The sequence below is a fragment of the Magallana gigas genome, chromosome 6, assembly GCF_963853765.1.
Source record: "Magallana gigas chromosome 6, xbMagGiga1.1, whole genome shotgun sequence".
Taxonomy (NCBI): Eukaryota; Metazoa; Mollusca; class Bivalvia; order Ostreida; family Ostreidae; genus Magallana; species Magallana gigas.
The window spans coordinates 37,252,712-37,538,994 of NC_088858.1; the positions used below are offsets into that span (position 1 = coordinate 37,252,712).

Genomic DNA, 286,283 nt, shown 5'->3' on the forward strand with positions numbered 1-286,283 from the left:
TTTATCGATTTGAGTCACGTGACTCGTTATCTCAAAAGACAGCGAAAATACGGTTGACTGTAATTGTGTGCTTCTATTATCAAAATACGGAGTCATATTTAATTTTGAGCGATATGAGTGAGTAGTAAAGTCATTTTTTTATTATTAAGTTGTGAATTAAATATTTGATACAATTCGCAAGTATTTAAAATCGGGCCGAGAACGCCGCCTCCAGTTGGAGGCGGCGAAATTTCTAGTTTTCGTAATGGCGCCGGTTCTGACCTTTTCCTGGCAAGTAAATATGAAAATCGTTAAAAAAGCCAGAAAAACGTCAGATATTTCGGACTAATATATACAATATGGATATTGTGGATATTGATGATAAAAGTTTGACTTTTGATTCCTTTTTGTCGTGGAAAATTGAAGCTTTACGGGAGTTTCTCGGCAAACGCGGGTTGGCTAAAGATAAACCAAAACGAGAGTTAGCTGCGTTGGCATATTCGGCGTACTCTATGAGGTTGCCAGAATTACCTTCATCAAAAAAGCAACAAGAAATAAGAAACATCGAATATAAAAGGCTTCTTTCTGTCGATAAAACTACTATCCCTGATCCATTTTCTTTGCACGAACGGTGGATAAATGAACGTGATGGTATGAAATCGTGGCCACCTATATTCTTGACTGATATTGTTGAGTATGCTGGAATGTCGAACAGCAATGTGAGCATGTCCAAATTTCTACAAGAATATAAATTAGGGAAAGGTCAATCATTTGTCGAGGCCAAACACGTAGGAGAGATATTTTACCATCATATTTCCCCTACATCGAGTGTATGTCTCCTTAGATCTGAGTGTATACCGTCTCAGAATCTCAGAGATGACCCACACAGATTATGGATGTGCGTTGAAAAGAACAGTGGTGTCATCAAATCCTCCTACTGTACATGTACAGCTGGGTGAGTGTTGTAGCTATGTATAACAATTAAATTATCCAAATTTTGTTATAGTTCCCTTTGTAACATGCAACCAAACCACCTTCGCTAGCCAAGTGTCCGATTCGTTTTTCTCATCTCCCAGATGAGAAAAACGAAAATAAACTGAGAAATGAAAATTAGAAGAAATCAGATAAATAAATCCAGTTCTATATATTAATCACCTATACATGTACTGATGCACACCTTCAAATGTAAATTCCTTTAGATGATATTTATATACATTGTAAGTCATTTTTATCCTAGGTGCGGGGGAATCAACAAGCATAGTACACTCTTCTCCTTTACATATAATCTCATTAAGCTGTATATTTCCAATACTGCAAGTTTATGTTCCGCTGTCTTATATTCACCAAATTTTGATAGAATTGACACTATGTCAAATTTTTGGAATCTACTTAGTAGGAAAAATGAAACTGACAAACACTTTTCAATCTAATTATTTGTTTAATTGCATTAATAGGCAAATATAAGTACAATTTATTTCGAGATTTTACCAAATGAAAATCATATGCAATAGAATTTTACATAAAATTATTCAATTTTTTTTTTCAGACTAGGCTCTCCGTGCATTCATGTAACTGCTGCACTCTTTCGTATTGAAACGGCACATCGTATTGGAGCCTCAACCTGCACTTCACTGCTATGCTCATGGACTGTTCCGACTTCCAACTTAAGCTCCAGGGCAGTTCCTTCAAAGTTAAAAGACCTCAAAGTTATTAAGCCAAATCATTCATTTTAAAAGTCTATATTTACTTGCTAATAATAAATATAAAGCTGCATATTGATTCGTCATTTATGAAGATTCTCGAAATACTTTGAAACTTGATGCATTATATACATTAAAAAGATTTATGTAAAAAGCATGCAGTCTGTAATATATAAATTTAAAACTAAACATGAACATTCTAATGCATTCTGTAAACTACCTGTACATCTACATTTTTTAAATTATAAAACTGGATGTAGAAATATTTTGTTCTTCAAAAGATTTAACTGGTAACCCTTCTCTCAAGGAGATATCACAGATTCATACACATGAATTTTCAATATGATAAGGGAAAATGAAATCATTTGAAACCAAAGGTTAATTTTTAATATGCTTTAATAATGACATGTTAAATCTTATCAATAACTCATATTTCAAAATCAGGTAAAAAGCGGAAACTGGTATCAGAAGAAAAGGAAAACTTTGAACCACTACAGAATGATGACAAAACATTCATGGAGTTGACAACATCACTTAGAGATTCATTGCCAAATGCATGTGTTTTTAAAGGTATTCCTTGAAATTCATGAAATTAAACACAAAGAAAAATATCAATTTTCCAAGTAATTCATAGACAGGAACATTAAAATGAGAATTGCAGAGCACATATTGAGCATTAGTATGCAAATTCACTACCACTGATGATTATCTGAAATTTACAGGTATAGATATCCCAGAAGTAGTATGTCACACAAAACAAGAGGCAAAGGCATCTGACATTGACATCCAAGAGTATACTATACAGCGGCTTGTAGCCAATGGCTTGGAGGGCCCTCTTTCAGAACCAATTTATAGCAATGAAATAATAGAAAGACTGAACATGGCAACTGTTGGACAACACAAAAATGAGCACTGGCATGTTTTACGTAAGGGAAGAATAACATCATCCAATTTCCATCCTGTATCTTGCAAAATTAAGTACAATAGGAGCCAAAATGTAATTAGACCACTCTTGTCCAATATCATGGGATATACATCTATTAATCCAACATAAAAGCCTTAAAATATGGACGAGAAATGGAACCAATAGCATGTGAAACATACAAGTCATACATGAAAAATTGTCCAAGATGATGTTAAATCCTACAAAGCTCAGAGTGTTCAATGCGGCAAATGTCAGCTTTGGTTCCATTTTCCATGTGTACATGTGACAAAATCATTGTTGAAAAACATTAAAGAGTGGTTGTGTCCATCCTGTTAAAAGATTTTAGTTAAATGCATATCATACTGTAGTTTCATCAATACTTGTTAAAAACCAATTTTCGTGGATTTTGTTTTTGACTTGATCCACAAAATTAAATGTTCATTGAAGTGCAATAACTAATAGCCATGATAATGTAACAATTATGTATAGAGACTAAAGATCATTGGCCACGTTCAGTTTACATATCATTAAACTGTAAATTTTCACTAAATCCACAAAAAAATTGATGCCCATGATTAATAATGAAACTATAGTTTTGTTAATTTAGACTTTAATAACGAGTTTCATCATAACACTCATTAGTGCTATAAAATCTGAGGGAAACCATGCAAGTTTTCTACAATGTATGTACTTAAAAGTCTTGACTTTTATATCAATATATTTCACATGGAATAAATCTTCCATAAAATAATCTTAGTTTTTGACTTTATAACAAGGAAGTAGAGGGTACATGTTACAAATGCCAGCAATAATTTTGACAATGTCATCAAGATGGTGCATGAGAGAGAGAGGTACTTCGTACTTGAGAATTCGAAAGCATTTCATACGACGAATAGCCTGTTCAATGTAAATACGCCGATTTGCAATAGCTTTTGTAAGATGAACATCTGAAGATGTCATTTGGTTTACCCCATTTCGACCTGGTGGTATCAGCAAAGTTGCTCTCTTCATGGTCAATTCCTCCCTAATAGGAAATCCACGGTCAGCCAAGACAGCATCATATGGCTCAAGCAAATCCAATAACCCACTTTGGTTAGTGATCACCTTGTCTGACACACGCCCTCCCCAACATTCTGATATAAAATTTATCATTCCTGATGGATTTATGCTAACTAAAAACTTTCCAGTATGATGATGTTTGTAATCGCTCCATGTTTTTGCTGCTACTTCAAGATTATTTGATTTCTCAAGAAAAACTTCAGAACAATCTACAATATGCCTAACATCATGAAATGTGCTATTTTGAAAGGATGGAGGTAGATTCGACCTTACAACTTCCTTGGGAGGATTAAACACCAAAGACCTAATAGTTTGAGAAAGAACTTTAACCCAGGTTGTAAAAATGTTGGATGCTAATGTTGAGGAAATACCAAACCTATCAGCAAGGTCCTCAAGAAGACCAAGTCTAAGTTTCATCAGACAAAGAATAAATTCTTGTTTTGCATTTAATTTTCTTGAGTTGCTTACAACCCTTTTGTAGCTTACTGGATTACAAGTACGCTTGGGTCCTTTCCAATGTTTCATGTGTTGAATTTTACCCTGCAAAACTCTGAAGATGTCATTAAAAGCTTGAACAGTAGGAATTCCAGTGTAAAACTGTCATTTTTTAAAACAAGAGAAATGTTAAAAGAACTCTTTTTCTTACAACTGTTCACCTGGTTTTTCAGAGATAAATTCTCAAGTTTTAAACTTTAAACTTTTTGCTGCAATTCAGTAATTAACTTATCTTTTTCATTTTCCAAAATAGACACATCAGGGGGATGTGTGTAACTGTGGTCATTCATGCAAGCAACAATTGCATCTTGTGAAATAGGATTGTGTTCTGCTTCTTCAGAAACTACTGTGACACTTGCCCTCTTGTTTGGTGTCGAATCTTGAGAAAAGTTTCTTTCTGTAGGTGGAGGCCTTGCTTTAACAAGCTGGATTAATGGTGTGTAGCCCAAATCCAACGGAGGATATGGATTTGCAGGGCTTGCGGTGCCATCAACAAAAAGGAAAAGCATATTCGTGAATTTTCATTGGGTATCCAATTTTTGTCACCTGATTTTCTGTTGACAGTGTTAATCCATACCCTTCTTGCTACAGGATCCCTTCTCTCAGTAGGAAACGGTATTAGTGTAAATGGTGGGGGGCAAATGCATGACCCTGTTCCATAGTTGGTGTTGTGAATTGCACACACATTTTTCATCCATTGTTCCAGAGTGTACCAGCTGTTTGTACAATCAGGCATGGCACAGTTTCTCCTTGCTACTTTTTTAAAACTCATTTTAACCAAATTTTCAAACAAACAAATATAAATAACAACAGCAAAAGTTTTCATACATATGCTGCCGTACATGTCACCAACTTGCTGTAAAAATGAAGACATGACTTCTATTGTAAATAACTCTATTAAATGGAAACTGCATACATATTTGATAGTGTTAGAGTAATGTATATTGCATTTATTATGATATATGGTATAAGTGGCTTGTTAAATGCGATGAGATGGAGATTCTTTAGAACACAAATATAGGCTACGCCTTCTATTTTATGTTTACTAAAAATATACAGTTTTAAAACTTGACCGAGAATTTAACTCGTGGAGGAGTAGAGCGTTAATGGGATTGAGATTATATTACAGTTTAAGTGCCTATTTTTCAAGAAAAAGTCATGTGTCATAATTAAAAAATAACATAAGAATGAAATATAATACTTACCGCTACATGACAAAGCCTTTTCTTTCAATAAAACTCTGTATTCTTCTTCGTATCTAAGTTTGAGCGTGCAATTGTTTACGATTTTCCGTAAGTACGCAAGGGGCTTTTTCACCATTGACCTTTGACATGATAACCAAGGCCGCTTGCGTATCGTAAGTGTGGATTGGACTATAAGCATTGATCCAAAACTCGATAAATGATTGAAGATTTGAGCGGTATGGAAGATCAGTCGGGGTAATGTACGATACAATATGTAACGTACATTTCAAGATATTGATATGATTGAATCTTGATGCTTAAATGTTTTTCTAACGTTGATTTTGTTTTGTTTGGTTGAAATGGGGCACAATTGATTATCAACGCTTGCAATTATACACCAAAGCATGAAAAAATTTATTATTTAATTATTAAAAAAATAAGTATTGAAAAAGTGTGTCGGTTGAAATAAATATGAGTACTTATCAGATACAACAAAATTGATTTATAGGAGTCATATACAATATTTGTAATTTTCATAAAGTTCGAACACAATAAAAAAGTGATCTGAAATGGTTACATGGTCTCATTGCCGTCAAGTTTTAAAACACTGTCTGTTTATACTAGTAACGTACATTTCACCAATGCATTAACGTACAGTTTTCCATTGAAATTGACAATTTATTAAATTTAACTTGTTGAATTATTTCAATAGAACGATGCCATTGAGTCGAGCAGAAATACAAAAGGCGTACAGAGAGAGGAAGAAGGCCAAGGAGGGTGAAAGTTACCTCCGAAAGGAGAGAACAAGGAGAATGAAATATTATGTTCCCTCAGCAGAGTTGTCAACCAAGGAAAGAAAACGAAGCGAGTAAGGAAACATCGTGAAAAAAGAAAAACAGGGGTTTTGCAAGCAGAAGAAGACAATATAGGAGAGACAAGTGGTTATGAGAGTAATTTGACGGCCACAGGAGAAGAGAGGCAATTGATTGTAAGAATGAATTTCAGCAGTTCAAAGAAAGGATCAGCTAGAAAAAGGATCAGTAGAGCGGTCTCAAAAGCTCATCGAGATATAAATCACTTTAAGGCAAAAAATAATGAAATGAAAAAAAAGATAAGAAAGCTGCAAAAGAGAAATGAGGGATTGCAAAAACAGAAGCAAGGAGGTGTATCACCTCAAACACCAAGAAGTAAAACAGACAGAGATTTGAGAGAGGCAGGTATATCTCCGAACAGAGGAAAAGCAGTGAAAAGAAAGCTTTTATTAGGCAATGCTCTGCTCTGTGAAATTAAGGAGGCTAATTTGAAAGCTGGTTCATCAACTGTGAAGAAGCAAATGTTACAAACTATTGCATCTGGAAACACACTTACAAGATACAAGGGACTAAAGTGGTTAGGACGCAAAACGGGGATGAATAGAAACAAACTTGGGCATACTGTAAAGAAATGGATAGATATAGGAAGGAAATCAAGAAGAAGAGTTCAAGAGAGATATAAAAAAGATGTAGTTTCTTTTCTTGAAAGGGATGACAATAGCAGAGCACAACCAGGCAAAGCAGATGCGAAGAAGATAGAATCAGGCGAAAAGATACAAACCCGAGTACTCACAGATTACTTATCCAATTTGCATCAGAAGTTCATAATGGAACATCCCAATGTAGAACTTTCCCTGGCAACATTTTGCAGAATGAGACCCAAACACATACTTAACACAAGTATGATATCTAGAAGCTGCTGCTTATGTACAAAACATCAAAATATGGCGTTACTGCTTCGGTGTCTGAAAAGTAACGGGATCCAAGTACCATTGAATCCTGAATCATTTATGAAGCAAACTGATCAACCCAATCTCCAAGACAAGCTACCAGATGATGTTAAATACAGTCAGTGGAAAAGAATCGAAGTCACAGAGAAGGGAAAGACAAAAAATGTTACAAGAATTGTAGAACTTAATGCTGAAAAAAAATTGTTCATAGAAAGTTTTCAAGCACAATTAAAAGAATTTGAAAGTCACGTTTTTAGAGTTGGAAGACAATATCAGGAAATAAAAAGTCTAAAGGATAAACTGCCAAAGCATCATTTCATTGTACAGATGGATTTTGCGGAAAACTATTCTTGCAAATCGAATGAGGAAATCCAATCTGCATATTGGAATATGACTTCTGTAACACTTCATCCGATTGTGGTTTACTTTATGAACACTGACATGAAATTGGAACATCAAAGTTTTGTTGTTGTTTCAGATGAACTGAGCCATTCGGCAATAACTACACGGAATATTGGAGAAGATGATCCCAAAGCTCAAAGAAATCGATGAAGATGTTGAAATGATTCACTATTGGACTGATGGGCAAACCAGCCAATATCGTAACAAACAGGTTTTTTTCACTATTGCTAACCACAAGGAAATATTCGGAGTATAAGCACGCTGGAACTACTTCGAAGCCGGGCATGGCAAGGGGCCATGTGATGGTCTCGGAGGAACCACCAAGAGGATGGCTGATGAAGCGGTGCGCAGTGGTAGAACAGTTATCCAACACGCTGATGATTTTTTTAAATGGGCTGTTGAATCCAACTTAAAAGGAATCAAATTTCTTTTTGTATCCTCAGACGAGTGTAAATCAGCTGCAAATATTCTGTCCGCGAGAAATGTCAAGCCTCTTCAAGGTACATTCAAAGTCCATGCTGTAATTGGAAAAGGAAATTCCATTGTAGCTTGGAATGAGGTGAGTTGCTACTGTGACCAATGTTTTTTGGGTGATAATCCAAACTTTGACGATGGTTGGAAAGTACAAAGCTTGAATAACCGAACCAATAACCTTAAAATAAACACAGGAGAGGATGACAAATTAGCGGAAGAAGCTGATAAGGTAATGGAACAACTACAAATCAACGCAAGATTGATCTTATTGAAGGAGAATATGTTGCTGCAAAGTACGATTGAACCTCGTATATAGCAAAGATTCTACAAATCGACGATTCTGACGAAGTAGAGGTGACTTTCATGGAGAGAAAAAAGCAACTTTTCCAGTGGCCAGCAAGAGAAGACATCCTTTGGATACCGGTTACAGATGTTATTTGTAAAGTCACAGAACCAGTGTACACAGGAAAATCTAAAAGAATGCTGAAACTTCTTCCTGAAGACAAGGAAAAAATTCTGAATTTGTTTCAATGATATTGTGTGAAATGTACGTTACACAGCACGTTAAATATGTGCATTAGGTGATTGTTTATAACAAACTATCATTGTTCAGAATCATTAAAAGCATATGCTACCATTCATTTAAAGTTTAAGCACGATTATTGTTCTTAAACATTATAAAATGTTGCTTATTTGTTTCTTTGTTAACGTACGTTACAATTTTCAAAGTAGGTTAATGTTTATTTTATACTTCTTGATTTCATTAAAATTATCAAATATGACAAATTATTCTCTGTGTTATGTTCATATGCATTCTGGGTATTTACTCTTCAAAGTTTCGGATAAAGCCGAAATTTTGAAATGTACGTTACTGTTGACAAGCGCTTTTGGTCGAATATTTCTTGAAAACAATGTCGATATATGTAATAGTAAAAAGGTTAATACTTTTTTATGTTTTCTTTACTTACCAAAAAAAGGCGTTGTTTATCATTCATGCTCTCGTATAAATATACAAAAGCTTCGATTGCTATACGTTTTAAAGTAAAGATGATGAAATATTAAACATAAAAAAAATCAGATTCTTTTCATTGTTGGGAAAAGAAAGTTAAACTGATATTTCTAATTGTGTTTAATTTTTAATATACTAAAAATATCAAACATTACTAAAAATTAATTATATATATAATATGATAAAAATAGTTAGAATAATGTTCACAAAAGGTAAGTCTTCCAATGGTAACGTACATTTTTCGAGCAAATTTTATCGATTTAAATGTCTTTATTCTCTGTAGCATAGTAAAAGAATGGCAAATATTTACGTGAAAAAATTGATGAACTCGGAATCACAAAAAACTACCAATTAAGAATTAATAACAATAGCCAATGAGTTCAATAGTTTTATTTTTTCATATGTAAAATTTCCATTGCACACCTTTATTGAGAATGGGTGCATAACAATGTACCGTCTTCAAATTCGGAAAACTCCCAGGGACTGACTCTCGGGCCGAGGGGTCAGTCCTAGACCGTTCAAATTTCGAACACAGTAGGCCGCCCGAATTTGAAACTAACGCAATTACAGACGAGGTTCAATTAAACATAAAGAGAGATCATTGCTTGTTTGTGCTTTGTAGGATAGCTGAACATTTTGTCCATATGCTCGTTGACACCGGTTCGTCCAAATCGCTACTATCTAAAGATTTTTATGACAGTTTAGATATGACGAATGTTACTTCCGAGAAAAATATTCAAAACTGTTAACTGCAAATAGCACGGAGATTAACGTTTTCGGTGAACTCATGCTCCCCTTAACATTAGGCAGTGAGGAATACACTCAATATTTCACAGTGGCTGATATAAAAGAATTTAAGGGAATCATTGGAATGGATTTTCTGGACAACCATCAAGGGAAAGTAGATATTGACAAGAAAACTTTAAAGCTGGGTAAATCCAAAGTCTGGTTAAAGCCAAATCCAACCGCTGGAATTACAAGAGTTAAATTAGTGGAAAATGTCAGCATTCCCTATTGCTCAGAAATGTTAGTCTCGTGTGTCGTAGATAGACCATGTTTTCTTGAAGATGGTTTAGTACAGCCTGTTAAATTTTTGAAAGGGACAAAATCCTTAGTTAATCCACAATGCAAGATTGTTTTGTCAATATGGGTGTGAAACCAGTAAACTTAAGTCCGATACTATCGTAGGGAAGATTTATCCTGTAGAGAAAGTGTGTTTAGCTACCCATAAAAATGTCTTTGATGAAAGTTCTGAAGTTCCAGATCATTTGAAACCTTTAATTGAAAACACGTGTGAAAATTTGACTGAATCAGAACGAGGTGAATTAAAAAACTTAATTGTAGAGTTTGGGGATAATTTCCTGAAGGTCCGCTTGGTCAAACACATCTTGTACTACATGAGATAGATACGGGGGAGAAAAACCTGATAAATTACCGCCCCGAAGGTTACCTCTAAAACAGAAGAAAATTATTGATAAAGAATTAGACAAAATGTTGAAAGATAATATCATTTGAGTCTTGTGAAAGCCCGTGGTCATCCCATATTTGTATGGTTACTGAAAAAAAGGGTCTTTACAATTCTACGTCGATTTCAGAAAATGCATACCCTTTGCCCCGTATCGGTGATACCTTAGACACCCTTACTAACAGTAAATGGTTCAGTACGTTAGATCTGGCGAGTGGGTTTTGGCAAATTAGAATGCACCCCAGATATAAGTCCAAAACAGCGTTTGCCACACATAGAGGGTTATTTCAATTCAATGTACTTCCGTTTGGTTTGTCAAATGGCCCTTCATCCTTTCGACGTTTAATGGAAAGAGTATAAGGACACTTGAGTTGGCATAAATGTTTATGATACCTAGATGGTGTTATTGTTTTTGGTTAGGATTTTAAGGCTTCTCTTTCAAATCTCAAAAGCGTGTTTATTTGTATTAGGGAATAGGGGGCCAGTCTTAAACTAAAATCTTCAAAATGTGTCCTATTTAAACAAGAAGTGACCTTTTGGGGGCATATTGTATCCAAAGATGGGGTGAAGTGTGATCCTTCTAAAATAGAGGCAGTAAAAAGTTGGCCCACACCTGAAAAAAAAACGAAGTGAAAAGTTTCCTGGCGTTAATTGGGTATTATCGGCGGTTTGTTCCCGATTTTTCCCTTAAAGCTTATCCACTAAACCTCCTAACTCGCACAAAGTCAAAATTTAAGTGGGATGAAAGATGTGAGGATTCATTTAATATTTTGAAACAAATTAAATGTTGAGTCAATACACCAATTTTGGCATTTCCAGAAAATGACACCTTCGTTCTAGATACAGACGCAAGTAATGAAGGCATGGGCGCTGTCTTGTCATGGATTCCGGATGGGGAGGAAAAAGTAATAGCATAAGCTTGCAAAACATTCAATAAAGCACAGCAAAATTATTGCATTAAAAAGAGGGAATCATTAGCTGTAGTCAGTTGTGTTCGCTTATTTCGCCAAAATTTGATAGGCAGGAAATTTGTCTTAAAAACCGATCATGCCCCTGTCTTTGGTTGAAAAATTTTAAAGATCCCGTGGGAATGTATGTTGTCTTCAATGTGTGCTCAATCAGTCTTTTGTTCAAAGTCCAGTGTTTGATTCTGTGGTTCAAAACTAATGTGTTAAAACTTCAAGCCTTAGCTCCCCTGAAATAGCTTTTAATGTAAATACTATCACTTCTTCAGAAATTTCAAGTTCTAGGGAGAGGGAAATTCCAAATTGGTTCGATATTTGGAACAATAAAGAAATTTCAGAAATGCAACTAAAAGACTCAGGGATAAAGCAAATTTTGGAGTGGACTTTAGACGGGAAAACGGTACCCCCAGGGGTGAATTTGTGCACTTAAAGAAGAGGCTAGAGCAGTATGTGGACAGTGGAAGAATCTTGTTGTTTTAGATGGTCTATTGTATCTTGAGGGAAATAACTCTTTGGGTGTTCGTAAAATATACTCCCCTTAAGTCAATTTTCAGCCAAGATTCAGTGTAAAATAAAACAAACAAGGGTAGTTTTCTATAGCTATTGCTATGTATGTAAATAGAAATATTTTGTTTTCGTACGTGTTTGCGAATTGTGTTGTGTGTTGTTGTAAATAGGTTGCTAAAACACGTAAAACTGATAAGTTAGCTTAACAGTGATTATTCACCGTCAATCTTGCTGACAACACTGGAATAATACCTGTTTATAAAACGCGTAAAGTAGAGCGTGTAAAATAGGTATCCCAATAATCACGTGTGATAGATAAAAGAAAGATAAATTAATTTGTGTTCAAAGTATATTGATATTGATGTTTAATGATGATTTATATATATAGACATCAAAGTTAATATGAAGTTAACTTGATATCTTATTAATAATTATGCATATATAGCATTTACAATGTTTTGATGTTTACTTATAAATCCCTTATCTTTTTAGTATAAACCATGTTACAGTTAGACGTTCCTGACACGGAGCTTCTAGAATCGGACCAGGACCGGGATATTTTTCCTTTGGAAGGAATGCCTTGATAATACCTGGATGTAATACCAGTATTTCAGTATTAAAGAGTTTCAAAAATTTCATGGATTATTGGAAAACCAGACATGTGTCAACTGTTCCAATATTTGTATTATGAGACACCCCCATGATGGAGACTTCCTGAGCCTCCTGTCTTGTGTGCTCGTCCAGAACGAAAACTTTATTGATCCGAAAGGAAAGAATCCTCCCCGAAAAGGTTCCCCAAAGGAAATACGACACATGGAGTGGATACGTAAACGCGAGTAAACCGCCAAAAGAAGAAGGGATGCTGTTCGTGACTGTACGCCCCATCATTACGAGGAAATGATTTCTCGGGACACGCCCATCGATTTTGTTACTCGGAATAGTAAGCAAGTTGCCGTGATCATCATGGGAGGCAGAACAAGTTGTATTTTTCACCGCCGTCCGATATAGACAGATACATAAACTCCTTATTGTGAAAACTTTTAATTTGTTTATCTATTGAATCTTTATTAATTTATAAAGTAAATGCTGTATTATTTGGATACATGTAGTTTATGAATGTCTTTAACTTTAAGACATAATTTATTGAAATTTTAGTGAAATTCATATAGCATTTGTCTTTAAGTGGGAGGAATGTGGTAAATCGGGATTTCGTTTCTATTTATTACTATAAGTATTCCGATCCCGATGTGATTTTTTCTATTACTATGGTAACGCCCACTTTATATGCGATAGCCAATAACTTTTAAGACAATTGTCTTTGTTCTCTTTTCCGTATATAAACCCATGTAAATCCTTATTTGACGAGGGGGGGGGGGGGGGGGGGCAGCTGGTTTCGCTAGCAACATTTATCCTGAGTCCCGTCTTGTCTGTCAATTTGAGGTCCATGTTAAAGTTAGATTTAAGGGTTGGGAGATTTTAAGTATTTGCTATTGACTTCGTGTTCTTATTTTGTTATGATAAATTTATAAAGGGTTGTTAATCTTGGTTTTCATTTACTTGTTTATCTATCTCTATTGATAGTAAAGTCGTTTTCATACCTAATATATAATTTAGTAAAGTTTAATTCTAATGTAGGGGTCAAATTCAGTCTCTAAACAAAAATAAACACAACGCGAAGTACTGATAAAAACCTATACGGCACTGAATTGCTACAAGTTATTTTTTAAAGTTTTATTTTTAATACATATAAGTATATCACAAAACTGTCCGATGTATGGTTAATTTGTGTCCGAACCAAGGTTAAATGAATATATGGAGCAAAAATGACCTTTATGTTAATTGTTCAAATTTCCAAGACTTATTCTATCAAATTTTGTTTCAAAACTTACTTCTTTCAAATTATTTGAGGTAGACGGTGCATTTTTATGATGGCATATGGAGAAATCACGTTCACCTTATTCATGAGCTAAATTCCACGTGACACTTGTCATTAATATTCATGTACAGTCTAGACTGCCTTAGCGACTCTCTGTATTAAGCGACTCTCTGTCTTATGTGACCGCCCTACGTAACTTCCTACATGTAAGCCCTGCATTAAAGGGGCCTAGACACGATTTGAGATGAAAATTGTATATTCAATTTTTAACCGGGTTTTCCAACGGAAAAATCCGGTTATTAAAATGGTGAAAATGGCGGGCGGATGGGCGGGCGGGCGGGCGGCTGCCAAAAGGGTACCCTCATTGTACGGATAACTCCTCCTACAGATTTCAAGATAGGAAGTTGTTCTTTTGCAGATCAATTGTACATATATCAGAGGTGTGCATATTGCTAGGATTTTGATTTCCGATAATTTATGAAAAAAATACCAGCTTTTGAACTTAGTCTTTTTTTGGCAAAATGTTGCATATAGGGTACCCTCATTGTACGGATAACTCCTCCTACAGTTCTCAAGATAGGAAGTTGTTCTTTTGCAGATCAATGGTACATATATCAGAGGTGTGCATATTGCTAGGATTTTGATTTCCGATAATTTATCGAAAAAATACTAGCTTTTGAACTTAGTCATTTTTTGGCAAAATGTTGCATATACATGTAGGGTACTCCATTTCACTGGATAAGGGTTGACATGGATTATGGATACAGTTTACATAAAAGAAAACCCGGTTTGCTGTCACATTGACAGCTTTTCACTTGTTCTGTATCAAATGATTAATTTGTGTACCTTGAATGATTCACCAAAAGTTCAATGCTAGGTATCAAGTTACAAGCGAGATACTGAGGAGAGAAGTCAGTGTTATATAAACAAAGCTCGAGTCTTATTCTTGTTTACAAATAATGTTAAGTAAAGAAATTATCATTTTTTGGACAAAAAAGCTTGTGGCAACAAGATAAACTGATTTAATTTGTTCCTAAATACTTTTATGAACAACAAAAAATCAGCAATAGAGTGAAACTTGTACCAATACAATGCATATGTAAACAATAACAAAACTCGAGCTTTGTTTACAAAACAAGGAATTTTAACCTCTGTAACTTGCTTGTAACTCTACATATATGACTTTCAAAATTAGACAAAGCATTAAAAACATCCATATTAACCATTATATTATTAACCAATCAACAAAAATGGAAAATAAATTTGGAAAAATTTGAGCTCAAATCGTGTCCAAGTCCCTCTAGGCGACCCCCTGCCTTATGTGACAAGCGATCGTCATTTTTTAGTCCCTAACTGCTGTGTAGACTGTTTTAAGCGACTTTAAGCAAATTAAAGCTGAACACCGCTCGTAAATTGGCACTGTCCGCCATATTTCTTTTTTCACCACCGTTATCCCTGCAACCCCTTTAAAAGCTGCAGACCTCCTAACAGTTAAACGAACTTTGCTGTAGAAGTCTCACTGTGTGGACGTACATCTTGCCTCGCCGCGTTTCTCGGTTGCGATGAAATTATGAAGTTTTACGCTCTTTTTTCAAGCCAGGAGAATACTAACGTCAAATAAACTGGTCAAAATATAATTTATAAACAGAATGTGCACATAAAATAAGAATTAAATGCATAAAATTCAAAGACCACGAAAGGAATACTACACGTCGGCCACGAGTTTCATGTGTGCAATTGGGTGTAACGAAATCGAGGGGCTTATATACCAGATACCTGTGTGACGGTGCCTATTTACGAGCGGTGTTCAGCTTTAAAATGGCGTCCCAAGCTGAGAAACAATTAGAAATGATTTGTTTTGATAATCAATTATAATATTTATCACCTTTTATGTTAACTGTTATTATCACTCCCATTCGTGAGAGTTTTCAAAACTCCCGCTACATCTCTAATGACGACTTTTGTCGCACCCTGTATAAACGAACATGGCGGCCCGATAGTGATTGAAATTTTATAAACATCGGTTTTTAAGCTGTTTATTGTTACTTGGTAAACGGAAATCTCAGCAAAACTCATCTTGGCATGTACATGAGCAGGTTGAATCCACACATCCATATTTATAAAGAAGTTGCGTAATTAACGAGTGTAAAGAAGAAATTGGGAGGGTGCTTAGTCAAATAAACAAACATGGCGGATAACCGTTACGAGTCCGACATCATACATGTACGAGTATTACAAACACAAGTTTAAGGTCAGATTAATAGATATGAAAAAATGCGTAAAACTACGCATAGGTAAAGCTCTTTATTGTTACTTGGTTAACGAAAACATCATAAAGAAAACATCATAGATTGTTATGTTGCAGAAATGTAGTTAACATCGGTTAACTTGCCAGTCATTAAATAATACAAAACAATAAAATTAAACTGCTATAGTCCATTTGGGGGAACAAATACATACTGAGTTTACTTAGACGCTCCCATTTGTTTTTATGATAAGTGATTCTGTAATAAGTTCAATTTTTTTTACGATGATGAAATTTTAATTTTAGACTATAAAAACTAGTTTATAGCTAAAAGATATATATTTTGGACTGAGTTATGTGACTCCCTGTCTTATGTGTAGACTTGTTATACTTGGTATGATGAATCAAATGAATGGCTAGACGCAGGTAACAAATCTATCTGCATTGGATTGTTGAAAGAAACACAATTGCTATACATTGTTTGTTACCACTGGAGTGATACAAGAACAAGGGTTACAACATAGCCTGTTTGCAGTGAAGTATCTGACAATATGGCAGAGAAAACTGATGAATCGGATGAAACCATACTAAAAACACCAATTAAAGATAGGGTACCATATTTTGAGGCAAAGTTACAAATTGAATTAGCAAAATTCAAACTTTTCGTCAACAAATGGTTGTAGAGAGAACATCAATGAAACCCTTCATGTTTTTTCAGATTTTTAAATCTTCAAAATAAGTCTGTAGCTGTGCAATTAGACAGCTGTTCTAAATGATTAAAAAGGCATTGTCCTTTTCTTATATGCATACTTTTCAAACAAAATGGCATGTAGGAATTCATATTGATTCCTTCTATATCTTTTGGCAACACTTTTGGCCAGTTTCAGGCAGAAACAAGCATGCAGTTCAAGAAATGCTTACATTCTTATCCTCAAATGTACAAAATGGCCGCACATCTCCCTTATTTGTTCGGGTTTTTTTTGTAAATCTTATAACAGTTGTATAAGTTAAAGGTCCAAAATAAACTAGTAAATGTATAAAAACAGCTTAAGTAATTGTTACTGGAATATAGGAGGAATTTTAAGACAATGAGAGAATAAGCTCAATGACAAATTATTTTTGAAACGACCGTCGACAAAACTCTATCGCCACATAGAGCTACACTGGGAAAACCTTCCATAAATTTTTTTGATAAAATATACATGACATTGTAATAAAAAGTGTCACCAAAAAGGCTGTTGTACAAAGTACAAACCGCTGAAGCCAATTACAAACAGCACATATCTCTGATGGTGATATACATATGTACTATGTACAAATGATCTGCATAACAACAACTTCCTTTTTTGAAAATTATAGGTGGAGTTATTTGTAGAGTACGGGTACCCTTTTGGAAGCCGCACGCCCGCAATTTTTACCTTTTCAATAACCGGAGGTTTCGTTTGGAAAACCCTGTTATGTATACAGATAGAGTTTCATTTCTCGTGTGGTAATTATTAACCATAAACCAATCCAAAAATATAAATTTGCTACCATTTTTGTTAAGTGGTCACCAGCGTTAGCTCCTGTTTTCAACTACATTTTTTTGAAATATTCATCAAATACGCGTCGAGAAATTTGCAAAGATCTTTCGTTATATTTTTTTTCATTTGATAGACCAAAACTAACAACGTACCTAATATGTTATCGACAGAAGTTATGCTTTTACAAAAATCCTTACTGCGTAAAAAGTCATCCAAACTGCGTAGCAGAATGAACCTTATGTGTGAACCTTGTTTTATTTTATTTTCATCTGGTCATTATCTAGAGAATGGCCACTTGAATGGGGGTCAATTTGCGCCAATTATCGAAAGGTTAAAGTATAACACACTAAATAACTCACTGACTTAGCAGTTAATCACAGCCATGATTACCAGAAGAGGCGTTTTTTTTATTTCCGAAACTTTGTATGGCGTTAGACGACATTACAGTTTAACGACTGCTAACCCGTATATTTATACGTCGCTATTTGTTATCATTCTGTAGCGACCGAGCCTTTCGCCATGAAGATGAATGATTTGGTTTTGCTTTTGGTCAGTGTTCCTGTGCTAATACATGGAGAGGTAAGTCCATTTACAACATTAATCTTTGAATGATCTGTCTGCAAAATTCTTATTTGAAACTGTTGCATCTGAACGTTTAAAAGTAAAAGGAGGTAATTCACTGCTGTATGTGATATTTTTTTTAAATTAAACATGTTTGTTATAGATTTTAAAACCTCAATCAAAATTGAAATTATTCATTTTACATTCTACAGTTTGTGATCTTTAAATGCCTCAAATTGCAACAAACTAATCACCGCGAATGAATTTACATGTAATTTACATATTAATTGATTTTTGTAATCGGTCAAAAATATATTTCATGCTTGTTGTTCAAACACCATGTTTTACAATTATTCAACAATAGCATTGATTCTATTGCTGAAACCAAAATTACAAGAGTTATTTTTCCATGGCTTTTATTTCCAAGGCTCATCTTGACAGCCTATGTAATAACCAGTTTTAACCGGTTTTAGAAAATGTCTGTTACTAATTTACTCTTCCGTGATGTACAATTTATACCTATTCATTTATTAAAAACAATTATCATTCACAACGCGTTAACGCGCGTTATTCAATTTGTCTGCTCACCTGACGGCAGTTATCAACAACACGACGTCAAAAAATTCATTATCAAATGCTACTGGATAAAATACTAACAAGAACTTCTATTTAGGGATCAACATTTTTCTTTGGTAGATGTGGGTTAAATGAAATGATCACAGGGGTAACACGTGAAGTTTTGTGTACAATAGCAACATCTCTGCCCACCAAAATATCATATAATTATGTAAATTATATGTCCAGAAACCTTGTAAACAGAAACATTTTGCAATATTAAAGACTAAGGAGAAAGTTAATAACGCTTTTATAAAATCGTTGATTGATAATTTTAAATTGAATTCAAAAAAACTTTGGAATGCAAAGTCTGATTTGATCAATCATTGTCTTTCAAAAAAGAAGAAAGAAAGCTTTTGTTTGATAATAAAATTTACTCTAATTATATTTCAGACCGAATGTCCTTGCAAGACTATATCAATACCACACGAAGAAACGTCGAACGAAGTACATCCTTATCAAAGGCTCATTTTTGAGCCGATATCTGTGAGGAGAGTGTTCGATATGACTACTTTCACTGTGACGTACATTGCTGATATCCGGGGACCAACCGATGCCATCAGCAAGTTCAACGGAACTGTGAGAAGAAGTCTGTGGCATTTTAGCACCTGTTTTAGTTTGCTTTTACTGTTTGTAAAAAAATAATTAAAATAAAATATTATATTAATGTATGTAATTTATTTTAAACGTGTGGCTTTATCAAAACACTTTGTTTGTTATATTTAAAGATACATTCAATATCATTTTCTTAAAGTATTGCATGTGTTTTATTGTAGAACAATTTCAAAAACGTACTTTTGTTTCCCTAAAATATATGAAAAAAATGTTAAATATAAATTGAGAGTTAATCATCTCATCATTTATATGTAGATATCTAAAATCTTGAACACGTTTTCTTAATTTTCTAAAGGCCAGACAATTATTTTTATTTTCATCAATTTTGAGTTTTGTTGTTTTTAGTTTACGATGCTGGAGAAAATCCAATTTTGGAGGCCCGATTGGCCATTCCGGCAATGGAGACGCAAACAAACAATCCAATAGCTTTCATTCTGTCGTCAGAGTCAACATCATCATCGTTTGTCATGGACATAAACAAGACACAGACAGGAGACAAACAGACAGACTTTAGAGGAAATCGATGCCATTTCACGACGTCAAGCACCACTGTTGGAAACACCTTCCGGTACAATGCTAGAACGTCTTGTCCTGATAAAGTTAGCTCCTATTTCAAGCCAGTCTTGAGCAAAAGAGGGAAAGGAGTGCTAAGTTTTGAGGAAATCGACGAGCTAAAGGAGAAGAAATATTTCAACTCCACTACAAGTAATGATGGAACGGAAGCGTCGTTCTCTATAAATCCCATTGGAATGCTTGTTGATGGAATCAAGATGGAGTCGTTGAAATTCCAGATTTTAACGATATCAAAGAATGAATTGGATTTGGTTGCGTTCAACGTATGGAGTTTTGACATCGTGTAAGAGACATTTCTAAAATAAAAGTCAGTTATTAAGCATCAGCGTGTGTCATGTTTTTCTATGTTATAAATGTAGTGTAATTTGTGTAGAAAGATATTTATTTGATTTTACGAAGAGCATACAAAGAGAAGTAGTGAGAGAAACACATCCCTCACTTTAATAAGAGGGAATAAAAAAATGACATTAACAAACCGTGAACCATCTCAAAAATCAATTAAAACTTAAACGAAATACAAATTCAAAGCAGAGCAACACGGAGCGAGGTAGGATCAAAGGCCTAGGAGGAGTGAGCATCCTCAGCTGACCGGTCACACCCGCCGTGTGCTCTTTGTCGTAATCGGGGAAAAACTCGGAAAAGTCCGTAGACAATTAGGTGATTAAATATGGTCTAACAATTAGTATGAAAAACGTCAGTCAGCATGCGACCCAGTGGAAGATTGTATTTGCTGACAAGGTCGTTGTATCGACCATGGAACTTAAGAAAAGATGACTTCAAGCGAGACTGTTGAACTATTTCATTTAAAATATACTAAAAAATTCTTTCAATTTAGAATAACATATTTTTGAAGAATAAAAAAATGTATGTGAAAGGGATAGCAAACAGCTAACACCTACTATTTCAACCCTTACAATTGCAATGAAATTTAAAGACAAGAGAGCTCGAGGTTCAATCTCTTGCACAGTCAGAGACAGGAAATCAAATAAGAGCAAAAGCGAGGTTTGAAGATTGGGCTTTTCCAACCAAATCAGTTTTAACGTAAAGTGTGCTGTTCAGAAAAAAATGCAGACACGGACCTATTTTTGATTTTTAGACTTTGAAAAATGAAAATCATCAGTTTGATGCAAAAAAAAAATCTAAAATATTAAATGGCTATAGAGATTCTAAAATTATGGAGAGAAGATTCAGTGCAAATACTCTACTTGTGGATTTGCTTATTTTCAATAAAAAAATTAAAACCAGGATATCCGTTCTGCTGAGGGAAAGTGTCCAAATAATCAGTTATCCTTCTTTATGCTTGTGCATCAAATATAGAAACTGCACACAGGGAACTTTTTGCACTTTTTTTATTAGCCCTCATTGAGAACTTAGAACCATTTTAACAAGAGCTTGGACTTTGGGTAGTTAGTGTCAAACCGTAGGCCTGTCTATTTTATTGTTGGCCACACAGCCATTGCTCATTGAAATCAACAAGATTTGTCAGGTTTTTAAGCTAAGACCACGCGATCGTTCAGCTTGTATATTTCACTCCAAACCAACATCATTCTTAACTTGTTTTGACGAAAGAAATAGATAGAAACGTCCTACTGAAAGTCCAAGGTCTTGTTTAAATGATTCTATTTGTGAAGGAAGGCTAAATTCAGAATTGAAAAAAAATACATTCATCGTGCTGTTTTGCAACGCACTCTAAAAACAAAAGTTCAGGTGTGTTAAATTTTTCAGTCCATATCAACGCACTTTAAAAAAACATTGCTGAGTCTCTCCACTCCTTTGAGATTGGTAGAAAATACATTTTATATATATATATATATATATATATATAAATGGTTATTTATCGTATTGGTTGAAATGCTGATCAGAACACTGGAAATAATTTGCTTGGGAAGAAAGTGTTTCGATCTTTTCTTCAAACAATATTGTAATTTCATTAACTGATTATTTTTTAAAATTCGTCAATTCATCATACTCCTTCATTAATTACTCATTGCAGAAAAAATACATAACCCGCGTGAGCGGGCGGGTTATGTAAATTTTTTCTGCAATGATCACTACCTTCATAACCCGAATGAATCATCAAAGAAAGCATTTTATTGTTTTTATTTACATCTTTCTTTAAGCTAATCGATAAATTAATCAGGAAAAGTAAAATTCATTAAATAACTGTTGATGTACGTAAGTAAGTTAGCTAAAAGAAACAGCCAAATCGTCTCCTATTAGACTTTGAGTCTGACATCGTCATGATTATTTCGTTCAGTCCGTGATTTTTCCTAAGTCGCTATAGGTTTGGACCAATCGATAAACAGGGCGTGTCGATATCTGCCCTGTCATTTTCAGCCGCTGTAGATTTCGACCAATCGATAAATGGGGCGTGTAGATTTCAGTCTAGCTGTTTCTATAGAGCTATGAATATGAGCTATGAAATATATATATATTCTCTTTCTTTTTTTTCTTTTTTTCTTTTTTTTGGGGGGGGGCTAAAATTTTGGCTGTTCAACACTTTAATTAGATTATTAATTTGTGTTTAAATAAATTATAAACATTCAGAGTATTGTATCCTTGAATTAAAAAAAAAAAACTTTAAAATGTTTTAAACCGTATATATTTCATTGATTTTATCTTATTTAACGGACATTATGCATTAAAGTAATTCTATATATACAGCAGTTACCAGTTGTACCTGCAACACTTTTTTCACAGTATCAATGATATAATATCAAAGGATATGGTATCTCTACAACACATAATTACAAGAAATAAGATACGGAATAAACAATTTTGATGATTTAGTTAGTATTTGAACGTCACAATATTGACTGATAAGTGTGTTAAATATTATATACAGTCATTTATGAATATTATTCCTATTTTTGTGACATAAACCCTGAAAATTAAATACCGGCAAAGCGTTATAAACTGGATCTAATGAAACAATATTATTGCATACATTTTGGACGCCATTCGGCAAATTTTGTTCTCCTTTAAATCCATTCATTACTTTTCAAATGAAAGCTGAATACTATGATACTAGTAAATAACAACACATTGTGTGGAATTAGCAACGACACGCTGCAGCTATTTAATATTTGGCATATTAAATGTACACACATAATTATGGCACAAAGTTGGATCACATGATTTATCTATTTAATAAAACAATTCTGTAAATTTAAACTTTCCGCTGTACGTGTCGTCCTAAACTGGTATTTAACACCTGAGCAATTCTTTATATAACCTTGCTAATAAACCGGTTCTTAAGAACCAGGTGACACAAACAGGTATTCGAATGAAAACCTTATATATCCGGATAATTAATTCATTATTATACCAAGTAGAAATTGATTTCTGTCTAATTCGTCCCTCAAACGAAAGAAATCATATTTCTCCTTTAAATCCATTCATTACTTTCCAAATGAAAGCTGAATACTATGATACTAGTAAATAACAACACATTGTGTAGAATTAGCAACGACACGCTGCAGCTATGTAAATATAAAGAACGGGGAACTAATGCTACTATTGATATAGGATATATTGTTATTACGTAATCCAACTTCATATATATTCAGAAAAATCAATACAAAAAGATACAATATGATCAATAAACAACATGATTACAACTATTTTAAACCAAGTTTTTTGGAAACACTCAAACGTTCACTAAGCGGATCCTGGACATATCCATCCTTAGCAGATTCCGAACGCCAACGTCCATGTCTCTTGAATATCCTGTCCGGAATTCCCCTCACTGCCGACGCAGTCGCTCCACCTGACCGCAAACTGTGAAGTCCATAAACTTTGATGTTATCTACAATTCCTGTAAATGCTTCGATGAATAATTCACCTAGTGTAAGACAGAGGCTTTTCACGATTACGCAACCGGTAACCACTTCCCGATTTCGAAATAGCACAAAATACATATTCCTCTGAATCGTCTTGAATCCCAGCTAAACGAAGATACAATTCAAAATTAGAAACAGGACACATATATGAAAATGTTCTTGCTATAACAACTCTTGTACCGTCTCTGTAGATATCAGTCTTACTAGACTCGATGAATATTTCAATATGATCAGGTAAAAATTGAATATCAGATCTCTTGATATTTATGAGTTCGCTGCTACGTAAAAATCCAGCGAATGCCAACAAGACCATACAAATGATTCTTTGATTGTAAAGATTATTACATTCAAACAGTTTCAAATACATACAACGTAAATTTTCAACAGTTATTGGTTCTTTCTTTTGAACAGGTTTTGCCACTATACGTTTCCCACCTTCCATAATGTTTTTAACAAACTGATTGTCAGTCGGAGAATTGAATCCCACAAGATCATGAGCCCATTTGATTCCATAGAATGCGTCAACAATAGGGGATGGAGAGTTTGCCCTTTGAACCAAGCATGCTAAATAAATAGATACATGTAAAGGTTTTGAAGGAAATAATTCACTTTCCTCGATTCCTTGTTCTTTTGCCCACTTCTTAAATCTCAGGAAACTGTTACAATATTTGTTTATAGTTGAATCCGCTCGTGACGCTTGCATAATCCCAGGAAGTGCATACACCTTTTCACGCAACTTTGAAGGCAACTGAATCAAATCTCTTTCAAATACCTGAAGAAACAAATTTGTAAAGGAACACCAATAAATATTTTTTCGCTTTGAAATTATCTACCGGATATGTATAAAAATACATATATTTATATCTACATATCAGCTTAAATAAGACATTCAGCACATTTTCTTCAGAAATGAAAATATCAGTTTGATAAAAAACCAAACTTTCCAAATGGCAAACCACAAATGTGGTGAAAGAAACTTCAGTAAAATCCATAGTGATAAAATATTTATCTCTATTACAACATAGCGCAAATTGCCTGATATTTCTCATACAAGTTTATGGAAAATAATTCCCAATTAATCAATAAATTTGTTTATTTTGAAGAATTTAAAACGGCCGAAAAACAATTTTGAAATCAAACTCTGAAATCAAAAACAAATGCAAGCATTCTAAACTTTAAATCTTCTTTACCAAAAATACCAGACCCGAGTTTACCACGTGTGTAAAACTCCTTTGCTACTGGAAGATCCTTCCAATCTACAATATGTGACCTGTAAACTTCAGAAATTAGAATTGGCCGAAAGGCTGATGATTCCCATAGCGGAACTACTAATGTTCCATATCCTTTGCATTCGTTCAAATTCTCCAAAACTCTTGATAAAATGGCGGTACGATCCATGCATTCCAACCTGTCCAATTAATTGTAAATGCATCAACTGCATACGTAAAAGGATTCCAATACCTGGAACAAAATTTATCTACCTTTGCATTGTAATCACAAGCAAATAAATCAATATCATACGGACCCCATTCCCGTGATAGGTCATCAAAAACAGTTTTCACGATACCCCAATCATCAAAGTCGACAATTCTGCTCAAATAATCTGCTTGCTCATTGAGTTCTCTTGGTATCCATTCAATTTCAATACCAATCTTATATTCTAAACAAATTTGAAAAATGTTCATTGCAAGATCTTGTAAGTTATTTTTCATACTCCCTTTTTGAACAATGGAAACAACATTTGCGTTGTCTGTAAACCATTTTATATTCTCACCTTTGAGAAATTGTACAAATGACCGAAGAACTCTATCCACCGCGGCCAATTCTCTCCATGTGGAACTCATAATTCTCTCAGATTCCTCCCATAAACCATGAGAAACGTTTTTACCTGTCCGTACGCAATAACCGCCATAACCAGTATCACTTGCATCGGTGTACACTACCAGATTAGAACTTGGTTTAACTTTCATATCCCTTCTATTCAACATATCTAAAGACGATTTCCAAAAACTTATCTGTTTTTTACTTTCCTCAGAAATTAAAATCATGCTATTCCATGTTGGAGCAGACACAATGTCAATACTAAGACATTTGGTCATTAACTTATCTTAAGTGAGATCTCGCGAGAAGTGACGAGATTAGTAGAACTTGTCACATTCGTGGTTTGGCTGCAGCCGTGAGTGGTCGTTACCGCGGACTTTCTGCTTTTGTCCAAGGTTAGGAGCATTTGGCCCATGTAGAAGGCGAGTTTTAATTTATTCATGATGGCAATGGAATAGGTAAAGCCTATAGGATTGCACATTTTATGTACGTTTTACGGCAGTGGTCATGATAAGTAAAAAGTTAAATTTGTGGCAATGGAATAGATTCGGTCTATAGGATTGCACGCTTTCAGAATTTAACGGTAGTGGCCGAGGGAAAATCTAAGTGATGGGAATTGTGGCAATGGAATAGGTTTAGCCTATAGGATTGCATGAGTTGTTTTAATGTAAGTAACCTCGGGAAAATGGAGTTGTGCATGAGGCATGCATGGGTAACGCTATTATTATTGATAGCTATAGTGAACATTGGTTAAGTGTTGGGGAGTATTTAGTGATTTTGTATATAATGTTAAAAAGTATTTATATGCGGGATGAGTGGAGTACTTGGTCTGTTAAATTTTGTAATTTTGCCAGAGGCTTGAGATCGAGCTGTCCGAGCGGGTTGCACGTGCGTTGCGAGAGCTCAGAGCTGGGTTTAGATTGTCGGGGTCTTGGCATAGGGTGGCTTACATATTAGGTACACGATATATTTAAGTGTTAAATAGCTGATATTAATACACTTTGTTGTAATATTATGTTCCCTGTTGATAATTAAGAATTCTGATTTATATATATCTTTTTGATTATAGGATGAGTGTGCTAAAACCAAAACATTCATTAGTGGGAAAGTCTTTGGTGCCTGTAATATTAAAATTTAAAGCACAAGTAGAGAGGATAGAGGGATGTGACCTTAAAGGACATGCATTAACCAGGTATTGATGTAGTTATGACATATATTTTGATATTTTAATTACATATATTTAAATTTTGGTATTCTTTTCCCTGTAAGGTAATTAAGGTATATTTTCTATAGATATAATCTGGATGAGTTAAGGACAGAGTTTGAAGGACTCACGGGAGAAAGCTCGAGGGATATTTTGCTTTTAACTGGGAGAGAAGAGGATTTTGATAGTCTGGTTATATTGATGCATTTCGCCATAGAGCAGGCAAACATGGTGGGGGCACCAAAAGGTCAAGTTCTAGTGCAAACTTCCAGTGCTGAAGTAAACCAGGGGGCGGCTTCATCTGTTCAAAACAGTGGAGCTGTGGCTTCATCCTGTTCAGCTGCCACTGCTTCTACTACATGTAGCTCATCTGTGTCAACAGCTAGTGTCTCTCAGGCTTCAGGTACTATTTTAGTATAATTTATTTGGATTTATATAAGGAGAGATGTGTATATTTTGCATTGGGGTATTTTAAAAAAAAAAAGAAAAAAAAAAGAAAATAATAGCAATAATAAATAATTGTTTGTTATATTTAGGTGACAAGAATATGGAAACAAGATTAAGAGACATTGAGAGGAAGATGGAATCCATGAAAGAGAAATCGGGGGAGGATCAGGTAGAGGAGTGTTTAAGACAAGTTAGGATATTGGCTGGTCGTCCTAACCTTACACAGGCACATGTCCTCCTGGCTGCTTTAGAAACACTTGTTGATGTCGCATTTAGAAATTCTCACAAAGATGCTGATTTCTATTCAAAAGCTTTCACACATTGTAAAAAATATGAAAATTCTAAAGATTTATGTGGGCTTACTATGAAACTATTTGGTTCAGCTGAGGATAGAAAAATTGCAAATGTGGTAGCTGATTGGCTTAAGGGGAAAAAGTATGAAGGGTCTGGGGTAGTTGAGGATAAAGAGAACGTGGGTCAAAATAGTAACAAAAGTTTGGGAGATTTGACGGGTATGCAAGCTAATCCTTATCCTTATGTACCATTGTTGGGACAACCACATTTCCCTTTTTCCCCTTATCCTGTGCCATATTCTGGATACCCTGCACAGAGTTTTGGGTTCCCTCGTCCTTCAGTTAGAGGTATGGGTATTCGCCCTCGTAGGGGAAGATGTTTGTTTTGTAAAGACTTGGGACATTTTGTAGCTGATTGTCCAAAAATGAAAAAATAAGAATAATGTTTGGGTACATGGCCTTCAACTCGGGGGTTTCTAATGCCCTTTGTGATTTTTCACATGAGTTGAGGGTTGAGTATCCTCCTCTGTATTAACTTATTTTGCATCCTTTCTAGTTCTTTTATTCATTTTGATTTCAGAATGAGGTGTTGGTTAAGAAGAGAAAATTTTGTCCTGTTATACCTGATTGGGAATTTAACTCTGGTTTTGATCCAGAATGTATTGTTCAGAGAGTAAAGGATGAAAAATGGGTTAATTACAGGGGTGAGAATGCTCAGCCCTCACCTTGTGTGACTGCTGAAGATGTTGCTAAGAAAAATGTTAAATTTGATTTGGAAAATCTAAGATTCAGGGATCCTAATAATTTTATACCGGGGAATTTGCATTCATGTTTACATGAGTGGGAAAAAATAGATGCCCCAGATAATGTTCTTGAATGGCTAAAGGAGGGGGTTGATGTTAAAAAGTTTTTTAAACCTTTTAAAGGAAACTTTAAGGGTAAGAGTTACAGTTCGGATGTCCCACCCTCAGTTTATTTTCCAAATTCTACCTCTTGTGCACAATTTAAAGATTATATTGTTAAGACATTGTATGAAAGGTTGGAAAATTGTTCTCTTACACTGATTGGGAAGGTAGGTTTTTGCGAGCCACCTCACTTGGTTTTGCCTCTTACAGTGGAACCTGCAAAACCACGTTTGTGCCATGATGAAAGGTTTTTGAGTCTTTGGGTGAAGGATTGCCCTTTTTTCTTTAGATACTTTAAAAGATGTTCCACGCTTAGTTCAGAGAGGCATGTTTATGTCTAGTATGGATGACAAGTCGGGATATGATCATATTTATTTGAGTGAGCAGTCTAAAAAATATTTTGGATTGCAGTTTGGAGGATGGTTTATGATATTAAATACTCTTCCTTTTGGATTTAAAGCAAGTGCGTTTATTTATCAAAGTGTAGGTATGGTGGCTACTAGTTGGTGTAGGTCTTTAGGTGTACCATGTTTGCAATACATTGATGATAGATGGATTGGGGGATTTTTGCAGTCTCTTTTCCATGACCTTGAAGTTTCTCCAAATGACAGTCACCTGGATGACAGTCAGGTAGCAGAAAAGGCATTATATATTGTCTGTCAAGTGATGATAAGAGTTGGATATTTTCTCAATATTAAAAAGTCAGTCTTAGTTCCAGTGAAATGTATAAAGTTTTTAGGGATGTTAGTTGACTCTGAGAGATTAGCATTTATTATTCCAGATGAGAAAATTCAGAAGTTTATCGGCTTAAGAGAAAGTATCTTAGATTGTGATAAGACAAGTGTTCTTACTTTACAAAAGTTTGCTGGCAAATGTGTATCTTTTATGTTAGCGTTTCCTGGGGCTAAGTTGTATACAAAGGAAGTAAACAGAGCAATAGGTTTAGCAGCTAAAAGAAGTGGTTTTGTGGATATGACAGATGATTTGAGACAAGAAATTTTGTATTGGAGATTTATAGATCATTGGAGTGGTTGTTTTTCTTGGAGGAATGAAAAGCATTTACAAATTACAGTAGCCTCAGATGCATCCAAGTTTAAGTAGGGGGGCCCTAGTAGATGTTAAGGGTCAACAGATAGTGTGTGCATGAGGATGATAGGCCAATTCATGTTAAAGAGGCTCAAGCTTTGTTCAATGCTCTATGTTCAGTCAAAGATGTGGTAAAAAACCACAGGGTAGACGCTTATGTAGATAATTTGGCTTGTGTCTATGGTTGGGAGAGCATGAGTGGGAAAGACCCTGCTTTGAACAGAATTATGAAGAGTTTGTGGAATTTCAGTGTGGATAATAATATGGATTTGCATTTGTTGTATGTGAAATCTGAAGATAACCCAGCAGATTGTCATTCTAGAAGATTGTCAGCATTGGATTGTATGTTAACTAGGGAGAAGTTTGAGACTATTGAAAAGAGGTTTGGTCCACATTCAGTTGATCTAATGTCCCTTGATTCAAATTGTATGATTAGCCAAGTAAATGGGAAACCTTTAAGGCATTTCACACCATACCCGACCCCATTGTCTGCTGGTGTGAATGTATTTTCTCAAGATATAACATTGGAGAAGAATCCATATGTATTTCCTCCATTTAGGCTTATTCTTCCGCTTATTGTCTATCTTAAATACCAGGGTGTTGAGGCTTGTACAATGGTTATTCCAAAATTATTGCCAATCCCAGTTTGTTGGCCTTTGGTCAGTCAGTATGCAATGGATAGGTTTGTACTTGGTAAGAAAGGGGAAAGGGGTGTGCTTTTATTCCCTTCAAAATCCGGGTTTTCTGAAGCAAAACATGGGTTATTGTATGATTTAATTGTTGTCAGGTTAGTTCTTTAAAAGTAAATAAAAATTTCATTGTATTTTCAGGTAGTTCTGGTCAGTGAAGTTGATTCTCAATCCTTGTGTAGTGGTGTTGTGAAGAAGAAATGTTTGATGCAATATTCTGCAGAAAGGCGCATTGCTTACCTGAACAATTTACTAGATTCTAAGGCATACTGTAAGAAAAAATTAGCGTTAAAGTTGGATTTTGAAAATGTTATAGGAAAAAATTTTCAAAGCCATTCCAGAAGATTTAAGATTATTTCTTCTGGGAAAGGACAGAGTGGGTAAGACTCAAGTTCATGATTTATCTTGTCCTTTTCTTGGTGTTGCAAGTGCTAGTTCATGTTCTTGTCCAGTGTGTCTAGCAGCTGGAACAGTCTCTTCTTACATTGCGCAATTTAAAGCAATGTTTATTGAGATAGGTAGAGTTGAACCTTGGGATAATGCAAGACATTTAGAAAGATGTAATCCAGCAGATAGTATTCTCTTAAGGAGGTATGTTGATGCAGTAAAATTAGAACAAGCAATGTCGCATGTGTCTTCGAAACAAGCCAAACCGATTTTTCTGAACAAATTGGAAAAAGTTGAGTTTGTATTTTAGTGATCAATTGTCAAAAAAGGATCTTACTGTTGGAAATAGATATGTTTATTTGCGAGATCAAACTTTCTTTAAAGTTTTATTTTATTCTGGTGATCGTGCTAATGATTTGGCATTGTGTTTATCTCAGGAGGTGAAGAAGCTGTCAGATGAGAAGGGTTATTTGTTGAGCCATACTGTTGGGAAAACCCTAGGTAATGGGCATGTAAATGAATTTGTACTACCTAAGGTTCAAAATCAAGTTATTTGTCCAGTTGAAGGTTTGAAGAAATATGTAGAAGGCTCGAGGGACTTGGGTGTTGATTTGAGGATAGGTTATTTGTTTCGGTCTTTGGACTCATCAAGGACTTTAGTGTTAGACAATCATGTTACAACTTCAGCAATGTCGGATAGGTTAAAAAAATATCTTATTACTTTGAATATTTATGAAGGGGAAACAGCACACAGTTTTAAGGCAGGTTGTGGTATTACCCTGATGGCAAATAATACAACTTCTTCAGAAGAAATTATGGAGCATGTTGGTTGGCGAAGTCGGCAATCATTCAACAGATATTCTAGGATCAATAGGATAGTTGGTACATCTGGGGTGGGTGATTTGTTAGCAAAGGTGTCAGTTTTGAAAGATAGGGACGCTAATGTTATTTTTGACAAATTTGGGGATTATTCTAGACTTCCACAAGCATTTGAGTCTAATTAGAGGGTTGGGGGAGTCATTTGAACTAGTTATGGTTATTGGGATCCCTGTGTCTTATATTGTATTATGCATTGTTTGTATGGATTAATATTTGTTATTTCAATAAATGATGTATTAATGTTTTATTGTTGTTTATTTAGTAATGGGTTAAGTATTGGGAGAGACTTAGTGGATGATGCCATGCATGCAACTGTTTGGAGTTACAAACGTAAATGAGAGGTTGGGTACTTGAAGTAAGAGTTTTCCTATTTACCCAATACTTATTACCCGAGTCACTTTGAGAGTGTCTTACTTAGGATACACTAGTATCTTAAGTGAGATCTCGCGAGAAGTGACGAGATAAGTAGAACTTGTCACATTCGTGGTTTGGCTGGTAAAGGGAAGTGAAGTATATTGCGGAATGCACATAGCTCGTGCAGATATTGAATATGATTGAATACAGAGGGAGCAAAAATTTAAAAAAAAAAAAAAAAAAAAAAAATCATCATATGATAATATTGACAGGTGATGCTCTTGAAGTGCTCGAGTTTTCCTATTTACCCAATACTTATTACCCGAGTCACTTTGAGAGTGTCTTACTTAGGATACACTAGGACATACACTTCCGATAACAACAGACATAGATATGATTTGTCCAACTAAACTTGCTAGTCGTCTTACCTTTATTCTGCAATTCTGGTTCATAAAATGCTCAATTTTGAAAATTGTTTTCTGAATTTTAAATACACGCTTTTCAGGAATGTAAATTTTCCCCATATTACAATCCAAAACAACACCAAGATACTCGATAACTTGACAAGGGATCCACATGGACTTTTCCACTTTAAGCACAAACCCTGAACAAACTAAATCATACTGTACCTCTTTGGATATTTTGCATGCTTCGTCATACTTACTATGGCAGCCAAACCCATCATCTAAATACATAAGTACAGTTTTACCTTCTCTACGCCATTTTTGACTAAGGGTCGTGTGAGTTTAGTAAAAATATATGGCGCAGATGTGAGACCAAATGGCAAAACATTAAAACAGAAATATCGATCTTGAACACCAACTTTCCATGAAAATCCTAAATATTTTCTATGGTCAGGAAAAATATCTATATGGTGATATGCACTTGTGATGTCAAATTTAAAACACCAACTATTTTTATTTGTATACATAAGAGCGGTTCTTATATCGTCATATTTCACAGACTGTTTCCATACATGCTTATCAACTTCCCTTAAATCTAATATTAGCCTTCTTTTCCCACTGGAGTTCACTGAAACAGAAAGAGGATTAGTAACCAAAAACTCTGTATTTTGTTCGGATATCAAACCGCTTTCTAATAGCTCCATTATTGCTTCCTGTACGAAAACATCTTCCTGTAAAGCAGATTTATTATTATGCAAAAAGCTCTGCTGTGGTAAAGAATAAAAAGGTATTTTATAACCATCCTGAATAGTATCTATGATATAATGACAAGCATCAATGCATTTCCAAAATTCAATATTTGACTTTAATCGCCCTCTAACAGAGACTTTGCCACCTTCTTTATACTCATAGCATTCGTTAAACTCATCAACACAACTTTTTTCATCATAATACTTATCTTTTATCAAAGATGATTCTTTAGACTGTTTAGCCTCTCTATTTAGCGGACTTAAGCTCTGGGCATTCTTTTCTTTGGTGATTGGGTTTTCCGCAGTGGAAACAGCCAATGGGAAATCTGGATGCAGCTGACATGATGGGGACGCCAAAGGGCGTTGGGCCACGAAAGGGCTGTCTAGCTGGAAAAGGAAAATAAGGAGCACTGGATGTTTCCAGACTATCGCTTGTTCCGACTTTAACTTCTTCACTTCAGACGATACGGAGGAAGTTGCTCCCTGTAATTCTCTTTTAAAATTATCAAGTTGCATTGCCATAGTATTCTCCATGTCCATTTTCTGTTCATTCATTTTGTTGAGAATGGCTTGTAGCATGTCTGCCTGAGCCCCGCCCGACATCTCCTCGTTCTGCATGCCGAATTTAAACTTTCCGCTGTACGTGTCGTCCTAAACTGGTATTTAACACCTGAGCAATTCTTTATTAAACCGGTTCTTAAGAACCAGGTGACACAAACAGGTATTCGAATGAAAACCTTATATATCCGGATAATTAATTCATTATTATACCAAGTAGAAATTGATTTCTGTCTAATTCGTCCCTCAAACGAAAGAAATCATATGTCGATTCTGTCAATTCTTATCGATTCAGCCGAATGGGTTATAAGATGTACAATGGATCGTCACCATTAGTAATGAAGAAGTAAGTCCCGTGACACTTTCAAATCAATTTATGAGACATTAAAAGATATTTAAACGCTCGATCACAGTAACTTAAATAACCAGAAGCATGGCATGTACAGTATTTACTATCGATAGAATCAAATTAATACACGATTGAGTGATACATTAAAGAAATTAGAAATTATGTATGATAGAATAAAACAAATATGATATATATATATATATATATATATATATATATATATATATATACACATGTATTTCGAGTGCATGTATTTTATATCATGTAACCCGCGTAAATGCTATCCCAAAGACGGCCAGACTTTTAAAAAAAGGATATAAATGTTCTTGTTCAAGTTATTCTTCTCCTCGATCTTACAGTACTGTGTTTGAGGAAATTTGATGTAAAGGGGTGAAATATTTCTCAACTATGGTAGGGCGAGAGTAACACTGGAAAACAACACCTGTGTGAATTACATGAATTACAGTTGCTTTATATTTTGATATTCCTTCAGTTCCATTTAAAAAGTTTATTCATATACTACATTCTAGAGTTATCTCTCTTTGAATTAAGTGATAAGGTATTACGTCCGACTTTTACGTGCAGTCGATTGCGTAATCTTTTGTAAACATCAGAGAATCCTTAAAAAGGGAAAATGGGATGTAGGGGGGGGGGGGGGCTCTGGATTTTTCTTAGAGCCATTTTATACAGAACTAAAGACAACACTTTAATGTTTCGTCTCTTGTCTGTCCCAGGTCACTGTTTCTATCACTTAAATTAAATTTTGACCAATTTTAACTTTTCCCCTTTCGGAAGAAATCGGGACATCGCACAACTTTTCAACGCTATTACACGGGTCCTTTCATGGCCAAATCTCAGTAGACTTTTTATATTTAGCATTACAAGCTGGAGGGGCTCAGTGTTAGATTTTTTTCATATCATTGAATGAATATCGTTTGAACCCTGAAGTATTTTTAAACAACGAATTATATAGACGTGATGTGAGAATATCTTGTGACAGAGTTTAACTGAAATTATATTGGTTGTTATTATACTGGAAATTTGAAATGGTGTATTATGATGTTCGATCAATAATGTAAAAAAAATGAATTATATAACCTTTCTAATTCAACTACCGCTTGTTAATTTTTACAGGAAAATTTTTATTTTTGTGTGAACGATCGATGAAAAACAAAATCAAATACATTAACTGATAGCTTCCACCTGCACAACATCAGGTGACCTGTGTCAAATCATGATGGCCACGAACCGGACGTTGTGCGGAGGAAGTATTTCGAAAAATATATTATATTTATCAACTGATATCAGTAAAACGCTTTGATTTGATATATATTTTTCATCAGAATTCATTTTGACTTTCTATAACATTCCCTATCCGTCCCAACATTAAGTCAATCTTGAGATGATGTGTGGTGGTTTTTTTTAAATGTTATTTAAATTCATTTGGTCATCATCGGAAATTTGAATTACTAGTATTGCTCTGACTGCAGGATGTCATGCCCTGCTTCTTTTCGCTGTGCATGGAGTTCTTGCTTCTTTTCAGAAGGCTTAATTAATAAAACGAAATGAAATATTTCTGGACAGTCAAAATTCAGACAAACCAGACTGGGGGTTTTTTTTGGAGCACTGGAATCAATTAATTTTGATTTCAGTATCTGTTCCAAAAACATGTGTAGCTGAACTTTTTTTCGATGTTTACAGACTTAATGAATGCTTATTGTTTTGCCTCGGACTAGAATGTCGCGACGTCTTTCGATGAAACGCGTCACGTGGCTGCCTTACAAATTTCTTTAAAAGGCAAGCGTCAAAATTTATAGGGCAACTTGGCGGACGTAACGTTATTTGAACTGATTTTCTACACAAACGTTTGTTTACATATCAAACTTTAGGTCCTCGACAAAACAAAACACTTATTAGGTTTGTTACTGACTGTTTAAAGAAATTTGTGGGGTCGGTAAAGTCCATAGAAGGCTCGGCGAGCCTTCTATGGACTTTACCGACTCCACAAATTTCTTTAAACAGTCAGTAACAAACCTAATAAGTAATACTAATGTGTACCTGAGTTCCATTGAAAGTTCTAAGTCAAGATTATATGACGTAAAAATTTTATGTTAGAAGTGTAGAAATATCTACTGCCTGAATATATGTTTAATGTCAATTCAGTTTTCATGTTTGTCCAATGTAGGCTCTTTAATAGCATAGAATGAAGGTAGACTTTCAACTTTCAGAGACGCAGCATCGGTTTTGAAAGGGGTAGACCACAGGCACCTGACGTTATATATTTTTTCATATTAAAAAATGTATACCTACGTATAGTGTATATATTGTTTATTATGATAAAACTAATTATTATACTTTCATGTTAAGTGCTGAAATCTGATTGGTTTAGACGCAGTTGATAATCCGTTCTATTACCCTCAGCGTTAGCAACACACTTGGCAACGGGTAAAACAACGAATTGTTACATGCGCGTAAATTATGCGCGTACGGTTCGCCGTAGAATTCACTTCATTTCTACATAAAAGCAGTAAAATTTTCTTTAAAATTAAGACATTCAGTATAATAAAATAAATAGTGCCTGTTTGGGAGGGTAACTGTTGAAATTGACACCCCTCGAAAACAATTCGCGTCCGTTGACAATGGTTGTCTCGGGGTGTCAATTTCAACAGTTACCCTCCAAAACAGGCACTATTTATATACTAACGTGCGTTGCCTGTAGTAGAGGGTATAATTTTTTTGATATGAGAAAAATATATGACATTAGGTGCCTGTTGGGTAGACCTACTAAAATACATGTACATATTGACACGCGGAAAAGAGGATGACGCTTAATCCATTAATCTTCGAAATTCTAGAATTCTAGTCCGAGAATTAGGGGGGTGGAGGTTATCGTCGTATCAAATCTCTATCCTGATTTACCCTATCATTTTTAACAGTCCAAAAAATGGAAAGGAGGGGGGTCGTTCAAAATTCATTTTTTGATATAAATTTATCAGAAATGTGTATTTCGATAATAGTATCTCCCTCGTTTAATCTACATAACTGATAGGGGTATACTCGTAGTGCCATAGGTGTTTTCCGCATGTTTTTTTTTTAAAAATTTTCAGTAGAAACCATTATGCTATTTGGTAATCTACCAAAAAAAACAACAAAACAAATGGTCCTCTATGTTGCCTAGTTAAGTCGTATATTGTACAGAAATATGCACGCATTATATCGTCTGAAAATTTATTATTTACAGTACAAAATTCAATCTAAATGGATTTTTTCACACACCAGGTACAAAAGTACGTATCAAAGCTTAAATCAACGACAATTCATATCATTTCTTTTATCTAGAAAATTATTGATTAATTCAGCCATGCGGAAATCTTCCTCTCTTACCCTCAAACAGCCAAGTATGAAATTTCCCCGTTTTGTCTCATGTTGTTCATAATCGGTTCTAGATAAATCCCAAACATGCAGATGGTCAATCCGGCCTCGATGTCAAGTATGCTAATTGGTCTGTCAATCAAAAAAACCAATGAACTTCAGAGGTCATCCGATTTCCCTACCCTCGTTTTTACCCCATTGTGATACAAGTGGCCTAATACATTAGGCTAATAAACCAATAATATTACATTTATCTGTAATTTTCATATTATTAACATCATATAATACACATAAAAGCGAGTGGTCGTGGTTTTGCGAATTCGATTTGCGAGGGGTTTTTTTATATTTTGTATTTTGTCGATAAAGCAACAGGAGTTTTAATAGGATACAAGTGTATTTTGATATTATCAATGATAACTGCAACAAGTGTAGTCACTGTCAACTAATAGGTACAGTATACGCCAGCTGGTACTCTGAATATCTATTCTCAACGAGACGGAACAGTTTTTATCTTTCAATTTCGTCATGACTTGTACGAAATGCTGAAAATGTTCTAATGCCTTGTGTTGGAGTGGTTTCGACCTTTTCGGGCTTTATCAGAAAGGAACTAAACACGCTGGACGTCGTGTTCTTCAAACTTTTTTCAAACAATTTTGTAAACGTCCGAATATTATGAACCTTTGGATTTTAAGTACTTTATACACATTGCTTGTCTGCCATGTAGTTTCTATACGAGGGGATCACTTTGTTAACGAATGGGCTGTTGAAATCCCTGGCGGATTTCGTCAAGCTCGAGACGTCGCCAGATCTCATGGATATGAAATCGTAAAGGAAGTAAGTAATTGTCCAGCCGGATTATTTATTAATCGACAATTTTTTTATTTTAAAAAAAGTTGGGGGGGGGGGGGGGGCGGGCGGCGGGAGTGGTCATAAACTTCATTATATACAAATCCATTTAATAGACACCAATCTAAACTTTTTATTTACCAGACTTATGCTTTTTGATATTAATTTTTTTTTCTTAATTTCTTAATATCTAAATCACTTTACGAATAAGTAAAATATTATTATCTACACTTGTAATATGACCATGTTTTCCCTTAAACAGGATAAGATTTTGTACGAATAATATGTTCAAGATTAGTGTTGTTTCAAAATGATAGGTGACGTTGATTATCATTTCATTCCTTCTGTCTGAAAGCGTGATTAGAGGGTTATCAGTTCTAATAGTTTCCTCGTAACTCTTTCACCTACATGTAATATACTCGTTACGTTGTAATATGTACATGAATGTTATGAACTCAGCAATCTCAAACAAATTTTCACTGTTGCAAGTAGCTACAGTTAAATGTGCATAAGTGAGCTGCAGCTGGACTGATATTTACTGTATGAACAGCTGAGTACACGGGAAATTTGAACCATTGAAAAAGCCAGCTTTATTGGGAGAAAAACACCTAGATTATTTTAATCAGATGCATTAAAAAATGTTCGCAATTAATTCAGCTGTTTAATCCTGAATTTTGCAATCATTTTGTTGCGTATTAATTGTGAGAATTTATAAAAATTAAGTGAATGGGTAAGAGCCCCTCTACACGGCACACTAATTTCAGGGTACCATCGGGTAGTTAGAGAGATTTGGCATTTATTCTTTAATATGTTAATGTATGATATTTTCATATTAAGCGTCGTTAACATTATGTAAGACCAAGATAAAGCCGGTAAAATGGTTTACTGCATATGTCTTCCATATCTTTCCTCCTTTTTGATCTTGATCATCGGAACTTCGTCTTTTTAACGAATGTTGCACGTTCTGTATGTTGGAGATGGATACGCCAATTTCAGAATGTATAAATATACACGTGTATGTTTCTCAAAAGCCCCCCCCCCCTTTTTCGAAAAATAACTGATTACTATATATGCATAGGGAGTCCTTTTTTAGATCGACATTTTTAGCAGGTCTCTCAAAACTGCAAAATAAAAACTTTTCATGGATAACCACCTGGTCGTAATAGTCATATGTTTATATTGTAGGTGTAAATACACTTTTTTATTAAACAAAAACAAAGAAGTTTTATTAAATAGAGCCAGGATTTGAGCAATATTAATTTTATTTAATGTAGGACGTGTTAGCCCCCTGAAATAATGACATCTTTCAGTGAAAACTAAACAGAGTCTGCGATGACGGCAATTTAGTAAATCGTCGTCCTCATTATTGATAAATGCCCTGTTAGGTCTGTATTTATCCGCCATTTTTCAGAATGCATTGTTGATGATCGAAGCTTAAAGCTTTTACATGTTTAGCCCCGCTAATTAAGTCAAATATGAGGATTGCTAATTAATTGTAGAAAAACTACACTGAGATATATCCGAAGGGACTACAGAACATTTTTAGATGTTAGTGCCATTTGTCATGCAAAGCTCATCAACGTCACAATCTGCATCTGACTTCAGAACTTCTAAAATTTTCCGCTTTGTTTAAAAAAAAATATCAACGGATTGAACTCGATTTTTGTTCGGAACTACAAGAAGAATCAAATTTATATTTATATATATCATATTTTTTATATCATAGGTATCTAATATATAATTTGTGCCCACCTATGACACTTCCTGTTACAGTATTCAAATATCGAAGGCTTTGTTTCTCCGGAAATTGTAGTAGGTATAGTTAATGTTAAATAAGAATGAGCTCAAGTTTTGAAACTTCAATACACTGACGTGTGAATTTAACGCTTTTTTATTCCAGCCACATTTTACGCAAGTAGAAAAATGTAATAAGTATTCAATATCAATGCTTTCCATCTAAGAACTATTGATTTTTCTTATCTGATTTGAACACAAGCGAACAGAATACAGACCATTAAAAACATACTTCACCCTCCATAAGTATGTACTATTAAATTATCAGTTAAATTATTTTTGAAAAAAAAATATTGACATACGTGAGAAATGAGGGAAAATAATGGTGATATTAAATATTTTTCGTCAAATGTTCATTGAAAATCGATACAGTAACTACATTTCACTTTCAACATTTTGAAAAAGAAGAAAGCTGAATGAAATTCTAAAGATACAGTTAAAATACGTAAATAGTTAGCACTGAAGACAATCATATTATATTTTATATAATGATATAAAATGTTATATTTCTGAAATAAATTCAAATTCAGTTTAATTTGTTTATACATAAACTTCACTAGTCCGTCTTAATTACTGCATAGAATCGTGTCAAATGTTTAAGGTGTACTGGCTTCGTATCTATGTATCATTCCAATAAGACTGTGTTTCACTTAGTTAAACGCACTTTTATATGAATAATTAAAATATAAGTAATTCACTAATGCAGTGTTTGTAATTTTTGCAACAACCAGGGACCATTATATATCGCATGAAACAACAAAGAAAACAGTTAAATTTTCCATAAATAATATCAAGTGTTAAAGAAGAAGATATTGCCTTAAAATCATAAGCAATGTTTACCGGCATAATTGGGCATAAGGTATGTTTTAAATCTGCCCACACTACATACAGTTCGTTGATAAGACAATCCTTGTCTATAGAATTTGTCCTTATCGTCCGATCGCAGGATTTAGACAAAAGGCTACTGTGTTGTGTATCTGTTCCATAACCTATTAGTAGATTTCAAGCTTGAGATTTTTCAGTCTTAAGCCATGGCATTAGCACCTATTCTTTAGGGTTTATTGTGAAATTGAAACTTCAGTAGTCATCTTAACTAAACATTGACCAACTTTTCTATCAGTATTAGGTGAAGTGAAAGCTAATCAGAACAACAACCAGAGAATATCCGAACTGTGTTAATCCTGATGACATACTGATTGATTATTTGGTCTTTGAGCAACATCTTACTAATTAGCTACAAAAGACTTTCAATGAATATCCGGGTATGATCGTCCAAACGTAAAGAACATGCTTTTTTTCTAAAACAAAGAGAGCAGTGGTTTAATGTCTTTTTCTTGTCACAAGGGAAATAAGACGGCAACTTTTAATTTTCTAAACTAAATGAACCGTTATATATAGAGAGATCTACTCAATAGGGATTCTTTCAAGATGTGAATTTGGTCCGTTCGCCTCTTTGAAGTCGTTGTTGGGATTTTTGATCCAAGTCTGTGAGACAACATTTACATGTTTTATAAACGCGTGTACATTTTCCCGATGGCGTACGTTAATTTAGATATCAAAAAACTGATTTGTGACGATGACGCTTAGTGTGGGCGATCAAGCCATTGATGCACGACATGGGTGTAGGGCGATGATAAATTCTCCGATAGCTTTTTTTTTTCTCCGCATTTGAGTAATTTTCGAAGAAAAAGATACACTCATATTCATTCACAACCGCAGATCTAGAGCAGCGAGTATCAACCCCAAAATTAGTTTCCATGACACCTATGAGAAGCGAAAGCATTGGCAGCACAGCATCTGCATGCTTAAGTTTCGTAACATCTAAAAACCATGGTCGCCTGCATTTGTTCACCAAATCAACACGACATCAAATAAAATATTAATCAGACATTTGTCATCAGACCACGCCGTGTACTTTAAAGATACTTTGAATTGTTGTCTTAGAATTGTCTGTTACATTAGTGAAACCTTTGTTTAACCGCATTGTCTATCGGTGATAAATTTCGGAAGTCTCGTGAATTTTTGCTCGGGGTGTATCAAACAGTCTATTCAGCATTAGCAGAAGACATCAACATTAAAAAGATTGAATCCAAAATATATATATTTTAATCAGAAAACTTATTCGGTTGTGTAAAGTTTGAATGATGAAAGAAAAAAGTTAATAACATAGAAAAATATATATAATTTGCAAACTGTTAAAACTTAACGTCTTTCCTGTTATCGCTTCGGTATGAATTTCAATGCCTTCGTAAATTTGAATTTTATTAGGGAAATAAACCTTCATTTTCCTTTATCATCTTGTATTAATTAAATGTATACCAACACTTTATACGTTCTTCATAAAATAAACTAGCATAAGAAATATACAATCATGCAGCTGAATATTAAAATAAAATCATCGACGTAATGAAATTGCATTGTCTTTCACTGACTCTCACTTCACCGAGTTCCCTGACGTATGGGATAGGGTGACTTTAGATTTATATAGGGCTGCCGAGAGATTCTGTGATTTAAACATCAAAATTTCCTCATATTTTATTAGCCTACCGCGATTTTAACGTGACGATAACGCCAATAGATTCATCCTTTACGATGTTTGTATTGTTTTAAGGATACAGTCAGCGTATACATATAAATACCTGTATACGTGGTTTCAGCTGTTTATTCGTGTACAACAGCTGTTTCACGATACTATTTGCATGCAAGTTTGGGTTTTTTCTTCTAAATGTTAATACGAGATTCAGAATAACATGTAAATAATATACGGATGAAAATAGAAATGTTAAAACTTAAATCTAGTAGTAACATATTTTTAAATAGAATTTATGCAGAAATTTTTTATTGCATTCATACAGAAGTGGATGACCTGTCTTGTTTGATGCACCGTACATTTTTCATATGCAGTATAAAATGCTTCCTTAAGTGCAGTAATGAAAGAATTGAGCTATGCACTAAAAATGGTAAATGCAGGTCTGTAGTTCCCGGTCTGAAAACAATCGAATGGACTTTTTTCAGTCCGGAAGCTATACAGACATGCAGCTATAAAAATGGATAACCCGCGTCAACGTTTTATAAACCCTTTCTGCAACGATCGCAACCTTTATGAACTACAGTACAAAAGAAAACAGATTTTAAAACTTTATATTTACATATTCATTAAAATCCCTTTCAGTATTAAGTAAAAACTATGTGAATCGTCGACACTGAAGAAAAAGCCAATTGGAAAGTTTTTACAAGTTATTTAGAACAAGCTAGTGATCTATATGAAGCCAATTTTGACAAAAATTAAAAACTAAATCACACACATTCGTGACAGGGATTATTATTATTATTTGTTAGTGATTTTCAATTTGTAAATTTTGAATTTACCGAGTGGGTGTAAAGTTGACAACGTTGTCATATTGCTACACTTAACAAGTATTAATTCAAAATGTACATTATGACAGTATCACATGTAGTTATCTCTTACGCTTGTGAAAACTGCCAACATAGAAAATTTAACCCAAAAACACAATTACACCCACCTCTTACAAATATTAAAGATTTACAAGAGGCAACGGATTGATAAGTAAGTCGATATATCAAGAAACGTCTCTTTGGTGACGTGTAACTTGATTCTGACTCTATACTGTACAAGGTAAGAAGATTCTTGATAAGCAAATCGTTGCGTTTTGGTTTTGTATACAATTAAATTAAAGGTTTTATGATGATTGTTGCAGAGATTCTAACGAACCGTGCAATTTGATAAGTCTGTTGTTACTAATCTAGACTAATTAGTAAAAGAAAAACTACAAAACTGTTTCTTGGGAAATTCGAGAATATTAACGATTGCTCTAAAAACATTTTGTACGTTTCATGTGATGTATTCTTAAGTAAGATAATAAGACTGTCTACTCTAGAGGCATTAACTGTTAATAATCATTGAACAATGAATTGTCTGCTATCAAATTTGGACAGTAACCCACAACATTTCTAATATCCAAATAGTGGTGTTTTGGGGGAAATACTGAGTTAAATCTCTTTTAGAAAGACTCTCAGAATGACAAATTCAACTAGAAAAATCTGCATTTTACATCGTTCTATTTTCCGTTTGAAACAGCAATTTGTCTCGCCACAATGTAAAATGTTACGTGTGCTTTTTTACTTTCATTCTTGCCTACTCCATCGTAGGGATTACATAATATAGAGTCACAACTCAATGTGTTGCTTTGCTTTTTTTCGTGAATTGTGACTTCTGAAAGGACCAGAAAAATAGATATATTTTATAATTTTTCATTCTGATAAATAGAATGGTATTGATACGTTTTGTGTTTTGCCTAATACGAGAAAACGGCGAGTCGTGTTTAATTTAATGAAATATATACTGTATTCTCTCTCTCTCTCTCTCTCTCTCTCTCTCTCTCTCTCTCTCTCTCTCTCTCTCTCTCTCTCATGTTAGTGATATAGCTGATATCATGCAACTAAACAAGCTACTAAAGGATGTTCTGGTAGATATTGTTCAGTTCATTTTTTGTAAAAAAAAAAAAAAAAAAAAAAAAAACAGAGAGAGACAGAGAGAGAGAGAGAGAGAGAGATGTGAGAAAGCAATTTCTACTTTGTTTGAATTCATGTAATCCAAAATTCAGACTGAATTTTTCCCCCTGAATTGAATTTATACATATCACTTTTTATTAATAAATCACATTATTTCTTCATTTTCAGATAAAACCATTTGAAAACCACTATTTGTTGCGTCACCGAGATGTACCAATTAGATCAAAGCGTTCAGCGCATCATCACACACGTCGCCTTGAAAAGGATGGGCGCGTAAGTTAAAAAAAACACATTCGAGAAGGGTACTATACCGTAGTTTCCGAGGTTTACTATACCGAGATTTCTCATAATATTAGATCTTTTTCAGTATGTTAAATGATATGATTCTTTGTTCTAGTGTGAAAGGTTCATAACAAATATTGTGTAACACACGTTAGAAGTTGCCTGAGATACTGTGGTTTCATCAATATTCGTTGAATACCAATTTTCGTGGATTTCGTTGTTAAGTTGATCAATGAAATTAAATGTTCATTGAAATGCAATTTCTATTAACATTTTTTATTAATAGGGTCATTGGCCTTGAATTTACGTATCCTTGAAACTGTGACTTTCACTTTATCCACGAAAATTGATACCCTTGAATATTAATGAAACCACAGTATATCGAACGATGTGCAGGTATTTTAAGTGATTGAAAATACACATAAATGTCGTGTGGATGAGTAACCTGGTATCTGTTTTGTACAAAACGGACAGATAAATGAAATAATAAGTTTATTTTAGAACCATTTATCACCGTTGTATCCGAAAAGTGTTTCGTATATAAATCGGTAGGTTTAATTTATTAAATGGCAACCATTGCCTATTATAGGTGAAGGTTGCAAAGTCATGACCCGTAGCATATTCTTTAAAAGATGCGTACACTTCATAATTTAGTGTTCAGCTATCTTTAGATGGAGTAAAAATAACCATCAAATTTTGTTAACGGTGAATGAAATGGTGCTGTGTTTTTGTGTTAAACGGGGACAAAAATAAAGTAATCTGTCAGTAATGTCCTAACTCATGCGCGGATCTAGAGGGGGGGGGGTCGGGGGGGTCCCGACCCCCCCCCCCCCCCTGGAAAATGAAAATTTATTGAATTTAGTCAATTTACATAGTAAAATTATCACGAAAATATGCCTCGGACCCCCCCCCCCCCCCCCTGGCAAACACAATTATCCTTCGGACCCCCCCTGGAAAAATTTTCTGGATCCGCGCATGTAACTTATTCGTTTTCTGAATATTATGCGTAAGCATAATATACACCACGAGCCGGGAAAATTCAAAAAAGTGATATATATAACTTGCTTTCAGTTCTTAACAAAATTTTCCATGAAAGAGATTAAAGGGTCAAATTTCGATAATAAGGCTGCCTGTGATTGTTTTTATTATTTATTTTTTTAAATTTTGAGTTATTTGAATTGCTAGGAAATTGAATTATTGCTAGTGGAATTTGGGCTAATATACATCGTGGAAAGCAATTTATATATAAACAAACGGTGACCAAATGATTTCATACATTAACAAGATGTTCATGTTTCTGCTACATTGTTATAAAAACAATTTGATTCAACATTAAATGTGTATTTGCGACTATATTAAAAATAGCTGTTCACCATTTTATGTATTTTAGGACACCTTTCAGCATTTGCTACGCACCATATTTTATGTACGTTTCACTCTCACCCTTCAAGGAAGAATGGTGACAATTTTTCAAATGCTAAAACGACCCCTGATTATACATGTATGAAACACTACACCTTAGTAAATCATTTAAATACTATAATAAATGGAATAATTTTGAAGCGTGGTCTCCATCCCGATACCTGCTATATCGGTAGATATTCCCGCCAAAGAAGTGTTCAAAAGAGGCTTTGCCATTTTTCATATTTAAACCATGCTAATTTTTTACGTTTTATGAGCACATAGTTCTGGTGTATGATATCCAGGTTCATAGACTTATGGAACAGGGGTATAATTTCAACACCTACGAAGACTTCCACCTGTATTTCTTTGAATCCGAGCATAATTAATCAAATTTATATATATTTCGGCGTGTGTTTATATTAACTTATAGCAAGATTCTTATCTCCTGGAAGGTCTACAAAGCCCTAATCACTAGGTTATCAACAAAGCTCGAAAATTCTTATGACAACAACGCTTTGCAGAGTCATTTCGTATCAATGGTTTTCCGATGGACTGTCCGCCGATTTAATATTCCTCCTCTCTTATTATTCAAATCAATTGATTTTGCCCAGTACACCGGATATTTTCTTGTTGCTTTTGAATACAAATACAACTTGTAATTGATTTCTGTCACTAAATGTCTCCGTCCACAGTTATACCGGATATTCCATTACTTCTAACTGTCCCGCAGAAAACATCAACCAATCAAACCGTGACACGTGGGATTTTATGTTGAAGCTATTGTGCCGCGTTAATCTCTTAAGAAGGCGAAACAACCCTGAATACAAATCTCGTCATTTCTCGCATAAAATGTCTCAAATAGAAAGAATGACTTTCGCTGCCATTCGAATCATAATGCAGATCCAACTGATCGAATGACTCAAAGAGACTTTGGGCGATATGAGATAGAAACAGGAAAGGCGGCATTATTTGCGACGTGTAGTCGTGATGTGGGGATTTTAATACAGGTGTTTTGCACAAAGGTTGCACGAGACAAATCACACGGATGTTGAATACAAATAAAAATCGTTTAATTACACGCTCCGTTGATTTTGTATGAATTTATTGCTACAAGCAAGTCTGTTTCTTTTATATATTTGCGACCAACAAATTAAATGGCTTTGATCAAGTACTAACATGAGAGAGTACTTTTATTTTGGTATGGTATCATACGATCCGACGTGATAGGCGAAAATATAGGTAGGGTTTTACATTCAACATCAGATGGAATGTGTTAATTTTTAGTAATAGAAAGATACTGTCATAGAATCATCATAATATGTCATGAGATGGAGTATTTTTATAAATACTGATATTTTATAAAGTAATGAATACTTAGAATAGACGTAGAATGTTTTCTAAAATAGTTTGTTAGACTTTTACCCTTAGTGACTAACATATTTTCAAAAATCTTTGTTTCATTTGAAAAATACAACGGTAATGTTCATGTTCGTATCTAGAAAGGGGGAGGGAGTGAATCTGGGGACCAAGCTAATTAAGTTCATATAGCTAAAATACAAAAAATAGGCCCCTGAAGACCCACCCCCTCCCTCTCTCACCTGGCAAACACAATAATCCCGTGGAACCCCTTTCCCCTTAAAAAATTCTGGATCCGCTCATGATGTTACAGGTAATGGTCGATTATCTATGAAATTATAGATTTCGAACAGAAAACATCTGTTATAAATCTCATGTTTTATAAGACTGCGTGGGTTTTTTTTTAATTAATCACGAATTATATCAAATTTCAATGTTAAAAATTCTGATAATTCTCGGCAACATTTTTAATCAAGTAAAATTCAAAGATTCTCAAAATATTAAGAAATCAATATTTTTATCAAAAAGAAAATAAGAAAAAAGTATGAATGAATAATTCTTATGATAGTCTTAAAAACATATCCCACGCTGTTCTTTTTTTCAAATCGTTCAATGATTCTTTGATGTGGCTCGTAAAAGACAAAGAATAGTACATTTGTACTTTGTTTTAAAAATACTACTTTTCTGCATTGTTAAAAAGTGCATTAATGTTACATGTACTGTCTTATATTATCATTATCATTATTTTCATTGTTTCGAAGGTGAGATGGGCAGATCAGCAGGTTGAAAAAATCCGACGAAAACGTGGCATTATTTCTACAGATGATATTGAGACAAGGGCTTACACCGATTTACATTTTAATGACCCGCTATGGAACAAAGAATGGTATTTGGTAAGAAGTTCTAAAGTTGAACGTGGTCATTTTTCTGTAATCATGTCTTCTTAAAAATACTTGTCATTTCATTTATCGGAATTTTTTGCTTGTAAGAAGATACAAACTTAAGGTACTAATATAAAAAGAGTACTAAAACTACTAAAATCACATCTTTTAGATATCAAATGATATGATACCATTTTGGAGTATAAAGAATTGGTCTAATAGGACTGGATGCATATGGTCATGGCGATTTTCAGATTATCATAATCCCTTTGAAAGGAAGAGCGTTGTATCGAAATATAGGAAAATATTCAAATTTTTATGCTAAAATATTTGGATTTTCTATTTTATAAATAATAGTTTATTAAAAAAAATTTAAAAGGTGCAATTTGATGTACACCCAATCTCCTTAAGGCAGGCAATGTATTTATTGAACACCTTTTACTAATTATTTCTGATTTGTTCAGTAAATCATTTGATTGATTTGAAGCTTAAATTGGGATTGTCATTGCAGCATGACAGCCGCACAGATACCAGTCTTCCGAAACTCGATTTGCACGTGCTTCCGGTTTGGGCGAGAGGGATCACGGGAAAAGGCATTGTCGTTTGCGTGCTTGATGATGGTAGGAAATTTAGTCAGTACATGAACATTGAACATGACACGCTTTTTCATTCAGAACAAACTTGTCAGATAATCATAAATTTAAAGCATTCCCTAAAAATTCATTTAGATAAAAACGTGACATTAATAGACGAGAAATCGTTCGATCTCTATGCTCTCTGATCACAGTTTAAATTTATTTAACTTTGGTCCCTACACAAAATATTATAGCCTTGTACAATCTATATTCTCATTTTTTTAAAAAACCAAGAAACAAGTCATTTCAATCATATTTGAGTTAAAAGTATATCTTGCAAGTGTTAAAAATTTCCGTAATTTGCTAAATGTATTTAAATGAAGGCAGAGATCATTGCAGAAACTATTTTACATGGCACGCTTATGCAGGCTTTGTATTTTTCTGCAATGCTCGCTACCTTCATGGTCACGTGAATCCCCAAAGAAAGCATTTTATTGTTTAACCATATAAGTCTTTGCTATAGATAAGTTACATATACACGTTTACCGAGTTTCTTAATTTCTATTAATATATTAATAAACTTAGAAGAGTTAACGATAAAACATATTGAAACCTACATTGATGAGTCATTTACTTTAATCTCAGATCACAATTTAAGATCTTTTTACCCTTTCGGTTTAAAAAAGAATCTTTCTTAATTCTGAAATTCGGTCATGAATTTGTATATCCATTATATATTGTACGTAGGTGTTATAATTTGCTCCAAGATTAAATTTAATACATATCATGTAACTAGTTTTTGAATTTTTATCATTATCAGCGTTTTCCTTTCAACCTTTCTATTGTATGAGTTATTTTTATGCTTTTCTAATCATTCACACGGTAACACATATATCCATTACATTTTTCATTACCCAGGCCTGGAGAAAAACCACACAGATATTGCAGCAAACTACGTGAGTAAAGTCTGTAGTACGGCATTACGTCGTACATTCAAAACACGTTAAAGATATCAAGCATTCTTTTCATCTCTATCTTCTAATCAACCCTTGTTTCACTGATCTTCAAATACTGTAGACTCAGTTTTATTCGCGGGGGTCTATGCTCGTCAAAACCCAGGTTCGTGGTGACGTAATTTCGTCAGTAGCAAGTTTTATTAAGTAAATAAAAACTAAACACATGCTTGTATATATGTTCGCGGGGATGTTAATTCGTGTGCAAGTGATACCCACAAAAGCCACGAACATTGGTCCCCCACGAACAAAGATGATTCTACAGTAGTATCTCTGAATGGTTATCAATCTTCAACGTTTATTGTGCATACCAGTAGTTTATCAATTAAATTGGAATGAATGGGGTTTTTTAAATGGCATTGAACGATACTCCTCGAACATCTGTTGTGCTTCTCTTTATTGAATACATGTGAAAATATTTCGCAAGCTTATCAAATAATTCTATATAAAGACTAACTTAAGTTAAAATGTTGTAATAAATTTGAGAACTAATTTTTTTAGGATCCTTACGCCAGTTATGATTTAAATGACGAGGATGATGACCCACAGCCTCGATATGACCCGACCGACGAAAACAAGTAAGTCGCAGAAAATTCAAAAATTGTTGTGGGTGGAGAGTTTACTCCACTCAAAATCCAAGAAGATCCATATAAGTCACATTGACCAATTCAGATACTAGTACTCTGTTTTGGGTAAGTCGTTATTAATACTTTTTAAACGTTGCTAAAGGAGAGAAAAATGAAGATATCTTACTTGAAAAACTGCAATAAATACTTTTAAGCAAACTCTATTTTTATTTTATTTTTTACAAATATACGCCTTTAACCGACACTAATGACCTTTTGATATTGAATCATTTTCTAATTGATTAAAACCTAAAATAATTAAACTCCATACAGCATCTTCAAGAACTGGATTATGTCTTTAATTGCTTTTTTTCCTTTGTGTAATCACATCGTCGTTTTTTTTTTTAAAAAAACCAAATTTAAGTATTATTTCTTACAGTTTTCCAATAAATCAATTATCAAATAAGTTAAATGGACACTTGTAAATACATAACACAAAATATTACATGTCAATAAATGTTAACTTTTTTCAGAAAAAAAGACAGATACAAGCGGAACTTACATTTAAAAAAACATTGGAAACATTCAGATGATTCAAAATTTGTTTTACAAAATATCGGTTTTTTTTGCATGATTGATTGTAGCATCAGCAAATAGAATCTGCCTGGTATCCGGCACACCTCAGATTAATGAAAGTTATGATTATTGTTTGTCTCAAAGCAAAGCCAGGTCCTATGTTACGTATTAGGAAGCTTAAGAAGATTTTCTTGTTATCTAATGTTCAATATCGTCGGAGAATTTTATTGTCACTACTATTAGACGAAAAAAGAGCGCTGAAAGCGATTTTTAAAAAAAAAAAACCTATAATAAAGTAATTTGTACTTTAGATTGATTCTTTGACCGTGACACTAGCACTTTTGAGTTGACACTTTGAACCAAAGGTTTAAGATAGTCCTATCTCTCATGAAATCTATAGATTGAACTTCGAACTCTCGATTTTGAATTAAATGTGCACAATATCGGTACTAAAAAGTATCCCATTTCATCATTACTGACACTTTAAGGGTTTTTCAGGAATGTTACGGCATCTAGAAATTTTGCCTTTTCAATAAACGGAGATTTTAAAAAATCCGAATGTCTCCGTCTTTATATCAAATTATTACTAATCAGAAACCTTTATGTTCTAAATCATGCAATAATAAGTTGGATAATAAATCGCAGGTGGCAATTCATATGCATTGGCGTAAACGGTGTTATTTTTGCTCACCGGAGATTTTATAATGATGAGGGGTAAAAATTAAAAAAATTCTATCCCGAGAAAAATCTTAAAGGTTCAATAAATATTTTGACAGATTTATTACAATGCGTTATACGTAAATTGTGTTTCCTTTGTTGTTGTTTTTTTTTTCCAGGATCGTAAAAGGTAATTGTAATAAATCATTTTCTTAATGCGATTTTTCAAAGGCATGGTACACGATGCGCAGGAGAAATTGCCATGGTAGCAAATAACAACAAATGTGGAGTGGGAATTGCTTACAACTCCAGAATTGGAGGTACAAATAAATATATACTCAAAATCTAATTGTTGTTCTACTCGTTTTGTTCAGCAAACTTTTTATAACCCATAAAGTAAACGAAGCAAAACGCCGTGGTTCTATCAAGCTTACGCTGTGTATCATTAAATATTGCAACTCATACATATGTCTGAAAAAGAAGAAACCTGAGAAAAAATGAACAAAAACTTGAGTGATACATATCTTGTGAAATAATCTCTTTAATGAATTCAATGTCAACATCAGGGGTCCGGATGTTGGATGGTCGAGTCACAGACCACCTTGAGGCGTCCGCCATTGCTTTTAACCATACTTATGTGGATGTGTACAGCGCCTCCTGGGGACCAAACGATGACGGGAAAACAGTAGAGGGTCCCGGTCCTCTAGCTACGAAGGCTTTTGAAAAGGGAATAACAGAGGTAAGTCTATATCATTTTATACAATGCTATACATGATTTCTAAAGTAAGAAATAGTCGAGGAAACGATGACGGGAAAACAGTAGAGGGTCCCGGTCCTCTAGCTACGAAAGCTTTTGAAAAGGGAATAACAGAGGTAAGTCTATATCATTTTATACAATGCTATACATGATTTCTAAAGTAAGAAATAGTCGAGGAAAAAAGTGTAACTTGTTAAAAGCATGGAGAATATATTAACATAAAGGAAGAACATCTAATGTTCGTTATCAACTAAATTTTGAGCTGTTAAAATGTATGATTGGATATTTTATGAATTCAATAATTTGTGCCAGGGTCGTGGTGGAAAGGGGGTGATCTACGCATGGGCGTCCGGAAATGGCGGTCGTCTTGGAGACAACTGTGATTGCGATGGATACACCGGAAGTATATACACAATCTCTATCAACAGCGCCTCACAACACCAGCATACTCCTTGGTACGCCGAAAAATGTGCCTCAACCATCGCTTCAGCGTACTCCAGCGGCGCTTACAATGACCAGAGAATCGTGAGTTAAAAACAACTTTAAGTTCTAAATGGGCTGATTCAGGATACCAGTGAATTAATGCAAGTTCTTTAGGTAAAAAATGATGAAAGATTCTGCACTTAAAAAAATTAGCAATCAGCGAGTTATATGAAATGCATGATATTAAAACTTAAAAGAGGACATTAAACTTGTTTAGCAAAATACTGTAGGATAATTTTACATGTACACGGACATCCTGGTACATTAAATCAATACACTTAACTACATTTACTTAGGTTAATGTCGAGTAGGCGTACCTCACCATAAGTTTTGGTTTATATCAACATGATTGAACTTCCTATGCATACAAATAATAAAAAGTACTGACTACAAGTACATATTATATCCAAGTTCTTTTAGTATGATAAAGAGACGAATGTATTTTTTTTGTAGGCCAGTGCTGATTTACACGGGAGATGCACCACCCAACACACCGGAACTTCCGCTGCAGCTCCACTGGCTGCCGGAATTTTTGCTTTGGTCTTGGAAGCAAAGTTAGAAACTATACCCCTACTTTAAACTATTTTTAAATAGTTAAATTCGACTAAAAGAAATTATAAATTGTATTGATGCATGCATATGTAGAAAATCAAAAAATTGGAACAATAATAATCAGAAAATATCTAAGAATTGTTTCAATTCTCATGAGAAAATTTAATTGCAAGTCAGATTCTTGTCGTATCTAGGTAATTTAACATACTTGATTTTAATTTGATTTTTGGTGCTCATCAATATCTTTTTCCTTTCTTTTTTACTTCCTTTAATTGATTACTTACAATGTGTTAGTTTGTCTAGTAAACCATAATTTCTGATGCTTTTAAAATCAGTGATATATCCTTTATGTTGATGTAATTTAAATTTCAAAATATCATCAAAAATTCTTTTGGCTAGGGGAGGGTATAAATGATAAAATGAATTGTTTCAGTCCCAACCTTACATGGCGTGATATGCAGCATATCATCACATGGACAGCAGAATATTCTTCCCTGAAGGACAATCCGGGTTGGAGGAAAAATGGCGCAGGATTCTGGGTCAATAATGCGTTTGGATACGGAATTCTGAATGCTAAGAGTATGGTGGAGGTGTCCCAGAACTGGGTTACGGTTCCTGAGAAATACATCTGTGTCGTAGGAACAGAAGGAACACAAATTAACTTTCCTCAGTAAGAAATGAGCACTGCATAGTTATAATTAATTAATCAATGTTTGATAATTAATTTATTAGACATTAAAAATTTGTCGAAGATATATAATATTTGATAACAACTTAGTTTTCAAAATATCAATTATATATAACAGCAACAATACGTAAGTTTACTACGTCATAATACGGATTTTACAATATTGGCTCTACTTTAACAGGTTTTTTTTTTGTGGAAATTAGTTTATCTTTTTGTTTTACAGAACCTTAAGGAGTGGACAAGAATTGGAAATCGATCTCCAAACTACCGGATGTAAAGGACAGAGTAATGAGATAAACTTCATCGAACACGTCCAGATAGAACTGGATATGGAATATACAAAGCGCGGGGACCTAGCTATCAACCTTACATCAGCCATGGGTAAGGGGGACGGGATTTTACATCTTACAGTTGATAAGTTTTCGTTAGGAAGTTAATACAAGGCTAGTCAACTACATCAATCGTTACATTTTTACAACGAATCAGCAAAAAGACATCTTTTAGAAGATACGACAAAATCGCAACGTTTCAAAGCAATGATATAATTTTTTTTTAAAAACCTTGAAACCTTGTCTTAAGAAAGTTATTAAACTGAATGTTAGGTAAAACGTAAAACCATTGCGTGTATAATAGATCTGGAAACAAAATTGAAATACTTAACAAACTTTAAGATTATGTCAAGCTTCCTACTGAAGGCAAATTTCTTCACAAAAGTTTCAAATTGAAAGTCGTGAGATTCGTTACGGAGAACAATTTTTTAAAGTACATTTTCAGGTGTCCGAACAATGATTCTACAAGAAAGACCCTTAGACTCCTCAAAGGATGGTTTCCATAAATGGAAATTTATGTCTGTTCACTCATGGGGTGAAAAACCAGCAGGCACCTGGAAAGTGAAGGTCAGAGATATGGTGAGTGGAATTCTACAATTACCATCAGGTAGTCATGAGTACATTATAATACCGGGAAATCGTTAGCCAGTAGAGTGTACATGCATTCCTTATTATACAGTTGATGAATTCTTTTCAAGTATTGTATCTAAAATATTTCAATTTTCTCCTGAAATCTATAGTGTGATTTGCTGTATTAACTCAGTGAGTGGTTTTGTTAAATAAGTGTGTTATCTTGATAACACCAAGGTTTTATCTTAAGTTAATAGTTCACAGTAATAATGCTTTGAATTAATACAGTACTTTAAACCGAAATACCTAATAGTTATAAGTTTGGTTAAAACCAAGAGATTGAAACTTGTCGTCAGTCCTATATTATGAATATGAATGATTTCAGAAAGGAACGGATAACACAGGAACAATCAAGTCTGCTAGACTGATAATACATGGAACAAAGGAGATCCCTCGTCACGTGACTGAAAGCGGAGGTCAAAGGGTGTACAACGATGAGTACAATAAGGTCAAAGACGAGCGAGATGTAAGATTATGAATATTATTAAAACATTATCAACAGAAAGTAATCAAATTTCGAATCATTTGAACAAGACCTTGGACTTTTGGTAGGACGTAACTATCTATATTTCTTTCATTACAACAAGTTTAAACTGACACTGGTTTCGATTGAAGTATGCACATATTGCGTAGTCTTAGCTTAAAACCAGACAAATCTTATTGATTTCAAAAAGCCATGACTGTAAAGGCCAGCAATGAAATGGACATGCCTACGACACAACCAGTCAAAGTCCAAGCTATTGTTAAAATGGTTCTTTTTTAAAAATAAATAAATAACGATATATATATATATATATATATATATATATATATATATATATATAAAGATTGTGATATTTAGCACGACAGAAATCAATATTTTAACAGACAATACAATACTTTATTTTTATGACAATTTTATGAATAAAATGCTATATTCCCACTTTCAAAATGACCTATAAGGAATCCCACAGTAAGGTATTCCGGGCCCCACTGTGGTGACATTTGTTGTCTTCCTTGTGTCAGTATTGTACCCTAGTAAACTGCACTATTCCAGTATTTCCACTTTATGTTACTTATTCGGTTCTATTAAGGCTACCATTGACCCGGTATGTTATTGTCGGTTGTTATACCGATATATGCACTATACACTTTATAATATGCACATATTTTGAAGAAAAAATGCACTCTGAATGTGAATTCAAAAGAATTGCATGTAAAGTTTTGGTTTTCGCACATAGCATGTTTTGTTGAATTATTTATTTTTTCATTGCTGGGGATAGATATGATTGGGAATGCCCCGTCTCTGTCTTTCGAGATTTCAATAAGGAGTACATGGTGTAATACTTACATGTACTTACATCATAGGAAATGTTGAGTGCAACATGTAGTACCGGTATGATGCATGATAATTTAAATAATATCAACTTTATATACACAGTGCAATTTTCAAATACGATTTAGCATTTTGATATATATATATTAAGAATACAAAATTAGATATATAGCATGAAAATTGCACGTTGTTTAGTTTGTTACATTAAACTCAAAAGTGAACATTCCACCGGATAGGTAGATAATTCCCGGTATGATAAAATTAGCAATTTTAATAGACAGATTCTTAAAAAAGGGATTTTCTATCTGTAATTCTTACAAAATATTTACTAATAGTGACAAAAATCTCAGTTTGCCACTTACAGATTCAATGTGTTTTTAATGATCAGTAATAATTCAACCGTAATATTTATTAACGGTTGTGATCTTTATTTAGTCTGCGGCTTCTCATAGCGATGAATCTTTTAAAGGAATGGCTAGTGAATATTCTACTTATAAGAAATGTTCTTTCCAACAATAAAAGAATGAAGAACATTGATAAACATTATTACCCACATGTTTTGTCTTTAAGATGGTTTGATTTTTGTTTTGAATGGTTTTATTTTAATTTGAAAGTTTCGTTAATCTTGTTCTTTTGTATTTTGAAATATTCATGTTTGAAAAACCTTATGAACTTGCTTAAAGGATTATTAATATTTTCACTCCATCCATAAGAAATATAAATTTTTCTAGCATTTTCCTTTTTTTCTTTTGAATATTAAATTTCCATCTTTAAATATGATATCATTCTAATGGATAAAATACTATTAAAGTATAAAAATATCCTTATACGTGAATAAAAATATTATATAGATGTATGTACAATTTCCCTTTATTACATTACACAAACTACTGATTTATTTTAAAAATCATGGCTGATTTTTTTTCATTATTTCAGGAACGTCGAAAGAATGCTGTACACCTGGAAAAATTTATCCAAGGTCTCTTTTGAAAGCTCTGTTGGAAGATTTGTTAATGTTTGAAGAAATAAAGGGTTAAATGTTATTTATGACTTCTGTTTGAACAAAATCACATATTATTATTTGTATATATAAAGAAAAAACGTCGTGTCTTTTTTATAACCAAAAAAAAACCAACGGAAACTGCGCCCGAAAACGAATTCTACGATTTTCTGACTTTAAGGTATTGACATTGTATTTAAATCAAAGCTAAATTAACTTGGAAGAGAAAAAAAATCTTAATTTATACAGTAATGCAATGCATTTCATACAGCTATCACAATGAAAATAAAGAAGCAACCCCTCTATGGAACATCCATCCCATTACAAAACGCAGTAAGAAACGTTTTGGCGTTTTTTTGTAAAAGTATAGTTCTATATCCCTTGACTGTTGGTCAATACATCAAAAGAAAATGGGGGAATAAGATGGCGCAACTGCCCAATTGGGTTAGTCGTAAAATACATTTTAAAATTTAACATTTTTTCAACTAAATATATTTGATATGTTATAATACAAGTTAACAATAGGGTAATTTCTGACTATATTCAGTTTGAAATATTTCAAAAAACGATAAAAAAAAAAAAAAAATTCTTAAGTTTTGGTGGTATCGAACCCACAACATAAAAACCCGAGTTCCATAAACTTATCTAATGTCTGGTGCTCTAACCACTCAGCCAGTTCATTCACAACAAAGGGTGTTGTTTAAATGCTATATGAGACGCTGGCCATGACTTTACAGACTTATATTATTTTTCTAAAACGTTCAATTGTTGGGCTACAAAATGACATTTTTAAAGTATAGTGGGTCATCTTTCCACATTTTTGTTTATTAAAATCGGTTTAAATTCCATTTAACCGCATTTAGACTATGACAAAAATATGGAGCTCAGACCCACTCAAAAAAAGAAAAGGCATTGAAGTTATAAAAATGACACTTTTTGGAAATTTTGACACGCATACGCCAGTTTATATCAACCTATTGCAAATATTTTAAATATTTTAGGGTTACAAACCGATGTTACGTTAAATAGACATTGTTTTTAATTATTTTTCTTAAAGTATTAGATTTAATGATACATGTATTTTAATTTTGCAGTATCTAATCATTCCTCATATGGGCATTTTATACGCCTTATTCAACCATCTTCTTTGTTTCAATCATGAATGTCCTACATTTCTAAAGGATATTTGACTTCATGTTTAGATAGAGTATCAGTTAATGTTTGGAATGGTTAGCGTTGACCTCGGGTGGATGATAACCAAAGTCGAAAGGGGACCAAACTTCATTATTAATGTTCTGGAATCTGGGTCAGTAAACAGACATCGTATTTACTGTCTGTATCGTTTCTTGCATAAGACCTGATTATTTTGAATTCATTTGGCGAGTGCTCCAAAGTTAAAGTCTGAAAGAACACTGAAAACCAGTCTGTTAGTCTGAGGGAGAGGAACAGAGTCCAAAATGTTCCTCGCACTGTTTCTCGTTTTATTCTTTGGCCAATTTAGTGGATCTCTGGCTCAGGATACCCAAATGCTAACGTTTTTGCTGAATGAAATGACGAATTACAGAACGGAATTGAACTCTTTAAAAGCAGATCTTAAGACTCTTGGATTAGATATAGCAACTCTGAAGACGACGAATGCTGGTTTGGTACAACAAAACGCGTTGCTGAACACCACAGTTGCTGGTTTGAAAACGAAGAATGAACACTTGGAAAAACAACTCATGAATAACATCAGCAGGCTTGAGTCAGATATTGTAACGGTGGATAAATCGACAAACACATCAGTATTGTTCATTCAATTTGAGCTACAACTTTTTCAAAAACGCTTTGAAGGAAGTTTGAAAAATGTTTCGCTGGAGGTTGAATATCTGAAACGTCTCTTCAACAATGCTACCAATACTCACGCCGGATGCTGTACATCTGCGCACGCAATCGCCAGTAACAAATCTTTGTCCGACTTGGTCGTCAGAGTGAACAATTTACAGTCAACGCTGAATATGACGAGTACTTCAGTTGATCAAATTGTGGGTAAGTATAATTACGCTAACGGCCGGATGTTAAATGAATTTCTTCTTTAAATCGAGAGTTAATTTCATGTGTGCATTTTAAGATAATTAGAGACCCTTTATTCGATCTTTTAACTCATTGTCGTTTACCATTATCTAGATCAATGAAAAACACGAATTTAAAAATTGCAAATTGTTTTAGTTATTACGGCAGCAACTCACATCATGGATTAAGCCAGCAGAGCAGTCTCATTTTATTTCGCAGTAATCACTGGAAAATATTGTTTACTCTATCATTTATGTCTTTGAAATTCGACTTCTTTTACTTCAACAATGATGAGTAACTGTGTTTATGGAGTTTTAAACGCAATTGGTAGTCTTAAGAAATATAGAAAAAGCGCCATTAGTATTTAAACATATGGCTGTATACACGTTATTAATGATAATGGATTTTAAAAAATGCAAAATAAATTTTTGACAAGATGATCATGAGAACAGATAACGATTTTGATAACAATAACAATGTTTTAAAGGTTTATGAATCATAATTTTCAGCGCAATCCAAAGATGTTGCATTTTCTGTGATGGGGGCATCGGGCAGCCAATTTCAACTGAGCGGCATAGTATTCCCCAAAGTAACGACAAACGTCGGAGGGGCTTACAACTCAAGTACCGGGATATTCACAGCCCCCACACAGGGGGTCTATATGTTCTCTCTATCCGACCTCAGCATCAACAATAACACGGTAGCCACCCCCTTCGTGCTAAATGGAAAAAGAGTAGGTGGCTGTACGAAGGACAATTATTCCGTTGGGGCCCTTTTCAGTTGTCAAGCGATTCTTGTCCTGAATGTTGGAGACCAGGTGAAAACCAAGGATTTCTATGATGGCCCTTTCCATTGCTCTACATCAGAGTTTATGGGATGGAAATTGTGAAATATAGGCTTTTGCCGGAGGGTCTCAAATCAAAGAAAATGGAACTAAAAAATGGATTATAAAATATGAAATAAGAGCATTAAAACTTAATAAACATATATATATATTTACAAAAGCCCTACCTTAATTGTGTAGATTACCTAACCAAATAAAATGGTTAAGAAAGCAACCTGATAGAAATATCTCTGTTGTTTTACAGAAAAAGGCTTTAAGTTTTATTAGTAGTATCTAGTTCTATTTATGAATTAAATAGGTCTTCTTTCTACCTTTAAAATGCAATTTCTTTTCCGCCAGCCCAGATTATGCCAACAACATGAGTATTCACCGTTATTTAGTTACAAGATAAGTCTATAGAGAATTTGAAGATTATCTAATGCAAACTAATATCGCCCACGTACCGCATTTAACTTGTATTTAACAAAGGATTAACTGAGTAGAGGTGTGAAATATCTTAAGCGATATGAATTTAAAATAAGTTTAGAAAGTAAATACAGGTAGTTGATGCAATATATCGAAAAATGAATTTATACTTTTGATGAAACGAAGTCGTGAACTTTTAAACATTTGTAGACTATTCAAAACCGTTCAAATAGTTTTTTTTCCGTTTAAGACATTTTTTTCTTTTAACATATTTTGCTTTTAACATACTTATTTAAATTTTCGTGAATCGTGAATTGAAACTACTGAACAAAATGCAATGATCCAAGATAAATCAATTTAAAACAACAAAGAGTTCTAATAAATGAATGTAATGGTTAACCCAAAATTGTCCCCTTTGTATCAATCGTGTTAAAATCAGATAAATTATTTTCAATTTCGGCAATACAAAACTAACATTGTTTGCATATGCATACGCAATTCAAAACGAAACAAAAATGAAATATTCAGGGTAATTTATTAGAACACAGGGCTATATTTCTTGGAGATATAAAATCATCAAACACAGGAATCATATCGGAATCATGTCCGTTTTCCAATAGCCACAACACGCGATCCTGAACAATTAATCTCTCAATTAGAGGCTGCACAATTACTTGAAGGACCTGGAAAACAAAAAAACCCAAAACTTCATGTAATATATGTTATCTCTCTCTCTCTCTCTCTCTCTCTCTCTCTCTCTCTCTCTCTCTCTCTCTCTCTCTCTTGGACACTTGGACACAAAGAACCTGGAATATAAAACTTCCTAATTTTAAAAACTTTATTAAGAAAAATTTCACAGTTTTTAAAAAGAAAAACACGTTCTCTTCTATGTTGGTTAACTACTAATTTCTTAATGCCATATAAATACAGGCATGGGAATCCAATTTAATTTAAGGTATGTATAACATAATGAGAATTTTATGAATTATACTCACCGTTATGACTTCAACATACTGGAAATACACGTGATACTCTGCATAAAGGGCTTTTAATTTGGTTCTCATAGAGTCTTTCCCTATATTTGGTAAAATGAAATAAACATAAAATGTTGAGCAATATGAAGTCGCAATTTGGCTCAATATCTAATATTTCTATGAAAAGGAAACGGGTCAGGGTGAATTACCATGTGTAGATGAAAACTGACAGCGAGATAAGGTTTTTTCTATGTATCCATCAAAATCTTCAAAGTCGCCTGCTGTTGCTATTCTTCTAAACAGCTTACTGAATTCAACGTTTTCTGTAAAAAAAAAAAATGAAATGGAAACCATATTTGACATTGCAGAAAAATCACAAGAATTTAATTAAATGTGACTGTAAAAGATTTTTTTTTAAATATATGGGTAAATGATTTCTTCATCAATTAAAATAAATACAAGACTAAATGAATGATTATCATTTACAAATCCTTCTAAAACATCGCCTAAATCCTCTGTGATATTCTGAATAATTCACGTACAGATGATTTTCATTTATCATATATTCTAGTTCTGTAAGTTCACACATTGAAACATTTTCTAATTACCTTGGTGGGCATACAGCTCAAGAAGAGACCGGTATGCTACGGCTTTGACGTGACTCTGATGCGATTCTTCGGACTTGGTTTTCCAACGAGCTCTGAAAAATATTGTAGTATGAATGAAAGAAGTAGAAAACAAAATATAATATTTCGTTTAAATTTTAAAAAATCTTAAAATACAAAATGCATTACAAAGTTTTTTTTTACACGTGAAAGTGTAAAATTTCGAAACGAACGGGAATTTATATTGATTTAAAGATAACTAGCTAACGCTTCAATCCACCATTTTTAAGCTTTAAATTTATACGGCAAAACTGTGGAGTATAAAGAATATAAATATTTCATTTCATTAATTATAATTTCCAAATAAGAAGGTAACAAAATAGAGGCATCTTATTCATTCTTCTGTATATAATCAATCGTGTTTTTCTCTACGAGCTCTCATAACCACTGTCAAATTAATTAAATTTTAGCTTTTATGTATACTATTCTTGGAATTTTGAGGACGAGATGATCATTTTTTTACATTGTAATTAGGGTATTCACAATTTAACCGAACCTTGTCTCCTGTGCTCCTAATCTCAGAAATGGCGCAGACGGTGTCAAACGATTCTTTGACATCACAGTGTCAAGTTCTTTACTCATAGGAAAATGTGGATATGTACCCTCTGCAAAAACATTCCATACATACGTCACAACTGAATGATATATTCCATATGATAACAAGAGAAAAAAAAGTTTAGTGTGGATCCCCAAATAACCATGCATAATAAAACAGTTCATGGAATAATGTTTTTGTTCTTTATCAATCATTTGTACAATAAGAATAGTTCTGGGAGAACGTATAATGATAAATTAATGTCCCCCCTTCTCCATTTTCGCTAGCCAAGGGTCTACGATCTACTCTGCTCCTCTGCAACGTTATAGAGGTGCGGAGTAGATCGTAAAACCTTGGCTAGCCAAGATGCCCCTTTCCCAAAGAGAGAGAGGGGCCAATGATATGAAATAAGTCATTTTCTTGGGTAAAACTATTTACCTTGAGAAACCATTCTGTGGTAACAACAAGAAACACAACAGAGTCCTCGCACAAAATCTGCTTCTGAATAAACTCTGAGCATCGCAGGAGTCAAATCACCACAACAATGAAGACCAATCAAAAGACACCGATACACGTCACTCTTAGTGACGTCATTTCCGGTTAAAGTTGTATTTGGCCCATCCCCCTGTTCATTGCTTTTTCTATCACTGTCTGTCTGTATTGGTGTTTGATTTGATTCCGCTAGACATGCATCACATTGTTCACTTTCAGTATTCTTTTGTTGAGTAAGAATATTAGTAGCACTATGATTTATCAAATTGGAATCAGACAGTGATACTTTAGGGCCATCACAGTCCATGTCTTTTCCACATTCTGATTTTCTGAACTTCTGAAAACACGACTTCATCAAACTTTTGAATTCCAATCTATTTTCTGGTGTGTCTTCCATTTCAAAAGTTACGTTTATGATTTTGTCATCAGTGTCTTAAATAGAAAAGGAGTACTAATAAGGATTAAACTTGATATATAGACCAAATATGATACTGTTACCAACTGTATCTGCAAAAATCACGTTAAAAGTCACCGCGAATTCGTCTATCACAATTAAACATGCGAAATATAGCCATCAGGAATAAAACTCAGATTACAGTTTTCTTAATTAAAATAGTTTAATAATATGATTTTTTTTAAAGTTTCGAATGTTCTGCTATCAGGTATACCTGAAAACAAGCGTTTGTCTGCACCTGTTGTGTGACTTTGTTTACTCTCTAAACCAATCACCTTTAGACCATAGACTGATGTCAGCACATGACCGAGATATCCCTTCAATTAAAACACAAACATTACATAACACACTCTTCTGCATTTTGCATATACAAACAACAATCTTGAAATCACCCAAACTTCTATATATGGCTTATGTGTTATTTTGAATAATCGCTAACTTTAAAACTATTTCAATAGGTTATCTAAATATTTATTGATGAATTGCATCAGTTAGTTTTCCAAGTATTTATCAAGTAAAGAGATAAACAAACTAAATATACTAAGGGTACGCTAAAATTTTGCTGAGAAATACAAAACGATCTTTATCATTTAATTATTATCAAGATATAGGTACTCTTGAAATTATGTTTGGTGTTGGACTTGTAAAGGGTTTTAAAGCATTCACATTTAATGTATAACGTAATACATACAAGACCGGATCCTACGTCAATCACCACGTCACATCCTGTCCTGACCGATATGTCATTAATAAGTGCTGACATGTGGCTGACTTCGTGTTGTTTTTTAGGGTTCATTCCTCGTTTAATTTGAGGGTCAAGACAACATGATTTATTTTCTTCTGAAATTTTTCTCGGCAGCGCCACTTCCGATGCAGTGGTGATAAATTTCTTGAGACTTTCTGGCCAATCTTCCTGTAAAATTTTTCAAATATTTTAAACATATGCACCTTTGTTCATTGTTGACATTTAAGAAGTCCTAAATTTAAGAGGGATCGGTGGCCATTTTTACACTGTATTGATCTCTTTTAGAAGACGACTTCAGTATACAAATGAAGGAAAATACCAAAATTTAGAAGGTAAAATATATGGATGTTTTCTTTAATAACTCATTGTTTATAGCAAGACAAATCATATCTTAAAAGAAGATGGGTGAATAAGGCGTGCAGACTGCCCATATGAGGATACATGTAGATATTAAGATACTATAAAATTAAAATATCAACAAATCTCATAATTTTTTTCTAAATTATACTAAACTATACTAATTTTATACTAATTTTACTAAATTCTATTAAAAAATAGAGTATGCGTTTCAAAACTTCAAAAACGTGTCATTTTTCAGAACTTCAATGCATTTTCTTTTGTAGAGTGGGTCTGTGCTCAAAGTCTACAAAAGGCTTTAAGGAAATCAAACCGATTTCAATCAATAAAAACATGGAGAGATGACCCACTATACTTTAAAAATGTAATTTTGTATCCCAACAATTGAACGTTTTAGGAAAATAATACAAGTCCGTAAATTCATGATCGAAGTCGCATGTAGCATTTAAACAATAGAGGTTGTTGTGACTGAAATGGCTCAGTGGTTAGAGCACCAGACATTAGGTAGCTTTATAGAACTATGGTTTTTAGATTCTGGATTCGATACTACCAAAACTTTAGAAATATTTTTTTTTCTGATCGTTACTTAAAATATTGAAAACTGAATATAGTTAGAAATTGTGCTTTTGTAAACTTGTATTTTAACATCATCAAGTATATTAGTTGGAAAAAATTAAATTTGAAATTGCATTTTACGACTTAAGCAAATGGGCATTTGCGCTATCTTATTCCCCCATCTTCTTTAGGTAGATCTAATGGTTCATTGTTTGACCATCCAGCCACTTTAAAAGGCCTACATATACCTTTGAGTACCCAAAAGGCAGCGAATTCAGTTCCTCTGTTGTTAACCTTGTCAACACGTTCTTCCACTAAAACAGTAATATCATCAATTGAAAGTTACATTTTTCGTTTCCATAACAAATTGAACTCAAACAATAACATTGCACATGCTGTCATACAAACAAGGTAGTTAAACTAAATCACTGTTTTACCTACAAGCTTAAAATAAATAACCTTTATATCAAATTTAGATTTCTCATGCAAGCATTTTTCAGAGACTAGGTAACACACATCGTTTTGAATCCACAGCGAATTCGGGAAAATCAAACCAAAGTACTAAGAGATCAAGACTGACGAAAATAACAAAATATATTGATTTAGTATGTGATAAGACAGAGAATTCACGTCTTGGGGGTTATTTCCTTCACGTGTTCGATCAGCACGCTGAAGAAATCGAATTCTCATATTTTAATTTAAGAAGGAATGGAAAACACAGTTCTACTGTAATTTTCCACAGGAGTGATAGGATTTTGCAAAGGAAATATTATAACAGGAACCATCAAAATGTCTGGGAATATTTTACATGTAATTCTTGGCTTTATTGTTATTGGGGCGACATCGGTTCAGATTTCTCAGGCTGTGGATTCACAATTGTTAACTTTTCTTCTCAACGAGATGTCAAACTATCGCACCTCGTCCCTTGCAATGGAGAATGAAATCAATGAATTGAAAACGGCCATAGCCACTCTCACGTCACATAATAACCAATTACAGGGCCTCGTTACGTCACTTAACTCGCAGTGCAGAGACTGCGAGCAGCATCTGCTGAGTAACGTTAGTAAACTTAATTCAGACATCCAGACAATTGCCAGAGCGACCAATACCTCAATCCTTTACGTTGTTAGAAAACATGAAGTTTTTGAAGAGCACATTGAGAAGCTTCTAGCCAACCAATCCAAAGATTTCAAAACACAGAACTGTAAGTATTTACATGTATTTTAAATAATAATGTACATTCAATTCGTCGTTTCTGCTTTCATTTAAATGACTATAATTAAAAAATGCCTTCATCAAAATTACAGAAAATCCCATAGTTCATTTTTTCAATCCCATGATTCATTGTTTTTAATCCCATGAATCTTTTTTCCCCTATTAGTTAGTACCCATCCTGTAATTTTCTCTGTTCACGGAAGCGCTGGAGACAAACTACAGTTTTCAGGGATCAAATTTCCCCAGGTTTCCATCGATACTCCGCCAAACTACAACGTGGCCACTGGAGTCTACACTGTTCCGGAAGACGGCTATTACACCCTACGAATCACGGACGGAATCCTTCGCTCGCTTAAGAACCTCTCCCCCTTTATGGTTGATGGTCACCGCCAGACAGGTTGCTATGGATTAGATCAGACAAACAACGCGTTTTCCGTCTGCCAGATTTATGTCTATCTACGAGCAGGACAGCGCGTTTGGACTCAGGATTCGCTCGAGTTCATTCACACCAATACCACGGTGTTCTCAGGGTGGAAGATGTAACAATATTGTCTGTACAGTAACTTTCCGTGATTTTTTGATCAAATTTATGATTTTTGATTATCATTTCTTTTTCTTTAACATACCTGCAGGTCAGTAGCTCACAGTCTGAAAATATCGGATGGACGACCTGGGAGCTACAGTTGCATACGTGTTAAGATTCAAAAAAATTCCTCGGACATTTAACAATAGATATCGTCCCTTTACTCCCCTGTTATTCTTGCAAACACCATAACCAGCCCCGTAAAATGAAGACAGTGGTGCAGTTTGTTTACATGTAAAAATGGCAACTCTATTTGTAGGTAAATTAATTTACATACTTAATTTTCCGAGATCAATAAGCGTGTTTAAGCTAGAGAAAGTCTGGAGCAAGTAAAGTGACGATATCAGTAGTAAATAGTCTGAAGAATTTAATGTTCTTATAATTTTTCCACAGAATTTGTGTGAATACAAGATTAATCAGTCCAAAACTAGCATAATTTTTGTGCGCCGTAGAACTTTTTAACACGTACACGTTTTAAAATGTAGCTCCCAGGTCGTCCATCCGAATTTTTTCAGACCCAGGAGCTACAGACTTGCAGCTACCATTAACAATGCCTAAAATAGTTATGCTCTTACCAAAATTTATTCATAGACCATTACTAATTACTAAATCTAATAATAACAGGATACTACTACATAATGCGGGTAATGAGAAGGGTGTTATATAAATGCAACGAATAATCTTCATGGGAGGACACCACTCCCTGGAAAAATCATACTTCTTAACCGAGGTTTCTTAAAATACCATACATAGTACAATAACCGAAAAAAGGCCTCGGACCCCCTGGCAAACGTAAATAATATCGCTCCTCGCCCCCCCCCCCAGAAATCTGGATCCGCGAATGAGCTTAATAAACCTTCCAGTAAGTCAAAACAAAGTACCGAATTTTATTTAAATATTAAATATTTCTTTTCATTTTTATTACAAACCATTTGATGGAAAATCCATATCTAAACAATTTTGAACGCAAATTGATTTTCCGCCCCAATTTTTCATGAGTTTAATATTTTGTCTTTAAATAAACATACATGTAGTTCAACGGAATACAAAATCGTCGGAAACATCATATTGAATACATGTAATGATGTGCGTATCGCATAGCCCCCTAACTCCGTCACTACCCCAACTCCGTCACTTTCAGGAAACTCCTCGCCTTTAAAATCAAGTGCGGTTATGACGTCATTTTTTGAATGTCAAAAAACTTCAATCAAATGTCAACAATTTACAACGGTTAAATTTAAGAATGTGTGCAAACATAACAAAATTACACCTTGTTCATTTTATGCAACAATAATTGCGTGAAATCAGCTAACACTTTTTCACGGGTGCACTAAAATAACGATATTTCTGACATGCGGGCCCATTCGATGATTTACGGTGTTCAGTCATTTTAAGAGAGGTCAAGATGAAACATTTCACATGTAATTTATTTTTTATTAAGGTTATTAATACATTTTTTCAGTCCGCAATAGCATTTATGCACTACACTTGATGATAACGTCAAATCGCTCATGCCGTAATTTTTGCCTTATACAGGGTTACAGATATATACGGTATGTCGGTATTTAGAATATGCAACATTTATTAAAAATGTAATTAATAAATAATGTAATCATCAGTATAATCATTATTGATATGATATTTTTGAAATATGTAAGGACAGAAATCAAACGGCTTCCATACATTCTGAAAAGGTCATTGTGATTGTTGTTACAAGGACCCATTTTTTAATTCTGACGATCATTTCACTTTGATGAAATTAAATACAAATTAAATTGTATACACTGATTTTACTTATTTTAACTTGGCCTATATACAAGTTGAGTTTAAACTAAATTGTTAATGTGTCTTCATTCCCTGGCGTATCGTAGATCATGTGGGTGACGGAGTTAGGTTCATAAACTATAATAGCACGTGTGATAAACGTCGTATTCAGAGCGCTTATTTGAATAATAATAAAAATATTTTTGTAAATAATTTTATAAATTATAACGTTTCAGATTATATTTAGTGATTGCAAATGATAAAAACCGCAAAAAATAAATTGCAGAGAAACGGTGACGGAGTTTGGGTACTCGGGGATACTATAATTGTTTATACAGAGCAGAATACATCACGTTAAGAAAGAAGATATATGCTTTACACACCCTCCCCACAAAAAAAAAAACGAAAAAAAATCTAACAATATTGGAACATCAATTTGCTTATTAGAACTTTAAGATCAGAACAATGTCAAAATAAAAACATGCAATAAAAATAGCAGAAGACATTTGACTGAGTATTGCATTATATACTTTTAAAAATGCAGCAATATCAAGCGTAGAGCTACGTACAGATATGCTGCTATACAGAATGAATGAAAAGAATGAAAAGTCACGTATATACGTATGTATATACATAATATACATAATATTATATCATCAATATTCAGAGATCACATCAGATTTTAATCTGTTACAAGTATTTATGTTAAATGAAGAACAGTGTTCTTCGTTTAACATAAATACTTGTAACGTTTAAATTACCTCTTCAGGAATATGATTCCAAGGCTTTTCAATGAAGAACTTTGTGACCTGAAAGTTGTGTATCCATTGGTGTTTAGCCAGTAACTCCACTGTTATCTTATTGGTAGAAGATATTTTATCTTTTTCGTTCATGATTTCACGCAAAAACAAAAACATTCAGTGCATATTTCAACTTCCAAGAGACTCGCTCCAATGCGTCACCCTATTTTCACTTTCATTTTGCTGTTGTTAGATAAACCGTTCAATTGCTTATTCGTGCTTTTTAGGTAAGGTGTCACAACAGTATTAAATTCTTACCAAAATTGCGCAACTTTAGATACAGGTTATAAATTTAAAAATTCAAAACGAACTTTCTCCTGAAATCTATTTTAACAATATTCTTTTACAATTTAGTAGGAAAAGTTTAGTACCGGTAGTTGTTTGCGTCAAAGTTACACGATGTGCTTTAAAATCAAGCCAGGGACCTTTCACCCCCCCCCCCTCCTCTCGAAAACATCATGCATCAAAAATTTTAATCTTATAAAAAGTCAGCCCCTGTTGCAGCCCTGTCGGACTTATGATAAAACTATATGTATTAAAAGAAGACACCATGTATATATAGAAAATAATGCGGGCGGAGCGTAGAGATAATTAGCGATTTTTTTTCTGCAAAGAAGAGATGTGCGGATCGAAGTCACTCGGCACACCTTGGCCGATTTAAATCTCATGCATCCAACATCCTGGTTTGATGTAGGTTACGGAGTCTGCCGAAGTTTGCCGAATGGATTGAAGTTTTATTTTTTAATTTATCGAAACCAAAATTTCATTCGATCACGAACTAATTGATACAGTAAATCTCAAAAGTAGGGGAAAAAAAGACGCCATTTAATAACGTAAACATCATTCATTATAGGTATTTGAGTACACTTATAGGGTAATGAAATAAACATTACTAAATAAAGCATTTGAAACCATGATTAACAAAGTTTTTAAAAAATGCGTATAAATTGATAAAAACTTGTTTGATCGTAAAGTTCAGAACACGATCAGATTTCTTTTTTAAAAATTAGGGGAAAATACCTTGTTAATGTAAATTTCTACATGCGCAGTTCTGAGTGAGTATGCTACTAAATTAATCATCATATATTTCTTTGCATTCAAACTGTTACTGTAAGCAAAGCAAGCAAGGTACGTGTTATTGTTCAGTGATACATTATTAACAACATGATACCAACAAAATACAGGTATGTATAGGTAACAAAAGATGTAGATGTTTTGATCGATATGGCACCGCTGATTTCTCTGCAACTCTTCAGGCAGTCTGCTTTGCACGTGTCCTTTGCAATTTCCGCGTTGCACGAATCTAAAGCTGTAAACATGGCGAAGTGGGCGGGCATGTTAAGGTGCACAGCTACTCTCCGGATTAAAGCCCCAACACTTCCATTAACACATGGATTTTTCATTGCTTCCGGTAGAAAGTCAAGGCATTCTTGTTTACAGCCCATAAGCATATTACAGTTATCGAAAACGGATTTCATAAACGCTCCAGTATCCGGGTCCTCCGCGTTGAAAAATTTCCACATACTGCACCCCTTTATGAGCGGATCTCTCATAGCAATAGAATATTCACTGATGTCTTGCCACTGGGTGCATCTTTCCATTTTTAAGTTCTCTTTGGGGTAAAAAGTCAGAAATCCGTAACACATTTCGTCACTAGTTGCCTCACCTTTCACCACCGTTCTGTTTTTGCCCATTGAGGAATAAACGCATGTAGTGATTATTTCGTCTCCAGGTCTGAATACAACCGGGGGAGTTAATCTATAATATGCAAAAGAAAATTATTTTATCTTTGTAATAATGGTAGAATTTGAAGCACGACTTATACTTAGAACTACATGTAAATGTATATAATCGAATCACTATTACTTTACGAATGACAATGTAGATTTTTTCGTAGATAATATTAATATATTGGGTCAATATACGTGTACAAATCCCAAAGGTCTACGTGGTTTCTTTTCTTTCTTTTTTTTATTTAAACAAAATTAATTTATTTGACGTATTTGCTTATTGTTTGTCTTTTTTAGAGTGTTTTATTTAGGCTCAAAAACTAGCTATAGGTTGCAACCTATAGCTAGTTTTTTTAGCCTTCTGTTGCCTTCAGTTTTCCATATTTTCTTTTCTATAAATAAAGCATAATATTCTGGGTCCTATCCAAGATGTTATATTACAAAATTGGGATTTGGATCATTTCGGTCTCTTACCGACTATGTTCTTGCCAACAATAGCATTACCGTTTCATCTGATAAAACAATGTAGATCAATTTGGACTGAAACTTTCAATTGTTTATACACTAGACAAAATTGCTAACGCACCACTTACTATTTCTTTGATTGTTTTAGGTCTGAACGCAACAAAGACTGATAAGTACATTATTTTAACAGTTTATTATAAAACAGAAAAATGAAACATCATTTGTTGCAAACTTATTGACCAGTTGCTTTGATTACTGTTTATGAAACATTGGTAACCCCCCCCCCCCCCATCATGTGATTCAGATATCAATATTGGGTGTGGCCTCCATTTGCTCGGATAAATGCGATGTGTATTTCTTGTCGCCTAGTATTTACTCGGCACTTTGGAATTCTTGCTCGGTCCCTCACACTTCCGGTTTGTACAAATTTCCGGTACAACCTTGCAATTGACGTGTGGTGCCTTTTAAACACTGTGGCTGCATAAACAGAAAATGTTTTTATTTGATAAGCATGCTGCATCATGTTTTAGCCAATATCACCGGTAATCGTTAAATTATTAACATTTTATTCTAACCTATTTAAAGGAGCACCTTGCAGAGACCATTCAAACAGCTCTGCCACTCTCTTCTGTGGTCAAACGCGCCATACCTCGTTGGGTTTTTTGTGAGGTTTTTGTAATGCATGCATCAATAATAAGTTCACAAAAAAAGAAAATAAAGATTTATGTTTCCAAAGGAAGTGTGAACACGATTTGAGCATTTCTAAAGAACAGTTACCCTTCGGTTAACATTGGATCCAAAAATAGTTTGGGCATTCAAATGTCTTACTTATAATTAAGGTCACCTATTTAAACATTTAATACATCTTCAGAAATTTTTAGGATGTAAATGATATTTTATTTTAAATGGTGCGTTAGCAATTTTGTCTACAACTTACGGAAACGACTTCGGACTGTCGTAACTGTAATCGGCTTCATCCGTCAAATCTCGCAGTTTCTCGTTGTTCCGATAATGCTCCATTTTCATCTCTCGTCCTGTTAATGAAAATTTTGGTCAGGATTGAGAATTCAATAAAATTAATAAATTAAACCTCACCCTCTCTTCGCGAAAAAAAATAATCGTCGAAACATTTGTCCTGAACTATAGCATAAATGCTGACAGGTTTTATGTTGTTTTGAATTAGACCAGTCATTTTTCGTAAAGTATTCCACATTTTTTGTCACAGAAAAATTCGTCATGCCCTTAATACAAATATTGTTTTTGTAAAAAGACAAGTCGTATCGTTTTTTCGTAAATGATGCTTGTATTTCATTAATTATATACAATAAAAACAAAGTTTTCAACACACCAGCCATATTCTATTGTAACTAATGAATGTTTGTCTTGTTTATAATTATATTGTAAATTGATTTTTAAAACATTTTTGCCCAAGTTTATAGCTGGTGATAGAAGATTTTTATTTCGCCCACTTACTGACTATAAAATGCAATTAAATGACAAACACATCGTTTACACCAGAAGAAAACTCAGACTCACAAATATCATTTATTGAACTCGGACCCAAGATGATTATTTATTGAACTCAGACCCAAGAACATTATTTATTGAGCTCAGATCCAAGACTATTATTTATTGAACTCAGATCAAAGAATATTATTTACTGAACTCAGAATCACGAATATTATTCATTGAAATCAGACTCACGAATATTATTTACTCAACTCTGACTCACGAATATTATTCATTGAAATCAGACTCACGAATATTATTTACTGAACTCAGACTCACGAATGTCATTTAGTGCATTTTTCAAAAATATTTTCACATCTTAACCAAATCCTTTAATGATTGTATTAGGGATATAACACAAAGAAAACAACAATAGTAAATAAATGCTATACCTAGGTAATGCATATGATTTAAGGCGCTGGTTAAATAGATTGGTCCGTTGACAATGAAACGCGAGGTGTCGCTGCTAGAACAGTTGGCTTTGACAACGACCTGGGGGGATCGGGGAGGAATGTTGATGTAATTCTGTCCGACCATTAGCACCCCGGCATCATATTTCCTCAAGGTTTTGGTCAGAAATATGTGTAATCCGGATCCGTCGGTATAGTCCGCTCTTTTTTCAGGATTGTTCCAGTGAATCTAGAAATTCAACCGTGGGGAAAACATTTTCATTTAAATAATTTATCTGTATATAGTGTAAAACTTTGAATTTTAAGAATTTTATTATTTCATCGTTATTTATTAATTTTGATTTTATTTCATTATATTATTTTTCATTTAAGAAGAACCTATAATTTTTGCAAGTTATAACTTTTAACACACTTCAATGATAAGTACCTCAAGTGTAGCTTTTTTGAAACCATTGATTCCGACTTTGAATCCAGCATCCTTATGAAGACAGTCTCCGTCAAGGCCCACAGCCCACAATCCAATAAGGTGTCGACAGTTCTCTTTTGCCATTCCACACTTCTCTGGTTTATCTGTTGCATTCACTGGAAGATTAAGAAATTAATGTGTTGTACATTTAAAGTTAACTTATTTTATCGTTTTGCAACACGTATTATAATCATAGATGTTTCTATTGATGAATGGGAAATTAAGGTCGATTTATGTATTTCATTTTAATTTCTGATATGTTTGGAAATGGACATTGAATTATAATTAGAACACTTGCGAGTTTATTTGTAGTATGCACTTTGCCACGACAGAACAGAATTTTGTGTACCTATTGAAGTGAAACAGAAAATTCACGTTATATCATGAATTTACAGAGTTTTACCTTTTTCTTTTGAAATCATTTTTTTTTTATGTATGAAAGTTCCCATACTTATTATTAATAACTGTGTTTTGACCGTGACATCCTAACATGTACAACCATGTCAACATTCTGAACAGTAAATGTATGTATGTTACCATTGTCGTCGCAGCCATACAGAAGCATGTGATGGACAACGTTAGAGTTCCTTATCACGGGTTTCGTGGCGATGAGATGGTAATCACCATCTGTATGAAGGTCAAAGGTCATGCAATAATAATTTGTCTCCACGGCAGGAACAGTTGTATTGGGAAATGTCAATGTTTGAAAAATGGTATCTGTCCAAAAGAACAAATCAAATATTTTTATTTTACAACAATTGTAGCCAATCGAATTCAATAATTATGACCTAATATGGTTCGGTCCAAGAATGATTTTTAATTCATTTATGGTAAGAACGGTCTGGGTACATTTCCCTTTATCGCTATCAGCAAGTTGACCAAAAGTTTAGCTGAGTAATTCAACATTGGTTCATCTTAGATATCTACACAAGAAAATACATCACAGCACATTGCAACAACAACTTTCTTTTAAACAGTTTTTAAAAAGAAAATAGCATCATCCCATCTCAAACTCTGTACCTCCTTCCATATTGCACGATGGCGTAGAATCACATTGTAAAAAGTCGTTTTTCCCCGCACATTTAGGATCATTCAGTGGTTCGCAAACACCTGAAAAATAAATATTACAAAGATTGTGGTATTGACTTCTTTTAAACACATGTAAGTTAGAATTCTGAATTTTATGAACGATTGGAAAACTATGGCAAAATGCTATTCCTATTGGATACAACTCCAGGTAATTTACCGGGATGGGAGAGGCTGACGGTAGATTTGGGCACACTATTGGGCGTCCACTCACAATCCGGATCACCGAGTTCTTCACCGTTCGTCTTTCCGTCGCCATCTGAATCCTTACGGCAAAGATCATTCGTCCAAGTCTTCAAAAAAAAGCAAATGACAAAACGCATTTCATTTTGTAACAAATTATTTCATGGGAATAACGAATGACGAATGGTCCATTCCTTGGGTTATTTTTAGTACATGTAAACGAAATTTCTTGCAGGAAATTTTGGAAGTGAAAGGAGTAATACAACTCATTGCTTTATAGATTATTAGCAGCAATATTAAACTAGCACATGATGTGGGTAAATCAAATTATATGTGCAGGACGCAGTGGCCTTGGAGAGGTTCTTTTTATTACTCCATGCACTTAATGCGTCGTGAACTTGATAGGATGACATCTTTTTCATTACGTTAATCTAATCAGAAAAATGACTTATCAAGCGGTTAAAGAGTGAGTTATGGTAATCAATGGATCAACGTTAATTTCAACAACAGAAATACTGGTATTTAGCATCATAAAACCCAGTAAGAGTCAATCTAACCTCGCTTGCTTGAGTAAACAAAAAAATAAGTTCAACACTGAGTTCGACTACAGAATTGGGGTCTTATTGCCTGCAAATTACTGAACCGCGACCAAAAACCATTAAGATGCAACAATGAAAGGTTTCAGTTATTGCATACCACGCAATTTGATAGGGGTCCGAGTTGACTGTGCTATAATTGTCTGCTTTGCATGAGAATAGGAGCTTTCTATTGCTATATGAGGGGAAACGTCTGCCGGGAGTGTGGGGCATCCGTGATGGTGGTTAAGTTCGTGTTCTGCATTGTATACCTTAGTAGTAAGGGATTTGACATACAGTGTTCTTTTAAAACAGTTGTGTAATTTGTTATATAAAAAATACTGTTACTTAAATTGCTAATAATTTCATACATATATTAATTACATGGCAAACAGTTCTTTACAATGGTAATTTGGTTGCGGTTTATTGTATGCTACTCGATATAATATCTAGAAACCCACCCACCCACCCCCTTTCCCTCCTCCGATAGGATAACTACACATCAAAACGTTATGCTGTGTAGTCAAGTCCACATAGAGAAAACTCTGCATAATTTGAATAATTAAGGACTCAAACTCTCGGTTATATACTTTTATTTTTAAAAAGCATTAGATACGCAATAACGAGAAAAGTTTCGTAATTCAAATTTTAAAGATTCCAATTTAGTACTTATATTATTTATCAATTCTGTGTCCCTGTAGACTCATTAGGCTTCAATGAATTTTCATTTGCAAATAAATAGTAGACGACAGGTTGGTTTGGGGTGGGTTTTTTTTTTTTAGAATAAAGCCAATCAAATGTCAGGTTTAAACAATAAAGGTAACTCACTCACCTTCCCCTGAATGTAAAAGTCGAGTCCAAACGGATTCCGTTCCCCTCCGCCACCTTGTGCTTTATGCCCCACCCCGTTCCAAATTGTAGACGGGTTACAAGGGTGTGGCACTTTATGACCATTTGGTATCTTGTCGCGAAAACTCCCATACTCCTCTGACCAATTTACAAATAGCAAGATCACAAAATACCGGTACCTTAATCGATGAAAATAGGAAATAAACCATAATTAAATGCTTAACTACCATGACAAATGGCAGGTCATTACTTATTTAAGTCTATCTAAAGAAGATCTTTTGATTTGAAAAAAATAGTATTGTTTTGTATTGTTTATTAGTCAATAGCTGTACAGCTCATAGACATTTACCATTAATATACACATGTTATAATACATATACTGGTCACTTGAAAAAAGGCAAGTTTATACATGAAGTTTTATATATATATAGTTTGATATTTTAATCATATCAAAATTTCAAACCTAAAACCTTTACTTTTTTTCATGATATAAATAGTGTTTTGCTATAAAGGTCATACGTGTTAATCATTGACAAAAATTAAGTGTCCAATATTTTCTTTCGTGTTTTGTTTATTCTTCGTATAGTTTTCCCACCTCCACCCAGCCCCCACCCCCTGTAACTCATTGATGTCAATATATATATTGCAAAAGGGAGTGGATGCTTTTGCATAATTAAATGCTTTTCACTGTAACAATCTTTCGCCCATATCCTGTACCCCAAATTCTCATTTATAATTACCTTCGATATCGATAATATTCTTTTATAAAGTAAGGATTCTGTTACGGTTAATTAAATGTTAATGATCATGTAAATGTCAGATATACGACCTGAACTCAAAACATAATTTTCTTTTTAGAAGACCTCTATAATATCAGTTTCAGTATTTCAAAATCCGTTTTAGAAGTTGAATACTTATTTCAAAACAAAATCAACCCCCCAAAAAATTTAAAAAGAAAACAAGCAAATACGAAAACATGATTTTTCCTACGAATACAAGTATATGAATTGCATTGATTTCCTACTGCAACAGACTTTCGGGTGTTGATTCTATACTTTATCATCAGAGTTAATTTACATGAGAGACAAAGGTCATTTAAAGCGTGTGATGTTAAAAATGAACTCCAATATCTGAAGCAACTGAACTTTATTTTTGATGAAAATCTATTTTATATCGCTTGCAATACACAAATATGGTGATTCGGAAGACTCAACTACTAGCAAACCGACTTACATTTTGGTGCCCATCCTGTTTATAAATATGGCCGGTCGCCTGCAATACGTTACAGGCCAATGCACAAGCGGTTTAAATTTCAAGTCCTTTGCATTTCCATACAATACAATGTAAGCTTTAAAATCAATACATGGATGTGTCGGTGCTCGGGTAGCTTGGGTAGTTTTTTTTTTTTTTTGGTTATATGGACGAGGATCAAAAATCGTAGAAAAGTTGATCTGGAATAGAAAAAACTAAGCTATCAATTTTCCTGGAAATTTTTACAACTTTGATTTAAATTTTTTGAATATATAAAGCAAACAAGTTTATTAGATAGAGATCAGAACATTATTGGATTAATTGTACGCTATGCACCTGACGTTGTACATTTGTCTCATATTAAAAATATATATATATATGTATATATATCCTTACCTTATACCGTAATACATTTATCTGTTAGAAATAGTTTGGTATGGATATTTTTTTATTACGAGAAAATATACAACGTCATGTGTCTTTGGAGTTTTAGTACACGGTATAATAACTTAAGCAATAGTACGCCTTGGGGACAACAAACCATATACTGAAGCGTTCAAGATCAGTCTGCGCTTACTAATATTATCGTCTGCTTTGTTTGATGCATCTTTCGCCGATTTTGTAACCTACTTAAACATTCTTAAGACCAGCGGGTGCAAAAGCCTTTGTTGAATATTCTTTTGAAATTCTCTTTAATCACACTGGTACATGAAGCTGCTGCACTTACTACAGGGGATCGCTCTCAAATAAAAATTGCTCCACTTGTAAACCGATATTCTTTCTATATATATATATATATATATATATATATATATATATATATATATATATATATATATATATATATATATATATATATATATATATATATATCTTTCCGAAGTCTTTGTAGGGTATATATTAAACATTTTTTTTTATGTTAGTACAATGATTTAGCGACCCGAGAATTAAAATATTCGCCGAGCCTGAAGGGGGGGGGGATATAGTATTTCAAGGGCATCTTCATTATCATTTTGATAAATAAAACAGCAAAAACTGTCAATTCTATTAATTATATAATTCAATGACAAATTGATACGAACAATTAAAATTGATTGTGTGTTATCATACGGAGAATATTTCATAAACTTATTTAATTAAGTTAAATAACTGAACACAATGAGAAATGCTCCATTTTATTATACTTCAGGGATGATTATCAAAGCAGAAGGGGGGGGTATAGTTTGTTTAGTTGTGTTATTTTCTGTTGTGGGTTTTTACATTTATTTTCATTATCTAAGCGATGGAAGGTACTTAATACACCATATTGAAAGATACCGATGTACCTATTTTCAGCTGTGATATTAAGATCATTTACACATCACATGTTTTCAAGAAAAGGAAATATTTTCTTTGCATATTTTTCCCGAGCGACAAATAATGGTCACATGAATGTTATCTTGTTACTTATCTGATATGGTTTGTTCAAAAACTTGAGCAAAGTTTATATCTTTGAAGTGCCAGATACCGTATAACATTCGCCTACTGTAGCATTACATGAATGCTGAAGACAACAATAAACAAGCCAAAATCGCCGATACCGAGTAAACAGGTATTTCTACAGCAGATGGACTGGGTAACTCATCAGTGAGAAAGCTTACACCTCGCTGATAATCGAAGCTACCAAAACAATTCAGTTGTAACTTCTGAAAGCGGTCGTTCGAAACATCATCAAACTGAGCAGTGCAGCTCGAGCCAAAAACCAAAGCTAATCCGCCAGTGAAATCCATACGAAAGGTCGAGGTGTTCAAAGACATTAGTGTTAAATTTCCCTCACCGACCGAATTAACCTGAAAAGACATCTTGCTATACGGCGAGCCTTCATTGATCACGACTTCACCGTTCAGCCGATGACCGTAGTGACCTAAATAGCGCGATACGTCATAGTCGTCTGCCGGTAGTTTCTCGTCTGTATTGTTTCGTGGTGTAGGACGTTCCTTCCAAGGTTCTGGAAATGTACAAACAGTTGAAACATTCAACCAGGGTTCTTCTTGAAGGAGAATGTCAGCAATGAAATAGGACAAAGGTTCTAAATCCCTGTTGTACGATATTGGCCACGGACCGTTGACGAACATGAGGAAACCACTTTTAGCTTGTGGATGAAGAGAAATGACTGTTGAGTAAGCATGGTAGGAGCCAGTGTGGAAAAGGGCTCTGTGTCCTATATTGTAAGGAAACTTAATTAAAAATCAAGCAGTAGCACAGATGATGTTACTTTTCACATATTTGTTATTTTAAAAGTCGATGATATGATAATTACAATATCGACAGTTGTACCGGTATTCAATGCGATTTTAAGACTCAAAGTTAACTTCTTTTAATTTTCGATTCCATGAGTATTCCAAAGTCAATGATAAACTTTTTAAGGAATTGAAATAACATTTTATTATTTAAAAGTGCTAAATTGCTCATAAGCTAACATGCATAAAGTTTTTTTTCATTTGTTTATTTTTACCTCTGTAATTGCGTCCAAACCATGCATATCCATACCAAGAGGTTGACGAAACAACCGGAAAAGGCTTTATCAAGCTGAAATCATCTATGACGCCAGATGGTAAGGATATATGGGGTTTAAACATCTCATCAAATACATTCTTTTTGATGAGAGTATAACCATTTTCCGTCGTTCCATTTCCCAAAAGAAACGTCATCCACTTCGACAAATCTTTTGCTGATGACCATAAACCTCCAGTCGGAGAAAATTCACCTAATCTAAATTAGAATTGAAAAACTAACACTTGGTTAAAATGAAGGCGGTAGACCATAAAAGGCGAAAGTAAAAAAGAAGCTGCGGGGCTATTACATGCATTATGAAAGTCTGATTCAAACAGACGCTTCATCTACACTTAGCAGATTTACTCAGAGAGTGATATCAATTATAATGATATGAAAAGAAAATGTATATAATAAATGAAATTAATAGCCTGGTGTTTCTTGCAAATTTCTTTCTTTCAAATTTAACTCTCTTTTTTTTTTTTGCTTACTCATTGAAGACGTTGATTTTATTTTATCATCTAACTAAAAATCAGTTTGTATTTAACATAAGTGTTACTGTGGTTTCATTAGTATTCAAGGGTATCAATTTTCGTGGTTAAAGTGCAAACCTCAGTTTCAAGGATACGTAAATTCGTGGCCAATGATCCTATCAATACAAAATGTCAATGTTAGTAGAAATTGCACTTCAATGAACATTTTTTTTCATGGATAAACTTAACAACGAAATCCATGAAAATTGGTATTCAACGAATTTGATGATACCACAGTATATATGTTGGGGGTTTTTTTTTTTGTTTTTTTTTTTTTTTTTTGGGGGGGGGGGGTGTTTTTTATGCTTTATTTTTCCATTCTTATTTTTATGCATCCAAAGGTCCATTATTTTTCTTCAAATGTTTTGTTACGAAAAACGAATGGTTTGCGGTCTCCTGCGTCAATTGTTTTCTTGTTTACTAGTAATATGGATAGCTGATTGATCATTACCTATAAAGGAGGAAATCCTTTTCCTGAAAACGAAGTGTTCCATTAAATTCAAAGTACGGATAGGCAAAATGTTCATCCCTTGATGTTGCATCGCTCAAGAAAATTGATGCGTTCATTCCTAACGGAGTAAAGAGTTTCTCTTTTACCAACTCTTCATACTTTTTCCCGCCAATTACTTCAGCCACGTGACCTGCTATCATGTACATAAAGTTGCTGTAACTCCATCCATCCCTGAATGGTGTTGTCAGTGGTAAATGTTTCAATCGACTACAAAAAATGTGCTCCAAATGGACATTTTCAGATAACAATACTGTTAAACGTGTTTAGAGAAGAATTGTTTTATAACTAGATCGAATGACACAAATTTGAAAACTACTTCCTATGCATATGAGTTTGTTTTACCGAGCATAGCGTTCTGTCGTAATATTCGCTAGCAGAGTAATTATGGGAAAATCCTGGTTTTTGGCACCAGTTCTATGTATCAGGAGGTCCTTGATGGTCATCTCGGATGTAACAAAATTTGAGGACATTTGAAAGTTGGATCCAAGTATGTCTGCCACTTTGGAAGTCCATCCAAGGCTAAAAGACAAAAAAGTTTATTTCATCAAATGAATGTATATTAAAGAAAATCTTCTATAACATTTCTGCGTATGCTTACGTTGCAAACTGTCCTAATAATTTGTAATAATGCTACCTTCCATTTTTTCTGTTGGGATTCTGTGATCAAGACACCTATCAGAGCGGCAGTAAAGGCTTTAGTTGTGGATCCTATGTTTGACACCGTGAACTCATCAAAAGCCACAGGCGGATCTAAGCGGGCTTTGCCATAGCCTTTGTTCAAGACAGCTCCATTTCTAACAAGAGATATCCCCAGTCCTGGCAAGAAAAGAACAAATATAAGATTAACTAAAAAATATTCTGCCAATATCCATTTACGGTTCTTTCTTCTTAATGCGTTTAAAAAAATAAATTGAATTGAAAAGATTCATAAAATGTCTAGAAATTTGCGCAACATTACATTCACGATCACGTTGCTTGATACTTCATAAATTATTCAGCAGGTGCCAAAATCCGGGTATTCTAATTATATCACACAGAATTTTGTATTATAGTGCTGATTGATTGAATAAATATTTCAGTGTTGCTGCCCTCCGCTTAATTAACTTACCAGGAATATTTTTGCATTTCATCACTGCTTGAACTGCCCCATCAATGAAATCTATCTCGTTTTGAGTAAAATTTCCATGAGTGGGGATGATATAAAGACATATTATTGCAAAGATCACACAATTGAACATACTGTAGTTGACCGTTGATGTGAATAAATTAAGTTAAAACTAGTATATAGATTTATATCTTCATCCATATATATCTTGACTAACATCCTTAATGATTATGCCACACCTGTAGGTGTATTGCATTGCTATCCTTATGAAACAGGATGCTAAATGTGCTCAACAGTCCACTGGTCATTTCACAAGTAAGCGAAAATAGACACTGCATTAAAATTATCAATTTTAATGACCCCCAAAATGAGTACAATTTTGCATTTGTCCAGAGAACATGGAGCCCACGAATTCCGTATTTACCGATCAAATAATGACATTTATTGCCACGCACAGTTTGACGCCGAAAGAAATATTATAATAATAGTATTATCTTTAAGAGTACCAGATATTAAGTTTGTTTTGAACATATTTTATTGATTAATCAAAAAGATTAGAAACAAGTTCTAACAATTTACAAGTTCCCCTCCTTAAATTTAACAATATTTGTCATGCATATAAATTTAGAACAAAAGAAAATATAATATTGATATACACAAAAAAATATTATTTAAATCTCAAAGATTCGTCTATAAACTTTGTACAGAAGCAGAAATGCTTTTGTTGATATGTAAAGGTAGGTTGTTGTTGCCATATAAAAGTAAATTAGTATCAATATTGACTAAATCTAACATAAATAATTGATCAAACATGTTGTTTCTCGCTCTAGAGAAGTTTTTACAAGGAAAAAAGAAATGATACATATCTTCTGTTTGACCACATAAACACAACGAATGATTTTTAATATTACGTTTACAAAGATCATTGTTTAATACACAGTTATGTCTCAGCTTTGTTTGAATAATGTTGGTACAGCGTTTACCAAAAGAAAAATAAATAGGGGGTTTCATAACAGTAGGAATATGTTTGCAAAACAAATTGATTGAGATGGCTGTTTTGGCATCTATATATTAAGTTTATTATTACTGTTTATGAGAAAAAATAATTCAAGCAAAATAAAAAGAATATTCGCTAAACTATAATCTAATCTGATTTACCATGTACAAAAAAGTATTCAACACTCTACCCAGTGTCAAACTGAAAAAAAAACCTCACGTGTGGCTTGAATTTGGCGGAATTCGCTTTTTCAATATCTTTATAATTCCATTTTAAGCGTTTGTTATCTTTCACATAAAAACGTTTTTGGCGGAATTCGCTTTTTCAATATCTTTATTCCATTTTAAGCGTTTGTTATATGTCACATAGAAACGTTTTACTGTATTCCATTCCTATCATTCCGCAATGTATTTTATAATTGGTTACCTTAATATATTAGAATTGGTGATCTGTTTCTTTATTACTAATAAATATTGATAGCTTTCGTACAAATACCATGCAAGTACAAATAATAAATGTGAAAAAAGTATCAAAATAACATTGAAAATAATTGTATCATCATAAAGAGTTTATTAAAATAAAAAGATCTGATATCGCACATATCTGGTTCATTTTGGTTTTCAAGTATTTGAATTTTTAAGCGTTAAATTTCAACGATCTGTAATTGATTAAAATAAATAAAAGCAATGCATATATGATTTCATTCGTTTACAAAACGCAATAAAACAATGCATAAAAACATAAACAACAGAGAAAATACATTTGATATACCAGAGGAGGAACTGTTGCCATATTCACCAACAAAACTTACACCTCGCTGAAATTCATATTCCCCCGCACACTTCAGATGCAGTAATTGAAAAAGACCCTCAGATTGTTCATCAAAGCGGGCTTCACAGTTAGCACCAAAAATAAGCGATAATCTTCCTCCAAAATCAATACGAAAAGTCGAATTTTCAGAAAATAATAGTGTTAAATTTCCAAATCCAACAGAATTCAATTTGAATGAGAGGCTCTCATTCACGAAATAATTGATGGTGATATCGCCATAGATGCGATGTCCGTAATTTCCAATACAAGGTGTTGCGTCATAGTCGTCTGCTGGCATTTCTGTCTCCGTTTGGTTCTTTGCCGCTGGTTGCTCTTCCCAAGGTTCTGGAAATGTACAGATGGTTGATGCGTTCAACCAGGGATCTTCTTGAAGGAGAATATCGGAAAGTATGTACGACAGCGGCTCTAGATCTTTCCGGAACTTGATTGGCCAAGGGCCGTTGACCATCATGAAGAAACCACTTTTCGATTGTGGATAAAGGGAGGCAATTGTTGAGTAAGCGTGCAGAGAACCAGTGTGGAACACAGACTTGTATCCTGTATTGTATTATGTGAAAATAGTACTTGTGCATAAAAAATAATAGTATTTTCAATACAAATAAGTAGAGAAAATGTGTGTTCAACTTATAAAACCTACGGTAATAGACAAATGAAATAATACATATTTGCAATAACTTTTGCGGCATTTCTAATCGCTTTATTTTATTTTCAAGCTGACTGGGTAGATTCTAAAAATTCTTCTTTTTTCAGGAACTGCATGTATTGATAATTTACACAAATTATGAAATTTATAATAGAAATGTTGTTAACATAAAAAAGAAACAAAGAAAAAGAATACCTCTATAGTTTCGTCCCAACCAAGCATAACCATACCAGGCAGTCAATGAATCTACCGGGAACGGTCTTTCTACACTATAGCGCGTCATCACTTTTCTTGGTAATGATACATGAGGCTCAAACATCTCATCAAATACAGTTTTATCGATGAGAGTAAGACCGTCTTCAGTGGTACCATTTCCCAACAAAAATAACAGCCACTTTGACAAATCCTTTGGTGATGAGCATAAACCTCCCGCCGGTGAAAATTCACCTAATCTAAATTAGACAGATAAGAAAATGTTAACTCTAATGCGAGAGAAATGATAAAGGTAATAAGTTAATGTTTCATTAAAAAGGTAATGGTTCATTAATTAAACGTACATATCAATATTATGTATAAATGTACCTATATAGGAGGAAATCGTCTTCGTTGAAACTAAGAGTTTCGTTCACCTTGAAATACGGATTTGCAAAATGATCATCCCTTGACGACACATCATCCAAAAAAATAGATGCGTTCATTCCTAACGGATCCCATATTTTCTCTTTTATCAACTCCTCGAACTTTTTCCCGCCAATAACTTCAGCCACGTGACCTGCTATCATATACATAAAGTTGTTATAGCTCCACACATCACGAAACGGTTGAGCCTGTGGTAAATATTTCAACCGGCTGAAAAAAGATGCATTTTCAGATAGTTCAATCATCTCAACAAATCATCTCAAATCATCTAAATCGTCATACACCATTGTCAAAGATTTGTGTACAAGATAAAACCATTTTAACAAGACCTTGGACTTTTAGTAGGACGTAACTATCTATTTCTTGCGTCAAATCAAGTTAAATATGGCGCTGGTTTCAAACGAAATATGCACCGATTGCGTGGCCTTAGCTCAAATCCAAACAAATCTTGGTGATTTCAAAGAGCCATGGCTGAATGGCTAGCAATGCAATAGACAGACCTACGCCACATTGCCGTTTGACACAACCATACAAAGTCCAAGCTTTTCTTAAAATGGTTGAACCGTTCTTTATGCAATGCGTGTTATTTATTTGGTTTTACCTCGCATAGTTTTCTCTCGTGATGTTTGCTGGCATGGTGATAAGTGATAAATCCGTATTCATGAAGCCAGTTCTATGTGTCAGAAGGTCTTTAATGCTCATTTCGGATGCAACGAAATTTGGGGACATTTGGAAGTTGGAGTCTAGTATGTCCACAATTTTTGAATTCCAACCAAGGCTTTGGATAAAATAGAATATCATATGATTAATAAGCGTACAATGGATATTACTAGCAGATTCTGAACGATTCAACCGAAAGCTGGTAGGACTTTAATGGCAGAAAGGCGTGCACGGGAATTATTCAGAATTCCAAAATGATCGTCCTCATTCATTTATATCATTACATGTACGATATACTAGTTTAGATAGTCATCTATTTCGTTCATTACCTTCCCCCTTTCTGTTGGGATTCTGTGATCAAGACCCCCAGAAGAGCGGTTGTGAAGGCTTTGCCAGTGGAACCTATGTTTGACACCGTGAACTCGTCAAAAGCCACAGGCGGGTCTAAGCGGGCGTTGCCATATCCTTTGTACAGAACACTTCCATTTCTAACAAGGGATATTCCTAGTCCTGTTAAAAATATATAAACTAGATAAAATCGGTATCTGTGTAATGGTTGAAACATAACATTATCAAAATGTTGCGATGAGATTTCAAAACAATGTTTAAATAGCATGGCACATAACATAAATAATAATGTTTAAATAGCATGGCACATAACATAAATAATGTAGCCGGTAGGTAATAAACCAATAAAATTTTACACATTGACTTAAGATTTCCAAAAAGGTTATAGTTCAGTTTTAAGAGTGAATCATATGTATCAAATTTGAAGAGTGGTATGGAATAATTTACATTCGCAGAGATCAATTTTCTATGATCATCAATTGGTTTTTCCCCCACATATTCGTGGAGACATTGTTTCGTGGTATTTTAGTGAGCGAGAGGTGCCCATTACTTTCCACAAAAATTTAGAAAGTACTAATACCAGTGAACCCCGCAGTATCTCATGTTCATTTGCTTGAAATCCCCTTTCACCTGATTTTGAGGGATTTCTTACCTCTTCTTACCTGGTATGTTTTTACATTCCCGTAAGGCCTGAACTGCATTGTCGATGACTTTCACTTCCTCTGTTGAGAAACTCTGTGCATATGAATTTGCAATCTGGATACAGATCAAAAAGGCTCTGTAATTTGGCATGGTTATGATTTACAAAAGACACACTGTACGCGGGTAGTCGCATCAGGCTTTTCACACCGGTAACATAGTTGATATTCCAAATCACGATTAACATAAATGGGTTATAAAATGCACACATGCAAGTGTTCTTAACAGCCTTTTATTTTATACCTTAACCGTGTCCGGATAAACGTACCAGTGTTTTATAATGGGCCTCAAGAGAACTTGGCCAATAAACGCGTAAAGGATTCGTAAATATTTCAGAATCTAATTTTGTCAAGGAATATAAACCATTCACTTGTGATGTTCAAACAGACATATAATCGTTGAGGAGCACGTGATCAAAATTCGGTTAGATAACGTGTTAGCGCTCTACACCGATCTTAAATATATGCATGAACGAGACATCTCAAATTACTTAACATCAATTCTCTGTAAATACCAAAATATCACTATAGGGTCATGGCACACACCATCTCAGATTGTCACGAAACTTTCTCAGGTGATTGATACTCATAAGGTATGACATTATCCACCATCAAAACAATGCCTACTACCTTAGTTGCCATAGTAACCAATTTCATTCATTTACGGCCCAAATACACAGTTTTTAAGTTGGAAAATAAGGTAAAGTCACAGCTCAGGCTTATTTAAAATTTTTCAAGATATTTCACATTTAAAGTGGCTCGACACCCCGAATATTTAGACAATAAAATGCTTTCTTTTTTCCTGCAATGATCGCTACCTTTAACCCGAATGAATCATCAAAGAAAGCATTTAATTGTTTATATTAACATCTTTCTTGTGACTAATTAATACATTGATTATGAAAAGTATGTAAAATTCACTAAATTACTGTTAACGTACATAAGTACGTTAGCTAAAAGAAACAGCCAACTCGTCTCCGTGAGACTTGGATGATTATTTCGTACAGTCTGTTATTTTTTATAGGTCGCTGTGGATTTCAACAAATCGATAAACAGGGCGTGTCAATATCAGTCCTGTCTGTTTCTTGCCGTTTGTTTCAGCCGCTGTAGATTTCGACCAATCGATAAATGGGGCGTGTAGATTTCAGTCTGGCTGCTTCAATAGAGCTATGCATTAGCTATAAAACTATTCTAACAAGGCCTTGGACTTTCAGTAGGACGTAACTATCTATTTCTTGCGTCAAAACAAGTTTAAAATTACGCTGGTTTCAAGCGAAATATACACCGATTGCGTAGTCTTAGCTCAAAAGCCAGATGAATCGTGTTGATTTTAAAGAGTCATGGCTAAGTGACCATCAATGAAATGGGCAGGCCTACGTCACAATGCTGTTTGACACAACTACCCAAAGTCCAAGCTCTTGTTAAAATGGTTCTAAGTTTCCGTAAGAAATAGAAGAGAATTATACTTGGTAGATTAAATATTATTTGATGGATTTACTTCAATACAAGTTACGTGTGACTGTACTTGTACAGGTACATTTCAACAATAAAATGCTTTCTTCAAAACCCACGTAAATCACCCAAGAAAGCATTTTATTGTTTATATTTACATCTTTCTTTTAACAAATTAATAAATTGGTTGTAAAAAGTAAGTTAAATTAACTATTAAATTACTGTTAATGTACATCAGCGCGTTTAACTAAAAGAAAAAGTCAAATCATCTTTTATGGAAATTTGATTCTGACATCATCATAAATTCCTCGTGAAGTCCGTGATTTTCTTCGGTCGCTGTAGGTTCCGACCAATCGATAAATAGGGCGTGTAGATTTCAATCTGCCTATTTCTATAGAGCTAAGAATTAACTATAACACCCCTGCGAATGTTATTGTCATTTAAATTTTAGACCACGTGGTTATATTTCACCATCTTAGTTTCGCAGTTAAAATTGTGCCTCGTGTTTATAGTCTATTTCATAGAATCTAGGTAATTGTCATCAAATATGAAATCTAGACGTTTTTTGATTTTAAACTGGTGAAATTGGTGAATAAAATGAGAACTTTGTAGAAAAAAATGTTACCATAAAAAAAAAATAGTTTTTTTTCTGCTGTTGCAAAAATTAACTTGCTTAGCAGCGACCCCCCCCCCCCCCCCACCCCCCCCCCCCCCCCCGAAGAATTAATTTTCGATCTATAGTAAAATATTTTTTGCATTAAGAAAAAATCGCTCATTTTCTGATACAGTAAAGTTAGTACGGTTCGCCGTAGAATTCACGTCATTTCTATAAAAGCAGTACAAAAATTCTCAAAAATGAAGACATTCAGAAAAATAAAATAAATAGTGCCTGTTTGGGACGATAACAGTTGAAATTGACACCCCTCGAAAACCATTTTCAACCTCCGCTTCGCGTCGGTTGACAATAGTTTCCTCGGGGTGTCAATTTCTGTTACCCTCCGAAACAGGCACTATTTATATAGTGTTACCCATTGCTAAGTGTGTTGTTAACGGTGAGGGCAATAGAACGGATTATCAACTGCGTCTAAACCAATCAGATTTCAGTATTTAACATGAAAGTATAATAATCATAATTATTATGTACCCAACATATTCATATGTACACATACAACTCTTTGAGCATTTTTCATTTAATAAGTTCTAATTTGGGATATCTTCATTTTGTTTAAATTTTAGACCACGTGGTTATATTTCACCATCTCAGTTTCGCAGTTAAAATTGTGCCTCGTGTTTATAGTCTATTTCATAGAATCTAGGTAATTGTCATCAAATATGAAATCTAGACGTTTATTGATTTTAAACTGGTGAAATAGGTGAATAAAATGAGAACTTTCTAGAAAAAAATGTTACCATAAAAAAAATAGGTTTTTTTCTGCTGTTGCAAAAATTAACTTGCTTAGCAGCGACCCCCCCCCCACCCCCCCCCCCCCCCCCCCCCCCGAAGGATTAATTTTCGATCTATAGTAAAAGCATCAAAATTGAAACAGACTACACCATTTTATGCAGAATGTTCCTTGAAAATGGCTCGATAAACTAAGTTTTTATCCAAAACAAGCACCCGTTCTTTTTTTAAAAAGCATCGTGTTGCACACCAAAAGCTAAGCATTAGATAATGATAGCTATTTATTCCAATTCTGTTGAGATAAATACTTCAGCAAAGTACATGGTTAATTAGATATGTATGAAGACGTTAGTCGGGAACCTTAAATAGTTTCTTTTTAATGTCATTTTAAACAACATGTTTAAAAAAAAATAGCTATCAATATCTAATGCTTAGAATTTTCAAACAAAACTATTCCAAAATATTTTTTGCATTAAGAAAAAATCGCTCATTTTCTGATACAGTAAAGTTAGTATTATATAAATAGTGCCTGTTTGGGAGGGTAACAGTTGAAATTGACACCCCGAGGAAACCATTGTCAACCGACGCGAAGCTTTTAAATTAAACTTTTAAACTGACTTTTAAATTATTTTTTTTTTTTGCATGCTGAATATATTGTTAAGAACATGTCATGATAAGATTTGTTCTAAACACAGAAAGTATAATTGAAATGAATTATTATTTCATATATAACATTCGTTATTTTTAATGTATTATAGAATTAGTCTCAAACAAAATTGGATTTTTAGCAAAACAGAGGAAATTCGGACTAATTTAAAAGTAAAAGTTTGAGACTTTTGAATTATTTTTATTTTCTTTCTTTTTTTTTTTTTTTTTTTGCATGTTGAATATTGTTAAGGACATGTCATAAATAAGATTTGTTCTAAACCCACAGTCAGATAGTATAATTGAAATGAACTATTATTTATATAACATTCGATATTTATAATATATTATAGAATTAGTCTCAAACAAAATTGGACTTTTTAGCAAAAAAGGGGAAATTCGGACTAAATTTTTTCATAATTTTATTTTCTGAGGGGGGGGGGGTAAATTGAATCAAAAATGGGTAGGGATTTGAAAACTGATAGAGAAAATTTGAAATATTTATAAAAATTGTCATGAAAAGTTAATGCGCGGTATCTATGTAGTGCCACTGCCATAACTCAATAACTCATTCAGTCAGAAACTATATTTCATTTTTAATAGAGTTTAGTCATTTGCTTTATTTTCACAATTAAGAAAATTTCAATCATTGTGTTAATTTTTTACGGATTTTTCTTAAATTAAAAAAAAAAAAAATAAATGGGCATTAACTAAAAACTGACCTACTTCTCTGAAAGTGAAAAATAAAACTAAAATGAAAGGTCTATTTAATCTTTGGTGATTCATTCGGGATATGAAGGTAGCGACATTGCAGGAAAAATACATAACCCGCGTTAGCGGGTTATGTAAACTTTCTTGCAATGATCGCTACCTTCATATGAAGGTAGCGACATTGCAAGAAAAGTACATAACCCGCGTTACCTTCATAACCCACATGAATCATCAAAGAAAGCATTATATTGTTTATATTAACATCTTTCTTTAACTAATTAATAAACTGATTATGAAAAGTTAGTAAAATTCACTAAATTACTGTTTATGTACAAAAGTACGTTAGCTAAAACAAACAGCCAAATCGTCTCCTGTGAGACTTTGAGTCTGGCATCGTCATGATTATTTCGTGCAGTCCGGGATTTTACTAAGGTCGTTGTAGGTTCAGACCAATCGATAAACAGCCGGGCGTGTCAATTGCAGTCCTGTCACTTTCAGCCGCTGTAGATTTCGACCAATCAATAAATAGGGCGTGTAGATTTCAGTCTGGCTGTTTCTATAGAGCTATGAATTAACTATAAGTTTCCGTAAGAAATAGAGGAAATTATGCTTGGTAGATGTAAATATATATCACACAACAGATGGTTTTTCATTATCATCATTGTTTTATAATTATAGTTTTAATTTTATTCATTTTAAATAGAATAAATATGTATTTGATGTCATAGTTCCTTGATATAAAATAATAGAAGGAGGAGATTTATCTGTAAATTGCACTTTCAGTGCAGAAAGGTCAATTTTAATGCACTGTAGCACCAGTTCCCAAGTTTTGTTTTGAATTTTGGTTCAGCTGGAGAATTTAAAAAAATTAAAGACTTTTAAAAGCAGGTTCCAACCTCCTTAATGTGGCATGGGCTGCTCTAAGAGACTTTAAAATTAATTGCACATTAATAGATTTCCTTTTAAGAGATTTTGTATTTTATTAAAAGTGCATGTTTAGGAGGGTAACAGATGAAATTGACACCCCGAGAAACCATTGTCAACCGACGCAAAGCTTCTTTTTTTTTTAAAAAGATAAGAAAGGTTAATATCGTTTCTATAAGTTCTATTTGATCAATAATACAGGCATGTGTAAAAAAAATCCTTACGTAAAGTTGAATTTATAAACATGTAGTATAAGAAGAATTCAACCACCGACAGGGACATGTCGTCCATATTTGTTTAATTTCAGCAACGGTGGGTTCTTAAAGCTGTTTATCGACTTCTTCCCTCTAACAATCCGTTTTCCCCGTGACTCTTGAATCACTTCAACTTTGTCGTAATGACTGTTCATTGGAACGAGCCCCCCGCTTCTTACCCCCTTACCCATCCACGCCCTGATCTGAGCCTTGCAATTGGCTTTCCAGATCATCTTTAGCTCGTTTGCCGTGACGCCATGACTTGTGATGACGATATGGGAACGATACAAACAAGGGTGAGGGTACACTTTGTAAGCATGAAATTCTCCGATATTATGTATTTTATACCCAAGATGCTCTAAGCACAAGGCAATATAAATATCCTCCAATGGGAAAAACGGAATGTTAGGTGAAAGGTTCACCACTTCTTTGATAAGTGCCATATTGGTCAAATACCCTGTTCCCGAACAATATGGCGGGTATATGGATTCGTTGTACATTGAGAATGGCACGTAGTATTTGTGAGTTGGGTCCCTGAAAGGACGTGCGTTCATGGAACAGCTTCCAAACAGTTTGTTAGTTGACAAACCCAACGGTGAAGTGACCATTTCCTGCAAAGCTTCCAAGTTCACCCACATGTCGTCATCAACTTTCATTACGTAATTAACGTGGCCGCAGTTTTGCACAGCCCACCTGAATGCGGATATCGTTTTTAGTGTGAGATTTCGGTAACTTTCAATAAAATCAATCAAAAGAATGTCATAATGTATTTTTTGTTCGTCTGCAACATTGTAATTGAGCTCTTCCATCGTACTTTTCCCAAACACGAATGTATAAGTAACGTTCCCTTTTGCCTGTGATAGCCAGGTTCTGCGAAGAGCGTTTCGTTGATTGCGGTTTTCGTGTTTGGAAAACACCAGTAATAATATTGAAGCGTTTTGAGATATGTTTCTAGTACATACATCACTTTCTACAATGTACCTAAATTTGGTATGAAAACAGTTTTCACAGATCTTGGGTCTAGGGGCATCTGATGGCATAATTGTTGTCGCTGCTGCCGTCTGCTTCGGCTGTTTTCGTCCAACGAGAATTACCTCCCCTTCTTTCTTGGCGATAACTACCTGGATTTGGGTGGGTAATCTTACCTCCATTATCCAGTACACAGAAACGAAATTCCAAATCACAACAACGCAAATGGCAAAAATCAAAACACGCAAACACTTTCTTCTCCATATTGTAATCATTGCTTACAATATTTTTTTAACTTTAGTCAATCCTTGTGGTTGCCATTATGTACAGTTATTCAAATGAATCTCGGACACAACAAATCTCTACACTTTTTATCATCCCAGGACATTCTAAATAACGCTATCTGTAAGTTTACAGATAACCATTGTTTGTTTGGGCGACATCCTAATCATGAAACCGTTGACGGCTTTAATATATCAATATTGAGGCAAAGCTGTGGTTGGGTCACGATTTAGGAAAAAGTACCCATAGAAACGAATAAATTTTTCCGGAGAGATCAAGGGAATTGGGTCAAAATGCCCTGCGCATACTACATGTAGTACAGGTGTCCCAGAATATCTGATACCATTCGAAATTAGTATAAATTTAAAAATATTTGGCCAAAACTTGTAAATTGTGACTCAAAGCTAAAGTAAATTCGTTTAAATTTTTTTCCACAAAAAGGTTGAAGAGGAAAACGTATTTTTATTTAAATTATGATGTCACAAAATTGCATCATATTTTTTAGGTTGAATTGAATTTCAATCAATTAAGATAACTCGGACAAGAGAGCAAGACTATCATTTTAAAACCGTATTATCAAACTCATACTCCATAATATTATATAGTTGTACGAGTTATAAAGAAAAGAACACCATGGGGGGGGGGGGGGGAAAGAACTCAACAAACAACATATTCTTTAAACTGTGCGAAGATGTAAGAAAAATGGGATCCGTATAGTGGCTGTTGTGAGGAAATATACTCAACGACATGACGTTGTCATTGGCAAAAAGGGCGTCTTTTGGAGCACTCTCTATAAATTTTTTGCGTTTGTAATAAACAGCGTCTACTTTGTCAAAAACTTATGTTTCCGAAATTTGTGGAATAAAAATTTACTTCCAATACATTTATAAAAATCCATTCGTTTTTTAGTTAAATAATTTTAATCAAAGGTTATTCAAAGAGTAAATGGTATCAGCTATTCTGAGATACTCTGTACCTTTGTCACTCAATATGTTTATTTCTCCAGTAAATTTGGTATGTCTTCAAAAAGGTCAAACGTTCTGAATTGAAATGTTGAAGTGATAGAAAACGATAATTTTCATTTCTGTTCCATTAGACTTTTTTATTTGACATTTCATATCTATAAGTGGATGTTATGTATCATATAAAAAAGAAAACAATCGCCATGGATGACATCATAAATGCGGTGTCCCATATATACTTTGCAATAAACATTTAAACAACATTCACAGATGCTATGTGTTCATTCTATATCACACAAATTATGGATGAATAAAATACAGAAGTAGCAGATAACTTATTAAGAATCCGGTGCATGCAGAACAAAATGGAGGGGTGTTGCGTTATTAAAGCAGTATTCTACTTTTGGACACAGAAACAAGGTTAGGTACACAAAATCAATATTCTACGATCGCCAAAACCTAAATCATAAAAAAAAAACATGGTGGGGTTTTTTTTACATAAAAAATTGAGGCTAACAATGGTGTTGTGTAAATTCTTTTATCTTTATAAAGTGAATGGGAAGCAAGGTAGGATAAGGGTGGGTGGAGGTTAAGTCATACATACATACAAAACTTCAGAACAGAAGTGGTAAGAGTGATTAAAAATCTGACGCGACAGCATCCAGAATTATAATAATAAAACCTCTAATTATATAGATATGTAACAAACTACAGAAAAACAGGTTCTGTATGACACTCTGTAAAGGTCTCTCTCTATAACAAAACAGTTATATAATATATACATACAACGTGATGTAAAATGTATGGGTCAACTATCGTAGTTATCTCTGATGCACTATTTAGTGTGTTAAAACAGACAGACAGACATCCACATCAAACAAACGTGTGTATATAACAATAAACATGAAAATATATCACCTACATTCAACAAGGAACTCGACACAGCATGGCAATGACTTGTAATATCACCTGAAACATGGGATGGAGAGATGGAGTGAAGACACATTATAGGGGAGGGGCCACAGAGGGGGGTAGGGGGGGACAAGAAGGAAAGTTGTGGGGTGGGGACGGGCAGTGGGTCCTGATTCACACAGAAAGGAAACAAAGTTAAAGATTTAATTTTTAAAAATTTAGGATTATTGCATGTTTTTACCTGTTTTCTTTAATAAAATGCAGGTTCCTATTTATAGCTCAGAACAAAAGTTATCTTTTTTTATACAAAACCATCCAAAATGTACTGGAAATTTTTTTTCAATTTTTGAAAGTTTTCCAATGATCAAATTTCATACTTTGTGTATTATTGCTTAATCTTGGCTCTGTGTATTATTGCAAGAACAAGTTTAAGTTTTATTACAAAGAAATTGAAACTCATAAAATGGGAATAGATGAAAGACAGTGATCAAGTTTTAAATGCAAATCAAGAAAATATAACTTTCCGTCTACAAATACCACTGTCACAGAAAAAAATTAAGGCTCACTCAATACTGGTATTAAGATTCAAAAAAAAAGAAGGCAAGCAAGGTAGAAAAATGAGGTATTCATTAACTTATATACAAATAAACACACAATACACACTGGCTATGTACATCATTACATACATAGCTCAAAATATTAATTAATGCCTTCAAATATTGACAAACAGGTTGTATGAATATATCTGGTTTTTTGAACTTCACAGAAGTGCAATCTCTCACCCCAAATTTTCAACATGAAAAATACATGTATGCCACAAACAGTGCAGGTTCATATTGTATTTCACTTGTCAAAACTACATTCACCAGAGATAAAAGAAAAAAAAACACCTTTTTGATAAAAGCAACTTTAGAAGTTGTCATAACATGTCCTCTTGATGATCTACATCTCATGTATTATGAAATTAGCAGTTGTTAAATAACAAAATAAAATCAAAATATGGAAGTAGTCTGGAAATGTAATAAAAGATTGACATAGGAAAGGTTTCTGTTATAAAAAAAAATCTAAGAATCATTTGGTCACAGTGCTAAATAAAAAATTATTGCACTTTTAGCAAAAATATCTTTAACAACCCTTGGGAGAATTTTGTCTTTCAAATTTACTGAGCAATCTGAGTATTGGAACATTGCTCGAGATTGGGGAAGCACAAAGAGGTTTTTAGACCAACCAAGTTATTTCAGATACACTGTATTAAAAAGAATGATTTTGGAATTTTCATTTGATACCTTTGCCTCCATTATCTTTAAGTACAATGCAATACAATTTTCCATAGCAGACTAGAATTGATGTAAAACTGGCCAAAATCTGGTGGCATACAAATACTTTAAATTTACTGTATAGTGAAGTGTGCGTTATTGATCACATCGTCTTTAAAACACTGTTTTCATAATATTTATAGATAAACAAGATAAATCTCTGTAAAAATGACCTTTCACATAATTTCCATGGAGTGATAAAGTAAATTTACCATAATTTTTCTTTTACGTTGAAATGTTAAAAAAAATATCAATGGAGAAAATGATACTTAAACATACAGCTAAAAACATCTTTATCATAAGTTGAGTGGTTATTATATTAAAAAATATGGAAACATTTCAATGATACAGGAGATTAACTCTTGAGATTCACAACCCGTGTGCAAAGTCTATTCAATTCAAAACTGCCTATACTTTTCTTTACAAAAAAATAAAAAGTGTCCGTTTTTCATGCTTATAGAATTTAAAAGAATATTTTTCTAGCCCACAAACACTGAAAATAGAAACTTCTTAAACTTGACAACAAGCCTAATATGCAATTCTTTTCAGTTAATCCTCTACTTTACAAAAAACGGTTTTTACAAAACTCTCGATTTCTTTGGTCACAGTTGAGTCATAAATAAATAACAAATAATTGCCAGGTGTAGCATATGCAAAGCACACACTCTAGCAGGAACAACACAATAAAAAATTTTTTACGGAAGTGAACTTTGGCCTCATTCTGATGAAAACAAAGATCAGCACAAATTTGACACAGATTTAGTTGACCCGCAAGGTGTGCGTTTCCATGGGAGCAGCAGAATCATAAAGCGTGTCCGTATCTTGGGTGGGCTCGCCCTGTAACTGGCAACAGTTATTTAGAGTCCCCGCCCCACAGTCACAGAAAAACCGGTCATGTCGAATGAATTCCACTACATGTCCAGCATGGCAGTTTTTTATACAGTTCACACAAATGGCATTCCTCTCCGTTGTGTTGCAGGTCTGACACCTGAAATAGCAATCAAACTGGATGTTAGTCATTCAAATTAATAAACTAATCAGTTATCAAGCTCTTCAAACACTTAAAGTGCTAAATATGAATGAAAATCAGGGAATTTTCAAAGTTATATGTATGTTGTATATATATAGTCTTAATTGATGCACGTTCATGTTTGTCTTTCAGCTTAAAGAACTACAAATGTTACAAAGCATTAAATTATGGCCTTTGACCTCAATTCTCGCAGTAAAAACAACTCGTATACACAAAATTACACGTGGTAAAATAGGTATCTTACCACCTCCATATTATGAAAGAGTTCAGATTCATAATATTTCTTGTGAAAGCAATCATATTGATTTGAGCATGAACATAAACTTCCCAGACTCTTTCCTTACCTATAGAAATCATGCATGGGGAAGCTGGTGTAGCTGGAGATTTTGTAGAGACACTGGCCTGTGGACACAGCCTTCTGTACCATGTTGTGATTTCCCGTTATTATGTTATCTACAACATTTGGTAATTTTTACTAAATCTGATAAAAGTACACAGTAAATACCAATTTCACAAAATGCTGTGTTTATCACATTCAATTCAAATTGTATAAAAAAATTAATTTTTATGATTGTCAAAATCTGTGGGTTTTTTTACAAAATTTATTTTGGATCCACTGAAAACTTTATTGTAGATATCAAAAATGTTTACCAATATACTAATAAAATTCAATCAAAATCTTTAAAAATCATGTACCTTTTTGTTTGGGATGGACTCCACTTGCTAGGCACAATCCTCCAAACTTGTTATTGAAGATCTTGTTTCCTTCTAACGTTGCTGTAGCGTTGTTTGTAATTTCCACCCCTGCTGCATTACCGTCAAAGATACGATTGCGCCGTAACATGGGATGACTACTTGTACTTATCAAAACACCAGCCTGGGCATTTCTAAATATATCATTTTCTTCTAGGATTCCTGCAATATACAACAAATAGTTGGAAAGATGATTTTGAAAAAACGCAGTTTCAATAAAGCCACTGATTAAAGAAAATCTGTGAGGTTAGCCTGCAAAAGGAATCATACTCAGATTGCTTCTGACATTCAAGTTACAATTATCTACTCAATTCACTAATAGTCATAAATTCTCACAGTCTTACATATTTCTCAATATTGATGAAAGCTTACCCTTCCCCCCACTGAAGATACAGACTCCACCATCCCGACCGTCATGAATCTTGTTTCCACGCAGAAGTGGGTTGCTGTCCGTCTTGATCCAGACACCTGCCATGGCATTGTCGAATATTTCATTCCGTTCAATCATCCCCAACCCACTGTTGTATACCAAAATGCCCCCATTTTGCCCTCCCCAAATTTTGTTTCGTCGGATCAAAGGATTACTGCCAGTTCTGAAAATAGATAATATGAATTTCTTAATTCATTAATCAAAATTACTAATGTTATCATACATTTCATATAAAAGTATTTTTTAAGATTTGAACAAAGAATGGAAACTCTAAGAAGTCAAACCAAAAATTGAATTTTTCCCCTTACCTAATCTGCACTCCCGAGTACAAATGGTTGAAAATATCATTATCTTCTAGAACTCCATGTCCATTGTCATAAAAATAAACTCCAACCTAGAACATGGAAATCAATTGCATAAGTTTAGAAGTGTTCAAATTAAATTTCTCATAATTAAGTACTATTAATCTAACAAAATAAATGTTATTGCAACTTTAGCAAGGGATAAGAAAAGCACCATAAGAGTTAAATATTTTTCTTTCATCTTTGCCTCTAGAGATCAATTGCATTATCCAATGAAGTAAAAAAATGAAGATAATTTGCATTTTCAATTTCTGGATTCTGACCTGTTTGCCGCTGTGGATTCTGTTCTTGCGTAGCACTGGAGTACTTCCTGTTGTGATCCACACCCCTGCTAACGTGTTAGAGTACACCTCATTCTCTTCTATCAAACCTTGACCTTTCTCATGCTGTATATGAGAAACAAACATATAAAAACCCTGATGCATTTGAAAAAGAATGGTTTTTTTTTAAATAACTTTCTTTCTTTGATTTTAACAAATTTATATTTAAAGTGTGACAACTTACAACATAGATTCCTCCATGTTGGCCATGGTGAATTTTATTATGTCGTACAATAGGGTTACTGTTGGTTCGAATCTGAATTCCAGCTAATGCATTTCCTGTAAGAAAAATTTCACAATCATGACACACAAAGAAAATCTCATTTTTAGATATTGCAGAAGTAAGAACAGAACATTTAAAAATTTCCATGGGATATAAATCTGCTGCAATGAACAAACTCATTTAAAAATAATCTGTAAGTTATTGTTTCAAAAACAAAAAGTTTAGAAAGTTGCCATTTGGAACGACTGGTGAGTGAAGACTACAGACTTTGGCCATCTCATGATGAAGTGTGTAAAAGACAATGCTTAAAATCGATCTTTCAACCATATTCTTACCATAAATATTATTATGCTCGATTAGACCTCTCCCTTCACCAAAGATGTACACCCCTCCTTGGTGTCCATTGAAAATTTCATTTTTCCTATTAAAAAAAAATACAAACATGCTTATAACAAGATGAACAATGCATTCCAATATTCCAAATGTTTTCATTTGTTTTGGAATCAAAACAAGACATTTTTAAAAAATAAAGCTATAATAAATTGGCCATATTAGTAAAGTATATACATCTTTCCTTAATCACAACACAATCAATTTTTTGCTTACATTCTATTATTCTTAGAGCATATGTAACAATTTATAAATATTTTTCTTATTATATATGTATATACGTTGTCTTCATCATTATTTCCTATTTTTGTACGATTGACTGATTTTCTTTATGTATTGTAATTTATAACATGAAATCTCCGCAAGGGGGATATAAAGATTGAATGAATGAATTAATACATGAACAACCAAATTAATGTGGAAAATTAGCCATGTTTAATTCATAATTACAAATACCTTATAGTAGGATCACTGTTGGACGTGATCCACACTCCAGCGAAGTTGTTGGAGTGGATTTTGTTCTCTATGAACTGACCCCGCCCATTCTCATGGACATAGACCCCGCCTGTCTGACCGTGGTGGATTTCACAGCGGACCACGGTGGGGTTGGCTCCCGCCTTCACCTCAAACCCTGCTATCCTGTTGTTGTGAATATCATTTTCCTCAAAGTAACCCTGAAATTGAAATAAATAAAAGTTTAAACATTTATGAAAGAATTACATTTTAATTAAGAAAATTACATTTGTAATTTTTCTAAAAGTAACTTGAAATAGATAACAGTTTTAAGGACTTCATTAGAATTACATGAGTATACACCAGAATTGCACTGAAACTACCTTATTTTAAAACAACACCATACATGAAATAAATTTAACTAAAACCCTTGAGTTTAAAGAAACAAAAATTTACAACAAAATGTTAATCTTTATCACTGGTATTTTATTGTATACCCCTATTTTTCGTCTTCTTTCAACACCCTTCAGCTAAATTGAGACAGCAAATCTACTTACCAAACCATTATCAAATGTGAAGATCCCTACATCTCTTCCATGGTGAATGTGGTTCCGCCTCATTATGGGGTTGGAGTGGTTCTTGACCCAGATTCCTGCCAGAGCATTGCCACTGATCTCATTGTCCTCATATTGTCCCTATATTAAAGTCAAAATTTTGATACTTTGTAAAATAATCAGTACCTTACATTCTGCTGAATATACTTTACAACAGAGGGGATGAGGTGTCCACAAACCTGTGCATAATCTGTGACAAATAGGCCAACGTTTTCACAGTCTTTGATCTTGCAGTGTTTGATGATTGGATCGGCTCCTACACCTGACACACAGACTGCAGAACCCACTACAAACAGAGGAACACATAGTCAATTCATAGCAAAAAGCTTCGTGTTTTTCAGTGTCAATAACAAGGTGATACCATGGCCTATGAATCGTATATTTCTGAAGGTGACTTACCGACTGAAGTACTCTTGATCCGGCAATGATCTATGGTTGGAGAGCAATTTTCTGTTACTTCCAAGGCATAATGCTTATGGTGTGTCATAGCCATTGTTAAGTCGGGGGTAAACTGAAAGTAGGAAATGGTCATTGTTACATCACATCTGCTTTTCCTTAATATGCTAGGCAAAAAAATTCCTACTACATTTGGAATTTTGTATTTTTGGCATGAATATTCTGCTTATGAAAATAATTTCTACTCGAGTTATCTTGAACAAAATTCCATCTTGTCCATTCATTTAAAAAAATAGATATCAATAATCATACACATAAAACATACACATGTACCAAAATTTTCACGGATCTTTCTTACACTCGATAGCATAATTATATATATCCATGAGAGTATTCATTTTGAGGTTGTAAGGTTTTCACCTGCAATTGTTTTTCAAAATTACATTAATTATAATGACAATACATGAAGTCCAACCAGCTTAGATTGCAACCTCATGCTATTACAATGTTTTCCCAAAAGTAATCAGGTAAAATGTTTTCATCAGACCATAATTAAGAACAAGAAAAAAAAAATACCAATTGATCTGATCCGATTGCTTGATATTGTAATTGATGATAAAGGCAGGTCGAAATAGAATTTTTAAAAAAACATTTTAGAGATCCGATGAGAAATCCAAAGATAAGTCAATTCAGTGTTCCAGTCAAGAACATTAACTTGATGGATCAATCAGGATTATCTGGATGTGTATCAGCTATCTATTAGACACAGCGACATATTCACAGTCTGAACTGCTTAGACAATGTTTTATAGGTACATTGGGTTCTGCTTAAACTGATAATCAATTTATAAACAAGTAAATTGTTCTAGTGATTGATGATTGGTTGCTTCCATACATGTTTGTTTGTCTATTAAAATCTAGACAGTAGTTATATTTATACATGTTGCTATGGACAACTTATCATCTATAAAATACTGAGATTACTGCATGAAGAGTTATACACTTATCATCTGGCCTGGGAGTATAATTATATCCATTATCTAAATCCATACCAAGCAGTATTATATAATTGTATCATCAGTTACCAGGCAACAGTATACAAAACTAAATCATTATATCAATTTTCAAACATAAAACTTCATGAAAATTGAAATGCTAGCAATAAGTAAATAACCAAGTTAACTGATATTACCAAGGACACATTTCCCTTGATATTCTTTTTTCATGCAGAGATACTAAATGAGTGTCCCAACGTATGAGCAGAAATTTGACATGGTTCTCCAGCACTCTCATTTAATGTTTCCAAATTTTCTTAAAAGTTATTACAGAAGCCACAGATACATATCAAAGGCAAAGCAGCTGCAATCAACCTTTGACTTTTTTTTTATATAAAACAACATATATCCAAAACAGATACCTTTAACGTAACATATCCTAAATAGGCCTCCTTTGCTCCTTCCACGAATGTAATGGTGGATTCTGTCCCTCTCTCAATAATCACGTTGTCTATCACATTGCCTGGGGCAGCACCTATCATAATCACATTAGTGTCCACAAATAGATACTCTGTTAAGTACATTCCAGAGTGAATAAATATAATGGCATTGTCCATATCCTCTGAATCCACAAAACTATAGGCACGCTCAATGGAGTCATAACACTGGAAACAAAATTTAGCAAATCAAATCAAATTCACTCTTGATTTTGGTCAATATTATTTGACAATCAAAAAGGGTTTCCAGCATTTAATATTTTTCCAACTCATTTTCATGATATAATTTATGTGCATGATTTTAATCCAGGGATATTTTGAAACTTAAATATAATTGCAAAATTCATTAAAACATATAATATATATTTTTTATCTGATTTCTTTGATTGAAAAAAATATCACAAAGGTTGCACATATATTAGAACCATTTTAACAGGAGCTTGGACTTTGGGTGGTTGGTGTCTAACAGCAATGTGATGTAGGCCTGTCTATTTCATTGAAGGCCACTCAGCCATTGCTCTTTGAAATTAACAAGATTTGTCTGGCTTTTGAGCTAAGACTACGCAATTGGTGTATATTTCACTTGAAACCAGCATCATTTTTAACTTGTCTTGATGCAACAAATAGATAATTACGTCCAAGGCCTTGTTAAAATAGTTTTATCATGGACCAATCAATTATTTTGAAAACTTACTCTTATATCTCTTCCTTTAAGCCTTCTGTCTTGTCTGTAATTGGAGTTGTAAGCATCATCATATCCTTGTCTCACATGAATTCCTTTGTGCTGTAACAAAAAATAAAATATATAAAGTTAACACAAATACCATTAAAATCCTTATGCATTTAAATACACTATGTACAAAACAACTTACAATAATAATATAAACACAAACAGATTTATCTTTAAAATTCTAGTTAGTATACCAATTGCTTGAAGCTCTCTTTCCACTGGTTTTCATATTCATTCTCATCAGGTTGAATGAACTGAAAAACTCTAGCTTCAGGATTCATCAAAGGGTAGTCATATTCAAACACATCTTGGTAGATTTTTTTCCTATAAATAACAGTGTTGATTCGTCATATAACAGATTGAAAATATTTATGACGATATTTTCTTTTTACATGTAGCTCAAAAGCTGTTTCTAAAGTTTAGTTGTCAGAAAGTATATTGTCTAGAGATATTCTGATTTGAAATCTAAATTATTTGAAAAATAAAAGAAGACTGATTTACCATAGTCCAGGATCATCTGCAATGGTCTTGAACCTTTTACAGACACATGCTGCTCTGCATAAGTCATACTCATACAAATAGCTAAAAATCTTAATTAAAACTTCATCTGGTAATTCTTCTTGAAGGTACTGGGCACCAATTGGACTTCCTAATAAAAAGCAAGATATTGTTACCTTAATATGCAGTCAATAATTGCATTTTTAACATTAAATCAACTGAGAAGATATTTGAGTTTGTGGATACCAAGTTAATTCCCAAAAATTTGCATCCTGATGCATATCAAACACTTAGGCCTACTGTACAATATTTAGTGCTGTACACATCATTTATGTAAACTGACGATTTACCTGAATAATTACCACAAACTGTCTCTTAATAAAAATATTTTAACAATATGCAAATATCGCTGGAAGAAATTTTTCTAATTCAAAGTAACAAATAAGATTTTTATCAAGTTCAACTTTGGTTTTTAATAGGCATTGCACCAACCAGTATGTACCTTTGCATGATGAAGATTTAGAAGACAGCTTTCTCCTTCGTTTGGACTGGTTTTCATCATTTGATGAGCCGTAGTCTGTTTGGCGCTTTCTCAAGTAATATCGTGTACTATAACTGCTTTCTCCTTGTTCTTCATCACTACTTCTTGAGCTTGCACTTTCTACAAAAAATAACAATACAATCTATAATGATGCTGTGAATATTATTGACATTATGTGGATTATCATAAATGTTTACATGGTTAAATTGCAAAAACAGATTATTTTTCATACAGTTTTTCAACATTCTCTGTGACTGTATGTTATAAAATACATAAAATATAACACATGAGTAACTGAATATTTTATTATCGGCCCATATAGTCTGTACACATGCATGTGTCGCCATTTATGAAGATCAAGAAAATATACCGCATTTGTCTAGCAAAAAGTTATAATATATTATAATCAATTACTTAAAGAATTAACAAAGATCTTTCGCACTTTAGAACCAATAAACTTCTCTAGGCAACAAAAAATGTAAGGTCTATTATTTTTTGTTGTTTATGCACATTCCACACAATGACCCACTCCACTTACCACTACTGTTTCGATTAGAATCGGTCTGTTTTACGTTTGAACGCTTCCGTAACCTTCTGGTATTACTTCTTGTTGTTCTGCTAGTGTAGCTAGGCATCATGGGGCAATTAAATCTAACTCTTGTCCCCAAAATTACTAACTCGAAAATAAAAACATAATTCACGCAGCCATATTGAATTTTATTCCAGTCTGAATGGCTGTTAATTACATTTATCACGTGATGTCATTGGCCAATCAGACTTTACTTCCGCGATAACGGGATCCAAAACAAGCCAATGTGACTAGACAGGACTTGCATACATTTCTGTCCAATGTCTTTGAAAATGCCGTGCCAGCCAATAGAACATTGTTTATGAAAATGAGTACTTCCACGGGATTTCAGCTTGGTTCTTATGGCTATAGCAAAATAAAAAGGTCCATAACGAAAGAAGACAAACATCTACTCTCAGTTGTAAGCTATACCTGCAGAACCAGCAGTTTTGCTTATAGTAATACGATACATGTATAAAATGTCAATACAGGCTCTAGGAGTTTATGATTGATTGATTGTAATCGTTAACATGGTTATTTACCCTCTAGGTTTTTCATGAGGCAGATGATAGGAACAAAGGTTTTCTGACAAGAGAGGATGTCAAGGTGGCAATAGCTGAATTGTTTGGGTATAAACCCTCAAAGGTATTTACCTTGCTAACTACACTTATGTCAACAATAATAATGATGGCCAGCTTTAGATCAATTGAGCATATGCTATATTTATCACTATCATTTAGCTATTTACACTGTTGGAAAATGTTTTCTTTTATCTTGAATAATTATTTTTATTAATCAGTTTGAACTAATAATTTATTTCAGATCATAATCACATATATGACATTACCTAGATTAAAATATATACTAAAGCCATAAACAGTATTCCAAATTTCTATAAATTTTAGTTGAAAAAAAAAATATTTTTTTGAGATGAAAAATATTAAGCATAGTACACACATTGAAATTAATTTGTTTATTAGTATGAAGTGGACCAGATCATGAACAATTATGGAACCAGGTTCAACAGTGTTATTGGTAAGTACATGTGTATGATAGATTAGCTAGGGTACCAATATTGATATTACTGGACCAGGTACACACATTTGCAAATTAAGATACACATTATTTGATGTAACAGTTATATTGAAAATCAAAATTATACATTTTATTTAGGACTTTCTCTGGAAAATTATATGATCATCATGTCAGATAAATTGGTTGCAGCAGATGAAGATGAAAATACAAGACATACGTTTATGGTATTTGACACAAACTGTAAGTTTGAAATGAATAGAATTTTATCCTATATAATTTTTTTTTTCATTTTTATGCTCCCATTGAAGAATATTAAATTTTTTAAGATTGAAATTTTATACATGGTGACCAATGATCAAGGTGATAGTGTATGAAAAAACAAAAAACAACAACAAAGACTCATGATACTGATGGTTCCTAATTAAACGTGAGGAATTAATTTTCACCTAAAATCATGGGAAGTGGATTTTATTTTGTTTGACAGATGTAAACTTAATGAAACTATGATAAAAGGTTGGCATCCATGACTATATATTCTTGTGATTTGATGCAACACTGTTGAATCGCCGAATTAAGTTGCGTAAAATAAGGAATCTACAGTACTTTTTTGTTATAAATGAAGAGAAAAATAATTTTCTATTGAATGTTTTGAGAATATCACTTGTGAACAGCTAGAGTATTGTTCATGTACATGTTTGGCAATTTCGGAGACTTTTGTGGCTTAGTGGTTGTAGAATCAAAAATGATATACGCCCATATAAAAGAATGAAGTTTTCTTAAGGTTTAGCTTTTGATACGGCAAAAACAATGTTTCTTTTTCTCTGTGTTTGTTTAACATTTGTCAAATATTATTCACACCAACTATGTTTGAAAATTTTGCTTTTGCATTAAATCAACTATTACAAAGCAGTAAATTTAAATCAAATTATGTACAACACAGCACTGTAGGTTCCTTATGAACACAAGTAATTAATATCCACGTTAAGTTGCATTAAGCTTTACCTTCAGAGATTTAAAAATCTCGCTTTTATTTTTCAGACAATTTTGAACAATATGAAATTAAAAACAAAAAATTAGAACTCGCGATTCTTTATTCCAAACAGCAGAATCGGGGAATTAAGTACTCATGTAAAATAAGGAATATTAGTACATGTATTTAAAATTCAGCATTGTGTTTTGATTGAACCAGGAAGCACTGGCACCATCTTACTTGCCCATTTTTTGCATGTAATGATTCAAGAGTAGAAATTAATGTGAATATTCTCTTTCTATATAGGTAGAGGATTTTTATCTGTTAAGGATTTGCAGAGAGCTTTCAGTCAAGTGGCCCCACACATCCCTAACCACACTGTGCAAACCTGTTTCAGGTATGGGGGACTACACTTTTAGATGCAACACCAGCACTTCAAAATGTGAAGGAAAAAAATTACCTTTTATTCAATGTATGAATCATTGGGGGCAGTTATTAGTTTTGAAATATTATTAAATGTCCAGAAAAAATAGCCGTGTATGGAAAAGGAGAAAAGTGGTGAAAAGAAACAAATAAAGTAACAATGATAAATTATGCATTGTGCATGTATTCTTATCATTATATATTAGAGCATGTTTGAGATTTGGTTAGTTGCAGCATTTAAAAAATTGCTCTATTAACATGATTATTTTTTCTTTCCTCTAACTAAGCTATTATTCTTAGTACTCAATAAATGAATTACTCAGATAGCAAATTTTTATTGCTTATTACTGGAAATGCATGCATGGGACCTGCCATTGATATTTACAAGCATTTTCTGTTTGTTTTCAGAGAGTTGGATCGAGATGGTGATGGACGAATAAGTTACAAAGACTTTGATTTTATGATGAAATACGACACAAAATCTCACATATAAATATATATTTACATTTCCAATGTTGTTTTTTTTTTCTGTGATAACACTACAAAGCAATTTCGTAATGTGTTGTTCAATACATTTTATCAATGACTATTTTAAAATATAATTGTACAATTGCTGAAAATTATATAAGTAAAAAGGAATCATTCTTTGAATAGTATGAGGTGATCAAATATGGTCAAGCATGATCAAATCTCTCATATAACCCTTTGGGCTTTATTGGATTTGATCCTCCCCGACCATATTTGAACACCTTATACTACTCAAAGAATGAATCATTAATACTATTAATACTCCTTTAATAAATTCTGATGATAAAAGGGGTGTATATGTAGATACAGATTTATGTAAATGCTATCATAAGTGTCTAGATTTAAATGTTAAATGTAGAAGTTTGCCAATAGGTGAGTTAATAGTAAAGAGACATGTACAACACATAACACTTTTTAATCCAATAATTTATTAAATAAAATATCAATAAATGATAAAAAAAAAAAAATGGAAAAATGAAATCTTGTTAAAATATTTTTGTATGGAATACACATTGCATTTTGTATTAAGCAATAAATGATGAAAAAAAAATCAAAATTCAACAAATCCACTTTCATCATCCTTTCACACTAATACAGCACAAGTCATGTGTAGATCACAGAATTGTTCTGCAAAGCAAGATCAAGATTTCTTCAACTTGCATAACTTTTTTTTCTTGCCTCAGCCAAATAAGAACTTATTACAAGAAAAAGGAAAATCCTGTAAGGATATCATTTTCTTCACTTCATATCCGATTTTTGTCACGCTGCACCATCACAGAACACATCTGGGCCAATGACAGATAAAATATTCCTCCTCATTCATTGATCAATCAGATCCTGTTTAACTTTGTCACGATGAGGACTCTAACAGTCTGATCAAACGCTGAACACACACAGAGTCCCTCTTTGTCTGGACTCCAGTCCAAGGCGTTGATGGGCTGGGTGGACAGCGTGACATTCTGTAACAGACTGAGGGTGCCTGCCACCCCCATATCCTGTTTGTCTTCATCCTGTTTCACTCTCTGTGTGGGGTAATTGCTGCAATGATATGCACAATTACCGGTATACTAGTATATGTACTTATATATGTACATATGCTATTTTGCAAAATGGAGTCTTTTAAGAAAAGCATTGCATATATGTATAAGCTTTCAAAGGACTGTCAAATACAGCTCTTTTTCCTTAAAATCAAAAGTAGATAATAATAATTAATTAATAATTTAATGTAAGAAAAAGATTTTTTGGAACTTCTCTACTCTTGTTACTTATTTTCTTTCAAACATGAATTTATAAAAAAAAAATGTTTGAAAAAATTTTCAATGTTCAAATAATTACTCATTACAAGCGGGCTTAATTTATGTTACCAGTTTAGTAGTTTATCAGAGTTGTCTCCTTGTAACGCATTTCATATTACTAGAATACAGTAGAACTTACTACTTCCACAGATACAATGAGCCATTTCCTCCCAAAGTCATGAAAACATCCCTGTTTTGGGGTAGATGTCGGGCTCCCCAAACTGTGGTTGATTTGTGTGCCTTAGGTAGAAAATAGGAAAAATCATATTTATTTAATGCATAAAAATGAATTCCAATTTAAAAATACCGGAAGTATTATTCCTATATATAGAAAAAGTAATAAGAGAGAAAGAAAGCCAATGAAGTATTATATAAAATTCATTGGATTTACTTTATTTGAAAAAGAAACATACCTTCTCTGAGACGGATGCAAAACCTTTTGTCGGGTGTTGGGTTCTCATGTCAAAGCAATGGAATTTTGCTTCAAGCGAAGTAGCAACTAACTTGTTCATGCTAATATCTTTTCTGTCAAATTCAAGTCCACACACCTAATTTGAAACAAAAATTCTTTCTTTTAATACAAGTGTGCCTTGCATTGCTTTGTAATAAATGTAGAGCATAAAGATAAACTTTGAAATAAGAAACTCTGAAAGATAGTTAAAAACCAAATACCCCATTCTTGATGTTAGTTTCCCAACGAAGAGACATGTTTCTCAGATCAAACAATTTAATATCACCATTGTCATAGCCAGCCGCTACACATCTGTCATGTTTGTTGTATGCATGGCCTAGAAAAGATTAAAGTTAATTTTGTGAATGATAATTTTATTGTACCAGTTCAGACATAAATATTGATCGACAGACAATAATATCTATCAGTTAATGCAATGCACATGTATAAGGATGATAGGTGAAAAATGTCCTACCAAAAGCAACAGCCCAGCAGTCTCTTTTTGTCTCCCCTTCACCAGGTTCCATTGTTGCAACGGGGTCATTCTTTTGACGAGGGTCCCAAACTTTAACAGCCCCTAAAGAATAAATGTAAACATAATTTAAATTTCCTTAATCTGTGACCCATTTCTACTTCATATCAAGTTACTGTAAATTCCTTATGTTACGCGAGTACTTAATTCCACAATCCCATCATTTTAGATCAAATCGTGGGAATATAAAATCGTGAACACTGAATTTTATCCTTATTCCTATAGTACTTAACTCCTATAAAAAAGGCGAGATTTTAAAATCTGCGAGGGGAGCTTCTCACGATTTAACGCGGATATTAATTCCTCACGTTTAATTAGAAATCTACTGTACAATACTTGGAGTTTCAGTTATAATATTTTTAAAACTTAAAAGATAAATCAAAAGTAAGTTTTTACCATCTCTGCTTCCCGTGACAATTTCTGGGGCACCCTCTCCTATTCCCAGACCTCCTACTCCATCAATAGTGTTGATTATTTCTTTATGCCCATGGACAGAATACACTGGTAGTTCTGGGGTTTCAAGGTTCCTGAGAAGAGTCAAATAAAATCAAAACTGAAATTCATACCTGTTTACCCCTAAAAGTTTACTATTTTGAATCTTTTGGTTAAAGTGATATTTAAGGGAAAATAAATGATACATTTGTAAGTTATGGAAATTGATCATAAAGAATTATTCTTTAAAAAACAGTATAAAATGCTACAGAAATATGTCTTTAGTCATTTTAAATAATACATTGCCTAAAAGGATATAAATTAACTTTAAAGTCTACTTGCTCTTTGGATAATTGATCTCCAAACTAATTCAATTAATTTTTCAAAGTTTCAATTGCTCACAAAGATTTTACTTGCCCAGGACTATTTAAGACTGTTTATACATCAACTGATATACCGGTAACTGTTGGCCTACTTCTACTATCTTTGGCAAATTACCTATCTCTGCTTAATATTCAGATATTGTACACATTTTATTCAAAAGAAAAAAATGGCTGCTTTATTATATACCATATCTGCATTCTGCCATCAAAATCCCCCGTAGCAAGGTATCGTTGCTGTAAACTTGATGCACCAAATGTTCCACATTTAAGGGCCTTTGCCTTTTCAATCTGTAATTATAGAAAGTTGTGCTCTTTATATGTCTATATTATATGAATGTAATTTCGTTCGCCCTTGATGCCATTCGCCCTAGTTTCCGTTCGCCCTTAATTCCATTCGCCCATGGTCCATTCGCCTTATTTTAATACACAGTTAATATAGTTGTATGTTTTTTGTATTCTGATCATTTTAACATTATAAATAGATACTGTAAATTCCTTATATTACGTGAGTACTTAATTCCGCGATCTCGCGGTTTCGGATCAAACTGCGAGAATATAAAATCGCAAACACTGAATTTCCATCCTTATTTCTTACAGTTTTCAACTCTTAGAAAATAATAGCAAGATTTTAAAATCCGCTAAGGGTGCTTCTTGTGATTTTTGCGGATATTAATTCTTCGCGGTTAATAAGGAATCTAGAGTATATAATTATACAAAACAACAGTATTATAGCACCTTTACATAATAATAACAACCAAATGACTGACCTGATAACGTTACAATCATCGGACTTATTGTGAATTACAATTATATATTAAAAATGGTTTACGTTAGTTTGATACAGTTTCATGTTCCATCTACGTATATATCTCATTTAGCAATCAACAGATTGTGTTGTGCTCAGGAAAGTGCTAATCCGCTGCTGATCGACCTACTAATTAATGTCTCAATTTCATTAATTAATTGTTTAAAAACATCAAGCAAATTAATCAATAATAAAAACAGCAAAACAGTTATCTGTAATTTTTGGCATTAAAATCGAACAATTAGACTAACTATGTCTTTTTGCTGGAATAAATATGATAAAAACGTAAAATATGATTTATCATTTAGAAAGTTAAAAAAAGTTTACAAAATAAAGATTGTTATCTTTAAGAGACATTACAACTGAAAACACATGTGTTAATAACTTCAGATTTACCAATTGTATCGTTAGGAAATAGGAAATAACATTCATTAATTGTAACAGTTGAATTAGATAAAAATCCCTTTCACGTACCTAATTAATGTAATTATGAGCTTCCTAAAATTTAAGAGTCGTACAAACCTGAATGATCTCATATCTTTTATTTGTACCACATGGATTTTGATTGACAGAGTGATGGTTTACCAATGTTGGTTCATTTTAAAATGAACAGACATAAATATGTCAAATAACCCCTAAAGGGGCCTCACTTACAAAAAAGAATTTAGGATGTAGTCAACTCCTATGATAAGCATGCAAAATACATGCTTACAAAATCATAACTGAGGTGTTTTTTTTAACTTCAAACAATGATTACTTTGGAGAAGTATAAAAGACATAATTCTACCAACAAACATGGCCAGGAGAATCTTTGCAAGCCCTGCATGTGGTTTTTTTCAGTTAATATGCATGCGTAATAAAACAGAGGCTGAACCCCGTAACACGTGGCGAGTATATATGTATAGGTTATACCTAATTACAAATGTATAGTAATTTTATAAATGAAATAATTAGATCTATTTCACTGAGAAATTTGTAATTTTCTGAAATTTTATACATTTATGAGTAGCACAAAAATACCGAACCCGATCGGAATATTTTTTCAAAACTTTTTATAATAACATGCGCAGTACTGTCTCCTTAAAACGATGTGGTTTATTATCGAGGTTTAGGTAGAGTGAACAAGGTTTAGGAGAACCAAAATTAGAGGGAATGATAATTAGAGTAAACACACTCTGGGCAAACGGACTCAGGCAAACAGGTAGATAGGGTAAACAAACCTGATAACCTTTAATATACAATATTGCCTATTGATTTGTTATATTCATAAATGTCACACAGCAAACAATCAGTCATTCAGTCATCAAATTCCTTAGACATCAATATTTTTATTACCTTATGATGCGAATTTTATGTTAACAAGAGTGAACATTCATTATTTTACCTCTTTCACACAATTTATCTGCCCATGTGACAATTCATATATTTGTATTGCACCGGTTCCCCTGGCATGGCTTCCCAATACTACAAACTTTGCACTACACGGTATCCATTTCGTATCAAACAAAGTATAATCCAAAGATTTCTCAATGTGGGCAATAATTTGTGGCTTATCCATTTCTCTTCAGGGTAATGTGGTACATCAATCAACCTAACAACGTGAATAAACAAGTATAAGGACTATTCTGGAATACAACCGGAAGTTGAGACTTTTCCTAACTTTTTAAGAGAAAAGAGTCAGTGAATGACATTTTTTTTTACTATAAAACATAGGAGTTCAATCGACTATATTTTGATAGAATCAATATACATATCAAATGTCTAACAGCTTAATTATAAACTTATCGTTTTTATTCCTTTATTTTTTAAATGCGGAAATCCACAGGGGATCAGATTTCGTTTCTTCTTATCATCTCGCCTCCATTTCCGGTGTTGATTTCTGAAGAAAAACAAATCCACGTTTTGTGAAATCTGAGTTAATTAAGTTTGATAACGTCTAAATCTTACTTAATAATTCTAATCTAAATATGGACAGCGATAGCCCATCTTCTGAACACGGTTTTAGTTTGATATCATCTGACGCTAAACGTACAAGAAAAAGGAAAGTGGAAGGCAAAGACAATGTGAGAAAAACTCGGAAAAAGAAGCATAAAACTGATTCGGATGAGAAAAGAAAAAAAGTCGGCGACGATCCAGCAAAATTAGATTTTGAAGAAGCGAAAGATACTGAATCAAACTCAGAACCTGACAATGAAGAAGTGACGGATGAGTTTGTAAGTGCTATATTCAGGTCCAGTACAATATGTTGATTTACATGTACATGTAGCTATATAGCTTGAATAAGCTATATAGCTTTATTAAGCTATTTAGAATAGCTTGATAAACATTTTTATATTCATTGTTTTACAAAAATGTTTAGTATAAGAAAGAGACAAAAAATCGCAATTAACTATCTACTCATATTTGTTCCATTGACCATTAAAAAAAAAACAACCCTAATTATAGATAGTTTTAACAATAATTTGCAGCTTTTAAACACTATTAAGCAAAAAATTATACTTTCATTGTTTGGGTAACTGTCCACCACTTTCTGTGCATTTAGGCGTGGATAAGAATGATTTGCTTTCATCGTGCTGAATTATTACCAGTCAATTATCTAGTTTACCATAACTGGCCTCCTTTATATTTCATTCAAGAAGTAACTGTGTGGTCATGAATTAATTGCCCCAAACAGGCCAAACGTTTTAGAACTATTAAGTGCAAAGTCTCTTAAGTAGACACACTTTGATAGTAATCTTTACATGCATTCTTTACAGAGCTGTTCAAAGTTGAAAACTATCACTGCATTAGAGTGCGATTTTTTATACATGCTGATATATTACGAATCTAAGAAATATGTATGACAAAATATCTAAATCAAGCTACTATGAATAGCTATATAAAGCTATATAGCTTATTCAAGCTATATAGCTAAATCAAGAGATTGTACTGGACCTGATATTTGCCAAAGTAGGCCCAATTTTGTGTCGAGCATAATGTTTTACTAATACGTAAATGGTGTGATAATGTTAATGATTTTATTTTCCATCTAATATATAAGCTATATGTGAAACTAGTCATATTTCTTGATTAGAACACTGTTGAAGCTTATCTGGTTTGCATAGACTGAGTCAAGGATTTTCATTATTACTGAAACCTTGGGAAAGTTTACTTGTTTTATTCAAGTTTAGGGGTAATAACATTGACAAGCGCTAGTCATAAAATGATCACGATAACTTTGTTGAACAAAAAAAATGGCTGCTAATATGGCAGTGTCAAGAGTGCCCAGTTGTTGGGGGAAAAAATTTAGCATCTAGTGCCCCTGACTCGACTTTCATTTTTCATTTATTTTCTGAATGTATATATTAAGTGTTACCTTTAAGCATCACTTTGCAAGGCAGGCTTTGCTCGCCTCTCACTGCTCTTAGTATAATACTATCTATGCAGACTGTGTGGCCTTTTGGTCCAAGCTCAGGTTCAGACAGCAATTACTAGTTAAGCAGAGAAAGTGCTGTTTGATATTTAACTCATAACAGCTAAAACAATACTAATTTGAAACATGCACAATTTTATCTTCCTTTCTTTTGGGGTGTTACCAAGATTTATGGAAAATAGCATTCTGCCATTGGAGGAACTGCCCCTCCCCCCCAATTACATAACTTCACAATTTGATTTGATGATAACTGAGAAAATATTTAATATTTTCATTATGTATGTATACTACTTTGGAATCATTAGCTCACCGAGACGAAGTCAATGGGAGCTTATGCTATACCCTCGGCGTCGGCTTCGGATCTGGTTAAAGTTTTTGTTGCAGGTCCTGTATCTAAGTGAGTACTTGTCCTATCTTCACCAAACTTGCATGGATGATGCATCTGGACCTACTTATGGACTTTAAAGACTTGGATGCTGAATCTGGGTCCTAAATTTCTGATGCTGGAGGAGGTTAAGGTTTTTGGAGCAGGTGAAAGTTTTTGTTGCAGGTGCCCTTTGATAGCAATATCTAAGTAACTGCTGGTTCTAACTTCACCAAACTTAAATGGATGGTGTGTCTTATGATACTGATGCACCAGACAGGCTTGAATGCTGAATCTGAGCTATGGGTTTCGGATGCTGGAGGAGGTTAAGGTTTTTAGAGCTGGTTAAAGTTTTTGTTGCAGGTGCCCTCTGATGATGATATCTTAGCTACTACTGGTCTTAACTTCACCAAACTTGCATGGATGGTGCGTCTTATGATACTGATGCTCGAGACAGGCTTGTATGCTGAATCTGAGCCATAGGTTTCAGATGCTGGTTGAGGTTAATGTAAGGTTAAGTTTTTTTTAACAGGTCACATGTTTTATAGATAATAGTACTATTTTAAACTTGCATAGCTGATTAAACTATAATATGAATGAATCGCAGAGGTAGTTTCAGATGCAGAGCTTGATCTCCATTATCAAGGATGCTAAAAAATATATCTTAGTTATTACTGGTCCTAACTTCACCAAACTTGAATGGATGGTGTGTCTTATTATACTGATGCACCTTACAGGCATGGATGCTGAATCTGAGCCATAGGTTTCGGATGCTGGAGGAGGTTAAGGTTTTAATAGCTGGTTAAAGTTTTTGAAACAGGTGCCTTCTGATGATGATATCTTAGTTATAACTGGTCCTAACTTCACCAAACTTGCATGGTGGATGCATCTTATGATACTGATGGCTTGATACCTGACAGGCTTGAATGCTGAATCTGTGCCATAGGTTTCGGATGCTGGACGAGGTTTAGTTTTTAGTAACAGGTCACATGTTTTATAGATAATAGCTTGCATAGTTGATTTAACTATATTATAAATGAAATGCAGATGTAGCATCAGATGCAGAGCCTGATCTCCATTATCAAGGATGCTTAAAAAAATCTCCTACCTCACCCAAACCTGCTTGATAGATAGATGTGTTTGTTGTTAAATGATATAAGTAAACATGATTCCTATGATAAACTATTGTATGATATGATACACTATTGTTTAATATGATACAATATAATATCAAATGTTATAATGGAAAAAGTTATATGATACGGTATGATATTGTATTAAAAAAATTGATATTTTATATGATATTGTATCATGATATTGTTATGTATAGTATTGTATATATTATGTTGTTATACTTTCATGTTAAATACTGAAATCTGATTGGTTAAGACGCAGTTAATAATATTTACTATTACCCTCAGCGTTAGCAACGCACTTGGCAACGGGTAACATTAAAAAATGTTACATGCGCGAAAATTATGCGCGTACGGTTCGCTGTAGAATTCACGTTATTCCTATATAAAAGCAGTAAAATTTTCTTATAAATTTTAAAAAAGACATTCAGTATAACAAAATAAATAGTGCCTGTTTGGGAGGATAACAGTTGAAATTGACACCCCTCGAAAACCATTGTCAACCTCCGCTTCGCGTCGGTTGACAATGGTTTTCTCGGGGTGTCAATTTCAACTGTTACCCTCCCAAACAGGCACTATTTATATAATACAAAACTATTGTATTATATGATATTGTATTATTTATTTATAATATTATCACATGATACTGTTACATATGATATTGCAATATATAATATTGTTTTATATGAAACAATATTGTAAATTATATAATATTGTATTATACCATATTGTATACTTTGATATTGGTTTCTATAATATAGTATTGTATCGGCGAACCGTCTATGAGATTGATCAACCCAATATATTATAATAAATGACTATATCACATGAAATTGTATGATATGATATTTTCATATGTATAATATAATATTGTATTATATAATATTTTTTTGTATCACATGATATAGTATCATTTGATTTGATACAATGTTGTATCAAATTATATTATATTAATATGTTTCAAATATGATACAGTGTCATACAATATAATATCATACTTTATATTATTGTATTGATAAACATTGTATCTTATAATACCATATGAAAGGAACATATGATAATTATACAATTTTTTAACAGATAACATACGATATCCAAGATCATAAAGTATGATTTTCTTATAAAATGATAAAGGTGGTCTCATAAAGGTAATGCCTCATAAAGGTAATGCCTCGTCTCGGTGAGCTTTGTAATCTGTGATTAACTATGTTTTTTGGTTTTATGAAAGTCCTGTATATTTCTACTTGAGTATACATTCTCATTCATTGATTTATTTATTTTTATTGCAGGCTTCAATCAAAGAAGGTATGTAGATACACATTTTTATGTCGAAAATGAGAATATTCTTGACTTCCCCAAGATTATCTTGCATTTTTTGTGTGAACATGTAAATTTAAATCAAAGCTGCTCACTAGATTTATATTACAAAAAACAAATTTGAAATAATTGTATTGAACTAATGATGCTTTATGATCAAATTCAGAAGCACTAATTATAAATTAAAAGAATGACACATGTATTAGAAAATCTTTCAGTTTCCTAGTTATGCCCCCCTTCGAAAAAGGGAGGGCATATTGCTTATATTGCTTTGCTGCTGTCTGTCAGTCAGTCAGTCCAACAGTTTCCGTTCATTTTCTTCGCAAACGATGAACATATTGAAATTAAATTTGGTATACAGGTTTATCATGATGATATCTAGTTCAAGTTCGATATTAGGTACGATGGAGCAATTTTCGACAGAGTTATGGCTCTTGGACATAGAAAAATTCCAGTTATTTGCAGTTTCCGCTCACTTTCTTCACAGAGGATGAACTTATTGAAATGAAATTAGGTATACAGGTTTATCATGATAATATATAGGTCAATTTCAATACTGGGTACGATTGAGCAATTTTCGGCAGAGTTGTGGCCCTCGGACATAGAAAAATTCCAGTTATTTGCAAGTCCACTCATTTTCTTAGCAGAGGATGAACTTATTGAAATGAAATTTGGTATACAGGTTTATCATGATAATATCTAGGTCAAGTTTAGTGTTGGATACGATCATTAGACAAGCATTTTTCGACAGAGTTATGGCTCTTGGACGTTAAAAAATTCCAGTTACGATATTTGCAGTTTCCGCTCATTTTCTTCGCAGAGTGTGCACATATTGATATGAAATTTAGTATACAGGTTTATCTAAATAACAGCTAGGTTACGTTTGATTTTGGGTTTGATAGAGCAATTTTCAACAGAGTTATGCCCCTTGGACTTAGAAAAATTCCAAATATTTGCAGTAACGTTCATTTTCATTGTGGATGTTTCCAAGGGGGGGGGGGGGGGGGGGGAGGGGGGGGGGGGGGGGGCATGGCATAAGTGTTTCACAAACATCTCTTGTTATAATAATAAAAAATTTGTGAGTAATATGATCATGCCTATACTGGTTGATACTATTAAATTTGATAAGTTAACCATTTGCCTTTTTTATTTTTTGTAGAATTGTCAAATTTATCATTTGAAGAATTAAAGAAATTAAAGGAAAAACTGGGCCTGAAAGTGTAAGTGTATTTATTTATTTTTAGCTCACCGAGACGAAGTCAGGGGGAGCTTATGCTATACCCTCGGCGTCGGCGTCGGCGTCCGGACCCGGTTAAAGTTTTTGTTGCAGGTCCTGTATCTAAGCTATTACTTGTCCTATCTTCACCAAACTTGCATGGATGATGCATCTGGACCTACTTATGGACTTGAAAGACTTGGATGCTGAATCTGAGTCCTAAATTTCAGATGCTGGAGGAGGCTAAGGTTGTTGGAGCAGGTTAAAGATTTGTTGCAGGTGCCCTTTGATAGCAATATCTAAGTTACTGCAGGTCCGTACTTCACCAAACTTGCATGGATGGTGTGTCTTATGATACTGATGCACCAGACAGGCTTGAGTGCTGAATCTGAGCTATAGGTTTCGGATGCTGGAGGAGGTTAAGGTTTTTGGAGCAGGTTAAAGTTTTTGTTGCAGGTGCCCTTTGATAGCAATATCTTAGTTATTACTTGTCCGTACTTCACCAAACTTGCATGGATGGTGTGTCTTATGATACTGATGCACCAAGCAGGCTTGGGTGCTGAATCTGAGCTATAGGTCTTGGATGCTTGAGGAGGTTAAGGTTTTTAGAGCTGGTTAAAGTTTTTGAAACAGGTGCCCTCTGATGATTATATCTTAGTTATTACTTGTCCTAACTTCACCAGACTTCCATGGGTGGTGCGTCTTATGATACTGATGCACCTTACAGGCTTGAATGCTGAGTCTGAGCCATAGGTTTCAGATGCTGGATATGGTTAAGTTTTTTGGAACAGGTCACATGTTTAATAGATAATAGTACTATTTCAAACTTGCATAGTTGATTAAACTGTAATATGAAGGAATCACAAAGCTTCAGATGCAGAGCTTGATCTCCATTATCAAGGATGCTAAAAAATATTTCTTAGTTATTACAGGTCCTAACTTCACCTAACTTGAATGGATGGTGTGTCTTATGATACAGATGCACTTAATAGGCATGGATGTTGAATCTGAGCCAAAGGTTGTGGATGCTGGAGCAGGTTAAGGTTTTAATTGCTAGTGCCCTCTGATGATGATATCTTAGTTTTTACTGGTCTGAACTTCACCAAACTTGCATGGAGATGCGTCTTATGTATACTGATGCACCTGACAGGCTTGAATGCTGAATCTGAGCCATCGGTTTCGGATGCTGGATGAGGTTTAGTTTTTTTGGAACAGGTCACATGTTTTATAGATGATAGCTTGCATAGTTGATTAAACTATATTATAAATGAAACGCAGAGGTTGCTTCAGATGCAGAGCCTGATCTCCATTATCAAGGATGCTAAAGAAATCTCCTACCTCACTCAAACCTGCTCGATAGATAGATGTGTTTGTTGATAAATGATATAACATGATTCCTATGATATAGTATTGTATGGTATAAAACAATATTGTTTAATATGATACAATATAATATCATATGTAATATTATAAAAAGTTATATGATACAATATGATATTGTATCAATTTTGTTTTATATTTTATGATATGATATTGTATCATGATATCGTTATGTATCGTATTGTATATTATGATTCAATATTGTATAATATTATATTGTATTGTATTATTAATTTATTATTTTATCACATGATACTTTTACATAAGATATAGCAAAATATAATATTGTATCCTATGATACAATATTGTATATTCTATAATATTGTATCATACGATATTGTATAATATGATATTAGTTTCTGTAATATAGAATTATATCACATGAAATTGTATAATATGATACTGTAATATTATTTAATATCGTATCATACGATATTGTATTTTATGATATTGGTTTATAATATGATATATTATCACATTACATGAAATTATATTGTATGATATTGTTAGATATATTATTGTATGATATGATACAATATATATAATATAATATTGTATGATATAAAATTTTACTTTATCACATAATATTGTATCATTTGATATGATACAATGTTGTATCAAATTTTATTGTATCATATGATACAATATCATATTATGTATCAAAAATGAAACAGTATCATACAATATCATACTATATTATACAATATGATATCATATGTTTCAATGTTATGATGTATTATGTAATATGATATTGTAATATAATACTATATTGTTTTATATATTATGATATTGTATGATGTGATCAAATACAATAACGTAAAACACAATACAATGTCATATCATTTGTTATATCATATCTCATCATTGTTTATTATGGTATTTTATTGTATTATATGATATATGTTGTAAATATGATAGGATGGAATATTTAATTTTATATGATTGTATTTATTAACATATGAACATATGATTATCATACAATTTTTTAACAGATGATATATGATATTGTGTCAAAACAGAATCCATTAATATCCAAGATCATAAAGTATGATTTTCATTTAATATGATAAAGGTGGTCTCATAAAGGTTAAGTCTCATAAGGGTGATGTCTCGTCTCTGTGAGCTTTGTAATCTGTGATTACCTATGTTTTAGTTAACAAATTTAGATACATGTACGAAATTATGCATCCTAAATTTTATTAATCAACATTTTATTATATTATACTTTAATATCATTTGTATTTCCAATCAAACAATTTTGATAAAAAAAATTGTTAATCTAAGAATTTATTATATTGTAAACTTTAATTCGATTAATATAGAGAAAGGTCATACAGTATTACATACATTCAGTAAAAGTTACTTTTATATCTATGTGTACATGCAATTTCATTTATAACAATGTATTGCATTTAATTATTGTAATACATGATATACATTATTTAATACTACTGTACAATATCATGTAGAGAATATAGGACATAACCATATGGGGGAGGGGGTCATGCCCATGATTGTACCAGTAGATATTATTAGGTATATTTACATGCACTCTAAACATAAATAATTTAGGTGTCAGTCATATAACTATTTTGTGTCACAGTTCTTCCGCGGTCCATGTATTTAGTACAGTCTCGGCTGTTCTGTCACTCCCTTGACGTACAGGGCAGAAAAGTTTACCATGACATTAATTGTCCTTAAGCCTACACAAAGGAGAAAATTGAAGATTACTTATTTAGCAAAAGTCATGAGATGTTATACAGAAAAGCAAGAAAGCAGCACACCATGAAATATTTATTTCATCTAAGTCTTCCTCTCTTTTTCTGCAGATTCAATCAAGTTTTGTACGGTGATAAAGATAGGAAGGGTTCCAAGAAAAAAGTCTTCAAAAGGGCTAATAAAAATCGGTAGGTTAAAGCTTACCATTAAGTGGAAAATGTTTATCCACTTGTTCCTTTTAATTCACAAATTCACATGCATCATGAATGATAGTAGTTATTGAATGTTTTGGAGTTATCCACCATCTACATTTAGGAAAATCTGGGAGGGAACCTGTGAATTAGCCAATGACAATGTCTTCTTTTTAGTTATTGGCTTCTTTAATTAGCATAATTTATCATCCAGCACATGATGTTTTTTCTCAAAAAATTATTTTATTCATAACACTCATAACAATGCATGTTCTTTTATGTCTGTTTCATTTTATAATAAAGCATTAGTAATGATAGAGATAAGATATAAACTTTGAATTTCAGACCAATGGAAATATCGTCAAAGAAACCAGTACAAAGATTCAGGAAAGCAGCACCCGTAAAGAAAAAAGTAATTGATTCATTCCTCAAAATGATATTTTTACTCTGAAGATAAAAGTTTATAATCAAGTACAGAAAATATGGTAATTTTAATGTTTGTTTGTACATTTATTTTGTTTGGGTATCATTAATTGAGTTACCCTTCTTTGAATACATGTGCAATGCACTATGATGTTTGGGGGGGGGGGGGGGGGGGGTGTTGGCAATTTTCTCTACATTTAGTGAAATTCAGATCACCTGCTCTGTAACATAAAATATATATTGTATATATTATGGTACACAAGGTAAGAATATGGAACGCCATAGCTGCCTTATGTGGCTATTTTATATGTAGATGGTGCTTTATTATATTATGCTGTGGTTATTTCATGTGAAGATGGTGCTTTATTATATGAAGATGGTGCCTTATTATATGAAGGTGGTGCTTTATTATATGAAGATGGTGCTTTTTTATGTGAAGATGGTGCTTTATTATATGAAGATGGTGCTTTATTATATGAAGATGGTGCTTTATTATATGAAGATGGTGCTTTTTTATGTGATGGTGCTTTTTAATGTGAAGATGGTCACTCGGAACTTTATTTTTGAAGACTGAGTTAAACATTTATTATCTCGAACTTTTGAAACTAGAACAAAATTGATACAGTTAAAATCCATTTAATACACAATTGCTAGTTTCTCCTTTTTAGCATAATAAGTATTTATGTTACGAGATGAACTGTACGACTTAATCTCAACTGAATTGACAAATATGGTTAATTGAATAATACAATATTTTGTTAGTATTTCTTGACATTTTACTTTTGCCTTTACCACTTATAAACGGGCTTTCTTTGAGCTATATTATAGTATAGTAGACCTTTCCCTGGACTTTTTCGACAAGAATGTCGAGAAACCCCCATATGAATCATCTTAAATAATATTTAAAGATAAAATTAATTCAATCAAACAATGTATCAGTAATAGAAATATTTCTCGAAAATTGTATGGATCCAAGCAATATTGAACTCTATAGTCTCGTTCAACCAAACGCTCGGCTGACACCGTAAATCTCCGACAAACAATTAAGGGAGACTCTTTGCTTGTCGGCGATTTACGGAGACAGCCGAGCGTCGAGTTGAACGAGACTATATTGAACTCTGGCGTAGGAATACATACGACTACAAAAAATATCTAAATTGTTCGTACCATTTAAAATATTACTATTTTCAAGGTATTTATAAATAAATTTCCTTGAAAAACAATGCTGTAGCATACATTAAATCAAATTTATCAATTATGTTCAAGAACTAAGTCTTGTCAGCAGCGAGGATTTGTGATGAGGTCCAAACACTGTTTCACTTTCGGTTTGTCTGAGTAACTGCATAGGAGAGTTGATTAAAATCAACTCCCATTTAAGAGCGGATCAAAGATCTTATTTTAATCAGATTGCTAGGGCATAACCTTCGCTTAAACACAAATAATTAGTAAATTCAATTTTCTGCTTTTCAGGATAACGTTTCTAGGCTTTAATTCTTGTAATATTCCGTTATTATATAGTTGTCACTTTAAACTAGATGTAAGTTTGGTTGGGGTAAAGTCGTACACAGCTAGATCTCCTCGATAGCTTATATACTAATTGTGCTAGAAAAAAGAGGAACTAGCAATAGTGTATCAAATGGATTTTGATCGCATCAATTTTTTGTTTTACTTTCAATATTTCGAGATAATACATTAATGATTAACTCAGTATTCAAAAATAAGAGGGGTTCCGAGTGACCACCTTCACATTAAAAAGCACCATCATATAAAAAAGCACCATCATATAATAAAGCACCATCTTCACATAAAAAAGCACCTTCACATAAAAAAGCATCTTCATATAATAAAGCACCATCTTCATATAATAAAGCTCCACCTTCATATAATAAAGCACCATCTTCATATAAAAAAGCACCACCTTCATATAATAAAGCACCATCTTCATATAATAAAGCACCACCTTCATATAATAAAGCACCATCTTCATATAATAAAGCACCACCTTCATATAATAAAGCACCATCTTCACATGATATAACCACAGCATAATATAATAAAGCACCATCTTCATATGAAATAGGCACATAAGGCAGCTATGGCGTTCCATATAAGAACATTGTTGAAGATATCATCTTACCAAAATATATTGTTTGTAGAAGTTGAATTACCATTATCACAATTAATGTTCCTCTCTGCCACCCCCCCCCCCCCCCCCCCCTAAAAACACACAACACAAATAAACACACACCAAACTATTTCGAAGGAAATGTTCTGGTCATTTAATGATGATATATGATGTTTTCATTTAGGTTACCAGAGACCCTAGATTTGATGATCTCTCTGGTGATTATAGAGAGGAACTCTTCAGTAGAAGTTATGGGTTCCTTGATGACATAAAGCACAGAGAAAGGGAGGTAAGAAATGGTCTAAATGACAAAAAGAGAGAGAACTTTAAATAGACATTTGGGTTTTGTAGCTTTACCATGCATGCATCATTTGAAAATAAAATGAATACACTTAATTATTTATCATTGTCTTTTCCTTGCTTCCAGAAAGTTGAAAAATCTGTAAAGAAGGAAAAAAATCCTGAAAAGAAAAAAGAACTGCAGTTTTTATTGAACAGAATGGTATGCTTATATGTAATAATGGTGATAACTTAGTAAGGTGATTGTATTTATTGTAAAATAGATTAAAGTTGACAATTTTTTTCACAAGAATCATGCTCAACAATATTGAAATTACACATTCATCAAATGACTGTATATTAAATGGTTTTTAATAGAATTAATTCTCTAGGTATCGGTACCCATTGTACACGTACATATATATACTTGTAATGTTTGCTTAATAAATAGTTATAAAAAGTATAAACTGAATCAACATACTTTATGTGAGTATAAATTGGAAGCATTTGAATTTATTATCATAATTATAATTTTTTGCTAATAAGTGTCAAAATATAATTATCAGTTGAATAAATTAGTAACATCAAATATATATACCTTTTAAAAAAATGTCTTTTTGATTGTCATTTTGAACCAAAGATTTCCTCTGTAAGTGAAGTTTACATAATCTTACCTAACATGAGTGCAGGTGTTATATGATAAACAATATATAAAAAATATTTCTTGAAGAAGTGAATAAAATACTTTAGGATGTGTCTAACTCAGTAACTGGGTAAATGTGTGTTTTTGTTATAGAAACAGCAAGAACTTACTGACAACAAAAAAGAACAACAGAAAAGGATAGAACGAGATTGGAAGAAGAAGGAACAGACCCGTGTCAAGGAGGGCAAGAATCCATTCTACCTCAAAAAGGGTATGCTTCATGCTACAGTCTAACCTTTTTGTGTCAAATGTCAGTATCTCAAACACTATGCATATATCAAAGAGGGTTGGAAGTAATTACATAGAATAATAAGTTATGTCTCTTTGAACACATCTGTATAAGAGTGAATTTTAACAGGGTATATATGCATATATTTTAAATCATATTGGGTGAAAATAGTGAAAATAAGTCAATAATTGTTCTGTGTAAAACAACAGAGCAGTTGTTAATTAACTTATTTTCATCCAATCAAATTTTAAAAATATTTTACCATTGTAAAATTCATCTATAATTGGGTATGTTTATAGGGACATGACAAATCATTCTAATTAATTCCTGTTTAAATGATCACACTGGCAAGAGAGGTAAAAATTTGATTACAACGTCTTTAAAAACATTAAGTCTGTGAGGTCTGTTTTTGTATTGCAGCTGAGAGGCGTAAACTAGAGTTGGCTGAGAAATATAAGGAGCTACAGAAATCTGGTAAGGTTGATGCCTACCTTGGAAAGAAGAGGAAAAAGACTGCACAAAAGGAGAAGAAAAAATTGCCTGTTCAAGTACCTTAGTTAATAAAATTTATACTGTAAAATGTGCTATAGTTAGATTTCTACTGAAAAGGTCTGTATTACAACCCTTTTAGTCATTACCAGTATTTCAAACAATTTTATTATAAATCAATTTTATCTGCATACGAGAATTTTTGGCGAGGTTTCTGTTAGCCTTGTTGTTGCAAATATTTCCCGCCACGTACAATTCTTTGTGGTATGGTTGTTTTTATAACATGGGTGTGGATAAGGCTTGGTTGTGAAAGTTAGTCGCCGCAAACAGATTTATCTCAGGAGAATCGCAAAATGAAGATGTACAAATAAAATTTGCTTAACAATGCATTATTCTGACTACTTTCTAGCTAAAAGTAAAAAAATAAATAAGAATGAAATATACATATAAAAACTAGAAAAAAAAATGTTTTCAAATTCATTTTCATATTAAAAAAAGTGTGTATGTATACAGACTTTATAAGCTGCAAAACTTGTTAAAAAATTACCAGTTCCCATTTCAAAATGACCTTGAGCTTTGACCTTTTAAAATGGTTAGGAGCCCAAAAGGTAACAATTGAAAGTTGAAAGTAATTCCACAGATTGCAAGAGAAAAACAATTTTTAAACTTACGTTTTAATGGGCTTTAAATCGGAATTGACCAGAGACGCAGTGTTTATATCTGATATATTAAAGCACACACGGAAAATTTACAATTCATTTTTGAAGGACACCCCCCCCCCCCCCCCAAATTATATATTTATAAATGACCTTGACCCCTTTCCCATGTATTTTAAAATCTTTATTGTACTGTTATTCAATTATGCCAAAGATCAGACCCAAAAGTTTTCTAAGAATGGTCTAAACGTATTAGATATTGAGTTTTAGTTTTAACATTCAACTCGTAATGTACAATGTAAAGTTTAATCTCCCGAGCCAAGCTGCAGACAGAGCTCCAAAGATATACTAGTGCCTTTGACCCTGTTCTCATCGTAAAATAAACGCAAAGTAGATCAAACAAATCAAAGGTTTTTCGATGGGTTTTTTTTTTATTTAGATTGAAATAAGCTTTTTGGGTAAAAAAAAAAAAAAAAAACCACTAAAGCATATATGACAAAAATATCTAAAAACGAAGACAGATTTTATCTTGCATGTAACAGTACTTGTGTAGATTTTAATATGATCGACTGTGTCTTGCAATACTTATGCTTTAAGTGCCAGATACTAGTATATGAAGAAAAAGCTCTTAAGTTTAAAGTGCAAGCAAATCCATGTAACAGGTGACAGAATTTCCTTATTATTCAAAGATTGGATTAACAACGCCAATTAATTAAAGATATTAAAAAAAATTCATAAGAAATAACTTTGTCTTCGTCAATCTTGTTATAAATATTAACTAAATCTATTTCACACAAAAAAAGCTGACGACCATCATATAAACGTATTTTTATTACAATTATTTTAAATCAAAGACATCAATGGTTATCTGTCTTTAGAGGATTTTTTTCCTTTATTTTCGTCGTCTTCCCTCATGGTTTCTTTTTACTATTGTTTATAGATTTAGATTAAATATCGGGCATTCAAAGAGGATCCTATTATGTGAGATTGTAAATCAATGCAACGCAGGACGATGTAGTTTTGTAGAGAAGGACTAGAAGAAGTCTCTGAATAGACAATACGATGTTGCTCCAGTCCTATAAAAAATGACAACGGATGTTATTAATAAAAGAATGCCCCAATGTACTAGAATCTTGAAAAGGGTGTGTATTTTTGAAATAAGAAGAGACTCAGTCATCAAGAGGATAATTCATAATCCCTTGATTGAATCAGATTAACAATCTCTTCTGAGCAAGATGCATTGATTTATTTATTTTTTCAAGCCGTTGCTAGACTAGGCAAGGTTTAAAATGCATGTACACAGACAATCAGTGAAACGTGGTCAAATATAGACGAGGAATGCTTCCTTGTTGACATGTAATATGGCACACTATGGTAAAGAATTTAGAGGGTTTTTTTGTGAAAGAGAAGTGCTGGGTTAGGATAAGATGATATCGAACTACATGTATTTTCTGCAACATATTTCCTAAAACCACTTGACCTGACATTGTTATATATAGTGATATAAACTACATTTGAAATCTGTCAAGTTTACTACATGACAGTAACCGTTCATGTTAGTTATGATGATGTTAGATAAAAGATTGACTGTTTTGTTTTAATTATTTTTGCTAAATGAATGAATGATTTATTAGTATCATTATCAAGACAATCCTGTATTCTTGCAGTAAGACCATGTTATTGTGGACAATTATTATAACGAAATGCGCATAAAGCTGTAATACGTTATCCTTTGCTCACAAAGTGTTTTCATAAAATACAAGTTTCCCATTTGCTATCGCACCAATGATTATGCGCAATTCCGCACCTCTTTATTATTATTTTTTTTAATTTTCTTAATTATTAGATTAATAAGTAATACAAGGATTGGCGGAAACGATTTTGTAAATTAAAAAAAATTGTTAAGATTAGTCTTTAAAAACCAAAGCAATTGAACAAACAATCGACATCAAACAAAAAATTACATCCATCAATATATATTACATAATTATGCGTACTACATGTAGTATATTGCTGTACTTTGAATGAATATATATATATATATATATATATATATATATATATATATATATATATATATACACACATACATACATACATATATATATATATATATATATATATATATATACACACCATGAGGATTTGCCTTCTCGCTAACAAAACTGATGAATTTACTTGTCTTGCTTAATAAGCTCACATTGTGCAAGGAAAAAAGGTCATGAAATTTTCAAATATTTGGTCTCAAAAAATAAAAATTTGAAATATACATTTGTATTCGTTGTTGTATGCTTGCTTGATTGTCGTTGTATGGGTTACAATACCTTGTTTGGTGTGAGCCTTACCTTAGTCGAAACCATTGATGACGTAATTTAACATCCACGAGAAGTGAAGTCGAACAAATCTAATAAATGATTTTATCAAGTTTTAACAAGGTTTTTTTTAAATCGTTGTATAACGACTTACTGGCTCTTTATATCACAAGGTACTCCGCGACATCGTATCTTAGGCATTTGTAAAAAGAGTTGCATCATTTGATTTTTTAAATGAGTATGGTTATGAATGATACGTAAAGGTAAATCATCATATGCCATGACATTTAATATTTATTATATAAAATGATTTGCAGCGCTTTGTTTTGAAATTTAAATGTACACTTTAAATTGATTTGATCCATATTTAATAACCTTTCCCCTCTGAAAACCAAACTTGTTGTTAAATCTTAAAATTTCATTTAAAAGATTAAAAAATTTGTTCCGAAAATGAAATGGCATGAAATGTCATGCTATTTTATTGTTTGACGAATGCAGTTTTGGATAAATTTAATGTTATGCTATTTTTTTCCTCAAAATCGAACAGGAACATTAGTTTCTGTATATTCTTTATTAAAAGTTAACATACTTTTTTGATAGAACCGATCTATATGACCTTGATCTTTATAAATAATTTGACCCCAAATATATAAGGTCAATGTTCAGTAAACTAAATTGAAATATTTGCATTTAGTGTTTATAATTTTATCCTTTAGTCTTTTGAAATGTTCAAGTCATTTGATTATGAAACTATCGGTCGTGAAAAGTCATGTACATGTATTGGTTAAAAAGATATAAAATATAAAGTAAATCTATGGTTAAAACTTTAGTGGGTTATAAAGTTAGTCCACCTACTTTAATGTAAAGCCCTTTAGGTTTCACAGGCGAAGAATTTTTTTCTTTCTTTATAATCAAGACGACTGATGTATTATTTATGACAGTTGTGATGTATTCTTGCGCTTTGAACTGTTAATTTGACATCAATGCAGCATTTTCATTCATACGCAGTAATTTATTAATGGGAAAGGCCCAGGTCGATAGATAGATAGATAGATAGAAAAGAAGTGACACATACATGTAATTTGTCCGCTACCTTTATATCAAGTTTTGGTACATCAAAGTCTTTCGACAAAAATCAACTTTAATATGTAGATATTTTTCTAATATTAACGATATTTGATGTAGATGAAATCGTTGACTTCCGTCTGTCCTTTTAACCTTGTGTAACCCTTTCCGGGCCATGTAGCATTAGAACACATTTTTATCGAATTTAAGATCCTAAAATTCAGTTCTTTCCTTGCATTTTAAAAATGTCAATACCTTTCAACAGCAAGTAGGATTACCCTAATCAATACTTGTAGATCTTCGTTATGTTATAAAATCGCGCACGGAACGTCCTTTTCTGATTACGTGAAAACTGAGATTGCATCGAGGCGGTTCATGGTCGGATAACACAGATCGCAATCCGTGCGTTTCTAATGGTAATGCCTTCGTTAACTGGACTATATCTTGCCCGATGTTACATTATTTCGGCCTCAGTTAACTCCACTGGAATACACAAAAATCCCGCGCGTTATGTATATACGTAGTGGTCAGTGGGGAGTCGAGGCGCATTACGTCGTGATAACATCAAAGGTATTTCTCGTATTTACCTAACAGGGACGAGCGTGCCCCACATATGACCTAAATTTCGCTGATGGGCATAAATCTTGTCCACGCAATGATAACAAAATGGACATAGTCGCACTTGAAACCATGTGTCATGAACGCCATTAAAATCTCTCTCTCTCTCTCTCTCTCTCTCTCCCTCTCTGTGCTTTCACTGGTTAAAACCCTCGACTGAAAAACAACATTCTATGAATATTGTGCGTTTCTCAAAAGACAAAAGAAAGTATTAACATTATCAATTGCATACAGTTTAGAAAGAATATAACATTAGCGGTTCACAACCCGGTTTAAATGATACTAAACTTAATAATCCATCAACTGTAATTCTGACAAATTGCACAACCTTTTAAATGTTATTTATGCCGTGGCTGAACTAAATTTGACCCTTTCCAATTTTCGAGTTGTACTTTAATTTCATCCGTATATAAAGATGGTAAACGATAAAGGTAAATATATTATATAAACCCGTCATCCATCCCACTAGCGCTATTTTTATTCGTTCGTCATAATTAACTGATTTCGAATATCACAAAATAAGATTTATATACTATTTTCCTTCTCTTTAACAAAGGAATTAAAGGTACGTGCATTCAGCACACAGCGAGATTTTTGATATGATAGAATATTGTATATTAACAAGTGTTGATAATTAGGGTGTTATTTCCAATTTTTTTATAATCATTTTTGTAATAAACCATATTCTTTTGTATATTGCATTTATCCTGACAATGTCCACGTCAATTTCTTTTTAATTTTGGAGCGTATTTAAGCAATTATTCTATAAACTTTTATATGTTTGAAAGAATTAAAAAAAAATTCGACCTTGGTCTTTAGAATTAGCAAAATTACCTCGATTAAGGCATTCGAAAACTCTTTAGTTCCCGAGTTAAAGTTTTTCTTTAATTGACTATATATAATGATTCGTAATATAATTAATACGAACTGAGGAAAATGTATCAATATACTACTCAAATGAAAACGAAAGTCAAGAAAAAGATGAAAGCGGAACTCATTATTATAATTAATCTCTCTCTCCATCTCTCTCTCTCTTAAAATAATTTTCAATGACATTACATGCATTTGAGTTATTATTTTATACTGATAAATGAATGATTTTCTTAGATCACAATTTTAAGGCAAACAGACAAGCCTAAGCCATAGATAAAAAAACCCGGGAAGAATAAAATGATGTTGATAAAATGTATACATAGTGCAGTATTGATTAAACCCCCGCAAAATATCAGTCAGTTGTATAAAAAAATGTGTAAACATGTCAACAGCTGAAGTTGATAATATAATAATGAAAGCATTGACGTGGTACAATTCGCATGTATTGAAATCATATCATTTATATACATTATTAATAAAAAAATACTGTGCTTAGTTTTGCGATCGTTTGTTGAATTTTTAATAGATTTATACAACTTTATTGAGAAGTCTGTTTAACTATATTGATTGTAAATAGAAAACTTTTACCCTCTCTCTCTCTGTCTGTGTGTGGTGGTGCAATTTTTGATCGTGCATGGCTTTTATTTGTACAACGTTATTGTTTTATATCGAAATCGATATTGTTTACAAGAAAAAAATTGAAGTACATTGTATCATATATAAATATGTTTTGATGTTTGATAAATAACAAGTGATTTGTGGCAAAGATAGCGCTAAAAATCCCTTTTGCCCATCGATTTGTTATTAAGTTAGATTTGCATCTATTTCTTTTTTACACTTGTTTGCCCGTTACACGTGTAATCCAGGGGTTAAACGTCCAAGATCGATCAGAAACTGGACGCCTGCCAGATTTTGCACTCCATTTGTATTTACGTGTGTTTTCTTCCTTGTGTGCGCACTAAAAGATTATGCATCTGCAAAATCGCTTTAGCAGTCTCCACGGGCGCACGGTAAACTCTGCTAGGTCGCACTGGCTCAATTTTAGCTGGATGGAAAAAACAGACCGATGAAAATGTTGGCGGGTCATGCGTTGGGCAAAGGGGTAGTTTGAAAGGTTGACCTCTTGACATGACTGTGGCGGTTAATTACAATGATCGTCTGCAACTTAGCTACCTATGGCTTTCAAAATCCATAGCGTTCGGACGAGTGCTCCCTGACCTTTGTAGAACAATTTACACAGGCATTTCACTCAATGAGATAAGGCAAAGTTCGTGAACTTTTTGCAAATAAAACGGGAATATTTACTGGTGCAGAGTACAATTGCTTGCTACGGGGCTCGTGTGCAAAGTGGCGAAAAAAAATTTTCCTTCAAGAAAACATATAGTTTAACAATTTATTTCCAAAATATACCAAATATTGACAAGAAAAAAACCGATAAAAGTCAGAAAATCTTGTCTGTTTTATCTTTGATCTGCGAGAGAAATGATAAAAATAATTCAAGTAACACACGTAGATTTCGTTGGTTTTGTTACTATGAATACTTTGTGTCCATAACAATCTTCTTCAAGATATACAAACATTAGTATAATTGGTTAATATAAGAGTATTTTAACAGCAGAGAACAAAATCTAAAAGAAAAAAAAACAAAGAAAAAAAGATACAGATATAATTGTTAATCTAATGACAAGATTCGTAAGGCAAAAACATGAGGTAGACAGCGTTGTTAACTTAAGAGTCTTGACTACTGTATGCAAACATTCAGGCGATGTGTATCAAAAATATATTTGACCCGTATTTTGTTGCTGCTAATATATTTCAGTTTATGTAAAAGATTGGTTTTGACGAATTTTTACTTTTAAAATTATCTCGTGTCCAGAAAATATGTTTTCAAATATTTTTTGCCTTTTTTCATTCAAGACCATTAATCTATTTAAAAAGATGACTTTTTAAGTCTAACATACTTTATTTTGACAAAATAGACTTATCTTTATATCATATTAAACATGTCGGTTACGAAGCCATAGAAATATAAATATTTCATTTAAAAAAATTCCAGTATACACGTATTATCAATGCATCACATTCACACATATTAAACAAATGGGAAAAATACATTAGTACGCCACAAGATAAAAGGATAATGAACATAGTCGATTGGTTGTAGTGAGCTCCCTGAGTTTAGTCATACAATACCACAAAATATCAATATCATAAAGAAAGAAGCAAATTATGATCCTTTTTATCGCTTGAATCAATGCGATAAAAGAAAAAAGTCATAACTTTTGTTTGTTACATTACTCACAGACACACATACAATACAGGTAGTCTAGATCCATTCAAAAAATTTCTTTTCCCATCGGTTAAAAAGAGGGGGAAGAGCCTTGTTTACAGATAAAATTAGATCTTCGATGTTTGTTTTGCAAGTATGTATTACATGAAATGAAACTGTTAATAAACAAATGCGAAAGGAGCAAAGGCCAATAAAAGAAGAGAAACATGGTTAAGAAACGGCCACTCAAAAAATTTAATTTCGTACATTGTGTCAACAGTGTTTTAGCCTATAAATCTGACGAATTTCAACGAGGTCCCGTGGGTTGTGTGGTTTTCATTGATTACTATTAGCTGCCCATGACACGTCGACCTAGGAGTAAGTGATTGATGATTCCATAAAATATCACTTGATAACAAACATTGCATACGAGCATACCTGAGAGAAGGGAAAGGTTTATCAAGACACACACAAAAAAATTGGACAAGTTATTTCCGTTAATAAACCAACAAAGAGAACTGACCTATTAATATAACCATAAAAGTGCGCCTATGTGTTATATAACATGCAACGAAGCTTTGCTGTCTCTGTTTTCAACGCTGCCACTTCTACCCGTAGTTTCAAATTCTCTTGCTCTAGCAAAGCAGCCCGTATAGCTATTTCATCCTCTTTCGCTCTTCGAGCATCCCTTGATCTCTTCGCAGCTTCGTTGTTCTTGCGTCGTCTTTCCCAATAGGCTTCGTCTTTTTGCTCGTCTGGAAACGTCCTGGCCCTTCGTCTGCTACTTGAGTGAGTTATCGTCTGCCCAGAACTTGTGCTGGGGACCGAAGGGGTTGGGGCACGACTGAAGGATGAAGTGGTCGGTGTATTTGGAGCACTGTTGTGTTGTGGATTATAGGAGGTAGAGGTACCCGTATGTGAACTGGTGGCAGAAGCACTAGCTAGGGTGCTGGGTTTCATGAGACTTCTCTGAGATTCTGAATGTTGATCATGCTGAAGACTTCTCAGCTGATGTTTGTATAGCTGCATTATGTCTTCACTACTAAGATTTAGTCCCTGCAACATATTCGATTCTATTGTCTGATATGGGTTCATTCCAAAACACCCGAACGGTACAGAAAGTGGCTCCTTGGGATAAGCCTTGAATGGACGCGATGACTTGTTCGTTGCTTGGGACGCAATTCTAGGGTCCATAAGAGCAGCAATGGCAGGGAAAGAGCCACACATGCTAGCTGCTGCAACCGACGGAATAGCACCCGACTGAATAGCTTGAACAACACTTGCTATTCCAGGGTTAAACGTTTGATTCGGAGAGGACATCCTGATGTCATATTCTCTCTTGTAATTATTGTGGTTAGAATTCCCATTGCAGGACGAACCATCCTCAAGGTCGGAGAATTTTTTGTCGTCCCCGTAGCTCACGGATCCCCCTTGCGTAGATCCGGGGGAGTTCGGGGAATCGGTGCTCGAGGCCTCTGCTTCACAATTTCTCCGTTTAAAGGAAAAATCGAGAGGGGAATCGGCGGATTCTTCCGAACAATAACTACTTGTTTCATCTTTGATAATTTTGTGTTCAATCGAACCGTTGCCGTTGCACATGCTTGTCTGTTCATCTGAGGTTAAACCAACGTTGTGTAGTAATTCTCCATGAATATCTTTGGATCCATTGTTAGCCATTGCACGTGACAATTTCTCTGACCACTTTATTTGATTTCCTTCCACAAATCACCCTTTTGACGTAATTATTCATTAGAGCTGAAAGGAAAAAAATCTTGATTATATTTCGTATGTGTTTTGTATTTACGTCGAATAAAACAAACATATCCTATTTGAAATATGTTATATATACAAAAACATACACAGTTCAAACACATGCTCAACCTTACCACTTAGAATGACTCATTTGACAATCCCCCGAATTTTTTTTATTTACGATAGCGAATTACTAAGACAAATCATTCATTTTTTAAAAAGCTGAAATAAATGGCACGCATTAATAATTAACCGACAATTTAATCGATACAAAAAATTTTCAACAAAAAAAAGCCCTAGATGCAGCAGCCAATACCTACCGTTTGTATGTAGAGTACAAACATTGATCACGTATGACAGTGTATATCCATGGTATATGTACAATTAACAATCTTAACACGCCCTTGAACTGCTAACGTTTTACGTTCAAACATGCTCGTTGTTGCTTAACATATCCTAATGTTTATGTTATTAAACTTGACGCTACCGAGAATCCCCATATGCATTAGGCATATCACGTAATCCTGATTCTAGCCGTCCAATCGCCATCTCCGCGGACAAGAGGGCATGTCCATCGCTTCACTCATGCCTCGCATTGCCAGTAAATCCCGCCCCCTATTGGTCAGTCGGAGAAATGAAAGTTGCGTAAGATGCAAAGCCATAGGTTAAAGCCTCGTTTCCATTCCAGAGTACACTGTCGTTCATTTAATGTAATCTTTTGAGAAAGAATAACATTGCGTGTCACTCGTTTGAACACGTTTAGATTTAGCCTATACAAAAAACGTTCTAAATGATGCGAATCAATAATTCCAAATGTTTATTCATCGGGCAAGTTAAGAATTTTATCGCAGGGAAAAATATCTACTTGATTTTGAAGAAAAAAAATAAGAGAGAAGAGGAAAGGGGGAAAAGGAAGAATGGAGAGAGAGAGAGAGAGAGATTAACATAAACAGCAAATGACCCGTGTCACGCATTAAAGCGTGTTCTTTTTTTTCGCGACCGCCTTTAGTTACATTGTATGGTGTATTTGGACATTTCAGAGCTTTAGTTTGGGTCAGGTCAGAGGTGTATATTTTTAGCAGGCCTGTCATATCGCAATACTTTATCAGTTTGAAGAAAAGCGGCGGCTACCTCGTTACTCAGAGGAAGATACAGAGCAAATCCCCTGACCAGGCTTTTACCACGCTGAAACATTCCGAACAGAAATGAAATATAGTACAATCTCTGCACAGACAAACGCTATTTATTTCTCTGCTATTAGTGGCCATTTGCTTTTTTTTCTATGAAGATTGCCTATTTTTGTCAGATGCTGTGTTGAATTTTTTTTTTACTGCATATGTGCATAGAATACTTTTTCTTTCCGAAGAAAAAAGGGTAGAGTAATAAAAATAAAAAAAATATGTTTTAATGATTTTTAATGATTACCATTCCTACATTGCATCTATTTTAAATAAAAAATTAATAATTAATAGAATTAATGATGTTAAAGTACTTTTAGCAAATACAAGTACCTTAATCTGCTGTTCATAAATGCATCCTTTGAAATTCATGTTCGAACAACATTTTTCAGTTTCCAAACCATTTATATATGTACTTCCAAACCAAACACACAAACTCTTGTAAACTCTTTAAAAATGTCCAGTTTGAAAAAATGGGTGGTTGAAAATAAAATTGTTTCTAGTGGACCGTCTATGAAATTGTGTTCGAAGCCTATTAAGCCTTCCGATTGTTTGAAGAGGTTATGGTGTAAGTCCAGGAAGGTTTGTGTACATAATAAAAATGTTCAAACTATAGTCAGTCATCGAATGTAATGTTTACTTCCTTATCATAAAATGAATTCCATTTCTTAGAAGGTTATGAATTCCAAAGGAAGAGAAAACTTTTTATTAACCAATGTTGCGAACAATTCCGTGTTATGCCAAATATTTCCGTGCCTGCGAGATGTTTTGAAAATTCAGAATTTGAATGTTAATTATAATTGTATTTTACTTATCGAGAATAAACCAGATATGATGCAATGTAGCTTATAAAATTATACAAAGTGAAAAGTGCAATAGTATTCAACCGAGTATTCAACCGAGACAATTGTTAATATTATTTAAAAATGGACAGGATTTGCTTGACTAAATAAATAATTACCAGAATGGGATCCACAATTTTAGTTTGAATAATTTGCAGATTTATGCACCTTACAATATATTTCCCCGTACTTTTCTTAATTCATAGAAAAAGATTTAAATGTAAATGGCTATAACATGTAAATATATATCTCATGAAATCATTGTATTTATAAATGCATATGTATAATCAAAACCCGGAAGTCAACATTTTATCAAAGAATATTTTGTTTCCATTTTTTCTTTTACTGAGCTGAGAATTTGATTTTTTCCGCATAATTTGTAAATCTTGAATTGAAAATATATAGTATTACTGCTTTTATCAGAAAATTGAAAGTTTCCATTTCTATTTCTTTCCTTAAATGATGCTATCATCCCTTGACTTCCCTCTACAATCTTACTCTCTTAGATATAATCATCTGAATTTCTTACGTTATCGTCTAGTTTCGATTCTTCCCCTCGACTTGATATGTAATATCAACTATGTAAATGTAATATGTCACTAAAAGGGACTTTTCATAACAGAATATCAAATAATTTGACAATTTTCTGCTTTCATAAAGCTTGAAATTATGTTATATAGACTTGTTACTATATAGCTTTACTCGTTGACCAACATTTTTTAAAGACTGGAAAATGGATTTTCAAAAGTAATGAGATTATAGATAAATTCTTCATTATTAATAAATTATTTTGTGTGGGTTTTTTTTTTTTGTATATGGGTTTTTTTTTTGGGGGGGGGTGGTTCTTTTTTTTTGGGGGGGGGGGGGGTAGATATCCGCCTGAAAAACAAAGAATGAAAGAAATTATACATGTATGTCAAAACTAACTTGTGTTCGTTTACATTGATTTAAGGATGTCCTGTATATACATCCCTTTTTTGTACTTTATGAAGCACAGAGTGACCCTCCCCTGACCATATAAAGATATGTTAATAGTGTTCATGTAAGGCATTTCTTTGAAGTTAAGAGTAAATTTCCCTGTCATTTTCCTCGTAAAATTACGCTCCGCTTCGAGACACACATTACAGAGTGGCCTTTTATCTAGACTCCCCAAAACGGTTGTTCCGATGGATGGATAGAAGGAGTACACGATAGAGTCGGCAGCAGGAAAAAAAAACAACAACAACAAATAATCTAGCAACCATGTAGCCAGTCAGAGTTGGTTTTAGAATATACAAACACCTCCATCTGAAGAAATATGATTGGGAATCCTCGAACGACGAACCAAAAAAAAGCATAAAGAAAACAAAGCCAAAAACACAAAGTAAATGCAATAACCAAAAGAAACTAGCCAAACCCCACTTTCTTTCCCCAAAACCTTGATCATTGGTTTACATTATATTTAGCTTTCTAGGAGAGGGGGAAAACCTAAAAAAAAAATTTGTGAAATTCAACCTATGCTGTAAGAAATATTATGAAAAATGACAATAATAAACTGTCAACCGTCTCAAAATCCATATATCATCAAATATATTGTTTGAGTATCTATCCATTTTTTGCTTGTTTGTTTGTTTTGATTTTTGGTATCTTTTTTTTTAGTTTTTTTTTCAAATGAAAATGATTATAATCATTATTAATTTAGTTACGGCTAGAGGTAGGGATTTGGGTTTAAATTGATACATCTTTACCCAAAAAAAGTCATTTTTCTTTAAAATATTCGTAATACACAAAATATTTTCTTTTAATTTTTTTAAATATAGTAAAAAATGTTATTGTTAAATCATTGTGTTCAAGAAAATGAAATTAGGCCAAAACATACTTATTGGGGATAAAAATGTCGAAACAAATATATCTTAACATATCAACCAAAATACCCATATTTATATCCTTTTTAAAGTCCGCCTTCTGGCAAGCGATTGAAAATTAGATTATAAATATTTTATGGGTATTTTCAGTCAAAGGAAAAGGGAATGGAGTGGGAGAATTTCGATTTGCTGCTTTCTTTTGGCAGGTGACAATACGAACAAGTCACCGCGATTTCTTTCCGTTTTTGACCCGAACAGTGTGATCGCGCCCACTGAAGCGTGACCCGTGTGTTGAGTTAATTTTTCACGGAACACGAACCAACAGAATTGCTTTTAGTCTGCGCATCGACGGCTGAGCGGCTTTTTGACGAAGTCAGCCCGAATCTGTTTGGACGGCGGACAGCAGGTAGTCTCCACACGTGTATCCGTGCAATACGTTTTAATGGCCTTAATATGACACCTGAGAGAGACATTAGCTCACATTTTGCCGTTGTCCGCATGTTATTTTTACGAACAACATTGTTCCAGAATTGTTTATAATTTATTTTTTATGTGTGCTTTTTTCAAATATTTTAAATACTATTCACAGAATAATCAGACACATAGAAATATATCTAAGTATCTTAACAATTATGTTCACAAAAATTTGCAACCCTGTTTAATTTTTTATAAAAGCTATTTTTCATAATTTTAAAAGGTGTAATTATATTGTCAATTGTGCTTTTATATAGATTCATTTTTTTTTCTAAAACAACAACGAAGTTCTACGAAGAATTTGACCGGAAGTGGAGAGTTTTCAAGTACATTTGTTGACCTAGTTTTACTACAAGAACAGACATGAGGTGCTCGTTTTTCATTCCCCAAGATTATGATGGTTTTATTCAGTCATAATGTAATGCAGAGGGTCATTTAAAGGCTAACTAAAGATGGAGCGATATGAACTACCAGAAGGTATTCATCATACAGCCCCGCCACCTAGATGTGTACGCTGATAATTTGAACAGAACATGAGCATCAAATGATTGGAGAGGCAGGAGAAATCGACATACAAAGGACTCTCTCTTTAACTTCTATCGAATTCATCTTTTTTAATGTTCTCGCCACCAAATTCGGTCCTGTCCATTTTCAAAATTAATCAGAGATCATTGAGAAATGCAGATGTTAAATTTTTAGGCTGCCGTTAACAGAAGGTCAGTTGGCTTGGGGGACAATTGTTGCAAAACCATGAATCATCGAAATGGCTGGAGGCATCAAAATGAGATAGTTTCTCAAAACCCTGCCTTTTAATTTATAGATTGCAGCTTTTAAAACATCGTTTGTATTTGTAATCGTCAGAAGATTTACAATTGCAATCATCAAATTATTTAGAAATATGAGACGTTTATTTGTAAAAAAAAAAAAAAAAAAAAAAAAAAAAAAACGTTTTTAAGTAGACTTTTCCTTACAAAATACCAATTTGTTCAGCTTAAATTGTAATAAAAATGTTTTTATGAGAAATGTTTACTATCCCTCTACGGCCTATCTTTTTTGCATAAACTTACAAACATGTACTATTCATGCTGGAAATAGTTTATTTGATTGTTTTTGCTTGAATGAACCTCTCTGAATAATTAAGTACACTCCCGTAAACAAGGATTTCTAATTAAACATGTATCCTTTATGATGAAGATATGGCGCTTCTTTTGATGTTCAGGATAAACCATTTTCACGCAAGGTGAACAGTTTGTTTTTTTTTTTTGCATAGCAAAACAGTTGTAAATCTTTAAATAGACATTAACCTTGCTCTAGAGACAGCTTGTTACAAATATGTACACAAAAAACATACATGGTCACATTCGTTACATCATGTAAGGCTCAATTGTAGCTCTTAAAATGGAAATCGACCGAATTCCGTTATTTTTATGCAATTATCTAATAAAATGACAAGTATATGAATAATAGTCCTCCACGAAGTGCTTTGTTTTATGGTTTCGTTTACCGCCCTGCGCCATAAACTGATACACAAGCGTTTACAATTGTGTAAGAAGCAAACATTGCTCGCTCATCTACAAATGTATATACAGTATGTATTACTTATTGTGTCCATGATATTGACAAATAAACAAGACATTTATGGACTTGTAACACCTGGATACACTACAGTGTAGAGACCAGCAATGCAATGACATGCCAATTGTAACGAGCCTCAGTTTTCTGACGATATGTTTGGATGAAAACAAGAAAAAAAAAGCATCGAATTTCATTGAAAAATAGAAAAACGCCGTGCGTGAAAAAATAAAAAAAAATTATATCAGGAAATGTAGCAATTTGTTGCCGCCCATTTCTGATACTTGTTTGGATTAGTTTAAAAAGTAAGCTTGATATACTGAATAATATTTTGGGGTTGTTTTTTTTAACTGCAAATCATGATTATCTTATTTTTGTGTGTGTGGTCATTTTTTAATATTTTACAAAAGTTTATCAATGGGCTTTATAAGAGAGATAACTCAGTAACTATGCGAGAAAAAAATAGAAGTTATTAAAATATATTTATAAAATGAAAATTCTTTCTAAATATACTAAGTTTACATATAAACACAGTTATGAAGTTTTATTTAGAGGGTTTTCAGTTTTAATCTGAAGCATGCAAATTGCATTACAATATCGGCATACTTATTTTGGTACTTACCACATAGATAAGAGTTCACAAACGTTTATAACAGACCATCTGTGTCAGCGCACCCGGTATTAGGAGCCTCGGTGTTTTACTAGCAAAATGATATTACATTGTAATTTAAAATGATACAACATATATTCCATGCATGCGCGACCACTATTGATTGATCCATTGACAACATATGTCAATTAGAAATGGCGTCCAAAAGAAACATAACGTTAATCTATATTATAACAATAACACTGTTTAGTATTGCAACTTAGTAAGCCAGTTATAGTCTGGTTTTGGGGGTTTTCTTTTTCTTCTTTTTTTATTAACATCAGATAACAATATCATATTAATCTTTATTCATGTAAAAAGGAATTCAATACCACGTGCATAACAACCGGTTTTTTTTTTCTATTTAAAAAAAAAGGTTTAGTACACAAAGCAGGAAGCTGTATAATATTGAAAGAACTGTAAGGAAATGAAATAAATGGGTGTTTTCTCGTAATACATGTACTAGAAAATACTAATTTTTATGTTTTGCCTTGTTTTTTAGTGTGGATTGTCAAAGGAATAATCTTTTAATCCTTTTAGGTTTTTCTACTTATCCAGTCAAATTAGTTAATGTACAAACATATGATAAATTAATTTTATATTGAATTAATAGTAACGGAACAGCGACAATTCATATTAAATGTAGCACTTATAGGTCAATGAACGTCTTACTTAATCAGCAATATACTTTTGTTTCAATTATTTTTTAAAATGTAACGTCAATTAAGGCTTGACAATTTAAAAGCTGATCGGCTGTTTTGTCATGTCCTTTTTTTAACCATTTTGATTGTCGCTCAAATGTGTGTACACTTCACTCGAGGAGCATTGACAAGTATAATACTTGTGACATAACCATTTCTCCTTTAATTTGGTTTCCTGTTTTGATATGTAAAAATACAATCAATAAATACTTATAATAACTAACAATTAGAAATTATATTATGAATCATGACTAATGAATGTCCACAAACCATATTGCCAGACAAATTCAGAAATTATTTCCGCAATAAATCGGTATTGTCTGCACTTGTATATTATAACCATCCAAAGAAAGGAATATGGTTCAGTACCATTTACGGCATGGTACTCATAAGTAATGATGGAGATGACCAAATCACTGTAATTCAAAATAGCAATGACTTATATATTGCGGACAAATTAGCAAACGGCACTATTGCACACTATTTAAAGCATCATTACTTCAAAACTGGACCATATATGTTTCAATTATTTTGAAATTGTTGTATAAAGGAGTTATTTTGCGAATATTGAAATTGCATTGGATGTTTTTGGATAGATATATAGAACATTCAATATCACTGATAAACATTAACTTCACAAAATAGTTATGTAAATAACCTGTTCAAACAGGTGTGATATTAAATTGCATTTTAAAAACATATTTTTACTTTACTTAATTTTTCTTTTACAAGGTTTGAGATCATTTTATCTGGTGATTATTTTTCATTCAATAAACCCGATGGCGTCACAATTGAAGATGAATGCCAAGCAGCAATTGTATTTTAAAGCGTATTTCTCTAAATGACCAAAACGTATGGTTACATGACCATTACAATTAATGATGGTAATTAAGGCGGTCACAGGTGTGTGTCTCATAAATAAAGAGCAAAGAGCTGACGGTACAGGGTTTATCAACGAGTTGCACCATTCCATCCTATCATTCCATCAAGACCCCTTTCTTGTAAAATTCTTACAGCAAATGTTCACAATTTCACTTGCATGAATTTCAGAAAGTATTAAATCAAAGTAAACTTTTAACCCTTTTTTGGTCAGCTATTTGATCAAATTAGTTAACTTACATTTTATCTTTTGCTCATGCTATATATCATTCCTTCATTACAAATCTAACATAAAATTATTGAGTTGGCCTTGAGGTTGCTTTGTTTTAAACGATCGCGACAAGTGATGTATTGTATCAAATGTTCATAAATAGGCAATTACGCCAAAAACGACAAACTGTGATAGCAATGAATTGTATAAAAAAAAACGACGTAAAAATTAAATCTTTCAAATGAACTCAGTTATACAATGAACTACTTTTGATAACGTTAGGGATAACCAACGTAATATATTCAAGGCTGAATAGCAGAGCAGAGTAGTAAAGGAATTAGTGTAGTCTCAAATCAAACATCATTGAATTGGTATACAAATAATATATATAGCTGCCATCGCAATATCCGTGCCCCCTTACGATAACATATACATCAGTGAAGTGACAGTTTAATTTGTATTTAACAAAATAGGGGGGGGGGGGTCCAGTATTTTACAAAATATCTGAAACGTTTTATCCATTTTTATATCAAATTTTAAATTGCATCAGACATAATTCCTTTTTTCAATATCAAAATTATCATTTATTGTTTCACTGTGAATAAGACACGAAAACCAATTTTCATAGTAGAAAAAAATGAACGTATTTCTTTAAGTATATCATGCAATATTTCAATAAGGATAATTGATTGTATTGATTAAATTTTAATTACACACAAGATAGTTTAATTTATAGTTCATCTTTCCATTGTTTGGGGGGGGGGGCATCATATATTGCGAGAGTCTGAGATAAAAGGATGTAGTTATTTAGTATGAAACATGTTTTTTTTTAAACACATGGACTTGTATTCGATTACGAGTTAGGGCACGGCTACACCTTAAAATCATCCATCTTTTTTTTTAACTTATGAACAATACATATCCTCTGCAGATAATTAATTTTGGTTCGATATTCTTAATTTATCAGATCTTATTTTTTGTTGATTTTTATATCTGTATTCTTCACAGTGTATACTTAAAAAAAGCACATATTTCATACAACGTCAAAAGGTGTTGCAAGGAGACTTTGACCATCGAAGTAATAAAATTACATTTTTTTATTTTTCAGATTCATTAGGCATGGAAATAATAAATTTTATGAACTTATTGGCTATCGATCACTTTTGAGAGACGACCAAAAATTGGACACATAACCATTAAAAAGTAAACGAAAGGTACATGCACCCATCTCATTACACAACGGAAGCTCTATTCAAATTTCCTTCCGGAATAGTGATGATAATAAAACCGGTTTGGTAAACGTTAACCAATGGTCTTGCTTCTGAAATTAACAACAAACGACAATTGCTGATGTAACAGGAAGAATGAAATGTACAATAGAAGGTCTTCATTAAACACACTTTGTTTCAACATTATATTTGAACTTAGATAAGTATCACAAGTGATGATAATGATGTAGATAAAGCTACGTACTGTTTTCTATATAAATGAAGACAGATACCACATGACAATGCATCTTCAGTTGGCAACCATGACCCATGGCCAAAATTAATTTATGTATTAACTACAATACAGTTTTGTAATGTGCATTTCATATCAAATTTATATCAATATGCTTTTATCGAAGAGTTTATAACTTTTACATGTAACAGTGCAAGCTGTGCACGGTGACACTGAATCCTCTATAAATATGAGATCGAGGATGCATATTGCTTATCGAGCGGTGAGAATGGGTTATATACAACTTTAACATGATGTGAGCAAACAAATAAAATATTCTCCTTTTTTATTGATTGTTTATTAATGACGCTAAAACTAATTTATTTTATTATGGTTTTAGATTGCTTGCTGGGGGTAAACAACTTTTCATTTAGTTGGTTTATAACTCTATAGATTTTTACCTACAAGCGTGTCATCATGTATTTCAATGCACTTTTTAAACAGAACAAAATGACCAACTACACATTCTCCATTTACACATATTCCCTAATGATTTCTAAAGCGAAAATGTCACACGTAAAAATTAATCTCTATATTCAAGCAGATGCTGATACACCTGTATATATTACATGAATACTATACGTCTTGCAATAAACGGGGAACTCATTTTGAGCACAATTTCACATTCCATAGCCATTAGCAAGATATGTTATACTGCTTTTACTCAGCATGACAATCCCTTTTCTTATTGGATACCTCAAATCTGCTAGCATGCGTTAACCATAGAAAATGTTCTCATAGCTAAATACTTACTCATAGTAAAAGCCAATCATCCTTGCCTGCGTTGATGATGTGGGTTTATATATCTCCCGTAAAGAATAAACTTCCCACCTCTGATGTCCTCTACCAAATAAAAGCCTTAAAAAGTGGACATTAAATTAAATGCAATGGACTTGTTTGACAGGGGAGACCATGTCATCATCTAAATTGTTAAGACATCTGCGCATTTCGTCAAGGGAAATGTGCATTACTGTATGAAACAAAGAAATCTTTATTTGAGAAGCAGGGGCAGCGGAAAAATCTCAGCAGCCAAACGATCAGATCGAGCGATCAGTATGTCACGACCAAGGAACGAGGGGGCAGGCGCGGGTCATCCGCCCCGCCTCACCGGACATACACACTCAGATACAGTGGTCATTATATAGTATAAAAAAAAATAACGTGTTTTAATGCAAGATCGAAAAATCTCAAATCTAGATAGCAGTGAGAATGTTTGACCTGAACAGTAATAGCGATATAAAAAAAAAACACAAGTTGAAAAGTTTATTTACGGTCAATTGAAGCTGACCGAAAAGTGACCCTCAAATGACCATGTTTCTGTCCTTATTGGAGCTAACTGCCAATGCCGCTCGGTTTTTGGTATTGAAGTTGTAATACTTGAAGGAATATTCTCTTAGGCATCTTGTTTTGATAAAGACAAACAGGAATAATAAAAAAAAGCTAGAAAGAGAGATCCATCTTCTTACAATTATTGAAGAACAACATATTACATTTAACCCTAATTGGTAGCTTCCTCTTTAGAGGGCCGATGTGGTAGAATGAACGCTGGAATGATGTGTGACATCAGCGAAATGGTTCTTGTGAAATTCCTAGACAGACTTTATCATGCTGATAGATAATGTAACTTTAGCTTCTATAGATAAGCTCCTAGCTTTGTGTTATTTTTTCACCAAGTATTTACCATTTCCCGTGCACTTTAGCTGACCCGACGGACGAGGTGAAATGTCCATAGTTGTAATACGACCGAATTTAAACTTCACGCAGTGGTCATGAACTCTTTTCAGTACGTTTCAACAATTGAATAATGACCTAGGATCATCCTTTAATTGCAAAAAAGTTTTGATTCCTGACTAAGAGAATGAATCATTTAGTTATTTTTAGTGTAACTTGAGGTATGCTTCTTATATGGGTGAAATGTGTGCTTTCTTTTATGTGTACCAAAACCAAAGGGTCAACTGGTTAGGTATATCAATGGAAGATATGTCGATTTACCTCATCAAATGAGACACCCGCAAAACCACCTTAATTGGTGTAAAATCTGTATAAAATTTATCCCATTCAATCGAGTCATTACCGTATCTGATTTCACAAAATGACTGGTTCTTTTGAAAAACGTGGAATGCTGAAGCATCATATTGAACAATATTGAACAAGGCGTTAAAGAGGGGATTATCATCAACTTTATATTCAGTTTCATTGAAACCGTCTCTTGAAAAAGCACGTTTTTTTTTTTTTTAAGAATGGACGCGCGACCACGACGTGAAATAACATGACCAAGTAAGGAAGGTGCTTATTATCTCAGAGCCACAAAATCGATTACAAGATGGCCATTCTTACCCCTTCAGCCAGTGTCTTGACCATCGAAATCGATCAAAATGCATGGGAAAACACAGATAATAAAAATGAAATCAGCGCCTCGCAAGATATGTCGTCATATGCAGTTCTATTTGGACACAATACACAAAAACGCTAGCTGTAACAATTCGAATTTTTTTCTTTTAATTTTTGTTTCAAAATGTTATAGTTTGTGAGAACTACTTTATGGCTGTATATAAAATGAAAATAAAGAATACGTTTAGAAAATTTTATTAAATTATTGGTCTCTTCACCTTAACAAAGTATTTTAATTCCACTACATCAAATAATATATTTTTTCATATCAAGTCTTGATGAAAGTGAACAACGTATATATAAATATTAACAGTTACCCAGGACCAGCCATTCAATGTTGTTTGATTTGCTGATTCGATAGGTATTCTTGTTTTTGTCGTCCTGAATATCTCAATCTGTCGTCTCCATTTTTTGTTGATAAAAATATATTATCACGTGACCAATCAAGGTGGAGTTTTAGAAGAGTCGAAATGTGTAATTTGCGAGAAAATAATTAGTCTAGATAAGTATTTAAATGAAGTAAGGTATATTTTCAACATTTTAACGATGAAAAAATTCGCCATGTATACCTCCATTTAAGTAATCTAACTTGAAACCGGGAATGTACAAATGAAAAATATTGTAAGAACAAACAAGACAGAAAGATCAAGCGATAAATATTAGATTTTTGAATTTATAAACACATGTATGATATTTTGCTGTAACTTCCCACTCTCTTGCACACTTGTATTGTTAAGGCCATGTTTCGTTCAAATAAACAAAAGATACAAAAGATTTACATGGGTGAGTTACTTTGAGAGTATGTGTTTACCGTGCAGAGTCCATACTCAGTTTAAAAATTTAATTTTAATAATCGTACATAAAGAGTACAGAGGAATGCACTCATTTTATATAAAAAAAAAATGAAGATCTGAAATGCCAGGCATGAATACTACATTCAATACATGTACCTTTCTAAATTATTTTCAACAGTCATTATTGTACTTCAAATACTAGTACATGAAAAAAATTCAGTAATGGTACTTCTGGTTTGAATAAATATAACATAATCATAAGTATGGAAATATCAGTATTGTAATTTTAGGCCATATATATGAAGTTTTCGCAGCATTTGCTCATATTATCATGATTTTTATAAAATTATATTTGGATAGAACGGCGTCTTTCTCAAAGACTTTCATGAACTTTTTAATGACTTTAACATTTACAAAATGAGGGTGCAAGCATTTGAAATAAAATTGATGCCAAATGGCTTGATTGTTGTTGAGTTACAGGATAAGAGAATGAAAATATAGTAATCGAAGGAACTGTATGGGGATTTTTTTTTTTCATCGTAATATATTAATATCTACCCTGTTTCTGAAAAAAAATAATTGCTCACTGATACAGCAACTAACAAAACTGTATCAGTTTGAAGCATTCTATCCGTGTATATTACATATTCCTTGAAATGTTAAAAAAAAAACTGTATTCAAACGCATTATTTAGCAGCATATAAAATAACTTTAAATTGTTAATAAACGATGTCTCATCTAATACTTATGCTTTTTTTTTGTAGTTCATTGAGCTATGAAGGTAGTGATTATTGCAACAGCAAAAGAACAAAATAAAAAAAACCCAGAAAAAGCCCCCAAAAACAAATTACATGCGGGTTAATTTTTCGATATTCTATTTATTTATCTATCTATTTTTCAATCACAAAAAAGCTCTGTATTGTTAAGGTACCTCACTACACCCAGACTTATACTTTTTATGACACTACGTCACAAGAAGGCGATTTAAATGTTTTGTTAAACTGTCTATACCATTCGTTTCGGTTGTATATCGTCGTAGCTTAGTGGCCAAAGTACTATATTTGGCTTCTGAACCCCCGATCACGAGTTCGAATCCGACTAGAGCTTTTGTTCTTGTTTACTGAATTAAATTTTCGAAAATGTAATTTCTCATCCAAAATTGCACATTTTCTGCCTATTTGACTTAAATACTTCTTATCAATTATGATATCTATCATAATCAAGTAATTTTCTGCTGATTTGAGAAAATATTTCAAGGTGTAGTGAGCCACCTTAATATAAATAATTTAAAAGTTTAGCCTCAGTTTTAGGCAAAAATTGAACACATAACCATGGTATTTTGTACTTTTAAACACCTCATAAATACGCCCCCTCCAAAACATTATCTTGTAATACGGATCTAATAGAATATGTATCAAATTATTTATCTCAATATGTTACATGCTATCCGTTTTACTGTTTTTTAACCTTGGCGATCTATACCACAGGATTGACAATATTGACGTTATGACTTGTTAACAAAATGTACGCTACTAACTGTTCATACGAATCATCCTTTACGTATATGAAACACGAGAGCAACAGGGGCAATTTTAGGAAATTATAACGTCATATTTTCAAGCGCTGTCAACCATCGGTACAATTATATGTTCTATAACCGCAATTAAATGCAGGCAATGCCACGAACAACTCACGGTAAAAATTCATTAAAAGTGTTAAATTATTGATTTCAGCTGCGAAGTCCACCGTCTGCCCAGCAAAAACAGGACCGCATGCCCCCTCTTCTCGGTGTAATTAGCGTTACCCCGATATCTCGTAATTAGTATCTGGACATTTCCGTGCTTCTGTACCATACGATTAAAGCCATGTTGAAAAAATTGATCGATTGTGGAATCATCCACTTCAAAGTAGGGTTATTTATCACTTCTAATCCACAAGTTTTATTGTTGTTGGTTCTGAATTTTAACAATAAGACAAGCTTTGTATCTAGAAGATATCAAAGATCTTTAAACATCACAGTAAATTAGCAAACTGGGTTAGCGGAGATCGTTGCATTACTAGTAATCGATTTGGATACATATTCTAAAACTTTGTAAACCGTACATCAATATTTTATCATGTGCGAAAACATTAATTGATGTGACTTCCGAAAAAAGAAGAAAGTTGTTCAATGAATATAAGGTTGGTACATGTTTGTACAGAGATGCCTGAATTACCAAACACCCGTGTAATCCGTGCACACTACCTATCCCGACTCCTTAAATAATTTTTTCACTGTCTGGTCCGACAACCTGCCTAGTCCGACATAAAATTATTCGGTATATCGGGTTAGACGGGTCGCACTGTACACCGTGATGTTATCAACTTTTTGATTGATGATACTGATAGGCAAAGGCGACCATATGGGGTTATAACAGATACGCAAAGAATCTTCACTATTCTGAACGGCCAATATATGTTTTTATTGCTTAACGTATCAAATATATACGTGATATCATCAATTTTAATTGCCATATTGAATAAACAAATCCAGCATCATATCGCATGCTATGAAATATTACAGCATTAATAGTTTGTGCGAGTTTCATATACCATTGTCTTTTTAATCTAATTCCCCAAAAATCTAAAACCAAGAAGCCCATAAACATGTAAAATCAAACTGTTCCAAGATCCATGTCATTCAATGTATTGCAATATTATTTCACATTATTCGTTTGAAATTTTTCATTCAAAAATCTATTCTTGCTAGTTTGCCAATGTTAATCTATACACCAAGTTTACTGCAAAAAATGTAGTTTTGTTAAAAAATGGAACCAAATTCATTAATAAATGGAACCAAATTCTTAATGAAAAACATGCAAATCCTTTGGACTCAAAGTTTGTGGGGTTTTTTTTCAAAAGAGGGATACTTTTAATGGCTTTTTATCTTTTAATAAACAGGAGAACATAATGGTTTAACGAACGACAAGTTCACATGAGAGGATTATATAAATCTCGCGGGAGGGCTGACCACAGAGTTCATCAGGATAAATGGCCATATTGCATGAGGTCATTATTGAGCTGCATCTGCACGGAGCTCACCCTGCTTCAACCTCTGAGCGACCTCTTGTGTTTTACTGACTGCTGTGCAAGTTATCTTTACGATGCACCGTGATGAATGGAGTTCTGACACGATTATAGACGTTTAAATACAGAGTTGGCCGGAGTCACACGTTGGTTAATGACGGAAGGCCTTACGCTGACCGTGTTTCTTCTTCTCCCTAGCAACGGCGAAAAAAGTCCCTCTCTTTCTTGGTGACCATCGATTGCCCGTCCATTGCGTCACGAGATTCAGGCAGTTGGTCCAATCCTAATGAGAAAAAATGGCCGGAATCTTGTTTTTTCCTGCAATCGAATCGATTTCGGCCAGGGCTTGAAGTCTTACAAATGATCTAGAACATTCTTTAATTTTCTTTATTGGAAACATGTTTATTAATCATGTCACGTGATCTAGCAAGATATAACCACAAGTGGTTATGTCAACAACAACAAATTATAAAATGTTTAAGAAACTCAAAACTAAAAATGTTTACAGTATCACAAAAACAAATTTTCAAATTTAAAAAATAATTCCATTTCGACTGATTTTACCAATAAAAAGCAACTTCATTAAAGGTTTAAAAAAATTCTAAAACAATGCAGCTGTAATTAGGTAGACAATGATAAGTCTTTATTTTAAAATATATATATATATATATATATATATATATATATATATATATATATATATATATATATATATATATATATATATATATATATATATATATATATATATATATAACACAGTCTGAGAATATGCGTTTACTATTGTTGAATTGTTTCAAGAGGAATGACACACCAAAAGGTCTTGCTGAAACAGGCAAATTGTGAATAATGAATGTTTCTCCATGAAAATAGAAAATACAAGTCAACGTACGTAAGTGCATCCAATAAAGCATATATATGTTTCTTCTAGTCGTAAAAATGCTAAACCGTAACATCATAGCTAAACCATTAAAGTGTATACGGCGTATATATACATAAAACTCAACACTGTAAGGATAATGCAAGAAATGCAAGCATGATTTATTAATTTGCTGAAAAATTGAATTAACCATTTGAAACCATCAACCAAACCACCATTAAATCAACTGGAGTTTTATAAGGTTGAATCTTGGCTCAGCCATTTTGAAATATTGAGAAATAAAGATCATGTAATGTAGAAAAACGTTGAACTTGTGGCATCAACGCATTTGTGGATAAAATTCGAAGGACTTCGTTTAAAAATCACAGGTAAACAGTTTTAAAATTTCTTTAAACTGTGCAAGAGCTTTGTCCCTTAAGTAAAAGCAATTAAATTCATATAAAGCTATATCTGAGATACCTATGACTTTCTAATGAAATAACGATTTCAAAGCAGCGCATGTATTTAATATACGTGCGATTTTCCGTGGAAGTCATTTCAGTTTACAACCTTCAGGCGACCAAAAGCAAAGAATCCCACAACCTTTTTTTTTGTTCACAAAGCTTGGGCACTGGTTTACCCAACATGACACAGGGGGCCTGACAAAAAGGTGACCCTATGTCAGAGCGGCCCAAATCAATAAAACTCGGACAAGCTTTGTCTCGCAAACAACAAAATATATTACACTCCACAAAGGATGACTGACTTTTTTAGGCAGGGCACGCTGAAAGGGACTGAATTCATTAGGCGTGTTAAACGTAATCCAACTCGTTTGAACTCCTCGCGGGATAGAATTCAGACTCCCCAAATAACAAGTTCTTGAATTCTATGGGGGAACAATTGTCACATTGTGTCCCCATCATTTGTGGAGCGTTATCTTAAGAATTAGGGAAGGAACGGGTGTTTTTCATGTAAATTGGGCATGTGAAAATATCCCGTTTGTAATTGAAATGACGGAAAGTTGAAGTAATGTTTTTCTTTTAATACAGCTTCTGATCATAATTGAATTGTAAATAATTTATTGGTGAAATATATCATAAAAAGAAAGTAAACTATTGTACATGCAGCAGCTTTAAATACATGTATTTTCAAAATATAATTATTTCAAAAATGATTTTTTATACCTTTATTAAAGTTATTCCATCAGAATTACAACAAAAAGCTGTACAGTACATTAAAAACAATTGCTTCATCATATCACATTAATCATGCGTACATAATTTATCATATATATTACATATATGACCTTCATGGCAAAACATGGCTGAGAGACATTATATCAAATGACCACAACTACATTACATGTATATGGACAAAAAACCACAGGTCATGGAGAATGGGTCTTGCATAACATATTGTTGTTCTTACTGTGTTCCTTTCTGTAGGAATGTGACTCATATAGAACTGGTGTAAATTTTTTCATAGACAACATTCAAGTGAGTTTCATATCAATAGTTTGTGGGTTTTTTTTAACTGTAAAACTCACGATACTTGTTGTGTACAATGTCACTAAAACCCACAATAAACATCGAACACAACTAAATGACAAGCACTTATTTGGTTACATGAGAGAAAATGCTTTTTTAACATATCAGTTTAAATTTCTTGCTATCAAATAAATTAAAAAAAAACCCCAAAACACCATATTCAAATAACGCTTTTCAAATGTTGACATCAAGAGATTCTGAAACTGGTTTCACTTTAATTGAACTTCATGGACCCCTAAACACATTACCATTTCCAGCTATGAAATATGATTCAAACAACAAATCAGTGGCTATGACCATGACCTTGATGACTGTGACCATGACCTTGATGACTTGGTTCCAGACGATTCGTTCCAAATGAAGGTATAGCCCTAATGGGTGTAGACGTTCTCTGGTCCTGTGCAATATTATCAGTGGAAAAAGGTTTGTTCATTTTGTATCTCTGAGATTGATCAAGGATGGGTGAAGGTCCTCTTTGAGCTCCAGAGGTTGGAGGGAAAGGCGAAGGGAATGAGGACCCGGCCAGTAGGTTATAGGAGGAGGCCCTGGTCCAGTCGTCTTTGAAGATCTGGACGGTCAACTGGGAGACCAGGTTGGAGAGTCTGTTGTAGACGTGAGCCAGCACCATTTGTTCATCAGCATCCCTCCTTACCCTCACTTGTACTGATCCAGCCTGTAAAACAAAGGAAACAGGTTAATGATAGATTTGAAAAAAAAATATCCTAAATACTGAACCAACTCATAAAGCAAAAATACAGGTAAAATAACCCAACTAAACCTAACCAGTAAAAAAAGCTTGTAGACCAAAAGGTACAGGATAAAGATAGGTATTAAACATTCTGGTAAAATATTTGTGTATGCAATTTCAACTTTATATACATTGTTTACATTCCTTCGAAAGTTAGAGAGTGGAAACTGAAAATTTCTTCTTTTTTTCAAGTTCAAGTTGTAAGTTCATGACTCAGTCAAAAATCATAAGACCTTCACCAAATTCAAACTTAACCTGTATTTTCTAACAAATCATTTGTATATGCAATTTAAACTTTATAATCATATTAAACATCTTTTCAAAAGTTAGAGCACAGAAACTGAAAATTTCTATCTTTTTTCCAAGTTCAATGAGCATAACTCTTTATACAATCAGCTGTCTGAGACCAAATTTGAACTTGACTTGTATTGTTTAGTAAAATACCTGTATATGCAATTTCAACTTTATATACATGCATATACATGTAGATCCCTTCAAAAGTTAGAGATCGGAAACAAAAAATTTCATCTTTTTTAAAAGTGTAAGGGACATGACTCTGTCAAATATCATCAGACCTGGACCAAATTCGACCTTGACCTGCGCATTCCTATCATATATCCATCAATCAAATTCAAGTTGAATGTGTGCAACTGTTGCCAAGATAATGAGCGAAAAACTAACATTGACGGAAGGACAGAATGATGGAACAAGGTAGCTTTATGCATTCGACCATTTTATTGTGGGGGCATAATAACCTTTTTTATTCTCAATGTTATTTGTATCACAAGTTCATGCAGGTTCCACTATAATCCTAACTAATACTCCAATGACTTCTAGTATTCAGTCAGCATTACCAGAATTTTTGCTATTGTCAACAGAAATACGCACTGTACAGATATATGACGTCAAGTACTCAATGGATCTTATGTACTACTTTGCAAGTCTAGCAGTTTTCTTAGTAATGTTAAATTTCTGCATACCTGGTACTGGTACTTAGAAAATTCTATGAACTAATACAAGTACAAAAACTAGTTTGTCCAAAGGAGAAATGGATAAATATGCCCGACACTTTTACACATTAAACCATTACCTACAACAAAGCTTGAAGAATTATATCGCCTAATATTAATGTACCATCTGCAATAATTTCTTCATAAACCATATCACATTCATTTCAATAAACAAGTGACCACCTCGTTTGACTACCATCATCCCACTTCCTGTCCAATTATTTCTCAAAATGGTAATATGCCCATCTAATCACGTCAAAAGAAAAGAAATACGGTGTTGTATTATCACCCTGTTTACATATTTTTTTCATACAAGAGGATATAAGATATCTGACAGGACTTCATAGATCAAAGCTCATCAGACAATCATTTCTGGGAAATATAATTTCTTCCTGGCATCCTTCATCACAGGTTGTACTAATTGGGTTGGTAAGAAACCAGATATTCTAATAGTTTTATGTCTCTTGAAATGAAATATGGTTATCTTGGGGTTAATTTTATCAAAAAAAAAATTCCTTTTTTTTCTCTCTCCCCAACTAACAATTTCTACAAAATCTAATACTTTTAGATATATCAATCTGCATTAGGAACTACAATTTTCATCTTTGAAATTGGAATTTCCATTTTTAATAACTTTATTGAAGAAAATTCTAATTCTTAATTCTTACAATGTGTCTAATATGTAAACGGTGTGACCGTTGGACCGAGCGCAGATTTAACACAGTGCAGGTTGATTTTTGTATACTAGTAATAAAATCTATTTAAAACGCACACAGTAGGATCCGCCAGCATGGTTACCAACTCAAACCAATCGTTAAAGTTAAAAACTAAACGTCGCGTGCTCAGTCTACATTATGACGTCATATTTCAGACGCAAAACGTCTTTGGAAATAGCCGAAGACAGTTACGTGATTACGATTTTTTTAAAATTTCTTTTTTCATTGTTCATCAATTTAATTCATACGAATGCCGCTGCAATAAAATTGAATACTTTATTCAGTATCTAAAAGATCAGTTCCATGACGTTAATATTTTTATTTCCATTTGATAATTTGATAAGACATACATAGAACAACTCGTGTTTCTTGATTGAAGCACTATTGAAACTTGTCTGGTTTCCATTTTAATTCCTTTTAATTCGAATTACCTTCTATTGAAACACTAGAACTTATTTAATCGACTTAAGGGGCAATAAGCATCGATAAGTACCAGTCAATCAATGATCGAACTAACTTTAAAAAACAAAATGGCTGCCAATATGGCGGCGCCCAGGGCTGGAAGAAATTTTTTTTGGCCTTAGTACCCCTGATTCAACTTTCATTTTTCACTGATTTTCTTATATATATATGTGTTACCATTAATCCTCGCTTCGCGAGGCGGGCTTTGAAATTCATTCATATTTAAAAACTATCTAAAATTTTATTCTGCAAAAATGAGATCAGGGAGCAAGGCTTAATTTTGTGTTATGTCAACAATAAACCATATAATGTCAAAAGTCATATTCTATTAATTTTAACCAGTTTAAGCTGGACTTATTCAATAAAAAAGGCCTATTGCCATTTTGGATATGTAAGGACAATATGCTTTTCCTTAGTAATAAAAGAAAAAAATACTCAGTGGATGTATTAAAATAATTTTATATCCTTTCAATGACTTGTTGTATTTCCTTCAACGATATAAAAATGTTTAATACAATACTCCAAGTACATTGTTTTGTGTTTCACTGATGACACTGTAGGAAGCAACCCTACCCATAAAACAACAATTACTTGAAACTCTATGCCTGTATTGTAACCCAGGCTACTTTGTGGCCTTTGGACAAAATACTATTATCACTGACGATTTGTTTCCTTGGAAGGTCCTGTCAAATCAATTTCCTTTCTAAACCTGTCCAGTTAATTTTACATCTTACAGAGATTGCATGCCATAACCAATATGATATTGCAAAACCATTATCCTTTTAATTGCAAGGAGATATTTTTGCATTGATTTTCATTTCATCAGCTGAAGAATAGTATGTTCAAAATTCCCAGTAAATCCTAATAAAGATCTTAACATCGTCATCTATGGACTTTGGATGACCTCTCCAAAGCAATTTATTATTTCCTTTCATATATCTTCAATGGTTTTTCTTTCCATAAGCATATTTCATGACCACCTGATTACAAAGCATAAATTACCCTGAATTACTCAGACAAAAAATCATGCTCCTTTGAAAAAAAGTCTTCAGTTTTCTTTTCAAATTTTAAACCAAAATGCTTATTGATAAACTTGAACACTTTTTAAAAAAAATTCAACATTGCTTATACCTACCGTTACATAGAATTTTAAAGTTAACATATATATTAAGATGCTCACTGATGCTTACAATACATTATAGCTTTTCTTGTGTATTGTATGTAAGAAGGACAAGATACCCCCAGTTTGCTTGATGCACATCAATGGTTTCTGATAATTAAGTGAAACAGATCATGTATTTCTTACATCTGAAATGCATTAAAATACACAAATGGGGAGAAGTAACATGAAAAGAGAATTATGTATGAATTCTCAGAAAACAGCTGTAAGAAGAAAATCTGTGACATGTGAACAAATGTACATTTAAAAGTCGGGTCATCTTTCCTTGGTAAGTCATCTAACAGAAATTAACCTATATGAGCAATGATTTATACCAGCTCTCTGTTAATAAACACTAAACTGTATCAGAAGAAATAAAAGATTTGTGACCTTCAAACAGGCCTTCAAGGTCATTCAAGGTCATTCAAGATATCTAGGACTCAAGACACACAATTCAATTGCAAGAAAGAAACCATGCAACGACTAAGGAAGTTGCACATATTCTTCTTGGACCTTGTCCAACAAGCTTGATAATCAAGTGGACTGTATCTTCTACTGGTAAAGTAGGTGTGAAGCTGGGTCAGAGCCTTATACATGTATTAAGAAATTGCATAAAAAAAACCCATTCAGTTTGACCAACAATTCTATCTAAGACTTACAAAAATGTACTTCCTAAACTTTTTAATTGAGTTCACACAACAATTCATAGTGCAGATAAGTTCTTAAAGGTCACCCACAACCTGTGACATACACTTTTTATGACAACTAGTACATGATGACTAGGAGATTTCAACATTTTGTGAAAATATTTATATTGATTGCTTTGCTTGACTGACTTCTTAGGTCATATGATAAAAACATCACTTGATCAGACCTGTAAACTCTGTATCTGAAACCAGCAAGGAACAATAAATTTTGAAAAAAAAATTTTTAATCCAAAGTCAGCATTTTTCTTCTGTTAGATTTAATATTGTGAACACACAAATTATATCCCTAAAAGATTAAACAAGTTTGTGTTGATTTGAGTAAATGTTCCCGAAAGTGATGAGGAGGCATTAAGCTTAATCTGAATATCATGCTGTTGCCTGTTATGATAATGAGTCATTCTTCATTGATCCAATTCAACACAAGTGATTACAACCAATAAAGTTTAATAAAAAAACCACCTCCATAAACAGTTTTCCCTGGTAAATAAAGCATCTGTTGACCAAAATTATCATAATTATGATAGTAACATCTTCAAGTTGGTTATCATCAAGCATTTTGCAGATTAACAAAGTTTGGCTAAACCAGAAATAGCTATTAATATACATTTAATTTGAATTAAAAAAAAAAACCCAGTATAAACCTCAAAATCATGTGTATTCTAAGGCAGGGATTTAAAAAGTCTTCAGTTAAAACAGAACCAAACTTGTGTTAATTCATATTTTGCCGATATTCTTTAGGCTAGCTTCTGATCTGCTAATCCAACAGACTGTTAGCACAATTTAATGTGAAGTTTGAGTCTTAAAACAAGTTATCTTGGTAATTGGGCTACCTTATTTAACAGCCTCTGTACAGCTGCAACAGCTTTCTCTTCATTCAAATGAAATTTTACTTTAATTTGTGATTTTAATTTTCTTATCTCAATATAGGTAATTGAAAGGCACAAAATTACAGTTGACCTTGACAAATCTTGCTCTTTAAACTGATAATTTTGTGAGGGAAAATAATTTCAGATGAGATTTATCTCTCTTGTCAGATGGACTTTCCACCTTAACACTTTACATCTGAAAAAAAAAACCCAACATATACCGGTACACTACAACAGAAAACTCATGGTTATATATCAAATCCTTACCAAAGTCCCAAAGGAGAGGGTCCAGAAATGTTCGTGCCTGAATTCCAGCACCCCATCTAATGTGGAGGCCTCCCTCAGCACCTTGTCTAGCTGACCCAGGATGTGGGAGGGAGCAGTCTGAATAACAGGCAGGAGCAGTACATAGTTAATATCATGGAAATAAATGCACATGTATTGGTCTATCTATTTTGACTTTAAAAGACTATAGCTCCTGAAAGTGATTGTTCTTGAGAAATAGTTGATATTTTCAATAAGTGTCTCTTGCATAGAGGAAGTAGCATACATAGAGATGTATCGTCATAAATGCGCAGATCTAGAAAGTGTGTGTGTGTGGGGGGGGGGGGGTCCAGACCCCCATTGAAAATTCAAACTTATCAAATATTCACATATGAAATTACCAGAAAGAAGGCAGGGGTTAATCGACATTTCCATAATTGTGTAAAAATCTCATTAATTACATGGGTATGTGACTAATTAAAAAAAAATATCATAATCATTACCTGTAGGAGAATCTTGCCTGTGTAAACGCTCATAGGAAACATAGTTCCACAGGTTTTGATGGCTATCGCCATGGCAGCCCAGGTGTCCGCCGAGTAGTAGGACCTGACAAGAGAGTTGGCCAGATTCAGTGACAGTTCCACAGGATATTAACAAATAAAACAGAGGCAAGGAAAACATGCAACATGTATGATGATGCAAAAATCCCTTATTGGAGGCATAATAAGTGTTTTATTCTGAGAGCATTTTTTTCAATAACTCACTGGATAAGAAAGAGAATAAGATGAGAGAAAACTTCTATATTGCTCTGATAAAGATATACTGTTAAGGAAATCAAACATAAGATTCAGACATTGTTCCACCATCTTTCTGCTTACATCTCTGCTATTCATTTAGACAGCAGGTGTATAAAATATACCATGTATATTTATTAAGAAATAATCAAATACAGGCTAAATAAGTTACAATTCATAGTGACAACTTACTTTGTATCAACGAGAATATATGTGAGTATTAAAGCTATGGCACCAGTGCATCCAATCAGTGCAAAGGGGTTAATCCTTGGCAGCAAAAGCTTACTCAGCCCGGGAACAATGTGACAAACACTGGAAAAGAAACAATGTTATTATATCAGTATTTCATTGGACCACTGTGTCATTTATAATTTTATATAATGTTTGATTTATATTATTATATCAGTATATGAATCAAAGTACTGAGAGAGCAGATAGGGCCAAATGTCTTTTAATTTTTAATAAAATATTACCTTTGGTAAATTTTAAGTACATGTACCTTAATAAAAACAGGTTGAATAAGAAAATGATTAGAAAACCATTTTAATTTTTTCTGATGTGAATAAGTTGCATTGGAAGAAAACTGATGCAAAGTGAAGAAGTCTAACAGATCAAAGGGCAATAACTCAAATTACAAAGATGACCCACTCATATGAAAGTTTACCTTTCACTCATATCTGAGACATGTTCTTGGAGCCAGCTTGAGCTGGAAGCATCTACAGTGTGGTTTATGGCTTTGTTGTTTATACTGTAGGTCACAAACATGTGCAGGAAAAAAGCAAATACAGTTCCTATCAAAAGTCGCCCCCTGAAAAGTAAAAACAAGAAGTGCTAACAAAATTTTAAAATGAAGAAAAAAAAAAGCAGTATTAATATTTAAAAGACTAGGAATTATGATAAATAAGAATTAAATCTCATTTTCAGAATCTTGGGGATAATAAGTAAGGTACCATAATATTTAATTCAAATACATACGTGTGGATTTCTGGAGGTATCAGTAACCTTTCAATGCTAAAATTCATAACAATCATTCATTAACAATACAATATATAATAATCAATAAAACAAAAAAATTAAAAATTTTGTACAATATGTAAATGCATAATTTTTAGCTATACGCCCTTATCATTACTGATAGAAATAATATGCCGTCTTTTCTGCTTCTAGGATAAACATAAAATCAGTTTTAAAATTTTCCTTGTTTTCTGCTTCTTAAAAAACCCTTACATAAAAGTAACAGTATGTGTAATGGATGATCAATATATATACCTTTCTTTGATGATAAACAATGCCCCAAGCTGTGCTAACATCGTACTTGCAAAGACTGCTAATACTTCAAACCTTTCATAACTACAAATGAAAATAAGAATTCCTGTCAAAAACTTTCAATGAACCAAATCCAAAAAAAAAAAATAAGCATGATTAAAAAATCAATAATGTAAAAAATAATTACAATCGAAAAATGAAATTGTACTTTAACTTTTAAAAATCAGTAGTTTTAACTATACATGTAGTTCAGTTGGTATAATTAAAGCATGCTTACCCAAAAGAATATGATGGTGAAGGCTTCTGCATCTGAACCCAAAGACTCAAGAGGCATATCAGTAGACTGTCAAATCAAAAAAATAAGCAAATAAGAGCAATGATAAAGAATAATGATTCACCTTATTCAAAGAGGCCAAAGTTAGTGGGCTGACCAAAAAGATTACTGGGCTGATGACACCTGTGTTACATGCTAACCAATGCTTAAATCAGGCTTGTGAGGATGTAAATTCATGGGCAAGAGGTACTGGTATCCTTAAACTCCATGAACCAACAGTACAAAATTGATTTGACCATAAAGAAAGCACTTAACAAGTACATGTACATGTATATTACATGTTCTAAGTTCAAGCAAGAACTTACCTAAATATGTCATATATGGTTAGGTATGTGTATGCAGTCAGTGCTAAAAATAAATCAAAGGCTTAATTATTGTATCTTATTTTTTTTCACAATCTGATGACTTTATAAAGATTCATTCTTAATGAATGGCTCAATTTATATAAGATTTTAAAAAGAAATATAAGTACGATACTTGATGTTACCATTAATATTTCAATATCTTATACCGTACTTTAACTTGTGGGTTCTTACATTTCCGTAAAATTGCACTTTTGAATAGTTATAAAAGCAAAAACTTACCCATACTATTGGTTGCATGGCACCAAATGAATAAAATGATAGTACCAAGAACATTTAGTCCAAGAAAAAGAAAAATCTTTTTGGACTGAAAAAAAGAAAGCAAAAATCTATGTAATATCAGCACAAACTAAGATCTGAATCAATTTTCATACAAAAATAACTTAAATACAGTAGAAGGAATACAGTAGAAGGAACCTGTATTATTTTTTTCAATCCACACATATTTCATTAATTTAGCCCTGCTGAGTATATTACCTGTTTCAGTCTCAGAACACTTCTGAACTCCCTTCCAAAGCTTTTGATCATAGATTTTTGAGGGGCAAAAGGATGAATTGTTCCCTTCAAAAGTAATAAATATATATAAAGAGAAGAGTGTGCATGCATTACATGAAATAAAACATTGATTTTTATTTCTCTTTAACTGAATAGTGTAGTTCTATTAACCAAATTTTTAACTATTATCACATAATATCATCAATTATAATTCTGTAGAATTTATAGTGGAAATCATAACAAGAAAAAAATGTTGAATTTATCAAGATTACCACTTTGGCTAAAAATAATATTTACCAATGTTCCAAGTTGGTGCTCATGGTTCTCTGAAATATATTAAAGACTCAATGTAATCATTCTACATAAATCATAAAGGCAATAAATCCAAGTGAATCATGGATCTGAACTATACTCTATTTATTTTACAATGATTGATAAACAAGCTCTACAACTTATATTAATATCTTTCGTTGGCACGGATGTTAGCGCGAGGGGGTCATTGATGTGGGAGGAAGCCAGAGTAGATCGTCATTAAAACATATGTGACAACCAGGCCGATCAAATGCCAATGCCAGACAGCTCAGTTTCACTTTGTAAAAAAAAATTGGTACCATGACCAACCCCTGGATCTGACAGGTTAACTCCTGCAAAAAGAAAGGACCTGCAATGCAGGATCTTCCAAGGTGAACTCATAAGATCTTTAAGGGGGAGGGGGGGGGGGATAATGTGATGCCCATGATCAGACATGTTTGACTGTCAACACCAGATGACCAGACAGCTCTGTTGGTAGAGAAAAGTTCCAGGGAGCCTGGGTATGAATCTCAGTCCATCATAATTTCTCCCATCTTGTTACACATGTATATATATACATAAACGTACACGCATCTTTTCTTTTTTTTAAAATTTCATATTTTCAAACACAGTGCTCTGTTAATCAAAATTGACTATAACATCTGCATGTAATTATTTTTTTGCAACAAATAGTTGCTTGATATCAAAATAATTAAAAACATATATGATAGAGTAAGATAATGCAGCATATTTTTTTAATCCATTCCAGTCTACGTGTTAATAATTTTAAGAGGAATTTCGAGCTATCTTCAATTATAATAACTTCTCCTCTCCACAATTTTTCTGACATTAACTAGGGACATATACTTCTGGTTAAGCCAAATTTTATCATTCTTACCTAAATCTAAAGAAACACTACTGCTGATTAAATCAGGGATAGAACTCATGGAGTTGTAAGCTGTCATTTTTTTTAACCTAAGCTTCTAAGTAAGAGTTATCTTTCTTTCAATAATAGTGAGTCGTACCACTTTTTGTCGTACTCAAGATAGTTCTCTTTTTTCCAGTAATTAGATTTATATTTCAAGAGATATTATGATGATTTTGTATTTCTTATATTATATCTTTAAATAATGAATGCATGATTCACACATTTATATAAATTCAATTTTATGTCTTTTTATGTATTATATAAAACGTTTATGTGATCATGTTACCTCTGAAACGTAATTAGATTTGTCAACAAACCCGGATAAGCGGATTCTTTACACGCAGTTGAGTCTTATTCTGCCGAGAAGTTTCACATGCTTTAATTAAGTGACAAATTGACTATTGTCTTGCATTCAAAACAAGAAATGTCGTCCGAAAACAAACTGGTGTTTTATGTCAATGGAAGAGAGGTGAGTTTTCATGCAAGTAATGTTGACTATTATACAACATGGATAAGTAAGGTTTCTGCACCTTGTGCTGGATTATTAGGCCTATACCAATCAATTATTCTTGTTTGCAATAACTTGCCTCCTCGATCATTCAAGAGGTAACTGTGAAGTCACGATTCAACATTCAATTGCCCCAACATTTTTAGAACTTTTCAGTGTGCAAAGTCTCTGAAAGATACACAATTTAATGAGTAATTTTTACATCACACCTGCATTGTTTACAGAACAGTTCAAGTTGAAAACTGTGACTGCACTCAAGATAGTCTTTATATACATGCTGAAAAAATTATAAATTTAAGAAAAATGTATGACAAGATAGCTAAATCAGCTTAATAATACTATACATATAGCTTTAAGTTAGCTTAATCAGTCTTTATAGAGCTTAATCAAGAGATTGTAATGGACCTGTTGATAACTTTGATCACTATCCATCTTATTCCCTTCTGTCAACAATGCAGATTTTTTTTTTATTGGCTGTCTAATTATGAAATTTTATGTTAAAAAAACAACCCCTGAAACAATAATTATTGTGCAAACAGTTTATAGATTTAGTCTAATTTTTAATATTAGGTTTATATACATTCCCTGGCAGCATGGTAAGCGGGGGAGCTGGAGATGCATTCTTTGTACCTTTTTACAATTTAGCTGTGTTCTCTTTTAATGATTTCCAAGAGTTTATACATAATCACATCCTGTCACATGCATATTTTTAAATGATTTATTAAGCCTTATATTTATAGACAGGATATTATGCCAGTTGAGCAAAAAAAAGTAATTTTTCAATGAGGATTTTAGTCAAATTTCCTGTCAGTGAAATCACTAATTTCACAGTTTCCTTACTTTCAATGATCAATCCCTTATACATCGAGTTGTACATAATATATTTTTATAAATAATATTACTACATGGGAGTAAATAGTACATGTATATACTTCAAACATTGAAATTAATGAAATATATTCTAGCTGATATTCAGTAGTTACATGTACCTGTAGTTGCAATTTCTGAACATCAGGTAAAATGTTCCCCATTTTCATTTTTTGGTAGGTGGGGAAGGGAGATGAGACAATTTTAATTCAAGCTTATATTTTTGGAATACTTATGAATAAGAAAAACTAATTGCTAATTAACACTGTGCAGCAATTATTTTAAATAAGTAACAAAAAGTAAAACTCTTTGCATGCATGCAGAGGTCTTTTTTTCTACAGTCCATAATTATTTGGACAGTGCACAGTACTACTATGAACCATAAAAGGATTATATGATAGATTGTTTAGATGCACTACTAGCAAACAAACAATACTATGATAAAATTTTGACAGTCATTAATGAGCTGCTGTTGTGCGTACACACATTGGAGTGTTGTTCATGAATTTGACTATCTTCATTATGTGACCATGCATGCAAAAAGTGAAACTGATGTTTCTGACCTAGAAGATTGTACTAGTATGTACAGCAAGTCCTGATTTTGAAACTTTCAATGAATTTTAATTTTATGTTCCTAATATTCTAGTAAACTTATTCCATGTAATTTCAAAAGAAAAGATACTACCCAGTGGCATTTTATTTCCCTTAGACATCAAACGAATATACCGGTAAAAAAAACTCTCTCTCTCTCTCTCTCTCTCTCATTTAATATTTCTCTTTTAATGTATTTTTCTTGCCATAGGTTGAAGAAAACCAGCCAGATCCAGAGACCACTCTTTTGCAGTATCTGAGGCAGAAATGTATCCATTTCATTTTAATTCGATTCATTCAAATGACTCCTAGTACATTAAATACCATAAAATGTCAGTAATCCTTTCATAGATATTAAAACAGAAAGTCTATTTGATTACGTCTACATTTCTGACCTCTAGGCCATTATCTCAATGTGCTAAAACTGCAAAGTTCTTGTACCTGGTATTTACTTATTTGGTTCTAAGTCTTGATAAAAGAAGATTGTCCCTGCGTTGTTTCCAAAGGTTAAAAACCTTATCTGTAAAACCTTAGTTCTTATTTCACAGACTAGGGCCAAGGTCATGCATGCAGTTAAAATAGTTTTAGAAATTGGACACATATGAAAACTTGATTGCATATTTCAAATTGAAAAGTTATTAGCATTGACACTCTACAAAAATTTTAATTAATTCAGTTTTATATTTGAGTTTGTCATATTAAATAGTTTGCATTTGTATCAGCACATATGTGGTTGAATTTCAGTGCAAAAACCTAAAAAAAAAATGACTGAAATATTATATAATAATAACAAATGCACTTATAATATGTAATTGTATACTTGAACAATGAGAAAACTAGATATTTAACAGTAATTTTCAGGGTGTAAAATAATTTTTTGTAAATGTGATGTCTTACTTTTTGGTTTTCTAATAATAAATCAAGAGCACCTGAAAAAGTATCCATTCATCACACATGAAACCTTGTGTTTGATTTCCTTCATTGCTGTACAGTAAAGTTATCAGGGACCAAATTAGGCTGTGGAGAAGGAGGATGTGGGGCCTGTACTGTTATGCTGTCAAAATATGACCCTGTCAGTAAAACTGTCAGGTAAGTAATATCATGCTGTGAAAATATGACCTTGTTAATAAAGTTATCAAGTTAATAATGTCATGCTGTAAAAATAGATTCTGTCAGTAAAACTGTCAGGTAAGTAATGTTACAGTGTCAAAATTTGACCATGTCAGTAAATAGTAAGTAGCATAATGCTGTTAAAATAAGCATTGTCTTTAAAATGTCAGGTAAGTAACATCTTGCTCTCAAAAGATGATTATCAGCAAATCTGTCAAGTAAGTAATGTCATGCTGTCAAAAAATGACCCTGTTATTGATAATGGTGATCTGTTGCATTTACCTATTTAACAAGGTTATTAAAATATGTTGACCACTGTAGATATAGTACTTACAAAAAGTGTTACAGTTTGACAGTCTTTTACTATGGATATCTGAGTACTCTACTTTGAATTTACAGGCATTTTTCAGCCAATGCTTGCTTGGCCCCTCTGTGTGCTATGCATGGGTTGGCTGTCACAACTGTGGAGGGAATTGGGAGTGTCAAAAATGGACTTCACCCAGTTCAGGTCAGACAGACTTTTGGAATTTATACATGTATAGTCATAAGTCTGTCCATCCATCCATGTCTACAACTTTGTCACTTTTATGGTCAGGAGAATATTTTCCTTTTTCTAAATTTAAGGTTAAGTCATTGTAAAATTATCCTTTAATCCTATAATCCTATAATCCTAAAAAAATTATCCTTTACAAAATCATGTCTTCCCTCTAATCAACTTTTATGGTCAGGAGAATATTTTCTCTTTTCTAAATATAAGGTTAAAGTCATTGTAAAATTATGTGTAAAATCTTTTACAAAATCATGTCTTCCCTCTAATGAACTTTTATGGTCAGGAGAATATTTTCTCTTTTCTAAATTTAAGGTTAAAGTAATCAATCTGGCTCATATTTCACTTAAAGAGTTCTTTTGATCAAAGGGTGTGCAGTGACCTTGAACAAAATTTCTTGGTCAAAGGTCAAGGTCATACAAGACCTTTCAAATATCCTTATCTGGACCATATGTTTTCACATAGAGTGTTTTTTTTAAGCTTATAGCAAATTTTGAAATCCAGTTTTTAACCAAAAAGAAATTCCACTTTAACCCTATGGACAGGGTTAGCAGTGACCTTGAATTGAAATTCTTTGTCATATCCAAAATTACCAAGTCAGAGGTAAAGTCCTCTAAAATGCTTTTCATCTTTATGTCCTTAATTCAAGCAAGACCCTTTGAAATGGTGACCATCTTAATGAAGTCCACTAAATGCATTATCTTTGATTTGCCATATCATGTTTTTTGACATTTTTATTTTGCAGAAAAGATGGTCAGATGGCCCATAGGTCAATCTTTTTGCCCCAATGTTTTTTGTTGTTGAGTTAATCAGTCTTAAAATCCTTTGTTGGACTGACTACATTTGGTACACTGGTAACCCCTTGATTTTGAAGATAAAAGATTAAATGTGAAGGTTGAAATTTCATTGGATATTACTATTAGTGTTGTAAACACAATATCTTGAAAACCCTTTGTGTGACAGACATCAAACTTAAATATGGGTATCCCTTAATTTTTTAGGTCAAATGTCAAGGGTACTTGTAAATAATCAATAGAAAGATATATATTGTTAGCTTATTAAATATCTTGAGAACCCAATATTTGTCCAAACTTATGAAATAAATGAACCTGTGTTTATATTGCCAGATTGGAGGACAGTTCTATATCTAATACATTTTTTGTTTCTATTGACATCAGGAAAGGATAGCTAAATCCCATGGATCCCAATGTGGGTTCTGTACGCCAGGGATCGTGATGTCCATGTACACCCTTCTCAGGAACAACCCCCTGCCCACCCAGACTGAAATGGAAAGTGCATTTGAGGGTAAGTAGTGTTCTGTTCTTTTTGTTTGAATTATAATTTGTTCATTCAAAATGGAGAGAAAATAATCATGGTGCTGTGTAAAGTTTGTGATGCCTTTAATGTAGATTTTGTAAATAGTTTGAAAAGTAACACAAATCAGAAAAAGTGTTTTTGCACTGACACTTAAGTATAATTTAGCACAATTCTTTTTATTATAGGAAATTTATGCAGGTGTACTGGATACAGACCAATCCTTGATGGGTTCAGAACTTTTACAAAAGTGAGATGATCTGCTACTTTAAAACACTTCATAAGTATTAGAATGTTTTCTTACTCTGTACTAAAAAACTATGTTAATACTGTGCAGAGGCCATTACAGGGACTTTTTTAGGGTCAAACTTTTTTTAACAAAATAAGATTTTCATCAACTTGAGAGTGAAGGTTCAACTTGATGCTTTAAAACAAGTACCTGGTAGTCAGAGGAATATTTTTCTTTTAATTTTAGGAATATTGTCAGATGGGAGAAAAGTGCTGCAGAAATACAAACTTTATACAGTGTAATGGGAATCCAGAAGAAGGGGTATGTAATTGATCAAGTAATAACCAGAAATACCAAAACAATTACATGTGTTGTGATATGACATTAAAGGCACTAACATTTTTGCAACAGTGCTTAATTGTCAGTTCATAGTACCTTGTCAATGTCCAAATTAAATTGTTCTGGTACATGTTTAAGCCAATAAGGTGTAAACTACTGTAGATTCCTTATTAAACGTGATGAATTAATATCTAGGTAAAATCTGAGAAGGGCGTTTTGCGGATTTTATAATCTAGCTCATATTTTTTGGACGGATGTAAACTAGATAACCAATGATAAATTTTCAGCATTCATGATTTTATATTCTTGCGATTTGATGCAACAGGGTTATATTGTCGAATTAAGTACCAGTACTCACGTAAAATGAATTTACAATATTCAGGAGTAGGCCCCACTGTATAACATTATAATTGTGATTCAGATCTGAATGAGATGTTGAAGATGTGCTCCCTAATTTAAAATCCAATGGGTGCAAGGTTACGTGTGTAGTTTCAGAAAAACCAAAAGTTGAAATTTGGGCTGTCAGTTATGAATAATTTTCTATGTGCCATAGACATGATAGATCATTCCATGTGAAACATGACTGTGTGTGTCAATATGCATATAACATAAACTGTCGTTATTTATTTCTTATTTCAGCTCTCATCAGAACTCTTTGACAGCAGTAAGTTTTTGCCACCAGACAGTTCTCAGGATCCAATATTTCCACCAGCTCTAAGAGTAAGTACATGGATAGTACATGGATAATACATGGATAGTTACAAAATTTTCCTCATGCATACTTTATAAAAGATATCTCAGGTATAGGTAAAACTGAGCATTTTCAAGTATCTTTTTCCTATAAAGTATCCACATTTAAAATCCATGAGAGCAGCCTGGTAGGGAACTTTTTGGGGAAAAAGTTTCCCTTTCTATCGTAACTACCGTATGAACAACATTTCACAAATTTCAGGGGGAAAAGTTGACATCACTGGCAGTTTGTATGCTGTAGAAATAGACAGTATGAATTTATTGATATTTGTTATCATTTTCAGACGGACAAGTATGACCAACAGAGCTTGAGTTTTACTGGGGAGAGGACGACTTGGTACAGACCCACCTGTCTCAGGGAATTATTGGAGCTCAAACACAGCTTCCCAGATGCCAGACTGGTCATCGGAAACACCGAAGTGGGTCAGTAAATACAAACACAGATATACAAATTTTTATGATGACATCAAAGCTTTTGTACTTGATACATACGGGTACATGTACAATTGTAATACGGTACTTTTATTTTTTAAAATCTTGCTTTAATTTGTATTCAGACCAATGTCAATTTAATGAAAATATGATAAAATATTGGTGTTCGCGATTTTATTTTCTTGTGATTTGATGCTAAATGTTTGAATCGCTGAATGAAGTACTCGCATAAAGTAAGGAATTTACAGGAATTTAAGGAATTTATAAGGGAAATCTGCATTGAGAAAAATGGAGAGGAAATGGAGAGGAACCTTTAACTTTAATTATTTTAGCAGTAGTTTCAAAGATGTTATGCTATTTTTCATACCTAATAAACTTGCTCTTCATATTCCTTACCAATAGCAGTTTGGTTATTTTCCCATAAATGCAAATGCTCCCATCAATATCTTTTAAAATGAAACAAAAAATGTCAATGCAAACATAAGAAGTAAACTTTTCCAAGTAAACATGGCATTAGGAACTGCAGTTGCACTGCTGGTATATTCCAAGATGCATTTATGTGCATCATGGAATTTGCCAGCAGAGTATAACTGCAGTTCATGAAGTTGTGTTCACTTTAAAACATTATTTTGATTGGTTAAATGCTTAAATTACTTACCTGTATATGTATTGTGTATTTTGTCAGGTGTTGAGATCAAGCTGAAGAATATGCATTACAAGACATTGATTGCTCCCACCCACATCCCAGAGTTAAACAAGATTTCTAAAGAGGACGACGGAATCAGTTTTGGGGCGTCCGTCACACTTTCTATGATTGAGGAGACCCTGCTGGAATCAATTCATGAAAAACAAGGTACATGTACATGTATATCCATTCATTCATCCATAATACAACTTGGCCTGATAGAAATGTACATGTATATATAGATGTACATGTAATGCTTAAATATATCTACAAAATTGTTATACAAGATATGTTTCAAAGATGAATTATTTTGTCATTATATGAATTATTTTATATACATGTACTTGCATTACACTGGTATCTATATATTTTTTGCAGAATCTCGAAACCGAATGTTTACTGCTGTGGTAGAGATGTTGCGATGGTTTGCAGGCCATCAGATCAGAAATGTGGCAGTAAGTGCTTGTAGATTCAAATGTATCATATTTTTTTATGTATATGATATTTACGATTACATTAATTTAGTTTCATTTAAAATATGCACCCTTTATAGTATATACCAACCAAAGTTGGGCAGAAAATTCTGAAGAAAAAAAAAATGCCAAATTCTAAGTCAACTTTCTTACTTCTGTGTATACAATGTTAAAATAGTTAAGGATGAATTTCAAGTGCTTGGTTGTTATTTCCTTTGCAGATCTCATTCAAAGCAGCAAAAATATCAATATATTGATTGATAAGTCATAGAACTATTTGATCATTAGTTATGAGCTAAATTGGCCCACAGTGTCTCTTTTTTAATTAAAAAGAAATGGCTACATATAGATATATCAAAAACGTCCTAAAAATCCTCACTCTTAAGGATTTAGGGTGCCAAAATGTTAGAATGATATAAAATTCTGCAGGGGGATAAATAACAATACACAATCAATCACAAAGCAAACCAGTATTTGTTCTGACTTCTTTGATTTTCATAATTATATACATGTAATCTCAATCTTGAGAGAGTTAAATATAACATGTATCTCTTACTGTTGTCAGGCTGTGGCAGGAAATATAATGACAGCCAGTCCAATCTCTGATTTGAATCCCCTGTTTTTGGCGGCCGGTGTAACTCTCACAGTGGCCTCCAAAGGTCAGTCATTGCTGGAGATTTTAGTTTCAATTTATCATTAGTTAAAGGAACATATTCTATCAATTATTACAAGGAGTAAATGCCATAATTCATTACAACTTCTTATTAATAATAAATTTATTCTGTTAACCATGTGCAATACTAAACAAAGGGTTTTAAAGAATGGGATTGTATTGGAAAATGATATTGGAAGCTTAATTTACTTATAGTGAGTAAGGAGTGTTGCGTGAACTTGTAATGGGTTTCCTATTAATCTTAAATGATACTTCATGTACTGGTTTATAGATTAGAACTATAATAACAGGATTATATTAACACCTTTATGTTTATTATTTAGTAGTGGAAGCTGAAGTTTTTAGTGTAATTTCAATATTGTACTTTGGAATCATTAGATTTCCTGGTGGCTCAATTTTCGTGGAAAATGTAGGTACCTCTCATCTGCGAATTAACATTCTTCATGAATTAATAAATTTCGGTTATAAAGTCATATTTACTTTTGTAGGTATAAGAGAATACACGAAATTAATTCCCCACAAACCTGTAAAATTTAAGCAATCCACGAAAATTGGCCCCCATGAATTTTAATGATTCTACAGTATTTAACATAGAATTGCAATACATGTACCCTGGTATCTAAATACTTGTTTTTGTTTTCAATAGATGGTGGTACACGGCAGATTGTGATGGATGAGAAATTCTTCTTGGGTTACAGAAAAACAGCAGTTAAAACGGATGAAGTTCTCGTCTCTGTCAAACTCCCATATACACAGAAGGTAAATTGATTTGCTGTAAAGGAAAGTTATCCTATAGTTTTGTCATATCAGTACTTAGTTAATACATAAATTCTGCTGGTTTTCATTATATTGTAAGACACTCTTTTGTTTTGAATAACATTAAGGTTGCATGGGACAACTCCATGTTGTACTATTTACTGAAATAAATAATAAAATCAAGTGTAATTTTATAAATAGTTTCTTTCCGAAAATTGTCACCTAGCTAACATCGTTACGCAGTGGGTTAGAGGGTTCACCACAAATACGTAAGTCATAAGTTCAAATCCTGCTGGGGATTTTAAAATTTTTACCTTTCCAAAAATTTTAAAAACATATTTATTGTTTAAATATTGTAAAATTGTAAAAATCTAAACTAAACTCTAACTGAAAGAATTATGATTATAATGTACATTAATATCAACAGATGTCTCATTATCAATTTAGGTCTAGAATGACTAGTATAGTTAGTATAGGAAGAGAGGGATGGTATTTAGGAGTACACTGCTAATTAAAATCAACTTAAATCTACACAGACTACATGAAATTAATTTATACTTTATGTATGCACAGATTGAAAGTTTGAATTTTTTTTTTATCTTGACCAATCTGTTTTAGGATGAGTTTTTCTATGGATACAAACAAGCCAATAGGAGAGAGGATGATATAGCCATTGTGAATGCTGGAATTAAGGTTCAGTTTGAGCCCAATTCCAATGTAATTAAAGGAATGAGACTGGCTTTTGGAGGTATGGCTCCCATAACTGTGATGGCAACTACAGCCATGAAGAACTGTGTTGGAAGGTATGTACCGGTACTAGTGAAAATGGATCAGTGAAGATCAACACAGAGTTTATAAAATGTTCATTATCCCCTAAACCTGATAGAGGTTCATGCATATATGCGTGTATATGTACAGTTACTAAAAGTAAAAAATAAATGTCTATATCAATGCTAAGATGCATTTATTGTGTATTACTTTTTTGAATTTTGATGATTGGTCTCGAAATGTATTTTTAAAGGAGACAGCTTTAGATTATATTTATCATTTGATTTAAAAATGTATATGAAAAACATTGTTTTTATTTTGACATTCAGGAAGTGGGAGGATGACCTGGTCAAGGACATGGCTGAGTGGTTAGCCAGTGATCTCCCCTTGCCGCCTGGCTCACCAGGTGGCATGACAGAGTACAGGCGCACTCTGTGTATCAGCTTCTTCTACAAGTTCTACCTCACTGTCCTGATGCAGTTAAGAAAAAGGGTACTCAAGATTTTTATTGCTTTCTCTATTTATAAGTGTTATTACTTTGATATTATCTGTTTCTTAGATTAATCACTTCCATACTGAAAATATAGAGTTTCTTTGGTTAAGGTGCCCAGAATTCCTTTTTGGTAGATACCAGGAAGGCAGGAACCTTTTGAGATTTTTCAAGTTTGTTTATGCATGGTTAAGTACATGTATTTAACATAGTAAGGGACAGACAAACAATCAAAAGTACAGAAATTATAAAAAGTATATTTCTCACTATTTCAAAAGATTAGGTATTTTGGCAATGTACTGGTATTTGAAAATTGTTTTAAGCAATACAAAAACTGAATAATATGAAAGTTAGAATGATGCAGTCTGTTTGTAAATTGAAACAGCTCTCTGGAGTCGTTCAGAGCAAAGTGCCAACATCTCACAAAAGTGCCACAGCTGTCTTCCAAAGAGACCAAACCAAAAGTACCCAGCTTTATGAGGAGGTGCCACCAAATCAAGGGGAGAGGGACCCACTGGGGCGGCCCATCACCCATCTGTCTGCCGCCAAACAGGCCTCAGGAGAAGCCATTTATATAGACGACATTCCTCTTTACGAGAGTGAGTGCTAGTAGATGTACATTTACAGATCACAGATAATGTTAGAAACATTTGAACCCACAGGAATATCATACATTGGTACATGTATTCTCCCTTACTGTAAACCAACTTTAATTTACAATTACCTTATATTGTGATTTACCAGTAATTACCAGCAGCATATCTTAAAACAAATACAAGAAACATGGAAGGACTGGGTCTAGGCAAGAAATATTCAAAGTGAACTTGAAAAAAAATTCTTGAGACCCAAATATATGGTGTTTACAGTGTTGTGGAATTTTTCCTAATTAATGATTACAATTTGGATTAATATTCTGTTATGTCTGAAATTAATGCTCTTTTTCTACATACATGTAGTTGAATTGAAATACCGGTATTGGTTTTTGTACAGATGAGAAATACCTAGCTTTTGTCACTAGTCAAAAGGCCCATGCGAATATTCTCAGCATCGACCCATCAGAGGCCTTAAAGATGCCAGGAGTGGTGGACTTTGTGTCTCATAAGGATGTCCAGGGGCATAATAATTGGGGAATCTTTGCAGATGAAGAAATATTTGCAAAAGAAAAAGTAAGTTAGTTAAAATGGAATCTTTCATGTACAAATTTCCATCATTTACAGAGAGAGAGAGAGAGAAAGAGAGAGAGAGAGAGAGAGAGCACATCAAGACTTGATTCTGTTTTGTGTTTAGGTGTTGTGCATGGGACAAGTAATAGGAGCTGTGGTTGCAGACACCCAAGTTCATGCCCAGAGGGCTGCCAAGGCTGTTAAAGTGGAGTATGAAGAGCTGGAGCCCGTTATTACTATTAAGGTCAGATCTTATATAGTGATTACTGTTTATTTTTTGGAAGTACATGCATCATATCCCATTTTTCAATATCATTAGATTGGTGATTTTGTTGGCTTTAGTGAAATGTAGCTTTCAGTATCTGTCACTGACTTTTAAGTGATATATGAGTATTTGCCATTATATATCATGAGTATGTTATCAAAGTATAGTGATTCTTCTGTGCCTAATGCTGTTTTTTATTTTAATAAAAGCTTATGAAAATTGGCTAAACTAAAATTATAAAAATTGGCTATGAAATACTGTACATTTATCATGATATTATTTTCAGATCTGTAAGGTTTTCTTGTATTGCATGTTGAATTGATAAGAGCATATGCAATGATCACAATTTAAACTTGCTTTAAGATTTATTATACAAACTACACTGTATTGTAGATAGGTGAATAGAATTAGAGATGCTCCTCCTATAATGTAAATATTTCTTTCACAGGATGCGATCAAGAAAGGGTCATTCTACACAAACTACAACAACAGCATCAGTAATGGTGATGTTATGAAGGGCTTTGAAATGGCGGATGATATTGTGGAGGGGGAGGTCAGCATGGGGGGACAGGAACACTTCTACCTGGAGACCCACGCCTCTCTAGCAGTGCCCCGGGGCGAGGACGGGGAGATGGAGCTGTTTGTGTCCACCCAGAACCCCACAGAAACCCAGGTATGATCAGTCACTGAGAGGCATTTGTGGGGGAATCTCAAACCTGATTTAAAAACCAGTTTGTGATTTAAATACCAGACAGTCCTTTGGAACAAATTTAGACTTTAGTTGAGTGATTTACAAATGCAAAAGTTCTTGGTGATGTTATTTGATGATTGGATTGATACTTAAAGTTTTTCATTTCAAGCGAGAAGGGTCACTTAAAGTTTTCATTTTCACCTAAAAGTGTTACAAATAAAACATTAAATTAGATGCTTCAAAAGACAGACCACCTGCAGTTAAATGTTTGACAATAAACTATTTCATGATTCACATTAATATACATGCAACAAGCTGAGTTTAAAATGCTCTGTTTTCTGTTTAAAGCTTCAATGATGTCACAATTATAGCTTTTTTCTTAACAACTTTCTTTCATTTCTTTTTTCTTTTTTTTTTGGGGGGGGGGGGGTGGGAAGGTTAAATAATATTGTTGTAGTAAAAGTCTTGCTTAATTTATTTTAAATTTTCCAACTGCTTTTATGAAATGCATGAATCTTTTTCTTCTAAATCTTCACTAAGTCTATAATAATTGTAGTTAATCTATACTCTAATGAAGTCCCTTCCTTTGATTTGAAGTTTTCTGATTTGTAGCATGTGGTTGCGGAAGCTCTGGGAGTTGCTGCTAACAAGATAGTGTGTAGAGTCAAACGAATGGGTACGTAATTCAGTGGTACCAAGGAACATTGAATTTCGTCATTAACAGCATGTCAGAGATGTTGAATTTTCTCAACCTCTTCAGGAAGTGCTGCTTCAATCTTTCTGAATTAACTCTTTTGTTTTAGGAGGAGGATTTGGTGGAAAAGAGACCCGTAATATTGCTTTCACTGTGCCAATTGCAGTGGCAGCTGCCAAGTATGTCATAACTATATCCCCTGCATTCTAGCTATTCTCTGCAATCTAGCTATTCTCTGCATGTAACTCAGATCTTAATTCTAAATAAAAACAGAACTTACATGGATACAAAACTTGTGGCAAATGGGAACTATATTTATACCCCCGCTCCGAAGGAGAGGGGGTATACTGTTTTACCCTTGTGTGTCTGTCTGTCCGTCCGTCCGTCTGTCTGTCTGTCTGTCTGTCCGTCCGTAACAAAAATTTCTGTTGCATTTATCTCAGCAACTATTTATCGCAGATGCTTGAAATTTTAACACAGTGTTTGTTAAGGCATGCCATATCGTGGGATATATTTTTGTACCAATCGGACGTCAACTTCCTGTTAAATGATGACTTTGCTTATTTTTTAACCAAAATTTTCAAACAAACTTTCGTCAAAGATTTCTCAGCAACTGTTTATCGCAGATGCTTGAAATTTTTACACAGTATTTGTATAGGCATGCCATATCGTGGGATATATTTTTGTACCAATCGGACGTTAACTTCCTGTTAAATGACGACTTTGCTTATTTTTTAACCAAAATTTTCAAACAAATTTTCGTCAAAGATTTCTCAGCAACTGTTTATCGCAGATGCTTGAAATTTTTACACAGTATTTGTATAGGCATGCCATATCGTGGGATATATTTTTGTACCAATCAGACGTCAACTTCCTGTTAAATGACGACTTTGTTTATTTTTTGCCAAAATTTTCAAACAAATTTTCGTCAAAGAATTCTCAGCAACTATTTATTGCAGATGCTTGAAATTTTAACACACTATTGGTTTAGGCATGCCATATCGTGGGATATATTTTTGTATCAATCGTAAGTCAACTTCCTGTTAAATGACAACTTTGCTTATTTTTTAACCAAATTTTCAAACAAATTTTCGTCAAAGATTTCTCAGCAACTATTTATCGCAGATGCTTGAAATTTTAACACAGTGTTTGTTAAGGCATGCCATATCGTGGGATATATTTTTCTACCAATCGGACGTCAACTTATTGTTAAATGACGACTTTGCTGATTTTTTAACCAAAATTTTCAAACAAATTTTCATCAAAGATTTCTCAGCAGCTATTTATCGGAGATGCTTGAAATTTTAACACAGTATTTTTTAAGGCATGCCATATCGTGGGATATATTTTTGTACCAATCGGACGTCATCTTCCTGTTAAGTGAGTACTTTGTTTATTTTAGCCAAAATTTTCAAACAAATTTTCCTCAAAGATTTCTCAGCAGCTATTTATCGCAGATGCTTGAAATTTTAACACACTATTTGTTTAGGCATGCCATATTGTGGGATATATTTCTGTACCAATCGGATGCCAGCTTTCTGTTAAATGTCGACTTTGCTTATTTTGCATATTCACATCAGAGCGGGGGTATCACTAGTGAGCATTGGCTCACAGATATCTTGTTTATGGTAGATTTAATTGCTTGAAATGCTAGTGTATCTAGAAACTTAATGGATTTTATAATTTATGTTTCTTAAATTGAAATGCTGCTGTATATATATCTTTAGACTAGGCTGTCCAGTGCGGAATATGTTGGATCGGGATGAAGACATGGTCTCCAGCGGCACTCGTCACCCGTTTTACGGGAAATACAAAGTAATGTTTCATTATTTGTTTGTGGCTGAAATAATAATTATATGTGACTTGTTCTTTTGTCTTAATAATTGATGATGCTAGTACTATAAAGATTTGATATCAAAGGTAAAATTTTGTAAGTCAATGATGTGAACATTTTTTTTAATTACAGCTAGTGTACAATTTATAGCATATGTTTAATATGATCTTAGGATCTCTTTTTTCAACAAATAAATATATACATATCTGAAATTTGCAGGTAGGGTTCACTAAGGATGGTAAAATTACAGCTGTGGAGTGTGATATCTACAATAATGCTGGACACAGTTTAGATCTCTCTGCTGCAGTGAGTACTATTCATTTTCTACTATTACAGTAAATCTAATTCAGCTTCATTTTGCTATGAAGTTTCTGATGTTCTCAGGATCAATATTTCTGATCATTCTAATGCCTGAAATTCTACAGGTTATGGACCGAGCCTTATTCCACAGTGATGCAACATACAAAATACCCAACATCAGAGTGACCGGCCGCCTGTGTAAAACGAATATTCCTTCTAACACGGCCTTCAGGGGCTTCGGCGGACCACAGGGCATGTTTATTGCAGAGAATTGGATTGAGCATATCGCTAAAACTTTAGACATTCCTGCAAAACAGGTGACTTATTTTTTGAGTTTTTATTGAACTTTGATTTTATTTTGATTTTAACGTTCTTTATTACAAGTTTCTAGAGAGATTTAAAGCCACTGGAGGTCCCCATTGACAAGTTACTATTAACTCTACCATGTTTTCTGATTGTTCTTATAATTCATAATAACATTCAAAACTCGTTTATCATGTTTATGATTGTTTAAAGGTGAGAGAGAAAAACATGTATAATGAAGGGGAGAAAACCCATTTCAACCAGCCTCTCATTCAGTGCAACGTCAAACGATGCTGGGAGGAGTGCCTTGAGAGAAGTGATTACTGCAACCGAAGAAAGGACATTGATATATTCAACAGGTATAATATGTTGGGTATACATTCAGGTTACCATTTTTAAATGATTCAAATTAAAAATGATAGCCCGTATGCTCACTTTTGTTTTTCCTTTATAAACTTAGTGAAAATCGATGGAAGAAGAGGGGTATGTCCATCATCCCAACAAAGTTTGGAATTTCCTACACAGCATTATTCTTGAACCAGGTGAGTTTTTTCCACTGGAGGTTCAAGATATTTTTAATTAATTTAAATCTGATTGTGACGTAGCATTTGGTTGGATAGAAAAATGTAGTTTAAGTTGCCTTTGAAAATGAAATTATAAGGAATGAACTCAAAATCTGTAATTATAAAATTTCAAAAAATCTTACGGGGCAAACCTATAACATGAATGGTATATGCTCTTAATTTTACCACCAAGCAAAATCATTGAGGATTACAATCATATAATACATTTTACATAGGGCAGAATTGTATGAAATTAACAAATAATTCTGTATTTACACATGTAAGAGTTATCTAGCCTTGCTGAGGAGCAGGCAGTGTTTCACATTTTATCAATCACGAGCATGTTTCATTACAGTTATGTTTAAAAGAAAGTATACAGCTCCATACAGATAGATGTAATTGTGTACATGTATGTTTCATTCTATTTCTTCAGGCAGGAGCATTGGTTATTATCTACAAGGACGGGTCAGTTCTGGTCACACATGGTGGGACAGAAATGGGTCAAGGACTCCACACTAAAATGATACAGGTACTATCAACATATACATGTACTGTGAAATACAAAGCTCTTTGATAAAATCAGCAACAAATGTTAAAAGTAAGGTTTTTGCATGTATTAGAACATGTTCATTAAACAGATTATTTGAATAGAATACATACAGAGAATTCATGCATGTATTTTTCTCCCCACCTAAAGGTTGCAGCTAGAACACTGGAGATCCCCGAGACTAAGATCCACATCAGTGAGACCAGCACAAACACTGTCCCCAATACATCGGCCACCGCTGCCAGCGCCAGCTCAGACCTGAACGGAATGGCCATCAAGGTGACTTGAACATGTGTAACCATTTCTGTGTCTTGTAACAGTAAAATATTCTCTCATTTTCTCTCTCTCTCTCTTTCTCACCAAAAATTTTAGGATAGTATATAGGTTTTGTTAATTTTTTTTCAGAATGCTTGTGAGATCTTGCTAGAAAGACTCAAGCCTTATAAAAATTCCAATCCAAAGGGCACATGGGAAGACTGGGTATGTTTGGAAAAAGCATAATTAAATTTGATTATTAGGAGACCTAAACATAGCTGGTAAGGTTATGGAAAGTTTTAAGCAGCTAATTGTTTATTACTTTGCTATACAGGTAAATGCAGCTTATTTTGACAGAACAAGTCTTTCCACTACAGGATTCTACAAGTAAGTTATTAACTGAAGCTGTTTTATGAAATCATTTCATGTTATGTTTAGCAGTTTTGTATGTGTTTGTCATTAAGATAGAGATATAAAATATTCTTATCTTAAGTATTGGCTGTTTTTGTCATTATGAATTTTTATCTCTGATACTGAAATTCTTTATTGTTGCCAGGACTCCAAATATTGGCTATGATTTTAAGACCAATAGCGGAAATGCCTTCAACTACTTCAGTTTTGGAGTAGCTTGTTCTGAGGTAGAGATCGATTGTCTGACTGGGGACCATAAGGTATAAACACACACACCCTCCTCTCTCGCTCTCTCTGAAACCAAGTATTCTTTACACTTTACATTTAGAATTGATTGTTTTTGTTTATAAGTATTTCTAATTTCTGATAATGGAAGTACTTTGTTCAGTTGTTTCAATTGTATAAGTAAGCAATCTTTCTGTAAACATAGGTGTTGAGGACAGACATTGTGATGGATGTAGGAGTCAGTCTGAACCCGGCCATAGACATCGGACAGATCGAGGGAGGGTTTACACAGGTATGGTGTCTCATTGTGTGGTAATACCCAATGTTATCAACACTGATGATTGGTCAAGAATTATTCAGATAACAAATATCAGTGACATATAGTTAAAAAGAGATATGAAAACCAGGATCAGGAACTTTAATTTTTGCAATTTTAAGTATGGATATCGATTTTGCGAAGTGGTGTTAACATATTGAATTAAATTGTGAGGAAGGAGTCATTTTGGCTTTCATAATACAAACATGAAAAAAAATTACATTGGTATGGATTTATCTAACAGGGTTATGGCCTAATGATGTTAGAGCAGCAGAAGTATTCACCTAATGGCTTCCAGTTCACCAGAGGTCCAGGAAATTACAAGATTCCTGGGTTTGGGGATGTTCCTGTTGAATTCAATGTCTCTCTGCTGAAAGGAAGTGTCAATGAACGAGCTGTGTACTCATCAAAAGTAAGGACAGCTTCATGGAGACTACCAATAAACTGGAGCTTAAAATAATTTTTTTTTCAACTTAACAGAGAATAAATGATTTTGTAAAAATTCATGTGAAACCTACAGGTTATAGCAGCTAGAATCTGTGTACAGTAAAACATGTTTATAACAAAACATGCTTATAATGCATTGACGCTTACAATGAAGTGATTTTCATTCCCCGTGACTTTATTTCATGTTGTAAACTTGATGGATATGATGAATTACATTTATAACAAAGTAAAATCGCCAGTCCCTGGCACTTGTTAAAACCATGTTTTACTGTGCCATTTTTTTTTTTTTTTTTTTTTTTTTATACATATTTTGGTCCTCTTCTTGTCTCCAATTTATTTTTTTCTGTTTGCATAGGCTATTGGAGAACCTCCTCTGTTTTTGGCCTCATCCATTTTCTTTGCCACCAAAGATGCTATTTCTTCAGCTAGAGTAGATGCCGGCCTGAATGACTACTTCCAGCTGAAGAGTCCTGCCACTCCAGAGAGGATCAGAATGGCATGTCAGGACCAGTTTACTAAACTGGTTAGTGAAAGAAAATATATTTGTTCATTATGAGGCTGTCTTGGTAATGTTACTTCTATGCCATTGAGTATCCAGTATTATCCACCTTAGCTTTTAGTTTTTCTTAGCTGGTGCAGATATATATACTTGATCTCTTCATGTAACATGCATTGCTAAAAAGATAACTGTTCAATGATATCACTGAATACTGAACAGTTGCTTTCAAATTTATTTTGATTCAATTAAAAAATCTGCATTTTGGAAAATTGATATTTGTCTAAGTTACTGTATATCATTATATATGATGTACATGTACATTAAGCATTCTTTTGTGACTTTACTTTCAGTTTCCTGAGGCTCCGACTGATTCTTACAAGCCCTGGTTTGTAGAGTTGTAAGTGAAGACGGCCACACACAGAGATAGATTTATTGAAGGTGCTATAGGGAGAAACAGAATCAAAAGAAACATGATTATGTACTCAAGCCAAACATATAAAATTGATATATATATTTTTTAAGAAAATAGTTTTATAAAAATGCACTATGTATTTAGTGTACTATGAAGTTTGTATCAGCATTTCATTGTTATTCAATGGTTATTATTATATTTATTTAGAAATTGCTAGTTTTTATCAAATGTTTGGAATTAGAATTTTTGTCTCAATAACTGTTTGTGATATAACTGGACAATGATTTTTTTTTTATACAATTACTTTACTTTATTTGATTTAAATGATTGAAAGACTTTGCAAATCTATATGCATGTAACCCTCAGATAATTTAACTGTAGAATTAATTACAACCAAAATTGTAACCAAAATAATCAGACCACCAGAGTTGCAGTTCATTATCAAGTACAAGTACATGTATATGCTAACTGATTTCACATGTTCAGTTGATTTAAAAGACATTTTATATTCTTTACAGTCTAACAAAAATGTATATACTTGTATCTCGTGTATTGTAAACATTTATATACATGTATGAAGATGGGCTTTGACCATGTAGTTTTAATCCATGCAGTGTTATAATGTCTCTAACTTTACATTCCATACCAATGAATAAAGTTCCTGTGATAATGATGAAACATTGCCTTATTGTTATTGTTATATTTTTATTTCTAAGTATGTAAATTGATTATACTTCAGTATATTCCCAATTTTTGTTGGCTTGTTAATTTGTATTGGTGGTGTTGGCTTTTTCTTTTAATGCATGTAATTTGTGAGTTGGCATTCCTTTGAAATCTTAACAAATATTGCATATTGAATTTATTAGTACACTAGATAAATATTGTTGTTTTTTGATTTTTTTTTTTTTTTAAATTTTAGTACATGTGTGATGGAATCTCGCTAATGATGAAATGTGTGTTCATGATGCTTAGTCATAATTATAAAAGGGATGATTTGATAAAAAAAAGATATTAATTTCAAATTCAAAGTACATGCAATCATTAATTATTTGAATCTAGAAGAATACACATATTTTAGAAGAAATTTGTGAAATATACGTATTTTGTAATTAAGATTTGGGTCTTCAAACCTTCAGTTTGATTGCACATTGAATAAAGTCACAAAAATTAATGTTCTATTTGATTTTTTTATGAAATTCATATTTTTAAATTTTTATGTGGCTGGAAATTTTAATTTACAAAAATACAATTTCATGAATTATGTCTGGTGTATAATTGATATATACAATTGATTTGTTATGTTATATATTTGATCCCTTTAGACCTGCATCTAAAGGCTGGAGTGTACATATGTACTTTGCCTATCATATAAACTCTTGATTACATGGCTCAATCTTCTAGTCCCTTGAATTTACGTCTGAACATAATTAAAAAAAATGCATTTATTTCATTCGGCAGTATCATTCCAAACTAGAAGGTGTGTATAATAAATTTAACCTTTCTAGTAATGTATCTAAATTTATATCCAGCATTTGAATATTTCTTACAAATGAAGCCAAAGTGATGTGCGTCTTCACACTTGACACAAGGACACTTTTTTCCTTTCAAAAGGATTGAAATGAAAATGATAATATTTTCAAGAAACGAAGAAATATTACGGTTGTGGTTTGGTGATTTGAATGAAACAAAATGCGCATATTTCTTATAAAGTGCATCGCGGTGATATTTATTCCAAAACTGTGATCTGTTAAAAATTTTATTTACAAATTGCAGCGAAGAAAGTTTCAAAAATATTTATTTTTGACTGACGTTTGGCATATATAATTGAGAGAAATAGAATAAGTTGCGTGCATTTTTAATCAAGGTAGAATTTACGTATGACATTCCATTTTCAAGGTTTTAATCAACCGAAAATGTTTTCGTTAGGAGTTTTTTTGAGTTTGATTTTTCATTGTGGTTGATATTTAGTTATCGGGCATAATCTTGAATATTTATAATTATACCATGTTCATAAAAGATTGGGGTTTTTTTTTTATATAAAAACAAAAACATCAATGTTATGTACTTTTATTGTACAACGAATATTCCATTTATTTTATTCGGTATATTTATCTAAAAATTTGTTATTTGGATTTTAGCAAATTATGCCGATGTTTAACATGTATCTGTAACATAATACATTGCTATTCTTGTAATCTTAATTTTGTGAAATAGAACTTTACAAAGATAAGCTGTTAACAATGTTGTGTGAGACAGTTCACGTGGTTAATAAACTCAACAACACATTCGTGTTTTCTTTAACTCATTTCATCGTACACAACTTGTCGTTGTTTTAAAATTACTGTCTCGTGCTTGATCCAGTAGCCATTGCCTGGGAGAAGAATCGGTAATACAGAACACAGAAACAATGTTATATTGAACAACATCGCTGTTTTGCAGAGAGACTCTGTAGGAAAATTATTATTTAATTTTTGTTGGCATCGAACAATATTTTTATAAAGAAAGTGGATCATTTTACCCTTTATGCTCACTCTGTTGGCAGATCTGTTCAGTTGTTTCTCGTTTTAGTGAATGTATTTTTGGGATCGAAATTGTCCCCGTTACGTATATTTGTCAAGCGTTTAGTAGCTTTTGGTGTGAAGGTTCGGAGATTATCTCTAATTTATAGCTTGATGCATATTTTTTCAAAAGTACATAACGTGCAAGTTTTAGGGGCGAGAACAAATAGTTTTGGTTAAGTTCGATAGGTTTGATCGATTTATCCAGTTTTTGGCACGAGTCGTAAGAGTGACAGTGTATCGGAGTGGTATTTTAAGACTACTAGTACATAGTGCATGTGTTTTATAGTTTGATTTTTATTATCTGTTCAAAAGAAATATATACGAAGACAGAATTTAAAAAACTAAAAGACAGAAACTTTAATTTATTTGCTGTTTGACTTGAATTGTGCTTACTGCACGCGCGAGGAGTTATTTACACTAAATTCGCAAGAAGATTGCGTAAACATTGTTTATTTCACGTGATTTTGTTTTTTCTTGTTTTTGACACGACCATCTCTTGCAAGTGGCCAAAGATCGGTTAATCTTAAATAAGATATTAAACTTTGTTGTGTCACCTTGCTAAACGACACTGGGGAACGTAAATATTTCGAAATATTATGCAAAAGAACTTTTCATAGAATTGCTTTCTTCATATAATGACCTTGCAATTGTTTAAAATGAATTTCAATAAGGAATAAAAAAAAAAGATTTCATAACAATTGCAAATTGCCTCTGAAATAATTTCAATTGACTATTGTTTGAAATTCTAAACAAAAAAAAAAATGATATTATATAAATAGTGCCTGTTTGGGAGGGTAACAGTTGAAATTGACACCCCGAGAAAACCATTGTCAACCGACGCGAAGCGGAGGTTGACAATGGTTTTCGAGGGGTGTCAATTTCAACTGTTATCCTCCCAAACAGGCACTATTTATTTTGTTATACTGAATGTCTTAATTTTTAAGAAAATTTTACTGCTTATATATAGGAATAGCGTGAATTCTACAGCGAACCGTACGCGCATTATTTTCGCGCATTTAACATTTTTTAATGTTACCCGTTGCTAAGTGCGTTGCTAACGCTGAGGGTAATAGAAAATATTATTAACTGCGTCTTAACCAATCAGATTTCAGTATTTAACATGAAAGTATAACAAAAATAATTGTTAATCTTTTGATGACTCAATATGGCAAAAAGCCGATGATTTATAAGGCGGTCGACCCAAGCCTAATAATTCTACAATTTGTGTGCATCATTTTACTTAACAATCTTATTGTGTTTTTACTATTCGTCCGATCACAATTTTTTTTCTAAATTTTCTGAATATTCCAAAACGATAAGATTAAAATAAGAAGGCCTTCACAGTAAAAACTGAGACAACCTGGCGACACGTTTCAAAATCACCGAATAGTGAGGCATTGACAAGTTTATTTGAAGGATCAATTTACGGTAAAACTATATGAATTGGCGTCCCTTGAGTCCAAGGTTGTTTAAAAAGAGATAATAAAACCGAGACGAGATTTGCCATAGTGACACGGTTTCTGAACTGTGCCAAGTTTTGTCAAGAGTTCAAAAAAGTGAAAGACCTTGCCGGAAAATTTCTAGCAGAATGTTCCATCGCGGGCGGGACCGAATCAAATAACATTTTTATTTAAAGAAAAATTATAAAACAGTTTCAAAAGGCATTTTGAATTCTTGAGGATAAATTTTATATGCATTAAAAGAATGAGGTGTTTGATAACTTGATGAAAAAGCAACTTGTTTTCTGATAAAATTTGTTACATTTATAATTGTTAAATGAAGGTGCCCGAGTCAAACAATAACTAAACTGGAATAAAAGTCACACAAGAGACTTTTCTTCTAAAATGATTTTATTCTCTAAAAGGTCCATCAATAAACATAAATATTTTGTGAACATAAAAGACACTCGATCAAATCATTCTTAATATACGTGTCATTTTCAAATACATCGTCTAAGAGTCATTCAACTCTTGGTTACTATCCGAAAGGCTATATCTAAGATTTATAAGGAATTGCATCCTCTATATCAATTTAAAGTCATAATTTTTTTTTTGGAATCCCCTAGATGTACGGTGTCTAAAATTTATTGCAGCTTTAAAATATTTACAATTATAATTTTAGAAAATACTTTTGATTAAAATTAAATGTATACTCGGAAAAAATAAATTTTCAGAGTACATTTGTTCGTAACATTTGACTTAACCCTGATAGAACGTGCGTTCCAAAATAGGAGTGCCAAAATTGTAGGCCTCTCAAAATTGAGAATAGATGGTAAATGTACTTTTTGTTGATATGATTCCATACACTACTGTCAACTCATTGTCATAGTCATTGAATTAATCAATGCCATTAATTACCGATGATTGAAAATGTTCAAGTATTAGTGGATTTTTTTTTTTATTTTTTCACCTTATAAACTAAAGTGAGAACTTCATTTTAGCAGCATGAATTATTTGATAGATGGCAGGATTTAATTAAGAAACTCTTGTTTGAAAATCATTAGCATGAAGTATTGACACTTCAATCAAAATTGTTGAATAGAAGACGCACAATTGGGACCCCCCCCCCAAAAAAAAATTAAAAAATGAGAGGAAGAAATAAGAGAAAAAAAGAACTAAACACAACAGCGAATTTGTAACCGTCATTGAGCTCGTTTCAAAACCCGTTCTATCAACAACTAAAAAAATGATTGTTTGCACCAACTTTAATTTTTCTTCATTTTTTAGGAATCATCTTGGTAATTATGCGTACATGTTAATCGACCGGAAGTGACCGGGTTTGTTGAGGTCTTTCCGCTCCGAGTGAGCACATTTCCTTCTGATTAAAGTAAAATCACGAAGGAAAACCATGTCAATTTCATGTAAATCAACAGAAGTTTGTAAATTTGAGTTAATTCACGCTTTTAAGTGAATTAGCAATTTTCAAAAACTAAATTTTTGACCGGAAATCGTAAAAATACCTAACCAATGGCGTGACTTTGTTTCTGGAGGAAGTCATCAGGAAGTAATTTTGAATCTTTCTACACTGCATCTAGCGAAGATGTCTTCACTGATGCTTTATCTAAACTTATCACTTACTGATAAAAAAAAATACAGTATCATTATAGAAAATTTAAAAAAATAGTTAAAGAATTCATCCTCAAAGTTTTAAGATAGACCTGGTGTTGACCACCTATATATCCTCCTTGCTGTAGAAAAAAAATACAACATGCAAAAGGAAATTCATAAAATTCATGAAATTGTTCATAGAATTAATGAAAATTAATTCGTGCCAAGGAACATCAAGTAGTTTTAATTCAATCCAAAATAAATCCCCGCTTTCAAGTCAAATTATGAGTATTGGTCTAGTTTGCATCTCGTGTCTTTGTTTAATGACCACTGTAGACATACCCTGTCATCTTTTCTGCTGTGATGTTTAAAAACCAGTCTAATGGCCATTGGAATGCGGAATGAAATTATTTATAAACGAACTGCTGCATGCATTGTTTACATGCTTTTAAATGTTAAGTGTAATCTAAATCAATATTTCTACATTTCAATGGTAAATGCGAGTAACTAGAACTGTCCAAGATTGTTGCCAATTTGCATCTACTTAATCCAGTCCTTGACAGTCATAAAGACCATCAGAAAAGAAACCCTTTGTATTTTCCAAACAGTCACTGCAAATTTTAAAACTGATAGCTCATGTTTTAAATATGCATAGTTTGTTACTTCTTTGTTGGGGTCAATTACGAGAATTCCTTTTTTAAACGTTGTTGAGATAGGCTGCTAGTTGCACTGGCTCCAAACAAATTAATTGTTGGTATATAGGCACAAACGTACTTGTCTGTGACATTCTCCAAGGTGGGCAAAAACCGCAAGTAACGACTATTCCTTACTAGTGTAAATCATGGCTCATTATCAAAACATCTGTGAATACACATTTTCCCACCAGTGTCTCCCTTTGTGCCATTCTCCGACATTTTTGGGGAAAAAAATAAATATATTTTATGGGTTCTGAATAGATTTAAACTATAAAGTTTTATGTCCCAATTCAAAACAGCGAAATTCAATATTTTTGCCGATTCATTCTATCTAAATTAAGTATAACTGTGTGTCATTATCATTGGTTCACCTCAAAATCACTGTAAAAGACTACTTTGAATAAGTTATCAAAAAAATTAATAATTTCATGTTTCCAGTGACAAGTATTATGCATGAATTTTGTGAATGATTATTTTCAGTAATATTAATGAATCATGTTCATTCGTAAGATTTGTTGCAAAAATAGAATTAAAAAAGTGTTTTATCATAAAGAATAGTAAAATATTTTCTTTGATGGAAAAGGTGTTGTTTGCAAACGTCTTGTTTCATCCTGACGCCATTGATTTAACGTTAAATGTGTGCCTGATAATTATTGATTACGGGAATTGCATATATTTGTTTGCTTGAAGCTGTGATTTATTTTTTGTTTCACTTTTATTCATTAAAAGATTCGCAGACGATATTTAGATTTTACAGAAATAACACGTTTCACCAATAATACCTTCTCATCCAAAAATACAGAAGAAGGGTATAATTTTTCATACATCATCTATTCTAATTTTTTTTTTGTAATTTAGAAATATTTATATCATTTAATTTGGCTCCCATAACTCGATACTTTAAATTCTCCAAATTTGTTGGGAATAAGGAATGATTATTTGTGACTTTGAATTTTATTTTACAAAAAATATTAACACTTATGATTAATGAACTTCCTTATCAATTTAATTGCATAAAAAACACATGAAATGGTCCGAATGTTGCAAAATATAAATATCTCGCTCTATCTACCACTGAGAGTTGAGGGCCTGTCTTTCTTTGTTGGTAAATATTTCCTGATAGTTCTTGTCATCTTGTCTCGTTTATGAGCAAAGAACGGGGAAAATGCAAAAAAGTCTTATTTAAAGCATATATAGAAATATTGCAACTTTTTTGACCTGACACGATAAAATCATGCATTCACATGAATTAGTGCACAAAGGCCTTTTAAGAACATCGTATAGTCATAGCTACGAAAAGAGACAATATAATAAAAATATTTAAGAAAAAGAGTAAAATTTACGAAGCTAATCGGTTTATCCATATCGTGTTGCACGGAACAATATTATAGTTAACCATGTATCACAATTAGACATCAGCGCAAATAATATTTCCTCAAAATAACTGAATAAATAATTATTTTACATGCGAAACATTACCCTTTCACTGTTAGGAACGATAACGATGCTAATTAAAAAGATAAAACATTTAGAACATTTTATTGTTTTATTTTAACTTTTTTTTTTTAATTATCAAGTGCTTGCATCTGAATTAAAACTGGATTTGTGTTCTAGTCAGATAAAGTTAGTTACTATATCTGTCCGAGCTAGCTAATAAATCTAGGGATATCTGTCTGAAAAGTGTATAAGCCATCTCCATCTGATGAATGTCACGGTGCTAATATAGTTTCTAGAATCCAAATGACAAGTTCATTAAAGAATGTAAATGATTTTCAGAACCTAGTTTGAACCCTACCTTTGAAGTGGTAACCTTAAGATATGTTCAATCTCTCTGAACTAATGAATGATTAGATGATCTACCAAAGGTTAAATTAAAAACAATATTAATACATGCTGTTTCGGTGACCTCATGTGTTGGAACAATTGACTTATTATCAGATATAGCCTATCGAAATGCATTGGAGCTTGATACATTTTAGTCTGCGGTTTAATAATTATGGACGTTTCTGGCAAAAAAGAAAAATAGAATTCTAAAATATGTTGCAATATATCTTACAAATATATTTTTTTTGTAATTCAATAGTATACAATGTATTTCTCAACAAAATTTTAAAAAATACGTTCAGTATGGAAATAAATGATTGAGTAGATTTGTCTCAAATCACCGGAGAACATCACTAGTATATTGACTTGATAGTTTAGTTTAAGAAGTGTTCTTTTTTTTATATACACAAAGTATATAAAACACAGTGCCGGAGAATTATGCCACTGCCAAGGTGGCATTTTGCACCCGCTTAAGATGCAGTTTCGTAAAAATGCATATATACCAAATGATAGACCATTGTCTAGAAAGAATATAACTATTTTTGGTTTTAGTGTATCTCATCTGACTGGTGAGATGTTTACCTTTAAAAATTAATATCCTATAGCAAAAAAAATACTGTAATTACCATGGGAGAAATAATTTTTCCTGCAGGAAATTTTGAAAATCCTATAGGATTCTCTAAAAATCCTATAGGAATAATATTTCCTGTAGGAGAAAAGTATTTCCTGCAGGAATAAACATAGACAGGTAGTTTTCCTGCAGGAGTTAAGATTTCCTATCGGATATGAATATACATTGGGAGTTTTGTTCAAATCCCATCGGAATTTAAATCCTATTGGAAGTTCTTTTATTCCGGTGGGAAGTTCCAAATATCCTAAAAGAAAATTGTTTTTCCTATGGTAAAAATATTTTTCTGAAGGAATTTACTTTTTAAAGGTAAAAATTTCATCTGACAGGTGAGATGTCTTAATAACAAAGGTGGTTATAAAATCCTTGGGCAATAGTCTATCATATAGCATATTTGAATTTTTCGACACATGTAGCTTAGACTTGTGCAGAAGTGTTATAATATGAACATGGATCGGATAGCAGGCAAAAGAAGGCCAATAAAAGTTCTTTCCAAAAGAGACCAATGTACATTATTTTGTGATATCATAAGAAAATGTGGAGTCATGTTAACTCTGAACTTTAAAATAAATTTCATTACCTACAAATGTTGAATTTAATCTCAGATTATTATACACTTTTTAATATATATATATATATATATATATATATATATATATATATATATATATATATATATATATATATATATATATATATATATATATATATATATATATATATAGAATACAACAGTATAAAGTTTTAAGATTTACTGTATTTAAATAGATCTATTTTCTTTGATTAAATTACAATTTTTTCCCCCAAAAAATTAATTCGTATGCTTGTTTTAGAAAGCCAAATAAATTCCCTACTAGAGTTACAGAAAATAGAGCTATGGTTAATAATTACGTTATGTCGGTAAACATATTTGAGACGTCAATTAAGAATTTACAATTGACCTGTCTTATAAACATTTGTTTAAAAAACATGTCGAAATGACATAATTTGGCGCTGCAATGCTTACTGTGCACATGTTTCAAGCATCTGCCTCTTCATTTGAATAACGCACCTTGTCCCTAAAGAAAACGAAACTACGTACTGGATACCAATTACACCATCTGTGTATAAAAAGAACTTAAGAAATCTTTATTTAGAAACAAAGGCACCAAATAGGGAGTAAAAATCTATTTTTTTTAAATCTTAAAATATATCTGGTCATTTTTTTAAATGTATGCTAGTACAGAGCCCTAGGGGATCGCTCGTGTTTGGGTTATGCGGTTGATTTCCTTTTTGTACAAGTCACTAATCGGCCTCTTGGCCTTGGGTGGGACAGCTTATGTCACTTATGTCAGAGGCAACTTTTTCATTTTACCTACAAATTAAAGAGCAACTTTTTAAAAACTCATTTAGTGGTTTTTCAAAGTTAAGGTAGCTATAGTGTATTAAAATTCTTCACTTAAAGTCAATCTTTTAAATATCATTAATCACATTTATCAAATGAAGAACACTATAGTTTTCTGTTAACGATGTGTCACTGTTTTTTTTTTATGTCAGGAATCAATTAAGCGTGCAACCTCGATATTAATACAACGCCTGTAGGAGTTTTAATGCTAAAATTATGTGAAACAATTACAATAATCTATTTATTTCCAGACTTTGACCTTCTGTTATTCCTTTTGAAATATCGCTTTTTATCAATTATATTAACATTTCTATTTATACATTTCGAAGCATCATAGTTGAGATTTATGACTCTACATTCTATAACATGTTGACACATTAAAAGTACACAACTACATAAACTTAAGCCATTTTTTGTTGTTCTACTGAATATCACTTACAATGGTTCATTATTGAGCGTCAACAGGGCGATCTTGCGTCATTTTTTGAGAAGAAAAAACAGTGAGATAATTAATATCATAACATCTATGATGTATTCAACACAGTATTTGTTAAATTTAATCTCTTTCCTAGAGGGCAGGCACCTGTTTGCGTAAATTTTTGTGCCTTCCTATATTTTACCGAAATCCACTATACATGAACCTAGCAATGCCCGTTTGGCAAAATTTGAAGTACTTTTAAACAATGTTTATTTTATACATTACAATAAACATATTAATGAATTAAAAGTACTTTAGATCAGTTAATACAGCTGTTTATATTCGAAATGATATATTTTTTAATTTTAAATGACAAAATCGGAATTTAAAATGTACTGGCGCAGCGAAAAAATGCACAGAAACTGCAAGTTGTTTTGCCAAAACATTTAAATAGGTGAATGCATGATAATATTATGCACCATATATCAAACTGATGAAGCAATGAAATAGTTAGATCACAAATGGAAACTTTAATTTGCTGTCATACATGTTACCTTATTTATAATATGTAAAGAGATTAAATTTTTCCACACAGAGATTTCTTTATTTTTAAAAAATAACTGTAAAAAAAATTCTGTTTATGGTACATCTATATACAGATGCAAAACTGAAACAGTTTGGTTATAAACTTTAATTGCTTGTAAAAAACAAATCATTGCCTAGAGATCAAAAAACAACTATTTATACTGGTATGTAATTAAAATTTTGGTTATTTTTAAAATTAAACAGAAACAAAGTTAATAAAGCAGACATGTACATATTCATAAACTGTGCGAAACCTTTAGCATAACTAATAAACTGTATAAAAGTCCGTACATACATTTAGTAAGTGCGTGCAAAAAGGTACAAGAAGTTGAAATAAATATTTTCAGTTTGATTTTCAATAAGATAACAATTGTTATGATGAACTTTTCAATTAATATAATTAACCTTTACGATAAAATATCTAGCTACACGCAAATTTATTTTATTATTTAACTATATAAGTTTTACGAATCCAGGAAATTGAATAATTTAGCAATGAATAAACAAATCCTAAGAATTCCCCCTTCTAAATTGAATTCATAGAATATGTACATAGAAATAGCGACATTTTAAACAGGATTTCATGATATAAAAACTAGCAATGGTGTTCTTAAACAGTGTAAAACGATTTTTCAAATGATTTGTTTTCTCTCAGTCCTGATAATTACGCATGTATGATTAAATAAGTGAACAAAATTGAACGCAGATAAACGTAGATAGTTACGTTTTTGTTGTGGGGGGGGGGGGGGGGGGGGTCATATATTTGTTTGGTAGATTGACTACAATAAACAGAACATGATTACTGATCCGTGTACATCGTCAAAATATCTCTCAGTAGATGTATTGCTAAAGGAATAATGTAAAATTATTTTGGAAGTCTCTTAAAGCGTATATAAAAAAACAATTAATAGTGTTATTCTTGATTTGAACATATTTTATTGTATATATATTTATATATGATACATATACAAACGGTTAGGACACAAGTTCGTACAACTTACGAGGTCTTTACAATTAAAACAGGAAAATTGTACAAAATTTACAACTGTTATAACATGATACACCTTCTGTTTTTTAAAGTTTTTCTTAATTTTTACATTTATTTAGGAAAGACAAAAATTTAAATGTAACAACCATACTGGTATCTTGAAAATAATTTCAAATAATAAAAAAAAAAAGCACAATAAAAATCTTCATAGAAAAAAATCTAAAAGTACAAATACATTGTTTGCCCAGCAAAAAAAAAACCAACAAAATGTCATTTGAAATTTTTGTATAAAATGTGCTCACATATTTGTTTCAAGATCATGCTGTAATGTGGGATCATCAGTTTTGGTGTCATTATTTATTTTTTGTGTACATAGATTTTCATGTCATATTCATGTTCAAATTGACTCCCAGATCCAAAAGGGTCAATCTTCTGTGTTTGCTGCGCCTAAGCTCAAATGATCTTAGGATTTATTTATAACTTTCAGAATACAGATAGCCGTGCCTCTTTGGAGGAATGCAGCAGTTTTTAACTATGAAACTGGTACCCTGAAAATAACCTCTAAGCTTTAAAATGAAAGCTTTGTTCATGAAAGGGATGGTAATTAAATAAATGCATATTTAATTTCTAAGGCAGTAATTAAAATAAAAAAAACCTCGATCAGTGTGAGTAAATTTATTTTACTTCTAGTACGTACACTTATCCCCTTATGTATTTTGAACTTCAGTGGAATTTTTGGAAGTTTATAAATGTATTTAGTTATGGCAAAAGTGCTCTCTGCCAGTCAATTTCGATATAAATCTTCATCTGCAAGCTGAACTACATTTGTATGTATTTCAAGGTGCATATCAATCAAATCAAGGGAATATTAAAACCTAGGCACGATTAATTAGTCTTTTTTTCTGAATTACTTTGTAAAAACTGGAGCTGCTTATTAAATGATGATAAAATTTCCAGTAATTTGCATTTTTTGAAAATAATTATCATGGCCTTTTAGTAGATATGCGGACATAATTATCGTGCATGCGTATTGCACGTCACAAATGTTAAGAAAAAGGATAAGTTGATCTTTTAACTTATTAATTTGAGTTTAAGGTCCTGTACATCTTATTGATAACATTGATAAAGTATTAAAGAAAATAAATAAAACTTAATATTGTTGTAACACTGTTCATGTTTTATATTTCATGTTTTGGGTTGTTTTTTGTTTGATTAGTTGTTTGTTTTCTTCTATATTAAACTTGGAGTTTCTAATAGAAAATATAGTAAAGAAAATATGCTTTTTTCTATCGATTTATTTTGTAAAAATGCACTACAGTAAGAACAATATTCATTTTTATGATTTTTTAAAAAGATTTCTCGATAAAAGCCATTATGAAGTTGTTATGATAAAGAATGATTAACGATAAAGATCCCTCTGTGCTCGTAGTTCATGATCTAAAAGAATTCCAGCACGCTTTATTTTATTTTTCATCATTTTTTGTTTAAGTTGTTTGTGTGTTTTCTTCTATATTGAGTGTTTCCAATATATTTATAACATTAAATTAAATACATTTACGTTTTTTTTCTATTTATTTATTTTGTGAAAATGCACTGCAGTAAGTACAATATTCACCTTTGTATTTTTTTTCAAGATTACTTGATAAAAGCGATAATTAAGTTACTAAAATAAAGAATGATCCAATATATGTACATGTGATTGTTTGAATGCGATTCATGACTAAAAATGTGCATGACGCAAAAATAGTCTTATAGTTGCTTCTTTATTATTATAAGACTTATTAAAGTGCTATAATATGTTATACACTTTATGTAATATAATTTGACGCACAAATAACAAGCTATACAAATACGATTTACCAAGTCCATAGGTACATTTTATTGATTAAAATGTGAATGATATCGGGGGTCATAAGTATTATATAGCTGTACTTTTATTTGAATTTGGTAAGTATCTTTGTCTCAACACTATGATTATAGTACTTAAACATGTACCTTAACTCATTCATGTGATTTTGTATACCAATATTCCATATCATTTTATGTAAATTGCCAGACAACATTGAAATGTATATTATTTTCTGAATCTCATATCTTTAGGTGTATCAGCTAGCAATGAAAATTAAATAATGCACCGGGTGTTTGTTTTGGGTTATTTTAAATAGATAAGACGTTGCAGGCGGTATTAATGTTTCAAAATGAAATGTAAGTGGATGGTTTTAAAGTGTTTTCAATTGTAAACACAAACATAAAATATTCTTGTATCACACTAGTTATTGGCTCGTAGCTTCTGTAATATTATCATAATTATCCGAAGTATCCGGCTAATGGCAACTAAATGAGGAGTGAGGTATTTTCAGTTTACAGTGTTGTTATTTTCAGGTACAAATATTTTTCGCTGTCATTTAATTATGTGTGTATATTTAATAACGACACGCGCGTATACATCACGGACTTAGTCTCACAAGCATTTACTATATTTCATAGCATTTACTGACCAATGAAAGTTCTTGTTCCATAGCAAGGTTTTCATTGGTTTATTTCCTTCAAAGTCGATGAATATGTGCCATCCCCGTTTACCACCTATTCATTTCAAAACTTACTTATCGAAACTAAAATAAGATTTGGTATACAACAACACCTTACCAAAACTACTAATATTTTTTATTCCTGTTATCAATAAGAACTTGCAGAAAAATGTTCCTCCATCAAAACAAATCATTAGATTAAAGTCTCCTTTTTTAACCATGTTTCCGCCAATCGAGAAAAGGTCTATTGTATTATTGATAATAATAAAATAAAAACATGTTTGATATGCTTTGGGTGCTTCAAAATCATTTCAAATGATTAAGCTTAAAGTTTCGAAGAAAGCTTTTATAATATTCAAGATATAATAAAAGCAAATTTGTTGAAATAGATTTTAAAGACATGAACAGTGATATACCGGTAAGATTTTTTAAAATATAAAATATGTACAAATCAACATTTATTTTAGGTATGCATTTTATTCCTATCTTGAATTATTATACAACATTATGTTTTTGAATTCTGTGTTTTCAGGAACATGGATTGACTATAGCATACCCAATATTTTAGGATGACCTGCGGAATTATATTTATAATCCTTTGAATGTTTTTAAATTTTATTAAGCTCTTATTATAGTATATTATTTGGTATGTCTAAATGCCAGCTACATTTGTTTAAAAATCAAGTAATAAGTTATATTTAATGATTTGTCATCTTTAGTGGTAATACAAAGGTGCTTACTGCTACACAAATGTGTTAAAAATGACATAAATAAGAATTTATAAAAATTATTGTAAAATGATTTTCCTTGCAAATGGCATTAGTCACTTCGTTGCAGGAATTATTTCCTCTTATAATAATCACTTTCTTGGGATTTCAGAGTAACATTTTAATTGATGTTTTATTGACGTATTTTTATGATTGCCATAAAGAAATAAACAGATATTCACATCATTGCTTTAACGTCATAAATTTATTGCAAATATTCAGAATTATCCCCTTTTATATTTGAATAATTTTAATTTTTCTTATTATTCCATGGTAATTTTTAAAGAGAAAAAAGTCATCTAAAAATAAAATTGACAAAAATGTTGAATTGCAATGCAAGGACATAGTATTACGCTAACACGGAAATGTTAGGAGGAGCAATATAGAATAGTTTTTCTACGTCATATGGGTATACACAACACTTCCTAGTACGATATTGTTTTGAAATTAATTAACATAGCATACATGTATACATTACAATTAGTTACTACGATAATGTTACTGGGAAAAAAGATAGACGAAATTTTTAAATCTGAGTCCAAAAATTCATAATTGACATTTCTGTAATGATTTGCCTGGCGAAATCTGAGAACTCCGTAAGTGTTGAATTTAATTAAAATGTTTGTACCAGTGACACTTTGTTACAGGTAAGGGGAGCTTAAAGCCGCGTCAATCAACGAAGAGCGCGATCGATCAAAGTTTGACGGGATTTGAGATCCCGTCACGGGGCATTGTAAAACACACACCGACAACAAATATATAAAACAGCAGCTCCGCCAGCGATGAAGCACAGTCGAGTATCGCATCTTCACATTACAACATGGATTCTTCTTCAAACTTTTCTGGATTACGCTTTGCTTTGCTAGTGTTGGCCCTGTGTTCTATTGTGGCTGTACATAGTGGTAAGTACTTTCTGTTAATTTGAAATATTGTACATATTGATAATACATAAATCTTTGGTTGTAATTCTAGATTAGGGAATAAATAAAGAAGAAGAAAAAACCAACCGACTGATATCTAGTATGGTAGGATTTCCAAACTTCATATTACTAGAATATCATAAAGGGGCTTTTTTGGCTGTATAATCTCCAAAACTTGTAAGGATATGACAAATTAACCCTTAAGAAACGTGATCTTGCACATGGGTTGCAACACTGACATTGCGAATCTAGCCTATCCTTTACATTAAAATTACAACCATTATGTCCTATTTGCATGGTGATGCAAAAGTCGATCAACTATCTTGTCATGGAGACGCTTTTATTTCTACAATTAACTGTAACAGACACCAAAATACACCTTATTGTTTGGGACTGTGCAAGTTTTGATGTAACGTTGTCACATAAATAATTAAACCTTCAGTCTAAAGCTGTTATAAGAGTAGGACATGTTTCATAAATCAGTATAATGATAGAAGTGTAGATAATGAACCTTACGACAATCAATGTCCATCCTCTTTATAACAGTCACAAAACTGGTGCAATAAAACCTATTTTTTTGCATCGCACAATCATTATAAGCTCTCCATTGTATTTATATTGCAGTAGACTCTTTACGACCATTTTATACAATCAATGTAATGTTTTAATCTAATAAAATACGGCAAAGTCTTAATTTAAGTTGTACTTGAATTATTTGGTCTTTTTTGCAGTTCCAGTGCCACTTACTACACAGGAACCAGCAGAGACAAAGATTTGTCAGTCATGTGAGCTGTACTGTATGACAAAGCACAACTCCTTTGCAGATGTTTGCAACGAGTGCCAATGTGAACCCCCAAAAGGTAAATATCTGTAGATTCCAAGTTTTAAGATAATTATAGTATTTTTACAGATAATAACTATGCATCTACATCAAAAAAGCAATCATCCTCAATGTCTCAGATGCATTCAAACTTACCTCCACCTCAATGCAATATTAATTTGGTAATTCCCAAAACAAATAAATACTTTAATTATCACAGCCTATATCGATTTTCGTAAATTAAACATTTGTCTTTTGAAAAAAATTACACAAACCAATTTTTCGTGACATAAAACGGTTGAACGTGTCTATCTTGAATCTCATAAACTTTTCCGCCCATATCGGTACAGGTATGTCTGGAACTGTTCAAAATGCAAACACCTGTGTGAAGATAAGACTGTACCACATTGCACGATAAAGTACACATGTCCACATACCGCGAGCATGGTTAAATAATAAATTTATTCATTTCTTTTTTTCTCTGTTTTGCAGATGTGATTTTCCCCAGCAAACACTACTGTTTTTTTCGAAAATGTGATCAAGAATGCGACAAAGGATACCAGGTTGATGTGAACGGGTGTCGAACCTGTGACTGTGTTGCGTGAACATGAACATGAACAAGAACTTTCTATTGTTATTTATAATTCCTCGAACAAGCTGACTGTGATCTCCATTCTTGTTATCTGATGTTGTTAATCTTATTATTATTTGTTACGTATTTATTACTTTTCTAATAAAACTCTTTTTCTATGCATTACAAATGCCTCTGTGTCTTAACTCTAACAAACCTTTGAACGAACGTTTCATGATCAACCACAACAAGGCAACAGAAGGGTGGGAGTGTGAATGACAGATGAATGGAAAACACGATGACGTCATTGAAACAATCTTAACATGCAATCAAACAAAGAACCAATGACAGGACGATGTTGCAAGCGTTAACTTTATAACATTACACTTGTTATAAATGGACAGGACCTGTCATATTTAGACAGATCATTTTAAAATACATGGTAATTACACTTGAATGAAGACATTCTGTAGCGTGAAAGTCAAATTCTAAACGATGTCATTGGTTCTCGCAACATGGTTGTTTTTAGCTGCAAAGTATTAATAATAATGTTCCTTCGAATGGTCAGGGACTCTCGGAGAACTCTGTGCTGCGTAATATGATAATAGAGCTTACTTGCATGAAATTCTAACACACGAATTGTGTAAGCTGGTACATGCAGCGCACGAAATGCACAAAGTGGATAAATGGTCCAAACGACGTCTCCAGCTCTAGGATTGGACTAATTCACATAGAATAAATATGTTCAAAGGATGAATCGTAATGACTTTTAACCGACCAACTATTGTTTTTAAAAGTGAGGAAAAAAATGATTAGCAAAAAAAAAGAATTCACTTTGCAAATATCTGTGTTAAACAGATAGTTATTATATAAATATTTAACAACCTGCTATCTCTATGTATAATTTTTTTTTTTGAAAAATAAAGATTCTTAACGCCTTCTCTTTTTGCTACATGGAATATTATAACATTTCACTCATATTTTAAATACATTCAAGAAGACAAATTATGATGCTAACTTGTATATAAAAATGACAAATGATATTTGGAACAATTTTTGCCAATTCAACAAAATGTTTTTGAAAATTGTAAATGATTCAACATTTGTGTGATTATTTTAATTAAGAAGAAAGGGATAAATAATGAGTTATCAACCATTTGAGATGTATCGACATTTCCAATTTTAATTCTCAAAACAATTTTTCTTCACTAATGATATGCGTACACGCACTACCAACTAGGTTCCATTAGTGTTCAGTGACAGTCTTGTGATTTATAAACTTCGCGAGTAAGTTAATCACTATAAGTGTTCTCTCTTGGACAGCATGTAACATTAAATCAAATTTTACATCATCATTAACATAACACTTCTTTTTGATTCTGATTCAACAAAGCATAAAGATATTCATCTTCATCTTTAAATTTACATTTAAATAAAAAAAAATATATAAACGTGTATCATCGCGTAGAATCATTTATAGGCTAAACACATAGCACAGAATAGGGGATAAGCGTAGAGAGGAACGGATTGATGAATTATTTCGGTATGATTTATGTTTTCATCAGTTGTTATTGAGTGTATTGAATGACCTTAGGTACAAACATGGTAAAATTTATGTTTTCTCCATCTGTTCTAATGTCCTTCTGCACGAGGAGAAGGGTTAGGGAAACTTGACGAGTACAGTTCACGCTTCTAGAGTTCGAGGATTCAAATCAAAATATTGAGAGCAATATTAAAACTGATAATTAAACCAGATCGTTTATTCAAAATACTGTTGTACTGGCTAACCCTAAAAGTGATGAAGTTGAAATGATGGAAACATTATGTTGAGAATGAAAAAAATGTTTTGCGTTTTAGTGAAACAAAAAAAACTACTAGAAACAAAAAGACATTAAACATTATTATTCACAAACTATTCGTGACGTACATGCATTGATAATTTTATTTCGAGAAAATGTGATGCTTCTACAAAAAACTACAAAGCATATGTTACTTTTTTTTATGTTTAGCTTGTATCAATATTGCTAAGTGATGCTATTTCTAGTATAAACAACATAACAAAATATAATAGTTATCAAAGTTTTGATGTACAATCTGCTTTTATCCATGTTCCGGTTAGATTGTTTATGGTTAAAAAAAACTGTTATAAATAAAATTCTGATGATTTTAGAACTTAAAAAAGGGTTATATAATACATTCATTTATAAATAACAAACTGAATTTGTTATGCTAAACTTCTAATACCGATACTTTTTTTTGCTTCCTTTTCCAATGACAAACAATGAATGTTGTCGAAACAATAAAACCTTTGCTTTTGAAGCGATCAAATGGTGATTTTATGTACACCCTGATCTTGATGTCCAGCTGTATTAGAAACTTGGTACATGGAACATTTTAATTGAACGAATGTAGAATGAAGAGAGCAATGTGTTTTTCATAACAAAAATGTCTTTTTTAAACATATTAATTGAAAATGAGTTCTGCAATTTAACTGGAAGGTATTCGGGGTCATTTGAATGTAGTGCGTCAAATGTCTCTCCACAATGTTATAAATAAAAAAAAACATGAATATGATATTTCATATTCTGTCAAAAGAATTTAGACAACCAATTGCAATCTTGCTGTAAAATAAATTTACGCACGTGGTGCGTTTAAAAAAAGATGATTTGCTTAAGAAAATACTTGAAAGATAATTCAGGATTTTTGCACAAAATGTTTAGTTGTTCTTTTCCATCAACTTATAGGTGAAATTTAAACAATTGTAAAAGAGATAACAAAGAGCATGCATCAATTGTAATTGTATCGAACAAAAAAAAATGCAAAAGGTAGTATTAAATGTCAATTAAAAGAAACGCACACATGAGTAACCCTTAAAACATCAAAGCAATAAAAGTAATCTGTCTTTAGACGGGAAGATCAATAGATTTCAGTGCTAGTGGGGGTTGTCGAAAGACCCTTTACCGCTGCATTGTATCCAATAAGACAACGACGTCACACAGGTTATCCTGTTGGAGATGATGACAACATGGATTTAGGAGGAAGGAGGTAGCCACATTTTTGCACCTCGGTGTTGTAATGGTAGGTGGAGTCAGCTAACAGAATATTTGATACGTGAATGGCAATATGGTTAAATGTTTTGAACTGAAATAAAACAAATAAACGTGCAAAATGAGGAAATGTGTTTGGTGTATACCGACTTTTCGTTGCCTTCAATTGAGTGTTAAAATGATTAATTGGCTATCAAAGAGCAAACGATTTCGCCCTTCATCTGAGGTTTTTGAGTGTTACCAAACTGGTAGAATTAGTTGTCGCTTTTTGTCATATGTCCATCATATTCAGCTGATCTGATCACCTGCTTTTTAACATAAACTATGCTTTTACTAAATTAGTAACTTTTCGACGAATTTCATTTTTATGCAGAGAATTCATAATATTTTTGTAACACATCTAAAATACAGGGTGCAGATTTGTAAAGCATGATATATATTTGTTAATTTTGATATAATATTTCATTAAATCGATCAAGCAGTAAGTCCAAAAATTTATATGGTGTAAAAGAAAATAGATGAACTTTAATGACAAAGCAAAATCAAGAGAAATGCCGCCTGGATCATTTATTACCTGATTTTTGCCAGATATTCCCCAACAAATATTAATTAATGTATAGATTTCCAAATCTGCCAAGGAAAATAAATAAACTTTATTGATGGAGCCGTCACTTTAACACCGCTAGGTACCGCAATACACTATGTATTACATAACGGTGAGAATCAATCGATTAATTCTTTTCAAAAAGGAACATTTATGTACTTTAACTTGAATGCAACATGCTAAATTTGCATGTCCAAAATGCCACTTTTCATATAACCGTGATCCAAGACGAGGTACTATCTGGTATCCATGAAAATGCATAAATTAGAATCCAACTTGCCATTCGCCTTTGCCACTTTGGAAACAACGATAATTCTTTATTTTGGACTCGAGTTGATAGATAGGATATGGTATTTTGTGGGACAACATTGGGGCCAACTTCCTTGAAAAGCAATAAAAATGGAGAGCTTGTCAGGTCTTGTTCAATTATAATCTACAATTGTGGGTTTACTTGTCAAATTATAATGTAGAGACACTTCAATTTTGATTATAGTGTTTAATATTAGATAAAAGCCGACCGTTTCAAAATTACTTAACACGTTCTCTGGTTTTAGATATAGGAAGCATTTATTCAAGAATTCAGAAAATATGCAGCCAGGCACAATTGAAAATAACGTAAGAAAAATTTTATTACATGTAGTAGATACAAAAAATATCTAAAGGCATAGAACATATTTTTTGGAAAGGAGAAGATTGGACTGTTATTGAGTTCTCTCTTCATAATAAATGATTAAAATAATTCAAAGAAAAAACTTTTGATGGATTCAATGTGTGTGTGTTTTTCTAAAATGGCTAAGTATAAATAATTATACATTTCATTTTTTTTCAACGTTTTTAGAAAAGCACGAAAAATGTAAAAACACTAGTAAATAATTCAAAGAAAAAACTTTTGATTGATTTAATGTGTGTGTTTTTCTAAAATGGCTAAGTATAAATAATTATAAATTTCATATTTTTTTTTTCAAATTATTTAGAAAAGCACGAAAAATGTAAAAATACTAGTATTCTTGGTTAGATACATGTATTACTGATAGTTGATATCGCCTATAGGATACAATATATATCATACTGAATTAATCGAAAACTGTTTTAAGCACATTTTGTACAAATGGTTCGAAGATAAGAAGTTCTATCTACTTACATGGTCCTCACAACTGTAGGCATATAATGTAATTATCACAATATTAGAAGAACATATGTAAACATGGGTGTGCAGAGCAATATGTGGGTATAATACAGTTAATTTATAAAATAATTTTTTATAAATTTTTTTTACAACAGTCTCGAGTTTATCGTTTAACAAATGAAAAATGTGCAAATTGGTTTTTTAAAACATTCAGTGATATATGTAACAACAAAAGCAAATGACAACAAATAATGTTAATTTGAGTATAATGCAAAATATTTGTAAACAGTTTTACAATTGATGCAAATTACAACAGAGAAGAATGACAATAAAGATTCCCATGTATATTGCTTTTGACGTTTGAACTACAACTAGTTATACATGTATTAAGCCATGGATTGCCATGATATAACAAGGTGGAAGGTTTTTTTATTGTCTGAAACTTCTAAACGAACTTTTGTTCAAATCTCAAGTTAAAAATTAAGGAAAGGTATACACACGATATTGTGCATTATAATTTGACTCTATCTAGACTACTCGTTAAAGGAGCTTGGTAAAAATCAAAGCTAAAATTTGAAAAAAAAAAATTCTTTCCTTGTTTTCTCTATTTAACTTTTCAAATATCAGAATAAACCCAAAAGTATATGCATTTATGATATTTGAATACGTAATATTATTCAAATTATTCGTAGAGAGTTTATATTTTAGTTATAGAAAACGAGGGTACAACATGTAGTATATTTGAAAGTGATCTTATGACATGAGGAAAAAATATGTATAGAACAGGAGATATATCATATAATGATTAATGTTCCATATATAGAATTTTGGCTTTCAAGTACGTATCATATTGATAAAAAATACAATTTTTTGGAAGCAAAATTTTTTTTTTCGAACAGTTTTTTGTTGTTGCTTTTTTGTGATGGTTTTTATAATGGGTTTTTTTACTTTAAAAAATACACGTGAGTTGTTTTTAAATGATTAAATTTTCTAGTCTGTGAAAATTTAGATATATAATTGTTTAACATTACAATGCCTCATTTGGGTATTTTTAATTATTGAACAAAATGTAAGTGACATGCAGTCGTCGAGTTTTAAGATACAGAACTGACACATTTTGTAAGTGAACCAAGCTTGTGTCATGTTGTTGTTGATTTAGTACTGAATAAAAGTACCAGGTTTAAAAAAATGTCGTGTGATGAACATTAGAAACTGATTAGTTGTGTTGAATGTTGCTTAAAACAGAACTTTAACCTATTTAACTATATAACCAATATTAACAGAAACAGGAACGAGCCTTGATAACATCACCAAGTATTGTAATATCTGTATCTCGCATAAAACTCCACATTTGACATTCAATATGGCTGCAATTGTGAACATTATAAAAGAAAAAATAGAATTTGAAATATGAAGGAAATAATGGGGGGTCAAAAACGTAATACCAAATTAATATGACTTTTATAGATTCCACTCAATTTTGCAATTTTACCCTTATCTGAAAGAAGCAACAACCATCTTTCTTTTAACGTCTTGAATTGAGCATCCATATTAGATAACAGAGCAATATTAAATTGGTGGCCAAAAGTCATTCCTGTGATCATTTTAGAAAATGTTATTTAGTTATAACATTGGAGATCGGGCAAATGATTTTAAGATCTCTAATGAGATCTCAGAATGGGACTCTTCATGAAACATCAAATTCTTCGAAAAGGTCTATCAAATAACCATTACTCTTTCGCGATATATGATTATACATGTACAATTATTTTGTTGATTCTTTATAACAATTTTTGTGAATGAACTATCGCCATCAATATTTATGAGAAAACGAAATAAGATCATTTACAATTCCTTTCGTGCCATATTTTCATAATGTTTTCCTCTCAATGCAAAAATCTTTCCTGACATTCTCACAGAAGGAGCATACCTGTAAATCTTCAGACAATTTATGAACCTTCCATTGAGTTTTTTCTCTCCTTCGTTTTGATGGATAGAGGTCAAAACACACTTTGACATGGAAATATACAAACTGTGACCTGGACCAGTCGGTCCCATGCAAATGTAGACATAATTTTTTCTGTGCAAAGTACATTTTCTTACAAAATCTTTTATTCCAAGTGTAATTATTCGATCGCTGCCTGGGAAAACAAGTCTAAAGTACAAATACCAACCACAGACCCTCAGAATGATATGTTTTGTACTGGGGACCCTTGTTCTGTTGAAATAAGCACGTGATCTTGTAAATATCATGTAAAATCCAGCACTTTATTTGAATGTTCGGCACTGTGGGAAAAGAAGATATTATTTAATAAAAATGTTTATTTTTTTTCAAATGTGTTACGGTTTTATCAGTTTTCCATCGTCTTTACCACAATATATTACTTTAACAATTAACTTTTACAATATCCTTCTTTTACAGAATCTCGCAAAAATGAACAAGCTCATCCCGTCGTCACAATGTTTTTGGTTGGTTTCCTTTTTTTCTTAAAAAAGGAATATGTATTAAAACAAAAAGTCAACTAGAAATTGAGCACAATTGGGTTTTATCCAGAATCTTTGTGCAATTTCTTACAGTATTTCACGACAACATTAGTTTTTGCTAAATAGGCAAACTCCAAAGTTTGAAACAGTTAATAGAATTGTTCAAAACAGAATCTGTTTCAATTTTGGTTATTTGCTGCTGTTCTTTTTATCGTTTTATGTGAGGTTTTGTGGTTTCATCAATATTCGTTGAATACCAATTTTCATGGATTTCGTTGTTAAGTTTATCCATGAAAATAATGTTCATTGAAGTGCAATTTCTACTAACAGTTTGTATCGATCATTGGCCACGAATTTAAGTGTCCATGAAACTTTGTTATTCACTTTAACAACAAAATTGATACCCTTGAATATTAATGAAACTACAGTATTATAAAATATTTTATGCAAAATTCATTATTAAATGAGCTTTGCATCATTCAAATTCCTTCTTGTAGTTTTGATTGAAATTATTCGTCTATCTGAATGGCAAGTCTTTAAAAGATGGCGTAACACTTGTTGTTTTATATCATTTACAAATGTAGAACACCAGCAGACTGTTTGTTGTCTGTATACATATAAGATATAAATGTACAAGAATATATAAGCACAAATATTAAACTCTTATTATATATGAACTATCAAATTTTTGCTTTTAAAAAGCTTTAAGTTTAGAAGTGATTGTCAAATAACTGCATGCAAATAAGCAAATAAATACCTACATTTCTAACGTGCTCTCTAATATAAATATTATGTAAGTTAATTAGCTGTTTCTTCTGAACGGGAAACACTGCATAATTTCAAATACAATAAAAGAAAATGAGTAAAAGCAGTGCAAAATGACAACAAAATAATGAGTGTAGTGTAAGTCAGAAGAATAATATTGCATGATACAGTTTTTTGTTTTTTTTAATTTGATAGTTAAAATATTTATGTTCATGTTTATTGTAAAAAATCTTAAATTTTCTAGGATTTTCCATCTGAGTTTTTGGTATCTTTCAGAAGCGAAACTCTACCAGGATATGACGCACTTTCCTTAGAAATGAACAACAAAGCCCTTGCTTTTCATCTTTTATCTACCACACTTGCGACATTTAACAACATAGCTCGTTTGTTTCATTAAAGCGTAAGCTTGTTGATTGTAAATGATTAGTTAGAGGTCGTCTGGTCATTTTTAAACTTTTAGATTTAAATACATGTATTGCAGTTTGCAATTAATGGTCAAAAACTGTAAATTTAAAAGTAATTATTATATGTACTTTAATTTGATATGTATTTACCATATAAAATCGAGAAATGTCCGACTTCCCTTTAAAAAAATGTAATGTCAACTTTATGTATATGTTTTTCCATGTCTATTGCATTTTATACACCATAAATTAGAAAAGAGCTTAGATAGGCAGAGCGCCAGTTGTCCAATCCCATTATGTACAATATACTTAATAAAATATTGTTAAAATGCACAAAAAAGGAATTAATTCTTCCCTCTTAAATTGCATTCAAAATTGCATTTTAGGGGGGGGGGGGTCAGTGCACATTTTGCTTTATGATCTGCGATGGTACGTAATGGTTGGAAGACAAGAGGTTCTATTACATACATGCACAAAATATCCGCCGAACATTTTGTTAATAGGTTGTTTCTTAGCATTCTAAATTATAGCATACCTGTTCTAATAATCCAGAAACGGCAGTAAATTGCCCGGATAACTAACTCAAGTCAGTAAGTAAAGCAACCCATTCCAACCAATGCCAGAATACGAAATCCTAATTTCCTGATGCCAACAAAACAAAACAGTACATGTACCTTCAAAACCGTAAAAATTCCAATACGATTCATCGACCCAGAAAAAAAGTTTCCCTACCAAGTTTAATTAGTTTTGAAAAACCATATTAATTGAAATTTGGTCTATATTACAAACTTTATAATTTTGAATAAATGAATAAAGTAATCGTTTCATTCAAATACTCATAGCATCAGTATACTTATATAAAACTTAATATCTTTAAGTTGAAAACAAATATTGTGGGAACATGGATACAAGTATATCCATAAACATTTTATTTCATTAACTTTAAATTGGAATAAAGCGATTGGTTTTCAGAAAATTGTTCAAATTGGGACACTTTTAAAATTTCATTCTGAGTAAACACTAAAACACTACAAGTATGTGCGATTGGTATTTGTCTGGTTGTTTGTTGTGGCTGTGTAATACAACGACAGACGTTTACCTCAGACTGGCGGACGTTAATGGCTCACCATTACGCCTTCCTACTGTAACTGCATCAAATTATAAGTACCATTCCCTGGCGTTTATTTATTTCCTGAACACAGGCCTTATTTGTTTTAGAAAAGTTTATGAGGACAATCATTCCTCCCCCAGGATGTCACGCTGGAACATTTCAAGGCTGTTTAAATTTTCTAAATCATTTCAGATCAGATTCTTAGCATTCATAAATGAGAAACCTAAGTGGCAATAAACCAGGAAATATGGTGGATTTACATTTTTGTCTGGGGCGTCAAATTAATACTTTGCCGAGATATTGGCATTTATTTTTGTCTAGAGTAATGGTTTATATAAGTCTTGCTTCGTTTACGAGTAGAGAGTTTACATTTCTCCTGCTATTGGACAAGGTACATTGCGGTCTAAGTAATTACTTGTGAAAGTATAAAGTTTGTTTTTAAAATGTTAAATAAATGCCATATGTTGCAAAGCTTAGTGAATATGACATTTAATTTATGGGGGTTAGCATTATAGACGAAGATAATGTTCTGGTACCATTTTTCTTGTTGCAAAACTGTAAGGTGTCATAAATTGTTATGCATAAAACGATTACAAAGTAAAATATCTGGGTTTCAGATATATTTTCCTAGTCTAGTAAGTATGAACGGAGTACATGCAGTTAAATGATGTAAATGATATTGAAAAAAGAGAGACTCTTCTAAGCTTTAGGATATAACGATATTTTACAAACAAAGTTGTGATCTTCTCACCTTAGGCTTGAAGATGCTTCAATATGTGCGGTCTAAAAATCATATTATTTTCTTGTCAACAATTTGAACACACGCAGTTGGATTAAATATTATATAAATCCATTTAACTCTTTTTGCTATTCCAGCAGACCCATGCTAATATATTCGTATTTTAAACAATAAAAACTTTCCTTGTTGGTTCAAATGGTTGTTGCAGTTGCCGACATTGTATCAGAAACAAATACGGTATACAATCCACGTCTGCAAATTATGTACATTCATGTATTCTAATACTTTCTGCAATGAACATACCCATACCCATAAACACCATCTCCAGAATGAACCAATGTTGAAAGCATTTTATGGCTGGTTTAATATAAATATTTTTAGTTTATTTGTTTAAAGTGGGTTAATTGCGTAAAATAATTTTTTTAACCGAATTTTTTTAATTGGTAGAAGAGCCTGTAACTTTTAGAAGTTTCACACATTTTGATATCTGATATTTCCATTAATTTAATCTAATTTAAACCAAATAACCAGATATCCTTTTTATCAAAAAAATGAAATTTCAGTAAACAACCTAAAAAATGAATATTTCTATCAGAAATTAATATTTGAAACTTTGAACAATAAAAGACACCTGATAAAAATCGGAGATTCGGGTTCCGGAAGCAAAGTCATGTTTTGCTCATTCCGAACCACCAATTAAATAGCCTAGGTCTAAGGACAGACCTAAACCTGCAGGTGCACTATATAATTTGAGAGAAACGTGGAAAAATTATTTACAGTTATTGCCTGAAAATTTTATCATGAATAATTGTACAAAACGATTAAAATAAGAACCCGTAGTCTGTATTTTACTACTTATATCTCGTTTTATTGCAATATGTAAATGTTTTTAATTAATACTTATTTTGTGCAAAATGCGTCGACAAATGCACAGCTTGAATTTGTCAGGAGATTTCAATTTATCTTATTTTCTTAGTTCAAACTGGTACAGGTTGTGAAGTTTTAGTCTTCTGACTGTAAACAACTTCTAATTGGTTTAGATGACACATCTTTGGACCATATTGCTTCTTGAAAGCAATTTGTGGCTTTTGTCGTTAATTTTAATGAATGGCACTCAAATTTCAATGACGTCAAGATGTTTGTTAAAATCTAATCAATCATTTAGTTTGACAAATTATAAACAAAACCCCAACAAATAAAAAGCAAAGGTGAAGATTCACCAACCAATCACCCCCATAATGTAACCACAGGGTTCAACGAAATGAATTTTTGAATTGGCGATTGTGTAATGTAGAAAAGCATTTCATTTAATAGCTACATAATTTCAAAGTTGAAATGAAAATTTTACCAGAACCTTGAAAATTGATTTTTTTTAAAGTGTGTTATGTAATGAATGCGTAACTGAAAAGTAAAGACTAATCCTTGAATTAATTTGCGTGGATGCATACCATCATCTTTTATTTTGCAAAAATCGTTCTGCAAATTGTGGTAACTAGTTGCAATTTTAACAGCAAAATAAAAAAAGAAGATATGATGGTTAACATTCTAATACATCATTACAAACGACAGTCTAAAGTCAGCAAAAAAAACTTTAATTGAGAGAGAATTACAAGCATTGGCCCTGCTTGGAACGATTTGTTCAATATTACATCCTTTCTTTAAAGGTGTGGCCCTAATCAGCATTGTTTTGGTTAGAGTAATCTTTTTTCTGGAAAATATGCACAATATGAAATGTTAACTAATGATAATTAAAAAGCCCCAAAAAACACAATTTTACAAAATGTCAACAATATGTATGCCCCCTTTTTATGAAAGTATTCAACCAATTTTACATACTTTTATAATTTCATGAAAAACTGGCTTATCTTTGAATTTGAGATGTGTTGCACTTAAAAAGCTCAATAAATATAGAGGCTAATACGTACATTTTCTTACTACATTTATTTCGTTAAATCGACGAATGGGAAAAATATCATAGATACAATAAAATAATAATGATTAATAATACTGAACATTGGTACATATATATACTAAAATGCATTTACAAACATAATATATTAAAGCGTTATATACTAATTAAGATTTAAGCCTTTTATGTTTTGCTTCTAATATAATATACTAATCACTGTGTCTACTGTGATTTCATTAAAATTTGTGGACATCATTTTTCGTCGATTTAATGAAATCACAGTTTCGAGAATACTATACTCCTGTCAATTTAATATTTTATTAGATATTGTACTTTAATGAACACATAATTCTGGGACCCTTTAAACAAGTATCATAAATCCACAAAAAATGGTATCCAATGAAAATTGTTGAAACAACAATATACGTTATTTTTGTGATTCTCTAGTTTTCATAATCACTTTCTTATCCCGCATTGTTTTCAGAACTACTGAATATAGGGTTGTTTTCGCCCCCCCCCCCTTTTTATTTTTATACTAGCAAACGGTTTCGCCCCATTTTAAGTTCTCTTAGACACAATTTCGCTTTAAAGAGATACATTTATAATTTGGCTGTCAAAGAGGGCGATAGGGGCGAAAATAAAACGGGACGAACATTTCCCCATACACAGTTTCAATGATAACACCACTCGAGTAGTGACCCACTATAAGGAGCCCTAATATACTTCCAAATTTTTTTTTTTCTATTTTACAGCATTGATGTCCAACAACGATGCACAGTAAGTTGGAGCATCAGTTGCTGATCTGAGAAGTCTTGAGTTCAAATCCGTTTGGGCTTTTGCAATTTTACCAATCTAAAAAAATTAAAATGCTTGTACGATCTGTATTATCTGATATTGTTTAATTTGGAACATTTAAAATGGTGATAATATTTATAATATAAATATGCTAGACTTTTTCTGCAATGATAGCCCAAGGTACCCTGAACCACAATCAGTATCATAGTTATTCAAAGTACACAAGAAAATGAAATTATTTTTTGTGACGAATGCTCACTTGACACTTAACATAACCTTGAAAAATTTGCTCGAGAATTCGGTCTCTTATATGCAACAAAGGCATTTTCTGGTTATAAAGGTTTTGTATAACAAGTTGTGGGTTCTAAGCAATCACCTGTCATATCGTGTCGCCAGGTTTTTAACGTTACATAATTATAAGGCTAGCATGATATTGTTTATCTTTTGATTTCAATATAACATTTCATTGTTTAGAAAGTGAATCTTTAACAGTGAAAAAAGATACGATGCCTGCAAATAAAAGTAAACGTATTTCTCGACTCCACTTTGACTAAGAAACGTTGATTACTATGATAATTGTCATCTCCTTAATAAACTGTAACTGGCCACTAGTTGTTCGTGTAATGCAAACAAATTGGATCTTTGAGTTATAAATGAGTAATTCATTCCCTATTTTCTAACTAAAAGGTCCTAATTGATTTATGCATTTTATTTATGTATTATTGTGCGCTAAAATATCTTCGTACGGATGAATTTAGCACTGTGATGTTCTAAAATTGCACCGAGAGCCTTCAAGAGATTCATCTTGATCAAAGAGATGTATATATCTATCTTCCCTGTACCGAAATAAATATGCAAGAGTACTGAATGCATTATATCAATTGCAAAAAATGAATCGGTGTTTTCTGAGAAGCCAAAGAATAAAAAAACACTTAAGGTGACAGAACGTCGATAGTTACCTTGATTTTTGGAATAGTTGGATTCTCGCTCCACCGGGATATTTATGAGGTGAAGGTCATTGATATATGACCTCTTTATTGAATTACCCTTTCTAAACTCCACTGACTCCGAACACCTGACCACCCTATATGTAAGAACCGTGACATTATTCTTTTTTTCCCGTATTAAATCATACTGGTTTGCGAAAACAAAGAATTTAAGGTCACAGTTGCGATTAATTAAGGCAAAAGGTTGGGTTTTTTTTTGTAAACCATGGCACAGAAAAGGTCAGGGAGTGTAAAAAGAAGGAAATGTAGAGAGGACGAAAACATGAATTCTGAACACACATCAAACTCACAAGGACACGCCTAAATTCTCTTACTTAGTTAACTTTTTACAATTACAAACCTGTTTCTTGTTTTGTATTATCCTTCTTTAAAGCTAGGTTCATCGAAGTGTGTTTACACCATTATCAATTATTAATTGAAAAATATTGTAATTTAATCAACGATTTCACGTATTTTATAATATGCCAGCTGTTAATTCTTAAAGTATTGACGATTTCTTAACTTTCCTATTTTCTTTCATGGGAGTACTATTTAAATTATGAATGGTAAAAATTTGGTTAATACATTAATTTATTAATGTTTATTCGAATGTTGTTTTCGTAAAAGCGAACGATTTTTTTTACATTCATTAATATAAAAACTAATTGGATTTTTAAAAATAAACACTAAAATTATAAGCGAATCATTGTTACGTAATCTAACAATTCGTGCAAATAAAATAAGTACAATTAGTACAAATATAATATAGTTGAAATGTAAAAAGACACTATAAAAACAAAGTACGGGTACCAAGCTGTACATTACTGCCATATTTTAACTGAAGTGTTTGTTGTTTGTTGTGAAAATTGGCATATACGTCAAACAGCCTCTTAAAATGGAATTCAACCATTAAACTATATCTGGAGCATTTAATTCTTTCGTTTAAGACAAAGTAAATTAAATTGATAATGGTATGTGTATCCTTAGAAGATTTTGAATAAGGTGTTATTTAAAAATCTGAAACTACTACGTGCAATGTCCAGGTGGATCGGTAATTAGTAAGGTAAGAAATAAAAAAAAATCTTTGCCATTTTTAAAACAAATATCATGACAACATTTTGTGTAAAGTAAGGGTTCACTAAGCTACAGTAGTTTAATTTAAATAATTAAATTCAAATATTAATACCAACATGAATTTTGAAATCATGACGAGCAGATGGCATTGGTCAAATTTTGCAGTATGGAAAGTACACGTGTCCATACCAAAGACTTGCTAACACAAACGCCATGAAAAACTTGTCAAGGGCTACACTTTTTAAACAAGTTATTCAACAAGGATGATGGCAAAGAATCTGAAACACATTTCATAACAGTTTGACTTTAGGGGTATCAAGAGTGAACACATTTTTTAAAGAAAATCTATGAATGGATAAATTTTGCTCTCTAGATTCTTTAACCAAAAAAGAGAGAAAAATTAAATCATTTTTGTGTCGTTCCTCATGAGTTGTATAAATGACCCCCAAAAAATGGCGTCAAAATGACGTAGCTTTAACATCTGTATGCAGAGTGGTGGGCCAACCTATCAAGGTTGTCATATCTCAGGGATTTACTAACGATCTTTATGCCTTGAAATTGTTCATTTTTGTAAATTAAGTCTTTGATGCTATTTTGATAAAATTACATGAACTGATCTCTCATACTCAACATATTTACATCGATTTAATATAATTATGTAAAGAAAAGATTCCTTGCAATAATCTTAACGTCAGCTATTCTGATAATAAATGTTACCTTTGATGTTCCAACTATTATTTTTTCTCATAATCATTACACTGTTAAATCATAGATTTGATTTCACACTATATAACTATATGGACTCTTTTTGACCACGGTCGTCTTGCATTGATGAGAATAGTATTTGGTTAAACGATTACCATCGTTCTCTAATTTTTGGGGTTTCATATTTTTTTTTAATTCTAGTTTTTTTTTAAGTCTGTCAACTACACACAAAACCCTGAAATAAAGTCTAGCAAAAAGTGGAAAGTCATACAATGATATAATTTGAACAAGTTTGGAGTGGAAACCAAAGTTGAATGCTTATCAAAAATCAAATTAACCTCCAAAAAATCCCAGTTAACTTTTCAGTGCATTTGGATATTTTTTTTCTCACTGGCTATAAGATTTATTTAGATGACCTTGCACGTGGCTAGAAAAAAACCTGGAGAAAAAATAGAATAAAGTACTTAATTCTTAAATGCCACTTCAATAGTGCTTTCACTAAAACGTGTCGCCCAACTTAAAGATTCCAGTACCTGGCACCTGAGCAGCGGACCTAGCCACCAATTCCCTGTTAATAACATCAATCAAACACGGAGAGTGGATGTCTATTGATTCTGTATACACACGATGAATTACATGTTCAGAGATGGTGTATATATATAACATATCAAACAGTTATTAATTGATTTTTATACACTAATATATTGTCTTCCCCCGAGTCAAGAATATTCAATTACCCATGTTTTTGGCTCTATCGTATGGTACTACCGGGATGCTATCGAGTTAAAATCTTATTTCCTCATATTTTTCATTATTTCAATAAAAAATATTCAAGAACACGCGCATTAGATCAATTAAAAGTTTTTAAACGTTTTACCACTAAGTCAATGCACGTTCTGCATTAAAATATTGAATATTTATGGAGGATGAGCATTCTCTCTGGTTTTTCCAACGTGCAATTAATGTGTTGTATGACTTGCTAGATGTCAAAATTTTATGCAGTTAGCGTTTAATTAGAAATTGTGCGGTTGAAATTCACATGGAATTTCGAAGTAGGCCATTTTCAGGACTTGGCCCATTTCTAAAATCCAGTTGCAAAGTGTGCAGTGCCGTAGCTTCTTTTGTTCTGATAACGTTATGAAATGAGCTAATGCATGAAATGATCTAGAAGTGAAGAACCACAAAGTACAAATCGATCAGTATTACTTGTAAAATATAAACATAATTGGATGCATCGAACCTTTATTTGCCAACTTCATCCTCAGGAAAATGCGAACTCTATCAAATGTAAAACATACATTATATAAACCTAACACCAACAATTTTAGTACTACATTTTAGTTTCAGAAATTGTGTTATTCATATTTACAACCGCAGAATGGCCTGCGCTAGGCAACTCAATGCCATTGAGAAGAGGGGTTCTTTATCGTGCCAGCGCATACCGTGTTTCAAAGGTATCATCGCCGGATCCACTCAACCTTCAGTTTCTCTTTAAATATTAAACTCCTTTTAAAGTATGTCCCAAGATAATTATGCAGCACATTTGGACATTTTTTTTTAATAAAAATACACATACCTGTAAAAGAAGTGCTATTGAAATAGTTGAAAGGGATAATTTCCACGATAATTTCATTGAAACATCATCATCTTTCACACGGAAAAATTCACAGGATCGGAAAAAGTTTCCTGGCGGAGATGTATAAAGGAGAATATTTACATCTTTTCTCCATTCGGAATACATCGCGCAATTTTACTACGTTATCATCCGTGCTTACTGCAATACCAAATCCCCGTAGACATCACATTTTTAGCATTGTATTGGAACCTGATAAATTAACAGGACTGAGAAATCTTGGAAATCGTTTATACTTTTAATGACCATCATTTGAACCCTGATGTATTTATAAATATGCAATTAAGCAAAATGTAAATCCAGGATATCTTCATCGTCGGAACACACGGGTTTTCTATGCTTTCAAAGCAGTGTAACGGTTTGAAAACCCGTATGTTCCGACGATGGGATATCTTGGGACAGAGTGTATAAAAGCAATTCTAAGCTCGATTAAGTTTTATGGTCCCAGTCCCGATCTAATCTTTTCACGACTAAAAATTTTCTCCTTCTGTTTCCTTTACCTACATGTATAACAGATTTCAATATTTGCCCCCTGAAAATTCAGAAGACATCAGCAATAATTATTAATGTGGCTGTTCATTTCTATATCCATATAAACCGAAACTGCGAAAATAAAAAATGTAAAGTTGATAGTTAGAGAGAAATCATCCTCAAAAGCACTTTTTATGTTAATGTTTTATGGAGGTTTATTTCTGGCAATTGAATATTGTTGAATGCCAGCAGACGTACGGTAAAAGAAAATCAAAGAGACGGGGCCCTTGGTCGTGAACGTGGTTAGACCGACGTGCCACGTTAAAAATTGTTTCTGCAGAACTCACGTTAAGACTGATAGCAGAGTCCAAAAAATAATTGTGTCGATATTTCGAGACAGAGTTTGCAAAGCTAGCGCACCGTGGCTAAGTCTTGTCATCAACCAATTAGGCTAAACGTCACCGGCATGCGGCGATACTCTTCATTCACTTCCTGTTCTTTATAATTTTTCATCTTTAAAAGGTGTAATTGATATTTTTCAACTCTTACATAAAATCGACAGGAACTTTCATTCATATTTTTTGTTTTTCCGTCCCAGCTCTCTTGCTCAACCAAGTCGTCCCCTTTCTTATTACCACTCACCAATCCGTCTTGTTTTCCAATGCTTTGAATTAATCTTTCGTTCGATATAATTTTCATTAAAATTCATATCATAATATCAAAATGAATTAAAATTTTCATTGATTAATTTCACGCCGATTTTCTATGGGTTTAGTGCGTCTTTAACATTGGTCTTATAACTACCCCTTCGTAATCTTAAGAAAGATAACCAACAAAATGACTATGTGATGTTTCATACGATTCTTGCGCGGGTTATGGTTTTTTTTTTTCTACATCGTAATCGTTATGTACAACATTTACGCTATATGAATTAATATTTAAAGGATTATAAAAGAATTGCCCGTAGTAAATGGTTCTGAGATTGATTTATATAATGTGCTATTTAAAGTGGTCGTATGAATGAAAAGTTTTCAAGAGCGTCATACAGAAAGTAGGATTTTACTAAGCAATTTTTAAATAAAAAATCCAGACACAAAGAGATGTTAAACGGTTACATTAATGAGATAGAAGTTCATATCAGGATAAATCACTCAACACAGTACGGTGGTTCTCTTTATCCCACTTCTTTTCTATTTTTAAAAAGCATTAGCATGTTGTTCTAAATCATGTATGGTTGGGTCAACGATGCTTTACAACATTATGTTTATGTTAGCAGAACGGATCTCAAGATATACTTCCTTTGAGAGTTTTTATTTATATAACGTTACAGCATCTGCTTAACCCCAAGGAAAAGGGGTACGAAAAAAAAATATAATTTGCAATTAAGAATAACAGATTTTTAGAATCATGAAGCCAATCTTAATTTCTGGGGTTGTGAAAACTTAAATTTTTTTAATACAATGTGACATAAATCTGAATTTTACGACAACCTGTATTTAAATATCTAGACAAGTTACTGACATGAAAACATAAGGAAACATCTTCGGATAAAAATGCTAAGAGAAATGTTATCAAAGCGTCTATTCTAATCGGAAATGATGTTTAATTTCACTTTTTTGCGATAAAACAATAAATTTGATGACTCATTAATTGATTTCCTGTTTATAAATTGCAAAGGCGTCAAAACTGAAATATGGTATTTCTAAAATTATTATGAATGACTATAAAAATCATCTACGTCAGTTTATTCATGACATCATACATGGCACAAAAAAGACCTTGGATGTCAAAGTCAGAAGTGAAACTCATAAACTTGAAAACGTATTAACATTAAATATACCTTCTATATAAGGGGATAATAAATCTTAGGTGTTATGAATATTCATTTAATTGGTTCAACACACTTTATGTCAATTTGAGGTACTGTTTTGGATTTACAAAATTAAAGCATTTCACAAGAAATTCTAATTCATAATTTTCAATGTCATTGTGTTGTAAAATACAGACCTTTGCCGACCTTGGTCGTAAATAAAAGTATTAATGGAACTATTTGGAATAAAAAAAAAAAAGACATGAATTGAAATTAATTCAACTGCAACCCCCCCCCCCCCCCCCCCCCCCCCCCGAAAAAAAAAACAAAGGAGAAAGGACAAAAAACTTACTTATTCGATAAACATTGGTATGATTAATAACGATCTCACAATTTGTCATCAACCATAAATGATTATACCACTTCATTTTAACTACATATATGCTGTTATAATTACCATCAACATCACAGCACGTGCACCCGTAACTGCATTTGTTCAATACTCTATGTAAAAATGTTTTGCTTAATTAAAATAACTTAGAGATCTCATTAACTCTAATATACAAACAAAACTTACTGTTTTCACACAATACCTTTCAGAATACATTTTCTCTACATGAGTAAAAAAAAACGCCAAAAAGCACGATATATGATTTTATGATTTACAACAATAGAAAAAGACCTTCACTTTATTTGGTAGATTTTTATCCTAAACAGTGAAAAAAATACACACAGTGTGTTCAAGAATGGACCGCTCTTTTATGTTGATCATGTTTCAAACTAAAACCGTGCCGATCGAAAATCATTTCTCAAATTTCACATGCGTCGCGCATTCTTTTAAAATGAAATTGTTCGTTAATCCAATAATGAGTACGTTATAAGTTGTATGGCACGTTTTTGACAATCGTATCGCAAGTTTGTTATCCCTTTTCTTTTCTTTTTTTCTTTTTTTGGTTTTAATCCAGTGATAGCAAGAAACTTTAACCATGGTGATATTAACAAGCGGACAATTCACCAACAAATTGCTTTTGGTCGTTTTATTTTGACCGTTGGACGTCATGTATCCGTAGGGTAATTAAGCAATTTTTTAATCCGATGGACTTCAGTAAGCATTTTTACAATCGCAATTTCTCAAACCTTTCCGACAGAGCTTTTCTGAGTTCTGCCGAAAAGACCCGGGAAGTTTATTGGTTAGACGTCGGTAGATTTTTTTTTATCTGTTGGACTTCGGTAAATGTTTTGATCCATTTGACTTCGGTGATTGTTTTTTTTTATCCGTTTGACTTCGGTAAATGTTTTTATCCATTTGACTTCGCTAAGTGTTTTTATCCGTTGGATTTCAGTAAGTGTTATTATCCGTTTGACTTCGGTGTTTCTATCCGTTGAACTACGGTACATGTAAGTGTTTTTATCCGTTTGACGTCGGTATGTGTTTTTATCCGTTTGACGTCGGTAAGGGTTTTTTTATATTATAAATAGTGCCTGTTTGGGAGGGTAACATTTGAAATTGACACCCCGAGGAAACCATTGTCAACCGACGCGAAGCGGAGGTTGACAATGGTTTTCGAGGGGTGTCAATTTCAACTGTTATTCTCCCAAATAGGCACTATTTATTTTATTATACTGAATGTCTTAATTTTAGAGAATATTTTTACTGCTTTTATATAGAAATGACGTGAATTCTACGGCGAACCGTACGCGCATATTTTACGCGCATGTAACAATTCGTTGTGTTACCCGCTGCTAAGTATGTTGCTAACACTGAGGGTAATAGAACGGATTATCAACTGCGTCTAAACCAATCAGATTTAAGTATTTAACATAAAAGTATAATAATGTGTAGGCATAAAAATACGGGTATATATAAGAAATTAGTTTGTCTTATACATTTGGGTGCTTGACATTATACTGGTATTAAAGCTAGATTATAAACAAATTTCTAAAATACAAAATGTAAGAAAAGAGATTCACATAGTAAAATACCGTTTTTTGTTAAATATTGCTAGCGTCCTAAAAACCCACATAAAACAACAATTTGAAAGAAAGCATTATATAGATTAAGGTACCTCACTACATCAATACTTGTACTTTTTAAGACACCACGTCAAAAGATGGCAATCTAAATGTTAAATTGTTGTATCAATCGATTTGGTTGAATATCATCATAGCACAATGGTTAAAGAGTCGCAGATCGTGCGTTTGTATCCGTCTGCAGTTACTGTATATTAAAGCTGACTTGATTTCATATAATTTTACACGCGTTATTTCTCTTTTACATGTGTAACTATGACCACAGCCATTATACTTGTCAGTTTCTATTGTTACACTCATCGCTACACACCCCCTATACATGTATTAGGCCGAGAGCAATATTCATGCTCCGCCGCAATCAGGTGTTTTATTTGCCCGAACAGGTTACATGTACATTGGAGGGAAACGCGAATTGAAGAAAATATGACAATCACTGCACCGGTAAGGAATATCCAATGAAAGACGAAACAAAGCAGATTTATGAAATCCAGGCATTATATGTCAAACATCCTCGATCATTGCAGAACGTTTCTCCGTCTCGCGCCGTTATATCACCGCATATGCACAAACCATGCAATATATTAGATTACATAGTTTTCAGAAAACGGTTTTTTTTTTTTGTAGAATGTGATAAAAATGACAACACGTTGATACTTTCTTTGATTTACTATCGCTTATCTACTATGTGGGGTGTAGAGCGGCCGGGGTCTACAATTTGATGAAGACGCTATGGACTTTGTAAGAACGACACGCGTGTTCGATGTGCACGCTAGCAGCACTCGATAACACTTTCTGTGCTAGATAATACAAATAACTTCTTAATTCCTTCAAATTGTGTATACATCTTTTATTTTATGATGAGTGTAGCTTTCATTTTCTTTTTCAATCCTGTTACTACGCCGTGTAGTTCGTGCATTTTGAAGTCCGTGCAACCTGAATGCTCGATCGGAAAGCAACGGAGTGTAACTTTCTTGACCGGTATATTTACCCCTGTAGCAGTTGAGAAGCAATCGAAAATATGGTGACCAACTGCTTTTATGAATTAGTGTCAGTTTTACAGTTTTGAAAATCAATAAAAAAAAATTATTTTGTCAAAAAATGCCATGCATACATGTACATGTATATACTTCTTATGTATCATAATCAAGTGCATTGTAATTCTCTGCTGATTAAAGAAACTATTTCAATGTGTAGTGAGCCACATTAATAGATGCAATCTTTTCTGACTGACTCATGAATACCATGTGTTTTCTACTTCAGGCAGGCGTCTGAATTCAGACAATCCTGTTTGCATTCTGAACTAAGACAATCCTGCTTGCATTCTTCAGTTCTGATACAATACAACATAATTGCAGACTATTAATTCATGTCACATGTGTGACCACAATGCTGTCAGATACATGTACTTTAAAGTATCACAAACTAAAACACAACTACCAGTTTAACAGTTTTATTATATGCGAGTTCATTTTTTTTATATTAAAAAATCATAACAATTGATGAATATCAACAAATGGATATCTACAACCATCAGGATAAATGCAGCTCTCTGTTCTGTCCTACATGTACTACAGAATTTGTTCTGCATTGCTTGCCATCACCATAACCCCGGAGTACACAAAGCCATAGATACCACTTATCTATCCACACAGTTCTAGGAAATCGCCCCTCCTTAACTTCATTTACACTGGTTAATTAAGAGTTAAAAACCAATGTTCACAACTGTTACTTGAAAAGCCCAAGCAGTTAATGTAATCTTATCAAGAGGAAATATTTATCATACACCCATCAAAACACCCCTGACTTCTATCAGGTTTGTGTCTTTTAACCAGATAAGATTGATCACAGACTTGAGTTCATGCAATGGAAATAATCCTGGTTTGACCAGTCACATGTGAGCACCAATGAATGACCGCCGTCAGATTTCCTCCTGCCCTCTGACCTCCTCCCCCTTGACTTCAGTCAGACTCCATATCTTCCTCTTCCTCCTCCTCGTCTTCCTCAGTACCATTCACCTGAGCTGTATCTGTGGCTGCCTCAGTGTCCGATAAAAACAAGTCGTCAAAATCCTACAATAAACCAACAGTGACAGTTAGGCAACAGTCAAAGGGAGACAACTCATGACATTTTTTATCACTCCACCTATAAAATCACCTTACCTCAGTGTCTGATCTCTCTGGCATTAAACTGTCAATGGCCATATCATCATCCGATGATTCTGAAAAAGAAACAAGATATTGGTAATACTAAACTTTTATCACTGAAGTACTGAGGTGACAGAATTGTTGTTCAGGTTTTTTATGTTTTCTACCTTCTTGATACATGAGCAGTGGCCTCTGATCCACACTGACATCCTCCTCTCCCTGTTGTGACTGGCTGGCAATCTACAAAGAAGTCAAATTGATGAATTACAGAAAGACTGACTTGCGAAATCACAGGTTTGATTACAGAGAACATTTTAAATTTTTAAAACTAATAAAATATAACAAAATATACATCAAAAGATTTTGAGCTAATATGGATAAGGAACTACCATAACATCTTTCTCTCCCTCCTGCCCTAGCAATGACTTTGATATATAAAAATCAAAATATTTATTTTGAAAACTAGGCAGTACCTGAGATAACATAAGCTCCAGTTTCCCTTTCAACTTTGAGAGCCGATCAACTAATCTGGTCCGGGAATCCATAGACTGATACAGTGCACTTAGATTATCAACCATGTCTGGAAACTGCAAACCAATACACAAAAATTTAACCGTTTTTACATTGTTTTTAAGTTAGTTTCAAAATCATCACATAGCTTTCACAAAATCATTTTCACACTCCTTCTATGTATTAAATATCTGTTCGATGTCATTTATCATGATATCAATGAATTTACATGTACTTACTGTAATCAAGTAGGAAGTATGAACTGTCAGCAATGTCTTCAACCATTTAATGTACAAAGCTCCTCTGTAAAATAAAGACAAGACTGCACTCACAGACTTATTTTTAAACATTAACCTTAGGACAAGACAATATCAGATGACATGGCAGTAACACAAACAAATTTCATTAATCATCAAAACCTCTTACTTTTCGGATGGTTCTGCCACACAGTTGGTCAGTTCTTTTACAAGGGGAATAATTGCTTGAACCGGTAACATCTTAATGGTGTTGGTTATAATGGTATCACTAGTGGGCCTTCCAAGAACACTCTGTGGAGGAAACATCAGGTATGATTTTAATATCAATTACATCCAAAACGGCGTAAATTCTTCCTTTTAATCTTTAGAGGGACCAGTTAGTAAACTATAATATTTTTTGTTTTTGTAACTTATGTATAACTGTAGAATGATGTACCAGATATAATGTCTATTTGTTGAAAATCAAATATTTCAGGTTGTTGAACTGCTCACACAATCTTTGATTTTTTGTTTTCATAACTGAATAAAGATATGCACAAAATGTTACATGTTCTGTTCCGCTTTGTCAAACTAGAATGTGAACATGTTTACTAACACTATAAAACTGTGCTGTATCAGATTAAATGATCAACATGTCAGGTCAGGGATTGTATGGGGTGAGTAGCCCCTCCCTTCACTGTTCAGTAGGATCCATTGTATGCATCATATACAGACATAAAACAACAGACATTGACATATACATGTATAACCTACCTTCAGAATGTTTTTATCGTCACTCTGCAGACCCTGTGTAAGCAGTCTCACTAAGGTATCAGCTTTGGGTGGCTCTTTCAGCGTCTCTGGCTTGTTTATACTGATAGCATTCAGTCGTTCTTCCATATTCATCTACAGAAAAAATCCGAATACTTTAATAGTCTGATATTTTAATGGACACCATTTGTATATATTTAATGTTTAAAAACTTTGTGTTGGTTTTATCCCCTTTATTCATCATTACAAATTTAATTTTTTTCAATGTGAAAGAAACATTGCATATCAAATAAACTGACCAAAAATTATACATGCATATCACCAATACATTTCTTCCTTTATTACGAGTAATTAAATTGTTAAGAGATGTCTTTTCATGCCTTACATCAGAGACTGATGGCTTTCTTTTCCTCTTCTCTTTCAGTGACGGTCCACTGGCGACTGTGTTTTCAGGAGCAAGAACAGTCACATCGTTCGTTACAGTAGGTGTCTTTACCTGTAAATCCAAAGAATGTGAATAATTCAACTTCTACACAATGAATGTTTGTAGCTGTATTCATCAAAGAATACTTTGCAATTATATTTAACATGAACAATATTTTGCGCAAATAAGGTTTTCAACAAGTTTCATTGTATATTTGATTTAGTGCATTTCTAAATGTATTCATTCATACACATTTAAGTATATGCAAGACAATGGCCATGTATTACATTTACTGTATAATTTCCATCATTAAAACAACAATATACTAAAAAATATTAAATGCAATGAAATTTTGCTATCTCCAACATATATATCACAGTGATATCTCATCTAGTTTTATAACAGTATCTTACCTTAGCAACATCTCCTTGTTGTTTCATGGTGGACAATACTGGTTCATCTCGTATCAAACACATGTCTGAACTTGTCATATCCAACTCCTACAAAATGTACATATTTTGATTAAATTTTGAGACAACATTAGTGAATGTTCAATCTCTCTGATTTGCTACTAAAATAGCAGTGAATCTTTTTTACCACTGACATTCTCTGTTATAATTTTGATAAGGACAACCAATATCTAACCTTTTCCTACATCAATTAACATTCTTTCTACTTGCATATTTTTTTCTTCTTAATATTTGACAGAACTCTATGCCTTGACCATTCATCTTACCACTTTCTCAAACACAGGTTTAAGATAGTTCCCATACACTATCAACAGGCGCTGGTCCTCACACAAGTGACTGGCCAGCACTTGGATTGGTTTAGGCACTGAATCCCTTCCTCCAGAGGATGCTATCTGAATGGTTAATTTTGGCTTTAGAGGTTTCTTGACTTTTCTGTTAATTGAATCAAACAAGAAAACATTAATTTCATACTTAAATTAACAAGGATTACATCAAAACATTCTCAGAATCTACTGTACTTCATATGAGATATTATATATTGTGTGTTTGTCTTTCCAATCTCATTTTTTTTTAAACCACAATTTTTCTATAAATCTTCTTTTAAAATTTGGTGACCTTTTATTTCTAACATATATAGGCATACATTAATATCAACTTGTATATACAATCACAACACATTACCCATTCATTGTATGATCAAATATGAGCACTTGTCCACTTCTCGTCACAGCAGCTAGTATCACCTACAAAAGAAAGAATTATCAAAAGTTGCATGTCTTCATCTTCAGCAAATAGGCCAATATTGGCTAAATATTCAGAAAACCTTTTCAAATATTGTTGGTCTTTGTTTTCTATTTTTTAGCAAACCAAATCAAACATTAGACATTTCTCCTACTGAGCTTTCCCAATCTCTCAAAACCAAATCTGATTTTTAGACTGGATCAGTTATGAAATTTTTCTCACACAATTGTATTATAAACACAAGATAAGCATAAATGTACCTCATCCTGGTTTTTCCGCAAATCTAACATGACCGGATCCTCTGGAAGTGAGAAAGTTGCTGTGGAGCTTTTGTCTTTCACTGCAGTATTCACTTGCCTTTTAAAAAGGAAATTTATTTTTACCAAAAAATAATTTTACCAAATCTACATTCATTGAAATCATTTCATTTGTACTTGAAATATACACATACACATCAAATTCAGCATAAGCACAACTAGAACAAAATTATACCAAACATATTCATGTACAATGTATATACTGTTGTATGTAATGATAATAAGTCCTAATAATCCAAATCATTACTATCACGCTGATCATCATCTTCATCAAACTTATAGAATATATAATATAGACAGGTAAATTACATACCAAACATTTACAAGTCTGTCATTTAAAGCTGCCGACAGAAAATACACTCCTTCTGGGCTATCAGGGAGCTCCATTGGATTAGAAAGTATGGGGAGTAACCGGAATACTTCTGTTGCATGACCAGTAAACTTCTACAAGATTCAAGTAAATAGTAAATGAATCTGATTTATCAAAGCAATTGAATCACAATAAACTTGACAATTTCTTGCAAGTCAAATAAATCCACATCTTGTATATCCTGTTTCAAATTCATTTTTCTTTATCTTATAAAGTTAATATGTAATCAAAATTCTCCATTTTCTAGATTCTCCAATTGTTAAAAATTATTTATTTCATTTTATAATATACCAAATACAAACAAACCTCTATCTGACATACCTTTAATACACTATATGTTTCTAAGTCCCACAATTTGATAGATCTCCCTGAAGACAGGAGGTGATTTTGGGCACAGAGACAAATGGAGTGAATGCTTCCACTGTCACCTTTCCATTTACTGAAATAAACATTGACTATTTAGGTGATTGTTAATCCCAGTGACAAGACTAAAATGAAAGTAACATCATTTTTCCCATCGCTAAGAAAGTAAATTTCACAGATATTGTTCAGGGTTTTTTTTTTGCATGAAGTTTCTTACTGTTTGACTTTTCCTGATATTACATCCCAGTGAATGATATGCCTATCACATGAACAGCTGAAGATGGTATTGTTCTCTGGATGCCAGCACACATCACTGACACTGTCTGAATGACCTTCCTCCTGTAATAACAACCATATACATGTAAATTCAAACATCCAGCAATAAAATATTTCAACAAGTAAAGTATTTTGTAATTCTCTCCTAAAATTGAAGTACCAGTAATACTCCTTCTTTAAATTTTATAATAAATTATGCAACAGATCAATAACTTTAAAATCAGTCATTTTTTATTTTTGATTGTTTCAGGATAATGTTTTGTTCATAGCCAAAGCCGCCTTCTACAGAACTTAAGTTTTATACTGGTAATTCTTCTTTGCTATGTTGAAATCATTTGACAAATACCATTATAGTCTTGACATCTCCTTTGACGATGCTGTATATAAGGATGCTTCCTGCAGTGGTTCCAACCGCTATCAAATCATACTGTTCTGTAATGGCTACACCTCCAGATTTTCTTCTTTTCTTTCTTCCTGGTGTGTCCTAGGAATGTCAAAATAAAACGTATGAGTGCTTCAGTCTTAGCAAATTTATAAAGATAACTAATTTCCTAATAATTTGATTGGATAACATTGAGTACTAATTTTGCATTATTAAGGAAAGAGTCATCTTGATATTCCTTTCAGGATCTAAAATCTTACTTATTTTAGCTACCAGTTTTTGAATCACAAAACACCTTTCATCAGCATCAAAACCTATTTTATCACTTTCTGGTTTTCTATAATCACAATGTCCAAATCATGGTTTGCCAAATGACAGAAAGAGCAAACAAGCTTACATGTCCCATGTTGTCCCATTTCTTGACAATGCTACACATAATGAATGGCATGGTATGCATCAAATAAACAAAATATTTTGATTTTAAAATGAGGAAAACTTGCAAAAAATCAACACATCAAAACTTCCTGTTCCTACTAAAGCCTATGCACCTCTATACTTCTGTCGTAAACAACATAAAACTCTCTATTCAAAATGGCCAAAATTCCCCAGAAAAATAATGGAATTGGAATTTCCTGGTAATATGCACATCTACATATTGTATCTGTAATGCCTACAGTTTTACAAAATTCCATGCAGTGGTTTAAATGAAGTTTGCGTACAAACTCTTTAAATTACAGTACCGATCAGACCCAACCTAACACCAGAGTAAACCCAAACCAAACCCTTGGTTTACTTTGGGTTTACTATGGGTGTACTTTTTGAAAATTTGGGTCCACTCGAGGTTTACTTTGGGTTAACTTGGAAACTGCTTTTGATGTCAACTGTACGCTCTGAAGTGTGAAGCAGACTCGTCTTTTATCTTACCATCCTACTGTCTGTAATCCCTATCCCTTGTATATTCCAAATACACAGTCAGCGTCTGCTTTCAGGGGTATATTTCTGACCAGGTTTACTCTCTGTGTCCACTCTCGGTTTACTCTGGGTCCACTCTAATAAACTCAGAGTAAACTCAGAAAGTAAACCCAGGGTTTAGTTGGGGTTTACTTTCTGTAAGGTTGGGTCTGATCAGTACTGTATCTCTCTTAAATACAACAGTGTCTGAAGAATTCAAGACGGCGAAAAGGTTTGCAAGTGTAAAAATGCGAAATTACAAAGGGCGAAAATAATTCTGCATATAGTATATCCCTTGCAGCTTGTTGCATTGGGTATAATAATCCTTAATAAATGAAAGAATGCAATTGCTCTAGATTATGCATATCCTAACAATAAGGATCTCTGTATCCTAGCCAGGCTTAATGTCACTAAGATAAGGTATTAAGGCATATGAGAGTGTGATTTTTCTCTGTTTTAAAAAAGGGACCTGTGGTTTTTTAATTGGGAATTATCGTTAAAATACCTGTCATTTGGGAAAAACTAGTGTAAGTGTTTTTATATATGAACTAAATTATAATTTAAATTATACTGATTTGTTCATATTCCATCTGTTGTACATTGTATCATCATTAACTACTTAATGTTCTTCTCTTTTACTTTTATATGAAATCAGATAAATGAATGTCTTTTCATTTGGCATTTAAAATTTTGGTGCAAAGTGCAGGTTCAGTTGGGAACAAATCTAAAATGTAAGGGGAAAGATCAAGCTGAATTTCAGACCTAAATTGGCTGCAACAGAAAAAATTACTGCAAATTCATCACAAGTCAGGAAATTATGTGCAGTGGTTTAAAACTAAAAGGAATCATGCTTACAAACTGTTCATTACAATATTCAATTTCAACAAATGACCAAAAATCTACGTGCAAAAGTGCAAAAATTTCAGGAAAATAGTGGAACTGAAATATCCCGCTAATATACACATCTATACATGGCATCCTAGTTCCCTACAAAGTTTCAGAAAATTTCACTACAAAATGACTGACAAACTGTCTAACCGGTCAAAATCATTATACCTCCTGCAACAAAATGTATGAGTGCAGTATGATTAGCTTTTATTCATCAAATTACAATCTGACAAACTTCGGGTATATAGTTTCATCTTAAACATGGAAAAACAAACCTCCACATCAAAATTTGGTTCTATATGCTTTAAAATAATACAACTCTTAAGTGCAGAAACTTAGGGTACTACCATTTTTGGTGACCTGTTCCCAACCTAACTAAAACTGAAGTGCACATTATCTTGAAATCCACTCACAATCCAAAATATTTTTCCTTTAAATGACAATCCTTGCGTGTCTTGTATAATAGTGAAAGATAAGAATGTCAAAATAAATTTTTTTTTTTAATTTTTCATATTTGCACTTTGTCATTACATCTCACTAAGAGTGATGCACCAAAATATACTCTCATATAAAACTTGACAATAAGTTTCTCTTAAATCTCTATTTTTTTTCCAAAATAGTTAAAATATATAATGCGCAAATCCAGATGTCCTCTTCAAATTTCAAGACCATGTGTAAATAAAATTCATGTACCAGGTTTCTTTTCGGTCCCCATGAAAGACATGTGCACGTCGCTGACAGGTGCGCACTAGGAGTGTACTCTTGCTTTAGGACACCATTATCTGCCTCCCATAGTTTCAACACTCCATCAGGGCTCGAATAGATGCTATATTGACTGTTGTCCGATATTGCAAACGGTATGATGGTAGCCATTTTCAACACGTGTTTCACTCTGCGCACGCGCGAGCAAAAGGCTAGACTAACTGCAGGTGGACTTATTGATATCACCATGGCTAAAAGGCGAACTAAAATGCCTAAAAAAATATTCTAAAAATCCACAAAATTTTTGTCTTATTGAAAGACAGTTAATGGAAAATTGACTATATACCATCATATTCAACAGTTTTCATATATCTTCTGGCTTAGTTTTTATGGGAATTTTTCATATGATTGTCAGAATTTATTTTAACATTAAAAAAAAAAACAGTTGTTTTACGGTTAGTTATAAAATTTCATTAACTTGCTTATCATGATAGACAAAATGTCGATTGTCTCTAACATGATTTTTACTGTTATTAGCCTCCCCTGTTTTCATTTCCGGTGTAAACAACAGTGAAGAAGGAAAACTCAACTGGCAACTGCAAACTTAAATTTAATCATGTGACAGTGGTAACAAAATTTACTCAAGCTTATTTTTTTCAATTGCAGAATAATGATGTCTTCTGTACATAAGAAAATTGTTTTTATCTTTATTTTGCTTTATTTATATCATTTGCAACAGGCAGTTTTGGAAAACCTGCAAGTCATGTGATATTTTGGCTTCATAGTTGTAAGATCAGTCCAATTCTAGTTAATTAATCTTCCTGAATAATACCTATTAGATTGTATTATTTTATATTCACTTAGCATTGAGCAGTTATGCATATACTTATCAGAGAAATATGCTGTGCTTAAATGTCAGTTTATAAAAGGGTTATACAGTACATACTATTCTCTTTTGAGAAGTGGAAAGGCATAGCCTACATCCACTTAATCTGCGCTGACCTAGATAAACAATGTGATACACAAAATTTAAACCCGGGATGTAGAAGTTGCGAAAATGATTTGACAGCGGGTTAGTGTTGATTTGTATGCGATATATGGATGCATTATTGTTTAAAATGTAGAAATAATAGGTTTGTTTCGAAAATTGGGGAAAACTGGAGTCAAATGAACATGGGTCGAAGTGTAAACCGTCTTTGGTTCCGACATTAACACGTTTTCCAGAATCAAAATATGAGGGCTTGCGAAGAGAAGTGGATGTAGGCTATGCCTGTCCACTTCTTAAAAGAGAATACAGTACATACCAAATCTGGCACAATCTCATGATTTACCAATACTCTTGATTTAGCTTTATAGCTTTAATTGATAAAACTATTCAAAATTACTAGATTGATCAAGCTATTTTGTCATACTTTCCTCTTTAATCTGTAATTTTCTCTAAAGTTTGGTATACAAAGTCTAACTTTATTGCTGTAATATAGGTTTTGAACTCTGAACTGTACTTTAAACAATGAATGTAAAAATCGCTCATTCAAGCATGTCTTTACCAGAAACTTTGCTATTTAAGTTCTACAAGTTTTTGAGGACATCTAAGACAATTGAATAGTTACCACACAGTTACACCTTGAATGCAGTTAGCTTAAAAGTATTTAAAACCTACAATGATGAATTTACATTTGATTTGGGATGCTTTTGGGGTAGTTCATAGTACAAAAATGAGTAGTCAGAAACTTGTCAGTGAGACAAAACTCTTGATCTATTGACTGTATAATTAAAAAGTGTAAGAATTGGTTTTAAAAAGTTGGTGCATTTGTCATGATATTATTTGTGTCAAGATTATCAAGGTATAATTGAAACTGACTTAAAATGTTTAAATGACATATTTTCCAGATGTGTAGGATACAGTTCATTGAATAGTGTTCATTCTGAAAAGCTTATAGCAATAATGTTAGTGTAATGATTATAATCCCATCTTGAAACATGTTATTGATTGCTTATACATTAGTTATCACTAAGAATCATTAATCTTTGCAAAGCATCTTCCTCTTTATAAGCATTGCGATAAGTTAAACCCGATATCATATCCAAGTTATTGGTAAAAATATTTGATATAATCATTTACAAGTATATACTGTACAAATTAATTTTTTTGTACAACAGTATTTTATATACAGTCATTATTTACAGAAGTAGAACACTGTAACAATAAGCGTGTGTCTGAGTACACATTTAAAAAACAATTCCGTTCAACAAGGGATAATCTGCTTAGCAGTGCTCTTGTAATTAATTTGTTATGATTTCCTCAAAGAAAGGAATATCTTAGTTGCCAATTTAAAAAAAAAAAACTGGAACTTATTATTGAAGCAAATTTTACAGACACTTTAGTATTTAAATAAAAATTGAGGTTTAGCAAACTTAGATGTACTGCAGTTATGCAGATGCTGCTTGTGATACTGTACATATTTTTCAGATTAGTTATTTGGTCAAGTATTTTAGGATGACTTTGTGTCTATTGAGTATTTCTAACAATTATTTCCTTTATTTGACTAGATGTTCATTGATAATGTAGAGATGCATACTATCTTCAGACCAGGAAATAATACATGACTGTGTAAATGAATAAAAAGAGCACCTCAGCAAACACAAAGACCATATAACATTGTGTTCATATATCAGTACAAATACATGTACTCATTTTGTTTATTTAATATAATACTCTAGACTATTGTTATTGGTTAGAAAGAAAGTATATGAGTGACAGTGAGACAGTTTGTACTTTCAGGTATAAATAATAAAAGTTGACTTCGCACAATAAATACTAGAAAAAGGTTGGGTTGTCACTGAATTGTGCAGTCAGAATGCATGAACTTTAAAATCTTTAATTGATAACAAATGAATACATGTATGTTAAGATAGCTTTGGGTGTATTTTCAGGCTTGAAATGTGTTTTCAGTGAGCTATCTACCATATTTACTTTGGAGAATCTCAATCAAATACAGCTGACAATGGATTCTGAGGAACAAGAATCCTTGTTGCCCCGGCCAAGAACCAGGTCCCAACAGCCCCCCATTGACAGGTAAAGTGTGTCTAAAATGTCACCATTTTGTTCTCCTTTTAACTTATGTCATGATGTGTCATTTTGTGTAAATATGTTTGAGAGTTTACTCATGCCAAATGACAAGTCATTAGCTTGAATCAGTCTGCTCAGCTAATTATCCCCAATTAGTCTATATAATTGTTCTGAGTTGTTCTTAAGCTTTTTGAGTAATTATCATGCGAATGTACCTCACTTTTATTAATTATCTTTTAGATAATAAATATACAGTTCGAAATTTATTCAATGCAGTCAGACACTTTTGGCCAATACCTCATGTTGCTTATGTCTTCATACTGACTATCTAGTTGACTGTCCACCAGTCTGTCAGTAGACTAAGCAACAATGAACTAAATTCATTCTGACTCATTTGGCATTTTTAGAAATAATTATTTTTATCCTGTTCTATTTGACTTTATTCTATTTGATTATTGTTGATATTTCATATTTTAATTAAAAATCACTTGATCAATAAATTGTGAAACCTGCCTTCGAGTTATAGCTCTATGCATATTCGACTTAGAGGTCAATTTAAGCCTAATAACTATAGGCTGACCCCTTGTCTCTTGGGTTGGGCCTATACGAGTTAATTCCCCTTATCCTATAGTGCCCTTTCCCCCTCGATGACACTTATACTAAAGGGACAAATTGTTTCTATATGAGGTTTGGAAAGCTATTGCCCATTCTTTTACTTCAGCAGATGACTGAATGGGCCCTGTTGAAGTTAATGAGTCAAACAGTCAAATGTCAGATATAAATTGCTACAAAGATTGTTTCATGTACTTGTATTATAAGGAATAGTCGGTCATCGAACTTTATCAATAAATGTAGAGTGCATGGCTACAGACACACAGATAGCCGTATTTGGATCTTATATTAAAAGATACTTTGATATAAGACTTTATTTCTTTCTCAACATTTAGTGAAACATATTTGGTGTCAATAATTAATTTGGAATGCAAAATGATTAATAAGCCTGGAAAGATGATAATCAACATATTCATTGCAATATGAATTATTAGCTCACCTGAGCTTCTTCTCCAAATCCACTGGGCCAATTTCAACCAAACTTGGCACAAAGCATTATCCGATAAAGGGGATTCAAGTTTGTCCAAATGAAGAGCCACTTCTGCTTAAAAGGGGAAATGACTTGAATTTATTGAAAGTTTTTTGGTATTTTTCAAAAATCTTCTCAGAAACCATTTGGCCAGAAAAACTGAAACTTATGTATACACATCTTCAAGAAGTGAAGATTCAAGTTTGCTCAAATAACCTTTCCCAGGGGTGGGGTGTAGCCCCAATTGGGAGTCAAATTTTTATACAGGAATCTATATAGAAAAATATTTTATAAGTCTTCTTTTCTTAAACAATATGGCCAGAAATGCTGCATCTTCAGTTGAAGCATCTTCAGGTAGAGTAGGTTCAAGCAAGTTTAAATCATTATCCCATGGATAGCGTGGAACACAATGTGGATCCAATTTTATATAGGAATATATTGAAAAAAATCATTAAGAATTATTGTATGGGAATATATATGGAAAAATTGTTAAAAATCTTCTTCTAAAAATAAATTGGCCAGAAAAGCTGGATCCTGTGTGGAAGGAGGGGGGGGGGGTGGGGGTGGAAAAAAATTTTTCATGGGAATATGGAATATACATGTAAAAAGGAAAGTTTTTAAAACCCTCCTCTCATAAACCAATTGGATAGAGAGCTGTAACTTGTGTGGAAGGATCCTCAAGGTGTAGATTTAAGTTTGTTCAAATGTAGATAGAAAGTTTTATCATTAAAATGACAGATGTCCTACGGACCCGGTTTAACCTGGTCATGGTAAGATCATTCTTTCTAGTTCAAATTATAATCCTAAGAGTAATGTGCAGTCATAATTGGGGTGAAATTTTACATAGGACTAGTATGAAAGTATGAAAAATCTTCAAAATCATCAATCTCAAAAACTGAAACAACAAAAGAAGCTCAATGTTAACTTAAGAACATGTTGAGAAAAACTTAAAACTCTTTCAAAATAAAGATTTATTCTAAGTTGTCTACATATTTTGTATTTGTTCCTCTAAAAATGGTCTAAATCTTTTGTTGGCTATTGTTCCTCAGGTAAGCAATGTGGCCCTCCGGTCTCTGTTTTACTCTCTAGATATTCATTAACATTCGTTCTTTTCTTATAGGTGCAATGCAGTGTTTATCGTGTTCTACTTTATTGGCATTGGTTCCTTACTTCCCTGGAATTTCTTTATCACAGCTAACAAGGTAGACAAATCTGCAATATTTTTATTGGGCTTATTTCTGGTACTTCTGTTGTACGTTATTTTGAACATTCTACCAAAAACTGGAGAGAATATACGAGAACTCTAGAATATTTATTAATAATTCAGAGTGCACATAATGTTTTTAGTTTTTACATTATCTTTGCTATTGTTAAAATAATTTTTTTTTTATGATTTGATGGATTTTTAAAAAAGTTTTTTTATATTGCAGTTACTGGATTTTCATAAAAAGCACTAGCATTAGCTTTTGTTTGCTAAACTTTAGGGTATCATTTTAATGCAAATAAAAAATCTTGATCACAAAACTTTGTTGAAATAATACAGTTATATTCTGAATGAACTGTCCAGAAATTTCATTTACAAAATCAAAACTGTAAAATTTTTGGAATTAAGATGCAAAAAAACCCAGTTACTAGTAATATACCGATGGGTACATTGAATGAATAGCAAAAAGGAATGTTAATCACCTAGCTTGCATTCTGGAATTGAAAGTTGGGCTTAATTAACATCGGAAAATATTTTGCTTTCAGTATTTCCAGTTTAAACTCAGGAACACCTCCCTTCCCTGGGATGATGGATACTTTAAAACAGATCTTCAGCTTAACTTTGAAAGCTCGATTACTATTGCTTCAACTGTGCCAAATGTTGTGTTCAACTTTATCACTGCTTTTATGGCATCCAGGTGAGATTTACTTGAAGGAACTTTTACACTGATAGAGTGTGGAATCTAGCTGAATCAGGTTTATTAAGAAAATCGATTATTAAACTATTTGTGCAGCATAAAGATAAGACATATTAAAGATGCATTGATACTCTGTACAATTATGATTTTTTGTGTGGTGACTTTAAATCTAAGTATGTTCAAGGTATTGGGGCATTTAAATGAAAATCAATTATTCCTGTGAATGTTACATATATAATTACAGTACACATATTGCATGGGTGTGGAATTAGTTATACATTTAATTTCATGCATTATTCTGAATTTCAGGATTCCTCTGAAAGGGAGGATGATATTTTCCAATGTTGTGGTCATAGTTGTTTTCATCATCACGTTATTATTAGTGAAGATTGATAGTGATAATTGTGAGTACCGTACTGTTTTATTAGTATCTACTATAAATTACCATTGAAATAAGATAAGAAAGAGGGTATGTGTTCTTTGAGATGTATCGTCATAGGTCAAAAGTGCCCAGAAAGTTTTGCAGTTCTAATTCCCACCAAATCAGATGGTATTTCCTAGTTTTCACAGTTTATTATTTACAATTACTTTCTTGTTTTGCAGGGCAGGCAATATTTTATTCCATTACATTGTTGTCAGTTGTCATTCTTAGTGGTAAGTACATGTATGTATAGGCATCTTTTTATTCCTATAACAATGACTCCAAACCTGATACAGATGTAACTTTTCAAGATTTATTTTTCACAGCATTGAAATCAAAGTACATGTACATGTATACATTGATCTGTCCATCTCAACCATGTTTTAGGAAAGACTTATATAATATCAAAAATGTAGGATGGGACACTTCAAGAGAGGGAGAGTGTAAATTAGAATTTGAAAATGAAATTAATATGGCCAAAAGAGAGAAGGATAATAAGATGTTAGTTTTGTCCATCCGTCTGTCATTCTCTGTTAATTTGAATTGCGAAACTTGTGTAACAGTACATCACCATTTTGTAGTTCATTAATGATGATGTTTTTCTTACAGCTGCTAGCTCTGTCTATATGGCATCCATGTTTGGCTTGGCAGGCATGTTTCCTATTCAGTACATGCAAGCAGTTATGAGTGGACAGGTCTGTATAATTGATAGTCACTTTAATTGTATAATTGTTAACTGTTATTGAATTATTGATACATAAATACCATCAGGTCGATAGAGGTACTCTCAGATACTTTGTATCAATGTGAAAAGGAGAGAGAGAGAGAGAGAGAGAGAGAGAGAGAGAGAGAGAGAGAGAGAGAGAGAGCGAGAGAGCGAGCATGTCAATGTGACAGATTGAAATGGGAAATCCAATTCTTTATCAATGCCAGCTACTCTTTGTTAGCTTATTAAAGGAATTTTAAGGTCTGTTCCAAACAAATAGTAGGTACAGTTGCCTAATTTTGGAACTATATCATGTCTGTATACCATGTCCATTGAAATCTAAGACCATCAAATTTGGTCAGCTGATGCCTCTGTTGAGAAAAGTGTGTTATGGCCCTAAAGTAGGTCACCATGGCCTCATTTTGGAATTTTATGGATGGACATACTTGAAATCTATGTACTGGTATCATAACTTGCACACTGCAAGGCCTTGGTCATTCAGACTTGGTCTGTTGATAGATCTTTGGTGAAAGATGAGTTATCATCCAAAAGTAGATCATTATAACCTACTTGTAGTGTTCTTTGGCCATCAATTTTCAAAATCATTTCAGGGTCAGATCTTCCAATTAAGTTTGTGACTTTGTTTATGCAGAGATTAATAGAACTATGTAGCCTATGGTGTACTTTTAGTTCCAAAGAAGGTTGTCCTATTCCAAATCTATGAACTTTATGTATTACGATAATCATATTTTATGAGAACCAGAAAATTTTATTTCATGAATAAATCAAAACTACGGTATAATGTTTTTGAAGCAGTACATGTATTTCATTATTTTTTTTATGATTTTCGTTGAAAAGCAAACAACTTAAAATCATATTTTTGTTTCCTAGGCAATAGGAGGGGTGTTTGCAGCCCTGGCCAATATCTTGTCCATAGCCCTCAGTGGATCTAACGAGAGGGACAGTGCTTTCGTGTTTTTCACCATAGCGACTGTGACAAGCCTAGCAGCTTTAATAGGATACCTCTCCCTGTATACCAATGTAAGTGAAATGCAGCTGTTTACATGTACATGGATTAATAATAACAAAATTGTAAATGTAGGTACATGTTTATATATTTCTACATTAGAGAATTTGAGATTTAAAACGTGTATGGGTACGCGTACATGTGTTATAACTACACGTACACGATTTTGTAATATTAATATCAGTTGAGATTTCAGAACTTGTAGGACATAAACATATACATAAATTGATGCAGTTTCCTGACTTGTATTTATTTAATTTATTCAAATAAATGGTATATTTCTTATTAGTTTGCCTGCAATTGAAGTTTAAAATTTCATACAATGTATCATAAGAACATATTAACTCATCAGTTAGATTAAATTTGTTGTAAAAGCTACAAGTTTGTACTTAAGTGTAGACGACACTCTACAAGTTTAGAGGACATGTAGGAACTCTGTCGTCACAAAAACTGATGATGTAATAATTGTGAAGAATTTAGGCGATTCCCCTAGTACACTTACACATACATGTATACATGTTTGAAATCTCAACCTCTCTATTATAATGGGATATTTAAAATCAAATTCCCAGAATGGGTCAATTTCAAAATTTAGTGAATTTTATAGTTACCCCATATGTACATATTTGTGCCTTGATATAAGTTACCTAAATATATGTAAAAACCTAATGTACATTTAATATCATCATTTTATTTCAGGACTTTTCAAAGTTTTACATTAATTATCAAGGTAAGAACTACAGTTTTCCATTGTGAGCTTTGGATTTTTTCTCTAAAATTTCAATAAAAATTGAACTGATAAAACCAAATTCAGATTGAAACACAAATCTATCTTCTGATTACATACAATATAATCCTTTATAGAATAATAAAGACTTAAAAAATTTAAATAAATGTTCTATGTTGCAATTTTTTGGTTTGCTTTATTTATAGATGTACTAGAAATTATTGAGCCTGAAGAAAATGATAACGATGAAGTCAGTACACCAAGTGAAAACAGTGTACAGTATACCCCACCTCCAAGTACAGGCTCACCTTACTTAGCTGTCTGTAAAAAGGTAGGATTCTCAAAGTTTAAGCACTTAAGGTTGTTGACAGTTGTGACATGACATTCCATGATTACTAACTTATTATGAATTAATGTACAACAAGATAATTTACATGCATTTGTAATATAAAAGCCTACTCTGAGCATTCTGTTTAAGTTAGAGCTGCTTCTCAGGTAAACAATGTGGCCCAAGGGCATCCTGTTCTATATTTATAGCTCACCAGAACTTGACTCAAAGTTTGCCTTCTTGTTGTTCTCACTTGGCTTTTTCTTGAAGGTTAACTTATCTATACTACTATATTAAAATAATAGACTCGAATTTTTGGTCTTTAATACCGATAAATCGGAAGAATACTGTCTTTTGTTTTATATATTCTAAACGTCATTGGTACTTGAAGATTACCAATTTATTTTTATTTTTTCTCATTTAAGCTTCGCTAATTAATAAACATCGAAAATTCCTCAAAAAATTCTGGAAATCATCTGGATTTTTCGGATTTTACAATCTTGCGCTTGCGCAATACATTCACGCTAACGGGATCTTTGGTTTATTTTTCTACAATTTCATATTTGCATGAATAAACTTAGAAAAGATAATACAAATACGGGTAAATTTTCATTGGAAATTTGCTTTATATTCTGTTCATATATATTATATGTATATATATTAATGATTTCTTATGAGAGAAAGTATAAGATAACAAATATATAATTCAACTCAGTACATGTACTTACTTTTGTCTTCGTGATGACAAAAATATTTGATTATATGCCAAAAAAAACACATTATATTTCTTAGGAGAGTGAAGATAGAATATGTTTTATCGTAAAAATAAATAATGTCCTACAAACCCAGTTTTACGATAGAATGCGTTCCGTGTATTGTCTCTATAGGAAAGAAAATACGTGTACGTTGGTGAAAAGGTGTTGAATTCTTCCATTATATGGATTAACATTTTTAAATGAAAGGTACATGTATTTACAGTCTCAAAAAGGTTTATTATGATGAATTTGACTGTTATTTTCAAGGCAACTTCATTAATTTTGTCCAAATTAATTCTGCAATTTTCTGCTACATTACGGGACACGGTTAGATTATTCAAACTAAGGAAAGTGTAGTGAAATTAATAGCATTATTGTAGGCTTATATCTTTGTTATGTAAATGTCAATAATACAGTGTGTCGATGTATCTATTTCATAAATGATATGCAATGTCAACCCGTGCATGCACGGGTCAAAATCTAGTGACAAAAAAATGTTAATGAATAAATGTTGACCAGTGAATGTATATTTGGTAGCAATATATGAGAGTGACATTATAATGAGAGACAGAATAGCAGGGAATATTGTAACTGACTTTGAAATGAAGAATAGATTTTAAAAAAATTGATACCTTTCAATGGTTGTTTTCGTATCTGACAAAAATGAAATAAAGAAATTTGTCATCTAAGCCCTAGAAATGTCTATACTTAATTTATGCACTTGCTTTAAATTCCTGAATTTTTCATATCATTGTTTCCACTGGTGACTTATAATTTTGGTTTTACAGATTTGGTTAGACAGTTTAGGAGCTGGCTCTGTCTTCTTTGTCTCCCTGACTTGTTTCCCAGCATTGGCCTCTGCCATTGTGTCAACTCTGGATGTCTCCAGCGTGTGGAGAGGTCTGTATTTTAGGATAGGAAGTGAGATGTTTCTTCAGTTCATGCCTATTAGTATCAAAGTCTGATCAGTGTGCACATATATTTTAGAACTATTAAAAACAAAACTTTTGAATTGGATTTACTGAAAGCAGAATTTTGAAGTATAGTTACATGACACATGCAATCAAAAACTTTATTTGTGATCTTAATGACGGTGCATCTGATGATGCTGTAAGTTGCTTTAATTTTTGGATAAATGAAGATGCTTAAGTTTTAGGAGGTGGTTTTATTTCCAGGTATCTATAGACTACTACTGAATCTTTATATTAGAGAAATGATGCATCTAGGGATACACAATACAGATACATGTAACATTCATGCTTCCGATCAAATCATATCAGTTTTATTTATTTTTATTTTTTTTTTGCATTCTCTTCCAGATCAGTATTTTTCTGCTGTTGTGTGTTTCCTTCTGTTTAATATGGGGGACTGGTGTGGCAGGGCAACAGCTGGTGCTATCAAATGGGTGAGGAGAAAATCCAATTATCTAAGCCCCCCCCAAAACCTTTTCTTTTGATTAGTTTCATGCTCAGCTGCATATTGTTAAAAATAAGCATTACCGGTACGCATGTTTATCTTTGAATAAATAGAAAAAATATTTCTCTCATACACTTGTGCATTGCAGACCACATTTTAAATATCAAGTAGTTATTTTGTAGATTCTTTACAGTGTTGAATTATATTATAGTTATCTCCTTTTGAAATAAAATGATTATCTTTTATAAGTACAGTAAACCTAGTATTTCTTGCATCATTTATGTCAAAATTTTAAACACTGCAATGATTTTGATAACCATATATTTCTAGTGCCTGAATTTGTACTTGTTGTAATGAAAGCTTTTCTTTTGCACTTTCAGCCCACTGAGCGACATAGAAATAAAATTCTTATAGTGTGTGCCATTCGAGTGGTTTTTATACCTCTGATATTTTTTTGTAATATAAAACCAAGAGTATATACAGAAACAATTTTCGATAATGACTTTTGCCCGCTAGTTTTCATTTTAACTCTGGGATTAACCAACGGATATTTCTCCACACTCTGCATGATGTATGGCCCAAAGTAAGTACATTAAATTTTCCAGGATCTCCCTAAGAGATTTAACCATGGAGAACGCTTTTACACAGCTTCCTTTATGGTTAAACCTCAGGATGTGGAGAGACCTTTGTATTCTTTACAAATATATTCAAGTCTTTAGTAATTTTTATTGTTTCCTGGTAAAAGTATTTAACATTATTTCTTTTTAGCTCACCTGAGCTGAAAGCTCAAGTGAGCTTTTCTGATCACATTTTGTCTGTCGTCCATCTGTCCGTCTGTCTGTATACTTTTCACATTTTCAACATCTTCTCAAGAACTACTGGGCCAATTTTAACCAAACTTGGCACAAATCATCCTTAGGCAAAGGGTATTCACAGTTGTGAAAATTAAGGGCCACAACCCTTTTCAAGTGGAGATAATTAGAAATTAATGAATTTTTTGAGAATTTTTCAAAAATCTTCTTCTCAAGAACCATAAAGCCAGGAAAGCTGAAACTTGTATGGAAGCATCCTCAGGTAGTGTAGATTCAAAGTTGTGAAAATCATGATCCCCAGGGGTAGGGTGGGGCCACATTTCGGGGGTGGGGTGGTGGGGGGTGGTGTGTTAAAGTGTTACATAGGAATATATAGCGTAAATCTCTAAAGTTCTTCTTCTCAGAAACTAATCAGCCAGATGATTCTCTATAATGGTTAAAGCTGCTTGGTCCGATTTTCTTGTAATTACAGTATCAATTTTTTTCTTCATACAAATCATTTATCTTAAAAAGTTATGGACTTTCTCCTATTTACACCAGCAGAATCAGTCTCCTTTCAAAGTTAGAAATATTCAAAGTAAATAAAAATAATTTCTCTTTGGGCAAACGAAAAAACAAACCAAAATGCATCACGGGAATGTTTAGAAAGGAAACCCCTTGGTTTCGTCCCCCGAATGATTGGGGTTATTCAACCCGCATGCTATGCATCGATTGTAAAGAAAGCAGACTTTAGAAATGTTAGCGAACAAAACGTACACATGTTTATTTGTAATTTGTCTGATCATTTCGACCTTTATTTAAGGCGATTTCAAATTCGTAATACAACTATACCCGTCTCGTCGTCAGGGGTGAAATTCAACATGAGGCGAAATAACGAGGTACCTTTTAATGTCGATTGTTTTGTTAGCAAATTTTGTACGTATTTTTCTTCATTGAAATTTGGCATAATTGACGGGTAAAACTACTGCAATGTCTATTATTATATATATACTAAGCATAGCCATCATTTAAAAGCGTGCATAAAAATTGATATGAAATCGGACCAAGCAGCTTTAAGACTTTGGCTCCAGGATAATTCTTCGGCCTCACAAGAAGGTTCAGAGTTTGATGTAGCTTTATATCCCATATATAAACAATTGTTAAGGATCTTTTTGAGAACTGCAATACTCAACATGTGATATGACCATAAAATCATTCTGTTAGAAAAGGGACTAATGATTATAAGAATATCCAGGGGGAAAAATTGATTTTATTTATTATACAGGATCTACGTGTGTTATTGTACATTGTCCAGATAGTTTGTATTATGACTCCATCAAGATGATTTTATCAAACCTATTGTTCCCCAGGTGAGCAATGTGGCCCATGGGCCTCTTGTTGTTTTTTTTTCACATCTGTTTTACCTCCCCCACTAAAAAAACTACCTGGTACATGTAAATAAATATATACTTTTTTTTTTGGCAAAATGCAACCCTCGATATGATAGAGGAATTATTGAATTTTGTATACATGTTTTAAAATCCCCTTTCTTTTTCAGGAGAGTAGAAAGCAGATATGCGGAGTACGCTGGGACATTTATGTCTGTTTCCCTGACCGTGGGTTTAGCCGGTGGTTCCCTCCTAGGATTCCTCCTCCTGAAACTAGTTTGAAACTCCACTATGTTGAATCTTTTATTTTATAATTAATAATATTATTTTTAAGCAAGATCTGATTGTTTGCATAGCAGGGGCAGGTCCAGGTCATTTTTTGAAAAGATTGTTGTGGGGGGGGGGGGGGTGTTTAAGCATAAAAACTGTCCAATCTTGGAAAAAGGAAGGCAGTCTTCAATGGGGTCAACTTGATTTTCTTCTGCATGCTTTTTTAATGTACATTAATTTTTTATCAATATCCTTTTTAATTTTTAAATGACAGGATATACAGGAAAAAAGGATATTGGTATACATGATGCATTTAAAATAACTGGCAAATTAACTTTCATTTTTTAGTGTAAGTTGATACATGGAATCCATGACATTAATTATTCTAATGGCTGTGAATAGATCTAAAAAATAAATGTATACCTAAAGGGTAAAAATGTTACTATGATTATTTGTTTAAATGTATTTGGAGTGTTTTTTTGTACAGTATGATATTTTTCACTTTATGTTAATTATGAAGATGACTATTGACTGAAATAAAAGTACAAATATTGTTTATCTTGAGCATTTATCTATATTTGTTGATGATATGGGTAAACCAGAGAAATTTTTACAAGAGGCCCAGTAGATCTTTCACAACAAGTTGAAAAATATGCCGATTTTTTCTACAAATGACCAATCCCCTTTTGTCATTTTAGAATTTTCTTTATTAGGGGCCCTGCTTTGCTGCAGTGACCTTGAACCATATTTCTAGGGCTAAATTTAAGGTCATAGCAAAATTATGTATAAAATTATTGTACGGGGCTTATCCTCTCTTCCGCTAGTCTAATCTGGCTCATACTTCACTTACAGATTGCCTACGGTCAAAGAGTGACCTTGAATGAAGTTTGCAGATCAAGGGTCAAGGTCATATCAGACCATGCAAAAATCCTTTTTTCAGCATATATACTTTCTTCTAACCCCTTAGTTTGCTCATACTTCACATAAAGTGAGCTTTTGAATAAAGGGTGTGTTGTTTCAAGGTCAGATGTGAAGGTTATACCAGAATTATATTTTAAAAAATCCTTGTCCGGAGCATTTCTTCTCTCCCTTAACTCCAATCTGGCTCATACTGCACCTACATAGTGCCTTTGATCAAAGAATATGCAGTGACCTTGAATGATGTTTGTAGGTCAGATGTTAAGGTCATTGGATCACACAAAAAACCCTAATACACTATACTGTATACCATCCACTTAGCCCTATTTGTCCAATACTTTACTTAAACAAAGCTTTTTGGTTAATGTTGTGCAGTGACTTTGCACCAAGTCAATGTGAAGGTCATAGTTGATCTCTATGTAAGGGGTAAGCTTAAAGTTAAATTAGAAGTTCTATGCCAGCTGGAAAATTTACTTAAAATCAAAGCAAAATTCTCTGAAATTCTTTTCATCCTAATGTCTGTTATTTAAGCAGGGCCCTTTGAGATGGTAACCATCTCTATGTTGTCTAGTTTCTATTTAACTTTAACCCCCCCTTTGTGGTGCCACTATTTTCCAGGAAATCATAATCAAACTTCAATCTGCATTATGTGTGCCCGCAGACATGTTTCAGCTTTCCTTGGCTGAAAGTTTTTCCAAAAGATTTTTAAGATGTTTTTCTCTATCTTCCCATGTAAAAATTTAACTCCCCCCTTATTGTGGTCCTACCATACCCTGGGGATCATGATTTGAACAAACTTGAATTTACACTACCTGAGGGTGCTTCCACACAAGTTGGAGCCAATTTCTGGCCTTATGGTTTTTGAGAAGTTTTTAAAAGATTTTCTCTAATACATATATATTCCAATTTACTTTGCGTGCAGAACTATAATTGCCTTCCTCTCTACCTCTATTGTAAACTTGATTCTAGCAATGTCTTGAGGACTTGTGAATCTACACAGTCAGCTATATCCATGATTCATAAGGAATTCTGCTCTGAGTGTTCCCTCTGTCTGTCCATCTGAAATCCATTTTCTGGAAGGTATGTTTGTCTTCCCTTGGCTCAATTTAGCTTATTCTTCACATACTTCACCCACATTGTCCCTTTGGTTAAAGGGTTTGCAGTGATCTTGAACTAAGTTTCTAAGCCAAAGGTTAAAGTCAAAGCAGTTTTTCTTTATGCTATATACTCATCCTGATGGCATTTATTGATGCAGGAACTTTTGAGATGATGTCAAGTTAATTAATAAAAGATGAAAATATAAAATATTTTTATTACAAACAAAATTATAAATGTACATGTGGTATTTATCACAGACACATAGATTTCTAAATAGATTTACACTGATTGGGAGATTTACACCAATTTTAATTGGGTACTTAAAACATGAATCTAATAGCATTAAGTACCAGTACATGTACTTTTGCCTCTTAGTTTACAAGCACATTTATAACAAAGATTGGGAACCACCATCCATTCACTCAAAATCTGCAGGAAATATATCTTAAATGCTCTTTATATAGAAAGAATCACAATTTTCAATAGTTTCTTCAAGGAAGTACACTGCACTGTGAACATGCAGTTTCAACACATAGGCACTCATACTGTGTACATAATACTATGTATTGCTTGGAGTTCATTAATTACATTTATCATCTCAGCAGTAAAGCACTGTTCAAGACACTTGGGCGGTCTCAGCTACCCATGTGCCGGACTTAGTTTGGAGGGAGGTGTCCGGCAAATTTTCTGGGGCATCCATTTTGGCCTGGGTCAAGAATGTGTTGTCAGGTTCATCAGGTGGACTGAAAGTAGAGGAGAAATAAGATTATTTAGTTCATTAATAGTACTTTGTAATTATTTGGTGAACAGACATGTTTTTGGATACTTGAATCTGAACAACAGATGGTTAATTATTCTTGTTCATTGCAGTGTTTGCTATGTTCAATAAGTAATATGGATACAGAATCAAGTTCTTCCTTATAATTACACTTGTTGGTGGATTGGTATTCTAGCTCCATTATATTTCTTATCTACTTTCAAGAGACAATTTTAAATAGATTTTCCTTAATTTATTTTTTTTTTGGGGGGGGGGGGGGGATAATCTACATTTGTTGAAATTGGCACTTGTTTCTGAAACAAGTATGTCACTGTCTGTGCTTGTTGTGGAGGTGGGGGTGTTAAAAATACATACCTTGGTTCATGTGTAATACTGAGCCTCTGGACTTTGTTCTCAATGGCGGGCAGTGGTGGGCCAGAGTTCATCTTGGTGACCTTGGCTCCACCATTCATCCTGGCAAACAAGTACCGGATGACCCTCTCTTTCTGCTCCCAAGTCAGATCGCTGATGTCCACCTTACCAGAAATGTCATACCTGTAAAAGAATGAAAATTCATGCACATAAGTGAAAAGATTTCAAAAATGAAAAGCTAGATTTTCATAAACAAGAATTGAAATATTATAATTATCATGATTACTCAGGGTATATATATATATACATGAACTGCCCGGTATCTTATGTATTTTATTTTAGGCATGCAGGTCATACAAATGAACAAATACAAACATTTTTTTTCTAAACTGGTAAACATGTTTTCTGATTGCATGCTCAGTTTAATAAATTCATGCTGTGAACATGCAAAGGCATATATATATATATATAAGTTCCAAATGGAGAAAGTCAAAAGTTGATTAAATCCAGCGACAAACTTGAAATATGATAATTGCATGTATATCATGATTGAAACTTACGTGGTCTGTTTCCTAATCAAAAACAGGGCAGCAAAAATGTAAAGAGAGGATAAGTGACAAATGGACAAACTGTTATATGACATTGTGCAATATTATTTTCTGCATTTATGTTGTAACTAGAGTGAATACATCTGTACAGCTTGACAACATCAGGAAAATAGCAGATGGTAAAGAAAGTAATGGGACAGGGAGAACAAAAGAATCAGTTGAATGACATTTACTTTTAAACATCACCAACATGCTACAAAGGGGAGTAACTCAAGCATGCAGGGATTAAAGCACAGGAGAATGTCACCAGTCTTCATACCATTCAGACCCAAATCAGTACAACACCAAAACAAATGATTACAATGTACAACAGTAAAGGATCTTTAGAGGAAACATTTTCTGTATATAGAGTCAAAAAAAGTTTTTCATGCAAAATGCAATACCTATTTATAAGGTACCCTTCATATGGTATATATATGCTTTTACATTTCAGAATTTTTTTAGTAATTATTTTGAAATCATTTTCGATATATCTTTTTCCCCCATAGCAAATTAGTACTAAATTGCGTCTTTTAGACACAGTGACTATAGAATTATTATAAAATCTGGGTGATGGAAAAATAACATACATTTTTTCGGCCGCCTCAAGATCCTTGTATACACTGTTAGTGCTGATGTCAGATTTGTTAAATGTGCGGATTTTTGGGAAATCCCCTTTCCCTGCAAAGGCTTTCAGCATTTTTTGCTGATAAGCTGCCTGGGCATCAACACGATACTGGGCCCTGAAATTACACAGAGTTTTCCTTTACTGTACAGATTGCCAAATTTTTAAAACTGATGTAGAAGTGTTAATATTCATATTTTTGAAAAACAATTTTTTTCATGTTTTAATAATAATTAAAAAAAAAATACATGGAACATTTATATTTCATATACAAATGTAGGGGTATAAAGAGAACTATATCTGATTTACACGCAATTGGGAGTATATTAGGTCATGGGTCATGATAAGATATGCTTGACATAATTAATGCATGTTTGCAACCAATCCTCTAAGAATAATATCCAGTGTATACAGTCCAAAAGTCGAAGGAAAAACCACAAGTCTTAAATTACAAGTACATATATACTAGAAAGATCAGATGAATGATTTACAAAAATATGGAAAGAAATGGTAATTAGATTCCTTTAGAAAATTTGATCAGTCCTTAATTATTCATGACTGATTACATTAAAAAGTATACATGTACAATTCTGATAGCATTGTGATCGAATGCTCATGCAACATCAATTGTGAATGCAGATGAAAAGTTTTACATATAGTAAATGATTAATATACACAAATGATAATAACTTTTTTTAAAATAAAATATACTAACTACTTCTTGTGTGCATGGAAACTGCACATTTTGTGAAGTCTTAATGTGCTCAATAAAAATATAATTGTGAACACTGAGATTTACCTTCATCAAGCTAGAATAGCTAGACTAATAAACATTTCACCATTTTGTATTAATCATATTTAGTTTTGACAAGATTTTTATAATAACTGATAAAGTACATTAAGCATGAATTTTTTCATCATCTATATATAGCGTGTAAAGTGTTACACTTACTGGTTGGCATTGATTTCATTCCGGACCTGTTCCAAGGACTCCAAGAAAAATCGCTCCAGTTCTGTTCTTTGATCCAAAATATTTTTGGCCAGTCGTTTGACCTTGTTCATTTCTCTGGTTTTGAGGTCAATCACTCTCTGGAGTTTAGCCAGTTCAATCTTTGCAGCCTCATTTTCAGTTCTGGCCTGTTGCATGATTGTTCGTTTCTCTGTGTTGAACTCTCTAGACATATGACTTAAGGACTTCTCTAAAGTTTGAATTTTTTCTGTCAACTGTGAAAAAAATAATCCTTACTTATAGTATATCATTTTTTTTAAAAAGTTCCAGTGTAGACATTTATATAAAATTTTAATTTTTGATAATATTATCAACAGAGAAAGGAGAATGATCGATTAAGTTTATTATAAAAAGGTTAAGATGAATTCTAAATATGCATGATAATTGTATTCAGTCTAAAATTCTTTCAATATAACATTTGTAATATATGTATAAACAATTTTAGCACCATACATCCATATCAATAATGCTAAGATTTCTTAGTTAATGATATTTGTCTGATATCCAAAGAAGAACTGCTGTACATGTTAAATGGCAATTAAACTCTTCAACTTGATATTGGAATTAACATTCAAAATGACTATACAATTCATACAACAAAATTAAATATCCTCATTTAAAATGACACACTGAATCCCTTGATTTGTGTTTCACCTGTCTGATCTGTTCTTTCTGCTGTTTGACTTGGACGATCTTCTCCTGGACCATCATGTCATTGAGTTCCTTGTCCCCCCGGAGCTGTTCATTCTCCTCCTGAAGCTTGTCCCTCAGTTTCTTCAGCACCTCTCCCTCCTTCATGTGATAACTCAAGGCCTCCGATAATCTCACATTCTCTTTATATACAGATTTTGTGGTCTCATCAAGATTTCTAAATAGATAAAAAAGAAAATAATCAACATTCGATCTGCTTATATATAATCTTAAAAATAAACTAGAGGTAAGTCTGAGAGTGACATTGAACTTGCACAAATGACTAAAGCTCAAGGTCAGGACATATTTACAAGTTACAGGCAATCTTTGTGTCAAATGTTAGCTTCTAAACATTTTCCATTACATGATATGGCCTAGACAGAAATTATGCTTATTTTAAACAATGACCTTGAACTTGCCCAACTGACCTTGAGACAAAATCATGACACATCCTCATGCCATAAGCAATCTTAGTGTGAAGTAAGAATTTCCAATATTTTTCTATAAGAAAGATATGGACCGGGCATGAATTTTGAACTTTTCCTTCCAGTGACCTTGAACTTGCCCAAATTACCTTGGGACAAAATCATGACTCATCCTTAGGTCATAAGCAATCTTTGTGTGATTTTAAGAATTTTCAATGTTTCTTCAAAAGAAAGATATGGACCTGAGACACGATTGCAGACAGACAAACTGACAAATTGATGGACAGACAGACAAGGTTAATCCTATATACCCCCCCCCCCCCCCAACTTGTTTGCCGGGGATATAAAAATTAATTATTTGAGTCATGAATTGAAAAATTATTAGAAGCAATACATCCGTAACTGTAGGAATCAATTATTGTTTATTGTTATTTTTCTATAGATTACCACCTTAATTTTGAATGTATCATCTAAAAAAACTTCAAAAATTTTATTTAAGTTTTATATTTTTCTTATAGCAATCAATTTAAATTGCAAAATTATGAATCATATACCATACAAGGACTAAGATTTATTTAAATTTACAATATACTTCATGTATACATTTCTAGATACTGTTGGTACATGAACCAGCGAATATATATACATACGATATTGCCTCTGTGTGGGCTCTCTCCGCTAGTTCTGCTATCTTCTGATTTGCTTCCTGTTGCAACCTCATCTAGAAGAGACCACTCGAAAATTATGCGTGGATTTTTTAGTGTTATTTTTAGAAATTGTTTTAATTTATATATATTATAAGACTTAAAATTGTTAAACTGTATAAAATGAACTGCCCTAATTAGCTCACAAACTATGAAATTCAATCTACCTTTTCCTCAAAGAATTTCTGCTCCATGCGTGTCAGTGTTCCTTTGTGGTCTCGATTGGCATTATACATGGACTCTTTTATCTACATAATAATTCATTTCTAATTATGCAATCAATCTTTATATATAATTTTGATATTTCATAAAGCATCAAATCATAAATAAATATAAATAACATTTTTATCACACAATACAAATGTATTTCAATCAAAATCATTAACCAGTTTTACAATTCTAAACATTGATTTGCATGGTGAAAATTCAGCATTTAAATATCTTTATAAATATCACATTACTCAATGCATGGAAATATGTGATGAGTTTGAGCTTTTTTATTGTTATACCTGGTACATTTACCACTAATATTAAACTGCATGGTTTGTGGACAATTTTTCATAAATGTACCATCAGATAACCAGATAAACAAAAGTGATCAAAGAGCTTTTATCTATGTGAGCGTGAAATATTCACCACATTAAAATTCTTAACACAATTCTTTTGCACACGAATGAAAGCTAGTTCACAGTATTCACAAACAGTAGTATAGGGATCTTTTCTTTTAATAAATACATTGCCATCTTCAATATTAGACTTACATCATCCAGCTCCTTCTGCATCTGCCCCCTCTTCCGTCGGAACTCCTTCACCACTTTCAGCTCGCTCTGCATGAGCTCCACCTCCCGCGTTTTCTCCGACACTTTCTCTTCAAGCTCATTGATCTGTGTACTGAAATCTTCTACAATATTTTCCTTTTCTTTTCTGTGTTCTTTTTTCAGCTCTCGAATTGACTGCTTCAGTCTTTCATTCTGTAAAAAGCATTTTTATTTTGGTTAATAATCTACACACACTTTATTAATTCTTTCCAATTAAAATAAATCCCCTGGTATTTTTTTCATTAAAGGTCAGTCGTAAATATTAAAATCAGATCTATCTGGGTAACTGAAAATAGTACAAATAAGCAGCACAAATATGAACATGATATACCAAAGTGAATCAATTAAAGGAACAGATTTTATTCAAATCGGTTACCCATTTAGAATTTTTTTTTGTATTTATTAATATATTTCATAGAATTCTTAGATTTATAATCATGTGACCAAAGACACCTAGGTACCTCGTTTTTCTTCTCTTCATCCTTCTTCTGTAACAGAGTAAAGCATTCTATGGTGTCTTTCTCCGTGATTCTTATCATGTCCTGGAGCTGGTCATTCTCTTTCACCAGCTGATTTGCATGCTCCCTGTCAAAATCAATTCATTGGAACCAATCACAAAAATTTTAAAATACATGTAATATGAAGACTTAATAACAAAAAATTGTTTTGTGGGTTTCTTTCCTAATTTTTTCTTTGTTCTAACATCAACATTATCAAAATATGTAATGAAAATTTTCAAGGATTTTAAGGTTTAACTCAATATGTAATGCTCATTGACTAAAAATGATCGACTCTTAAGAAATATTATAACACTGTATAGAAAAGGGCAATGTAAACAGAACCTTAGTTTTATATCTATTTGTTCATTTGAAAATAGGCATCACTTAAATGTCAATGCAATAATATTCCAAACTACATGTACTAACATTTTCCTCATTCAGCATCAAAATCTTCTTCAATAATGCACATAATAGTATCATCCTGTGAGTTGACATGATCAAGTGAGATTTACCTGTACTCCTGTTTGGAAGTTTCCGCAATTTCCAGGCGAGTCTCCCACACTTTGGAGTTGGCCGCTGCAATCTTGGCAATGGACTCATTCTTCTTGGATCCCTTCTTTCCCTTTTTTCTGAAAAAGCAGGTATTGAAAAAAATTATTTCTCTTTAAGATTTTTTTGCACAATTCATATTTGGCTTTTTATCATCCCACAAAAAATAGGCTTAATTCTTGTCTATATTCTAGCTTTGTAAAACCTTAATTAATGGTAACTTGACAATGCCTATTCAGCAAAAGTAACAGTATTGACACAAATATAACTTTTGTTTTGAATTCTATGAAAAAAATATGCAAAAATTTGTTATTTTTGAATACTAGAATGAATTGTTTATAGGAAAATTAAATTTGCCAATAAATAAAACTTATCTGATTAATTTATCCAAATAAACATTATAGTGCAATCATAATTTCAGATGGTGATAGCCACATCAAAATATAGAGATGCAGTGAGTGAAGTTTAAAATTAAGACCACTTTACAATCATTCTTTAATTGAGAGCAAATATCTCAAATTCCCTATTTTCCATGCAAAGCAAACCATCTTAACTGCAAATCAAATCCATAGCACATGAAATATAAACCCATCAGAACTTGGCAATCACCTTGTTATCGTATTTGAATTACTATAATTAAAAATGGCATTGATTTTATATATTTTGTTCAACTCGATCGATTCTTTTGCATCAAACATCAAATACTGTGTCCATATACCTATTAAATAATCACACCACACAGACATTTGGATATCAAATTGAAAGAACAACTTACCCATCACTAGAAGAGCAAGAATAGAAGGTACATAAGAAAGATATGCATTTAATTACATCATTAAAGTGTACACAAGCAACTGTAAACACATAGATACACAATTTTCATGCATAACTGTCCCCAAAAATTGTAAATCATTTGTTGACATTTGATTTTTATACATCTTTGACCAACTTTAGAGGAAGAAGAAGCTAGATAAATAGTCAGTAAGTGTATATCAAGATTATAATAACCATCGACTCTTCAAATAGCCAATACATACTCATTAGACGATAATATATCTTTTACATACCCCTTCTTTCCTTTTCCCTTTCCCTTCTTGCCCTTTTTTGGCATTTTGCTGTAAATTAATCAATCCTCAACCATATGAAAGTATTTTTATTTTCCTCAGTTATCCCTGTTCGGCGGCCATATTGTTTTGTGGTGTTATGGTAACCTCGGATATTTCCGTAAAATAAAAGCAAAGGATCAAATGAGAAGGTAAAATTTAAAACATTAGTCTAAATTATGTTTGTTTTCTTTAAAACGGTTAAATGTTATAACTGTTTTAATTTTCTAAATTCATTTCACAAAATCAGAGCAAAACTAATCACTTCCGGTTATTTGCAAAATTCGTAAACACACACGTCGTACGTCAGTCGGTCATTTGGGTCAGTTTTGTCTGATTTGCTATCGACAGGGCGCAGTCATGATGATGACAGTGTGATATAGGTAATTGATTTACAGCTGGACGTATGAAAACACGAATGGGTTTCATCATTGGATATTTGCTAAATTGTCCGCATAACTTGAAACATAATTTATTTTATTTTTGAAAATCAAAATAATTCAGTTTACAAACACACTGTTTACGAATTTCCCAAGATTTCATTTTGTTCTTTATGTGCAATGAATAATTTTGTTCAAACTTACATAGATTCAGGTACTTTATTTGAAACAATTTACCTTCCCTTTTGATTAGCAGTTAGTTGGTGAAGGTTGTGAACAATTATCTTGATTATAGAGTGAACACAAATGTATATGTATTAACTGGTTATTTGAATATTGCAGATCATGATGCAGGAAAATGTTGCACTCAACTCCACGCCTTAGCATGTATCAACTCCGTGGAAGAGTGGGTGGGTTCCTGATTCTGGTGTTTGCAGTGGCTTTGATCATCGTAGTCGCAGGTTATGATGACCTCAGGCACAGATTTGTCTCGAAGTCCATCTTTAAGGACAAAAAGAATCCTTATGTATTTAATGGAGAAGCCACACTTAATGTACGCAATGAAAATCTGAGGGGAAGTAACGGATTTGCCCAAAGCATAACAAGTTCACCTGGTTTGCCCAGTAAAAATGATAAGGATGTGTATGCAATAGTGTTTGATGCTGGGAGCACAGGGTCAAGGGTTCATGTCTTCAAGTTTAGAATATTACCAGGTATATAAAATATAGTCTAGATTGTATATGTGGAACATTATTATCCTTCATCAGATTATCAAATGTATACCCTTTCATATGTGCTTGAAGGTAGAGTCACATTTAAAGTGTTACATTTGATTTTGTTAGATGGACTTTTGAGACTGGATAAAGAGCTCTTCAAGACAACTAAACCAGGACTGTCAGCTTATGCTAGTGACCCAAGGATGGTAATTTTTATACTCCATGTATTAGGAAATACTATTACAGAAACTTCTATCAAATAGTCCATTTCGGTTTTTTTCTAAAACTCAATTTAATGAGAGTCCAAATAGATTTTTAGAACAGGAATTTGTACATGTTGTAGGCTGGCATTTTATCTTTGATTTTTGTTTTCATCCTACAAAGTGACATAAAAATTCAGGAAGTTTATGTTTTCCTACAATGTCACAAGATCTCTTACAACATTTAAAGAATCATCTAAATCGGGGTTTTTTAAAGGATATAGTCGGGCATGTTCTAAAATGAGGAGTGATAAACTTCCCCTCCTCCTACCAAAATAGCCCTAAATAAATCATTGTGTTCTGATCCTTATTTAATATACTTCACTGCATCAATTGTGGTTAAGTGTTTTGTCTTTGTGAATGTATTTAATATACATCAATTTATTATTGAATCATGCTCTTGTAACAGATTTGCTCTTTGGCTGAATATTGGGTGCAACTTAAAGGCCTCAGTGTGTTATTATTGTACATGTATTATGCTAATATAACAGATTTACTCTTTGCATAGGGGGCTGAGTCTCTCAGGCCAATGGTGATTGAGGCCCTTGCCTTTGTTCCAAAAGCCAAGCAGAGGTCAACTCCCATAACCCTGAAGGCCACGGCTGGATTGCGTCTTCTGTCTGAAGGAGTAGCTGACAACATTCTAAATGAGGTATTTTCAATTATGCTAAACCAAATGACAAGATTATGAATTGTTGAAAAAATGTTTAATAATGAAATTGATATGCAATGTAGACAAACACTCTTAAGACTACATAGATCCGCAGCCTTAGCATTAACTGGTGAAAGACAAAGAGGCTTTATATATTTATTCATAACCAAGGAACATTCACAAAACATGGATAGTTCTGTGGTTCGTAGATTAAGTGTGGGGCTCTTGTCAACAAAGACAGTCTTTATGTTTATACCCCTAAGATAGTTTTAATTATTATTTGGGATAATTATAGGTCACTCAGATGTTTAGAGAATACCCCTTTCCATTGGGAGACATCAGTATCATGGATGGCATAGATGAAGGTATAAATATGCATGGTTATATACTTTCTAAATTGTATTCATAATAGTATTTGAATGTTATTTTGGTCTTTCCTAACTAATCATATTTTGGGTACTAACTGTTTAAATTATATTGGAAGTCAGTCAGGAAATATCACTTCCATCTAATCTTTGATACTTAATATGCATAGATTCAAATACAATGTCATGCACAACTCGAATTGAGTAGAATGATACTTTAAATGCTTGATTCTAAAGACAAAATTGGAAATTGATGTACATTTGATCTGCAATACCTATGTTTATTTTGTAAACCTTTTTTTTGTAGGAATATTTAGTTGGATAACCCTCAATTACATACTTGGTAAGTTATTATCTACTTGGTATTATAGAGTTGCATTGGATGAAGTATGAATCAATATCAGTTGCAATGTGGGTTTTTTTACTGGCTAAATAATTCTTATAACATGCTTTGATATGGTGGTTCTTTATGATATGCGTCTAAAACGTACCATCCTAAAATTTTTATTGAGTGAAATAGATTGTCATTTATTGTTGTGACATATCATCAATATCATCTAATTCATGATGAAAAAAATTATGACACAGTCTTGTATAGATTGCTTGTATAGATTTATTAGATTGAGAAGATATTGAATTTCTTCCTCCATTATTCCATTGAATTATTTTGTACATGTACATCTGTTTGATTACTGGTAAGTATGAAAATTTTTACATTTGGTACAAAACAACATGCCATGTTAAAGCTGGTTTTATCATTTTGTTTCATTTACAAAGATACAAGTAATTTTCTCTGACGTCTCAGTCAGGGAATATTTGAGCTTTGGTAACATCTGTATTACATGATTGTCTGTTTTCAATCAGGTACCCTCACCAGTGGTAACAAGACAGTTGCTGCCCTAGATTTGGGAGGGGGCTCCACACAAATTACATTTGTCCCCCAACACAGGGTAAGCTTTACCGATATTTTTACCTACATTTTAACCAGGTAATTTTAAAAGCTCAAAAGTTCTGAAAAAAATATTTTATTGTATTGCCCAGGTTACTGTAAACTAGGGATGGGACGATCCACCGATGCACCGGTGCATCACGATATTTATTTTGACGATATTTGGATCGATACATTTACCATTAATACAACGATACCTAAGCGAACATCTTTTTATTTTCCAAAAATATCCGAGCTTCAAATATCGGCTATTTTTAGTCCGCGCGCCTAAATATGAAAGTACAAAGATGGCGGAAAACCTCGTAGAGTTGTCAAAACTGTTAGGAAGCTAAATCTGGAGTGTGGACAACTTTTGGATTACTTGTTTATGAAAAAGTAGAGTATATGAGACTAAAGTAATTTGTAAATTGTGCAACGCTCATTTTAAATATATCAAAATAACTTTGGACATGCGGTAATACATCGACAGATTGAATAAATTTTTAACCCTTATTCATGTTTTCATTTAGTTGCAATGTATCGTGATATGTATCGTATCGCATATCATGTATCGTGATATGTACCGAATCGGCTAAGTACAGTATCGTCCCAGCCCTACTGTAAACCTATTTTAATTTTCATCTATTTTAATTCTCAGTTAGCCAACAATTAACTTATGGCTAATTTTATAGCTAAGCATATGTGGATTAACTTTAACACATACAAAAACTATATAAGCAGTGGATAACATTGATTTTTTTTTTGCCAAGAAGGCATTGTAGTGATTCTTGCTAAAAATAAAAAAAATTGGCCCAAGAATAAAAGTTGCTTCACAGTGGTTTGGCAGCTGTAAAATTAGGCACTCCGACACATGTATTTATCTATAAATTGTTTATTTTCAGGAGACTGTGAAAGCTGTACCCAAAAACTTCACTAGTAAAATCACATTGTTCAACAGAAGCTACAAATTATATACACATAGGTACAGTATATTATCACCCTGCTATAGTGTACTGTATCTACATTTATTTAAAGAACTTTGTTGATAAATACATGTCATTGTATGAATTGTTCTAAAAAGTATTGTAGAAAAAAATTGTAATGAAACTATTTATCTAATGATAAAAAACTACCACACTTTCTTTCATTTTAGTTACTTAGGCCAGGGATTAATGTCAGCCAGGTTTTCCCTACTGTCAGATAATAGAAATCCAGGTATGTTCGTGACATTTTTAAAACAATTTCTTTTGCACCTTCACTATTAAAGTATATTGAATGCCAGAATTTCTAAATATTTTTTTTTCAGCTGATGTACTGAACACAACCATTCTTACCAGTCCATGCTTGCCAAACAATTTCTCTGGAAAATTCCGATTTGGATCACATAAATACCAAGTTGGGTAAGTTGTCAAATGCTGGTATTTCTTTTCATTCTATTCTTTGTATTGAATATGATGAATAAGTTAAAATTAAGGAATTATACGGTGTAGATGCTGAAATAATTTACAGTCCAAGATGAATTTGATAAATTAATACATGTATTTATGAGTACATGTACTTATACAAATTTGATATGAATGCTCATTCATTGTTGTAAATGTGCATATCCAAATATGGGAACACTTATTCTTCCCAGGAACACCAGAGATTTTAGATTCAGCATTTACAGGTTTGGTTTTATACAGGTATTATAACACCCCCACCCCCAACCCCCATTCATAAGTCATGGAGTGATTGATTGTTGCATTCACAGTCAGAGTCTATTCACAAGTTCACCTGAACATAAATTTTATATTCCAAATATCTGGCACTGGCATATTATTTTGTGTTTTAATCATTCTATTGTTATGTTATTGTAATTTTGAACATTACAGGTAATACTTTTTATAATACAGGTACACATGTAATGATAGGTCAATTTATGCAAAATTTGATAAGTCAATACAATACATGTTTAGAGATTATTAGTAATTTTGTAATAGTTTTCCAGTCCTCCCCCCCCCCTTTTTTTTTCTTTTTTTTTTCAATGCATGCTCTACATGTATGTGTTTGAAATTAGGAAAGGGATGCTTTCTGTAGCAACTGTAGTTGTTTACAACAACAAAACTGTTAAGATTTTGCATGGAATCTCATTTCAAACATTCACATCTTTAGCAAGCCTAGCAAGGATATCAATATCCTTAATAATTCTTATTAAAGTAAAAGAGTAAAAATACATGTACTTGCAAATTGTAAGAGGCAAAAATGGATTTTCATTATACAGGATCTACATGTATTATACAACATGTACATTGTCCAGGTAGTTTGTATGATGACTCCATTAAGCTGGTTTTATCATACCTATAATTATTCAGGTGAGCGATGTGGCTCATAGGCCTCTTATTTTAATTTTTTGCATTTTGAATCATTTACAGTTTTACTTAATATGAGAGAGAAACAGTGGTTATGATTTTACGCTTTACAATCTTGTAAAAACTTGTGTGAAAAGGAACAAAAAGGTTTTAAAAGTCTTCTGTTGCAAAGAATATTATTGGTATTATGTTTTGTAAAAATGGCAACTTCACATTTCAGACTCTGCATGTTATTTGGTACAAGATAACCAAAACTTGTACAGTTCATGGTTTTTCTTCTACTACTAAGAGAATGTGTACATGTACTGCAAGTTAAACAAGTACGATTTAAGGGTTAACAAATGTTTGATGTTACATGTACTTGAGAATAAACTATCCTCTCCTGTCCTAAAAAAGACTGCGGGCCTGAGAACCTTGGAATTAATTTTTGATGGCCTTTATAATGTAATTTTTAGCAAGGTGTGTAACTATTTTATTGATTAATTATTAAATGAATAGCAGTGAGCTAAAAAGTTCACTAACTGGGTAATGATATACTTTGTTTGTAACATGATCAATTTGACATTAGGATAACTGTAAGTTGGTAATAAGGTGAGGTGAGTTGTAATGCTTATTCAGTATGGTGATGTTAATGTTCAAACCACAGTTAATGGACTTCAACAGACTGATTTAATTTTTATGCTCTTTCATTTATGAATGTGTAACACTGTGATTGGAGGAAGTAACATTTTAGTAATTAAATACTGACAAGCTTGGGTTTTGGTATTTTCGTCTTTAAACTTATGTTATATTATGCTAGAAATGCTCTAATCTTTAAAAAGTCTTCACTGCAATTAACAGCTATATTTTCTGTTTTCTAATTTTTTTTTATTTGCTCCACATGTAAAATAAGAATTACCGTAAGTGTAAGCTAATGAAACAACCTTTCAAAACAACATAGAATAACTTCGATAATTTTTCCCATATCATTACAGTTCGCTGACCAATGGAAGCTCTTTCTCTGCCTGTTTAAAGGATGCTGTTAATTTTGTGGATAAATACATGGTGGATATAAAGGAACTCAGCAATGCTGATATATATATCTTCTCCTATTTTTTCGATCGAGCAAAAGATGCTGGAATCATAGGTACGTGTAAATAAAAGATGCAGTGGTAAATTCAGTGAAGTTTTTTCATGCTTTGTGAAATGAACAAGATATAGTTCATTGCCTCTCTTCTTCAACGACCAGCCTAACCCCACCCCAGCCCTTAGTACATGTACTGACTTGTTTAGTTCCATGTAATGAAACATAGAGTGTTGCTTTTCAGAAAAGTCTACAACATGACAATGTGCTATGCCAATTTTATTCTTTTTGCACACAGGGAGAAGTGGAGGCCAGATGACAGTAAAAGACTTCAAAAGGGCAGCTAGACATTGTATGTATCCAGGATATACTTTAATGTTTAGCATCTTACCATTTACCAGCACTAGGTAATTGAAAGTGAAATACTGATTTTCTATTCAAATTCTATCAACAGATTTTTCCAATCCTTTACTTGATCACCCATACCTAGGGATGGATCTAACCTATATTTATGCTTTACTTCATGATGGCTACCACATACGGTCCAATAAAGGAATGGAAGTAAGTTGAATTTACTGAAGTTATAAGAGCCATGTTATTACAAAATTATTCAACTGACAAATATTTAAACTCAGGATGAATTAATGAAAGTTTGAACAATATATACTAGTATTCATGTTTGTAAAGAAATCAATTTTTTCATGCATGATACCAACTGTACATATTGTAAATATTAAACAAACAGTTTGAATATGTAATGAAATCAGATAAAGAGCATAGAATTGATAAAGATAATGTAGCTTGTGTCTGTAAAGAAGTGTACATTGTCATTAATATCTCTAATGGTCATAGGGAGTTAAAGTTCAGGTCAAAAGGTTAAAGATCAAGGTATGATGTTATACCCTTGGCTAGTGATGCTCACTTGTTGTATCTTGACAGTGATCAATTTTAGTGCCCTTTCTTTTTAAAATGTTAGTGAGAAATTTTATAGTACCATAGATTTGTTTTTTTAAACTACTGGTCTCTACAGGATAAACTATTTTGGGTTGCAGTTTTAATCATTGTTATACATCGTTACTGCAAATAAACACATAATGTAAACTTATTTGAATGGCCAGGGAGAAAACAAAATATGTTGATATTATAAACATCAATATGTTTCCGTTTCAGGTAATAAAAAGAGTCAAGCAGACAGAAATAAGCTGGGCTTTAGGATCTGCATTTCATTTGTTGTCTTCCATGGGCTTGGCTCGATAATACATGAACACCCACAGATTATGTTATTGATTATGACATTGTATAGATTTGATGGGATCTCATTTTGATGTAAATGTGCGGGTTATTTCAATGGAAGTGTATGCATTTATAATTTGGTCATTACTGATTTAATTGCACCTGTCCAGTAAACAGTTAAGCACATGTTCATCTAGCACACAAGCACCAGTACATGTATATATACACAAAATATTTACATGTACATTTACATGTGTGTAATGATGTGACTGACCTATACTGTAGATTCCTAATTAAACGCGAGGAATTAATTTCCGCATAAAATCACGAGGAGCACCATCGAGGATTTTAAAGTCTCGCTTTAATTTTTCAGACAGTTTTGAAGTATAGGAAATTAACCAAAAAAATAGTGATCACGATTTTTTTTCTCGCAATTTGATACAAAACGGCGTAATCGCTGAATTAAGTACTCACGTTAAATAAGGAATTTACAGTTATCAGTATGATTCCTTGCCAGGAAGGTGATTCAATATTCAGCCTAGCTGAATTACTGCATTATACTATATGACTGTGTTATTGTGATTAATATCTTGCCCAGAGATTATTTTGAAGTGCGTGTTAATAATTTCGAAATACCAAGATTTTTGCACCTTTTGTATGTTTTCCACAGTCTCATTTCCTAAACTGTATTGAATGTGTGGGTTAATTGTTATAAGTGTTTTACATTATGTACTTAATGTACATGTGCAGTATATTTGTTGTTTTTACAGAGAATTAATGAAACTGCATCATGCATATATGACTGATAAAGTCTGTGATTGGTTTCAAAATATTATTTTTTTTTGTAATGATTAAAGAGACCAGCCTTTGCAAAATTCTAAATAGCCACTTTTATTTTAACTGTTAACAATACAACTTTTGAAAGAAAAAAAATTGGTTATCTGACATCATTGTTTCATTTTCTCTTCTTTACTCTCTGGGAATTCTTTATATATATCTACAAAAAAAATAAAATCAGAAGAATATTTTTAGATTAACAAGGTAAGTCTTTATTATTTTTTCAATGTTTGTACTTATTACCACATAGCACTTTTATATATTTTTCTCTGTAATAGAACTGGAACATGATCTAGTTAGTAAATGCCTATTTCTAATTAGTGAATGCTTATGTGATGACAGAGGGATAACTTGTGTTTTGTTGTTTACTGATACAAGATAAAGGCAAACTGAATCAGTTAAGGAAATAGAACAGGGTATACTTTTTTGTGTAAGTCTGGTGATTATATTCATGCTGTACATATTTGTATCACTCACAACAGTCTACAGAACTACTAGTATGTTTCATTTAACTTATGTTTCATTTAACTTATTCTGAACAGTGTTTTGAAGTTTTAAAGAGGGAAAGTTGGAGAAACAATTAATCCACAATGTTTGAATGATGTACACTGTATTCTTCATTAAGAGTTGTGTTTCTATGTATGAAAATTTTTTTGAGCCATTATTGTACTATAAATTTACATCCATATGGACTTGGTACATTTACCAGCATTTGTGTGTATGCTTTAGTTATTTTTCTTGCAAAGACATGTGCAAACAAAAGTACATCCCTGATAACCAGTAATTTTTTATCACCAATGACTATTGACCATGAAATACTGTAAAAGGACCCAATAGTTATCCTGTGACATTTTTGTTGAGCAAAAGTGATGATCAATAATTGAATTTACACAACTGGCAATAATTGTTCAAATATTCCAATATAACCACCAATCAATTATCATGAATAAATGACTATATAAAAATTTACATTATATATTGACCTGTCCTTGAAAAGAGTCCCTTAAGTTCTATTTATAGAATTTGTATTTACAGTATTACTCATATGCTTACTAGCTTTATGTATACATACTGACACAAAGTGTAACATTCACACACAGTATGATAATGTACCACAATTTTTGAAAAGACTAAATGCTGATTTGTTGTTTATTGCAACAAATATTTTTTGAAATTTACTCAGGAGTACACTAGCAAAAGAGTACAAAATTTTAATTGTGTTCAGAACATTAGGCAATGCTTTATTTTCATTTCTCTTCTTTAATGGATTTTTCTAAATTATTTGAAACAAATTCTATTTCACCAGGTCTACTGAGCAAGGCTTAGGGGCAAAACAAAACTAATTTGTATTGATAATAACATATCCTGGTGTGAAATTTTTTTACAAATGCATGGATCAATCTCTTGCCTTCCACAAAATTTGAAATAGTGGTTAGGTATGTTCTATATCACGGGGAATCTTCTCAACATTAGGGGCCCTGTAAGTGTTACAAAGCCAGAACAGGACACAGGACTCCTGACATTGTGAGGATACTCTGTAATATGTTTTACGATCTTGACATCAAATAAAAATAGCCAGTTTTTAGCTCACCTTCTAAAATTCCATTTTACTCATTGTCGGTATATTTTGGATATGACTTCATAAAGCTGAATTTATCAGACATATTATTGCTCAGGTGAGCGTTGTGGCCCATTAACCTCTTGTTTTTAATATAAAGAGGTGAAACTCATTAACTCATTGGTCTGTTTGGCTGCTTGACAGACAGACAGACAGACAGAAGTTTTGATTGTGATTAAAATTGTAACTTGCTTACTTTATATGTTTATTTTATTTCCTCAATATTTTGTTAACATGAGCTAGTTTATTGGAATTGTGTATGGAACTTCTTTTACAGTAAAAACTGTCTTCACCTTGGAGAGAATTACATGAAATATTAATAAATTATTTTCCTTCTTTTTTGTTTTGAGTGTATATTTAGGTCACCTGAGCTGAAGGCTAAAGTCTGCATTTTTAAGGATTTTCAACTTTTTCTCTGGTATTATGGGCTAATTTCTACCAAACTTGATACAAAGAATACTTATAAAAGGGTTTTTGATCCATTTACATCACATTTTTAACTGTTTCTCTGGAACCAATGAGCCAAATTTAACCAAACTTGACACAAAGTATCAATGTACTTGTGAAGGGAAAAGAGATTCTAAAATTATTGGGACTGAATAAATGGATACATGTACAATTGATTGTGAAGTTGGCTTAAGTTGGTATGGAACACCTCCATAATGTGACATACTTCCTATTGAAATAATAAAGTCAAGTATAATTTTAATTTTTTTCTATACCAATAATGTAAAGGCGAAGAGCAGTGGGTTAAAGCGTAAACTACAAGTCATTTAGCCATGAGTGCAATTCCCTCTGGGGCTTTTAAAATTGTTTCCTGTCTAAAAAAAAATGTTGAAGGTTATTTTTTTGATCAAATATAGTAAAATTTGAAAATTCTAAACCTAATGAAATTATAGGAGGCTATGTTTGAAATACATAGGGAATTAAACTAGACTGACTGAGTTTTGGATTCTATATACACCATGAATTTAAAATACTTGAAACAGTTTGAACAATTCAGTTATATAAGTTTGACTGTAACCGCTGGTGTTAGAGAGATGCCATTTACCTAATTGTAAAGGGTTGAAATTAGAATTCTGTACAAGTGACTCAAACAAGGACAGTCTAGTATTTACTACAAAACTACATGTAAATGAATTGTCCTCACATATGAATTCTTAGTGATTAAAATACAGGTATAAAAACGTCTACCATCCCCATCCCTGAATTAAGGTATTTTTAATAGTCAGTTGGAAATGTCAGTTGTAAAAGTTAAGATTATTAAGCTGAACAAAACGTCTCGGTGTTCATCCAATGAAATGTTTTTACTGTATGAAATAAACACATTTTTGTCTTGCTGTTGGGATGACTGATTTCCACTTAACTTTCAAGTGGTTTTGAGGAACGATGTAGTGATCTTGACCTCTGGTTGCGACCCGAGACCTTGAACTTGCTGGATATCACGAACACCCGCTTTTCGCCCAGTGCTTTTGGATTATTTTGGTTGGTGATGGAAATGACGATACACTTATAGAAGCCAAAAGTTACGTTTTATTCGGATTGTTAAATATTTAAAAAATTATCGAGAACGAAATGAACAGCAGATTTTAAAGTGAGTACAACCTGTCTTTTATAGGATCAATCCAAACAACAACGGCTCTGGCTATTTCCTCAATGATCATTCTGCCCATTTTCCTATTTTTTCTTTTAATCAGGGTGAACACGTAGAAATTTTGTTAAGTATACATATGATGTACAGTGCTGAAAAGTCTTCGCTATGTAAACAAGGCTCGCGCTATGTTTAAACTTTTTTTTTTCAACCCTCCATCTCCTTATCGACGAAATTCATCGCCCAATATGAAATAAGTTCCGCCGCTCCTGTCGATAGAATAAACCTCTTGCTCAGGTGAGCTAAAACAATTTAATGGGGTTGAACTTGAAATTACCCGATTATGCACCGTGTCTTCTTGATATAATATGAGGATGGTGTATGATAATTGCTTAAACTTATTTTTATGATATAATTTCATTTTGAAGGAGAATATAAGTTGATACATAAAGTCTGAGAATTCTAAAACTCTTTAAAAATAATAATATTACCTATTTATTTCTTGAACACGTCTTTTTCAATTTTCGAATGATTTCGAAGTTGTCTTCCATATCACGTTTCCTCAGTCCATCTTATACTGAACTCTATACATTGGACCATATATATATATATATATATATATATATATATATATATATATATATATATATATATATATATATATATATATATATATATATATATATATATATATTTGTTATACTTTCATGTTAAATACTGAAATCTGATTGGTTAAGACGCAGTTAATAATATTTACTATTACCCTCAGCGTTAGCAACGCACTTGGCAACGGGTAACATTAAAAAATGTTACATGCGCGAAAATTATGCGCGTACGGTTCGCTGTAGAATTCACGTTATTCCTATATAAAAGCAGTAAAATTTTCTTAAATTTTTTAAAAAAGACATTCAGTATAACAAAATAAATAGTGCCTGTTTGGGAGGATAACAGTTGAAATTGACACCCCTCGAAAACCATTGTCAACCTCCGCTTCGCGTCGGTTGACAATGGTTTTCTCGGGGTGTCAATTTCAACTGTTACCCTCCCAAACAGGCACTATTTATATAATAGTGCCTGTTTGGGAGGGTACCAGTTGAAATTGACACCCCGAGAAAACCATTGTCAACCGACGCTTCGCGTCGGTTGACAATGGTTTTCTCGGGGTGTCAATTTCAACTGTTATCCTCCCAAACAGGCACTATTTATTTTGTTATACTGAATGTCATAATTTTTAAGAAAATTTTACTGCTTTTATATAGGAATAACGTGAATTCTACAGCGAACCGTACGCGCATTATTTTCGCGCATGTAACAATTTTTAATGTTACCCGTTGCTAAGTGCGTTGCTAACGCTGAGGGTAATAGAAAGGATTATGAACTGCGTCTTAACCAATCAGATTTCAGTATTTAACATGAAAGTATAACAATTACAATTATGGTGAATTATGGTCTGTAAATGATAAGTATAAATCTTGCATTTATGCGGTTTGATCATAACAGCAGATCTTAAATTTGCATACTAGTTCAAATTTGTCTTTGGGTTAACGTGTTTCAATATTCCTGAAAGTGGCATGGCCACGATTTTAAGTACCCCCCCCCCCCCCTGCCCGTTTTTTAATGTTTACAATGCTTCAGTGAGACATTTATAATGGATAACCCAAACTTGATTGTCATTTGTCAAGTTCGAAGTGAGATACAGAGCTAAAAATTCTTTGTTATGTAAACAAAACTCAGGTCATGTTAACGTTTGTTTACGTTTTGAATGTTTGGTTATATTCAAAACGAATTAATTAGCAGAAGAAAAAGTCAGATTAAAAAAAAATAACTTTTACTGGTATATATTGAAACAATGTAAAGATATGAATGTCCCATCTATATTGAGTTAATCACCATCTATATTGAGTTAATCACCAACAAAGATCAGTCCTGTAATAAACAACCTATTTTACATATTACGTTGTAACAAAGAATTAAGAACAACTGTACAAAGCTTACAACTCGACAATTAACTGACGGATAAAGTTTAGTTATCACGAGAAAGCAGGAAAAGAAATTGAATGATTAATTTAAAAATTATGTATTTTTATATTATGCTGTCTACATACATATCTGCAAGAACCGACAAAGAAAGCATTTTATTGCTTTGTTAAGCGACGAGGAATTCAGCCGAACTTAATAGAGAAAAGACAAGAATTTGAATGATTTAGTGGGTCTGTGATGTAATTCCATTGGCTGTTAGAATAGAACTGACCAGAGATGGTTTGATGACAAGGGTTTTAGAAAATGGAATTAATCCAAACAAAGACAGAAAGTTTACGCGAAACCGAGAATCAAATGCAGGATTAATTGTTTCATTTCTTTGCTAAAATTTTGTGTCTCATATAGCAAAATATTGGCAATATTTTTGGTCAATCATATTTAGTTATCCTCTTGAGGACTAGCACTCTAATCAACAGTTGTATAATATTCAAAAGGAGATTGGCTCGTGCCTGTTTTAATTTTTAGACTTAACCCAAAGAAGACTTAACATTTCATACAACTATTTTTTATAGCAAATCTTAATTGGATTGTTCAGGGTACAAACTAAATGAATCCTTTTCAGTCAAAAAAAAAAAAAAAAAAATCTTCACATGTAGATTTATAGCAAAAAATAGAGAAATTCTATAAAATTTATATTCGTATTTTAAAAACAAATCGCACGAAGATAATTACATCATCGTCGCAAGCCACGAGTTTTGTGTCCATTCTATTGTGTATTTAAAGCCATAGAACTGTATTAATAACCATTTATAATATCTATTTATGTAGAACAGCAGGTGTGCTTACGAAAATTTCCTACGGTTTTGTTAAAAGCTCCAAGAAAGATCTAAGGAATAAGATAGGTCAATCCTGGGTCAAACTTAATAGGCAACTTGTTTTATATACAATACGTATTAATTAAATACATATTCATGCACTTTTTTAAAAACTGAATTATACATGCATGTATTTGATAAAATTTCATCACAGCGACATCGTATCCGCCCTACACTCTATGACATATACAACCATGTACTATGTATTATTTATATATATTTATATATCAACCATGTACTATGTATTATTTATATATATTTATATATCAACCATGTACTATGTATTATTTATATATATTTATATATCTGTCATAGAGTGTAGAGCGGATACGATGCCCCTGTGAATCCATTCCTATTCTTTAAACATAAAAACTGAACATATGAATTTTATTATATTGTTATGAACACCCAAGTAGATGTGTCATAAGGAAATTGTCAGAAAGATTGAAACATGTTGGAAGAATGCAGATTTACAAATCCGAAAAAAATATATGAAAAACTTCATTGGTGTCCACTCTACAATATTAGGGTAACCTTTTGAGACAATTAAAAATACAGCTTAATTGAGCAAACTTCAACCTTTTTCTGAACAAATGGTTGTAGAGTGGACACCAATGAACTCCATTCATATATTTTTTCAGATTTTTAAATCTATCAAATTAAAGTCTGCAGTGATTCTTAGCGATTAAAAAGGGCAGTGTTCTTTACTCATAAGCGTAATTTGCACAGAACACAATATGTAATATATCATTTTTTTAAAAATCTTTTGGCAACAGTAATGCTAAGTTATTTGGCATAAACAAGTCAGTTCAAGATATGTTTACATTTTTGGTCCTCATATGTACAAGATGGTCGAACACCCCCATACAGAAGCGTCTTAAGTCTTTCTTTATAAAAGGTATATCTTACTTATAAGATACTTCATAAATACATGTATGTCTGCGTGTATTTAGAACACATGTTTCACTCTCTTTGCCGCATTTACATTACCCCCGCCCACCCTATCCAAGTTTTGTGTGAAATATACAAAACTGAATCGATGATTTGCTTGTGTTTTTATAAATAATGTGAATATTTTTTTGTGTTCGATCAATTTGTGAAAGAGTTTCACTCTTTTTGCCGCGTTTACATTATCCCCGCCCACTATATCCAAGTTTTGTGTGAAGTATACAAAACTTCGGGAAAAAAGGGAAAAAAAGAAAAAAGGACAGTTCATGAAAATCGATGTTTAACTTGTGTTTTTACAAATAATGTGTATTTTTATTTATCAAAGAAAAAATAAAGTGAAGGAATATATATACGTATCTGTACGTTGTAAAAATGCACGCAGATCAGCACTGCTTTCGCAATTTGTGAAAAACACGTGTTTGTTATTAAATTGTAAATATTTTATTTTCGTTTGAGTGAAACGATTTAGAACATAATGATTTTAACGCGTAATACATGCATGTATATACTAGTATTTAATTAATACAGTGTACTTGAAATATATTGATATAGTTTCTTGAAATATATTGATACACGAACTGGTGTAAACATACTGAATTCTTCAAATAGCATCATACATAACATTTTTAAGAACGCCAAATTCGATTAATTCGTGAATTGCATGGGTCGATGCTCAATACTAGTATATTGATTTTCTTGTGTCAAGGATCAAGTACAATAAAAAAGGAACACATGAACATTGAATCAATTAACTAGCTAAAGCCTTGAGCAACGAACCACTATATACATAACAACTATCAATTTTTAGACAACACTCAAACATTTTAGGGGAAAAAAGAATTCAGTAAATTCGTGCAAAAATTGTATTTGATAGAATCATTAATTTTGAAAGAAATTGAATGTGCAAAAATCACTTCTGGACAGATGTAAAAAATATATCTAAATTAATAAACACAAAATTCCTTATACTCTTCAATAAAATAAAATAACATAATATTGAAAAAAATTCAATTCTAATTTCTTTTAATAAAATACCGGTATAAATGTATATAAAGAAAAAAAAGAAAGATAAGAAATAGACACCTTTGGTTCTTGACTGTACCTTTACTTTTTCTGTGCACAAATATAAAGATAGAAAGACAGGGAAAATAATATACTCTCGCGGGCCATGATTTAAATAAATACAAAAACATACTGATCATGCTGACGTAACCAAATATTTTTTTTAGGTCGGGCTCGGGATCTTCATCATGTAAGATCAACAACTCAAGGGTAACAAGACCAAAGTCAAGCTAGCACGCACTAACTTCAACGCACTAACTCCGTTCTAAATATGCTTATCGACTAGTTTTTCGATCCCGACGGGAAAATATCCCTCGGTAAATAGGCACAAGGCGCCTAAACTAGGACTTGTGACAATTAGGTGACCCCGGATTCCTGAGGGTGGGGGTCCTGCCCGGGGGTGACTGGTCTCAGAACCTTCAATAATTATGCCGTTCTTGGTGCCACGGCGCCCTGAATAATCGTTATAATAACTATATTATCATATTATATAGGGACATAAACAAGGCGCAGGGCGCCTAAACTAGGACTTGTGACAATTAGGTGACCCCGGATTCCTGAGGGTGGGGGTCCTGCCCGGGGGTGACTGGTCTCAGAACCTTCAATAATTATGCCGTTCTTGGTGCCACGGCGCCCTGAATAATCGTTATAATAACTATATTATCATATTATATAGGGACATAAACAAGGCGCAGGGCGCCTAAACTAGGACTTGTGACAATTAGGTGACCCCGGATTCCTGAGGGTGGGGGTCCTGCCCGGGGGTGACCGCTCTCAGAACCTTCAATAATTATGCCGTTCTTGGCGCCACGGCCCCCTGAATAATCGTTATAATAACTATATTATCATATTATATAGGGACATAAACAAGGCGCAGGGCGCCTAAACTAGGACTTGTGACAATTAGGTGACCCCGGATTCCTGAGGGTGGGGGTCCTGCCCGGGGGTGACCGGTCTCAGAACCTTCAATAATTATGCCGTTCTTGGCGCCACGGCCCCCTGAATAATCGTTATAATAACTATATTATCATATTATATAGGGACATAAACAAGGCGCAGGGCGCCTAAACTAGGACTTGTGACAATTAGGTGACCCCGGATTCCTGAGGGTGGGGGTCCTGCCCGGGGGTGACCGCTCTCAGAACCTTCAATAATTATGCCGTTCTTGGCGCCACGGCGCCCTGAATAATCGTTATAATAACTATATTATCATATTATATAGGGACATAAACAAGGCGCAGGGCGCCTAAACTAGGACTTGTGACAATTAGGTGACCCCGGATTCCTGAGGGTGGGGGTCCTGCCCGGGGGTGACCGGTCTCAGAACCTTCAATAATTATGCCGTTCTTGGCGCCACGGCCCCCTGAATAATCGTTATAATAACTATATTATCATATTATATAGGGACATAAACAAGGCGCAGGGCGCCTAAACTAGGACTTGTGACAATTAGGTGACCCCGGATTCCTGAGGGTGGGGGTCCTGCCCGGGGGTGACCGGTCTCAGAACCTTAAATAATTATGCCGTTCTTGCCGCCACGGCGCCCTGAATAATCGTTATAATAACTATATTATCATATTATATAGGGACATAAACAAGGCGCAGGGCGCCTAAACTAGGACTTGTGACAATTAGGTGACCCCGGATTCCTGAGGGTGGGGGTCCTGCCCGGGGGTGACCGGTCTCAGAACCTTCAATAATTATGCCGTTCTTGGCGCCACGGCGCCCTGAATAATTGTTATAATAACTATATTATCATATTATATAGGGACATAAACAAGGCGCAGGGCGCCTAAACTAGGACTTGTGACAATTAGGTGACCCCGGATTCCTGAGGGTGGGGGTCCTGCCCGGGGGTGACCGGTCTCAGAACCTTCAATAATTATGCCGTTCTTGCCGCCACGGCGCCCTGAATAATCGTTATAATAACTATATTATCATATTATATAGGGACATAAACAAGGACTTGTGCTCATTAAGTGAGCCCGGATTCCTCGGGGGACAGGTGTACCCTCGAAGATTCCGGCGCCAAATCAGGCACTAGTTACACCGATATCTGGCGCCAGTGCGCTGAGTTGACCTAAAGTAAACAAATTATTTCTGTTGTATAGGGATCTAAACTGGGCGCCCTGCGCCCTAACTAGGACTTGTGCTCATTAGGTGAGCCCGGATTCCTCGGGGGAGGGGTGTTCCCTCGAGGATTCCGGACCCAAATCAGGCACTAGTTATACCGATTCCTGGCGCCAGTCCGCTGAGTAGACCTTAAGTGAACAAATTATTTCTGTTATGTAGGGATCTAAACTGGGCGCTCTGCGCCCAAAATAGGACTTGTGCTCATTAGGTGAGCCCGGATTCCTTGGGAGAGAGGTGTTACTTCGAGGATTCCGGTGCCAAATCAGGCACAAATTACATCGTTTCTTGGCGCCAGGGCGCTGAGTAGACCTTAGATGAACAAATTATTCCTGTTATGTAGGGATCTAAACAAGGCGCTCTGCGCCCAAACTAGGACTTGTGCTCATTAGGTGAGCCCGGATTCCTTGGGGGAGAGGTGTTACTTCGAGGATTCTGGTGCCAAATCAGGCACTAGTTACACCGTTTCTTGGCGCCAGGGCGCTGAGTAGACTTTAGTGAACAAATTATTCCTGTTATGTAGGGATCTAAACAAGGCGCTCTGCGCCCAAACTAGGACTTGTGCTCATTAGGTGAGCCCGGATTCCTCGGGGGAGGGGTGTTCCCTCGAGGATTCCGGACCCAAATCAGGCACTAGTTATACCGATTCCTGGCGCCAGTCCGCTGAGTAGACCTTAAGTGAACAAATTATTTCTGTTATGTAGGGATCTAAACTGGGCGCTCTGCGCCCAAAATAGGACTTGTGCTCATTAGGTGAGCCCGGATTCCTTGGGGGAGAGGTGTTACTTCGAGGATTCCGGTGCCAAATCAGGCACAAATTACATCGTTTCTTGGCGCCAGGGCGCTGAGTAGACCTTAGATGAACAAATTATTCCTCTTATGTAGGGATCTAAACAAGGCGCTCTGCGCCCAAACTAGGACTTGTGCTCATTAGGTGAGCCCGGATTCCTTGGGGGAGAGGTGTTACTTCGAGGATTCTGGTGCCAAATCAGGCACTAGTTACACCGTTTCTTGGCGCCAAAGCGCTGAGTAGACCTTAAGTGAACAAATTATTCCTGTTTTGTAGGGATCTAAACAAAGCGCTCTGCGCCCAAACTAGGACTTGTGCTCATTAGGTGAGCCCGGATTCCTTGGGGGAGAGGTGTTACTTCTAGGATTCCAGTGCCAAATCAGGCACTAGTTACGCCGATTCCTGGCGCCAGTGCGCTGAGTAGACCTTAAGAGAACAAATTATTCCTGTTATGTAGGGATCTAAACAAGGCGCTCTACGCCCAAACTAGGACTTGTGCTCATTAGGTGAGCCCGGATTCCTTGGGGGAGGGGTGTTCCCTAGAAAACTCCGGAACCAAATGAGGCACTAGTTACAACGTTTCTTGGCGCCAGGGCGCTGAGTAGACCTTAGGTTAACAAATTATTCCTGTTATGTAGGGATCTAAACAAGGCGCTCTGCGCCCAAACTAGGACTTGTGCTCATTAGGTGAGCCCGGATTCCTCGGGGGAGGGGTGTTCCCTCGAGGATTCCGGACCCAAATCAGGCACTAGTTATACCGATTCCTGGCGCCAGTCCGCTGAGTAGACCTTAAGTGAACAAATTATTTCTGTTATGTAGGGATCTAAACTGGGCGCTCTGCGCCCAAAATAGGACTTGTGCTCATTAGGTGAGCCCGGATTCCTTGGGGGAGAGGTGTTACTTCGAGGATTCCGGTGCCAAATCAGGCACAAATTACATCGTTTCTTGGCGCCAGGGCGCTGAGTAGACCTTAGATGAACAAATTATTCCTCTTATGTAGGGATCTAAACAAGGCGCTCTGCGCCCAAAATAGGACTTGTGCTCATTAGGTGAGCCCGGATTCCTTGGGAGAGAGGTGTTCCCTCGAAAATTCCGGAACCAAATCAGGCACTAGTTACAACGTTTCTTGGCGCCAGGGCGCTGAGTAGACCTTAGGTTAACAAATTATTCCTGTTATGTAGGGATCTAAACAAGGCGCTCTACGCCCAAACTAGGACTTGTGCTCATTAGGTGAGCCCGGATTCCTTTGGGGAGAGGTGTTACTTCGAGGATTCCGGACCCAAATCAGGCACTAGGCCTAGTGACACCGTTTCTTGGTGCCAGTGCGCTGAGTAGACCTTAAGTGAACAAATTATTTCTGTTATGTAGTGATCTAAACAAGGCGCTCTGCGCCCAAACTAGGACTTGTGCTCATTAGGTGAGCCCGGATTCCTTGGGGTGGAGGTGTTACTTCGAGGATTCCGGACCCAAATCAGGCACTAGTGACACCGTTTCTTGGCGCAAGTGCGCTGAGTAGACCTTAAGTAAACAAATTTTCTGTTATGTAGGGATCTAAACAAGGCGCCTTGCGCCAAAATAGGACTTGTGCTCATTAGGTGAGCCCAGATTCCTTTGGAGAGGGGTGTTTCCTCGAGGATTCTGGACCCAAATCAGGCACTAGTGACACCGTTTCTTGGCGCCAGTGCGCTGAGTAGACCTTAAGTGAACAAAAATTTTCCTCTTATTTAAGGATCTAAACAAGGCGCCCTGCGCCCAAACTAGGACTTACGCCCTGTACACCATATATTCCATATTCGGTGAGGATGGGGCCTCATGAAAGTCCAGTTGCGTCGACCCTCAAAAGAAATTAGGTATACATGACTAGTAACAGGTATAGCTAGCCTGGTGAAAATGGGAAATTATAATGGAAATATCGTTCAAAGGGTTGGCTGTCCAGTTAACCCTTAAGGTGGCTCTATACACCCACAGTTTATTCCAATTTTCAATGGAAGACCACAAAACATATACTTATCAAATATATATAATGATGATAGGGGTACTATACGTAATTTTAAAGAATTTTAATATGTTTTTTCGTGTTTTTGTAAAATATTTTTTTTAAAGTTAACTATTAACAAATTGATAGAATTTTTTTGTTATATGATGGATATTTCCTTCGGACACTTAAAAATAAATGTAATACTTCTTAACATTCAAAAATGTTATTTTTGCAATTTTTTTCCCCCAAAACATGAATTTTCATATTTTCTTACTCTGTTGACAAATCATCTGAAAAAGTTGCTTGATGTTATAAGAAAATGTATTTTAATAACTGTGACATAAAAAATTGAATGAAAATCATTACAAATAAACACAAAAAATATTTTAAATTTTATTTGGTATGAAAGTTCCTCAGGTAAGAGTTATCGTTCCTGAGTCCCAAGGCCCAAACATCTTGGGGACTTTTCATTTCTGAGTTGAGGAAAATGATAAATACATAGATATTTCATTATAGGCCTATATAAGTGAATTTATTCGCTTTATGCAAAACTAAGTCAAATAAATAAAGGAGAAAAGTAACTAATAGGATTTATGTATCCCAACCTGAAAGAATTTCAAAGCCACCCTCCCATCCCCCTTATGGTGGTAAGGAACATCTGTCAATATTAATGTGGATTAAAATATATTAAAATTGACATACTTTCACCGGTTTAGAATTTTCTTTCACAATATTCAACCAAAAATACGTTTTAGAAAATTTTCCAGAACGGGGTAACCATGAACGCGAATTGACTGTAATTAACGAAAAGTGTAAGACGAGTATGGAAAGTGATTTTTGGGAGTTGATTTTAATCAACTCTCCTATGCAGTCACTCTGGCAAACCGAAAATGAAACAGTGTTTGGACCTAAGCACAAATCATTACCGCTGACAAATCTTAGTTCTTGAATATAATAGAAAAATTCGACGTAATGTATGCTGAAGCACTGTTTTTCAAGGAAACTTATCTTTAAACACTTTGAAAATAGTAAGATTTTATATAATACGAACAATTTAGATATTTATGTAGTCTCATGTATCCCTACGCCAGAGTTTATATAGTCTCGTTCAACCAAAAGCTCGGCTGTCTCCGTAAATCTCCGACAAACAGAGAGGCTCTCTTGCTTGTCGGAGATTAACGGAGACAGCTGAGTGCTGGAGTTCAATATCAATAGTGCTTGGATTCATACAAATTTTAGAATGGTTTCGATTACTAATACATAGTTTGAAATATATCTTTAAATATTACACAACATGATTCATATGGGGTTTCTCTAAATTCTTGTCTGAAAAGTCTAATTTAAATTCATGTTATAAAAAAGTACGTAATTTAAATACAGACTAGAAACTAATTGCCACGCAAGATAAGTTGATTTTAAAATAAATGATAATCGATAAAATCAACTCCCGTCAGTACTTCAGTACTTTGATTTTTATTGTCCTCAACGGAATTCGAACTCAGTACGTACAGGTTTATAGCGAACCTACTAACCCACTGCGCTATGCTGTAAGGTGTCGAAAAGTGGAAAGAAACTATGTATAAAATTATACTTGATTTTATTGTTTATTTTGATAAATAATACGACACAACGTGAAGGTGTCACATTTCTTGTAAGTAAGGATTTTTCCAATTAACAAATTAAAATATGTTAAAAAATGTAAATATAAGCATTGGATCATTATTTTTTGAAAGATATAGTCTCATAACTGCAGCGGTGTGTGCATACAAATTGAAGGAGTAATAAATTCAAAATTGTATTTCACTACTAAACCGAATGGGCATTTGCGCCATCTTATTCCCCCATCTTCTTTCTTTTTTTTCTTTTTTTTATCTTAAAATAATAATTATATCAGTAGAAATTCATGTTAAAGTTTCATTCAAAAATCTAGGGCAGAACAAATTGGACCCGGCCTCGTTAATTACGAGAGAAGATCTTGTTATTACGAGAAAAGATCTCGTTATTACAAGAAAGATCTAATATCTATACAAAATGGTGCATTTAATTGTTTTACTCTCTTTATGTAAAATAGATGAACATAAGATATTCATTAAATTAGCGAAAGAAATGTTAGAAAAAGTAACAAAGCAGATTGATTTATAAATTAACTGACCATCTTATGTGGAAATTGATAAATAATAATAGTTGTTATTTAAAAGTTAATCAATATTGAATTAATGTTTCTACAATAAAAAAATAAAAATAGACTGAAAGGGTGAACCAATCGACTTAGAGGTCTTTCCAGAAACACACCATTTTAAATAGATCCTTTCTTGTAATAGCAATATCTTTTCTGGAAATTACGAAATATTTAACTCGTTATAATGAGACCTTTTCTCGTAATAACGAGACAACTTTTTATAACGAGATCTTATCTCGTAATAACGAGATAATGAACTTGTTATACACATGTAACGAGATCTTTTCTCGTAATTAGGAGATAAAAATATTTTTATGTTACTGTATCCGTCGTTGGTAAATACCATTAGTATGAAATCAGTACTTTGTTTTTTTATTTATAGTGTATAAAATTGATAACGAAACAAGCGCTTAGTACGTAACATGTTCTTTAATCACGTGAACGAAGTTAATCAAATATTTAAATCAATAGGGGTCTTTGGTCGACTTGTGTTATCGATCAATACATATACCGGAGGTCACATGGTGTGCTATTTTATTATTATTTTTATGCCATATGATGTATTATAAATTATATGAGTGTTATATATAAATATGAAAAGGTCGACGGTGTGACCACTTGATGTGTGTTGTGTCTTTGAATTAGACAATGTACTTTATCAACATTTGTCTTAGTCCACACAGATAAAATTGGGTCCCGGTTAAGGCTGGAAGTTAGTCTGCAATGGACCGGAGTCCCATCCAAGGGAGTCGATGATTTTCATCCGATTGGCACCACGGAAACCCGGAATAAATAAGACTCTCGTAGGTCGGAGAAAGAATGAAAATATTAATGCAAATAAAATGTTCGTCCAACAAGCTTGCTAGCCTCTTTACAGAACATTAAATGTTTGATTATGCTTTAATACCGCTGAATGGGGAGAGACTGTTTTCACAATTTTTTTTATAAAATATAATAGATTTGTAACCATATAACACATTTCTTTCCAAGTTGAAACTTTCTATTTACTAATCAACTATCAAATATAAGGCTTAAAAACGGAATTGGCACGAGTGTAAAATTAAACTTGGACATCGCCTTAGTTTAAATTTCTGAGAGTCAATTATCAATTTCTCACCATGTGATAAATTATTTAAAATTTGTATGTACATGTACATGGGTGTTTAATACATGAATGTATATATAAATATACATATTAAGTATATAAGTATACATGTATGCTAATGTTTATGTCTGTAACCTTTCAGTCAAGCCACTCGTTCCCTTTGTGGATATGTTTATTGTGCATTATGAATGTTTATTGTACAATCTTCCTGTAACCTTTTGAAAGCCCTTAGTGATCAATAAAGAAATTTAATTGATCATACGACGTTAAAGAATTGACAGTCGACTTCGTACAATATGCTACTTAAGATTCTATGGACATTGGTAATATTGAGAGATGCATGATCCCTTCTGAATTTGAATGAACGTTTACTTGTATTGCACATCTTAAGCACACAAATTTAATCCAAAGATGACAATAGTTGTAAAATTATCGTATTTTACCAGTTTATCAAACATTTTCAAAAGTCATGTGAAGTGACTTTTGACTTTAAACAATACCGACGACTTAGCAGATTATATTATAATAAGCTTTATAAATAATATTTACGTCAATATTTACACGATAGATCAAAATTTAGAAGTATATGTAAATAGCAGATTTTCCATTAATGCTTTATAAATTTATAATATCTCTCCATCGAGGAGTTATATATATATTTAATTAATTGAATTCTAAATGAATGAAAAATGACGTATACCTGAACATACATATAGATAATTGAAAATTAAAGCATTAATTCTGTAACATAACATGCCGTCCGAAAGTTTTTGGGTGTAATAAATTAAATTTTGATTAAATGTTGTACCTTTTAAATAATATTCATCACCTTAATCAGGATCATTGTGGTTCATTGTTGTGAAGACGCGAATGATTTTTTGCTCATTTTTTAAAGGTTGTCTTTGTTTTCAGATGACTGCCTTTTTATGATACGTATAGCCATTTCAGCCAGTGAAAGCTATTTCTTGCTGCTCTTTATTCTCTATTTAACCATGTTTTCTTGTTCATTGTATTATTAGACGACAAGTTTTTATTACATTTCAAATTCAAACCAAACTTTATTCTATCTGCTCTGAATAAAACCATCACACATTCCCTTTATATATATATATATATATATATATATATATATATATATATATATATATATATATATATATATATATATATATATATATATATAACTTTAAAACAAATTTTTTACCGTTTAGATTGTTTAGAGATTAAAGGCAAAGGGGGACAACTATTCGATAACAGGAAAAAAAGTTAATTATTAGGACACAATCCACTACTTAAACATGAAAAGTATGTCCAAGTATAAAAAGTATTAAGCCCCTACATATCTGTAATGCATCCAATACAATTTCAATTCTTTATTCGCACAAGACCAGTTCACTGGTATTTGAGGTTCAAAATCAATATATTACAAATGTACACGAATACAGTCAAGGATCCCATGTACAGTAGAAGTAATAATGACAAAAAAAGAAGGTTAAAATCACAATACAATAGGTTGTTAAAGTTGGTTTCTGGAGAACAGACTTTGAAAATTTTCTAAATAAATATTGACAAGTTTTTTAGTTTTTCTACATTAAAAGTATTCATGAGCTCGTTAAATTTTATAATATTTGGGTTTTCATAATATCTCTTGGGTAGAAACATTTTTCTGTCGTTTACAAAATGTGTACATTCTAAAATATAATGAAATTCATCCCCAATACTATTAGAATCACACACTGTACATTTTCTTAAATGTTTTTCAATATTATGCCATCTATCTGTTTCAATGGGGAATCGATGATTACATGTTCGTAATTTTGTAAACGTGATCCGTAGATCTGTAGGTAAAATCAACAAGTACTTTTCTAAATTGAGATTTGTTTTAAA

General features: G+C 32.9%; 19 protein-coding genes, 2 long non-coding RNA genes and 1 other non-coding gene across 32 annotated transcripts; 9 read left to right on the top strand and 13 right to left on the bottom strand.

Moving 5' to 3' along the window:
- Positions 1-1,404: 1,404 nt before the first annotated feature.
- On the bottom strand, positions 1,405-5,563 carry LOC109618943 (uncharacterized). Its single transcript, XR_010715051.1, has 2 exons — positions 5,364-5,563; positions 1,405-1,662 (listed from the first exon to the last, which is right to left on the bottom strand). It is a non-coding gene; the product is annotated as an uncharacterized lncRNA (long non-coding RNA).
- A 12,449-nt stretch (positions 5,564-18,012) lies between these two features.
- Positions 18,013-20,351, top strand: LOC109620778 (uncharacterized). The gene is made up of 3 exons (XM_034469154.2): positions 18,013-18,149; positions 19,140-19,335; positions 19,707-20,351. The coding sequence occupies exons 1-3, from the start codon at positions 18,090-18,092 to the stop codon at positions 20,219-20,221; spliced, it is 771 nt and encodes a 256-aa protein (XP_034325045.2). The 5' UTR covers positions 18,013-18,089; the 3' UTR covers positions 20,222-20,351.
- A 3,045-nt stretch (positions 20,352-23,396) lies between these two features.
- Positions 23,397-24,136, bottom strand: LOC109618144 (integrase/recombinase xerD homolog). The gene has a single exon (XR_010714935.1). It is a non-coding gene; the product is annotated as an integrase/recombinase xerD homolog (transcript).
- A 13,534-nt stretch (positions 24,137-37,670) lies between these two features.
- On the top strand, positions 37,671-57,553 carry LOC105344671 (neuroendocrine convertase 1). 2 transcript variants are annotated; one of them, XM_011452505.4, is made up of 16 exons: positions 37,671-38,107; positions 44,615-44,719; positions 48,250-48,381; positions 48,881-48,989; positions 49,863-49,900; positions 50,459-50,535; positions 51,988-52,076; positions 52,323-52,495; positions 52,826-53,038; positions 53,450-53,550; positions 53,982-54,218; positions 54,460-54,617; positions 55,011-55,144; positions 55,521-55,661; positions 56,269-56,283; positions 57,447-57,553. In XM_011452505.4, the coding sequence occupies exons 1-16, from the start codon at positions 37,946-37,948 to the stop codon at positions 57,498-57,500; spliced, it is 1,938 nt and encodes a 645-aa protein (XP_011450807.3). In that variant the 5' UTR covers positions 37,671-37,945; the 3' UTR covers positions 57,501-57,553. The 2 variants fall into 2 exon arrangements, with proteins under 2 accessions (XP_011450807.3, XP_011450809.3); XM_011452507.4 differs by lacking the exon at positions 56,269-56,283 and having other exon boundaries at positions 37,673-38,107.
- Positions 57,554-61,327: 3,774 nt separating this feature from the next.
- LOC105344669 (methyltransferase-like protein 25B) lies at positions 61,328-70,624 on the bottom strand. Of its 3 annotated transcripts, none has more exons than XM_034469151.2 (10): positions 69,912-70,624; positions 65,837-65,902; positions 64,623-64,844; positions 64,146-64,248; positions 63,424-63,909; positions 62,947-63,055; positions 62,394-62,485; positions 62,094-62,108; positions 61,807-61,886; positions 61,328-61,494 (listed from the first exon to the last, which is right to left on the bottom strand). In XM_034469151.2, the coding sequence occupies exons 1-10, from the start codon at positions 70,065-70,067 to the stop codon at positions 61,336-61,338; spliced, it is 1,488 nt and encodes a 495-aa protein (XP_034325042.2). In that variant the 5' UTR covers positions 70,068-70,624; the 3' UTR covers positions 61,328-61,335. The 3 variants fall into 3 exon arrangements, with proteins under 3 accessions (XP_034325042.2, XP_034325040.2, XP_034325041.2); XM_034469149.2 differs by having other exon boundaries at positions 61,995-62,108; XM_034469150.2 differs by lacking the exon at positions 65,837-65,902 and having other exon boundaries at positions 61,995-62,108.
- LOC105341040 (uncharacterized) lies at positions 66,213-67,406 on the top strand. Its single transcript, XR_010714498.1, has 2 exons — positions 66,213-66,792; positions 66,970-67,406. It is a non-coding gene; the product is annotated as an uncharacterized lncRNA (long non-coding RNA).
- Positions 70,625-70,754: 130 nt separating the features above from the next.
- Positions 70,755-78,608, bottom strand: LOC105320867 (tyramine beta-hydroxylase). Its single transcript, XM_034469148.2, has 9 exons — positions 78,457-78,608; positions 77,207-77,402; positions 75,777-75,909; positions 75,551-75,640; positions 75,068-75,247; positions 74,492-74,646; positions 74,047-74,293; positions 73,083-73,179; positions 70,755-71,708 (listed from the first exon to the last, which is right to left on the bottom strand). The coding sequence occupies exons 1-9, from the start codon at positions 78,468-78,470 to the stop codon at positions 71,093-71,095; spliced, it is 1,728 nt and encodes a 575-aa protein (XP_034325039.2). The 5' UTR covers positions 78,471-78,608; the 3' UTR covers positions 70,755-71,092.
- Positions 78,609-79,576: 968 nt separating this feature from the next.
- On the bottom strand, positions 79,577-83,531 carry LOC109617702 (uncharacterized). The gene is made up of 5 exons (XM_066086605.1): positions 83,159-83,531; positions 82,393-82,866; positions 81,991-82,257; positions 80,969-81,225; positions 79,577-80,674 (listed from the first exon to the last, which is right to left on the bottom strand). The coding sequence occupies exons 2-5, from the start codon at positions 82,518-82,520 to the stop codon at positions 80,007-80,009; spliced, it is 1,320 nt and encodes a 439-aa protein (XP_065942677.1). The 5' UTR covers positions 82,521-82,866; positions 83,159-83,531; the 3' UTR covers positions 79,577-80,006.
- A 1,161-nt stretch (positions 83,532-84,692) lies between these two features.
- Positions 84,693-88,322, bottom strand: LOC105320865 (uncharacterized). The gene is made up of 6 exons (XM_034469147.2): positions 87,936-88,322; positions 87,255-87,435; positions 86,867-87,043; positions 86,209-86,475; positions 85,822-86,078; positions 84,693-85,520 (listed from the first exon to the last, which is right to left on the bottom strand). Exons 1-6 carry the CDS (start codon positions 88,063-88,065, stop codon positions 84,853-84,855), a joined length of 1,680 nt encoding a protein of 559 aa, XP_034325038.2. The 5' UTR covers positions 88,066-88,322; the 3' UTR covers positions 84,693-84,852.
- A 4,994-nt stretch (positions 88,323-93,316) lies between these two features.
- On the bottom strand, positions 93,317-95,166 carry LOC105322879 (beta-1,3-galactosyltransferase 1). The gene has a single exon (XM_011421779.4). The coding sequence runs from the start codon at positions 94,601-94,603 to the stop codon at positions 93,368-93,370; it is 1,236 nt and encodes a 411-aa protein (XP_011420081.3). The 5' UTR covers positions 94,604-95,166; the 3' UTR covers positions 93,317-93,367.
- Positions 95,167-95,685: 519 nt separating this feature from the next.
- On the bottom strand, positions 95,686-106,781 carry LOC105322880 (F-box only protein 11). The gene is made up of 18 exons (XM_011421780.4): positions 106,570-106,781; positions 105,993-106,151; positions 105,494-105,641; positions 105,187-105,316; positions 104,957-105,046; positions 104,188-104,430; positions 102,775-102,886; positions 102,555-102,661; positions 102,319-102,456; positions 101,765-101,982; positions 101,254-101,339; positions 100,880-100,974; positions 100,639-100,761; positions 100,322-100,407; positions 99,956-100,176; positions 99,527-99,745; positions 99,175-99,283; positions 95,686-98,788 (listed from the first exon to the last, which is right to left on the bottom strand). The coding sequence occupies exons 1-18, from the start codon at positions 106,667-106,669 to the stop codon at positions 98,560-98,562; spliced, it is 2,613 nt and encodes an 870-aa protein (XP_011420082.2). The 5' UTR covers positions 106,670-106,781; the 3' UTR covers positions 95,686-98,559.
- A 25-nt stretch (positions 106,782-106,806) lies between these two features.
- Positions 106,807-109,540, top strand: LOC105322881 (EF-hand calcium-binding domain-containing protein 11). 2 transcript variants are annotated; one of them, XM_011421783.4, is made up of 6 exons: positions 106,807-107,020; positions 107,149-107,244; positions 107,580-107,634; positions 107,773-107,874; positions 108,911-109,001; positions 109,436-109,540. In XM_011421783.4, the coding sequence occupies exons 1-6, from the start codon at positions 106,922-106,924 to the stop codon at positions 109,518-109,520; spliced, it is 528 nt and encodes a 175-aa protein (XP_011420085.3). In that variant the 5' UTR covers positions 106,807-106,921; the 3' UTR covers positions 109,521-109,540. The 2 variants fall into 2 exon arrangements, with proteins under 2 accessions (XP_011420085.3, XP_034325037.2); XM_034469146.2 differs by lacking the exon at positions 107,773-107,874.
- A 425-nt stretch (positions 109,541-109,965) lies between these two features.
- Positions 109,966-115,140, bottom strand: LOC105320855 (dynein axonemal assembly factor 10). Its single transcript, XM_034469145.2, has 8 exons — positions 114,838-115,140; positions 112,836-112,936; positions 112,230-112,360; positions 111,777-111,878; positions 111,523-111,638; positions 111,264-111,398; positions 110,990-111,090; positions 109,966-110,593 (listed from the first exon to the last, which is right to left on the bottom strand). Exons 1-8 carry the CDS (start codon positions 115,009-115,011, stop codon positions 110,386-110,388), a joined length of 1,068 nt encoding a protein of 355 aa, XP_034325036.2. The 5' UTR covers positions 115,012-115,140; the 3' UTR covers positions 109,966-110,385.
- Positions 115,141-115,145: 5 nt separating this feature from the next.
- LOC105320854 (ribosomal RNA processing protein 36 homolog) lies at positions 115,146-128,613 on the top strand. Its single transcript, XM_066089094.1, has 9 exons — positions 115,146-115,666; positions 119,652-119,667; positions 120,839-120,899; positions 124,105-124,182; positions 124,531-124,597; positions 126,918-127,022; positions 127,161-127,235; positions 127,809-127,926; positions 128,365-128,613. The coding sequence occupies exons 1-9, from the start codon at positions 115,421-115,423 to the stop codon at positions 128,499-128,501; spliced, it is 903 nt and encodes a 300-aa protein (XP_065945166.1). The 5' UTR covers positions 115,146-115,420; the 3' UTR covers positions 128,502-128,613.
- A 6,723-nt stretch (positions 128,614-135,336) lies between these two features.
- Positions 135,337-148,782, bottom strand: LOC105320853 (protein giant). Of its 4 annotated transcripts, XM_066087506.1 has the most exons (3): positions 148,582-148,782; positions 144,511-144,589; positions 135,337-137,981 (listed from the first exon to the last, which is right to left on the bottom strand). In XM_066087506.1, the coding sequence occupies exon 3, from the start codon at positions 137,901-137,903 to the stop codon at positions 136,776-136,778; it is 1,128 nt and encodes a 375-aa protein (XP_065943578.1). In that variant the 5' UTR covers positions 137,904-137,981; positions 144,511-144,589; positions 148,582-148,782; the 3' UTR covers positions 135,337-136,775. The 4 variants fall into 4 exon arrangements, with proteins under 4 accessions (XP_065943578.1, XP_011417279.3, XP_011417280.3 ...); XM_011418977.4 differs by lacking the exon at positions 144,511-144,589; XM_011418978.4 differs by lacking the exons at positions 144,511-144,589; positions 148,582-148,782 and adding an exon at positions 139,490-139,816.
- Positions 148,783-156,627: 7,845 nt separating this feature from the next.
- Positions 156,628-166,964, bottom strand: LOC105320863 (zinc transporter 6-A). The gene is made up of 13 exons (XM_034469141.2): positions 166,858-166,964; positions 165,966-165,994; positions 165,651-165,734; positions 165,396-165,480; positions 165,117-165,159; positions 164,755-164,820; positions 164,481-164,561; positions 164,187-164,222; positions 163,876-164,019; positions 163,404-163,523; positions 162,921-163,023; positions 162,421-162,537; positions 156,628-157,158 (listed from the first exon to the last, which is right to left on the bottom strand). Exons 1-13 carry the CDS (start codon positions 166,922-166,924, stop codon positions 156,769-156,771), a joined length of 1,365 nt encoding a protein of 454 aa, XP_034325032.2. The 5' UTR covers positions 166,925-166,964; the 3' UTR covers positions 156,628-156,768.
- A 206-nt stretch (positions 166,965-167,170) lies between these two features.
- LOC105320852 (xanthine dehydrogenase/oxidase) lies at positions 167,171-188,610 on the top strand. Its single transcript, XM_034469140.2, has 35 exons — positions 167,171-167,356; positions 169,065-169,122; positions 169,846-169,942; positions 170,363-170,471; positions 171,689-171,815; positions 172,013-172,074; positions 172,300-172,374; positions 173,032-173,112; positions 173,427-173,565; positions 174,260-174,427; positions 174,638-174,714; positions 175,298-175,391; positions 176,052-176,164; positions 176,780-176,964; positions 177,259-177,421; positions 177,805-178,018; positions 178,410-178,585; positions 178,707-178,826; positions 179,296-179,520; positions 180,151-180,214; positions 180,342-180,411; positions 181,960-182,047; positions 182,286-182,372; positions 182,492-182,683; positions 182,883-183,028; positions 183,130-183,211; positions 183,666-183,761; positions 183,930-184,058; positions 184,185-184,259; positions 184,369-184,421; positions 184,591-184,705; positions 184,876-184,962; positions 185,231-185,398; positions 185,789-185,956; positions 186,283-188,610. Exons 1-35 carry the CDS (start codon positions 167,312-167,314, stop codon positions 186,331-186,333), a joined length of 3,999 nt encoding a protein of 1,332 aa, XP_034325031.2. The 5' UTR covers positions 167,171-167,311; the 3' UTR covers positions 186,334-188,610.
- A 13,650-nt stretch (positions 188,611-202,260) lies between these two features.
- On the top strand, positions 202,261-204,259 carry LOC105320851 (uncharacterized). The gene is made up of 3 exons (XM_011418973.4): positions 202,261-202,671; positions 203,421-203,549; positions 204,002-204,259. Exons 1-3 carry the CDS (start codon positions 202,590-202,592, stop codon positions 204,112-204,114), a joined length of 324 nt encoding a protein of 107 aa, XP_011417275.1. The 5' UTR covers positions 202,261-202,589; the 3' UTR covers positions 204,115-204,259.
- Positions 204,260-227,208: 22,949 nt separating this feature from the next.
- LOC105320849 (WD repeat-containing protein 43) lies at positions 227,209-235,529 on the bottom strand. Its single transcript, XM_011418971.4, has 17 exons — positions 235,311-235,529; positions 232,743-232,880; positions 232,338-232,459; positions 232,079-232,196; positions 231,701-231,831; positions 231,331-231,427; positions 231,011-231,072; positions 230,596-230,761; positions 230,273-230,359; positions 229,821-229,931; positions 229,439-229,570; positions 228,855-228,976; positions 228,668-228,731; positions 228,392-228,505; positions 228,086-228,158; positions 227,934-227,992; positions 227,209-227,843 (listed from the first exon to the last, which is right to left on the bottom strand). Exons 1-17 carry the CDS (start codon positions 235,488-235,490, stop codon positions 227,733-227,735), a joined length of 1,887 nt encoding a protein of 628 aa, XP_011417273.3. The 5' UTR covers positions 235,491-235,529; the 3' UTR covers positions 227,209-227,732.
- Positions 235,530-235,822: 293 nt separating this feature from the next.
- On the top strand, positions 235,823-249,756 carry LOC105320862 (equilibrative nucleoside transporter 1). The gene is made up of 14 exons (XM_034469139.2): positions 235,823-235,946; positions 238,254-238,395; positions 240,591-240,672; positions 241,220-241,371; positions 241,681-241,775; positions 241,975-242,025; positions 242,402-242,487; positions 243,390-243,539; positions 244,225-244,255; positions 244,459-244,583; positions 246,124-246,235; positions 246,655-246,740; positions 247,132-247,334; positions 249,101-249,756. The coding sequence occupies exons 2-14, from the start codon at positions 238,325-238,327 to the stop codon at positions 249,210-249,212; spliced, it is 1,356 nt and encodes a 451-aa protein (XP_034325030.2). The 5' UTR covers positions 235,823-235,946; positions 238,254-238,324; the 3' UTR covers positions 249,213-249,756.
- A 1,654-nt stretch (positions 249,757-251,410) lies between these two features.
- Positions 251,411-259,476, bottom strand: LOC105320847 (basal body-orientation factor 1). 3 transcript variants are annotated; one of them, XM_034469135.2, is made up of 12 exons: positions 259,320-259,476; positions 258,216-258,332; positions 257,665-257,788; positions 257,147-257,356; positions 256,553-256,633; positions 256,332-256,402; positions 255,221-255,434; positions 254,510-254,781; positions 253,523-253,675; positions 252,906-252,917; positions 252,349-252,528; positions 251,411-251,959 (listed from the first exon to the last, which is right to left on the bottom strand). In XM_034469135.2, exons 1-12 carry the CDS (start codon positions 259,361-259,363, stop codon positions 251,833-251,835), a joined length of 1,605 nt encoding a protein of 534 aa, XP_034325026.1. In that variant the 5' UTR covers positions 259,364-259,476; the 3' UTR covers positions 251,411-251,832. The 3 variants fall into 3 exon arrangements, with proteins under 3 accessions (XP_034325026.1, XP_034325028.1, XP_065942719.1); XM_034469137.2 differs by lacking the exon at positions 252,906-252,917 and having other exon boundaries at positions 259,320-259,475; XM_066086647.1 differs by lacking the exons at positions 252,906-252,917; positions 253,523-253,675.
- Positions 259,477-259,618: 142 nt separating this feature from the next.
- Positions 259,619-270,096, top strand: LOC105341080 (ectonucleoside triphosphate diphosphohydrolase 5). Of its 2 annotated transcripts, XM_034469132.2 has the most exons (15): positions 259,619-259,738; positions 260,078-260,448; positions 260,578-260,657; positions 261,220-261,363; positions 261,659-261,728; positions 262,036-262,071; positions 262,593-262,678; positions 263,559-263,638; positions 263,810-263,871; positions 263,963-264,056; positions 264,293-264,325; positions 265,982-266,133; positions 266,369-266,422; positions 266,525-266,631; positions 267,241-270,096. In XM_034469132.2, exons 2-15 carry the CDS (start codon positions 260,094-260,096, stop codon positions 267,325-267,327), a joined length of 1,440 nt encoding a protein of 479 aa, XP_034325023.2. In that variant the 5' UTR covers positions 259,619-259,738; positions 260,078-260,093; the 3' UTR covers positions 267,328-270,096. The 2 variants fall into 2 exon arrangements, with proteins under 2 accessions (XP_034325023.2, XP_034325024.2); XM_034469133.2 differs by lacking the exon at positions 264,293-264,325.
- The last annotated feature ends 16,187 nt before the right edge of the window (positions 270,097-286,283 follow it).

Bases quoted from the DNA above. Each gene is read 5' to 3' on its own strand.
- LOC105322879 (XM_011421779.4), bottom strand. From the start codon at position 94,603: ATGATTACAATATGGAGAAGAAAGTGTTTGCGTGTTTTGATTTTTGCC.
- LOC109617702 (XM_066086605.1), bottom strand. From the start codon at position 82,520: ATGTCCTCAAATTTTGTTACATCCGAGATGACCATCAAGGACCTCCTG. The intron at 82,258-82,392 runs GTAAAACAAACT...CATTTTTTGTAG, and splicing joins ACGACAGAACGCTATGCTCG to TCGATTGAAACATTTACCAC. The intron at 80,675-80,968 runs GTAAAAATAAAC...CTTACAATATAG, and splicing joins GTTTGGACGCAATTACAGAG to GACACAGAGCCCTTTTCCAC.
- LOC105320855 (XM_034469145.2), bottom strand. From the start codon at position 115,011: ATGGATAAGCCACAAATTATTGCCCACATTGAGAAATCTTTGGATTAT. The intron at 111,639-111,776 runs GTAGGACATTTT...AATCTTTTCTAG, and splicing joins CTGCTGGGCTGTTGCTTTTG to GCCATGCATACAACAAACAT. The intron at 111,091-111,263 runs GTATGTTTCTTT...TTTCTACCTAAG, and splicing joins TTGCATCCGTCTCAGAGAAG to GCACACAAATCAACCACAGT.
- LOC105320851 (XM_011418973.4), top strand. From the start codon at position 202,590: ATGGATTCTTCTTCAAACTTTTCTGGATTACGCTTTGCTTTGCTAGTG. The intron at 202,672-203,420 runs GTAAGTACTTTC...TCTTTTTTGCAG, and splicing joins TATTGTGGCTGTACATAGTG to TTCCAGTGCCACTTACTACA. The intron at 203,550-204,001 runs GTAAATATCTGT...TCTGTTTTGCAG, and splicing joins CCAATGTGAACCCCCAAAAG to ATGTGATTTTCCCCAGCAAA.
- LOC105341080 (XM_034469132.2), top strand. From the start codon at position 260,094: ATGTTGCACTCAACTCCACGCCTTAGCATGTATCAACTCCGTGGAAGA. The intron at 260,658-261,219 runs GTAATTTTTATA...CTCTTTGCATAG, and splicing joins ATGCTAGTGACCCAAGGATG to GGGGCTGAGTCTCTCAGGCC. The intron at 263,872-263,962 runs GTATGTTCGTGA...TTTTTTTTTCAG, and splicing joins GTCAGATAATAGAAATCCAG to CTGATGTACTGAACACAACC.
- LOC105320853 (XM_011418977.4), bottom strand. From the start codon at position 137,903: ATGGCTAACAATGGATCCAAAGATATTCATGGAGAATTACTACACAAC.
- LOC105320852 (XM_034469140.2), top strand. From the start codon at position 167,312: ATGTCGTCCGAAAACAAACTGGTGTTTTATGTCAATGGAAGAGAG. The intron at 180,215-180,341 runs GTACGTAATTCA...CTTTTGTTTTAG, and splicing joins GTGTAGAGTCAAACGAATGG to GAGGAGGATTTGGTGGAAAA. The intron at 182,684-182,882 runs GTGACTTATTTT...GATTGTTTAAAG, and splicing joins TAGACATTCCTGCAAAACAG to GTGAGAGAGAAAAACATGTA.
- LOC105320863 (XM_034469141.2), bottom strand. From the start codon at position 166,924: ATGACAGCTTACAACTCCATGAGTTCTATCCCTGATTTAATCAGCAGT. The intron at 165,481-165,650 runs GTAATATACTCA...TCTTTTTTTCAG, and splicing joins GTGTTCTGAGACTGAAACAG to TCCAAAAAGATTTTTCTTTT. The intron at 163,024-163,403 runs GTAAGTTGTCAC...CTCTCTTGTCAG, and splicing joins TATATTCTCGTTGATACAAA to GTCCTACTACTCGGCGGACA.
- LOC105320847 (XM_034469135.2), bottom strand. From the start codon at position 259,363: ATGCCAAAAAAGGGCAAGAAGGGAAAGGGAAAAGGAAAGAAGGG. The intron at 255,435-256,331 runs GTATGTATATAT...TTATCTATTTAG, and splicing joins GCCCACACAGAGGCAATATC to AAATCTTGATGAGACCACAA. The intron at 253,676-254,509 runs GTAAGTGTAACA...GTGTAATTTCAG, and splicing joins AATGAAATCAATGCCAACCA to GGCCCAGTATCGTGTTGATG.
- LOC105320867 (XM_034469148.2), bottom strand. The intron at 75,910-77,206 runs GTGAGTGAGTTA...TTTTTTTTGAAG, and splicing joins ACTTTTACATTCAGGGGAAG to ACTTGGACGAATGATCTTTG. The intron at 74,294-74,491 runs GTACTTATCATT...TTGAATTTCTAG, and splicing joins TCAAAAAAGCTACACTTGAG to ATTCACTGGAACAATCCTGA.
- LOC105322881 (XM_011421783.4), top strand. From the start codon at position 106,922: ATGAAAATGAGTACTTCCACGGGATTTCAGCTTGGTTCTTATGGCTAT. The intron at 107,245-107,579 runs GTATTTACCTTG...TTTGTTTATTAG, and splicing joins TTGGGTATAAACCCTCAAAG to TATGAAGTGGACCAGATCAT. The intron at 109,002-109,435 runs GTATGGGGGACT...GTTTGTTTTCAG, and splicing joins ACTGTGCAAACCTGTTTCAG to AGAGTTGGATCGAGATGGTG.
- LOC105320849 (XM_011418971.4), bottom strand. From the start codon at position 235,490: ATGGCTACCATCATACCGTTTGCAATATCGGACAACAGTCAATATAGC. The intron at 231,832-232,078 runs GTATGTCAGATA...TGAATCTTGTAG, and splicing joins AAACATATAGTGTATTAAAG to AAGTTTACTGGTCATGCAAC. The intron at 231,428-231,700 runs GTATGTAATTTA...CCTTTTTAAAAG, and splicing joins GACAGACTTGTAAATGTTTG to GCAAGTGAATACTGCAGTGA.
- LOC105344669 (XM_034469149.2), bottom strand. From the start codon at position 70,067: ATGTTTTTGTTTTTGCGTGAAATCATGAACGAAAAAGATAAAATATCT. The intron at 64,845-65,836 runs GTATATGTAGGC...AAAATTTTACAG, and splicing joins TGCCTTTTGGGTACTCAAAG to GAAGATTGGCCAGAAAGTCT. The intron at 61,887-61,994 runs GTAATTCACCCT...TACCAAATATAG, and splicing joins TCAGTTTTCATCTACACATG to GGAAAGACTCTATGAGAACC.
- LOC109620778 (XM_034469154.2), top strand. From the start codon at position 18,090: ATGAAGATGAATGATTTGGTTTTGCTTTTGGTCAGTGTTCCTGTGCTA. The intron at 18,150-19,139 runs GTAAGTCCATTT...ATTATATTTCAG, and splicing joins CTGTGCTAATACATGGAGAG to ACCGAATGTCCTTGCAAGAC. The intron at 19,336-19,706 runs GTCTGTGGCATT...TGTTGTTTTTAG, and splicing joins CAACGGAACTGTGAGAAGAA to TTTACGATGCTGGAGAAAAT.
- LOC105320854 (XM_066089094.1), top strand. From the start codon at position 115,421: ATGGACAGCGATAGCCCATCTTCTGAACACGGTTTTAGTTTGATATCA. The intron at 127,023-127,160 runs GTAAGAAATGGT...CCTTGCTTCCAG, and splicing joins TAAAGCACAGAGAAAGGGAG to AAAGTTGAAAAATCTGTAAA. The intron at 127,927-128,364 runs GTATGCTTCATG...TTTGTATTGCAG, and splicing joins TCCATTCTACCTCAAAAAGG to CTGAGAGGCGTAAACTAGAG.
- LOC105322880 (XM_011421780.4), bottom strand. From the start codon at position 106,669: ATGATGCCTAGCTACACTAGCAGAACAACAAGAAGTAATACCAGAAGG. The intron at 105,047-105,186 runs GTATACTAACTA...TTTTTGTTACAG, and splicing joins AAGAGAGCTTCAAGCAATTG to CACAAAGGAATTCATGTGAG. The intron at 98,789-99,174 runs GTAAGGAAAGAG...TTGCTATTTCAG, and splicing joins CCCATGCATGATTTCTATAG to GTGTCAGACCTGCAACACAA.
- LOC105344671 (XM_011452505.4), top strand. From the start codon at position 37,946: ATGAACCTTTGGATTTTAAGTACTTTATACACATTGCTTGTCTGCCAT. The intron at 48,990-49,862 runs GTAGGAAATTTA...TTCATTACCCAG, and splicing joins CGTTTGCGTGCTTGATGATG to GCCTGGAGAAAAACCACACA. The intron at 53,039-53,449 runs GTGAGTTAAAAA...TTTTTTTTGTAG, and splicing joins CTTACAATGACCAGAGAATC to GCCAGTGCTGATTTACACGG.
- LOC105320862 (XM_034469139.2), top strand. From the start codon at position 238,325: ATGGATTCTGAGGAACAAGAATCCTTGTTGCCCCGGCCAAGAACCAGG. The intron at 241,776-241,974 runs GTGAGTACCGTA...CTTGTTTTGCAG, and splicing joins GAAGATTGATAGTGATAATT to GGCAGGCAATATTTTATTCC. The intron at 242,488-243,389 runs GTCTGTATAATT...TTTGTTTCCTAG, and splicing joins AAGCAGTTATGAGTGGACAG to GCAATAGGAGGGGTGTTTGC.
- LOC105320865 (XM_034469147.2), bottom strand. From the start codon at position 88,065: ATGCCAAATTACAGAGCCTTTTTGATCTGTATCCAGATTGCAAATTCA. The intron at 86,476-86,866 runs GTAAAACCAAAT...ATCTTTTTTCAG, and splicing joins ACGAGAGAAAACTATGCGAG to CCGGTTGAAATATTTACCAC. The intron at 86,079-86,208 runs GTACATTTATAC...TGTCTAATTTAG, and splicing joins GACGATTTCCTCCTATATAG to ATTAGGTGAATTTTCACCGG.